General features: G+C 35.2%; 2 protein-coding genes across 6 annotated transcripts; one reads left to right on the forward strand and one right to left on the reverse strand.

Moving 5' to 3' along the window:
* Positions 1-11550: 11550 nt before the first annotated feature.
* LOC136040773 (protein MCM10 homolog) lies at positions 11551-31364 on the reverse strand. 3 transcript variants are annotated; one of them, XM_065725095.1, is made up of 3 exons: positions 31218-31364; positions 20051-22064; positions 11551-12591 (listed from the first exon to the last, which is right to left on the reverse strand). In XM_065725095.1, the coding sequence occupies exons 2-3, from the start codon at positions 22046-22048 to the stop codon at positions 12265-12267; spliced, it is 2325 nt and encodes a 774-aa protein (XP_065581167.1). In that variant the 5' UTR covers positions 22049-22064; positions 31218-31364; the 3' UTR covers positions 11551-12264. The 3 variants fall into 3 exon arrangements, with proteins under 3 accessions (XP_065581167.1, XP_065581168.1, XP_065581169.1); XM_065725096.1 differs by having other exon boundaries at positions 12191-12591; positions 31302-31348; XM_065725097.1 differs by lacking the exon at positions 11551-12591 and adding an exon at positions 13368-13490 and having other exon boundaries at positions 31218-31359.
* Positions 31365-38715: 7351 nt separating this feature from the next.
* Positions 38716-207188, forward strand: LOC136040789 (terminal nucleotidyltransferase 4B-like). Of its 3 annotated transcripts, XR_010620884.1 has the most exons (12): positions 38716-39140; positions 45246-45336; positions 54076-54246; positions 66902-67022; positions 72711-72947; positions 77403-77552; positions 104684-104880; positions 113131-113341; positions 119174-119462; positions 163705-163956; positions 200637-200736; positions 207118-207188. XR_010620884.1 is itself a non-coding variant. In XM_065725118.1 (10 exons), the coding sequence occupies exons 1-10, from the start codon at positions 38867-38869 to the stop codon at positions 163854-163856; spliced, it is 1893 nt and encodes a 630-aa protein (XP_065581190.1). In that variant the 5' UTR covers positions 38716-38866; the 3' UTR covers positions 163857-167728. The 3 variants fall into 3 exon arrangements, 2 of the variants coding, with proteins under 2 accessions (XP_065581190.1, XP_065581191.1); XM_065725118.1 differs by lacking the exons at positions 200637-200736; positions 207118-207188 and having other exon boundaries at positions 163705-167728; XM_065725119.1 differs by lacking the exons at positions 200637-200736; positions 207118-207188 and having other exon boundaries at positions 119177-119462; positions 163705-167728.
* Positions 207189-261825: the final 54637 nt, after the last annotated feature.

Raw genomic sequence — 261825 nt, forward strand, 5'->3', positions numbered from 1 at the left:
GCCATATGAGCTCTTGGCTCTTCCGACCTCGTCACAAGTTCCATATGAGCTCTTAGCTCTTGTTTGTTATTTGGTACGGGTGATACTCAAGTTTTAAATTCGTTCGCTTGCTTTGTTTCCTCCTCCTTTTTATATTTTCTTTTTAAGCTTTTTTCAATATATATTTTATTTCATTCTTTTTCAGTTTTATCAGTTTTTACCTTTTTTACTTGCTGACGCTTTGCCGTTAATATTTTGACCAAGGAGTGATTTTTCAATCTGATCTTGTTGCTCCGGAATTGTTTTCGTAGAGAAGGCAGTAATAGAAAAAATCTAATTTGGATTATTCTAATTTAAGCGCAGAAATTCAAGACAGTTTTGAGTTTGGCAGAAATGTAGGGGGCAGTAAGCTTTCCTCTCCTTCGTATGTACCTGTCCTCTACCCATAGCCGTAAAAAGAATCCAGAAAATGTTTCTAGTCTTTGTGAAGTTACCATTATAGAAAACAGGCACTCCTTTTTAGAAGTTGCTTTTTATTTCTTTTCTTTGACATTAACAAACTTTTCTTTTTCTTTTTACTACTATAGAAAACGAGCAATTTTTTTACAAATTGCTGTTTTATGTCTTTTCTGTAGTATTAAGAAATGTTTGGTGTTGGCTTGTGAGATGTTTCAAACAGGCTAAATTGGCTACTTAGGTCTACTTTTATAGTACTAGAATTGTTTCTAGTAAGCATTCTTCTTAATTTAAATTCTCAAAGGTGTTGGCTTGTGAGATGTTTCAAACAGGCTAAATTGGCTACTTAGGTCTACTTTTATAGTACTAGAATTGTTTGTAATAAGTAATCTTCCTAATTTAAATTCTCAAAGGTGTTTTCTTAAGGTGTTGGCTTGTGAGATGTTTCAAACAGGCTAAATTAGCTACTTAGGTCTACTTTTATATTACTAGAATTGTTTCTACTAAGTATTCTTCTTAATCTAAATTCTCAAAGGTGTTTTCTATAAGGTGTTGGCTTTTGAGATGTTTCTTTGCATCCTAGGTTTTAGCAGAGGACAACAGAGCTTGTATATGTTATTTTTATCCTTTACTTTATAGTCTAAATTAAAGTAAACTTGCAATTTACTGCAACTATTTATTAGTTGCATTAGTTAGTTAATTATTAGATAATCATGCTAGGTTTTGGTAGAGGACAACAGATAGGGGAATGCTCTACGGATAGGTAGAGTAGCTCCATAGGAGGCTTAGACCAAGTAGGACCTTGTCATAGGGGGGTCCATAATAGAAACTGGGCCACCCTCTCCTGGGGGTCATAAATACAGGTGGAGGAGGAAGAAGGTCTCTTCAATGTATACTCAACAGGGCCCACTGCCGTGTTCACACGTCACATGAGTTACAAACCTTCTCCCAGTAATGGGTTAAATTGCATGGGGATGCAGAACACCATCGTGGGAGGATCCTCTATAGGACGACAACTGCGGCAGGGCGTAAGATCCAGATTTATGGACAACGGCCACTGTAAAGGGCTGCCCCGACCCTTTCGGGGTACCTGCAAGACTGGGAAACTTGCGGTCAATGTTTCCCACTTGAGGACTGGCGCCCCTTGAGGAAATTATAGCCTAGTAAACAACACAGCACTCGTACGGGATTCTGATTATTGGATATTTTTCTGGGCTTGGTTTGTTTTGATGGGCGTTTTCGGGCTGAAAAACCTCTTCCTAGCTGATTTATCTACTATGGGTTGCCTCCCCGTAGTAGCATAATATTTGTAGGCATGAATATATAATGAGGTGAAGGTAATAGGCTTGGGACTGCCTGTGCAGGATTTCGACTCTTGTTGATAGAAGAGCATCGCCAAGTGCCGAAAACCATGTTGTGACCAAGATGGGCCCAGGATTGCACAAAGCCTCCAACTTACTGGAGGTCCCAGGGACTTCTTGCTGTCCGGTTCTAAGCCGGCTTAAGCGCTTCTGTGTAGACTTGAGAAGATATGTTGGTCCCCGTCCTGCACTGGTATCCGGGATCACTGCTTTTCCTGAGGCCAAAATAATTTCAAAGATTTAAAGAACATGAAAATTGGAACTTGGAATGTTACGACGTTAAAAAATGACTATCGCATCGACATTTTGACTGACGAATTCAGACGGTTTGAACTGGATTTATTAGGAGTTTCAGAAACTCATATCCCAGGGGTAGGAGGCATGAAATTAGGTGACATAGAATTTGTTTACTCAGGCAGGAAAGATGGGGTACATAGACAGGGAGTAGGGCTCATGATGAATAAGGAAGCTGCTAAGTCTTATTTAGGCTAGGAAGGTATTAATAATAGAATACTAATTGCTCATTTTATGACTAAAAAGTTCAGGGTATCAGTTATAGTAATTTATGCCCCCGTTGAACCAACTGATGGAGATACTAATGACTCAGATGAATTTGACTCAGAGTTACAGGAGCAAATAGATAGGGTACTAGGTAGAAATATTGTGTTTTTGCTAGGAGACTTTAATGCTCAGGTTGGTAGAAATAGGGATAGATGGTATTCTAGCCTAGGTAAATTTGGTGTAGGAAAAGAAAACAGTAATGGCTAAAGGCTTTTGCAATTTTGTACGTATAACAACCTAGTTATAACCAATACGGTGTTTGGTCACAAAATGGCCCGTAAGTTGACATGGTATTCACGTGATGGTAAGACAGCAAACCTTATTGATTATGTTATTGTAAACCGAAGACTAGCAGGATCAATACAAGATACTAGGGTATATAGGAGTGCTGTTATTGATGTTAAAAGTAAAGATCACCATCTAGTAGTGTCTAAGGTTAATTTAAAGCTGAAATTTCGGAAGGGTAACTACCTCCCAGAAAGTTATGATGTTGGTAGGCTCCAGGATGAAAATTTGAGAAAGGATTTCCAGGAACAGTTGAATACTAAACTTGAGAGTTTAAAATTTTACAATGTGGAAGATGGATGGAATAATTTCAGAAAAACAATTTGTGAAGTTGCTGATGGTGTCTTAGGGAAGAGTGCTAAGACTGCAACTAGGAATATTAGTGAAAAAGCTTTAGGTTTAATAGAAAGTAGAAGGGGTTTGTATAAGAATTATCTGAGTGATAGGTCGTATGAAAACAAAAGGAATGTAAAGAAAGTGGAGAAAGCATTAAAATATGAACTAAGGAGATGTGAAGTGGAGGCCATGGATAAAATTGCTGAGGATCTGTAAGATGCGGCTAGACGGCATAATAGTAAAATATTATACTGGCATGTTAATAAATTGAAAGGGAGTAGTCAATCCGGACTAGTCCCAGTTAAAGATAGAAATGGGGCCACAATTAGTGATAAGGAAAAAGTTAAAGAAAGATGGGTGGAACATTTTGAGAATGTGCTAAACCGAGATACACTTGCAGGAAAAGATATAGATGAAAATTGAAAAGTTTGTGATATCTTGGATGTGAAGGAAGATTTGTTTAGTGAGGAAGAATTAGCGACAGTACTAAAAGGATTAAAAAATAATAAGGCTCCAGGTGCTGATAATATGATTAATGAGTTTCTTAAATATGGTGACTCCGAGGTTAGGAATAAGCTACTGAAGATTATGAACATGATTTTTGAAAAAGGGGAAGTACCCAATGATTTTAGGAAAACCTTAATTAAACCACTGTATAAGAAAGGTAACAAGAGTGAGTGTCGTAATTAACGAGGCATTAGTCTGGTCTCTGTAGGTAGCAAATTACTGAGTAATATGATACTTTTTAGACTGAAAGAGGCTGTAGACAAAGTTTTAAGAGAAGACCAATGCGGTTTTAGAAAAGGTAGAGGATGTGTCGACCAAGTTTTCACTCTTAGGTTAATAATTGAGAAGTCTCTTCGTTGTCAAACACCTTTGGTCCTCAGTTTTATCGATTATGAGCAAGTTTTCGATTCTGTTGATAGAAGAGCGTTGACAAAAGTCTTATCGTTATATGGTATACCAGAAAATACATTAAAGTGATTTGTGTTATGTACGAGAATTATACCGCTGCGGTTAAGGTAGGAAATGAGGTTAGCAACTGTTTTTGAATTAAATCAGGAGTTAAACAGGGTTGTGTTCTATCCCCCTTTATATGGATCATTTTGATGGACTTCGTCTTAAGGAACACAGGAAAGGCAATTGGAGACCACGGAATCAAATGGGGAGGAAAAACGCTCCTGGACTTATATTATGTTGATGATTTAAGCATATTAGATGAAAGAGTGAGCAAAATGAATGAAGTTTTAGAAGTTTTGCGAGTTCAGGGTGCTAAAATAGGCTTGAAAATTAATGTTAAGAAGACTAAATCACTAAGGCTAGGAATAAGTGAAGATGAACAGGTGACACTAGGTAACGAAAAGATTGATCAGGTTGGGAGCTTCAGTTACCGTGGTAGTATTATCAGTAAAGATGGTGGGAGCAGTGAAGATGTTAAAAGTAGAATAGCTAAGGCTCAGGGTGTTTGTTTTACAGTTAAAAAATTTTTGGAAGAATAGAAAGACAAGTCTGCAAACTAAGATTAGAATATTGGAAGCTACAGTGATGACAGTGGTCAAATATGGTTCTGAAGCATGGGTGCTCCGAAAAGCAGATGAAAAAACACTAGATGTTTTCCAGAGAAATTCCCTACGGATTGTTCTGGGTAACCGGCTGACTAACCGTATTTCAAACAGTAGGCTGTACGATAAATGTGGTTCAATCCCGCTTTCTAGAGCTATAATGAAAGAAAGGTTGAGATGGCTAGGCCACGTTCTACGGATGAAGGATGACAGATTATCGAAGATTGTCCTTTTTGGCCAACCGTCTGGGGCTACACGGGAAGCAGGTTATCCTTGTCTGGGTTGGGAGGATGTCATAAATAAAGATTTAAAGGAAATGGGAACTTCCTGGGAGGGTGCAAAGAGGGATGCTAAAAATAGATTGGGTTGGAGGAGTAACGTGCGTAGCTATGTTGGCCTCAGGCGGCTTGGTGCTGCAGTGAGTTATTATTATTATTATTATTATTGTTATTATTATTAGTAGTAGTAGTAGTAGAAGTAGTAGTAGTAGTAGTAGTAATAGTAGTCTACTGATCTTCTGTGATAAATGGCTCGAAACGATTACTTGAAGCGGGAAAAGAGCGAATTAGGGGTCTTTCTTCTTCTGGGTGTGTGGGTAGCTGTATTGGCCTCAGGCAGCTTGGTGCTGCAGTGAGTTATTAGTAGTAGTAGTAGTAATAACCTTTCTGGCTAAAGGCTATACCTAATGGCCAGAGACCTTTGCACATTAGAAAATAAACGATTGGCTTTTGAGAAACTCAACCCCCATCAGTGTTGCATGTTTGTTCCCTTTTGTCGCTTAGACCTAGTTTCAGGAAATTAAATCTAAAGAATTTGTTTCAAACAGTTCGTGGTAACGAACTGTAGTAAGGAGCGACCCGGCTCAATAGTAACCAAAACTCTAAAAAATGGAATTTTGATACCAATAGATACATCAAAAGAATCGCATTTTAATGCTGGTTTTAAATATATAAGTTTCATCAAGTTTAGTCTTACCCATCAAAAGTTACGAGCCTGAGAAAATTTGCGTTATTTTAGAAAATAGGGGGAAACGCCCCGTAAAAGTCATAGAATCTTAACGAAAATCACACCATCAGATTCAGCGTATCAGAGAACCCTACTGTAGAAGTTTCGAGCTCCTATCTACAAAAATGTGGAATTTTGCATTTTTTGCCAGAAGGCAGATCACGGATGCGTGTTTATTTGTTTTTTGTTTTTTTTTTTTGTTTTTTTTTCCCAGGGGTGATCGTATCGACCCAGTTGTCCTAGAATGTTGCAAGAGGGCTCATTCTAACGGAAATGAAAAGTTCCAGTGCCCTTTTTAAGTGATCAAAAAAATTGGAGGGCACCTAGGCCCCCTCCCACGCTAATTATTTTCCCAAAGCCAACGGATCAAAATTCTGAGATAGCCATTTTATTCAGCGTAGTCGAAAAACCTTATAACTATGTCTTTGGGGACGACTTACTCCCCCACAGTCCCCGTGGGAGGGGCAACAAGTTACAAACTTTGACCTGTGCTTACATATAGCCTAGTAATGGTTATTGGGAAGTATACAGGCGTTTTCAGGAGGATTTTTTTGGTTTGGGGGAGGGGTTGAGAAGAGGGGGATATGCTGGGGGAACTTTCCTTCGAGAATTTGTAATGGGAGAAGAAAATTTCCATGAAGGGAGAGCAGGATTTACTAGCATTATTAAAAAAAAAAAACAATTAAAAAATAAAAGTGAAAAAGCTTTTTCAGCTGGAAGTAAGGAACAGCAATAAAACTTAGAACAAACAGAAATTATTACCCATATGAGGGCTCACCTCCTTCTAATACCTCGCTCTTTACGCTAAAGTATTTTCAGTAATTTCAACTACTTATTCTACGGCTTTTGTGATTCAGGGGGTCATTCTTAATGAATTGGGATAAAATTTAAGCTTTAGTGTAAAGAGCGAGGTACTGACGATGGGGCGAATCCCCTCATATATGTAATAAAAACATGAGAATACAAAAGTTCTTTACGTAAGCTAATTTATAAGTTACGTAAATCTTTTACCAATAAAAAGATTCGTAAAAAATTAAAAGTTCTAGTTGCCTTTTTAATTAACCAAAAAATCGGGGGGCAACTAGGCTTCGTCCCCCGCTCTTTTTTTCTCAAAATCATTCGATCAAAATTATGAGAAAGCCATTGAGCCAAAAAAAAAAAAATATGCAAATTTCGTTTTGATTATTCCTCTGCGGAGAGCCAAAATCAAAACATGCATTGATTCAAAAACGTTCAGAAATTAAATAAAAAAACAAGTTTTTTTAACTGAAAGTAAGGAGCGACATTAAAACTTAAAACGCACAGAAATTACTTCGTATATGAAAGAGGCTGCTTCCTCATCAACGCCCCGCTCTTTACGCTAAAGTTTTTTACTGTTTTAAAAAGAAGAATTGAGAGAAAGAGTCAAACTTTAGCGTAAAGAGCGGGGCGTTAATGAGGAAGCAGCCTCTTTCATATACGAAGTAATTTCTGTGCGTTTTAAGTTTTAATGTCGCTCCTTACTTTCAGTTAAAAAAACTTGTTTTTTTTATTTAATTTCTAGGCAAATCGTTGATGTGTCCTATTGTTTAATGTAATAGTGGTATTTGGATTCCCCTGAATCAATCTCATTATCACTCTACAAGAAAGGTGTAAAGACGGGATAAAATATTGACATAAACTGAAGCCATCTTCTCTGTTCAATACGAATATCTGAGACCCTTCGTCCCTCTTTATATTTTCTCATTCTTTAGACCCACAAAATGCGCCTTTAGCAGCTTTATAAACATCACTCTGAAATGTAAAGAGGTAAACTTTGGAGTAGGAAGGGGGATTCAGGTCCCTCTGAAAATAAATGAAAACCTTAGACCATAAGGGACACCTTTACTTTGGAGGGAGGATGATTAAAGTTTGTGTCATGTCCCGTCGGGGGAAGAGAGGTTTTAGTATTCTCAACGTTTTCCTTAAATTTATCAAAACTATGTCAATAACTTCATCGCTCGAAAAATCTAAAATGCTAATCAGTTTCTTTTTTTCTTCTTTCATCATACAGAACAAAAGAAGATAATGAAGAAATTTGTCAAGACGGTGAAAACAACCCACGCAGATATTTTAGCTATATATGCAACAGCCATTATCAGCGAGATAACAAACTAAAAAAAAAAAAAAATCTTACTCGATAATATACTTTTTCAAACTAAAATCATAAATAAAATTTGCAAGAATCTCAGCGTCCTCGCCTCATTCAGGTTCAACCTCTCAGTTATTATTTCATGCTATCCGAATTCCTTATTGCACAATTCCTTATTGCAATATTTGCTTTTTGTGCTGCTGATTTCATGTTCTTTTCAGAAACAGGTCTATTTTAATTGGCTCCTAATTTTATTTATTCTGTTTTTTTTAACTAATTCCTTTATATATATATATATATATATATATATATATATATATATATATATATATATATATATATAAATAGGTTTCTGTACATACGATTGATCGTGTACTCCCTCAAGCCTTTATTTAAAGATGTATTATTATTTAACTTTCGTTTAATTTTAATGAAACGAATTTTAATTGATTTTTCAACTTTATCTGCTTCACGGACAATTTGTTTTGTTCCTAGGATGCTGCTCATTAGAATTATTCCGTCAAAGAGTATGGGTTATCAGAAATCTGGGTACTTAAAGGCAGAGCCGTTCCTAGAGTTGGTGGTGCTCAGGGCAAAATTAATTACAGCCCCCTCCCCTAAAACAAATATAAGCAAAAAAGTGAATAATTTGATCAAAGTGAGCAACCCCCCGCCGCTGTGCCCCATCCCCGCCATGGCACCTGGGACAGCTGTCCCCCCGCCTTGAACGGCTCTGCTTAAAGGAGAATCAAAGGATGTTGAACTAATGTCAGAATTAATGTTTTTTCTATATTTTCTTTGTGAGGGTGTAACCGTTTTTTATAAATTTTGGTGAGTTTTACCACTATAATAATTTCCTCAACTGCGCGGAGTTTGATATATGCCTCTTTGATGAATTCGGGGTGGGGGGGGGGGGGGTGGGGAGGGGGGAGTTATCAGGGGTACTTGTCATGGATTTGTTTGGTGAGGGTTTATTGAGTGATGTGGTAAGCGGTGACTCATCTGCATAGGGTGTGATAGTCTTTGGACTGCTCGCAGGTGTCGTGAATATATCACGTTCTCTGTGCTGTCTGTTCTGTACAGGTGTTGAGAGTAATGCATTGGTAGGTGCTTTCTATTTCTTTGTAGTGTAGTTCCATCTTCAGTTGTGATATGGAATGATCTTGGGCGACCTTGATCTTGGACTGATGCTATGATTTCTGTAGTGCCCCACTGACTCTGTAGCTGCTTCTGGTAACACACGGTGTTACCTGCGTGGAGTGTGGGTCGAGGCTTAGCATGCTTGTTGAAGTATCGTTTCTGTCTTGACTGGGACAACCTGATTTCGCAGATGTTTTGGTGTGCAAGGTAGGGTGGAACGTAGCTGGCGGCCCATTGAGCAGGAGTGGCGTAGCTGTCTACAGGTGTATTTCTGTATTCCAAGAGACTCAGATATGGGTCGCCCCCACTCTCATTTGTTTGGAGAAGATGTTCTTGTATGTTTTCACAGCCTTTTCTACAAATCCGCTGGATTGGAGGTATTGGTGCAAGTGTTGACGAGATGGTCCGAGACAAATGAAATTCCATCCAGTCAACATCCATGCAGTCAACAGGACAGAAGTAAAAAATAATAGTCAACAGCTACAACGACGTCTTTCAAGGAATAGTACAGCTTGATGGAGAATGCCACCTATACCTAAAGGATGGTGCAACCCCTACTGCATACCCAGCAGGAAGAATGCCCTCATCACTCCAAGACAAATTGGAAGCTGAACTATATCGCATGGAAGTCAAGGGAATAATTGAAAAGATCTCCAGACCAACCGACTGGGTCAATTTCAATGGTAGCAGTAGAAAAAAAGGACGGCAGTTTACGAATATGCATAGACCCGGTCGATTTGAACAAATCCATCATAAGACCCTTCTATCCAATCCCTTATCTTGAAGATTTAACATCAAAACTCCACGGAGCGAAGTTTCTGAGCAAATTGGATGCAATATGTGGGTATTGGTCATTGGTTTTGGGATGATGAATCTGCAGACGTAACACCATTCAACACAATTTTTGGTAGACACCGTTTCAAACAGATGCCATTTGGTATCATATCAGCCCAGGATGAATTTCAAAGACGAATGGAAGAGACCCTTGAATGATTAGACAGACTTGTTGTCACCATCGATGATCTTCTCGTTTTTGGATCGTCTCTTGAAGAACAAAACAAGAGATTGAAAGCTGTACTGCAGAGAGCCAGAGAAAAAGGCATCAGATTTAACAAAGGGAAATGTCACTTCTATGTCACCAGCGTGACTTATTTTGGACATGTCATCATGTCATCATGTCATCAGTGAACAAGGAATGAAACCGGATCCTGAAAAAAAATCAAAGCTATTAAGGAGATGCCCACACTATCAAACCCAGGAGAGCTTGCAACTCTGTTGGGGATGCTAAATTACCTTACAAAATACACTCCAAACCTATCAGCAAAAAACAAAGTCGTGCGTGACCTCAGCAAGTCTGTAGACTTCAAGTGGGCCAAGGAACATGATGAAGCCCTGAGAAGCATCAAAAACTCTGAAACCATGTAGAATTCTACCAGATCATTAATTATTGAACCCAGGTACCTATAACAAAAGCACAATAAACCAACTGCAAGCAAACACACAAACAAAGCTGGCATTAGAACCTGCTTGCATGATATTACATGATAGAGAAAACTAGAAAAAATTCTTGTGCAAAAGGGAATTGCTGTCATGGAAAGAACCTCTTAGATTTTTCCATCGTACGGATCGATTTCTGAGCTTTTTCCTATATGTCTCAACAGGGTTTAATTTGTTTCCTACCCTCTCTGACTAATGCTATGTCATTGTAGCCTATCTTCTTCGAGCTCATCGTACAGAAAGGAAACTGGTGTTTTAAGCTAGCGGTTTTCCTGATTTTTAAAAGTTATGCCTTAATTCGCTGTGTGGACCTCAGGCGACTCGGTGCTGTAGTGAATCGTTAGTCGTAGAAAATAGTGTAAAAAAGTACCTTGTAAAAAAATTCCAAACAATCCGATTCGATACCATTGGAGTCGCTGACCGTTACTTATCTGTTAAAACCCAGCAGAACTTATCTGTTATAGCCATTACACTCAAGAAGTGAAATTAGATTAATCCTAATAAGATATACATAATAAGATATATTTTCATCATAAGTATGATGAAAATATAATACTAGTAACAAAATTGTGGAAACTACAATAGAGAATTATGGAAATCAGACCCCTCGGAACGCATTATATTAAATGATTTCTAACCCAACCAAAATCATTACTAAAATATTCTTATATTGTAGTGTATATACACTCTCTCACGCTAAGCTGAAAGAAACCAGTCCTGTTAGACCAAGAACTTGAGTGCGGTGGCTATAACAGACAAGTACCATCTCACCGTCCGTGCGGTATGCAATCTCACCAATTTCTTAGAGTAGGCCGCACAAATGAACCCCTTTTATTTTTACAGCTAATCTTTATAAAAAAAACTATACATGCTTTTCGTTGGTGCCAGGCTCAAAGATCACATTTGCTCAACTAAAACCTTTTTTAAGCGGTTTTCAGTGGAGGAACAGCACGGCCTGCATTTCCTGCAGTACGGACTGCGGTCCTGAATTTCCTGGAAATCAGGAAATGCAAAGCGGGATTGAATATACTTTAACATGCTCATCTTTTGTGAGCAGTCTAACAAACGATTTTTGGTCATTATCTCAGAAGCGGCAAAATGTCAAATACTACCGCTAGGGTGATGACAATATTATATATGCAATGTTATATATTCAATAATAACTAAAAATTAGGAGATTTCCAATTATCCAATCTGAAGTAATAAGGATGACTCAAACTGCCACAGAAAAAAAAGGTAAAGAAACGAATTAAAATAATTCGATGTCAATATTTATTGCTAGAAAACGAATTGAAAAAACAAAATTCAACTAGTATAAATTAACCTTAAAAATTACGCATCAAAATTTTTAATACATAAAACGTTCGATGCGCCTGCAATAACAACATTAGTATTAAAACATAAAAGACAGACAACACTTACTTATCCACCTTAGTGATGTAACCAATTAGACGTGCTTATTCAATTCAAATTATCTCTTGAATCTCCTCACAGGGACCATAAAAGTAGCAATTAAATCAGAATAAACGACTAGGAAGAATTTACTATCAAGTTCCATTCCTCCAACTAAAGAAATCCATACAGGATAGCATATAATATTGTCATTGTGCACAGAAGTCAGATACCTCTTGAGGGGAGGGGGTTTCAGGCATCTTCCTACGGAGAAGGGATAGATACACAAAATTGCATTTTGAAGGGCAAGAAGGTCCTTCGGACCAATTTTGAGTAGGAAGAGATGAGCACCTCCTCTCCCGTAATAGGCGAATGCTCTAAACACTTCATTTGATCAAAATATTGGCTTAAAAGAATAATAAACAGGACTTAAAATAATTGTAGACCAACGATTAAGATACAAAAAAAGACCTGGAAACTGAAACTCCGACAACCAGTGACTTAGCTTCGCAAGTTAAGAACATGAAGTAATGAGTTTGCAGAATGTATGAGAAGATTTGCGGCAATTTCCAACTTTTGATCAAATGTTCATATTAACTTTCATATTAAGACTCCCCAGATTGTTAATCTCATCACCTCGGACTGATAATTGTTCCGAGTCGAGAATCTTAGAGTCTTTTGCTTTATACATAGAAGCTCTCATCCATGACGAACTTCCACAATTTTTACAGGGGTGATGAGGGTACTTATCCAATGCAATTGTACGATTTTTGCAGTCTTTACAGCTAAAGAACCTCTTAACTGCATCATGAATTACTTTCAATGGATGAAATTCGTTTCGGCATCGATCGGCTGCTGTGAATGCAGTGTACTTGCACTGCTTACAGTGTACAGCCTTTGTTTTCACCTGGAAGGTAAATCAGCATGAATAAATTACGAAATGATAAATTAATATTAATTTTGCCTCCGCTGTTGCATTGAAAAAAATAAGACCAATAAACTATATGTAACTAGTTTATTATTTATAAATTTTGTTTATTTTTATTCATGTCTTTTAGTTTTACTGTTGATGATGAACACTGTATATGTGTTCGAAATATCCAGTTAAATAATTTTATATCTATTCACTGTCGATAAAAAGGTATCATCCCTATTTTGAACTGTTTTACTTTCGTAATATTAATTTATAAAAAAAAATATTAAATGATTAAATAAAAAATTATTACATTAAAATAAAATAAAATAGCATTAAACTATTAAAACGAATCTATAAATTTAAGGTAGCACAGAAGCGTTCAAAAAAGGCCTTTAGAATAATAAATTAGTATTGATTTATAAAAAATAATATTAAATTGTTAAATGAGAAATTATTATAATAAAAAAACAATAAATTAGAATTAAATTATTAAAACGAATCTATAAATTTAAGGAAGCACAAAAGTGCTCAAAAAAAGGCCTTTAGAATATAGTTTTTAGAAAATTTCTCTCCTTTAACCAACTCGCTATTTCTCGCAAAGGTAATTTCAAAAACCAAGCTGGTTTGGTTACTTTCAATGCCTAAATATGATCAAAATATAAAACTTTAGTAACAAAATTATGGGAACTACAACAGAGAATTGTGGAAATCAAGCCCCCAGAACGCATTGTATTAAATGGTTTTTAACCCAACCAAAATAATTGAAAATCCATTGAAAATTTTCATCCATTAAAAATTACTTTCAATGGGTGCAATTCATTTCGGCATCGACCGGCAGCTGTAAATGCAGTGTACTTGCACTGCTTGCAGTGTACAGCCTTTGTTTTCACCTGATAGGTAAATAAGCATGAATGGAATGATGCTGAAAATGAAAAAAAGGTGAAAAAGAAACTTAGATAAATTAAGAAATAATCAATTAACATTAATTTTAAAAAATAATATTAAATTTTTAAATCAGAAATTATTATAATAAAAAAATAATAAAATAACATTAAATTATTAAAACAAATCTACAAATTTTTAAGGACGCACAAAAGCTTTGAAAAAAAAGGCCTTTAGAATATCATTTTTAGGAAATTTCTTTCCTTTAATCAACTCACAATTTCTTGCAAAGATAATTTCAAAAACCACACTGGACTGCCATCACAAAGAATAAAACAAAATAGAAGAAAAACGAGAATGTGGTTTTTATAAGGCCAGCTAAACACTGAATGAAACAAATAAACGAGAAAATTATTTATTCTAGATCGATGGATTTTGGTGAGTGGCTAGCTTTTTGAGTTTTTTTTTTTTACCTTTTAATGTTTTTAATAGTGTTGATTTTGATTTGATCTTTGGTGGCTTTATTCTTTCTGGATTGTTAAGTTGTTTTTAATTCTTCCGATTAGGGTTATTTGTTCAATTCGATCTCAACGTTATTTGTTTTTGTCTTTTATTTCTATTTTTATCTGTATTGTTTGTTTTTGCTCAGGATTTTATCTTTTGTAGCTTTATTCTTTCTGGATTATTAAGTTGTTTTTAATTCTTCCAATTCGGGTTATTTGTTCAATTCGATCTCAACGTTATTTGTTTTTGTCTTTTATTTCTATTTTTATCTGTATTGTTTGTTTTTGCTTAGGATTTTATCTTTTGTAGCTTTATTCCTTCTGGATTATTAAGTTGTTTTTAATTCTTCCAATTCGGGTTATTTGTTCAATTTGATCTCACCGTTATTTGTTTTTGTCTTTTATTTCTATTTTTATCTGTATTGTTTGTTTTTGCTTAGGATTTTATCTTTTGTAGCTTTATTCTTTCTGGATCATTAAGTTGTTTTTAATTCTTCCAATTCGGGTTATTTGTTCAATTCGATCTCAACGTTATTTGTTTTTGTCTTTTATTTCTATTTTTATCTGTATTGTTTGTTTTTGCTCAGGATTTTATCTTTTGTAGCTTTATTCTTTCTGGATTATTAAGTTGTTTTTAATTCTTCCAATTCGGGTTATTTGTTCAATTCGATCTCAACGTTATTTGTTTTTGTCTTTTATTTCTATTTTTATCTGTATTGTTTGTTTTTGCTTAGGATTTTATCTTTTGTAGCTTTATTCCTTCTGGATTATTAAGTTGTTTTTAATTCTTCCAATTCGGGTTATTTGTTCAATTTGATCTCACCGTTATTTGTTTTTGTCTTTTATTTCTATTTTTATCTGTATTGTTTGTTTTTGCTTAGGATTTTATCTTTTGTAGCTTTATTCTTTCTGGATTGTTAAGTTGTTTTTAATTCTTCCGATTAGGGTTATTTGTTCAATTCGATCTCAACGTTATTTGTTTTTGTCTTTTATTTTTATCTGTATTGTTTGTTTCTGCTTAGGAACAGGGGATCATAACATTATTCTCTCATAGGGGGGGAAATACACAAATTCTGGGCCATTATTTTGGGATGGTAGGTCAATCAAACTCCTTCCAAGGGGACTCTATCTTTTGAAAGGTTCATACTAAAGTAATTAAGGTTTAGACCAATTAATGGGCAGCCACTAGGATTTTTATTCTTCTTTTTTAACAAAATGACCCATAATATTCAGACTTTATTAATTCACAAAATATACATTACAAAAAACTCAGCATTAATCAGCTCTAAATGGGTACCTGGAGAAATCTGGGGAAGGTAAACAGGAAGGGTGTGCGAAAGCACAGGATGGCTGGCCCCCAACCCCCCATTGCACTTCCTGGCTGAAGGGCCAAGAAACGGAGATCAGCGCCGCCGGTACGGACTGTAAAGTCTAATGCCGTATCCTTTACCTTTTTTTTCTAAGCATTAAGCAAGAGTGTCGACTGTTGGTGCAAGGAAGTCTGATTCTCAAGCAGAGACGAGATCAGAAAATTATTTTCTGACAGAACGGAGGGGAATTGTGCATAGGTCCTGTATTGGCTGTTCTTGAAATAGCGAAATTGATGCATTGGGGTGGATTCACTTCACCTGAGGTTGAGGGTGAATTCGATGCGGTTTTGACAAGTGCTATAAAAGGGGTTGGAATAGACAGATTTCTAAAATACTCACTGTCTAGGTTAGTTTTTGAAGTACATATTTCGGCTTATTGCAATTATTTTGCCTAACCAGAAGTGCTACGTTTCCTGAGAAGTTCTTTAAAAGATAAATTTAGGCATAAACTTCACTTTGACGTGCCCTGTACTATTACTACCAATGGATTCAATACAACACTAAGCAGCTCAAGTCCAATATAGCCGCACAAGCTCCTCCTTCACCCCATTCTCTTTTGTGACACTCCTACTTACTTTAAATTGGTTCTTATGACCATTTCTGACTCCACCAAAGGCCACATTGCTTGTCGTTAGGCCCAAGCTATATTGTCAAAAAGCAATATTTTAAACTAACTATCCCCTTCACCTGTAAAACGTGATATAACCCTCTTTTCGTTTCTTTCATTATAACTTAAGAAAACAGGATCTAACTGCATTTGTCCCATAGCTTATTGTTTGATATAAGGTCATTCAAACAAACACTGGTACCTGTATGATAAACCCCCTACCACCTAAGTTGTTCATTCATTGACGCATTATAGAATCGGTTTCTTTTCGTTAATTCGTTTTAGCTTAGCGCGAGACAAGACAAAGAGAAGTAGAATAGATGGAAAATATATAATTTGGGTTTTATATTTGTGCATGAAGGGGAGGAGTTAAAGTAGGGGAGACTTGGAGTACTTGGGACAGTTCTATACTTGGGACAGCACCTTCATCTACAAGATGCCATCTAGCATTCGCAATGGTATTTTGCCCTCTGAATAACTTCACTCATAGGTGGCGTCTGCATAAATTTTTATTTCGGATTTGGACAGTGTGAAGTTCGAAAACAATTCTTACATCATAATATGCAGGATAGTTGTTCCTAACACATTAGGCATGCAGACCCGCTATTCTCCCCCCCCCTCCCTAATGTGCAAATATGTACCAAGTTTGTTTCTAAAATATTACATTTTTATCTTACTTTAGTATATTTCATTAGGGTTGAGCGTCAGGGAAACATATTAGAAGAATATTAGGTAGGGGGTACATCATACAAGTACCCAAACATTTATTGTTGTCCTTATACAATTCCTTTAAAAAAGGTCTAACACACCTTTCTTGAACTTTCTCTATAAATCTATTTCATACAATTTCTAATATCCTTTCCCCGCTCCAAAGAATTTTCTCCCTAACCTTTTCACCTTCCAATTTAATTCCAACAGATTTTTCATTTTAGCCTTCTTTCTGGCCTAATCAAAACTTATAAAGAAAGCGGTTCAAGTCTATAATAGTGTTTGCATCTAAATGTTATTTTTACATATACCCTCACAATACACAATGATCAGATCCTTAGGATAGCACAACAAAATAGCTCACAAAAAGTCAAGATAAAGACAGAATAGTGCCAATACCTTGCAGAACCAACTAATTTAATAATCGAAACAAAAATATATTAAAAATAGGCAAAACATGTAACCAGACAGTGGAAAAAAACTTTTAATATAAAATATTAAAAGGCCGAATATTTGGACTCCATGTCCAGAAACTATTATCAACGGCAAACAAAGAAGAAATATTTTTACTATTATAATTTTTGTATTAAAAAGTTTTTTTTTTATTGTGGAACATTTTGAGAATGTGTTAAACCGAGATACAGCTGTAGGAAAAGATATAGAAGAAAATGAAAAAGTATTGATACTTTGGATGTGAAGGAAGATTTGTTTTGTGATGAAGAAGTAGCAACAGTACTAAAATGGTTGAAAAATAATAAGGCTCCAGGTGTTGATAATGTGGTAAATGAGTTTCTTAAATATGGTGGCTCTGAGGTTAGAAATAAATTACTGAAGATTATGAATGGGATTTTGAAAAAGGGGAACGTACTTAACGATTTTAGGAAAACGTTAATTCAACCACTGTATAACAAAAGGTGATAAGACCGAGTGTCGTAATTATCGAGCCATAAGTCTGGTTTCTGTAGGTAGCAAATTACTTAGTAATATGATACTTTTTATAGTGAGGGATGCTGTAGATAAAGTTTTAAGAGAAGAAAACAGTGGTTTTAGAAAAGGTAGAGGATGTGTCGACCAAACTGTCACTCTTCGGTTAATAATTGAGAAGTATTTTAGTTGCCAAACACCTTTGGTCCTCAATTTTATAGATTATGAACAAGCGTTTGATTATGTTGTCGGAAGAGCTTTAGGAAGGGTCTTATCCTTGTATGGTATACCAGACAAATATATCAAAGTGATTATTGCTATATACGAGAATAACACTGCTGCGGTTAAGGTAGGAAATGAGGTTAGCAGCTGGTTTTGTATGGTAAGGAATAAAATGATAAGAATGAAGTGGAGAAAAAATGATGTGAATAAAAGAGAAAATAAGGTGATTGGGAACAGCTTTAAAGCATGTTCTTGCAATTAGCTATGGAAGCAGGCATGTGTACCTCAAGAACTGGAAAGCAAATAATTAAGTAAAGAATAAAATGGCATTAAATAAAATGACAAGAACTAAATGAAGATTAAAATGATATGAATAAAATGGAGAATAAGAGGAATGTGAAAAGCTCTCAAGCATATTTTGTCATTAGCGATGGGAGCAGGCATGTGTGCCTCAAGAACTGGAAAGCAAATAATTAAGTAAAGAATAAAATAAGGGGAGGGTGCATTCGATCGGAAATTAAAAGTTCAACTGCCCTTCTTAAGTGACCAAAAAGATTAGAAGGCAACTAGCCCCACATGCACCCTTTCCCCCAAAGTTGCCCAATCAAATTTTTTTAATAGTCATTTTGTTCAGCATTGTTGAAAAATCCAATAAATATGTCTCTAAAGGTAATATGACACTCAATTATTTTTATTTGTCTTAATTTCTCTTCGCCATCTCAATTTTGCATGTAGAGATGTTCTGGGGGCTTTTTAAGCGTGTTTGGATTTCTGGGAAAAAATTTCCACAGAAGGGGAGAATTTCGGAGTAATCGAGGAAACGATTACAACTTCAAGTCTTTTTTAAATGAAAGTATGATAAGGAGAATTTTTCACGCTGAATCGTCTGCAATAAATTTTACGGGGGGAGGGGGAATTTTTCAGCAAGGATTGAACTGTCTGGAGGAAATTTTATAGCAGGGTGTATTTTTCACGGGATTTTCATGGAGGGTCAGCTAGATTTACTGGCATTCTTTGAAAACCAATCAGATATTAAAGTTTAAAAAAAAATTAACTGAAAGCAAGGAGCAACATTAAAATTGAAAACGAACGGAAATTATATGAAGGGGTTACCCCCCTCCTCTTTATGCTTAAGTTTGAGTGTTTGTTCCATTTTTTAAAGAATGGCTCCTGAAACACAAGGCTTTAACAGCTTTAGCATAAAGAGGAAGGTGTTGAGGAGGAGGCAGCCCCTACAGAATAATTTATGTTCGTTTTGAGCTTTAATGCTCCTCATTACTTTCAGTTAAAAAAAAAAACATGTATTTTTTTTTGTTTAATTAATACAAGAATAGAACTCATTTACTTCTATACATACCAAAACGTCATGACCAAAGCCATATCCAGGAAGAAGACGGGGGTTTGAATCCTTCCTCATCCCAAAATGTTTGTCTGACTCGTAAAAGCATAGTAAAAAATATATACGTGCTTATTAACACATTTTTGAAACGTTTTTTAGTTTCTTTTTGTACCCCCCCGCCCAAAAAAAAAAAAATTGGATACAGCCCTGATCATGACCTAAGATTTATTTTTCCCTTATTCTTGTGTTTTTCATATAATTCCTTTATTTTTCAATTTTCATCCCTCTACCTTTCAGAAAAAACTTAAATTGCAGTACCACTCAGAACAAAAATAAATCTCAGCACTGGCGTCAAAGTGGATAGCCATCGGCGTCGAGTAGTTAGCATGCTAGACTTGAAATTCTTTGCCCACGAAGACAGGGATTCATGTCACTGGTTATTTGGTCTGTAACAGATCTTAGTGGTGTGATTGTCTTTACTCAAAAAGAGCCAAAATGGATGGTTGGAGAAGCCTGGGGAAGGTAAATAGGAAGGGTGTCAAAAGCATAGGATGGCAGCCCCCCTCCTCTTTGCACTTTATACTGAAGGTCCATGAAACAGAGATAAGCACTGCCACTAGGAACTGTAAAGTCCAGTCTGGTATTCTTTACCTTTTTTTACCTTATAAGTGCCTGATTTGACACTTCACGTGTGGCTAGTAGCTTAAGATCAACTCCCAATGGGGCATGGTGCCTCTATCTGGAAATAAATTAGACTATATATATTAGACATATTTCCAAGTTTGGAAAAGGGTCTCCCTCCCTGAAAAATTACAGTCAAGAACCAGACTTATCGATTTTTGGACACTCCTTAAGGTAGTAGTCTGCGTACCCCCTTGCTAATCCTCCAACTTACCTCAAATGTTTCTTCCATTTTCTTTTCCAGCTGCTCTTTCTTTTCCAACTTTGAAAAGTACTTTTCTTGTTCTTCATCTTCTAGTTGTTCAATCAGGTCAGCATGTGATGAAGTTGCATTCTTAATTTTCTCTAGTTCAACTGACCTTAGACTATCTAGCTTAGATCTTTTTACAATTTCCTGCGGTCCTTTAATTTCTAAACTAGAGCCATCTAACTTCCTTTTGACAATCTCCTGTCTCTTTACCACATCTACTTTACAGATAGCATTAGGATCTGATTTAGCAGCAGAACCATTCTTTTTTAATATCTCAATGGCTTTAAATTTAGCCAAGTCTGAGGGAAGAGCAACTTTTGACTTTGATAAATCAAATTCTAAAAATGAATCACGACCTAAATCTCTCCCAACTTTTGGGGACCTTGACTCCTTTAAATTCAACTGCTGACTGAGGAAATTTTTAGCACTTCCCATACTTTTTTGTGTTTCTTTTGTAGTTTCTTCCTTTTTTGTCAAACAATGTAACAAATTCCTTGCCCCGGGAGTAGGTAAATTAATCACTTCACTAAGTTTCCTTTCAACTGGCGGCTTAAAATTTGAAATTTGACTATAATTTTTATTACCTCCATTTAGAAGTGCTAATAACTCATCATCTTTTCTTTTCAAATCATTCGTTTTCTTCAATGATTCTAAACTGAGTTTCAAATTAGGATTATCAGTTTTAGTCTTTTCTTCTTTAATTGCTGAGAATGATTTACCAGCATAAAACACTTCACTCTTTCCAAGGACTTTATTACGTAGACCATTGGGTGATGAAAATGTTGACTGAATATCTGATCGCTTTGAAGCCGTTTTTTTATATTCAGCTTGAACATGGTAAACGCAATATTCACAAGTTGATTTATTTACTACATTAGCGCAAGATCTTCCATCCTTTTTATTGGTTCCTTTACAAACACCAAAATCAGCTGATACACCCAGGAGCATAACTTTAGTTGCTGTGTCAATTGAAAGATTTGATTTTTCTTTTCCACTTTCTCTATCTTTCAATATACTAGGATTTAATAAACCAATCACTGTCCCAACAGCTGTTTTCCAAAGATCCTTTTGAGCATTGCTGAATAAGAAAAGAGTTATAATCTTAGAACAGTCAGTCAAATCACAAACTCTCCATAACGAGTAGGCATTCCCTTTTTGTGAAACTTTAGATTCAGATTTACTAATAACCACACCCATGGTAACCCAATCCATACTGGTATCCCCACATCTAATAAATATTTCTAGGGAAGACATTCTGACCATTTTTTTCCCTTCCATCCTTTCTTCCACAAAGCTTTTTGATATTACTGGATTTAAAATCCTTATCCCAGAATACCTGCATGTATACATATTTACCAAGGATTTTTCTTCTTTGTTAAAGCCAAGTTTGACAACAGGAGATGCTGAATCCTTCCATCCTTGGCCTACACCAACACCCTTTAGCCTATCTGGTTGTTCATATTTCTTTTGCAGCTTTTTCAACTCTTTTCCATATTCATTATATTTACTTTCATGATTTCGTCGCTCTTCATCATCAGACGAGTCTGTATCCCCTGAATGAATTTCACTACTAGGCTGTTTAAGACTTTTCAGTATATTCTCCTTTTCTTTATTTGACAGTTCTTTTTTAACTATAGATGGGGTTAGTGATCCACTGTCAATAATTTTCGCAGTCCTTCCAGACTGAGGCAGCAAAAGACTTTGATTACAGTTATCAGGTTTATTTGCATTTTTTTGGAATAAATTGATTTCAGAAATGCCCTGTTTTTTACTTTTTAAAGCTTTTTGAAGTTTTTCCATTTCTTCTTGCATAGCTTTCAATTTTGCTTCCAAGGCACCAGTTTCTGATTCCTGAGTTTCTTCCAGTTCTGAGGTAGCCTTCTCAGTCTCATTTGATTCTTCAGCATCATCATCATCAATAAGGGAAAGCAAAGTGTCAATGTCACATTCTTCATTGGCCATGGCAAATTCAATATTTCTGAAAAAAAAGACAAATTAGTCTTTTTTGCGAGTACATACTGCAAAAGAAAAACGAGTGCTTAAGAAAATATACCTTATAAGATATTTTTTCTCTGTTTTTTGATGAATTAACAGTTGCTCCAAGCTCTATAGTTACTTAATAATCAAGGAAAAGATTCAGAAAAACCAGTTTAAGGCACAAATCTAACACCAAAGTGCCACCCAAGATACACATTTTGTAGCTGTGTTGATCAGGAAGAGGGAAGGGGGACCCTCTGCATCGTGAAATATACATCTTTTGTATAAAAAGTCAGTGAGGTCTATGACTTTTAGTCATAGACTAAAGTCATATGACTTTAGTCTATAAGGTCTATATATAGATCTATAAATTATATATAGTCTGTATATTTATATATAGTCTATAAAGTCTATATATATATATAGACTATATATAATGTCATAAAGTCTTAATGTCTAATATAATTGTCATAATGTCTATATATAATATAGATATCTATATATCTATATCTATATCTATATATCTATATCTATATATCTATATCCATAGATATCTATATATCTTGTCATAATGTCTATATATAATGTCATAAAGTCTATATATAATGTCATATATAGGAAGAGTAAAATAATTAAAAGACATACAATGTGTCACAATGGATTGAAATGGCTCCATTTCATTTCAAATTGTCAGTAATTTTAATAACCCAGTGCTTTAAATTAACTCTGTCCATATAAATTAGAAAAAAAAAGATTCAATACTAAATATTGCAGTTACAGCACATAACTGTTGGTATTGTTGGAGGAGAGGAAATCATAGGTTATAGTCAAGGAGGCAATTATAATTAGTTTTAATTGTTTTCTAATATATAAATCCTAATATGGTCCACAACTAAAAATTTTAGACCACGTCTACCAATAATAAGCAAAAGCTGTCAACACTTAGGTTTTCTGCACTTGTAAACCAAAGAACGATCACATTAGTTTATTATGCCCATAATTACGTGAAATCAATTAAATAATTAATTACTTAAATAGCAACAAAGGCCACAGTGCCTTTCCATCACAAACACCAAAAACAAGAAGAACAATAGGGAATTCTTTTCACAAGAAAGTGGGAAACAAATTAGAATGAATATTTCGGCCCTTTGTCCAAGGGCTGAAATTAATTTAATCATAATTTTTTATTTAATCATAAATTCCTCCTTATAGCTTGAAAGCAATGTTCCAATAGGAACATTTTCAGTTAAGTATATTTTAAAAAAAATTTTAACAAATTCACTTGAATTTCTTTTGATTTTATTTTTAATTCAATTTATTTGCTTCAAAACAATGTGGGATTTTGCTAATTCTGAGTCACTTTTGTTAAATGAAAATGGTAAGACTAAAAAACTTGTAAATTGTGAAGTTGATTTTGTTTGATAACAAAGTGATTATTCACTTCTCAGAGGAAATTGAAAAACGTGTTTCAATAGTAGTTGAATCAAGTAATTGTGGTCATCAACCCATGGCTAATTGTTGAAAAAGCCAAGACAGATAGTTCAACTGAGTGAGAGGCAAATCTGGCTTTAACCCCCTTATTCAAATTGTCTAAAAATAATGTTAGTTCATTTGTTAATAGATAAGACTATCTGTTGTCCATCCATGCGTCATTCCTAGGACACAGGAACTAAGGTAGATAGTCTTTAAACTAAGATAGTCATAGAGCCTATAGTTTTCCAAGTGTTTGGTTAAATGGCATGGATAAATGGCGGGAGTAAGTATGACTCTCTCATTGGACCAATACTTGATTGTCAGCTTTTAGAAAGGCACGCCCGCCTACAGAGATTGGATTTTGAATTAAATGGTAAGTAATAATCAATACATTGTCTTATTATTCAAAACATAAACAAAGAAAGAGAAAACATGGAAAGAGAGAAACATCTTTCCAGCAATTAAGAGGGGGAGGGGGTCAATTTGGTTACCCACTGGATATGGCTGTACATGGGAGGGGAGAGAGGGAGCAATTGCCCTTTCTGTCTTGTTCATGTTTTTCTTATGTTTTGTTTGGGTTGAAACGAAGTAATTTTGTGGTTGAAATAAGGTGTCACTTTAAGGGTCCCTTTAAGGGCTTAAAATGGAGTCTGCAAATGAAGCAATTAATAAATTTGGAAAAGCATAAAAAGACACACTAGGTAGTGTGTTCACTTTATACCTAGTAAAATAAGTAAGATTTACTATTCTTTCCAGCATTGGTTTTGACTAAAGTTGATCAAAAGTATGAAAGTAGTTTCGGTATTTTTTTTCTATATATAATGCTAACTATTTTAAATGCTATAATAGATAATAACAGAGTTTAATCACAGGTATGAATTTTTTGTTTAAGCCTAATCTAGGAAAATACTACCAAATCTAGTACACAGGATCTTGATGTTTGAACAAAGCATCTTAATCACAGACAAAATCAATCTAGGACAAGTACTACGAAGAACAATATTTCTGTTTAAATAGGTTAGACAATGTGTAAGGTTAACTTATGTTTAGGCTTAAAACGTTGAAAAGGTTTCCCAATATAACAGTCACCCAGCCCCAAATAATTAAAATTTTCTACTTCACACCCAAGGTTAGGAGCCTGGTGTCAAAGTATAAGACAGACATATTGTAATCACAAAACTTTGTCCAAGATTAGCCACTGCTTGAACACAGAGGTTTTTGACCTCATCAGAAATTAATTGAGAATTTAAGATAGTTACAAAAAAAACTCACTATCTTAATGCCTAACCGTAAAAAGCCTTTTGAACAATTTTAGTCATTGTAGGCTAAAAAATAGTGGAAAAATTTGTGCTACAATCTAGCCTAGAAGAAAAATGATGTAAAAACTGAAATATATCATCTGATCCTCTATTTGATGCTATTTTGGTAATAATTAAACAATAAAAAAACAAGTTTTTTTAAATGAAAGTAAGGAGCGACATTAGAACTTAAAACGAACAGAAATTACTCTGTATATGAAAGGGGCTTTTCGTCCTCAACGCCTCGCTCTTTACGTTAAAGTTTGACTCTTTTTCTTAACTCGACTTCTTAAAAATTTAAAATATTTTAGCGTAAAGAGCGAGGCGTTGAGGACGAAAAGCCCCTTTCATATACGGAGTAATTTCTGTTCGTTTTAAGTTTTAATGTCGCTCCCTACTTTCATTAAAAAAAAACTTTTTTTTTGTTTAATTTCTGGAGGTTTTTAAATTAATGCATTTTTTATTTTGGCTCTCCACGCATAAATAATTAAAACGAAATTTGCATATTAATTTTTTTGGCTAAATGGGTTTTTCATAATTATAATTGGAAGATTTTGAGAAAAAAGGAGCGAGAGAGGAGGCCTAGTTGCCATCCAATTTTTTGATTACATAAAAAGGCAACTATAACTTTTAACTTTTTACTAACATTTTCATAAGTAAAAAATATACGTAAGTTACAAATTAACTTACGTAGCGAACTTCTATATTCGTATGTTTTATTGCGCATATGAGGGGAGTCACCCCTCGTCGTTACCTTGCTCTTTACACTAAAGATTAAATTTTGTCCCAATTCCTTAAGAATGACCCCTGAATCATAAAGGCCATAGAATAAATAGTTGAAATTACTAAAAATAATTTAGCGTAAAGAGCGAGGTATTACGAGGAGGTAAACCCCTCATATGCGTAATAATTTCTGTTTGTTTTAAGTATTAATGCTGCTCCTCACTTTCAGTAGAAAAAACTTTTCATATTTATTTTTTCATTGTTTTTTTAAGTAATGCTAGAAAATCCTGCGCCCCCTCCATTGAAAGTCTCTTCCCCCATGGAAAGATCCTCCCACGTAACCCCCCAGACCAAAAAATCCCCCCGAAAACGTCTGTACACTTCCCAGTAACCATTACTATATGTAAACACAGGTCAAAGTTTGTAACTTGCAGCCCCCCCCCACGGGGACTGCAGGGGAGTAAGTCGTCCCCAAAGACATAGTTATTAGGTTTTTAAACTATGGTAAACAAACTGGCTATCTCAGAATTTTGATCCGGTGACTTTGGAGGAAAATGAGCATGGGAGGGGGCCTAGGTGCCCTCCAATTTTTTGGTCACTTAAAAAGGGTGCTATAACTTTTAATTTCTGTTAGAATGAGCCCTTTCGCGACATTCTAGGACCACTGAGTCGATACAATCACCCCTGGGGAAAAGAAAAAAAAAACAAAAAAAAACAAATAAACATGCATCCGTGATTTGTCTTCTGGCAAAAAATACGAAATTCCACATTTTTGTCGAAAAGGGCTTGAAACTTCTACAATAAGGTTCTCTGATACGCTGAATCTGATGGTGTGATTTTCGTTAAGATCGTATGACTTTTAGGGGGTATTTCCCCCTATTTTCTAAAATGAGGCAAATTTTCTCAGGCTCGTAACTTTTGATGGGTAAGACTAATCTTGATGAAATTTATATATTTAAAATCAGGATTAAAATGCGATTCTTTTCATGTAGCTATTGGCATCAAAATTCCGTTTTTTAGAGTTTTGGTTACTATTGAGCCAGGTTGCTCCTTATTACAGTTTGTTACCACAAACTGTTTGATTAACACGTGGAAAGCATTTGATGTTGACCCTAGAAAAATTCTTAAAAGTTCTTTAAAATAATCTTACTACAACTACTACTACTACTTACAACTCACCACAACACAAGCCTCCTGAGGCCAATATAGATACGCACGCTCCTTCTCCAACCCAATCAATTCAAAGCCTCCCTCTTTACACCCTACCAGAACGTTCCTATTTCCTTTAAACCTTTATTCATGACACGATCCCACCCCTGAGGAGGACAAACTGCTTTCCATTTAACCCTAGAAGGTTGGCCAAAAAGGACAATCTTTGGCAATATGGCATCCTTCATCTGCAGAATGTGACCTAGCCATCTCAACCTTTCTTTCATTATAGCCCTAGAAAGCAGGATTGAACCACATTATTCATACAGCCTACTGTTTGAAATATAGTGAGTCAGCCGGGTACTCAGAGCAATCTGTAAACAATTTCTCTGGAAAACATCTAGTAAATTTCCATCCCCTTTTCAGAGCGCCCATGCTTCAGAGCCATATTTGAATAATGTAAGGAAATCTGGCTCTATATACATGGAAAAATCCCTCCTCAATACGAAAATATCCTCTAGAAAACTCAATCCTGGTAATTGAGTTGTCTAGTTACTTATGATTATAATAATAAATAATGATTATAATAATAAATAATGATTACTGTAAATAAATAATGAATAATAAAAATAATGATTACTAATCACTTAGTAATCATATTACTAAGTAATTTGCTACTTACAGATACCAGACAAATGCCTTGATAATTACAACACTCACTCTTATCACATTTCTTATACAGTGGTTTAATTAAGGTTTGCCTAAATCATTAGGTACTTCCCCTTTTTCCAAAATCATATTCATAATCTTCAGTAGCTTATTTGTAACCTTAAAGCCTGGGGCGTTATTATTTTTAATCCTTTTAGTACTGTCACTAATTCTTCCTCACAAAACGTATCTTCCTTCACATCCAAGGTATCACAAACTCTTTCATTTTCCTCTATATCTTTTCCTGCAACTGTATCTTGGTTTAACGCATTCTCCAAATGTTCTGCCCACCTCTCTTTAACTCTTTCCTTATCACTAATTGTGGCCCCATTCCTATCTTTCACTGGGACAAGTGCAGATTGACTAATTCTTCTCAATTTATTAATATGTCAGTATAATATTTTACTATTATTCTATCTAGCTGAATCTTCCACATCCTCAGCAATTTTATCCATGGCCTCCACTTCACACCTCAATAGTTCATATTTTAATGCTTTCTCCACTTTCTTTACATTCCTTTTGTTTTCATATGATGAAATTCTTGTACAAACCCCTTCTACTCTCTATTAAACAAAAGCTTTTCACAAATAATTCTAACCGCAGTCTTAACTTTCTTCCATAAGACACCATCAGCAACTTCATAAATTGTTTTTTTCTCTAAAATTATTCCATCCATCTTCCACAATGTCAAATTGACATTGTGGAGATGTCTGATGCCCTCTATTTGCTTGATGGGTTTGTAGTCAATGGGTCTTATAGTAGTATTCATAATTTTGAAGCAGCATAATAAATAATAGAATGAAATATATAAAATAAATTTATGAAATAATATATATAAAATATATATTTATGATTCTTTTACTTAAAGTTGTTCAGCACCATCCAGCAGTTCCCCAGCCTGTCTGATGCCCTCTGTTTGCTTGATGGGTTTGTAGTCAATGGGTTTTAGAGTAGTATTCATAATTTTTGGTACTACTTTAATGACTAGCCTACTTTGGTGCTATTTAGTGATTATTACTTTGACATGGGGTGCATGTAGAGGATTTTCAAGTCCCTGCCCCCACTCTCCTTGAAATTGAAACAACTTATACCTACAATTTCTTATATTTTCCTGACATTTTGCCAATTTATATTTTTGTTGGCTTTTGGAATTCACCTCCTTCCCCCTTTAACAAAAATACTGTATATGTGTGGTCTGTTCTCTGTGTTATTTCAAACACACTAATTTTTTAATGATTTAATAATAATCCACATAAGGATTTTGATTAATAGTATGTAAGCTTTATAGCAAAAATTAATATGTTAGTATGCAGCCTCTCTAAGCAACCCAAAAAATCAAGGGGGTTCCCACTTTCAGAAATCACATGCACCAGGCAGCACACATGGGGGAGACTGTGCCAATTTGTTTTGGAACTTTGTGGTACACAAGGTGTTATGAGGTGTACACCAGGTGGCAGAAAGTAGAATACATTATGTAAAACTATAATGTTTACTATGTAAATATTATGTAAACTATTATGTTTACTTATGTAAAATACATAAGAAGAATAATATTTGTTGGAATTCAAAACTCTATGATGGTTTTATGGAAACCTTGATGATGGTTTTATGGATACTTCATAAGTTTTGATACCAAGGTTTACATACCAAACTTGTTGAAACCATGTTGTAGTAGGATTTTGAACTTGCAAGATCAGAAGACTATACTTATTCTAGTCTCTGTCTGAAGCCTACTTCTAAAGCAAATACAGTATATTAAATTGGTCATACATTAAAGTAAGGAATAATCTTGTGGAGTCACAGGTTATTTATGATGAGGAGACATTGATTCAATTCAAAATGTGGTCCTTGTTTTGACAAGCAACTGAAAAGAAAAACAATTTGTGGTTTGTAGAATAAATATCAAGCAATAAAAGTTACATTTTTAGAATCAGAATAAAGTCAATGTTCTGTTAATATGTAAATAGAACTGAAATACCAAAAGGATAAACTCTTGCATTAAAATCAAGTATTTGTGGGCATTAATCCATGGTTAATTGTAGATAAAGCCAAGACAGATAGTCTGATTGAGTGAAAGGCAAATCTGGCATAAGCCCTTATTCATTTATTAACAGATAAGTCTATCTATGATTAGTCCATGTGTCATTCCTAGGGCAGAAGAACTAAGTTAGATAGTCATAGAACTAAGCTAGTCACAAAAGCTATAGTTTTCCAATTGTTTTCTGGCAGGTTAACCAAGAAATTAGACTTGACACAGGATTATTAATTTGCACGGAATGACAGGCAAATAAGCATCTAAAGTCAAATCTCTACAATGAGCATGAGCCAAGACAATTGATTCAATTCATAAACTTAGACATTTGCACTAATAAAAACTAAATTCAATGTTAGTTGAACAACAAGTTGACTGGAATTGCTAGGGGAACATCTAAAGCCTAAAAGGGCCTGTCTGCCTATAGGTAAATGGCTATACATCACAATAGAATAGGTTAATTGGCATTTCCAAAAAGAGGTCCTTGTACATAAGTTAATAATTTCAAGTGTTTGATCTTAAACAATTTTAATAATAACAATATTGATGTACAGCTTAGATTTTTTGCTTTTCTCTGATACAATTCTTCTCAATTCATCTTTGGTAAAAAGATGTGAGGGTTTTAATTTTACATAATTTGCTCAATTAGATACTATTTTTTTTACCATAAACCATCTTTTTATTTGTTCAGCATACCACTAAAAATTCCCTGAAATTTCACTATATGCCCAGTCATTTTGGACAAGACCCAGGGTAAATGTTGCTTTGCAGCATTGTTTCCAGTTTAAGCACTTAAAAATGCTAATACTAGAAGCATATCAATTTCTGGTTGACTCTCCTACTCCAAGGGGCTAACTAAAAATGCATAAAGTGAGCTTGCTTACAGGTAACATTACCTATAGAGCAAAGCATATTAGTCCATGAGCCCTGCATACAGCAGGGCAGAGGGGGGAGGTCTGTATTTTATATTTATTTAATAAACTGTTTGAGATTTTTTTTTTTTTAGTTTTATCACTCTTTGTTGAATAAATATAGAATACAGACCTTGCCCTTCTGCCCACAGGGCTCATGGACTGATATGTTTCACACTAACTAATATTATGAAAAGGGAAATCACCAATGTAACAGCAAAAACACATATAAAAAAAAATAAGAGACAGAAGGAGAAAAGGAAGACTGTTTTCCTAAATTAGTGATTAATATAGACCAGAACTTGAATGAGGCCTTAACCCTACTCATCTATACAATCACATAGGTCAAACAGCATAGCCATACACAATCAACCATAAAGATATATGGCTTAAATTTGTTTCTAAACTATTACAGATTTGCAAATTTCAAATATCTGATCAACAAAAACAGAAATGATTGCAATTCTATAGCCTATGTGTAAATACAAGAATATTTGGGCTGGAATAACTCCATAATGGTGAGTTTGTGGTAGTTTTGCAAGAGACAAAAGATGTTCAAAAAAGTCAAAATGCATCTATTAACAATAGTTTCATGACCCTAAACAATTGTTCAGGTAATAGGAACATTGACTGCACTCTTTTTATTTAGTAATGCAAAAAGCAAGTATTTGTTCAGGTAATATCTTATGTATATGTTACTTTTATATGTTCAGGTAATATCAACATTGACCCAAATTTTTAAGGTAAACTTCTTCTTTTCTGACCTTATCTCTCCTAGACCTTTAGCCTAAGATAAATTTTGCATGAGAGAAATCATAAGCCCTAACCTATTAAAAAGTAATTAAATTATAGGTTATTACAAGAGCACGTCCAAACAACTATTTTGGAAATAGTTATAATAGAAGTATACTGGCAAACAGACAAGTGGATACAGGTCAAATTACTTATAGTATCCTTGTAACAGCTATTTAGGGGGAAATTCAAATTTTTTGCCACTTTAATATCCAAATAATAGGTAGCGATAAAGGTGTTTTTCCTGGTCTATGCACTAATGTTGCGTTCATCACAGGTATTTTATCGGTATAGGTTCACAGGCTTGTGCTGCAAATTGGTAGAAAGTCATCAGTTTTTTTTTAAAAAGGTGCAAGGGCTTTCAAAAAGACATTTTTAATTTTTTTGACACTTTTTACCCTTTGTGGCCCTTTGTGATTTGAAAATGACAATTTGGTGTTTTTTTTTCCAATCAAACATTTTAAACAAAAAGTTATAGTCTTAAAAACCTTGCGTTTACAAGATAAACCAAGTTGCTCTTTTTCAATCTATGTTCCCTTGTGAAAAACTAACTGTTTAAGCTTTGGTTAGCATCAAAATTTGATTATCCAGCATCGTGTAACTGTGTCTTGCGTTCACACAGGCCAGGATTAACGCATAGATCCAGTAGACCAGGACCCTAAGGGCGGACAATACTAAGTGGTGCAATAAGGTCACTGAACAATGTTTTTTATTAAAGAAACCTTGACCTTGAAGTGCCAGGTGGACTTTGCAGCTGCGCTGTTTATTCAAAGAAAAGAGATTTTAAAACAACAGAGAAATTCCGTAGCCTCTTATAAACTATCAGATGTCTTCCGAGAATGTCTTTCGTTGAGAGTACGGTATTACTTCTCTCTTGCCTTACTTTTGGCTCATCAGTAATCTGTGGCCTTCTGTTCATGGCTTCCACTACTCCCAAATTTTGAAGGATTTCTGTGTAAATTTCTGTGTCTCCCCCCAAAAAAACTTTGGGTCTAAGGATACCCAAACACTTGGGCCAAGAGGCACCAAAAATTTAATCCAGTCCTGCATTCATAACATCTTCAATTATGATAAAACACGTAACACATTTGTATCATTTTGTCAAAATTTTGATAGTATTTTTACTGTCAAATTTACTTTTTTGATGCTTAGAAAACAACGTGATCTTGCGGTATTTTTGTTATTGTTCGACAATTCATTATTAAACTAAAATTCAGGAAGAGAAAATAATTATCTATAAATATAAAAAAAAAACAGGTAAATGTAATGGTGCGAAACATTGGTAATCATTGTTGGAAGTTATTTTTCAAATACGAGATTACAAGATGGTCGATGGAAAAATAGTTTAGTGACCAAAGGTTCGTGTCCTCTCGGCCATAATCTCTACACTAATAAAACTACTATTGTATAATTTATTTTTTTGACCCGCTAGAAAGCAACAGAATATATGTGGAGTAATAGGAAAAAAAAAACATAAAGAAACTTCAATATACACAAATATAATGCACAGTCACTAATGGCAAAACAATCTAATTAACATTCTAATTAACAATCTAAAACAATCTAATCTAATTAAAAAAGTCCAAAAGCTATGCCTCTGGGGAGGACATAGCAACCATAACGCCCGGGCATGAAACTTTCTCGTTATTAACATGTAGGATTTGCTATTAGGAAAGAGAACATCCACCTCCTTACTTTAAAAACTGATAGTAACTGAATAGTTCGCAACTTATGACCATTCACGCCTTGTTGTTTTTTCTACGGATTGAACTGTAAGTCACAAAGTTCAAACGATGAAAGCGGGCACTTTTAAACGATTTTTTTGTTGCTATAGTAGATGAGCAGAGAGGGTCGTTATTTCGTTATCATTTTCAAGCAAAATAGCCATTTCATTTCACAGCTGTTTAGACCTTGTCACAACTACTCTAGTAACTAATGACGTCCTATTGTTGCAACTTCAAAGTACCAAAAGTTCAGTCTTTATTGCCAAATTCTGGTGAAAGATACTGAAATAATAAAGGCAAGTTAACGGGCCTGCCAAAAAATGATCGGTGTTTATTAGTCCAGATCCTAAAATCTGCCAATGGAGACTGGACAAAAGTAAAGTGTAACATGAAGGTCGTAACATGTTCTAAAAGGGGTCACAGGTTTTGGACGAATTTGGGTTCTTTATGTTTTTAGGCTCTTTTTCAGAAGTTTTCGAAATTAGTGGTGGCAACACTGTTTACAGCTGACAAAAGGGAATTTTCGTGATATTCCTTGAAACACTCTCCTCCTCGGTCGTACGCCTCGAACACTGATGGAAAGTGAAAATGGGAAAAGCAAAAGCAAAGAACATGCTTGAAGCGCAAAGATTAGGGGAATGTAAATCAAGACCACTATCTAGTATACCTACACTTTCTTCCTTTCTCCCTTTCTTTGTGTTTTTATGTTTTATCAAATCCATCCTCCGTGGAAACTTTTTTTAGAAATCGCCCAAAACCAGTAGAAAGTTGCTCTCGTGAAAAATTCCCCCTCGGAGAATTTATCCCACGGAAAATTCCTTCCTCTCCAGGGGAAATTCCTCCAGAAAATTCTAAGCCCTCTGAAATATTTTCCTAGAATATTTCCACTTGTTAAATTTGGTCGACAAGGACAAAGTAAGACAACTAAAAAGAATTTTGTATGAGAATTACGGCAAATCTCCCCAGTGTAAAATTTCCCCTGGAAAGCTCAACCCCAGAAAATTCCTTCCCAACGGAGAAATTTCACTGTGGGAAATCTCCCCAAGCAGAAATCCCTCCCCCAATGTCTGTATGTATCCCAATATCAAACACTATACCTAAATAAACAATAAACCTTTCCACCGCTATTTAGCAACAGTGTTATCGATGCCCACAAGAAAGTTGAAATGAGCTTTATTTTCCGTGGCTTGGACTTATCGCTTTTGAATTATGCTGAAAATATTCTCAATTTGAGTAGAACCCTGGTTTTAATAGAGAAGAATTTTGCAAGTTTAAGTGAGGAGCATAACGATATTGGTCTAAAATTCAATCCGAGTAAGATTGAATATATTAAGTTCAATTTTAAACGACCAGGTTCTGATTGTACCAAAGTCACTTCGGGTGATTCTGATATCGAACTTTCGTCATCCCTAACTTATCTGGGTTTACCCCTTGGCACTGACCTGAAAAGTACGTGTGCTGGGCTACTTGGGCATTTCAGCATGAAGGCTAGAACAGCTTATGGTCTACTTGTTAATGCTAAAACACGTTACAGGAAGAATGTTTTGGTTAGACTCTATATCGCTTACACACTCCCTCATGTCCTAGCCCTAGCTCCTTTTTGGAAGCTATTTATCATGACTGATTTACGGACAATCCGTAAGCTATATTACAAGTATGCAAAACATAATGTAAGTCTTCCTCTTTGGGCTCGTAACCGCAAAGTTACGCAACTATATGGTGTTACTGATTCGTTTGTAGCTGTGAACCAACGACGTGCCGAATTTGTTTCGTCTCTAGACCGTAGCCACCCATATTATAGTACTTTTGTTTACAATTATTTATCATAGTCTGATTTTTAATTTTTTATTAACTCTTTTTTTTTCCTTTACTCCATATGGGCACTTTCGTGTCATTTAAATGGGTCAATAAAATTATTGATTGATTGATTGAAATAATGGCTAAATTTTGTAAATTGCTGCCCTTTCCCCAAGGGCTCTGGGGGAAGGGCATTTTATCTCCAAAGGCATGGTTATTGGACCATTCAACTATGCTGAATTAAATGGCTATCTCAATGTTTTGATTGGACGACTTCAGTGAAAAGGGAACGTGGGAGGGGATTGAGCTGCCCTTTTATCTTTTTGATCACTTAAAATGTCCACTAGAACTTTTGATTTCCGATTAAATTAGCCTTCTACTCATCTGCGTCTTAAGGAGCACAGGAAAGGCAATTGGAGACCACGGAATCAAATGGGAAGGAAAAACGCTCCTGGACTTAAATTATGCTGATGATTTAAGCATATTAGATGAAAGTGTGAGCAAAATGAATGAAGTTTAGAGGCTTTGCGAGTTCAGGGTGCTAAAATAGGCTTGAAAATTAATGTTAAGAAGACTAAGTCACTAAGGCTAGGAATAGGTGAAGATGAACAGGTGACGTTAGGTAACGAAAAGATTGATCAGGTTGGGAGCTTTAGTTACCTCGGTAGTATTATTAGTAAAGATGGTGGGAGCAGTGAAGATGTTAAAAGTAGAATAGCTAAGGCTCAGGGTATTTTTTCACAGTTAAAAAAAAGTTTGGAAAAATAGAAAGATAAGTCTGCAAACCAAGATTAGAATATTGGAAGCTACAGTGATAACAGTGGTCAAATACGGTTCTGAAGCATGGGAGCTCCGAAAAGCAGATGAAAATTTACTAGATGTTTTCCAGGGAAATTGCCTACGGATTGTTCTGGGTACCCGGCTGACTGACCGTATTTCAAACAGTAGGTTGTGCGAAAAAGTGGTTCAATCCCACTTTCTAGGGCTATAATGAAAGAAAGTTTGAGATGGCTGGGCCACGTTCTGCGGATGAGGGATGACAGATTACCGAAGATTGTCCTTTTTGGCCAACCGTCTGGGGCTATACGGGAAGCAGGTTATCCTTGTCTGGGTTGGGAGGATGTCATAAATAAAGATTTAAAGGAAATGGGAACTTCCTGGGAGGGTGCAAAGAGGGAGGCTAAAAATAGATTGGGTTGGAGGAGTAACGTGCGTAGCTATGTTGGCCTCAGGCGGCTTGGTGCTGCAGTGAGTTATTATTATTATTATTATTATTATTATTATTATTATTATTAGTAGTAGTAGTAGTAGTAGTAGTAGTAGTAGTAGTAGTAGTAGTAGTAGTAGTAATAGTAGTCTACTGATCTTCTGTGATAAATGGCTCGAAACGATTACTTGAAGTGGGAAAAAGAGCGAATTAGGGGTCTTTCTTCTTCCAAAAACTGCAAAGTTCTATGTTTTTTACATAGGAGCTTGAAGCATCTACCACTGGGTTTTCTGGTGTGCTGAATATGAGGGTGCTATTTTCATTCAGATCACTTGATGTTTCGGCTTTGTCTTCCTTCTTTTTCAAAAATGGGGCAAGATTTTATCAGGCTTGTAGCTTTTGATGGGTAAAATTAAACTTAATAAACTTTATATATTTTTAATTAAAATAGAAACTTTGTCCTTTTGATTTATCTATTATTATTAAAACCCCAAGTGTATTTTTTAGAGTTTCGTTTAAAATCGAACTGTAGCACTCCTTAATAGTAGTTTGATTACCACGAGCTATTTGATTCTAAATATATAATGTTCATTAGGCTTAAAAATACTCTAAAGAAGTCAAGAGCGAGAGAAGTTTTGAGTAACTTTAGAATAAAGGAAAAATTATCTCCTAAAAAAGGTGCCAACTTGCTGAAATTCGAGTCAGACACACTCTGCTCAAGAACCTGGTTGTAGAGGTTTCAAGCCTCCATATATTTGCGTGAAATGATAGAATTTGGAGCTCAGTAACGAGTGTTTATATGTTTGTTTAATGTTTGATGCTTTTCTTAATGGGCTATTGTAAAAGGGTTTCTCCTAAGAGCAGAAAGAAAAGGGTGGGTAATCATGACATAGAAGAACCGTGTTATATATGTAAGTTTCTTGGTTGGAAGTTTTGATGTAAATCTTTACTGGCGTAAAAATTTTTTATTTTTATTTAATCGTAGGCAGTGCAATAGCGCTTCCAAAATGATAAGCCAAGTGGGAGCAATTAATGTTTCACCGAAGCAAATCATTCATTTTTTGAAAAATAATTTTCATAATATACAAATAAAGCACATTCCCGTCCCCCTTTCGAAAACATCCATGGCCAGGAAAACAGTAGAGAAAGGAGAACAGAAAAAGGAAAATAAATCGTAAAATAATACGAAACCTATATTTCAATAATAAATTTAGATTTCTACGATCGAGAAACTTAAACACAATCCTCACATCGTCAAAAACCCCACCCTATAAATTTTTATTCAGAATACCGAAACATAATAATTACAATATACCCCAAATATATCCAGAACAAACCAGTTTCAATGATCTCCGACGCAGAACATGCAAATAATTAACTTAATATGTTCCATTGAGTGCTAATGAAGGCAACTCAACAATAGTAATTCCTAAAAGGGTTTTGGCAGCAAGCCTTGCCTTACTGGCAAAAATGTACTAGTAAAAACGGTGGGAAATGAATCAGACGTATAAAACAAGCTTATGAAAATTTGCCCTGCTAATTCAGAATAACGAGTGAAAAGCATGTTTTCAAAAATTGACGAGTTTCACGTTATTATAGTCAATTGTTATGGAAAAAACAAGTGTTAAAGATTGACTTTCATACTTATCGTAAATGTTTTTAAAAACCCCGTTTATTTCTTGAAGTAATTTCAAATAATATGAACAAAAAGTCAAAATCAGAGGTTTTATTAAGGTCGTAATTGTAATTATTTTAATTTAGGCCAAAAACAACTATCCAAAACCACTTCTACTTGCAGTCTCAATTCACTTTCCAATTCTTGTCCTCTTAGGAATAACGGTGTGGCAGCTTTCCATCAGTTTTCAATAATGAAAATGAAAAGCTAAGCCGAGTGGGTTCTTATACTCGTGAAAAAAGGCTGAATGCCAAAAACTGAAAGCAAACACAGACAGAAAAATTAAAAAGATATAAAAATAGACCTTTTTAGGCCTTCGTCACTGAAAACAATATAATAGAAAAAAATAGTATCAACTTTGAAACTGTACTATTACTAAAGTTTGACACTAGAACTTTGGACTCCAGTCAAATGAGTCTTTGAAGTTTACTGTACCACCTATTCTATAAAAAAGCCTTATAGAAGGGGAGGAGGAAGATGTGCTTTTTGTGATAATTTATTTTTCAATAAATGAACGACTTACCTTTGTGAGACAAATTCATTCTGCCTATTTCATCACTACTAAACGCCAAAAACTACGAAGATTGAAAGAATAATTACAATAAGCTTGTTGAATAGGCCTACAATTTATAGGGAGAAAGCAATCACGATAAGCTGTGTCTTAGCGATTAAAAGTGCCAGTCACGAAAAACCAATGGAAAGTGAAGTTGGCTAATAAGAAGGCTAAAAAAATTACATTGGCTAATCGGAAATGAAGATTTAAGAATCAAGCTATTTAAAAGCTAATAACGCTTGTTGGCCAGTGGTGAATAACAGAAATAAACTTTAGAAAGCCAAGCCAGCTTCATTTTCTAATACGCGACAAAACGTCCATATTATCCGTCCAATATTATGGACCTTTCTTTTTGCTACGTAAGAACTTATCTTGAACTATGTAACTTAGGGTACGGAGCTAAAATCTGTAATATGCTATAGTCGGCTAAGAAAAATTACAAATAAGTAACAAGGTCTATTCTTACGGGAGTTATGTAAACCAGTGTACTAGGGCAAATAATTTCATTTTACAAAAAGTTTAGTTTTAACTAAAAATTAAAAAAAAAAACACCTCTCGAGCGCGATGTAAAAACGCTGTCCATTTATCCTCGTGTGTCATGGCATTAAAATCGGGCTCGAGCCGTTTTCCTTGAATTGTACTTTACACATTATTATTTTAAAAAGAATTTTCTATATTTAAAGATAGCCTATAACTTACCTCTGGAATAAATTTAAAATGTGCCATTAAAAGTCAAAGCAACGCAGGATTCAGTTCTGCTGATGGATTCAAGGATTGCATGGTATCAACCTGAGCAGATTGGTCCAGCCCAGCAATTGTGGGGTCGAATTTGGTTTTCCCTTAAACGTCTTGAAAGAGAACAAGTTAGTGTTAGTAGCAGTCGTGCTGGTAGTATTCCTAGCCGACCCAGTTCACAAGGTTCTAGTGATACAGATAGTTCACCCACAAACAGAGACATTTCCATTCACCAACAGACTGAATCAATTGTTGCTATGAAGAGAAGACATGATAGGAATATTGCTAGCACCACGGTTGGTATGTAATCACAAATAAGTATATCTTTTGGTAACAATAGGCTCCCTAGACTAGTTTTCTCTTTAACATTCTTGTGTTATGGCTCTTATGAGGGTAAGATATAGGCTAAGCCTAGAATTTTAGCTGTTGAGAAGGTAGCTTTCTGATAAAAGTATTCTTGGCAAATGTCCAGATAGCTACTGGAAGGTAAGGTAGCATGTTAAAGAAATGATTCTTAGGCCTACTTCATAATAGTCTATGCAGAATAATCCTAGTTATCACACCTTGCATACAGCTTTGCTATTCTTTACCCCCAACCCTCCAATTTAAAAACATGTAGTCCAAAATATTTATTTTTCAGCAAATAATAAGTAGTTCATATGATTGACTTACAAATAATGTGAATATATCACTAGCCTAGGGATATTTTGTCTGAATATAATAATCATTTTTCACCAAAAATTTAGTTTTAAGCCTTTTTTTAACCCTTGAAAATATATTTATATGGTGATTTGGCATAAAAAGGACTGAAACATTGGTTTAAAACTTACTAGGCCTATTTCATTATAAAATCCATTTTTAAAGTTATATAATCTATCAACATTGATTTGTCACAATTTAGTTGGATAAAAAGTTCTAAACAATTTTTCCACTTTCCCATCCATCATGTTTCTTCTGTTGGCTTTGATGTTTTTCAACATATAGATGAAATGGAAGTTATAAGCACAGTATGAAGAGAAAATGGTGAAATCATTCTGAATTGTTTGTATTCAACTTATTCTTGAAAAATCAATGTTTGTGAATTATATGACATGTACAAAATAGATTTATAAGGACAAATGCTTTAACCTATTTTTATATAAACAAATATAGAAAGAAATTATTATTTTCAAAGGTCCTAAAAGGGCTTAAAATTGAATTTGTGTGAAAATTAATGATTATATTCAGAAAGACCATGAAAAGTAGCATCAAGTTGTATATTCACTTGATTTGTAGATCATTTATATAAACTGCTCAGTATTTACCTATTTTTCAATTGATTATACCACCTGCAACTTGTTTGCATTTTTTTGTCACTGTTGATTCAATTTATAGGCATATGGGATAAAACTATTAAGATGTATTAGGAGAAGAGATAGGAAATATATAATTGGGGCTGTATATTTGCATATCAGGGGGGGTAGGGATAAAGTACAGCAGGGCTGCATGCCAAATGGGTTAACTATGGTTATTCTGCATATTATCAAGTAAGAATTGTTTTCTTAACATGTTTCCCTTTCTCCAGCTACCTATATATGCAAATACCCTATTCTTGGTAGTATAAGCCTAGAATTGTGGCTGCTGAGAAAGAAACATGTTAAAAAAACAGTTCTTACTTTGTAGTAGGCCTATGCAAAATAAGTGTAGTAAAAACATTTTGAATACAATTCTGCTTTGCTTATACTTTACTCCTCCCTAATGTACAGATGTATAGGCAAGCCCAATTGTATGTTTTCTGTTCTTTTATCTTGTCAATACTGATTTAATTTATGTGTAGACAGGTTAGGACAAGAGTGATACATACCTTAAATTGCATCTTTAGTGACTAAGGTTGAAGAACCTGTAAATGCTGCCTGGTAGCATTGACTCTCACAGATCATGAATGGATCATCATTATTTACATATATACAGGACACTTTGGTTTCATTGTTGGGTGTCACTAGATGTATTGCCAGCCTGGCATGTTTGAGGGCTAAAAGGGCAGGTGGTGTAAGCTCTGCAATTTAAACCCTACATTGAAAATCTATAATTTTAGCTTTATATTTAAACTTCAGAATATTGTGGAATTGCAGTCAAAATGTGTTAACTTTTAACTATTCTGTACATTATGAAGTGAAATTGTTTTCTTAACATACCTTCTCAACAGCCTCAATTCTAGGCTTATACCAAGGGCAACACTAGGCTACAATATAATAGGCTAACAAAATAAAAGTGAGCTACTATTAGCCTAGACTGGTAAATATTCAGTACATATATAGGTAAATATTCAGTACATATTGAAAATCTATAATTTTAGCTTTATATTTAAACCTCAGAATATTGTGGAATTGCAGTCAAAATGTGTTAACTTTTAACTATTCTGTACATTATGATGTAAGAATTGTTTTCTTAACATACCTTCTCAACTGCCCCAATTCTATGCTTATACCAGGGGTAACACCAGATAATGATTTGATGTGGTACCAATGTATATGGTATACCATGCAAGGATAGGACCTTTAATAAAGCTCTTATATCAAATGTTTCTTCAAAATACATAGAACTGATGACTCAGGCACTTCTTGATTATTAATCTAAGAGTGAAAACTTGGTTGATACATCCCTGCCCCTTCCTAAATCCACACTTTTTTGGTCTATAACATTTGTGTACAATAGAAACCAAGTTATGAAGCTTAGATCTTTGTATTTGGGATGCATCCCTCCTTCCTAAAACCACACTGTTTTTGGTCTGCAACACCTGTGTATGATAGAAATCAAGTGATGAAGCTTAGATCCCTGTATTTGGGATGTATCCTTGCTTCCTAAAACCACACTGTTTTTGGTCCACAACTTCCATGTACAATAGAAACCAAGGGATGAAGCTTAGATTGACTGTAGACCAGTAGTTCCCTACCAGTTTTGGGCCATGCCCCACCTAGGCATTTCTAAAATCCTGATGACATTCTTGGGATAATTAAATTCTGTTATTCAAAATTTTATGTATATTCACATGAAGGAAGCTTAAAAGCAATTAAATTGGTATCTTTCTTTGGGTTGTCCTCAGGTCATATTTTATAATAGTGAAATGTATTACATCATTGCAATACAATCATCTATCTTTTTTGTTCTTGAAATGCCTTTGAATACAACATCATTTATTTATTAATTATTTCAAATAGTGGTAAGCATCAATGCTTGTCACAAAACCACAAAATCATATTACTAATCTGAAGTAAATTGGCAATGACAAGCTAAACAGCAAAAACTTCTAAATAACACAAAACTACACAACAAAAGCATTTAAACAAAAAGGCGTATTTACTAATGTAAATACACCAAAATTATTAGATACTAAATTATATTGTGGTAGCAGCTGAAAATAAATAGATGGGTCACTGAAATGTTTTGGTAAAACTTCCATAACAACAACTAAATGTGGTTTACATTGCTTTATTAGCTCACTAAACTCTTCCCATTTAGATGACAGGCAGTCTGCATTTGTACATGTTACCAAAAATTTATCACTTAGACACTTAAACTTTTTTAGGGAGTCATTCTTCAATGCTTGCATAGCTGTTTGGGGTTTCAGCTGTTACTGGTGTCTTGAACATCAACTTAATTGGCCTGGTCTTACCAGGTGTATGTTTACCAAGTCTAACTGAGTAGCTGCATTTCGCAGGGCAAAATACAAGTAGCTTTTTTTTTGAAAAATTTGTAATTGGTCTTGTTTTGTTGTCTAGAAGGTGACAAAGTAGTGTCTTTAGCCAGACCAAACATGATGAGGTTTTTTTGTTTTTCTACAAGATCTGACACATAAACTGAACTTAAGTTCAAACTACTTACACTGATTTCCTTGTTCTTTTTCACAAATTTTTAAGTCAAGTTTTTTTCCAAGCTCTGACACTTCACTCCAATTAGGTTCTTGGTAAAATGCTGGACGTTGGAAAGTGTGCACTTATTTTTCACGTCTTTCTTGATTCCAGCTACTTTCTGTTGGATAGGCTCTAATAAAGCACAAAACTTATCCTCCATCACCTTAAATGACGTTTGAATTTCAGTCCTCAAAATATCTTTTTCTTTGGTTGATTGAGTTTTTCTGTTGTTTACATACAGGGCAGAACCAAAGTGACCCAAGCCTCCAAGTCATTTTTGTGAATAAGTTGTATTCCAGCTCTGTCATTTCCAAGTATACAATGCATACCCAGGATTCACAAGAGTCACAAAGCAGTGCAAAATTGTCATCTTGCAATTTGGAGTCACAACCCTTTCACTCATCAGCACCCTTTTTAGGTGAATGTCTTGGTCTTATTTGGGCAACTGAGTTAGACAGTCCTTTATTTTTATCCATAACTCTATTGTTATAATAATGACAACAGTGTGCGCGTGCCAAGTTTGAAACCAAGCATTCATGTGGGCTAATTAAAACAAGGTCAAACAGAAATGTCCTTAAATAACAAGGTTGACCTTAAAAATACAAGTAAGGGTAATACACCACCCTATAGGTTTACTTATTAGCAAAGCAGGTAAGCAGATTGATACTTATTTCCTCTGATTTTTGAAGATTTTTGGATTATACTTGGTTAAGATAAGAAAACAGTGTTGCCATTTTTTTTTAATTAATGCCTTAGAGTATATTTAGTCAAAAGGTGCACATCCTGCCCATAACCCACCAAAACATCGCAATCTCCCACTGGTAGTGCCTGTGAGCCATGTTGGGGATCATGATTGTAGACCTTTCTATAGTTACATTTTGAATACTTTAGGGCAAATTATTTATGTAAACACAAAATAAAATAGGGCCGTTGTTTTAGTACAATTCATTGTCAGAGCTCATTCAGAGTCAGTGGCCTTTCAAGGAGAAATGGTGATTACTTAAAAAAAACCTCCCTGGGGTCATAAGTTAGATTCCAGGTTCATTACTGTTATATTTAATATGACAGATTCTAAGAAAATTGCTCCTAAGTTTATAGAAAATTCAATTTTGGCTTAGAATCTAGCTCAAATACAGAGAACTACTCTGTCAAGACATATAATCCATAGACTGTTGAGCTAAATTTGGAAACTTTTTTTTAAAGATAACACAGGCATAGGTCAGTCTTCATGGAATATTTAAAGCCTTTCAAATTGTGTTGGGATATATGCCAGGATTGCTTCCTAGAATTAAACAATATTTCATGGTTTGGTTGTTGAAAAACCCAATTGCCATAGATAATACTAAAATAATGTAAAAAAAGTTAAAGATAATTAATTACATTAGTAGATTTGAATTAATTAAATAAATTGACTTATGAAATTAAATTAAAATGATATTAAAATTGAATCATATGAAATTATTATTATTAGCAGCACATCATTGCTTGTGATGGAACTGTGAAGACTGCATAAAAAAGAAAACTTAATGATCTTAGGATCCACACTTAAAATTTCAAAGGCGTTTATTTACAGTATTTTTCAGTATCTACATAAAGGATATCTTTTCTAGATCTTTATTGGTCTTCTCGTTGCTTTTTGCATGGACAATGTCTCTACCATGTTCTATGGACAGTGTCATTTTCCTCATGTTTTAGCATATATTTTATTGTTAGTTTTTTGGATAATTAATTTTTTTTATCTTTTAAGAATCCAAAGATTGCATCAAAATAGTTTGATTATAATGTGTCATAATTGGTATACTCCTTGTTCTTGAATAATTATTTGTTCTTTGAAGAATGAGGTCATTTGATTGAACAGAGGTCAACCTCTTTGAAGGTGTGTTTTATCTTTTATATCATATTTTGATTCTAATTTCTTATAATTATTTTACTCCTATTGATGTTTGTTATTTTTTTGTTTGAAGGTATAGTTTTCGTTAAACAAAGAGGTTCAGCCTCTTTGAAGGTATGTTTTCATTATCTGATGTATCTTATTTTGATGGTATTATATCTTTGATGGTATGATTTTCACTGAACAAAGAGTTTCAAGCTCTGAAGGTGTTTTCATTATTTTGCATATTTTATTTGGATTGTAAATTGTCATATTTAGCATATTTGATGCATTATTTGATGCATCATTATTTTTTCTTTGAAGGTATGTTTTCATTACCTGATGTATTTATTTTGACCAAAAATTCGCTGTGGGATTTCTTTATTGGTGCGTCATTATATCTTTTTTGAAGACATGGTTTTTACTGAACAAATAGGTTCACCCTCTTTGTAGGTGCTTTTATTATATTGCGTATTTCATTTTAGTCACAAATTTGTCCTTGTTGGGTATATTCTAGTGTAATGTAACATTATTTCTTCTACGAAAGTACGGTTTTCGTTGAAGAAAGGTTCAGTGTTTTGAAGGTACGTTTTCACCATTTTATATATTTGATTTTCCTTTTGTAAACAATTATATTTTTCTTAGGGTTTCCTCATGCAATGGAGGATTTAATAAGAAGAAATGGTGGTTGTCCTTGGTTAAACCCTGATAGAAACTATTCTGCAAGAGAAGTTGGGTGAGATTTTAAAGTGTCTTCAAAGTATTTTTACTAGTCATATGATTGTGTGATCCTTTTTAGCTGTATTTTATGACTGTTTCACCAAAATTCCTAATTTGGGAGAAAGTGGTTTGGCACGAGCAACTGAAATTATCAGTTTCTATTCAAATCATTGAGCCCCTCCTTTAATCATATGGCTTTAACTCTTCAAGGATTTTACAGTATTTAAGGGAAAACCCCCTATCTCAACTTAGATAACTTTAATCAGTAAATAATCATTTCTGTTGGCCATCCCAATTGCCGGAAATCACAGTTGGCATTAAGATAAGGTGGTGATGATCTGTATGTTTTTTGCTGGTGGTTTTGTGACAACTTCAGTTAACGTTTGAGTCCAATTGAGCTTCCTGTCATCATTGGCCCAATCTTTGTTGACCCCAGTTTTAAATGAGTCTAGAGTGGGTGTAGTCTAGAGTGAGTCTAGAGTGGAGAGTGGGGACTTAAAGCTCTATACTGTATGCATTTTGACCAAATATCATTGGAGACTAATAGCTAAGCTTATAGTTGTGGCTTTACATGGCCAGAAACTGGTCTCTGAAATAGGGGGGGGGGCAAGATTTGTTCTTATCACATTAATGACGAGACGGATATGTAGAATTTACTCAGAAAGACCTGGTTACAGTATTTGGTGTCTGTGTTTAATAGAACTTCTGTGATGAATGATAATCTGAATCCACATGGATTATCTATGTGATCTCAGGTTTGGTAAGGGGTAAGAGTTAGGTAATATGCTGCCCCATTGTATGATTTAACTTCAGCTGGAGTTGCTGCTTGACTCCAAGTAGTTTCCCTTGGCCTGCTGTCCGGAAACCACAGTATGCAAGTATATACAAACAGTAGCGCCAAGAAGCAACTGACACGTACTGGGAACTTCCCACTCAGTGCGCTATGATGTGTGTCATTTTTGAACAAACTTCGCTACTGTCCGTATGTAAATTTATACTGTGGAGGAAACGTAGAAAATAGATAATGAGTAGGCTATCAAATTTGTTTTTGTCACCAGGGAACTGACGTAAAAACTGGCAAAATAATAAGTATTTTAGGTATAATGCATCTTCTTCGAAATATAACTTTTTTATGATACAAGATTAAACATCAAAGATGACCATAATACTACTAGACTGACCAATGCTGTGGAAGTAGTAGCGGTAGTAATATTAATTATTACTAACTGGGCTGCACATTGATTATACGACCAGCTGCACACCAGAAGCATGGCTTGTGAAGAAACAACACTTCAGTTGCTCTTGTCTAGGGGCCAGAATGACCAGAAATAAGTATTGAATATGATTTAGCTGTTGAAATATCTTATAAAACCAACGTAACCAGTTTTGATTTAGTTGTCTATTCTTTTCAATTAATTTTTTTCATTCACCAGTTGGTTTTTCATAGAAAGAAAAAATCTTTGCTCTCCTGTATTTTTTTTAAATTTACAATTTTTGAGCATGGGATTATGAATTCCTTTGGGATAAAGTAAGATCAAATAAGCATCATATGTCCTTTCTTCTGCTCCTTAAATATGAAGTTTATGAAATATAAAATTATAAATATAATGTTTATTAAATATAAAGTTTTTGTGAGCACTAAAGGTTGACTTCTTTATTCTGTGTGATCTTGTTGACTGTCTTATCAAAACACATATGAATAGTTGTACATTTTGATCCTAACAGGATTCGTAAAAGTATTTCCCACTCACCCCAAAACCTCCCTTAATTTCTCCTATAATCACCATTCCCCCCATATAAAAAATCTGTTTTTTTATAGACAGGAGATGTAAGGCTCCAAGCTTTGACATATTCAGTCTCACTTTTAGGACCAAGGATGTCAAGATAGGCCAAGAACTTGTAAATGAACCTTATAGTATGAAAAAGTTGTTTGTAAAAAATGTATATCAATCTAAAAATTAGGCAAAGAACATTCTTGTAGGGAACAAAAAAAAACAAAAAACAAATAGTTGGTTCACCTTTATTTATAATACTACAGTTTCATGCATATAACTGTTAAAACAAAAAATGTTATGAGTAATAAAAATTTTGCTCCCACTTTTTACTTTTCTTTAATTTGCTATGTGATTTTAATTATATATTAACAAAACAAGTATTCCTACACACAGCACCTTTGGAATTACGCCCGTAGACACCTGCTATCTAGTAATTAAACCTGCACTAGTAATTAGTTACTAGTAATAGTAACTAATTACTAGTAGTAATTAGTAGTAACTAGTAGTAATTAGTAACTAATTACTAGTAATCTAGTAATTACACCTGCTGTCTAGTAATTAAAATGTCTACAGTTGACACCACTTATTTTTTAATCTTGAAACTTGTTCAACTTGCCTGAGACTCTAGGTGGGCAGACTTATTTGGCTTAGGATGCTTCTTCATCTGCAAGTTCAGGCAACTTTGGTAGACATTGTCTGTTATGAGTTAATCCAAAAATCTTGGTGATCCCTATTGTAATCCCAGTGGACTTTCCCAGTAGGCCTGCCTGGAGTTTCAGGCAGGTTGACCTAGTTTTAGGAGTGACACATGACCACCTGCTTGCCTTGACTTGCAGTCTCAGATGGACAATCCTGGACTAAAGTCATGCTCAGGCAACACAATTTATGAACCATGACATTTACATTCATACAAAATTAACTAACGATTCGTTGTCCAACAAATTACTTGGACTTGCAGGGATACAAGGTACGTAAGCCTAAATTGGCCCACCCACCTAGAGTCTCAGGTGGGTTAGATTGTGTTGCAGGTGAACAAGTGTCTTAAGCCTAATAAGGCACACCTGTTAGAAAATCCTATTGGATTTTCCAATATTGGATTAGAATATTTTCCACCTATTGGATTAGAAAATCCTATTGGATTTTCTGAATATGTTAGTCTATTGGCATTAAAAAATTTGGGTATTCACTAGTGAAAATGACTTGTGACAGACTGTTATTCTAAAGTGATGCAAGGAAAAAACAGGAATTATATTAAGGACAAAATTAAGGAGTCATGACTCCTCTGAATGAAAAATGTTCATAAAACAATACCATTATATCATTATCATTACCTGTCACTATTATTATCATGAAAAGAGAAATCACCAATGCTACAGCACAAACACACAAAAAAAAAAAAAAAAAAAAAAAAAAAAAAAAAAAAAAAAAAAAAAAAAAAAAAATAAAAATAAAATAAAGAGACAGAAGGAGAAAAGGAAGACTGTTTTCCTAAATTAGTGATTAATATAGACCAGCACTTGAATGAGGCCTCAACCTCATTCAATATATTATGTAATATATTATATATTATGTATATATTATATATTATATATATATATTATATATATTATATAATATTATATTATTATATAATATTATTATATATTATTATATAATATTATATAATATTATATATTATATAATATTATATATATTATATATATTAGTATATATTATGTAATATATACTATTAAATCATGAATCGTATATGATATATTATTGTATGTTTTATGCTTTCCTATGTACAGTGTTTGTTCTGATTCAGCATTAGGCTACATAATTCTGGTGTGATAATTAGGTATGGGGGGGGGTATCCCAGTTAGAATTCGAAAAAAATACTTACTTATTTCTATTTCATAGGTATTTTCTATTTTATCATGGCTAACGGGTTATTACCCCTCCTTACATTTTATGAATTGGAATCACTGACATTATTACAAGATGCAAATAATCATCACAACTGGGATATATTTATATAGTGAGGAGCCTGAATAAAAGACTTGTACTTAGTTACTTCATAATAAATAGAATTATTGTACTTAACAGACTTTGAAGTTGATTCCACTATACTTTACTCCCCCCCCCCTAATATGGAAATATATAGCCAAAGTCAGCATAAATCATTAACCAGCTATAAATGAAAAATTTTCTCACTAGTAAGCTATTTAAAGAACACATTTTTAAGCTTTGGGTCACTAGGATACTATGGGTTGTTTTTAGCTCTTTTAGCCCAAAGGGCTCAAAATGAAAAGTCCACACCAAGTGATTATTGAATTATGAAAGAGCATGAAAAAGATTTATCATTTAATTGTGTTGAAAAGCTAAATTTTGTTGTAAACTGCGTCTAGGCTATGTACCAAAAATCTAGTGTAGATTTATAATTCAGACTATATGTTGTACCATTACAGAGGGAGGGGGGTCTCGATAAACTTAGCTATATATGGATTCACAATGGAATTTTGACTAAATGTGTCTATTTCAAAGCAAGGCCCATCTTAATATTCAGTTAGGCTAACCTGAAAATTTACCTCTTTGAAGTAGTCTAAAGAATCTTATAGTGTTTCTTTATGGAGGGTGATGGCACCAAAGTAATACAAAGGTGTTCCAAAATTGTAGTCTTTTGTTTGTAAGCTAATGAACATAATTGTGAAATAGGCTACCTGTATACGCTAAAGTTTGACTCTTTGTCACAAATCTGCTTTTTAAAACAAAAGCATAAAGAGCGAGGTGTTGCGGAGGGGAGAACCCCTTTCATATACTGAATAATTTCTGTTCGTTTTAAGTTTTAATGTCGCTCCTTACTTGCAGTTAAAAAACTTGTTTTTTGTGGCACTTGGTATTAACCAAGTGACATATAGCGATCGCAAATTCTGTCGGTCTGTCTGTCGGTCCCGGTTTTGCTACTTTAGGCACTTCTAGGTTAGCTAGGACGATGAAATTTGGCAGGCGTATCAGGGACCGGACCATATTAAATTAGAAATAGTCGTTTTCCCGATTTGACCTTTTTGGGGGGGGGGGGCTAATTCAGAAAAAAAGAAAAAATGAGGTATTTTTAACTTACGAAGGGGTGATGGGATCTTAATGAAATTTGATGTTTGGAAGGATATCGTGTCTCGGAGCTCTTATTTTAAATCCCGACCAGATTCGGTGACACTGGGGGATTTGGAGGGGGGCCTAAAATCTTGGAAAACGCTTAGAGTGGAGGAATCGGGATGAAACTTGGCGGGAAAAATAAGCAGAAGTCCTAGATACGTTATTGACATAACCAGAACGAATCTGCTCTGTTTGGGGGGGGGGGTTGGGGGGAGGGAGGTTTAATTCTGAAAAATTAAAAAAATGAGGTATTTTTAACTTACGAAGGAGTGATCCGATCTTAATGAAATTTGAAGTTTGGAAGGATATTGTGTCTCAGAGCTCTTATTTTAAATCCTGACTTGATCCGGTGACATTGGGGGAATTGAGGGGGGAACCTAAAATCTTGGAGAACGCTTAGAGTGGATGGATCGGGATGAAACTTGGTGAGAAAAATAAGCGCAAGTCCTAGATATGTTATCGAAATAACTGGAACGGATCCGCTCTCTTTGGGGGAGTTGGGGGGAGGGCTGATTCTGAAAAATTAGAAAAATGAGGTATCTTTAACTTACGAAGGAGTGATCGGGTCTTAATGAAATTTGATGTTTTGAAGGCTATTATGTCTCAGAGCTCTTATTTTGAATCCCGACCGAATCCGGTGATGGGGAAGCTGGGGGGGGGGTGGAACCTAAAATCTTGGAAAATACTTAGAGTGGAGGGATCGGGATGAAACTTGATGGAAAAAATAATCCCAACTCCTAGGTACGGGGTTGACATAACCGGAACGGATCTGCTCTCTTTCGGGGAGTTGGGGGGGGGGGGTATTCTAAAAAATTAGAAAAAATGAGGTGTTTTTAACTTACGAAAGAGTGATCGTATCTTAATGAAATTTCATATTTAGAAGGACCTCAAAACTCAGATCTCTTATTTTAAATCCCGACCGGATCCAGTGTCATTAGGGGGGGGGGCGGAAATCTTGGAAAACGCTTAAAGCGGAGAGATCAGGATGAAACTTGGTAGAAAGAATAAGCATAAGTCCAAGATAGGTGACTGACATAACCGGAACGGATCTGCTCTCTTTGGTGGAGTTGGGGGGGGGGGTAAATCGGAAAAATTAGTAAAAATGAGTTATTTGTAACTTACGAAGGGTGATCAGATCTTAATGAAATTTGATATTTAGAAGGATCTTGTGCTTTAGAATTCTCATTTTAAATCCCGACCAGATCCGGTGACATTGAAGGGAGTTGGAGGGGGAAACCGGAATTCTTAGAAAACGTGAAAATCGAGGTATCTTACGAATGGATGATCGGATCTTTATATAGAAGAATCTTATGTCTCAGATGCTCCATTTTCAGTTCGAATCGGATCCGGGACATAGAGGGTTGGAGGGGGAAGCAGAAATCTTGGAAAACGATTAGAGTGGAGAGATCGGGATGAAACTTGATGGTAAGAATAAGCACAAGTTATAGAGACGGATCTGTTCTCTTTGGGGGAGCGGGGGGTTGTTAATTTGGGAAAAAATAGAAAAATTGAGGTATTTTTAACTTAAGAACGGGTGACCAGATCTTAATGAAATTTAATATTTAGAAGGAACTCATGTCTCAGAGCTCTCATTTCAAATCCTGACCAGATCTGTTGACATTTGGGGGAGTTGGAGGGGGAAACTGGAAATCTTAAAAACGCTTATAAATGTCGTAGATACGTGATTGACGTAACTGGACTGGATCCGCTCTCTTTGGGGGAGTCAGGTGGTGGGGTTCAGTGCTTTGGCGAGTTTGGTGCTTCTGGACGTGCTAGGATGATGAAAGTTGGTAGGCGTGTCAGGGAGCTGTGCAAATTGACTTGATAAAGTCGTTTTCCCCGATTCGACCATCTGGGGGGCTGAAGGGAGAGGAAAAATTAGAAAAATTGAGGTATTTTTAACTTACGAGTGGGTGATCGGATCTTAATGAATTTGATATATAGAAGGAGCTCGTGACTCAGAGCTCTTATTTTAAATCCCGACCGGCATTAAGCCTCTGATTTTCCTTTTAAAGCAATTTATTGATTCTAAGAATTTTGCTAGAGCTCATACCGTATGAGCTCTTGGCTCTTCCGATCTCGTCACAAGTGCCATATGAGCTCTTAGCTCTTGTTTTTTATTTAATTTCTAAACTTTTCTGAATTAATGCATGTTTTTATTTTGGCTCACCGCACATGAATAATTAAAACGAAATTTGCATATTATTTTTTTTTGCTAAAACGCTTTCTCATAGTTTTTATCAGACGGTTTTAATAAAAAAAGGGTGGGGGAGAAGGTCTAGTTGCCCTCCAATTTTCGGTTAATTAAAAATGCAATTAGATTTTTATTTTTTGTACGAACGTTTTTGTTAGTAATAAACATACGTACCTTACGAATTAACTTAAGTAACGAACTTCTATATTTGTGTATTTTTTATTACGTATATGAGAGGGTTTGCCCCCTCGTCAATACCTCGCTCTTTACACTAAAGCTTGAATTTTATCTCAAATCTTTAAGAATGACCCCTGAATCACAAAGGCCGTAGAATAAATAGTTGAAATACCAAAAATACTTTAGCGTAAAGAGTAAGGTATTGTGGAGGAGATGAACCCCCATATATACGTAATATTTTATGTTCGTTTTAATGCTACTCATTACTTCCAGGTGAAAATTTTTATTTTCTCATTGTTTTTTTAAAATAATGCTAGAAAATCCTGCACCCCCTTCATGAAAATTCTCTTCCATCATGATAAATTCCTCCATGGAAAAATACTCCCACGTAAACCCCTCATCCGAACCACCCCCACCCCAACGCGAAAAAGTCCTCCTGAAAACGTCGGTACACTTCATATTAACCATTACTATATGTAAACAATGTTCAAAGTTTGTAACTTGTAGCCCCTCCCCTGTGGACTCTGGGGGATCAAGTCGTCCCCAAAGGCATAGTTACTAGGTTTTCGACTAAGCTGAACAGAATGGCTATCTCAAAATTTTGATCTGGTTACCTTTGGGGAAAATGTGCGTGGGAGGGGGTCTAGGTGCCCTCCAGTTTTTTGGGTCACTTAAAAAGGGAACTAGAATTTTTTATTTTCGATAGAATGAACCCTCTTGCGACATTCTAGGGCCACTGGGTCGATACAATCACCCCTTGGGAAAAAACACGCATCCGTGATCTGTCTTCTGGCAAAAAATACGAAATCCCACATTTTTGTAGATAGGAGCATGAAATTTCTACAGTAGGGCTCTCTGATACGCTGAATCTGATGGTGTGATTTTCGTTAAGATCCTATGACTTTTAGGGGGTGTTTCAGGCTCGTAACTTCTGATGGTTAGAACTAAACTTGATGAATATTATATATTTAAAATCAGCATTAAAATGCAATACTTTTGATGTGACTATTGTTGTAAAAATTCAGTTTTTTAGAGTTTCGGTTACTATTGAGCCGGGTCGCTCCTTGCTACAGTTCGTTATCACGAACTGTTTGATGAAAAAAAAAAACTACTTGATATTGTGAATGAATTGGACCTTTTTTTTTCCCGATTTTCCGAATAGAAGCCGAATTTCCATGAAGTAATGACGCTAAAGCTGTTTTATTTTTTACAAAATCCCTTTTGTTTACGTTTAAGATGAACATGTTTGCTTTATTGGAAGCAAAACATAATTTGAAGAATTCTTCTTTTAAAATTGCAGCTGAATTATAACTTTTGAAAATTATAAAATTTTCTCTCTCTAATTTGCTGAGGTAATTTGTTGATTATGAATAGTGTACTTTTCACTGTATTAAAAAGTTCTCATATGCTGAAGTCGTTTTGTTAATATGTAGGTGTAGGAAACAATATTTTTAGAAATAATAATAAATAATTTCAGGCTTCATGAAGAAATAGAAGATTTCATGGAATACATATCTCCAACACCTGAAGAGCATTCTATGAGGGAGGGGGTAGTCAATCGCATAAGAGGTCTCATCAAATCAATATGGTCTGAAACCAGTGTTGAGGTTTTTGGAAGTTTCAGCACTGGATTGTATATGCCCACCAGGTAAAATTGTTTTATTGAAACATTTGTCTTTTTTAATTTGGCCAATATGAGATGGCCCAGTTTATTCTGAATCACTTGTGCATAGCAGGTTATAAAATAATAATTTATGGGTCTGTTACTTAGCCCACATCTACCCCACGCTTAATACATCTTATTGCAATCAATTACAATTGATTATTGTCATTGGAAGCCAATGAAAACAGTTTTCTATCTAAAAAATGCTCTTCATAGGGCGTCAGTGATGAAAATCGACTCAAAGAAGCTATATTGAACATGGGGATGAATTTGAGTTTAGTTTTACTTGCTATTTTATTTGTTTTTATTGTTTTTATTTACTTTCTTATTAGTTTAATTTCTTTTCATCATTTTAGATTTTTTTTTTTTTTTTTTTTAACTTGTTGTTAGATGACAATAAGATCCAAGATAAAAAATATGTTTACTGTCCCAGCTTTCAAACTAATTTGGACAAAAAAATCTCCCTTAAAGGTGGAGAGTGTCTATAGCGTCGTAAAAGTAAAAATTTCCTAGTCTTAAAAAAGTGGCTTCATATAGTGGCTATATAGTGGCTTCGCCAGACTTAACACTGTGGTGTTAAGTCTAGTGGCTTTGGGATGGCAGGGCCCTAGGTTCGAACCCAAATAATGTAATATTGGACGACAGGCGTGCTTGGTAAACCATACTTCCTTTCCATTTACAAATAAATAAAAAAACAAGTTTTTTTTAACAGAAAGTAAGGAGCGACATTAAAACTTAAAACGAACAAAAATTACTTCGTATATGAAAGGGGCTGCTCCCTCCTCAACGCCCCACTCTTTACACTAAAGTTTGACTCTATCTCTCAACTCTACTTTTAAAAACAGTAAAAAACTTTAGCGTAAAGAGTGGGGCGTTGAGGAGGGAGCAGCCCCTTTCATATACGAAGTAATTTTTGTTCGTTTTAAGTTTTAATGTCGCTCCTTACTTTCAGTTAAAAAAACTTTTTTTATTTAATTTCTGAACGTTTTTGAATTAATGCATGTTTTGATTTGGCTCTCCGCAGATGAATAATTAAAACGAAGTTTCCATATTTATTTTTTGGCTAAATAGCTTTCTCATAGTTGTGATCGAATGATTTTGAGAAAAAAGGAGCGGGGGAGGAGGCCTAGTTGCCCACCAATGTTTTGGTTACTTAAAAAGGCAACTAGAACTTTTAACTTCTTACGAACGTTTTTATTAGTAAAAGATATCCGTAACTTACGAGTTAGCTTAAGTAACAAACTTCTGTATTCGTATGTTTTTATTACTTATATGAGGGGGTTCACCCCCTCGTCAGTACCTTCTCTCTTTACACTTAAGATTAAATTTTGTCCCAATTCCTTAAGAATGACCCCTGAATCACAAAGGCCGTAGAATAAATAGTTGAAATTACTATAAGTACTTTAGTGTAAAGAGCGAGGTATTAGGGGGAGGTGAACCCCTCATATGCGTAAAAATTTCTAAGCGTTTTAAGTCTTAATACTGCTCCTTACTTTAGTTGAACAAACCTTTACATATTTATTTTTTCATTGTTTTTTTTTTAAATAATGCTAGAAAATCCTGCGCCCCGTTCACGGAAATTTTCTTCCCCCATGAAAAATTCCTCCGTGGAAAGTTCCCCCAACATATCCCCCTCTTCTCAACCCCTCGCACAACCAAAAATTCCCCCTGAAAACGTCTGTACACTTCCCAATAACCATTACTAAATGTAAGCACTGGTCAAAGTTTGTAACTTGTAGCCCCTCCCACGGGGACTGTGGGGGAGTAAGTCGTCCCCAAAGACATAGTTATAAGGTTTTTCGACTATGTTGAATAAAACGGCTATCTCAGAATTTTGATCCGGTGACTTTGGGAAAAAATTAGCGTGGGAGGGGGCCTATGCGCCCTCCAATTTTTTTGGTCATTTAAGAAGGGCACTAGAACTTTTCATTTCCGTTAGAATGGTCCCTCTCTCAACATTTTAGGACCACTGGTTCAATGCGATCACCCCTGAAAAAAAACAAAAAAAAAAAACAAACACGCATCCGTAAACTGCCTTCTGGCAAAAAATACAAAATTCTACATTTTTGTAGATAGGAGCTTGAAACTTCTTCAGTAGGGTTCTCTGATACGCTGAATCTGGTGGTGTAATTTTCGTTAAGATTCCATGAATTTTAGGGGGTGTTTCCCCCTATTTTCTAAAATGAGGCAAATTTTCTCAGGCTCGTAACTTTTGATGGGTAACACTAAACTTGATGAAACTTATATATTTAAAATCAGCATTGAAATGCGATTTGTTTGATGTATCTATTGGTATCAAAATTCTGTTTTTTAGAGTTTTGGTTACTATTGAGCCGGTTCGCTTCTTACTACAGTTCGTTACCACGAACTGTCAGATTGACGCGAAAACATTAAATACTTTTTAATACAAAAAAAATAGAAAAATTGTGAATATTTCAGCTTTATATCGGAAGACCTTATGAACGGGAAAAATCAGATGCAATACAAAAAAAAAAAAAAAAGAAAAAGTCTTCATTTAAAAATTTTTTGTATGCAAAAAATCTTATGTTGGCTTTTTTTCCCGTTGATAAAGGCTTCCGGATATGAAGCCTGAATATTTGGACATTAGCTGTTATTTTTGTATTAAAAGGTTTTATTTTCTAATTTCCTGTCTTATTAAAAAATATATATGATATATTTTGTTTCAGTTGATGACGGTATTTCCTTTATGCGACGTGAAATCTGGCTCACGAAATGAAATTTGACTCCTCGTAGAACTTAGGTTAAAACAGATGTTTACGCTTCGGCAATACTCGCTTGTCATGGAATCAGTTACTAAATTAAGGATTTGCTGTTTTAAGTGATATTTTGAGAAGAAAAGATTCAGCTTTATTTTAGCAACCATGCAATTTTTCTACTAAACAGCAACAGCCATAAAAATCGATGGAGAGACTTTCTTTAAACAACAGCAACAGACAATTCTACATAAACAGACAATCATACTTTAAACATACTTTATACAGACTTTACATACTTTATACATACTTTAAACATCCTACATAAGAGGAGCTGGAAATACTTGTTGAAGCAATTCACGAATATTATCTGTCGCAGCAGTCTTTTTCCTTCTGCATCTAGAGCTGTGATTCTCAGCATGGGGCATGGCAATATTTTGGTGGGTCATACACAGGGCGTATACCCTTCAACTGACTATGCTTTAAAACCTCAATTCTGAAAAAAAATTCATGTGAATGACATCACATTGATTTGTATTTAAGGAGCAAAAAAGATACAATATTGCACTGATATTGTGAAAAGGTATTATATTCAGACAATATTTTTCGTTCGTATAAAATATACCCAGGGGATGACTCGAAAAAAGATACCAAGGTAATAGCCTTTTAAGCTTTCTTCAGGTTGAACAACAAAATTTAAATATCAGGAGGGGAGCGTCAAGATGGGGCGTAGGTAATGCATGGCTCAAAATTAGCTGGGAACCGCTGACCTTGAGTAATAATGGTTGTCCTAAATAACGAGCTCTAAGTAAATAGTTCTAAGAGTAATAGTTTTGTCACGTGTAGTGAGGTGAACTGGGTGTTACCAGTTGTATTAATGAGACCTGTGTAGTAATTAAGAGTGTTCCCGTGGTCCCACATTTGGTCATGAGATCCCCCCCTTAGAAGCTAGCAAGGCCGACTAGGTTAGTTGTAATGAGGTGAATATCCTGATGTAGTCTTAGAGAGGAAGAATTAGGTCCTTTCTTGATTACATTTATTGGCACAAATAATACAACTAAAGTGCGACCTGACCAAGGGTTTACAGACAAACAACATCGTGCAATTAAGCCAAAGTATCGAATAATAAGTATCGAACAGTTATCGAATAATAAGTATCGAACAAGCCAAAGTATCGAATAATAAGTCGATCAATATAAAGTCGAATAATAAGTCGATCAGTAAAGATAACGTATAACTAGCAAACGCAGGTCTAGGCGTTTACCCCTAACCTCCTCCCGGAAGTTACCCCACTCTTCCGTGGCTGGTTGGTTTCTAATCACCTTTGACCTATAAAAAAGGACTAGTCCCCTCCTATACGGAATAAATGCTGGTCATTTTGAGGTTTAATGTTACTCTTTACTTCCATAATAACAGCGTAGACCAGAAATATTCACAGAAATCAAGAGGGATTAAATATTAATTTACATTTTTGATGCATTTACATTTTACATTTACATTTACATTTTTGATCCCCCCCTGCCCGAAAAATAACCTCCACCCATCCAAAAAATACCCCCCCCCCCCAACAAAAGTCCTGAATACGGCTCTGGAGATTATAAATCAATTTTTTCCTCCACCCTCTCCTTGTCTCTTTCTTAGGACTAATTCTGTATTTTTCTTGATGCTCAATTGAGTTGAGATGTTTTGGCATTAAATTGTACCCTTTGAGGCATCTCACTCCCTCCCTAACTAGCAAAATATTTTCACCTCTAAACAAATTTCACTGTCTTAGGTGAATTCTCTGTTGTTTAAAAATTTTCAAAGGGTGCATTTTAATACCGAAACATCCCAGCTCTCATTGTGTCTTCAGTTAAATTAAATAATAAAAAAACAGGTTTTTTTTTCAACTGAAAGTAAGGAGTGACATTAAAGCTTATAACGAACAGACATTATTCCGTATAGTAAAGGGGTTGTCCCCTCCTCAACACCTCAGTCTTTACGCTGAAGTTTAACTCTTTGTCACAACTCTACTTTTTAAAACCATAAAAAAACTTTAGCGTAAAGAGCGAGGTGTTGAGGAGGGGAGAACCCCTTTATATACGGAATAATTTTTGTTCGTTTTAAGTTTTAATGTCGCTCCTTACTTTCAGTTAAAAAAAATTCGTTTTTTTAATTTAATTTCTGAACGTTTTTGAATTAATGCATGTTTTGATTTTGACTCTCCGCACATAAATAATTAAAACTAAATTTGCAAATTAATGTTTTTTGGCTAAATGTATTTTTCATAGTTTTAATCGGAAGATTTTGAGAAAAAAGTAGCGGGGGAGGAGGCCTAGTTGCCTCCAATTTTTTGATTACTCAAAAAGGCAACTAGAACTTGTAATTTTTTTCGAACGTTTTCAGTAGTAAAAAATATACGTAACTTACGAATTGACTTACGTACCGAACTTCTATATTTCTATGTTTTTATTACGTATATGAGGGGGTTCACCCCTTCGTCAATACCTCGCTCTTTACACTAAAGCTTAAATTTTGTCCCGATTCCTTAAGAATGACCCCTGAATCACAAACGCCTTAGAATAAATAGTTGAAATGACTAAAAATACTTTAGCATAAAGAGCGAGGTATTATGAGGAGGTGAACCCCTCATATGCGTAATAATTTCTGTTCGTTTCAAGTTTTAATGCTGCTCCTTACTTTCAGTTGAAAAAACTTTTCATATTTATTTTTCATTATTTTTTTTAATAATGCTAGAAAATCCTGCGCCCCTTTCATTGAAATTCTCTTCCTCGTGACAAATTCCTCCATGGAAAGATCCTCCCACGTAACCCCCCTTCAACTTCTCCCCCCAGACCAAAAAAAAATCCGTCTGTACACTTCCCAATAACCATTACTATATGTAACACTAGTCGAAGTTTGTAACTTGCAGCCTCTCCCATGGGGACTGTGGGGGAGTAAGTCGGCCCCAAAGACAAAGTTAATAAGTTTTTTGACTATGGTGAATAAAATGGCTATCTCAGAATTTTGATCCGGTAACTTTGGGGAAAAATTGAGCGTAGGAGGGGGCCTAGGTACCCTCACATTTTTTGGTCACTTAAAAAGGGCACTAGAACTTTTAATTTCCGTTAGAATGAGCCCTCTCGCGACATTCTAGGACCATTGAGTCGATACGATCACCCTGGGGATAAAAAAACAAATAAACACGCATCTGTGATCTGTCTTCTGGCAAAAAATATTAGGGTTTTCTGATAAGCTGAATCTGATGGTGTGATTTTTGTTTAGATTTTATGACTTTTAGGGGGTTTTCCCTTCTATTTTCTAAAATAAGGCAAATTTTTTCAGGCTAGTATATTTTGATGGATTAGACTAAACTTGATGAACCTTATATATTCAAAATCAGAATTAAAATGCAATCCTTTTGATGTTACCACGAACTGTTTGATACAGATTTGGTTCTAAGGGAGAGCAAGAAGATGGAGGTAGAAATTGATGTGTAATTCCCTTGGCTGTATCTAGGACTCTTGTTTGGGTGATTATTTTTTCGGGGGAGGGGGCATATTTTTTTTTTAGAAAACACATCATAGTCAGGGAGCCACACGAGAGAAATGTTGATATTTAAGGATTGAGGTGATCAGCAAGCAGCAGTAGGTTTGAGTGTGCAATCTAATGCAGTCGACCATGCTGAAAACGAAAATCGGCGTTATATAGTCGAAAAATGGGTGCGACATCCACATTTCTTCAAATTCCCTAAAAATCCATCTTAACTGGCAAAAATTATATTAAAATCGATAAAAATTACAGCTTACTCCAAAATTGTTCAGCTATACCTCAGATCGAAGGTAATTAAATAAAGAATCATATTCTCTTTTCAAAACATTTTTATCTTTTGCCGTTCAGTTGTAATCACAAAATTTCGACGAAAAAGTTAGCACAATTTATCTCTCTTTTGGATTAATCTTGATCCATCTTGAAAATTTGCTTGACTGAGGTGTATTTTTTTTTTAATGGCTTATGTAGGAAATTTATTGTCCTACAAAATGACTGATCCAGAAATTCTCTAACTCTTCTCGTTTTTGAACTGTTGACAGAAAAGCGGATTGACCCAATTTTTAGCTCGGATAAGCAGCGGCATCTATCCAGTGTGAATGCGTCAGGGTTCACCCGGCCAGATAGATTTTCCAAGATAAGCTGAATAGAAAAAGTCAAGCAACGGATGCCTTCAAGCCGAGGCTAGTTGGACCCGTTGCTCTAGCGGTAACCCATTGCTCTAAGCACATGCCAACACCATGTTCCTCTTTCATAGGGTATTTCATTGAGCCCATGTTTGCCTTTTAAGGCACGAATCCTTAAAGCCGTCAATGCTCAAGTGGTAATAACCACTCCGCTACACACACATACCAAGGTACCTAGGCAAGGTGCTCAGGTTCACCGCTTAAATGTACGGATGCCTTCAAGCCGAGGCTAGTTAGACTGTTGCTCTCGCGGTAATCCATTGCTCTAAGCACATACCAACAATATACCCACTCTTTCATGTGGGATTTCATTGAGCCCATGTTTGCCTTTTAAGGCACGAATCCTTAAAGCCGTCAATGCTCAAGTGGTAATAACCACTCCGCTACACACACATACCAAGGTACCTAGGCAAGGTGCTCAGGTTCACCGCTTAAATGTACGGATGCCTTCAAGCCGAGGCTAGTTAGACTGTTGCTCTCGCGGTAATCCATTGCTCTAAGCACATACCAACAATATACCCACTCTTTCATGTGGGATTTCATTGAGCCCATGTTTGCCTTTTAAGGCACGAATCCTTAAAGCCGTCAATGCTCAAGTGGTAATAACCACTCCGCTACACACACATACCAAGGTACCTAGGCAAGGTGCTCAGGTTCATCGCTTAAATGTACGGATGCCTTCAAGCCGAGGCTAGTTAGACTGTTGCTCTAGCGGTAACCCATTGCTCTAAGCACATGCCAACACCATGTTCCTCTTTCATAGGGTATTTCATTGAGCCCATGTTTGCCTTTTAAGGCAAGAAACCTTAAAGCCGTCAATGCTCAAGTGGTAATAACCACTCCGCTACACACACATACCAAGGTACCTAGGCAAGGTGCTCAGGTTCACCGCTTAAATGTACGGATGCCTTCAAGCCGAGGCTAGTTAGACTGTTGCTCTCGCGGTAATCCATTGCTCTAAGCACATACCAACAACATACCCACTCTTTCATGTGGGATTTCATTGAGCCCATGTTCGCCGCTTAAAGCACGAATCCTTACAGCGGTCAATGTTTAGACCAACCATATAGTCATTTTCCTTTGGGGTTCCCATCCAGCCCATGTCCACTGTAGAGCATTCAAGCTTCTCATCTCGCTCTCTCTCTTTCGCTAATAAATATCAGACAGTCATCCCATCTAGCTTATTCCCACCGCTTAGAGTACGGATGCTTAAAACTGTTGAATGGTTAAACTGTTTCCTTAGCGGCAATCAATTGCTAAACATATACCAACAATATAGTCCTTCCTTATGCCCATGTTCACCGCTTAAATGTACGGATGCCTTCAAGCCGAGGCTAGTTAGACCCGTTGCTCTAGCGGTAAGCCATTGCTATAGGCACATACCAACACCATATTCCTCTTTCATAGGGTATTTCATTGAGCCTATGTTTGCTGCTTCAAGCACGAATCCTTAAAGCCGTCAATGGTTAGACCATTGCTCAAGTGGTAGTAACCATCCGCTTCACACATACCAACAATATACTCATTCTCATATGGGGTTCCCATCTAGCCCATGTCTACTCCACTTTTTGTAGTCAATTACAGACAGTTGAATTTTTTGTTTCTGGCCCAAATCCCTTGGCTTATAATTGCAAGTTCACTTGCATAAGAGTCAAGGCAGATTGCACGAGGCCCTTGTAGTCCTTGAATTGGACTCTTATTTCCATTCATATTCATTTCTTTGGCGGGGGCTAATCAGTTGTAAATAGATTGCCAAATTTGTCAATATACTGCTTCCCCCTTCCTCGACCGTGAATTAACCTGAGAGAGAACCTCCAACAGGTTGAACCCAACCCACCGTGAATTAGCATGAGAGGGTTGACTCTAGTTCAGCATTGTCGATTGATAGCCATGAGAGGAAAATTTTCAAGTAAGTCAACCCGTAGTCAACCTGCGTGTGTTCCCCAGCGAGAACCTCCAACAGGTACGACTCTAGTTCGGCATTTGTGAAGGGACACTCATGCACGGAAAGGGGTAGCATAAATGGGAGACAGTAACAACGGCAATCAAAGGGATAAAATTAACCCTTGACTTTGACTTGGCTTTGCTTGTCCAAGAGATACAGAAGTCAAAGCTCGACCCTGCGGTTCTAGAAAAATTCAGTGTGATTTGCAAAAAGGTCGTTGTTGCCTCATACGGAAAAGACCCAGACCACTTTACCTCTCTTAATGAATTAAGAGTGCATTTGTACCCTCGAAAGCGGGAGCTTAAGTATTTGCCACCATCTGACGCTGCCTTTGAGTGTCATGCTAAGCGCGTGTACCTGCAGTTGGACATTTTTTTGCAAGCAAATCGAGCAAAGCCACAGTTTCTGGATCCCCTGCAATTTGGCTGGATGTTTCAAGACGCTGGGGTTAGGCCAGTTGTGTCTACCCTTCAGGCATTTCCAGAAGGTGTGGTCCCCCAGTACTGCTCGGGCAAGCGCTGTACAAAAAAATGTTCATGTGCTGGAAATAGACCTTGCGATTTACTTTGTGGCTGTGGTGGGAAGTGTTTTATGGACGAGTTTGATATGCTTGATGGATAATTTGATATGCTGAGCTACTTTTTAACTTTTGTAGTAACAAGTGCCGTTCACAAAATCCGTAGCAGGTGTTAGTATAGTAATCTTTTTTTTGTTTATTCAAGCTTATTGAATAATAATCTTGTCAAGTTTACTAATAATTCTGATTAGGAATGAAAGAGACTTGTAATCAAGGTCATTGTTGAGTATAGTGGCAATCTTCCTGTCTGAGATAATAAAACTATCCGCTACCAGCTGAATCTAGGCGTGAAATCTTTTCCAGCGCGAATAAAAAAAATTAAAATTGCAAGTTTCAAGGTCATTCGCGATGTTCCCTAATGTACTCGTCACTTCTGGCATTAGTTACGAAAGATTTGGCGATCATTGTGGAAATTTTTCCGAAGCGTGATTTAATAGTAAAAAAAACACAAAATTTTCAATTTTCGGGGTCAAGCACCCCCCGTCCGAGTATATAACGCCCATTTTCGTGATCAGCGCTATCGATTACCCCATATTCCGTTGTCAAACCTTCTGCTGCTCACTGATCACCTACCCGACACATTTTCGTTGAGTGGCTCCCTGACTATCAAAATTGTGAGATTGATATTTAATCCCTTTTGATTTTTGGGAATACATCTGGTCAACGCTGTTATAAGGAAAAAAAAATATATTAAACCCCCATAAGACCAGAATTTATTCCAAATAGGAAGGGAACTCCTCCTTTCTCATCCCCAGCTCCACCTCTTGGTTGCAGAAACTTCGGAGGGTACTCATTCAATCAGAAATTGAGAGTTCTAGTCTTTTATTTGAATAGAGAAAATTGATTTGAGACCAACCAACCGGGGGGGGGGGGGTAACAGTCGATTCTTTTTAGCGGTATAAGGATGAACATGTGATTGACGGTATTAAAAACTTATTCTAAACACTTTAAAATTATTAGAGCTAATGGTCAGAGAGAAGCATCCTACTTGAAACTGGGAATTATAATCTAAGTTTGTTTATTAATTTTCTAATATTATATAGCAATGTTTGTAAATAGACTCGAGCTCTGCTTAGAATCTGTTATGGAAAAGTTTAACATTGCAGCAACAAAATGGAGTTGAGTAATTAATAAGGTTTCAAAACAAATGGACAAGCTGTTCCTAGAAAGCTTGATCGGAGCTCCATTCCATGTTGGTAGTTTTTGAATAATTCGCCTCTGCTGATTGTCATGATCTTAGGCAATGATTATAAGAGTTTTGTGAACCTTATTTCTCCGCCTAGTGTGAAAGAACCTGTTTAAGTGTGAAAGGTCATGCTTAGCGTCAAGATGGGGCGTAGGTGAGGCGTGGCCCAAAATCGTTTGGGAACCGTTGACCTTGAGTAATAATGATTGTCCTAAGTAACAAGCTCTAAGTAAATAGTTCTAAGAGTAATAGTTCTGTCATATTTAGTGAGGTGAACTGGGTGTTACCACTTGTATTAATGAGACCTGTGTAGTAATTAAGAGTGTTCCCGCGGTCCCACGTTTGGTCTTGAGATCCCCTCTCCCCCTTAGAAGCTAGCAAGGCCGACTAGGTAAGTTGTAATGAGGTAAGTATCCTGCAGAGTCTTAGAAAGGAAGAATTAGGTCCTTTCTTGATTATATTTATTGGCACAAATAATACAACTTAAGTACGACCTTACCAAGGGTTTACAGACAGACAGCATCGACCATCAAGCCAAAGAATATCGAATAATTAGTCCATCAGTATTAAATGACACTTACGCTCAAAACAATCTGGTCTGTCCAAAATCCGATAAAAATAACGTATAATTAGCAAATGCAGGTCTTGGCTTTTACCCCCAACCTCCCCCCGGAAAATGCCCCCTCCCCTCCGCGGCTGGTTGGTTTCCAATCACTTTTAACCTATAAAAAAGGACTAATCTACTTTCAGTCTTTGATCAAATAAACATCCTCCGAAGTTTCTATGACCATGAGGCGGTTGAGGTGATGAAGTGAGGTTGAGGAGGGGGCAGCCCCCTCCTATACGAAACAAATGCTGGTCATTTTGAGGTTTATTGTTACCCTTTACTTTCATGATAAAAGCGTAGACTAGAAATATTCACAGAAATCAAGAGGGATTAAATGTCAATCTACACTTTTGATGCATTTTTAAAAGACCCTCCCCCCTCGCCCGAAATAATACATCCCCCCCAAACAAAAGTCCTGAATACGGCCCTGGGGATTATAAATCAATTTTTACCTCCACCCTCCCCTATCTCTTTCTTAGGACTAATTATGCATTTATCTTGAGGCTCAACTGAGCTGAGATGTTTTGGCATTAAAATGCACCCTTTGAGGCATCTCACTCCCTCCCTAAATAGCCTAAATATTTCAAGGTCTAAACAAATTTCACTGTCTTAGGTGAATTCTGTGTTGTTCTAAAAATTTTCAAAGGGTGCTTTTTAATACCAAACCATCCCAGCTCTCATTGTGTCTTCAGATAAATTAAATAATAAAAAAAAAACAGGTTTTTTTTCAACTGAAAGTAAGGAGTGACATTAAAGCTTATAACGAACAGATATTATTCCGTATAGTAAAGGGGTTGTCCCCTCCTCAACACCTCAGTCTTTACGCTGAAGTATACCAGACCATGAATGACGCTGAAGATACCAAACCATCCTAACTCTCATTGAGTCTTCAGATAAATATAGGATTAGTTATAAGGGAGAGACAAGGGGAGGGTGGAGTTAGAAATTGATATATGTTTCCCAGGGCCGTATCTAGGACTCTGGTTTAGGGGGTTATTTTTCGGGGGGAGGGGGCACAATTTTTTTAGCAAACACATCAAAAGTGTCAAATTGGTATTTAATCCCTTTTGATTTTTGGGAATATTTCTATGGTGATTGTGATGATCTTAGACATGATTATGAGAGTTTTGAGAACTTATATCCTCAGCCTAGTGTGAAAGAACGGGTTTAAGTGTGGAAGGTCATACTTAGTGTGATGTAAGTATATCTGTATTCCACATTTTTAACTCTGAATAGTCGGACGATGAATATGATGGTTTAATGACCCTTTACTTTAGCATAGTGTGGAAGGACTTATTAATTGTGAAAGGTTATGCTTAACGACTGCATAGGGAATTACGTATGTAGTGCTAAACCCGCTTTAGCCTTTGACCTTACAGCTTACGTCTCTCTTTTAGTGACATAGACTTGGTGGTTTTCGGCAACTGGGAAAGTTTACCCTTACGGACACTTGAAAGGGCTCTTATTGAAAAAGGAATAGCTGAACCTAGAACGGTGAAGGTTCTTGATCGCGCATCTGTAAGTAAATAATTATTTATTTACTTATATATATATATATATATATATATATATATATATATATATATATATATATATATATATATATATATATATATATATATATATATATATATATATATATATATATATTCACAGGTGGGACACAGGGACACAACTACAATGGCGCGTAACGACTTACGCGCGTGGGGGGGGGCGCGAAACGCCCCCACCAACTAGATGTTGGGGTGGCGCGAAGCGCCACCCCAACAGCTAGCATATATATATACATAAATAAGTTGTCTGTGTGTTATGTCTGTCGAGTGACGTCATGTTTGTGTGTCGACTGACGTCATGTTTATCGACTGACGAAATTTCGGGACATCGGGACACAAATGACGGCCGGGACCGGGACATAGGGAATATAAATGACGACCGGGACACTCAAAGAGAAAGCGACCGGGACACAAGGAATGTTCGATTAGCAATCACCATCAACAAAGCACCGGGACACAAATGACGACCGGGACACAGGGAATGTAAATGACAACCGGGACACAGGGACACATTATTAGAAAAATGAGGTATAGATCTGAATACGGATTGTTTTTTCCATGGACAATTATATGTTGCATGTTCAAGAGTCAGCAAACCTGACAATCTATTTATATGCAACATATATATATATATTCTGCATTCTGCATTCTGGTGAATTTATCTGAGATTATTTTACATTTTCTATTCATAGCCTATTTGAAAAATATAATTTAGCCAGTTGAAAATAAGGTTTTAAGAAAAGAGCAAATATATTATTTATAAAATTACATTATTGAAAGTAATAACGTACTGAATAGAATGCAAATCAGAGAGAAATATTGTGGGAAAAGTGAGGCTCTTAAGAGTTAAGGAAATTTTTTTTTTTTCAAGTTAGTCTCTTTAAGGCCCATTCACAACGGCACTTTACTAATACCGAGATTTAGCTAATGCTAATTTCAGCCGATCAGATTTGTCATTGACTTTTCTGATTTGCTTAAATTAGCCCTGACTCAATCTCATCGTAAATCGGCCTTTTATAAATTTAATTATCGGCCTTCATATATATATATATATATATATATATATATATATATATATATATATATATATAAAAATAAGTTGTCTGTGTGTGTGTGTCGAGCGACGTCATGTTTGTGTGTCGACTGGCGTCATGTTTGTCGACTGACGAAATTACAGACCGGGACATCGGGACACAAATGACGACCGGGGCACCGGGACATCTATGTATATAAAAACTAGCTGTTGGGGTGCGCTTCGCGCCACCCCAACACCTAGTTGGTGGGGCGCTCTCAAAGAGAAATTACAGACCGGGACACTGGAACACAAATGACGACCGGGACATAAATGACGACCGGGACACAGGGAATATAAATGGCGACCGCGACACTCAAAGAGAAATTATAGACTGGGACACCGGGACACGGAATATAAATGACGACTGGGACACAGGGACACAACTACAAGGGGGACGCCGGGGGGCACAAGGGGATATATAAATGACGACGGGGACACAGGGAATGTTCGATTAGCAATCACTATCAACAAAGCTCAAGGCCAATCATTAGAATAATGAGGTATAGATCTGAATACAGTTTGTTTTTCCCATGGACAATTATATGTTGCATGTTCAAGAGTCGGTAAACCTGACAATCTATTTATATGCACAGACAATGGGACAGCCAAGAATGTTGTATATTCGCAAGTTTTACGTAGTTAAAAATATATATATATATATATATCTATCTATATTCACAGGTGGGACACAGGGACACAACTACAATGACGCGTAACTAATATGGCGCGTAACGACTTACGCGCGCGCGGGGACTTGGGGGGAGGGCGCGAAGCGCCCCGCCAACAGCTAGTATATATATGTTTATATATATACACACATATATATATATATATAGTGAGATTTGAATCCAAGAGCTGATTGACTCTTCTTTATTTATAATATAAAATTACAAATCAAATAACTTGAAATATTTTTTAAACACAGAATATTACCTGTACAATCAAGAAATAATTATATAGAAATATACACCGAACTGGGTCACTGGCTCACATTTTGGCATGCATGGTGGAGAACAGAGTATATGCATAGCTATAAATAAGTCTCTAACTTTAATTTAATAAGTAAAGATAATTGCTTGGAATACCTTTAATTTTTAATAAAATCTAATTCCTTCAAAAAAATACTGTTGGTGGTGTACTTGAACCCAAGTTCCTCCAGTGACTGGCCGGACCTTCCGAGCCTGGACAAACTGGTTAGATTCAGGGTTGGAAGCTCCAGCTAGGTACAAGGAAATGCTGGTTTGAATTTCCACGACAGAAGCGATTTATTTAAAGTGGTTATCTATAATTTAAAAGAAAATTGTCTGCGTAAAAATGATAAAGAAGAAAATAATAAAGTTAAACAGGTTCAAAAGAGATGACTACAAATCATCTTTAAAGATTCCCCCTTGCCTTGCTCTTTTTATCTAAAAGCATTTGAACTTGACCCCTTCTTTGTGGGGTGTGAGGAACTCTTCCTGAAATTTTGCTCAACCCTCCTCCTCCGTCGCATCTATGAGAACTTCTTCCCATCTCAGAGAAGCGGCTGTGAAAGTTCCAAAACTGACAACGGCTTACTCGAGTTCACATCATTATTCCATAAGCTTTCTGCCGAGTTTTGTTCGTGCTTTTAACAATTCGTAATTTATGCGTTTAGAAAAATGTGCTCTTAACTTTTGTGCCCAGTGAAAAAAATTTCTTGTGACCGTATTATAATTATTATATAATTTTCTATTATATAACTAATTGACTAATGACATGTTTGGGCTATTATTATTATTATTATTATTATGTGATTTATAACCCACTAATAACAAAAATGTAAATAACCGAGTAAAACATACAAAAAAAAAAGAAGAAAAGAACTGATTATGAAAAATTTATACTTTCAAGGCAATGCAACGGAGGAAGTTCATCTTTTCCAATATCCGAAAGCCTGCACCTTAGCACGGCAACTTTAATAAAAACATCAATCATATGGGAGTGATTTTTTTTTTTTTTTTTTTTTTTTTTTTTTTTTTTTTTTTTTTTTTTTTTTTTTTTTTTTTTTTTTTACAATAAAATGTTTGATAGAGAGATGAGATCCTTTTTTTCCTACTAGACTTAAATTCATTAGGAATAGAAGTTTCGGTACTTGTATGATATACCCTCTGTATCTCAAGTTGTTCATGTATTGACGCACTGTAAGCCGGTTTCTTTCGCTAGTTTCTATCAACTCAACGTAATAAAAGGCAAAGAAAATCGACAGAATAGATGGGAAATATATAATTTGGGCCATAAATTTACACGTTAGGGGGGGGGGGGGGGTAAAGCATTGGACAGTGTAATGCCAGAAAACAAGTCTTACTTCATATCATCAGAATAATTGTAGCTAACACATTATGCTTGCAGACCAGCTGTACCTTACCCCTCCCCCCCTAATGTGCAAATAGATAGCCCAAATTTGTTTTTGAAGTATTATATCTTTATCGAGCTTAGGCATATTTTATTAGAAATAACCTAACTTCACTTCTTGAGATGCAGGGGGTATATCATACAAGTACCGAAGTTTTTAGAAGGGCAAGGGCTTTAAAGAATTTTTTTTTTTTTTAATATTACAGTTGCTACTAAGAAGGTTGATCTTATCAAACAAAAAATAGACATATTTTTCCTCTTTGTAGGCATGAAAATGCTAATACTAAGCAAGGTGCTGTTCCATAATCGTCCTGTTCCAGTCATCGTATCTGTAATTTTCTGCTTCTAAAAGAAATTGGAAAACACTTTTATTTTGGTACGCCCAAGTGTCCTTTTCTATGCCATGATGCAAATCAAAGTTTCCGTCTTTAATTAGCTAGTAGTATTGATGCTGTGTTGTGGTCCAGTGAGGAGACCCCCCCCCCCTTTATTTCTTTGCAAAACACCTGACAGTACTATTAGAAATGAGTTGTAAATGAAATTGTCACTGTTGTCAAGAAGTTGTCAATGAGTTGTCAAGAAAGTAAAATAAAGAGTAATTAACAATTTCCATTGGCCAAGAAAGTGGCCAATGGCTGAGGTATTTCTTGCTTGCAAAAATAGTTGGAAAACATTTTATTTTTGTATATCCAAGTTTTCTTTTCTATGCCTTGAAGACCTACACGTCTAAATTTTCCCTTTTTAATTAGGTAATAATATCAAAGCTATGTTGATGTCAAGTGAGGAGATCCTCCTCCCCCTTTAACCAAACCTAAACCTCCTTTGTTTTCTATCTCAAATAACCGTTAAAAAATTACACTGGAGGTACCGTATAAAAATTCTTCGTATCAGGCCTAACAATACTCTTCGAAATAGTCTTCAAATTATTGTCAAGAAAGTAAAGTGAAAAGTAGTTACCAAAACTTAATTGACTATTGTTAAGAAAGTGAAGGAGAAGGTAATTGACGAATGATTGTTGACGGCCAAGAAAGTAATTCTTATTCGAAAATTTATTGTCAAAATATTGTCATAGACGTAAACCGATGGAATTAAAATAAATATTATCATGGAGGAATCCCACTCTCTCCAGAGTTTCTAAATATTTCCGGGTACTACTACTAAAAACTCACTGGAGTACCAAGCCGCCTGAGGTTAACACAGCTACGCACGCTCCTCGTCCATTCTAATCAATTCAAAGCCTCTCTTTTTACACCCTCCCAGGAGGTTCTTACTTCCCTTAAATCTTTCCTTACGACATCCTCCCACCCCAACCGTGAAAGACCTGCTTTCCGTTTAGCCCTAGACGGTTGGCCAAAAAAACAGTCTTTGGCAATCTGTCATCCCATCCGCATAACTTGCCCCAGTCATTTCAACCTCTCTCTCATTAAAGCCCTAGAAAGCGGGGTTGAACCACACTTTTCGTACAGCCTACTGTTTGAAATACGGTCAGTCAGCCGGGTGCCCAAAACAATCCAAGTTTCTAGGCCCTTGTCATTCGAATTATTAAGTAATTTTTTTATTAGTCCCCTCACTCACCCGAAAAATTATTTGTACATGTTTCTGCAACTTATGCCATGAAACCCTAAAAAATACTCTCTCCTTGATTTTGATTTATCTAGAAATCCTCTCTTAGTATAAGAATACATTTTATTGTTCATTCACTCGCAGTTCTAATTAACTGTTGATTTATTTTTAATTTTAATTAATTGTTGATTTATTGTACTCACTTTTTCCCTTACTCACTGAGCACTAACTTCCATCAACTTAAGTAAGTGTTTATCCAGGTCTTGGCTAAGTGCCATTTCGTTGTGTTAAACATACGAATGTCATTACATCGTATAATCCCCCATCAATCAAACAGTTCGTGGTAACGAACTGTAGTAAGGAGCGACCCGGCTACATCAAAATACTCTCAACTCCCCCTTCTCAAATACCCTTCTCAATACCTTCTCAAATACCCTTCTCAACGCCCCGCTCTTTACGCTAAACTTTTTTACTGTTTAATAAAGTAGAATTGAGAGAAAGAGTCAAACTTATAAACGTATAAGGGCCGCCAATCGTTATTAGAATGTGGTCTTTTGGACTAGTCTCAAGAAAATAATCCCACCCTGCGTCCCCATTTTCGTGTGCAGTTGTATATGTCTTAATATTTTTATTATTTTACAGGTTCCCATTATAAAGCTCGAGGATATTTTAACTGGAATTCGTGTTGACATTAGCTTTAACATGAAGAACGGTGTTCTTTCTGCTAATTTGATTAGAAAATTCAAAACAAAATTACCTAATTTAGTCCCGCTAGTGTTGGTCTTGAAGCAATTTTTACTTCAACGAGATATGAATGAAGCATTTACTGGAGGAATCAGCTCATATAGTCTTATACTCATGACAATTAGTTTTTTTCAGGTATGTAATAGACTTGAACCAATTTTGTTTATTTTTCGTAAGGATCCTCAGGGGGAGAGGTACATCCTCTATATCCCTACTTTTTACACCTATGATTTTAATCAAATAGTGTTTTTCAGGTATATACTAGGCTAGACTTATACATTTTGTTATTTTTCGTGAGGTTTCTTCGTGGGCATGTAGAATTATACCTAATTTTTGCTATTGGATTGTCTTGTAAGGCAGTTAGTGCAGCTATAATAAATAATGATATTAAGTGATAATAAATGTAAATGTATATTAAGTATTGTATAGATATAGTCAAAATTGAAAATTTTTTGTTTTTGGTTGTTGATTCTTCATTGTTGTATCTTCTTCAAAGTAATTTTGTGAATAGTAAAATATAATAAAAACTAATAAAATATAATTAATAAATAAAATATAATAACTATAATAAAAAAATATGATAAAATATAATTAATTAACAAATATTGATAAAATATAAAAACTATGATAAAATATAAAAACTATAATAAAATATAATTAATTAATATAACATAAAAATTATAATAAAATATAATTAATAAATAAATATGAAATCTATACTAAAATAAAATAAAACTGTATTATTAAAACTTACAGAGCGCCAAACTCAGCAGAAATCAAAGAAATTAAAAATTTTCTTCTTTAATATTGTTTAAATGTAAGTTGAATTTCTAATGAAGGTGGCAAATCTTCTTCGTCTTCTAATTGCAAAGAAATGTTGTTGAATTCAAAGTTAAATACTTGATTAGTCACATCTCCCAAATATACGACGTAATACCTTAAATTTGTTTGTTTTTTTTTCTAAGACCACACTGCCTTTCTATGACGAACAGACTTATATATGGGGGGATATGGCCATTCATGTCTGTAAGACAATATTTGTAGGGACAAATTTTGGATCTTGAGCTAGAGTTAAATAATTAAATAATTGGCACATTGGCGGCTATTAAAAGAAATTGAGGGGGTAGTTGGAGAGATTGGATAGTTTGGATAGAAGATGATGGAGAGTCGGATTCTTTGTTGTTAATGGGATAAAGCTTCTACATTACTTTGAGGTTATTTTCATATTGATTTCTACACTCTAAAGATAGATTTTTAGCTAAGGAGAATTTGAGAGACCTTCTCCAATTCCTAGTATATGTCTTTTTCTCTGGATGTTTTTATCAGCGCCATCTTTTTTCACATATTGACTAGCTTGCCATCTACGTCGCCTATATCATATAGCACCATCTTTGTGGCTCTTCATATAGCACCGGTCTATAGTTGCCAAGTATCTGTTTTCCAAAAGTCCGCAGATTAAGTACACTGAGTCGTTTATTTTCTACATTTGGAGAAACCTGACACTAAGTGCCATTCATTAAGGGTTCATTTTTTCTCAGAATAAGCAGAAGAAGGGAAGGAACTCCCCGGAAGTGCCGTATTGTACCCACCGGTATTCAGTTACCCGTAAATTTCGGGGAATAGGTGAGGGGGTCCTTACGCTTCCCTTGTTTGGTTCCCTTGCTGGGTTATTTCAGTAACTTGGGTATTCATTCAGTGCTTGGTGCGTGGATTTGAAATAGACTTTCTTTGGATTATTATTAACCTGTCCTATAGGGAGCGACTTATGCTTGCTGGCACAAATGCTATAAAAGAATGTAGGTGAAAGTAATAAACGCGACATTTGTTTATAGTTAGTTCACTTCCCTTTCTCTGTATGGGCGCAGGACTAACGCTTTAGGGAGAGGCCATACGATTTTTACTCGAAATGAGGGGTGGAATAGAAAAGATTCTAATATGCAAAATACCTGCTCACATGGGTTCTCTTCGTCGTTTTTGAGACACCCATTCCCCATTCTTCTAGAAAAATTTCAAAATAGTTGTCTAAACTTGTTTAGTTGGTAATTTGGCTGAATTCCCACAGATAAAATATGTTCTGGTCCCTCTTCTTCCCCTTCCTTTCTTACCGTTTGGCGTGCATCTATATGTGCAAAAGTAAACTGTTCTATATTCATTTTGTTACGTTTTTACGAGTCGGACATAAGTGTTGGTAGATGGGGGGGGGGGGGCAGACTCCCTAAACCCCCTCCCCTAGATACGGCCTTGATTACCGATAATGAAAAGATTCTGATTGATAGAAAAGATTCTATTATACATAATACTTGCTCACATGGGGTCTCTTCGTCATTTTTGAGACACCCATTCCCCATTCTTCTAGAAAAGTTCAAAAATAGTTGTCTAAACTTGTAATTACTTGGTATTTTGGCTGAATTCCAACACTTAAATATGTTCTGGTCCCTCTTCTTCCCCTTCCTCTCTTACCGTTTTGGCATGCACCTATGTGTGCAGAAGTAAACTGTTCTGCGCATGTGATTTCACTAAAGCGACTGGTAGTAAGAGTTTATCTCTAGGCTGCGTATGATACTTTAACCTAATGGATCTTGATTCAAAGTCTTCGAAAGGCGATATCATTTGAAAGGCAATAGCTTATAGATTTTTGTTCGTGTTTACTTTATTATAAGACCCAGATATATATATAACTTAACAAGAGGGAGGGGTCGTTCCTAGAAAAAAAAAAAAACAATCCGTTGGTACCCCTCTCCCTAAAAATCTGAGATGTACCTTGGCTTCGTTATTTCTCCTTTAATATTTTCTGGCCTTGATTTTATGTTTCTGTACAAGATTTCATTTGAATATTTATTTTTTCCCTTGTTCAGATGTGGGATCCACTTTCAAGGGGTGTGATATTATTTGGCATTTTATCTAGAAATTTGTTAGATTGTTTTCATCCTGCGGCACTGAGTGTTTTGACCCTGTGGCACTGTGGGATAGGTCTATGTGTGATAACAATCTAAACAAATTTGTTTTGACCTCCTGCACTGTGGTTTTGGTCTATGTGTGATAACAATCTTAACAGAAATTGTTTTGACCCTGCGGCACTGTGGGATTGTCTATGTGTGATAATAATCTAAATAAAATTTGTTTTGATTGTTTTGTGATTGCACCGTGGGATTGGTCTATTTGTGATAACAATTTAAACAAAATATGTTTTGATTGTTTTGACCCTGTGGCACTGTGGGATTGGTCTATATGTGATAACAATCTAAACAAAATTTGTTTTCATTATTTTGACCTTTTGGCACTGTGGAATTGGTCTATGTGTGATAAAAATCTAAACAAAATTTGTTTTGATTGTTTTGACCCTGCGGCACTGTGAGATTGGTCCCCGTGTGATAACAATCTAAACAAAATTTGTGTTGATTGTATTGACCCTGCGGCACTGTGGGATTGGTCTATGCGTGATAACAATCTAAACAAAATTTGCGTAGATTATTTTGACCTTTTGGCACTGTGGAATTGGTCTATGTTTGATAAAAATCTAAACAAAATATGTTTTGATTGTTTTGACCCTGTGGCACTGTGGGATTGGTCTATATGTGATAACAATCTAAACAAAATTTGTTTTGATTATTTTGACCTTTTGGCACTGTGGAATTGGTCTATGTGTGATAAAAATCTAAACAAAATTTGTTTTGATTGTTTTGACCCTGTGGCACTGTGATATTGGTCTCTGTGTGATAACAACCTAAACAAAATTTGTGTTGATTGTATTGACCTTGCGGCACTGTGGGATTGGTATATGCGTGATAAAAATCTAAACAAATTTTGCGTTGATTATTTTGACCCTGCGGCACTGTGAGATTAGTCTATGTGTAATATCAACCTAAACAAAATTTGCTTAGATTGTTCTGACTCTGCGGCACTGTGGGATTGGTATATGCGTGATAACAATCTAAACAAATTTTGCGTTGATTATTTTGACCCTGCGGCACTGTGAGATTAGTCTATGTGTAATATCAACCTAAACAAAATTTGCTTAGATTGTTCTGACTCTGCGGCACTGTGGGATTGGTCTATGCGTGATAACAATCTAAACAAAATTTGCGTAGATTATTTTGACCCTGCGGCACTGTGGGATTAGTCTGTGTGTAATATCAACCTAAACAAAATTTGCTTAGATTGTTCTGACTCTGCGGCACTGTGGAATTGGTCTATGCGTGATAACAATCTAAACAAAATTTGCGCGTAGATTATTTTGACCCTGCGGCACTGTGGGATTAGTCTATGTGTAATATCAACCTAAACAAAATTTGCTTAGATTGTTCTGACTCTGCGGCACTGTGGGATTGGTCTATGCGTGATAACAATCTAAACAAAATTTGCGTAGATTATTTTGACCCTGCGGCACTGTGGGATTAGTCTATGTGTAATATCAACCTAAACAAAATTTGCTTAGATTGTTCTGACTCTGCGGCACTGTGGGATTGATCTATGTTTGATAATAAGGGACCCGAATTCGATCTCTGCTGGCACAGGGGTAGGAATTGCTTGGAGATTATGCATTAGCATCTCCAAATAGAAGAAGAAAAATAAAGATTGTTTCCCTTTCAGTTACATCCACATCCTGAAGTGGCTCATAAACGTGGCGCTAACCTTGGCGTTCTTCTCATTCAGTTTTTGGAGCTGTATGGTCGCCACTTCAACTATTTCAAAACAGGAATCAGAGTGACTGGCGGTGGCTCTTATGTCACTAAAAATGAGGTATGCTTTCAGGAAAAAAGATAAGCTGTAAAAAATTAGGAAAGAATTTTAAAAAATTAAAAAATTAGGAAAAATTCGAAAAAATTGAGTATAATCTAGCTGATAAGGTCATTCAAATAAAGCAAAGGATCCACTTAGACTTGGATGCAATTAAACTAGAAGTAAACATAAAACCGAATATTCGTAAATATAATCCATTAAATATAAAATCAATAAATTACAAATATAAAAATCTAATATAAAAATACAAATTTTCTTTATTGAATGAAGTAGGAAGTATTTTTTTTTCAAATATCAACGACAGTGAAAATGAAATTTTGCTTATTTCAATTGGTTTAGAAAATTTACGCAATCACATATATCTTTAAAAAAAATGGGAATTCTGTTTTAACAAAAAAATATTTATTTGCAGTTTTTGTTACTTATTTTTCATGCAGTTTTTGGTATTAAAAGGTGCCAAATTTAAAACTGTGCTGAAAAGTCAGTAAAAAATAAGCTAAAAATATATGGCTTCAAAGGGCTTCTAAAAAGGGCATCAAAGGGCTTCTAAGAAGATGAAGCTTTTCTTTGAAGGTGTATAACTTTAAATGACATTAAATGGCATTATGAAATTTAAATGGCATTATATTACATACTTAACCTAACCTAACCACCTCTATATATATAAAATATTTAATTAAAATGTACCTGCATTGTAGTTTGTTTCACGAAAGAACCTAACTTCACTTATTGAGTGTGTTCTGAATAATACACAAGTACCCATCTTTACTTAAGGGTGATGCGGGGCCTCTTAATATTTTTTTTTTGGGGGGGCGCAAATCTTTGAAATTGTTTCTTCAGAAACTATTACCACTGAATGTTGAATAGTTTGGTAGCATTTAGTGTAGCTCCATTTTCTATCAGGAGGAGGGTTTTCATTAGCTTTAGCAAAAGTTTGGGCCATATATTTGCACATTAGGGGGGGGTGTGGAGGGTATTATATCAATTACCTAACCTAACCACCGCTATATATAAAATATTTAATTAAAATGTTTCTGCATCGTAGTTTGTTTCACAAAAGAGTCTAACTTCACTTGTTGAGTGTGTTCTGAATAATACACAAATACCATCTTTACTTGAGGGTGATGCGGGGCCTTTTTTTTTGGGGGGGGGGGCGCAAATCTTTGAAATTGTTTCTTCAGAAACTACTACCACTGAATGTTGAATAGTTTAGTAGCATTTAGTGTAGCTCTATTTTCTATCAGGAAAAGGGTTTTCATTAGCTTTATCAAAAGTTTGGACCATATATTTGCACATTAGGTGGGGGGGGGGGATGGAAGGCATTATATCAAATACCTAAACCTAACCTAACCACCTCTATATATAAAGTATCTAATTAAAATGCATCTGCATCGTAGTTTGTTTCAGAAAAGAACCTAACTTCACTTATTGAGTGTGTTCTGGGGTGGAGCTCATTATATCAAATACCAAAATTTACCTAACCTAACCACCTCTATATATAAACTATATAATTAAAATATATCTGCATCGTAGTTTGTTTCACAAAGGAATCTAACTTCACTTATTGAGTGTGTTCTCAATAATACACAAGTACCATTAGTTCTTCTAAATAGTCTCTAAAGAGATTTTATACTGTAATTCTACTGTCGCCTACTGTCAAAGAATAGTTCTACTGCCATCATAGTGGGGGTCCACTAACACTGAATTTCAGATGACGCTAGTCATTTAAAGTTATAACATTTGAAGATTTAAGTGAAGAACAGCGTGGTTATAGAAAAAGACGATGTGTCGAATTTTCATTCATTCAGCGAATTTTCACTCATAGGTTAATAATTCGGAAGTGTTTAAGCCATCAGACCCCAATGAATAAAAAAAAAGTAAGTCCTAGGGTGCTGATAGTGCAATTTATGAGTCTCAAGACTTGGTATTTGTGAGGTTAGAGGTAAATTACTGAGGATTGGGAATATGATTTTTGAAAAAGGGCAAGTACCAAGTAAAGGGCTTCTAAGAAGGGCATCAAAGGCCTTCTAAGATGGTGTAACTTTCCTTTGAAGGTTTAATTGCCTTTGGAAATTAACTTTTAGTTAATGTTTGAATTTTCTCAAACAAAAAGTATTGTCAAACTTAGTTGATTAGCTTTGTATTTTATTTTCACGGTTGAACCTGGTAACACTGACGAAAATGTGGCACTGCCCTAGAGAATTTAATGATTTTGAAACAAAAAGTCTCAGAAAATTGTGGTTTTCATGTATGAATAGACCTAAAATGGGTCTCTAGGGCAGTACCATGTACCTATACTATATTCATTACCAATTCTATTCGCAATATACCATATTTGAATTTGTTTGAGTTTTTGAACTCAATACCTGATATCATATCAGCAGACTGATATCATATATACAAAATAATACAATTATATCTAAAATCTTCACGATAATTTATAATTTATTTAACAACTTCTCAAAGTTTTTTTGGTGATCAGATGAACTGTGTGTTTTTGAAAAAAAAATGCCCAAAAAGAAGAATCCTGGATACAGTCTTTTGAACGCGCAGCTATATAGAGCCTTAACTGCAAAAAGTAAAACCTTACAACCTCTTTGATACAACCTCTCTTACAACTATTTTGAAAGTTGCTAAGTTTGGCGGATGAAATTTTTCAGGAAATAAACATTTTTATGAGATTTGGGGCACTTTTTCAGCATGCGAAAAAGTTTGTTTTTTAATCAATAAGGGAATTAATTGGATAAAAATCTTACAACATTTTTTGAATCTCTTTTAAAGTACTCTTTATTAGAATCGACACAAAAAAACGACGTTATTTCTGAATCAGAATGAAAATCGGTTCTAAGTAATAAAAATCATACCTCAAACTATTTATTTTTAAAATAAAATAGATTGATTATATTTTATTGATTTTATTTATTCAATCGGTAGTTGAAAAAAATGATTCTATTCAAGCGATTTCCTTGTCTCAGTATCTGATGAACAACTGAATGAATTGTATAAATATTTGTGTTATTTTCAAGGCGGGCTGCAAGATCTATTGGTTATGCCGTTGAGTCTGTATATAAAATAAGTGTTATTTCAAGGCGGGCTGCAAGATCTATTGGAGATGGCGTTGAGTCTATATATAAAATCATTGTTACTTCAAGGCAGGCTGCAAGATCTATTGAAGATGGCGTTGCGTCTGTATATAAAATCATTGTTATTTCAAGGCGGGGTGCAAGATCTATTGGAGATGTCGTTGAGTCTATATATAAAATCATTGTTACTTCAAGGCGGGCTGCAAGATCTATTGGAGATGACGTTGAATCTTTAATCATTGTTATTTCAAGGCGGGCTGCAAGATCTATTGGAGATCTTGCATATTTTTTTCTTCAAAAAGCAGGACAAATTTTCACGACAAGCTAGACTACAAAAGCAAAAAGTACCCCCCCCCCCGCCTTCAGAATAACTTTTTTTTCTTAGCTTCTTAGCCCCTCGCTACTAGAATTAATATCAGTAAATTTAGTGTTTATAACATAATTTAGCTAGGGTGAAAATGAATATGTCACTTGACGCCCTTTTTTATGCTCTTTCTATAATAGCAATACTATAATCGGTAGAATCAATGCGTAAGTCGCAGGGATCGACTGCAGTCACTTTTTCACTTTATGTCACCTTTTTATTGGGCATGTCATATTTTGTCACTTTCACTGAACGTTTCAGTAAAGTCACTTTTTTTTTGTTCATGACCCTATGTCGCCACCCACCAAAAGTACACGAATCGATAGATATCGACAAAAGATCCTAGAACTGAAGGCACCCGGTGGTTATGTTAAATATGGGGCCTTGAGTCAGGTAGTTAGAGCAGCTTTTTCGCTCTGCTCTGGAAGCGCAGATGTGGAGGGAGGATTTTCTCGATCAGCTCACTTGATGACTAGGATGCAAGTCCGTACAGAGGAGTGGACCCTAAACGCTAAAGCTTTTGTTGCTGATGCTCTGCGCAACTAAGAGAACAAGTCCGAGCTTGTGCTGATCACAAAGAAGCTGCTGTGTTTGGCCAGATCAGCTATGAACTTTACCTTATTGGACGGAAACAGTATGAATTGATAAAAGAAAAGGGGAAAAGAAAGATGCTGAATTTACCAGGTCCTGGGCCATAGGAAGCAGAAAATAGCGGAACTAGTTTCAGGTATTCTACGAAAAAAAAGAGATGGCTAAACAAAAGAAAGAAATCGGTGATACTTTTCTGAAAGAAGCAAGAGAACGTGTGAAGAAAGCAGTAGAAGAGACGGCCTTTTTGAACATTGGTCTGGCTCAAAGCATGCTGGAAGCAGCACTAAAAGTGCTGTTTGTGGCTTGTGGTTTAGGTTTGTGGAAACCTAAGGATACGAAGCCTACAGCTAAGAAAGAGACTATTATATGCTGGCGTCTCACAGCAGAAGGAAAAAGAGGGTTTTCTAGATGGCGCATAGGCAAAAACTGGGCTCACCTGTATAGACTATCTGATGTCAATCAGATGATAGAACTTGTCAACTCTGAAATGACCAATGTCTACCATTCTTTTTTTCCAGAGAAATTTGTAAAACGATCTTCTGCCTACAAACCATGGGTCACACCCGATATGAAGAAAATTGTCAGAAAGCACAACAGATTGCACAAGTCAGGAAACCGAGAGCACAGGAAGGAAATTAGGAATATTGTTGGGGATGAATGTAAGAAAGCAGAAAAGGCCTATAGTGAAAAGCTAGCCAAAATTAATAACTCAGACTCCCATACGTTTCATAAGACAATACGAGAATTAACAATCTCTCAACGCTCCATTACTTTCCACATAAGGACGGAAGAGGGAATACACGTCACTGCAAATGAGTGGTTCTCAGAAATTTGCAAATCTAACCCGAGAGCTGAAACAAGAACTCTTTGCCTCGGTGTTGCTGAAATTCCTGAAATTCCTGTAATACTGCCTCTAAATGTCTTCAAGGTCCTAGAAAAAATTTCTACACGTAAATCAACCCACCCAGCGGATTAACTCTGTTCAAAGAAAATGCCATTTACTTACCAAAACCCATTGCTTGTATCATTAATCAGTCCCTGATCACAGGAATGTTTCCAAAGCCACTGAAGGAGGATGTCGTTTCTCCTGTCCCGAAAGTCATGAGCCCCAAAGAACGGGGGATCTGCGACCAATTTCTCTAACTTCATTATATCAAAAGTTTATGAAACTTTCTTAAACAAATGGCTGCTACAAGGACTCAGCGAAATAATAGACCCCCGACAATACGGCTTCCAACAGGGGTGTAGTACAAGCCACTACCTTGTAAATTTTTTTGAAACAATGGTGACCCACCTTGAAACTAATGAGGCATTTGTTGAACATGTACAAGCAGATGTCAGGAAGACTTTTGATACCTCTAGCCACGAGGAAATATTGAAATGCATGCAAGGTTTTCACCCCTTTTTACTCAAGATAGTTGAAAATTTCCTATCTGAACGAAAACAGAAGACCAAATACAAAAACAAGCTGTCAAATACAACGACCCTAACATATGGTATACCTCAGGGAACTAAGCTAGGCCCTACCCTATTCTTGTTACTTTGCAACATGATAGCTACGTGGCACAAAGATCGCGCAAAGTTTGCAGACGGCTTAACAATGATAGTACTACAGAAGCAGAACGAAATCCTAGACCTACAGGAAATGGTAACGAAACTGGAGCGAGATTTTTCAGCAAAAAAACTTACCATGAATAGAACGAAATGAGAAATAATGAGGATTTCATTTTTAAAGTATAGGGTACCAGATTTACCTGAACTGGGTATACCAGTAGTTCAGAAAATGAGAATTCTGGGCGTCATTTTTAGCGATAGATTGACATGGGACGACCATATAAGTCATTTAATTTCCCAAATTATCCCTCTACTAAGGTCTTTGGCAAAGTTATGGCGGTTTAATCTAAGCAAAGATGTAATGCTTACTTACTACAAAACTTACATGAGACCAATTCTAGATGCCTACCCAGTCTGGCACGCTTGTCTGCCCAGTCTGGGCAGTCTGCCCGGTCATGCCTGCCCAGTCTGGCACGCTGGTCTCACAAAAGATCAAACCAAAAAAATTGAGGGAATACAAAAGCGTGCATTGCGAGTGATTTTGGGGGATACTCTGTTATGTTATGAAGAATGTCTTGTTTTGTCAGGTCTAACAACGCTTGAAACAAAGGCACGAACTTCTAATGGGCTTCGGACATGGCCTTCTCTCATCACAGAAGAATCCAATATTATAGTAATATAATAAGTACATATATAATATATATAATAAACATCCAATATATATTATAAACCACCGAATATTACACAAAACAAGCACGACACCCGGCACCGCAACAAGCTACAGCCATACAACCCCGGAGCAATGCAGCGATACAGGAAATCATTCCGACAATATTTCACAACTTGTTTTAGTTTATAGTTTTATATATTGCGATTATGATATTCCCCAATAAATTATTTGTCATGGTCAAAAGCTCGTTCCGAAGAAAAGGAAAGGGCAAATGATGTTGAATCTATGGAAATATTTGTTTTGAAGAGGAAATCAGAAGAGATCGATCGCCATTCAAAAAAGCATAAGAGCTTATGACGCTAATATTGTTAAGTGTAATTCTACCAGTGATTGTTACACTTACTCATGGACGCCAATCGAAGAAACATTCAAAAGTTCTTCTTTACTATGGATGTTTGTTCCTTGTACCTCAACCGAAGTTAGGCTTTCATTAAAGTTCTCTTTGTGTATGAGCAAAAAAATTAATCGAAGATAAAATAAGACTTCCGGCCTTCTTTTCCGTAGCCTCACGGACTTTTAGAGGGCGATTATGACCATAAGGCAATAACTGGTGCTTGTGTAGTTTATCTGCCTGTGTTCTGAGTGCCTCTTGGTAGTCTTTTTTTTTGTCACTTTTCTATGGCACTTGGTATTTACCATGTGACATATAGCGATCGCAAATTCTGTCGGTCTGTCTGTCTGTCGGTCCCGGTTTTTGCTAGTTCAGGCACTTCCAGATAAGCTAGGACTATGAAATTTGGCAGGCGTATCAGGGACCAGACCAGATTAAATTAGAAATAGTCATTTCCTAGATTAAACCATCTGGGGGTGGGGGAGTGGGGGATAGTTAATTCAGAAAAAAATAGAAAAATGAGGTATTTTTAACTTACGAACTGGTGATCGGATTTTAGTGAAATTTGATATTTAGAAGGATATCGTGTCTCAGAGCTCTTATTTTAAATCCCGACCGGATCCGGTGAAATTGGGGGGAGTTGGAGGGGGATACCTAAAATCTTGGAGAACGCTTAGAGTGGAGGATCGGAATGAAACTTGGTGGGAAAAATAAGCACAAGTCCTAGATACATGGTTGACATAACTGGAACGGATCCGCTCTCTTTGGAAGAGTTGGGGGGGGAGGGTTAAATCTGAAAAATTAGAAAAAAATGGTATTTTTAACTTACGAAGAAGTGATCGGATATTAATGAAATTTCATATTTAGAAGGAACTCATAACTCCAATTTCTTGTTTCAAATCCCAACGGGATCCAGTGTCATTGGGGGGAGTTGGGTTATCTAAAATTGAGTTATATTTATCTTACGAATGGGTGATCGGATCTTAATAAAACGTGATATATAAAAAGAAATTATGTCTCAGATGCTCCATTTTCAATTCGAATCGGATGTGGAGACATATTGGGTTATAGGGGGGAGAAACAGAAATCTTGGAAACCGGAAATCTTGAAAAACGCTTAGAGCGCAGAGATCGGGATGAAACTTGGTGGGAAGAATAGGCACAAGTCATAGATACGGCATTGGCATAATTGGACTGAATCCGTTCTCTTTGGGGGAGTTGGAAGCGGGTGTTAATTTGGAAAAATTTGAAAAAATTGAGGTATTTTTAACTTAAGAACGAGGGACCGGATCTTAATGAAATTTGATAATTAGAAGGAACTCATGTCTCAAAGCTCTTATTTTAAATCCGGACCAGATCTGGTGAACATTGAGGAGAGTTGGAGGGGGAAACCGGAAATCTCGGAAAACGCTTAGAGTGGAGAGGTCGGGATGAAACTTGTTGTGTAGAATAAGCTAATGTCTTAGATACGTGATTGACGTAACCGGACTGGATCCGCCATCTTTGGGGGAGTTAGGGGAGGGGGTCTAGGGCTTTGGCTAGTTCAATGCTTCTGGACGTGCTAAGACGATGAAAATTGGTAAGTGTGTCAAGGACCTGCACAAATTGACTTAATAAAGTCGTTTCCCCCGATTCGACCATCTGGGGGGCTGTAGGGAGAGGAAAAATTAGAAAAAATGAGATATTTTTAACTTACGAGCTGGTGATCGGATCTTTATGAATTTTGATATTTAGAAGGACCTCTTGTCTCAGAGCTCTTATTTTAAATCCCAACCGGAATTAAGCCTCTGATTTTCCTTATAAATCTATGTATTGATTCTTAGAATTTTGCTAGAGCTCTTGGCTCTTCCGATCTCGTCACAAGTGCCATATGAGCTCTTAGCTGTTGTTTTAGTTTTGAAATAACTAAAGTCCCTTTTGTCGGGACCTTCGTTGCGGCCGACGGCCTTAATCGCTTTTGGGGCTTATTTGACGTATTTTTCATTAGATTCCTTTTTTCAACATGTTGCAGACTTTTGGCAACTATGAACTGTTTTACCTTTTGGGGACCAGTTAAAGGATCAAAATGGAATTTATTCCAAGAAGAATTATTGAACAGTGAAAGGGCATAAGAAAAGGCATCAAGTGATGTATTCACTTTCACTGTAACTAAAGTATGTTGTAAACTGCAAATTTTCCTTAATTTCTTTTTACGCCCACTTCTTTTTTAACCGCTTATTACACTACAAAGGTGATAAGTAAAAAACGGGAGGCCTGATGACCACATTTAATACGAGAGCAAGTACACTCCTGTTTACACTATATTTAAAATCGGTTTACATCAATATGTCCCAAAATAAAATACTTATCTACCTTTTGCTGGCGCTGTGGAAGAGACTGAGTCTTCGAAATTGGAAGTTCTCTGGTTAAATCCCGCACCGCGCAAGGAAGCTATTGTTGAAAATTGCTGAATAATTTTTTTTTTTTGTTTCGTATACTGGACATATTTCATAATTGTAAGGATTACGCATTTTACTCTATTCATAGATGAGCTCTAGTCCAGGTCATCTTTTCTTCGCAGTGCAACCTTGGCACCGGACTTCTCTGACTCGCTGAATCAGAACTTAAATGGAATTCATATTTTTGTCATTAAAGAGCCGATTCTTTTGATTCATATATTGTTACCAATATGTCGTTTTTAAAGTTTTGGTTACTATTAGGCCAAGTCACTCCTTAGTATTTGTTACCGTCAATATTCCTATTCTAACCATAGTAATTTTTAGGAACAAATCTCCTAGTGAAACCTCTGTGCTAGGGTCCTCTGATATGCTCAATTTGATCTTGTAATTCTATTCAAAACTAGATTCCTTCTGGGAGGTGTTTCTCTATCTTTATAAATTCAGCAAATATTGCGCCCTCGATACTTTTTTCAGTAATTTGAAACTTGATGGATCTTATATAGATTGGACTAAACTTAAAAACGCTCATTCTTTTATGTATTCAAATTTTGACGTTGCTATCCATTTATTTTTTATTTTTTTGGTTACTATAAGCAAGAGTCGCTCCTCACTTACAATACGCCACTATGAACTGTTTGACAGCGTATTTTATATTTAGCTAATTTACAAATAATACCTGGTTTAACTGAACAAATTTCGTAGCGTATTCATTTTGAATAAACAGTTTTTCTCGAAGCAAGAACTGTATAAATCACCTTTAATAGTAAGGAAATTAAATGGAAGATCCTTTCCAAGAGATGTATAAAATAAAAGTTACGTTTATTTATTTAAAATTTTACACCCCCTAAAATTTCTGCGCGGTGCAAGTGCTCCCCCCTAACACTACCCCCATCCCCAGGAGACATCTTAAGATCATAGTACAGTCAAAAACGCTCAATTTGGTGCCCCATCTGAGACTTTGCTAGGAGACAGCCGTGCCCTCCCCCCCCCCCACTCTAGCTAAGCCACTGCTGTGTCATTGATTTACCGTTTTGAAATTAGGGAAGGTCCATTTTTAGCCTAAAATTGTTTTGTAGATTCTAAGTTTTGGCAGAGTATAACTGAGATTGTGCTTGCCAAGTCTAGATTCTAGGTTTTGGCAGAGGGTAGCCGAGATTGTGCTTGCCAAGTTTAGATTAGGGTTTAGCTGAGGATAGCCGAGATCGTGCTTGTCAAGCCGAGATACTAAGTTTTGGCTTAGGATAGCTGAGATTGTACTTGCCAAGTTTAGATTAGGTTTTGGCTGAGAATAGCCGAGATTGTGCTTGCCAAGTCTAGATTCTAGGTTTTGCATGAGGATAGCTGAGATTGTGCTTGCCATGTATAGATTAGGTTTTAGCTAAAGATAGCCGAGATTGTGCTTGCCAGGCCTAGATTCTAGGTTTTGGCAGAGGATAGCCTAGATTGTGCTTGCCAATATTAGATTCTAGGTTTTGACAGACGATATCCGAGATTGTGCTTGCCATGTCTAGATTAGATTTTGGCTGAGGATTGCTTAGATTGTGCTTGCCAAGTCTGGATTAGATTTCGTCTGAGGATTGCTGAGATTGTGCTTGCCAAGTCTGGATTAGATTTTGGCTGAGGATTGCTTAGATTGTGCTTGCCAAGTCTGGATTAGATTTCGTCTGAGGATTGCTGAGATTGTGCTAGCAAAGTCTAAATTAGGTTTTGGCTAAGGATTGCTTGGATTGTGCCTGCCAAGTCTAGATTAAGTTTTGGCTGAAGATTGCTGAGATTGTGCTTACCAAGCCTAGATTCTAGGCTATGTTAGAGAATAGCCGAGATTGAGCTTGCCAAGTCCAGATAAGGTTTTGGCTGAGGATTGCTGAGATTGTGCTTGCCAAGTCTAGATTAAGTTTTGGCTGAGGATTGCTTAGATTGTCCTTGCCAAGTCTAGATTAGGTTTTGGCTGCGGATTGCTGAGATTGTGCTTGCCAGGTCTAGATTCTAGGTTTTGGCAGAGGGTAGCCGAGATTGTGCTTGCCAATTAAAAATTAGGCTTTGGCTGAGGATAGCCGAGATTGTGCTTGCCAAGCCTAGATTCTAGGTTTTGGCAGAGGATAGCCGAGATTGTGCTTGCCAAGTTAAGATTCTAGGTTTTGGCAGAGAATAGCCGAGATTGTGCTTGCCAAGTCTAGATTAGGTTTTGGCTGAGGATTGCTGAGATTGTACTTGCCAAGTCTAGATTAAGTTTTGGCTGAGAATTGCTGAGATTGTGCTTGCCAAGCCTAGATTAGGTTTTGGCTGAGGATTGCTGAGATTGTGCTTGCCAAGTCTAGATTAGGTTTTGGCAGAGGATAGTCGAGATTGTGCTTGCCAAGCCCCGATTCTAGGCTATGGCTGTGAATAGCCGAGATTTTGCTTGCCAAGTCCATGTTGGCCCAGATTCTTAAGTTAGGTTTCCAAGATTTTGCTTCTCTTTTTGTGTTTGGCTTTTGCCTGTAGAGGGTACAAATTAAGACCCTTAAGTTTAGGGGACATCAAAACGTAAGAAGGACTAAGCTTCTTTCATTGGCTTTATGAGTTTATACTTGTTTGCATAAATATGTGATTTGGTGAGAGGCTTTCCAAATCCATTCTAAAACCTGGCTTGTGAGAAATAATTGTCATTTGCAGCTGATTTAGGAATGGTAATTATCACTTTTCTCAGTCTGGATTGTAAATGTTATTTTGGATACAAATTTGCAAAAAAAGAGCTAAAAAACTCCTCAGTAATGACGTCAGTTTTGCTGTGGTGCCATTTTTAGGGGTTTCAAGCTATTGTGCTTTCCAAGTCTAGATTAGGTTTTGGCAGAGGATAGTCGAGATTGTGCTTGCCAAGCCCCGATTCTAGGCTATGGCTGTGAATAGTGCTTGTGCTTGCCAAGTCTATGTTGGCCCAGATTCTTAAGTTAGGTTTCCAAGATTTTGCTTCTCTTTTTGTGTTTGGCTTTTGCCTGTAGAGGGTACAAATTAAGACCCTTAAGTTTAGGGGACGTCAAAACGTAAGAAGGACTAAGCTTCTTTCATTGGCTTTATGAGTTTATGCTTGTTTGCGTAAATATGTGATTTGGTGAGAGGCTTTCCAAATCCATTCTAAAACCTGGCTTGTGAGAAATAATTGTCATTTGCAGCTGATTTAGGAATGGTAATTATCACTTTTCTCAGTCTGGATTGTAAATGTTATTTTGGGTACAAATTTGCAAAAAAGAGCTAAAAAAAACTCCTCAGTAATGACGTCAGTTTTGTTGTGGTGCCATTTTTAGGGGTTTCAAGCTATTTCTTAAAAATTCATGTAAATTTGTTTTCTTAATAACAATTGACTATTAAAATTAAGGAAAATAATAATTACCATTTCTGAATCCGCGGCAAATGGCGATTTTCTTTTCATTAGACACCTTTTTTCAACATGTTGTAGACTTTTGGCAACTATGAACTGTTTTACCTTTTGCTGACCCATTAAGGCAGTGGTTCTCAACCTTTTTTTACCCATGGACCCCTTTTCCCTTCTTTTTATTATTGGTGGACCCCTTCATAGCTATTGGACATAAGAACAATTTTCTATTCTTCACTAATATAAATTTTAAGGTTTTAATTATCAAAGAAATAGTATACGATTAAGCTTTATTTTTAAATAAAAACTAATTTAATGTAACTAAAATATTCTACTATAAAAATAATAATAATAATAATAATTATTATTATTATTACTATTGTTGTGATAATAACTACAATATTACAATGTTACTTCCATGGGCAAGCAACACAAGCTCATGGAGAGTAGAGCTCCTCAGGCAGTTTAATTCACTCAAACATTATGTAAACTGGATAAAAAAGGAGTTGAAATTAAGTGTGTGATTAAAGAAAGGAAAAGGCATGTTTATTCCATGAAATTCCTGTGGTTGGTTCTTCTCGGCGAGTTTATTTATATTTGGTTCTATTGATGTTAATGATAGTCGAAGATCACCCCTTTTCACAATGTCAAGTCTATTGCAATTTTCTGATAACATTTGAGAAACACGACTAAATCCCACTTCAAAAAGATAAGATGTAGGAAAAGCAATAACGTAGAACTGCACTTTATCCCAGAGCAAAGGGTACTTTGTAGCAACATCATTTGTTTTCCACATATTATACTTTTCATCTTTAAATTTGGATGCATTATTTCATTACTTTGTATTTCGTTGAGGGGCTCTTGCAAAGATATGTCTATTTTGGCAACATTAACTTCGAAAGGAATTGAAACCCAAATCGGTATATCCATCCCGAGCAGGTCACCAACCCGAGTTTGCATATCTTCATGCATATTTTCCAAATATTCACCATATAATGCAAGATCTTCATCTTACAAATCGCTGTTAACACAGGCCAAATAAGGAAACTGTTCAAATGCCCGACGTCTGATATTATTCTTATACAGCTGTAGTTTCCTTAGAAAAGCAGCAATAGCACTTTTACTAGATATCAGATCAGAATTGTTTTCTTGGAGCTGTTTATTAAATGAATTAAATTTTTCAAATATATTTGATAAGTAAAACACATCACATTTATTTGCAAGCAGTTTTGCTCCAAGTTGTGTGTCAGCAAGAAAGGAAACAATAGAATTCCAAAGTGCAATGAAACGCTTAAGACAATTCCCTTTTGATAGCCATCTCACCTCTGTATGTATTATAAGCCACCCAAACTTTTCTCCATTTTGCTTACAGAATTCCCGATAAAGGTGGTCTCCAAGAGAATTTGAAATAATATGGTTAACTACTTTTATTACAACAGTAAGGGAGTCAGGCAGACATTCACTCATTTTCTTTGCAACTAAGTGTTGACGGTGTATCACACAGTGAACACAATATAAAGTGAACAGTAAATTACAGTAGAAAATGAATTTTCAAAAATAAAGGGCGTTCTGAGTTGGTTTTCTTCATGGACCCCCAAAATATCATTGTGGACCCCCAATTTGTTGTGTTTTGCCTGTGGACCCCCGGAAATATTACATGGACCTCTTGGGTCCATGTGGACCCCGGTTGAGAACCACTGCATTAAGGGATCAAAATGGAACCTGTTCTAAGAACAATTATTGGACTGTGAAAGGGCATAAGAAATGGCATCAAGTGATGTATTCACTTTCATCGTAGCTAAAGTGTGTTGTAAACTGCAAATTTAATTTCATTTGTGGATGCGCCCATTTCTTTTTTACTAGCTTATTGCATTACAAAGGTGATAAGTAAAAAGCACGAGGCCTGATGACCACATTTAATACAAGAGCAAGAACACTCCCGTTTACAGTATATTTACAATTAGTTTACATCAATACGTCCAAAAATGAAATACTTAAACACCTTGTGACGGCGCAGTGGAAGAGACCGATTCTTCGAAATTGAAAGTACTGTGGTTTAATCGCGCACCGCGCAAGGAAGTTTTCCTTGACTATTACTGTAATTTTTTTTCTTGTTTCGTATACTGGACATCTATCTATATGTAGATGTCCAACTTATATATAAAAATAAGTTGTATGCATGTTTGTTTTTTTGTATGTTTTTTTTTGTAAAAAGAGGGTTTGCATATGACGTCATTATCAGTATATAAGACTTTGTATATGACGTCATTATAAGATGACATTACAGACCGGGACACCGGGACACAAATGACGACCGGAACACAGGGAACATAAATGACGACCGGTACACTCATAGAGAAATTACAGACCGGGGCACAGGGACACAACTACAACGGGAACGCCGGGGGGGGGGGCACAGTGGGGGATATATAAATGACGACGGGGACACAGGGTATATTCGATTTGCAATCATCACAAACAAAGCTCAAGGGCAATCATTAGAAAAATGTGGTATAGGTATGAATACGGATTGTTTTTCCCATGGACAATTATATGTTGCATGTTCAAGAGTCGGTAAACCTGACAATCTATTACACAACTACAATGGCGCGAAACTAATACGGCGCGTAACGACCTACGCGTGTGGTGGGGGGGGGGGGCTTGGGAGGGCGCTAAGTGCCCCCACCAACTAGGTGTTGGTGTGGCGCGAAGCGTCACACCAACAGCTAGTATTTCATAATTGTAAGGATTACGCATTTTACAGTTACTCTATTCACTGATTCTTCTTTTTGTATTTGCAGTATTTGCTTCTCTTTTTGTATTTGGCTTTTGCCTGTAGAGGGCACAAATTAAGACCCTTAAGTTTAGGGGATGCCAAAACGTAAGAAGGACTAAGCTTCTTTCATTGGCTTTATGAGTTTATACATGTTTGCATAAATATGTGATTTGGTGAGAAGGCTTTCCAAATCCATTCTGAAACCTGGCTTGTGAGAAATAATTGTCATTTGCAGCTAATTCAGGAATGGTAATTATCACTTTTCTCAGTCTTTATTGTAAAATGTTATTTTCAATACAAATTTGCACAAAAAAAAAATCTAAAACTCCTCAGTAATGACGTCAGTTTTGCTGTGGTGTCATTTTTGAGGGGTTTCAGGCTATTCCTTAAAAATTCTTGCAAATTTATTTTCTTAATAATAATTGACAATTAAGATTAAGGAAAATAATAATCACCATTCCTGAATCCGTGGCAAATGGCGATTTGTTTTTCATTAGACACCTTTTTTCAACATGTTGTGAACTTTTGGCTACTATGAACTGTTTTACCTTTTGTGGACCCAATAAGGGATCAAAATGGAAATTATCCCAAGAAGAATTATTGAATTATAAAAGGACATAAGAAAAGGCATCAAGTGATGTATTCACTTTAATTGTAACTAAAGTATGTTGTAAACTGCAAATTTACCGTAATTTCTGGATACGCCCACTTCTTTTTTACCGGCTTATTGCACTACAAAGGTAATAAGTAAAAAACGGGAGGCCTGATGACCACATTTAATACAAGAGCAAGTACACTCCTGTTTACACTATATTTAAAATCAGTTTACATCAATATGTCCCATAATAAAATACTTGTCTACCTTGTGCTGACGCCGCGGAAGAGACGGAGTTTTCGAAATTGAAAGTTCTTTGGTTCAATCCTGTACAGCGCAAGGAAGCTTTCTTTGTATATTTTGTAAATAACTTTTTTTGTTTCGTATACTGGACATATTTCATAATTGTTAGGATTACCCATTTTAGTTACTTTATTCACTGATAAACTCTACTCCAGGTCATCTTTATTTCGCAGTGCAACCTTGGCACCGGACTTCTCTGACTCGCTGAATCAGAACTTAAATGGAATTCATATTTTTGTCATTAAAGAGTCGATTCATTTAATTCATATATTGTTACCGAAATTTCGTTTTTAGAGTTTTGGTTACTATTAGGCCAAGTCTCTCCTTAGTATTTGTTATCGTCAATAGTCCTATTCTAACCCAAGTGATTTTTAAGAACAAATTTCCTAGTGAAGCTTCTGTGCTAGGATCCTCTGATATGCTCAATTTGATCTTGTAATTCTAATCAAAACTAGCCTCCTTCTAGGAGGTGTTTCTTCTTTTTTACAACAAATTTTGCGCCCTCGATACTTTTTTCAGTAATTTGAAACTTGATGGATCTTATATAGATTGGACTAAACTTAAAAATGCTGATTCTTTTGATGTATTCTAATTTCAACATTGCTATCCATTTTTTTTTAGTGTTTTGGTTACTTTTAGCAAGAGTCGCTCCTTACTTGCAATACGCCACTATGAACTGTTCAATTGCGTGTTTTATGCTTAGCTTATTTATAAATAAGACCTGGTCAAACTGAACAAATTTTTTAGCGTATTCATTTTGAATGAACAGTTTTTCTCGAAGCAAGAACTCTATAAATCACTTTTAATAGTAAGGAAATTAAATACAAGATCCTTTCCAAGAGATGTATTAAATAACAGTTAGGTTATTTATTTGAAATTTTGTACCCCCTAAAATTTCTGCGCGGTGCAAGTGATCCCCCCTAACACTACCCCCACACCCAGGAGACATCTTAAGATTATAGTATTGTCAAAAATGCTGAGTTTGGTGCCCATCTGAGACTTCGCTAGGAGATAGCCGTCCCCCCCTCTAGCGAAGCCACTGCTGTGTCATTGATTTGCCGTGTCGAAATTAGGGAAGGTCCATTTTTAGCCTAAAATTGTTGTGTAGATTCTAAGTTTTGGCAGAGTATAGCCGAGATTGTGCTTGCCAAGTCTAGATTAGGTTTTTGCTGTGGATTGCTGAGATTGTGCTTGTCAAGGCTGGCTTTCGTCTCTACAGCTGACCTTGTTGTAGCTTTTGGGGGTTGAGTCTGAACATAAAATCTTTGTTACTTCAAGGCGGGCTGCAAGATCTATTGGAGATCTTGCAATTTTTTTCTTCAAAAAGCAGGACAAATTTTTACGGCAGAATAGACTACAAAAACAAAAAGTACCCCTCCCCTCAGAAATTTTTTTTGTCTTAGCTTCCTAGCCCCTCACCACTAGATATACTTTCAGTAAATTTGCTGTTTATAACATAATTTAGCTATGGTGAAAGTGAATATATCACTTGACGCCTTTTTCTTATGCTGTTTCTATAATAGCAATACTATAATCGATATAATCAATAAAATGATCGCAGGGAACAACCGCAGTCACTTTTTCACTTTTTGTCACATTTTTTTGGACGTGTCATATTTTGTCACTTTCACTGAACGTGTCTCTAAAGTCACGTTTTTTGTTCATTTTTTAAGCTATTTTTTCAGATATTATCTTAACTAATCCCCCCCTCCAGTCACGTTCGACATTCACGCTCCTAGAATAAGTAAGTTCACTCTTAATAAATAATCCTCCCAAAGCTGCTCATAGGCCTCCGTTCACTGAGCATCCACCACAATTGGCTGCTCAGAAGATGGACATGTTGGCCCAGATTCTTAAGTTAGGTTTCCACTATTTGCTTCTCTTTTTGTGTTTGGCTTTTGCCTGTAGAAGGTACAAATTAAGACCCATAAGTTTAGGGGACGTCAAAACGTAAGAAGGAATAGTTTTTTTTTCATTGGCTTTATGAGTTTATGCTTGTTTGCATAAATAAGTGATTCGGTGAGAAGGCTTTTCAAATTCATTCTAAAACCTGGCTTGTGGGAAATAATTGTCATTTGCAGCTGATTCAGGAATTGTAATTATCACTTTTCTCAGTCTTGATAGTAAAATGTTATTATGGATGCAAATTTGCAAAAAAAAAGGGCTAAAAACTTCTCAATAATGACGTCACTTTTTTGCTGTGGTTTCATTTTTGAGTTGTTTCAGGTTATTTCTTAAAAATTTCGTTAAAAATAATAAAATTCGTTAAAAATAATAAAATTCGTTAATTCGAAAAAATTCGTTAAAAATAAAAATTTATAGTTGCCTTTTTATGTAACCGAAAAATTGCATGACAACTAGGCCTCCTTCCCCATCCCTTATTTCTCAAAATCGTCTGATCAAAACTAAGAGAAAGCCATTTAGCCAAAAAAAAGGAATTAATATACAAATTTCATTTTAATAATTCATGTGTGGAGAGCCAAAATCAAACATGCATTAATTCAAAAACGTTCAGAAATTACATAAGAAAAACTAGTTTTTTTAACTGAAAGTAAGGAGCGACATTAAAACTTAAAACGAACAGAAATTACTCCGTATATGAAATGGGTTGTCCCCTCCGCAATTCCTCCGTCTTTACGCTAAAGTTTGACTCTTTGCCACAATTCTACTTTTTAAAACAATTAAAAACTTTAGCGTAAAGAGCGTGGGACTGCGGAGGGGACAACCCATTTCATATACGGAGTAATTTCTGTTCGTTTTAAGTTCTAATGTCGCTCCTTACTTTCAGTTAAAAAAACTAGTTTTTTTTTATTTAATTTCTGAACGTTTTTGAATTAATGCATGTTTGATTTTGGCTCTCCGCACATAAATTATTGAAATGAAATTAGTATATTAATTTTTTTTTTTTGGCTTAAGAATTAACTTACGTAACAAACTTTTATATTCTTATATTTTTATTATTTGTACGAGGGGGTTTGTACCCTCGTTAATACCTCGCTCTTTACACTAAATCGTAAGTTTTGTCCCAATTCTTTAAGAATGACCCCTGAATAAAAAAGGCCGTAGAATAAATAGTTGAAATCACTAAAAATATTTTTGCATAAAGAGCGAGGTATTTATCTCCTCCTAAATACCTCGCTCTTTATGCTAAAGTATTTTTAGAACCCCTCATATGCGTAATAATCTCTGTTCGTTTTAAATTTCAATGCTATTCCTTACTTTCATTTGAAAAAATGTTTTCATGTTTATTTTTTCATTGTTTTTTTATAGTAATGCTAGAAAATCCTGCGCCCTTTTCATTGAATTTTTCTTCCCCCATGACATATTCCTCAAAGGAAAGATCCTCCCACAAAGCCCTCTCCCATCAACCCCACCCCCCAAACCAAAAAATCCCCATGAAAACGTCTGTACACTTCCCAATAACCATTACTATATGTAAACATTGGTCAAAGTTTGTAACTTGCAGCCCCTCCCTCAGGGATTGTGGGGGAGTAAGTCATTCCCAAAGACATAGTTATTATGGTTTTCGACTATGCTGAACAAAATGGCTATCTTAAAATTTTAATCTGTTGACTTTTGGAAAAAATGAGCATGGGAGGGGGCCTATTTGCCCTCCAATTTTTTTGGTCACTTAAAAAGGACACTAGAACTTTTCATTTCCGTTAGAATAAGCCCTCTCGCGACATTCTAGGACCACTTGGTCGATAAGATGACCCCTGGAAAAAAAAAAAACAAATAAACACGCACCCGTGATTTGTCTTCTGGCAAGAAATACAAAATTCCACTTTTTTTTAGATAGGAGCTTGAAATTTTTGCTATAGAGTTCTCTGATATACCGAATGCGATAGTGTGATTTTCGTTAAGATTCTATGACTTTTAGGGGATGTTTCCCCCTTTTTTCCAAAATAGGACAAATTTTCTCAGGCTCATAACTTTTGATGACAAAGACTAAATTAATTGAAACTTGTATATTTAGAATCAGCGTAAAAATTCGATTCTTTTGATGTATCTTTTAGCATCAAAATTCAGTTTTTTAGAATTTCGTTTACTATTGAGCCGGGTCGCCCCTTACTACAGTTCCTTACCACGAACTGTTTGAAAAGAAAATAATTCGGTATTTCGGGGCTTCTGACATTATTACTCCTTTGCGGAAGTTAGGCTCAAAATTGAACAAGGATTATATTTTTTCTCTGGGCCCCTTCCACCTCTTAGTTCGTTTATTTTCCCGTTAGTTTTCACCTGTTTTCGCTTTATAGTTGTGTTATCTCTTAGCAGTTCTTTCGTTAGTTGAGTTATGGTTGTGGTCTATATGTTTTATCGCTCGTATAGTTGTGTTATTTTCAAATTATACTCCATAATAGAGAGGCTCCGAACACCCAGCATTGTATGTTAAGCTCTTAATTTGACGTTTTTTTCTAACGTGACCACATTCGTCCTGCACCCTTTTCATTGAGTTTTTTCCACCATGGCATATTTCTCCAAGGAAAGATCCTCCCACATAGCCCCCTCCCTCAACCCTACCCCCAAAACCAAAAAAAAAACCTGAAAACGTCTGTACACTTCCCAATAACCATTATTATATGTAAACACTGGTTGAAGTTTGTAACTTGCAACCCCTCCCCCAGGGACTGTGGGGGAGTAAGTCATCCCCAAAAACATAGTTATTATGATTTTCGACTATGCTAAACAAAATGGCTATCTCAAAATTTTGATCCGTTGACTTTGGGAAAAAAATTAGCGTGGGAGGGGGCCTAGATGCCCTCCAATTTTTTTGGTCACTTAAAAAGGGCACTAGAACTTTTCATTTCCGTTAGAATGAGCCCTCTTGCGACATTCTAGAACCGCTTGGTCGATACGATGACCCCTGGGAAAAAAAACAAAAAAAAAAAAACAAATAAACACGCACCCGTGATTTGTCTTCTGGCAAAAAATGCAAAATTCCACATTTTTGTAGATAGGAGCTTGAAACTTCTACAGTAGGGTTCTCTGATACGCTGAATCTGATGGTGTCATTTTCGTTAAGATCCTACGACTTTTAGGGGGTGTTTCCCCCTATTTTCCTAAATAAGGCAAATTTTCTCAGGCTCGTAACTTTTGATGGCTAAGACTAAACTTGATGAAACTTATATATTTAAAATCAGCATTAAAATGCGATTCTTTCGATGTAGCTATTGATATCAAAATTCAATTTTTTAGAGTTTTGGTTCCTATTGAGCCGGATCGCTCCTTACTACAGTTCGTTACCACGAACTGTTTGAAATGTTATTATGGATGCAAATTTGCAAAAAAAAAGGGCTAAAAACTTCTCAATAATGACGTCACTTTTTTGCTGTGGTTTGATTTTTGAGTTGTTTCAGGTTATTTCTTAAAAATTCCTGCAGATTTGTTTTCTTAAAAACAATTGACAATTAACATTAAGGAAAATAATAATCACCATTCCTGAATCCGTGGCAAATGGCGATTTTTTTTTCATTTGACACCTTTTTTCAACATGTTGTAAACTTTTGGCTACTATGAACTGTTTTACCTTTTGGGGATCCATTAAGGGATCAAAATAGAAATTATCCCAAGAAGAATTATTGAACAGTGAAAGGGCATAAGAAAAGGAATCAATTGATGTATTCATTTTCATCGTAGCTAAAGTATGTTGTAAACTGCAAATTTTCCTTAATTTCTGGATGCGGACACTTCTTTTTTACCAGCTTATTTCAGTACAAAGGTAATAAGTAAAAAACGCGAGGCCTGATGACCACATTTAATACAAGAACAAGAACACTCTTGTTTACACTATATTTACAATGAGTTTACACCAATATGTCTCAAAATAAAATATTTTCATACCTTGTGCTGGCGCAGTGAAAGAGACGGAGTCTTTGAAATTGAAATTTCTCCGGTTCAATCCTGAACCGCGCAAGGAACCTCTTGTTGTAAACTTCGTATATAATTTTTTTTTGTTTCGTATACTGGACATATTTCATAATTCTAATGAAAACTAGCCTCCTTTTGGGAGGTGTTTCTCCTTTTTTGTAAATTCAGCAAAATTTGTGCCCTCGATACTTTTTTCAGTAATTTGAAAAATAATTCATTATACACCTTTTTTCAACGTGTTGTAAACTTTTGGCAACTATGAACTGTATTACCTTTTGGGGGACCCATTAAGGGATCAAAATGGAATTTATCCCAAGAAGAATTATTGAACAGTGAAAGGGCATAAGAAAAGCCATCAATTGATGTATTCATTTTCATTGTAACTAAAGTATGTTGTAAACTACAAATTTACCTTAATTTCTGGATACGCCCACTTCTTTTTTACCAGGTTTTTCTTTTTCTCAAAGTGATTCGCAAATTTTTTCTCAAAGCGATTCGATCAAAACTATGAGAAATCCATATAAATATGAAATTTTTTTATAATTATTCATCTATGGAGAGCCAAAATCAAAACATGCATTAGTTCAAAAACGTTCAGAAATTAAATAAAAAAGACATGTTTTTAACTGAAAGTAAGGAGCGGCATTAAAACTTAAAACGAACAGAAATTACTTCGTATATGAAAGGGGCTGCTTCCTCATCAACGCCCCGCTCTTTACGCTGAAGTTTGACCCTTCCTCTTAACTCTACTTTTTAAAATAGTAAAAAGCTTTAGCTTTTTAGCTAAAGTGTCAAGGACAGTGAAAATAAAATCGCTTTCAGGTTACGCTATTTTATCAAATATGTCCAAAACTCAGAATCCAGAGCTGAATTTAGCTTTTTTGAAATTGGGAATTGCCTTGAAATTAGGAACTACAAAAAAGTAAGCAACGTCCCTCCTTCAATTTTTGATTCTTATCCCATAAATAGAAATGATGACAATATGTTACCAGTCAAGGCTCGTCGGAGGGCTAAATATATAAGCTTGTGTATTTTTATAATGTACTAGCTGTTGGGGTGGCGCTTCGCGCCACCCCAACACCTAGTTGGTGGGGGCGCTTCGCGCACCCCCCAAGCCCCCCCGCGCGCGTAAGTCGTTACGCGCCATATTAGTTACGCGCCATTGTAGTTGTGTCCCTATGTCCCACCTGTGAATATATATATATATATATATATATATATATATATATATATATATATATATATATATATATATATATATATATATATATATATATATATATGTTTTTAACTACGTAAAACTTGCGAATATACAACATTCTTTGCTGTCCCATTGTCTGTGCATATAAATAGATTGTCAGGTTTACCGACTCTTGAACATGCAACATATAATGGTCCATGGGAAAACAATCCGTATTCAGATCTATACCTCATGATTCTAATGATTGCCCTTGAGCTTTGTTGATGGTGATTGCTAATCGACCATTCCCTGAGTCGCCATCGTCATTTATATATCCCCCTGTGCACCCCGGCGTCCCCTTTGTAGTTATGTCCCTGTGTCCCGGTCGTCATTTATATTCCCTGTGTCCCGGTCGTCATTTGTGTCCCGGTGTTCCAGTCTGTGATTTCTCTTTGAGTGTCCCGGGCGTCATTTATATTCCTTGTGTCCCGGTGTCCCGGTCGTCATTTATATCCCCCTGTGCCCCCCGGCGTCCCCATTGTAGTTGTGTCCCTGTGTCCCGGTCGTCATTTATATTCCCTGTGTCCCGGTCGTCATTTGTATCCCGGTGTCCCGGTCTGTATATACATTCGTTTTTTAGTTTTGTTTTTCTCCTTTATTTTTTTCCTTTTTTCTTTTTTTTTCTTTTTTAGTTTATTTAGATTTTTAGATTTTTTAGTTTTTTTATTAGTTTTTAGTTTTTTTGTAGTTTTTACCATTTTTTAGTTTTTTTTAGTTTTTTTTTTTTTACTTATGTCCTGGTCGTCATTTATACTCCCTGTGTCCCGGTCGTCATTTGTGTCTCGGTGCTTTGTTGATTGCTAATTTATATTATATTTATCTTTATATTTTTTATATTTATTAATATTTTTTTAGTTTTCTTTTTCTCTTATTTTTCAGTTTTTTCCTTTTTTTTAGTTTTTTCTTTTTTAGTTTTTAGTTTTTTTTTTTGTTTTTTACCTTTTTTTTAGTTTTTTTAGTTTTTTTTAGTTTTTTAGCTTTTTTAGTTTTTTTATTAGTTTTTAGTTTTTTTTTAGTTTTTGCCTTTTTTTAGTTTTTTCAGTTTTTTTTAGTTTTTAGTTTTTTACCTTTTTTTTAGTTTTTTAGCTTTTTTAGTTTTTTTTCTTTTTAGTTTTTTTTGTAGTTTTTACCTTTTTTAGTTTTTTTCTTCTTTTGTATTAGTGTGAAATAATTCAGACGTCATATGCGGACAAACACGACGTCACTCGACAGACAGACAGACAGACATAACCCACAAACAACTTATTTTTATATATATTTATTCATATTTTTTTAGTTTCCTTTTTCTCTTTTATTTTTCAGTTTTTTCCTTTTTTTTAGTTTTTTTCTTTTTTAGTTTTTAGTTTTTTTTAGTTTTTTACCTTTTTTTAGTTTTTTTTAGTTTTTTTAGTTTTTTAGCTTTTTTAGTTTTTTTATTAGTTTTTATTTTTTTTGTAGTTTTTGCCTTTTTTTATTTTTTTCAGTTTTTTTTTAGTTATTAGATTTTTACCTTTTTTAGTTTTTTTTTCTTTTTAGTTTTTTTTGTAGTTTTTACCTTTTTTAGTTTTTTTCTTCTTTTGTATTAGTGTGAAATAATTCAGACGTCATATGCGGACAAACATGACGTCACCTGATCCACAGATCCACACACAGACAACTTATTTTTATATATATAGATAAGCTTGTTGCTACCTGAGAGTGAAATTATCCTTTTGTAAAACCCAATTTTGGAGATCCTCTACCATTGTTATTTCTTATTATTATTATTATCATACTGTTATCTATTTATATTATATTATTATTTGAATGATATTGGTTATTATTATTTTTGTCATTATTATTTCTGCTCTTTTGAATGGTTCATATGCCTCTTTAGGACCCCTTGTTGCCTAGTAACAGAAAACACAGTTATATTCTAATCAACACGTCAGCACTTTTCCTTACTGTCCCCCTTATGTGTTTTCTCTAGTATTGATGACCGAATAAGAAATTCAGCTGATACAGTTTTTTAAAATCAATAAATGAAATGGATTATGGGGTGTTCAGAAAGGAGCGATAAAAATCTTTAACTGTATTTTTCTCGGGATGAGTCAACAGTAGGACAATTTTGCTCTCATGTCCTGGTATGTTATCAGTTAGGACCCATTACAAAGATGCACAGGCGCACAGACTTTTCTCCTGAATATTTAATTACGAATGAAACTTGTCCCCATTAGTATGTATGCAAAACGGTGCAAGAAAACAAGTCTTATCTTCCCGTTGTTATATTTCCTTTTCTTTCTTTTTTTTGTAATTAGGAATTGCCTTCAATTTTCTTTTTGTAAGTACCAAGGACAGTGAATATCAATTCTGAATGTTTACCAATTAAATATCAATTTAGAATAATTACCAATTACCTAAATTACCAATTTAGAATATCAATTCTAAATGTGAATGGCTACACGACCATTTATACGAGGGATATTTTTTAAGTAAGGTCCGTTTGAACACAAGTACACAACAAAACATTATTTTCAAAAAGTAAATTTATTTTCAGAAATTACATACTTAACTCTTTTTTTTTGGCATAGTTGCCAAGTTTTTTAAAACACTTATCATTCCTCTCAACTAATTTTAAAGTAACCTCTTTATAAAATCTCGCTGCCCGCTCCGATAACCAAGAGTTCAAAGTCGTTTTTACGTCATCGTCATCATTGTAACGGTGGCCACCGAGGTGGCAAAAACAAAAGAAAAAAAAATTGGCATGCTGACAAAGGGAAGTATCCTTCTTCATGACAATACAAGACCTCACACTGCAGGTCAGGCCTGCAGTTTTTTTTTTGACAGTTTTGGCTGGGGAGCATTTTACCCCCCACCCCGAAGTCCTAATCTTCCACCGTCGCCATCCACAATCGTTGATTGAATTCATCCATTTCTCCACCTCAAGCAATACCTCAGTGGCAACCGTGGCAATAATGATGGCAACGCAAAAAGGCAGTGAATTCTGATAACGGCAGTTATCAGGGCAGGCAGCAATTTTTGATATTATATTATATTATTTTTATTATATTATATTATATTATAATTTTTTATAAAGAGGAATTAGTTGAGAGGTATGATAAGTGTGTGAACAAACTTGATAACTATAACGTTAAATATATTTAAGTATGTACTGTCTGAAAATAAATTGATTTTTTTAAATAACCTTTTGTCGTGTACTTTTCTTCAAACGGACCTTACTTGAAAGACACTCCTCGTATCTTAAAAAATTTGGAAAGATCGGGAATTAAATTTTCAATAAAGAGCTTCATATGCAGTTTTGCGATTTTTAATAGCAGCAGGTGCCCTATTTAAAAAAAAGTCAGGAGGGTGAAAATTCAGCGAAAAAGTAGCTAAAAACATATGACCCCAAAAAGATAAAGAAGACGTAGCTTTAAAGGTGTAGTTGTCTTCGAGAATTAAAAGAAGGTTAGTATTTGAAATTTTACGGACGAAAAGTGCTGTCAAATTTAAGTAATTAGTTCTGCTTCTATATTATCGTGGTTCAACGTGGCAACAATGACAAAAGGCTAGTACAGCCCTAAAAACTTCATAATTTGAAACAACTAAAAGAAAAATATGAGAAAATCGTAGTTTCCAGGAATGAATTGACCTAAGATGAGTCCAGGATGCAAGAAAATGTTTTTATTTTGATCAGGGCCGTATCCAGGATTTTTTTTTTTGGGGGGGGGGGGTTGTTTTACACAAGAACTTTTTTCGAGGGGAGCTTTTAAAAAACCTCAAAAAACGCATTGTCCATTCTTGTTACGTTTTTACAAGTCAGACAAACATTTATGGGGGAGGGCTCAAACCCCCTAACCCCCCTGAATACGGCCTTGGTTTTGATAACCTTGGTATTTGTTATATGATAATTTTCTGCCCATTATAAGCATGTTCATTTTCATTTCAGGTTCAGCGTCAGCTGAATGACGGCCAATCTCCATCAATTCTTTGCATAGAAGATCCACTTCAACCTGGTAATGATATAGGGAAAAGTTCATATGGCACGTTGTACGTCCGTGATGCTTTCCGTTATGCATATATTGTTTTGACCACAGCTGTAGGACCTGTTTCAACTCCTTTCTCAAACTCCAGTATCTACCAGAGGTAAGAAAAAGAGTTAAATACATTCTAAGGCCACTCTGGGCCTTATTAATGCCTGGGCCACACTGGGCCTTAATGCCTATATCGTTTTGACCACAGCTGTAGGACCTGTTTCAACTCTTTTCTCAAACTCTAGTGTCTACCAGAGGTAAGAAAAAGAGTTAAGTGCATTCTAAGGCCACACTGGGCCTTATTAATTACTTGGCCACATTGGGCCTTAATGCCTATATTATTTTAACCACATATGTAGGACCTGTTTCAACTCCTTTTTCAACCTCTAGTGTCTACCAGAGGTAAGGAAAAGACCTAAATCAAACAGTTCGTGGTAACGAACTGTAGTAAGGAGCGATCCGGCTCAATAGTAACCAAAACTCTAAAAAATGGAATTTTGATACCAATACCTACATCAAAAGAATCGCATTTTAATGCTGATTTTAAATATATAAGTTTCATCAAGTTTAGTCTTACCCATCAAAAGTTACGAGCCTGAGAAAATTTGCGTAATTTTAGAAAATAGGGGGAAACGCCCCCTAGAAGTCATAGAATCTTAACGAAAATCACACCATCAGATTCAGCGTATCAGAGAACCCTACTGTAGAAGTTTCAAGCTCCTATCTACAAAAATGTGGAATTTTGTATTTTTTGCCAGAAGGCAGATCACGGATGCGTGTTTATTTGTTTTTTTGTTTTTTTTTTTTGTTTTTTTTTTTCTTTTTCCCAGGGGTGATCGTATCGACCCAGTTGTCCTAGAATGTTGCAAGAGGGCTCATTCTAACGGAAATGAAAAGTTCTAGTGCCCTTTTTAAGTGACCAAAAAAATTGGAGGGCACCTAGGCCCCCTCCCACGCTAATTATTTTACCAAAGTCAACAGATCAAAATTCTGAGATAGCCATTTTATTCAGCGTAGTCGAAAAACCTTATAACTATGTCTTTAGGGACGAATTACTCCCCCACAGTCCCCATGGGAGGGGCAACAAGTTACAAACTTTGACCAATGCTTACATATAGTAATGGTTATTGGGAAGTGTACAGGCGTTTTCAGGAGGATTTTTTTGGTTGGGGGAGGGGTTGAGAAGAGGGGGATATGCTGGGGGAACTTTCCATCGATAATTTGTCATGGGGGATGAAAATCTCCATGAAGGGAGCGCAGGATTTACTAGCATTATTTAAAAACACAATGAAAAAATAAATATGAAAAAGTACTTTCAGCTGGAAGTAAGGAACAGCATTAAAACTTAAAACAAACAGAAATTATTACCCATTTGAGGGGCTCACCTCCTCCTAATACCTCGCTCTTTACGTTAAAGTATTTTTAGTAATTTCAACTATTTATTCTACGGCTTTTGTGATTCTGGGGTCATTCTTAATGAATTGGGACAAAATTTAAGCTTTAGTGTAAAGACCGAGGATCTGACAAGGGGGCGAACCCCCTCATATATGTAATAAAAATATGAGAATACAAAAGTTCTTTACGTAAGCTAATTTATAAGTTACGTAAATCTCTTACTAATAAAAATATTCGTAAAAAATTAAAAGTTCTAGTTGCCTTTTTAATTAACCAAAAAATCGGAGGGCAACTAGGCTTCCTCCCCCGCTCTTTTTTTCTCAAAATCATTCGATCAAAATTATGAGAAAGCCATTTAGCCAAAAAAAAAAAAATGCAAATTTCGTTTTAATTATTCCTCTGCGGAGAGCCAAAATCAAAACATGCATTGATTCAAAAACGTTCAGAAATTAAATAAAAAAAAACAAGTTTTTTTAACTGAAAGTAAGGAGCGACATTAAAACTTAAAACGGACAGAAATTACTTCGTATATGAAAGAGGCTGCTTCCTCATCAACGCCCCGCTCTTTACGCTAAAGTTTTTTACTGTTTTAAAAAGAAGAATTGATAGACAGAGTCAAACTTTAGCGTAAAGAGCGGGGCGTTGATGAGGAAGCAGCCTCTTTCATATACGAAGTAATTTCTGTCCGTTTTAAGTTTTAATGTCGCTCCTTACTTTCAGTTAAAAAAACTTGTTTTTTTTTATTTAATACAGTCTAAGGCCTAACTGGCTATACATGACCTATGAAATAAGGAAGAGAAAATATAATAAATGAAAAAAAAAACAATAAAGCAGAGAAAAACGAGGGTAGTGTCAGCCAGTGAAACAACATGAAGAGGAAATAAGCAAATATTTTGACAAGGACCTCCACCATGTTGTCCTCAATGCCAAAAAAAAAACAAAAAACAATGTAACCTTTTGAAGTAGACTTCACGAGAGACGAACCCTGTTTTTTTTTTTTTTTTTTTTTTTTTTTTTTTTTTTTTTTTTTTTTGCACTGAGGACGACTCGGCGGAGATCCTTGTCGAAATATTTCCTTATTTCCTCTTCATGATGTTCCACTGGCTGACACTACCCTCTATTCTCTCTTCTTTATTTATTTTTTCTTCTTTGTTTCATAGAAGAAGAAGAGTCGAAATAAAAATCAAAATTCCGCTGAAAATAGGTGCAAATCATAAATAATAAGTGAATATAGGTGGAAATAGGTGAAAATCATAAATAATAGGTGAAAATCATAAAAATTAGGTGAAAATAGGTGAAAATCATAAATAATAGGTGAATATAAATAGGTGAAAATCATAAAAATTAGGTGAAAATAGGTGAAAATCATAAATAATAGGTGAATATAGGTAAAAAAAAAGGCGAAAATCATAAATAAAAGGTGAATATAAATAGGTGAAAACCATAAAAATTTGGTGAAAATAGGTGAAAATCATAAATAATAGATGAATATAAGTGAAAATAGGTGAAAATCATAAATAACAGGTGAAAATAGGTAAAAATTATAAATAAAAGGTGAATATAGGTGGAAATAGGTGAAAATCATAAATAATAGGTGAAAATCATAAAAATTAGGTGAAAATCATAAATAATAGGTGAATATAGGTGAAAATCATAAATAATAGGTGAAAATAGGTGAAAATCATAAATAATAGATGAATATAAGTGAAAATAGGTGAAAATCATAAATAACAGGTGAAAATAGGTAAAAATTATAAATAAAAGGTGAATATAGGTGGAAATAGGTGAAAATCATAAATAATAGGTGAAAATCATAAAAATTAGGTGAAAATCATAAATAATAGGTGAATATAGGTGAAAATCATAAATAATAGGTGAATATAGGTGGAAATAGGTGAAAGTCATAAATAATAGGTGGAAATAGGTGAAAATTATGTGCAAGAGAACAATCAACGAAGCAGAGCTGCAATCTGAAGAAGATTTTCGCATAATTACTGCTGATGGTTGCCATAGAAAGCTTAACGTTGTATATCCATAATGCTTTCCATTATGCCTGTATCGTTGTGTCCACGTCTGTAGGACCTGTTTCAATCCCCTTCTCAAACTCTAGTATATACCAGAGGTAAGAGAAAGATTTGAAATACAATTCAAAATTGTGTTGAAAATAGGTGTAATATCGTGAGCAAGAAAACGCAAAAAAAAACACAAGGAAACACAAAAAATTGTGTTGGAAATAGGTGTAATATCGTGAGCAAGAAAACAAGAACACAGAAAACAAGAAAACCAACTAAGCAAAGCTGCCATCTGCTCTGCATTTGCACATAATTGCTGTAGGTGGCTGACATGTAGTTTCTATGGCCAAAAAAGTTCATATGTATTGTAGTTTGTCTTTAATGCTTCAGTTATACCTATACTGTCAACATTTATTGGGCCTGTTTCGACCCCTTTTTCAAACCCCAGTGTGTACAAGAGGTTAGAAAAATGTTGGAGAATAAATCGAGTTCTGTTGACAATAGTGATCATTATCAATATTGATAGTAATTAGGATGTCAGTTTCGATGCCAAGTAATCTGGGATTTTATTTAAGTGTTGTTGGTGGCCGAAGGGGGATAGATATTGTTTAAGTATTGTTGAAACAAAAGGGATTATTTATTTTCACAATTTGACAGTAGAGCAAAAATAAGGTATTTTACTGGGAATTGTTTTTGTTTCATGATATGAAGGAGAACATTTTTACGATAACAACCGTATTTATTCGAATACTAAAGCACCGAGGATATAAAATATGGCTATCGTAATTCAAAAGTCGTTGTTACTTAATATGAATTTCACAGGAGAGCGTAAAATGGTTCATAATTTGAATAATAAGTAAAAGGTGGAAATAAATATGTTTTTCTTTTTATTAACAGTCAACTATTAGCGAGTTTGTTAACTATTCATCCACCTACATGAATTTGGCAGTACTTTGATGGTAGAATTCTTTTTAGATTAATTAAATTAAACAAACAAAGTATTTTAACGGGAGGAAAAAAGCAACATTAAAACTTAAAAACAAAATTATAATTAGCTCATAATAATGTAACGTTAAAAAGAATAGAAATTACAATGATAGAAAAACCTAAAAAAATTATTCTAGGGGAAGGGGGCATAATTAAAACAAAGATTTTGGGCCCCGAAGCTTTTTTCCCCGAAAAAACTTATCATTTCCATTGTTAGCTTCTGGCCTTTCAGGGGGAAGGGGAGTATTCTGTGGGAAGCCTGAATTTTGTCTTTGTGCCAAGAAACTAATGTATTTTCATCCTTTAAGTATTTTCTTTCCTGCTATTGTTTTTCAATACAAAAACTATTTTATTTAATTTACTTTTTTGAATTATTCCATTTTGTCCTCGTTTTTGTCATTTTGTCCAAAATTATTCTGCTCATAATTTTTGTTTCTAGTTTGAACAATTTAGCTGTAAATTCACAAAGGATAAACAATTGGTCCCAGGTAGATTATCGTAAAGATAACCAAGTTTTTTTACGTTACCATTTTTTCGACTTTACTGTTACCAGGTTGGCTTCCAAAAAGGCTACCAAACTTATTAGTGACCTATTAACTTTTATTTTTAAAACGGGAAGTAACCCATCCCATCCCTTCATCCTGACCTTTCACCCTGACAGGGGGATCAAATCGTTTTCTTCGCAAAAATTATTGTTTTGATACATAATAGTTCAAATGAGTATATAATGTCATTCATAGGCAATACAATAAAGAAAAAATCTTGGGTATCTACCTCAGTTTCAGTTCAAGAAAGTGGGATCGAACCCTGTTTTAAAGTTCTATGTACAATATAAACTAACTAAAGACTTGATGTATGCCAAGGACAGTAAAAATAGGATTCGATAGGAAACCTAGTTATTCGATTTTTGGTTGAAAAAGACCTCCACATGCAGCCACGCCGTTTTTCTTCAACGTCAAAAAAAACGTGGGCGAAAAATCGGCAAAAAATAAACTAAAAACAGATAGCACGCAACAACTAAAGAAGGCATAGTTTCCGTTTGAAGTTGCAGTTGTCTTTGGAAATCAACAGACTATTACTGTTTAGTTGTATAGACAAACAACGTTTTCAAATTTAACCAATTAGTTTGGTTTATTAATTGTCCGTGGCTCAACGCGGCAACAGTGACGAAAATACGGTACTGCACTAAAAGCTTCAAAATTTTGAAGCAAGAAATAAAAACCTTAGAAAAACTGCGGTTTTCAGTTATAAATAGACCCAAGATGGTCTAAGGGGTAAAAGTGTTTTTATCGAATTTTATTGCTCTTCTTTGATGTAGGAACTCACTTCAAATTGCGCCCCTTTCTCCTTTATTAACCTCCTGATCAAGTGCTCCCAGTTGGGGTGAAGTAGACAGTAAAGAATGATTTGGTCTCTTTGGGCCTTGTCTTCTTTTGACTACTTTGTATTGAAGGAATGATTATAAAAACTGAAGAGAATGCTCAATCGATTCAAAATTAAAAGTTCTAGTGCCCTTTTTATTCAAATATTCAAATTTTCAAGAGTCACAAGGTATTAGATTAAAGGAAGATACAATTTTTCTAAAAAAAAACCACAACAACAGGTTTTTGGTACCTGGGTACTTTAAACCAAAGTTATCATCCGGTGAAAAAAATCGCTGGATTTTAGTGATTTTTTGGTTGATCTAGGGATTTTCTTCAGTGATCTAGTGATTTATGTGCTGATTTAATGATTTTTGTTTTTGGCAACAGGAATGCCAAACGTACTTTAAACATAGTCAAGATTTCAGGGAAACGAAAATTCTAAGATAACCAATTGATTTTGTTTAGTCTAAAACCTTTGCCAGGGTTTAGAACCCCATATCTAAAAAAGAGCTGCACAGTATCCAGGTCAAACTGCAGTATTATGTGAATGCTGCATTAGCAGATAGAAGACGATTAAAAGAAACCATACCATCCTGTCCTGAACAGCGATTGGGCTTAGCTTCAATGGCAATGGCAATTGAGCATGTTAGAGAACCCTTTTGTGGAGGTTATAAGTTCCTATCTACAAAAAAAAGAGAATGTTGTTTTTTTCCCTATAAAAAAAAATAATGGCTGCGTTTTTATTTGTTATTTTTTATGGAGTAATCTTAATAGTAATATCGTTCAAATCAGTCGGTGAAAATGATCATACAGTCATTAAAATCCTTTGCCCCCCCCCCACTAACGTTTTGGCTAGTGACGTCTCTGATCAGTAACAGACCAAATCTGCGGGAAATAATTACTCGTACTTCTTAGTCCCAGTCTGTTACCTCTATGCAAAACATTTTTGTTTTTTTTGTTTTTGTTTTGTATTTTTGTTTTTTTTTGTTTTGTATTTTGTTTTTCGATTCTCTATTGCAATCCCAAGTAGAAAAAAAGAATGGTAAAGTCAGCTGAAATCACGAACAGAAATGGCTAGAAACAATAGATGGCAGCACTTTCGGACCCGTGGGAAAATCGCACTTTTTTGTTTCTGTAAATTTTTCTATTTATCACTCAAAGAAGATATATTGGCTGTGGGGCCGGGGAACTACCGCATATATTTAACACTTATAGATTTTAGTCCATCTTCAATTTGAAACTGGTGCCTGCCTGCTTGCCTGCTAGAACAGAGCTTTCCACTCGAAAGCAGAAACATGGTTTGATGAAACGAAAGCTTGGCTACACAACTTCAGATACTCCTCTCTGACATAGGCTATATAACTCCACTTCACTTCGCACACCATAGGCTCTGGCTCGAGGACAAGCAAAAACCATCCTTTTTGGCCCCAGGCAAGAGTTCTACGGAGCTTTCCAAAATGTAATGTCATATTCATCAATCCGGCCTGAGGTCCACACTTTCCGTAAAAACCGCACAGGTTAGACCCTTACCAGTTTCCAGGAATAAGCTGAGATCGGCGGCATAGGAAAAAAAAAAACAAAAAAAAACGGGACAAAACCAAAGTGTTGCTCTCGCAACACAATAATTGAATTTATTTCTTTTAAATGTATTTTAATATGCCAGCTTTTGAATTGGTGCTGTCGTGCTGCCAGTGCAGTCAAAATCATGGTTCTCCTCTTAGGACCTAGTAAAGGTCGAACTCTAGCCAATGATGGCAAAAAATGTGTTTAAAAAAACAAAAAACTTTCCAGTCAGGAAATTTAATAAGCTATGTATAGCCAGCTACTGACAACCTGGAGAATTAAGCTTGATTGTAAAGTTTTCTACCAGACACAAAGTCTCTGATGAAACTGCTACCCGTTCTGCAGCATCACGTTACGGTTTTCAGATTAGCGATTTCACCAGAGCCTTGCCGCAATTTTGTTTCATTTTTGAAAAGCTTTTGATACAGTTATTGAATAAAGCGATAATATACTGCGATAAAAAGACTTTCGTTTCTGTAAAAATTTACTTTCACTAAAAAAACTTTTCAATATTATTATTGAAAGAATTGCTAGTCAGCCATAACCACTTCTTGCGGGAGGTTGTTCCATTCCTTAACTACTCGGTTAGAGAAGGCCCACCTTCCAACTTCTTTCTTGAAACTGTTTTGTCTTAGCTGAAAGTTGCGTCCTTGCAGATTATTTGTCTTTAAGAAGACAAATGTAGTATTTGTGACATATCTTGAAAGTTTCAATTAGATCACCTCGGAGGATTTCGAGAGAGAGAGAGAGAGAGAGAGAGAGAGAGAGAGAGAGAGAGAGAGAGAGAGAGAGAGAGAGAGAGAGAGAGAGAGAGAGAGAGAGAGAGAGAGGAGAGAGAGAGAGAGAGAGAGAGAGAGAGAGAGGAGAGAGAGAGAGAGAGGAGAGAGAGAGAGAGAGAGAGATCGGTATATTTAAAAACTATCGTAGCATAGCTAATTCAGTTTTTAAAAAATTCTTACATTTAAACAAAAAGTCTCGGTGGCATCAGGTGTTCAATTTTGTCAGTTACTTTCTTTTAATCTAATTAGTTCTATATTTCAGTATACTGGGTCGGATAATACGAATCACAGATGACGTAGTTGAATATAGGGAATGGGTGAGGCAGAATTTTCCTGTAACATCCCCTGTGTCGCTTAGTCCAGTTAGTGATGCGAAAGACGACGTCAGTAGCAGTGATAGAGGCTCACCTGCGATTAAACAACAACAGATTTTTATTGTACCTGCAACACCCAACCCTCCTGTCTCATCACAGGTAAGTCCGAATCCTAAACCTTCCTGCCACCATAAACTTCCAGCTACCCCAATTCAAAAGCCGTCAAAGCGCCGTCCTAGCCAAGTGGATTGGTGCTCTGGATTTAGGATTCTTTGTCCGAGAGGGCGAGGGTTCAAATCTTAGTGTCCCCAATTATTTGGTTTGGAACGGTGGTCAGTGGCTCGACTCTGTAAGCTCAGCCAGAGTCGACTCAGCTCTAAATGGGTACCTGGAGAAATTTAGGAAAGGTAAACAGGAAGGGTGTGCGAAAGTACAGGATGGCTGCCCCCCCCCCCCATTGCACTTCCTGCTGAAGAGCCAAGGAACGGAGATCAGCACCGCCGGTTGCGACTGCAAAGTCCAATGCCGTGTTCTTTACCTTTTTACCCCAATTCAATCGCTTATGAATCTATACTCAAGATTAATAAGATACTATGGGGGGGGAACTCTCCTCTTATGGTGGCCAAGTAGGATTGATAGCTGTTTGGTAATAAGGGATCTGAAGTTCGATTTCAGTTCCAGCAACCCATTGCGGGTTCTGGAATGTGATTTTAGTGATGAGAATTTGCGAAAACCGTAATAACGTATCCGTAATAATTCAGACAAAAAGAAAAAGAGAGGAAACTCATTTCATTGTGGTTGCAGCAATAGGTGTAATCTAGTAAAAGACGAACTTTAGCCCATAGTAACCGAGAATTAAACATCGCGTTTTTAAGTAAATTTTCAAATACAGAAGAACCACCATTTGACGCTGATTCAGGAAATTAAATGATTATTCATTCTAAATTTAATTTCATTGGAAATTAAATTTTATTGGAAATTATCTGAAGATCCCAGTTAGGGGCACATAATAAAGAACGAGGTGGCCTCTGTGAATTTTTCTTCTTTTTTTCTTCTTCTGATCGCTTCGTATTAAAGGAATGATCGTAAAAACTTAGGAGAATGCTCACTCGACTCGAATTTAAAAGTTCTAGTGCCCTTCTTAGAGTAAAAAAGTATTGAATTAAATTTCTAATTAGTGGATTTTCAAATCTAGAAGAACCGCCTTTTGACGCTGGTTGAGGAATTTAAATGATTATTCATTTTTAATTTAATTTCGTTGGAAATTATCAAGAGGTCCCAGTTAGGGACACATAGTAAGGAATGAGGGGACCTCTATGGATTTTCTCTTCTTTTTTTTTTATTCCGATCGCTTCGTACTGAAGAAATGGTCGTAAAAACTTAGGAGAATGCTCACTCGATTCGAATTTAAAAGGTCTACTGCCCTTCTTATAATCAAAAAAATCTGCAAATTTTCATATTTAGAAGAATCGCCATTTGACGCTGATTCAAGAAATTAATTGTAATTATTCATTACAAATTTAATTTCATGGAAATTAAATGATTATTCATTTTAAACTAAAAGGAAAACCTACGAAAATAAATTTACTGAAATTTCGAAGAAAAGCTGGAATAATAAAAAAATAGAAGAAAAGCTGGAATAAATAAAAGCAAAATAAGAAGCGCACCATTGGAACTACCATGGTCAAAAACCCTGAAGCAGTCTCTAAGCCTTCCACACCCCCCTCCCATCTTGAAAAACAAGGAAAATCACTCTTTGTATTGGTATTAGTGACGTGTCTCCTTTTTATGGCACTTGGTATCTACCAAGTGCCATATAGGGATCGCAAATTCTGTCGGTCGGTCTGTCTGTCCCGGTTTTGCTACTTTAGACACTCCCAGGTAAGCTAGGACGATGAAATTTGGGTGTTGTATCAGGAACCAGGCCAGATTATATTAGAAATTGTCGTTTCTCCGATTCGACCATCTGGGGGGGGGGGGATGGGAGGTCGGTTAAATCGGAAAAATTAGAAAAAACAGGTATTTTTAACTTGCGAACGGGTGATTGGACCTTAATGAAATTTGATGTTTTGAAATATATTGTGTCTCAGAGCTCTTATTTTAAATCCTGACCAAATCAGATGACATTGGGGGAGTTGGGGTGGGGAAACCTAAAATCTTAGAAAGCGCTTAGAGTGGAGGGATCGGGATGAAACTTGGTGAGAAAAATAAGTACAAGTCCTAGATCGTGATTGACATAACCGGAACGGATCCGCTCTCTTTAGGGGAGTTTGGGGGAGGGTTAATTCTGAAAAAAAAGTAAAATAAGGTATTTTTAACTTATGAAGGAGTGATCGGATCTTATTGAAATTTGATGTTTCGAAGAATATCGTGTCTCAGAGCTCTTATTTTAAGTCCCGACCGGATCCGCTGACATTTGGGGGGAGTTGGTAGGGGACCTAAAATCTTGGAAAACGCTTAGAGCAGAGGGATCGGGATAAAACTTGGTGGGAAAAATAATCACAATCCGCTCTCTTTGGGGGAGTTGATGGGAAGGGCTAGTTCTAAAAAATTAAAAAAAAAATGAGGCATTTTTAACTTACAAAGAATTGATCGGATCTTAATGAAATTTCATATTTAGAAGGACCTTGTAACTCAGATCTTATTTTTAAATCCCGACTGGATCCAGTGTCATTGGGGGGGGGGGGACCGAAAATCTTGCATAACACTTGAAGCGGAGAGATCAGGATGAAACTTGGTGGGAAGAATAAGTACAAGTCCAAGATAAGTGACTGACATAACCATACCGGATCCGCTCTCTTTGTTGGAGTTGGGGAGGGGGGAGTAATTTGGAATAATAAAAAAAGAGGTATTTGTAACTTCCGAACTGGTGGTCAGATCTTAATGAAATTTGATATTTAGAAGGATCGCGTGCTTTAGAACTGTCAATTCAAATCCTGACCAGATCCAGGGACATTGGGGGGAGTTGGAGGGGGAAACCGGAAATCTTAGAAAACGCTTGGAGTGGAGAGACCGGGATGAAACTTGATGGGAAGAATAAGCACAAATTATAGATACGTGATAGACATAATTGGAACGGATCCATTCTCTTTGGGGGAGCGGGGGGTTGTTAATGTGGAAAAATTAGAGAAAGTGAGGTAATGTTTAACTTAAGAACCCGGTTACCGGATCTTAATGAAATTTGATATTTAGAGGCAACTCATGTCTCAGAGCTCTTTTTTCAAATCCTGACCAGATCTGTTGACATTGGGGGGAGTTGGATGGGGAAACCGGAAATCTTGGAAAACGCTTATAAATGTCGTAGATTCATGATTGACGTAACCGGACTGGAACCGCTGTCCTTGGGGGAGTTAGGTATGGTGTTCAGTGCTTTGGTGCGTTTGGTGCTTCTGGACGTGCTAGGACGATGAAAATTGGTAGGCGTGTCAACGAGCTGCACAAATTAACTTGATAAAGTCGTTTTCTCCGATTCGATCATCTGGGGACTGAGAGGAGAGGAAAAATTGAGGTATTTTTAACTTAGTGGATGATTGGATCTTAATGAATTTTGATATTTAGAAGGACCTCGTGACTCAGAGCTCTTATTTTAAATCCCGACCGGTATTAAGCCTCTGATTTTCCTTTTAAAGCAATCTATTGATTCTTAGAATTTGCTAGAGCTCATACCACATGAGCTCTTGGCTCTTCCGAAGTGCCATATGAGCTCTTAGGTCTTGTTTTTCTTTTTCGTCCAGAGAGAAAATAACATTAAAACAATTTTTTTTTTATTCATTTTATTTATCTCTTTTAAGAACTTTCGTTTCACACTGGGACTCACTATTGACAAAAAAAGGATTTTCAGCCAGTGAGAAAAAGAGACAAAGGGGACATAAAAATATGATATTTTGGAATATCAACCAAAAAGAGATGTTTTGGAAAATCATCCTTGTCTGGTTTTCTTGGCTATTTTTTTCTTTGATTTCTTCTTTTTTGTCAAACGTCATTAATAGCCAGTGTAGTCTTAGAACGTATTTAAGACTCACTTTTACCGAAAGGGAACGGCGAGAGGCATTTTAACTATTTTTTCAAAATTTTACTTTTAGACTTGCTTTTATTTTTGGAGAATATAAAAAAAATAAGCTAATCTGGATTTAAGTATTTTTTTTTGTTGGTTTATCTATTTCTGCTAGGCAACCCTCCACTGCTGGTAGCACTAGTGTTATTTGATTGGTAATAATGACGAACTTGTCCCCAAGAAATTTTTAAGAATTCAATTATGATCAATACTAGTACATAGATTATGAGCAATGTGAGAAGTAATTATTGAAATTTTTTAGTTATGCCCTTATAATGCCCCTCAAATTAACCTGGGATACCCTTTTACCTTGTCCTAAAAGGAGCTTTTTGCAGTAGATCTTATTTGGTCAGCTTTTAAGGCTAAGGAGACTACAATCTCCCAAGATTACGTAAAAATTGAAGATCAAATTTATAGCCTATATCCACTCTCCTTTTCTTTGTTTTTATTTCTTGTTGTTTTGTTTTTGTGTGTGTAATAACAATCCACAAATCAATCCTCCATTATTCATGTTTTTCATTATTCTTAAATACGTTCCGAGACCATGCTTTTCATTCGTCATTATTCTTTGTTTTTGTACCAGTCTCTAATGAACAAATAAGTTTAAAAAATGAGAAAGGGGTAAAAAAGGTAAAAAAAAGGAGAAAGGGGAGAGGACAAAAACACTAAATTTAGTTGAAAAAGAAACGGTCTTTTTTTTTACTTTCAGTTCAATGTTCAACCTTCCATGTAAGGAATCCTATAGCGGTCCTACGTTGAAGAAGACTGAAAAATGCAAAATTTGTTAGATGATTACTTAAGTTACTTACGTTGTTTGTTAGACAACCCTGACAGTAATTATGTTGTTTAAGGTCATTCGATACCTTAAAAAATTACCCTATTTTGTCCATTAGTCTTTCCTAGTTTGTTTAGCCAAGCTACTTAAAAGTAGTTGGGGGGTATTGCCTTAACTTGCAGAGCTAAGAGATCCGAATAAACGACAGAAAACTAAAAGCTGACGCCTACTTTCCCAGAAATCTTAGAAAAATCTTTTAAATTCTTCAGTTTTGTGAAAATTCTTCAGATAAAGATATTCAAATAATGAAACGTACATTATTAAAAAAGAATACATTTTATTTTTTTATTTAACAGAGCAGAAATTTCCTTTTAAGGTTCTGGAAACGGTAGTCCTTTCTTCCAGTTTAGTGCAAGAGATAGAGATATTCAAATAATGAAATGTACATTATTAAAAAGCATACATTTTGTTTTTTTGATTTGATGGAGTAGAAATTTCCTTTTAAGGTTCTGGAAACGGCAGTCTCTAAAAATACTCTAGTATACCTGCTTGGACTACATTAATAAAAGCTTAAAGTCTCATTGAATAATTGGACAGCTTTTTAAGTTTCATGTTTAGCCAACTGTCTTGACTGAAACCTTTGCGGACACACGTTGTACGTTATTTATGCTGTATGTACATTGATTAGACAGTGTTACACCTAACATTTGATAAGAGGTTCTAGGATTCATTTGTTTTAATTTAGCCTCTCATTAGCTTTTCAAACTGTTGACACATCTAAGATCCCTTATCAATGCATACCAAAGTTGCTTCGGAAGCTCCCTGTGGTGCTGGGAAATTTAGCTAATGGGTCGTTTGTCTTTGAGACTGTCAGCCGACGCTGAGGCTCGTAAATGACATTTTTGGAATCGGCGGTCCTTAACCTGAGTTGTGTAATACAAAAAAAAAATTCTGAGGGGCCTTTGCTCTTCTTTTTTTGTTTCTGCTGACCTCTAAATTTATCAAGGCGAATGAAAGAGTTCGTAAAATTCACAACAAGTAGTGTCATTCTGATTTAAATTTGAGATATCCACGATATTTTTTTTTAGTAAAAGTTATAACATACCTGTATATTATAAAAATTGTTTATTATTAGTCGATTGTTCTATTTGTCATTTTTCAGCAGCGATCCGTCGCTAGATCTCCAATGAATCCCGATTTCCATCGTTCTCTTTCTGCTAGTCAGCTTAGTACTAAAGACGAGGAATCATCCGCAATGCCTAGGAACTCATCAGAAAGAAACCTGACTGGCTGGAACTTACTATCTCCCAACAGTTTCCCACCTTTGGGACCGCCCTCTGGGAGGCATCATGAAAATCATCCATCAGAGAATCGTCACCCATCTAGCGGATACAGATATGCAAATAACAAGATGAAAAATCACAGGGTACCTGAGCAGACAAATCAACAAGGTCAGTTTTTTATTATATAGATGTCAGGTCGATAGTTTTTCTTTATTTGACGGGTAATTTCTTATAGGACTACTGAAAACTCATCGTGGTACTACGTGGCCTTGGGTTAAAAAAAATTCCGCATGCTCCATCTTCACCCATTGTTCAGAAGTTCGCCATTTCCTCCCTTTGATTAAGTTCCCCTTTTTTCTCGTACAAAATAGGATAATCGTTTTGACTAAGTTGTGATGGAAAAACATTTTCGCTTCTTTGAGAATAAATGTAGATTTTTACCACGTTTCAGTGTCGTTGGTCATTGGCCCCTCTGAGAGGGTCAAATAGCCTCAAGGGTATATCACTTGACACATTAAAAAAGAAAAATAAATAAAACCAAAAGCGTTGCACTTGCAACACAAACAAAGCAATACTGTTCACTTACAATTTGAAAGTTCTCATATTTCCTTTTTTGCGTACATTTCCAGTCATAATTAATATCGATATTAGATTAACAATTGACGTTATTGAATTATTTTTCTGAATAAGCATTAATCCAAGCATGTCCAGACTTAAGTTGTTTTTTTTTTAATGGAAATAAAAAGCGGAATATCGATCTATATTTAAGGAGGGCAGTCACCCACTGAACCACCCGGTTTAGCTCAAATTGTACTGGAGCCTTACTGACTCTTCGATTAATATGATGAAACAGATTTAAAAAAAGTAAACTTTAGCATAAAGGACGAGTGACAGGACGTACGTAAAGTACAAGGTGGCTGTCTCCCTCATCAAGCTTGTACCCAGTATTGTTTTTTGGGGGTGGGACTATAATCTCTTTTTTTTGGAGGGGGTGACTGTTAAAAAATGACTTGGTAACTTGAATAACGAGTGCCCTCAAATTCAAGAAAATTTAGGATGTCATAGAGGGTGGTGCGGCCAACTCCTTTTTACCCTTCTTTCTGTATGAGGAATTTCTAACAGTACTTAAAAAAAATTTTCAGAGGGTTCTTGCAAAATAAAATATCTGAAATACCCTTTTAAGAGGGTTTTTTACGAAAAAAAACTTTTTTCTTGTAGCGTGTCTCCTATCTTTGCGCGGGATGGTATATGAAAAACGTACTGAAAACAATACCACAATAAAAGAGGAGCTGTTACCTCCCAGTCCCCAAAATACATGCTTAGCTTAATTGTGTTCCTAAAAATGCGTGGGAAATCTCAGGAACTCTTGCTAAAATTAAAAACAAAATTGGGGCACAAAATGCCCCTTGTTGACCTTCATGGTCAAGGTCTCAAATATTAGGTTAGTCCCTAGTCAACTGTCTGAAGGAAATCGACTAAAATAAAAAAAAAAAAATAATGGGACGGAAAATGCCTTTTTTGAGTCTTCAAGATCAAGATCACAGGTTTTAGCGGTAACCCTCTGCATCAGTTACCTAACTTAATTTGTTTCATTAAATCTAACCTAACATCAACACTTGTCGAAATTAATTTTTCAATTTGGAATCAGCATGGAGAGTAAATTGTTTAGGTAAATCTCTTCATTTGTCGGAACACTTTCGTATTGATCAAACAATTTTGGAGCTGAGTGGGTTGCTGATCTCCCCTATCGAAGAAATGTTTCTTGTGTAATATAAGAAATTACGTTCATTTAACTGTTGACTTTAGACGATGTTCCTGAGGTTATACCCATGTACCTTTACTTAACTACCCAGAAAATTTGAGAATCCTGACGGTTTTAGAAATTTTTTTTGTACGCCTTCATTGAAAGGACTCATATAAGCATAGAAGGTTATACCCATGTGCCTTAACTTAACTATCCAGAGCATTAGAGTATCCTGACGGTTTTAGAGATTTTTTCGTACGCCTAGAGTGAAAGGACTCATATAAACATAGAAGGTAGATAGATAGATAAGTGTATTTCAAAAACCCGTGGGCCATATACACAAAAATATAAATAAATAACAAACAAGCAAGGAAATTAACAACAGTACGAACACGCACAAAAAAGAATTCAACGCAAAAAGTACCTAATCTAACTACAAAAGAAATTAATCATATAAAACTTTTTCTTCTTATTAAAGATTTACCTATATATACTCCCACTCGAAATATTGTGGTTGGGTTACTATTTTGTAGAATACCCGGAAGCATCAAATTAACCCCATGCAAATAAATTTCCCGTAAATCCAAGAGCACCGGGCATTTCCGGAGAAAATAATCCAAGTCTTCATCATCATCTTTACAAAGGAGACAAACATACCGCCTATCAGGACCAACTATCATTTATTTTTATCGAACGTTTTTTGCCTGTTCTGGATTGGGAGACAATTTGCCCTAAGCTGAATCCAACGACTTAGAATCATAGCCGGTAAGTTAAATTTAAAATAAACTTCCTCCCCAAAACTAGGTTTTGCCTGATTATAATGTTGCAGGGTTGTAGAATCAAAAACCAGCCCTTGCCAATGCTGAATTTCCTGACTCTCTAATATAAATCGTACCTGGCTTTCTAAATTTGTTGGTACATCACGAGAGCAAAGACCATTATTCCATAAATAAGGCATTCCTACTTTTTCTAGTAATGATTTAATTTGGGATGGCCACGAGGTTTTTAAACCACATTTCAACATCTCTTCATATGCCGCTCTTACTAGTCTATCTTCATTACTCTTAGTTAACTTCAACCAGAATAGAATAGAAGGTTTTACCCATGTACCTTAACTTGACTACCCAGAGCATGAGAGTATCCTGACGGTTTTAGAGATTTTTTTGTACGCCTTCATTGAAAGGACTCATATAAGCATAGAAGGTTATACCCATGTGCCTTAACTTAACTACCCATAGCATTAGAGTATCCTGACGGTTTTAGAGATTTTTTCGTACGCCTAGAGTGAAAGGACTCATATAAGCATAGAAGGTTATACCCATGTACCTTAACTTGACTACCCAGAGCATGAGAGTATCCTGACGGTTTTAGAGATTTTTTTGTACGCCTTCAGTGAAAGGACTCATATAAGCATAGAAGGTTATACCCATGTGCCTTAACTTAACTACCCAGAGCATTAGAGTATCCTGACGGTTTTAGAGATTTTTTCGTACGCCTATAGTGAAAGGACTCATTTAAGCATGGAAGGTTATACCTATGTACCTTAACTTAACTACCCAGAGAATTACGCACGTGTTTGTGAAAACATTAATTTATATTTTGCTGTAAACTGTAATCGAAGTATACGTAGCAGACGTAACCCCTATTACCAATAATGCTTTCAATTTCACCTGGTGAAAAAATGTTTCACTAATCCTCCATTATCAGAGGTAAAGCCCCGTTGTAGGGAACCAATAACCCTATAAACCTGAGTGGGGGCTCGTTCGCATGGAGATCTAACCTCTAATGCCCTTTATAAGAGTAAAAAGTGAATTTTAAAGTTAAGTTTAAATTTTCGCGAAGAAACCGAATTTTTTTTTTAGTATTTATCTTTTTATTAAAGAAGGAGTTCGTGATCATAGATCAGTTTTAGAATTTTGAATGTTGCATAAATTAACTCTTTAATAATTTTGAATGTCGTATAAATTAAGTCTTTTTTTACTTTATAAAAGGCTTGGAGTGTTTTATAGTATTATTTTATAAAGGTAAAGAATACGGCACTGGATTATACAGTCCCTACCCGTGGTGCTGATCTCCGTTTTATGGCCCTTCGTCCAGGAAGTAAATTCAAGGAGGGGGGTCGGGGCCATCCCACCTCTGCTTACACACACCCTTCCTGTTTACCTTCTCCAGATTTCTCCAAGTAATCATTTAGAGCTGGGTCGGCTCTGGCCGAGCTTACGGAGTCACGCCACTCACCCCCCGTTCCAAGCCAAATAGCTTGGCTCGTAGCCAAGTAGCCAAACAGCATTTGGCAAATAGTCAAATGGCTCGTAGGGAAAAAACGGCACGCGAGGGACCAACCTTACCAAAATTTAGTTAAGAGGGTTTCCTGTAAAAAATAAAAGACGTATCAAAAAATATTTTTATGTGCATTTTTGTTATGATTTTACAAATCGAAAAAAAACTTGGAGGGGAGGTTCAACCCCGGTAGTCTCTTCCTCTGGACACGGCCTTGATTTAAGGTTCGATTAATTTTTTTTTTCTAAGGGAACCAATATTTAACGGCAAAAAAATGAACTTTTGTGTTTTTTGTCCAAACTGGTGGCCTAGCATAAGTGTTTTAATTACCTTAGAATTATATCAAGTTAATATAATTGTAATATAGCTGTTACCAGCGCATCATCACAATCACTATTTTAGTTATGTAATATACCGTCAATTATTGTCAGCTTTTTGTCATTTTTAATGGTTCTCACAATTTTTCTTTTTTAATTCCTAAATTCGTGGAGCGAGGTATAATTAAATATTTAATTGACGTTACAATTAACACAATTATATCGATGTTTTCATGTAGTTGTTTTTTCTGAAAAATTAAAACTGCGGCTATTATATGAATTATGCCATTTACTGGGATACTAACATGTGGCCTTAATGTTAAAACGATATCGCCATCTAATTTACGCAAAATAGATGTCCTAAAAGATTAATTACTGGTAAACAAAACAAAAAAAAACAAAAAAAAAAACGTAAGAACTGTCATTAACTGATGGTATCGATGATGATTTGAAAAATAATAATAATGTAGTGGTGGAGAAATGGTAACCCGCTGGCCACAGAGATATATCTTCTTCGAAGTTAAAATGAGTAGTTAAGTTACATTAAAAAAGTTTTAAGAAGGGGTCGGTCTATTGGGATTTGAGTTTCGCCTTGACTGGATGTCTGAAAGCATGTTTAAATTTTTTATTAAGAGCAAGAAATATACATAAAACACAACTACTGCTCTTAGGGGCCTCCCCAAGACCACTTAGCGTGTCCCAGTTAGCGATAAGGGAACGCTATGCAGTTGTGTTGGGTACCTCCTTAGGAGGCGTGGACCAGGGGGGCCTTGTCCCTGGGACTCCATAGTAGAAACTGGGGAACCCTTGCCTGGAACCATAAATACAGGCGGAGGTGGAAGAAGGCCCCTCAAATGTAGACTCAACAGGGCCCACCGGTGTGTCCACACGCCCCATGAGTTACAAACCTTCTCCCAGTAATGGGTTAAATTGTATGGTGACGCAGAACACTATCATGGGAGGATCCCCTATAGGATGATTACTGCGGCGGAGCGTAAGATCAAGATTTATGACAACTGCCTCTACAAAGGGCTGCTTCGACTCTGTCGGGGTACTTGCAAGATTGGGGACCTTGCAGTCAACTTTATCCCCACTTGAATAGTGGCGCCTATCAAGGAAATTAACTGATTTTGATCAGCAAATATACATCAAAATCAAAATTTGCCGATGGCAACTATTTAAAAACAACGAAAAAGCGGCTGATAACTGGTGATAATTAATTGATAAATTAGTATTAAAAAAAGGCGAATAAGGTGATAAATTAGTGAAAAAAGGTGAATAATTAATCGATGAATTAGTAAAAAAAGAAAAGGTGAATAAGGTAGTGATGTTGAAATAGTAGTTCGGTGGTCACATCTGCATTACATTCCTTGAAGTAATTATGGGTGACAAAGTTGTATTTTAAAAATTAATAGGTAGAGTCGGTCGATTGGAATTTGTGTTTGGCCTTGAGGACAAGTTTGAAAACACGAGCTGTTTGAAAGCACTAACGCGAGACAGGGATGTCTGCTCTGCCTATTCCTGCAGTTCTTGCGTATGAATATATATTTAAAACCAGCATTAAAATGCGATTCTTTTGATGTAACTATTGGTATCTAAATTCCGTTTTTTAGAGTTTAGGTTACTATTGAGCCAGGTCACTCCTTATTACAGTTCGTTACCAAGAACTGTTTGAACATATTTTCAGTTTATTATTATAAGCAGTATAATATGCATCAAAATTAAAATCTACCTGCCTTGTTAGCAAAAAGACATTGTTTTGGTTCTTACCGACGTCCGGTTTGTATACCAAATTGTTATAATTGCCATAAATAACTGTACCACTCTCGCAGTAGTATGCCATTTGTCACATTGCGATGTGGTTTGTCACGTCGCTCAAACGACGTGTTGTGAAACAATTGAAGGTGTGCAAAAAAATTGATGTACGTTTTGGTGTTTATTGAACTCTGTCGACGGCCTCTTCGGCATTCAATCTAGGAAATGCCGACAAAAGACGCGCACGGGTCATTTAAAAATAACCTTTGCTTCTTTTTCTTGCTTTTTGTTCGTGCACACCGTGGTCCTATGATTTTTTTTGCTCTTTTTTAGAAACTAATAAAATATGATGGATAAAACCTAAAAAGTCCTGTGTTGGATCATAATACCTTTTATTATTGCTTTCTCCATTTATTTTTCATATTTAGTTTGTTTGAAGAAATCCAATATTGTCGTCGTTAGAGAATGCATATTTCCCATTTAGAAGGCCTGGAACTGAAAAAAAGTTGGCATTTTTCTGAAAACTTTACATTTTCGAACTTGAAGTAAATATATTACACGGTAACGAACAGAAAGTAAGGAACGAGTTGTGTCTATAGTAACGACACTTTAAAAAGCGGAATTCCGATAAAAAATTAATATATAAAAATCATTTTTATGGTAATACCAAATACGTAAGATTTGTTAATTTTAAAGTTTTCGTAACAAGCTGCGAACCTGAGAAAATTTGCACAGTTTAAGGACAAGGAGAGAAACGTCCCCTAAAAAGGTCGTCATGTTGATGAAAATTGTGGCATAGTGTTTCTCGAAGAACTAACCATGGAAAATATTTTCTATATTAAAGTAAAGTAGTCTTTTTTTATTTAATTTGTTTTAAATTTAAAATTTTTTAAATTTTAAATTTTTAAATTTAAATTGTATTTAAATAACAAAAAGGGATTAACCGCTTCAGGATTTATGCATTGATAAATGAATACATTTATACTGCAGCTTAAAGTTCGATCAAATTCAGCATGGCAGGTATCTCAAGTATTTACTTCATTACAATCAAAATTAATCTCATATCATAAAAACTTCGTCATTTCTTTGATCGATTTACTAAATCAGTTAGGCTTGCAAACACAAGGCTTAAGGCGAGGTGGTACCCTAAAGATTCGCCTATCTCGTCCATTATAAACTTTTAAATTGCGTGGTCAAAGTACTTAGAATTAATTGGGGGTCTTGCCATAACTAGTAGAGCTAGGTAATAGATTCTAAATAAGCGATAAAAGACTAAAAGTCGCGACCTACTTTCCCAGAAAAAAAATTGAAGGTCAAATTAATTTAAAGGTCAGGGAAGAGGAGTCTTTAAAAGGGTTCTAGTATATCCACTAGAAAATGTTAAAAATTAGCTAAAAGGAAATATGACTTGTGCAATTTGAGAGCTTTAGGAGTTCCCTGTTGTGCTACCCACTTTGATTGAAAACCTTACCGACTCAGGGACTTATTGTTCATAATGTCGACACATTGAATAGACAGCGCGTTGCTTAACAATTAGTAAAAGAGTGTATTTTTTTTTTTTTAAACTAACCTCTCGTTAGCGTTTCGAACTGTTGACATATTCAAGACTTCTCATTAATTTTTATCGTATTTCAAGAAAATATCATTTAAGTGAGCTTTGAAAATTCTCTGTTTTAATGAAGAAATTCGCTAATTGACACTTTGTCTTTGATACAGCCAGCCTATGCTCAGGCTCGTAAAAATATTTATAAGGTATAAAATGATCGTAGGAGTTTCTAAGGGCTTGGATATTTTTGTTAAATTTGTTGAATGATTTTTTGTTATATATTTTGCATAAATAACCTATTCTTGATATTTTGAAGAACACCTTGGAAATATTCTACCGACCTCAGTATGCGCCACCCCCTACTTTTCTTCTTCTGTGCCGGTTGGCATGCGAATTTAACGATTCACGTTAAATAGAAAATAATTTTCGCAGTAGGAAGGACGCTATCACCACCCCTCCCTCCCTACCACCAAAATTAAAGGCATCGACAAAAGAAAATACCTAGAAATCAAGAGGGGTTAGAGATGATTTAGATGAATGGTGGAAAACGCCACTTCTTTTTCGCGACACAATCTCTTTGGCTACTTAAAAGTGACCCTAGAACTTTTAATGTCAGTTCAAATGAACCCTCTTCCGATTTTCAGGAACCATTTATTCAATACAATCATCGATAGTGGTAAAAAAAATCCATCCGGTATCTTTCTTTTGGGAGAAAATACAAAGTAGGATTCTCTGACATGCTGAATTTGATGGTGTGATTTTCTTCAAGATAATTTTCTTTTTATTGGTTGTCCTTTTTTTAAATCTGGCCAACCATCCTAAAAAGTCGATTTTTTTTATCCATTAATTGTGTCAAAACTGCCTCTATAGTTTCGGGTGCTATTCTCCTGAGTCGCTTCTTACTGTTTGTTACTGCGAACTGATTTGTGCATGTTTTTGTCATTTTTCTCTACCTTAATTAAAGGTCTTCCTATCATTATGTATTTTAATTTCATTTCAATTATACTTGAACAGAAGACAGTAGACGTAGTTTAACTAACCATCTTAAGACCGCAATAATCCATAAGTCATGGCCCATAGTTTAGTGATTTTAAATCATTTATTTTGATGTACATAATTTTAGTTCAGACAATATTCGCCAGCAGTTCATTTCGGGAAGGGAGGGGATCACATTGGGAATTTCTCTGTAGAAGACCAGAAAAATAGCCATATAAAAATTTGTGTTATTATGTCAGGAAAAATAATTCTTCCTGGGCCAAAAGGAACTTAATGTTTCAAATTTTCATCAACCCCTCCTAGAAGGATTTTTTAGTATTAAACCTCCAAGAATATTCTACGGATGCCCATATTTACGAATAACGTCGATTGACATACATAAGATGGATAAAATTGAAATCCTTAAAAACAAGACAAACAAGACTATTTTTGCTCTATTTGTTTTTCTTTTGTCTTTTCGGATTTTTTTTTTTTTGGGGGGGGGGGGTAAGCTTTTTTAAGACTGCTGTAAGGTTTGAAAAGGTCTATTTTAGCTAATATATTACTGAAAGTGCGTATTAGCACGTAGTTCTAGACATTTGTGCCGTTCTCTCTAGTTCTGCTTACGAATAAGGCCGATTTTACGAATAAGAACTAATCGACAGGTATAAGATAGATGAAATAAAACAAAATAATTAATTAATACAACTTATAGGATTTACTCGATAGTATATATTAGTATGTGCATACCTAGTATATATATATATATATATATATATATATATATATATATATATATATATATATATATATATATATATATATATATATATATATATATATATATATATATATGTATGTATACGTGTGTGTGTGTGTGTTAGTACGACATGCTCAATAGTATACCTTTCTGACACGTTTGGTAGAGAGGACGGTTTGTCTTCTAGGATATATATATATATATATATATATATATATATATATATATATATATATATATATATATATATATATATATATTGTAGTATATTATTTTACTATTTTTACTAGATGTAAATAATTGTAAAGACTAATTGCTTCTAATAAGTTTAATAATTACTTATATTACTTTGTATTAATTATGTTCATGTACTAATTATGAAATTTATACATTATAATAAATAAAGACTACTCACTGTAAGTTCTAAGTTGTTATTCTTTGGAGCAACTTTTTAAGTTTGTGTGTTTAATTTTTGAACGAGGTTTTTGCCAGACTTTATACCGGGTCAAAACTTTATTGTATTTACTTGTTTATATGGATTAGATGATCCATCATTCAAATTTCTTGCTGTTTAAGCTTATGAATTGATGTTCAAAATCCTTTCTCGGGGCTTTTTTGTTCACTTTATCATCATCATTTGCAAAATGAGATTTCAATTTTCGCGGCGTTTTTATAGGTCTTTTATGGTTTTGCTCCAAATATGCTTTGTGAATGGATTGTATGATTCTATTCAAAGGGCTATTGAGTATCTTTCGATGACGTACATGGTAGTATTCTTCCGAACATGTATCTCCCCTTCCTCAAAATCCTACCTCTTGTGTCCCATTTATCTGCCTTCAATCTAGGGGTGTACCCAAGTGGGCCAGGTTTCAACGCACCTCTCGTTCCGAAATGTCTTTGGCTTATAAATTGGTAATAAAAATGGAAAAAAAACTCTCCGGCTCGTAAATTAGTTTTTAAAGACAGGTAAAAAGGAAAACCTAATTCCCTCCCTCCTTAGTGAGAATTCTTTTGATACCCTAAAAACATTCTAAGACTACACTGGCTATACATGACGTATGAAACTAAGAAACGAAAGGATATAGTAAATAAAAAATAAAATCAAATAGGTAAGAAAACAAGGATTTTGACCTTTTATCTTTGACCTTTTTATCTTTAGTATCTTTTATCCTCTTGTCCAATTCACTACGAAATGTTAGATTTTTTTTTGGGGGGGGGAGGGCACAGAAGACGACTTGGCGGAGGTCCCTGTCGAAATATTTACTTGTTTTTCGTCTTCATATTTTGCTTCTGGCTGATAAAATCCTCGTTTTCTCACCTATTTGACTTTGTTTTTTATTACTCGTTTGTTATACCCTTTCTTTTCTCAGTTTCATACGTTTTGGTACCCTCCCTCCCCTCTCTCGGCAAATATCCTTGGTACGGTCCTGCTTTGATCCTATAGATAAGCCTTCGTGCTTCCATTGCTGTGAATGTCTTTCGATGACTTTCATGGCCGTATCCCTCAAAACTTCCCTCTCCCCTTCAAAAAAATCGTGCCTATTGTATCCTCTTTATCTGCCGTCAGTCTAGGGGGTACCCAGGGGGGCTAGGTTTGAACCCCACTCCCGTCTCGAAATATTTCTGGCTCATAAATTGGTCGTAAAAATACAAAAAAAAATTATCCGACTCGTAAATTTGTGTTTTAATAAGGTAAAAAATAACCCCCTCCCCCCGAGCAAAAATTCTTTTGGTATTCTCCCTCTCCCGACAGAAATCCTTGGTATGGCCCTGCTTTGGTCCTATAAATGAGTCTCTGGGCTTCCTTTGTAGTGGTGGACACGAAACATCAATTAATTTTTGGTTTGTTACTCTAATTAGTTTGGGTACTTAATTAGCTGCGTTAATGGGGCCTTAAAGCCCACCCCCCTCAGTTGGAACGTCCAGATCCTTATGATCTCTCCCATTTGTTTGTTTATCTTCTGCATAATTCGTCTTTTTTTGTAGAATTTAGCATAATCCTGTTCGTCAACATCCACAAATGTATATATTTATTTATTTATTTTATTTTATTTTTCACCCACACGATACATAAAGTAAATATGGTGGAGTAAGAATAAATAGAAAAACACAAAGAGAGAAACAAATACACTCGCAAAATCAACGAAAAAAAAAACGCATAAGACGGTGGTGAGGGGATAGGCGCGCAGAAGCTGTACTGGAGATTTTCTGTGAAGAATCTCCAACTTTAGATATATCAGGAACTGAAAATATATTTTTCTCTTTAGATAGCTTTATTAATTGTAGACTATTATTGGCTTGTTCCTGTCTTAAATCTTAAACATATACGTGGTGGGAGGTTCCCATGTCCAACTGTTGGAATGTCCTAGTTTCTGTGATTTCTGCCCTTTTTAGGAAAAACCTGCCTATTTGGTGTATTTTAACGAACTTACCCCTCAATTTCCTAAACTGATACGCGATAGATAGGCACATTTGTACGCACTTACCTTTTAATTTTAGCAATTACCTTTTTATCTAATATTATAATAAAGAGTAAAGTTTAATAAAGAATAAAAAAGGGTATATGGATTGAATGAATTATAGCTGCCATGTAAGATCTAGGTGAGATAGTAAGTAAACAGAAGAGATGACAAAAATAATGCTTTCCCTTTAAGAGGGTAAACAATGTTTTGATAAATATGATAAACCAAAAATTGGCTGATTTTGTAAAATTTAAAAATCTTGAATACGAATTGAAAATAACTTGTGCAGTTATTATTACTCGTAGGCTATACGAGGATGCAGAAAATTCTAAATTTTCAGTAGTAAGAAATGGGCACTAAAAAGAGAAAATATTGTCTTGTTTGAACGGTATGCATTGTGAAAGTTATTACCATACGCGCGCACAGGGGACCCGGGGGGGGGCTATACCAAAGCTCTATCTCCTAACCATTTCTGTGGTTGAAAAAGTTGCATATAATGCGTATTTATATATTTATGATATATATATATATATATATATATATATATATATATATATATATATATATATATATATATATATATAGCCTATATTAAATCTTTAAAAAAGCAAATTTTTTCAACTTCAAAGTAAGGAGCAACATTAAAACTTAAAACTAACAAAAATTGTTCTTTAGCCTATGTGAGGGGTGTTGCCCTTTCCTCAATCCTCGCTCTTTATGCTGAAATCTTAAAGTACTTTAAAAATGCTTTTCCTTCAAATTGAACGGTAATTGTCTTTGATCAGTCGTTCTTAAAGAATTGTGACAAAAAGTCCAACTTTAGCGTAAAGAGTGAGAGTAAACGAAGGGCAGCCCCCGTCATATACTGAATAATTTCTGTTTGTTTTAAGTTTTGACATTGCCAATTACTTTCAGTTGAAAAAAATGTTTTTTTTTTTTATTTAATTTCTGAAATTCCTGAAATTTCTGAATTCCGTGAGGAAATTCCTTCTCCGTGTAAAATTTCTCCTGGAAGATTTCCCTCGGAAATTTCCCTTTCCATAAAATTTTTTTCCGTGGAAAACATCCCTCTTCCCCCAGTAGAAAATTCTCCCCCTCAAAAATTCCCATATATTTTACGATAACAAATACTTTGTTAGAACAATGGGCGAATGGCGTAACTTACAGCCTTTTTCCCAGTGACTCTAGAAGTGAATGTCATGTCATCCCCAAAGACATAGTTATTGGACCTTTCCACTATGCTAAATGAAATGGTTGCCTCATAATTTTGATCGGATGTCCTTGGGGGGAAAGGGGGCGTAGGATGGAAGGTAGTTGCCCCCCGATCTTCTTGATTACTTTGAAAGGGCCCTAGAACTCTTGATTTCCGTTTGAATAAACCATCTTGCGATCATCAAGAACGATTCGTTTGACACGATCACCCCTGGGAAAAACAAACAACTAATAACAAACAAATAAATAAATAAACACCCATCCGTATCTTCCTTCTCGTTTAAAAATGCAAAATTCTACGTTGTTGTAGATAGGAGCTTGGAGCTTCAACAGACTTGTTCTCTGATATGCTGAATCTGATAGGGTAATTTTACATATAGATATCTTGACTTCTTGGAGAAGTAATTTCCCTTTCTCGAAAATCAGGCAAATATCCCTAGGCTCAAATATTTGGAAGGTAAAAATTAAACTTGATTAGTTTTTCTTATTTGGAATCAGAATAAAAAGCCAATTATTTTTTGTACCTGCTTTTCTGTTATTGCCGTCTGCTTATTATTGCTGTTATTTAAACTTAAAATTTTTTGCTAGTTATTATTTAAATTATAATTATTTGCTGTTATCAGAAATTTATGTTTTAGAATTTCGTTTTCTATCGGGCTGAGTCACTCAATGCTGAAAGTTCGTTACCACGAACTGTTTGATAAGAAAGCAAAAAAAAAAAACAAGTAAGGTTGTAACAGTAATAATAAAAATAAGCTGATTTTAATGGTTGTCATAATGCTGTGCTAAAACACGGCTAAATATGGTTGATTTTAGTTTGGCTAAACATGATTTAAATATGGCTGATTTTAGCGGTTAGTCATAATTTTGCGCTAAAATATGGCTAAAGGATGACTTTGATAGTTATGATAAGCATTTTGTTACGCTTCGGTAATGACAATTTTAAGCTAATAATCTTGTAATAAACAAATTTTGGGCATTTTATGCACGACACCAACAAAAATGAAAGTTGCACAGGTGTACTTCACCCTTGAAATACAAGTGCTTATGAGGCCATGTGTTTGTGATCAAAGTAGATCTGTTTCTCTGACTAATTCTAATGAAATGTCACAAAATATGAAAAATATAATACTTTAGAAACAAAATCGGGCTATATCTTTGCACAATGGGGAGGGGAGGGTAAAGTATAGCGGATCTGCATGCAAAATGTGTTAGGTATAATTATTTTGCATATTGTAAAGTAAGAATTGTCTTTTAACTTCATCCTGTCCAAATACTTTACCCCCCCCCCCCTAATGTGCAAATATATAGCCAAAATTATATATTTCCCATCTATTCTGTCACTTCTCTCTGTCTCGTCTCAAGCTAAGCTGAAAGAAACTAACAAAAAAACGGTTTTGTAGTGCGTCAAAGGATGAAGAGCCTCACATAGGCGCTATAACAGTCAAGTACCCTACTACCAAGCCGCCTGAGGCCAACACACGTGTGAAGTTTCTCCACCACCCCAGTCTATTCTAAGCCTCCATCTTTACACCCTCCCAAGAAGTTCCACTCTTCCTGCCCGACTCGGGCCGACCTGTTTTGGTTTGGCCCTTGAGGGTTGGCCGAAAATGACTATCTTTGGCAATTATCTGCAGAATGTGTCCTAGCCATCTAACCTTTTCTCCTATCATAGCCCTAGGAAGCAAGAGAGCCATATTTATCGTACAGCTTGCTGTTTGAAATGTCCGTCTTACGGGTAGGCCTCCCCAAAAAAAATCGGAAAAAAATCCTCTGTAATACGTCTAATAAATCCCGCTCCGTCTTCCGAAGCACCAGCGTTTAAGAACCATACTTAACCAGTGTTGTCACTGCAACTTTCAACACTCTTGTCTTGGTTTGCAGACTTTTCTTCCTATTCTTCCAAACTTTTTTTCAACTGTGAAAAACACTCTCATCCTTGGCTATTGTGCTTTTAGCATGTTTCACTGCATCCATCATCTTTTCTAAGAATACCACCAAGTAAAGCCATACACTTGACCGATTTTCTCTGTACCCAACATTATCTCTTCACCTTCACTTATTTCCAGTCTTAGTGACTAAGTCTTCTTAATATTTATTTGCAATCATGTTTTTTCACTCTGTTCTCTCAAATCCTCCAAAAAATTATGCCAACATTTTCATCTATTACACTAGAATCGTCAGCATAATCTAACTCTTGGAAAGTTTTACTTTTCCATCTGACTCTGTGCTCTCTCATAACCCTTGTCGTGTTCCTTAGAACAAAAGTCCATAAAAATCGGTTATGTAAATGGGGATAGAACTCTCTACTTAACTCCTTGTTCCTAGCCACTAACCTCACCTTTGCCACTAACCTCACTAACTTCAAACTACTCACTAACATCAAACTACTCACTAACCTCACCTTTGCTAAAGCTCCTCCATCTGTTGAATCAAACTCTTGTTCCTAACCAATGAAACTGAGGACTGAAGGGCTCTGTTGATTCAGGCTCTTCCCAATTATTGATTTACGAGTGTAAATTTGGTCGACGTATTCCCTACCCTTCCTAAAACCACACTTTTCTTCTCTTAAAACTTTATTTGCAGCATATCAAGTCTAAAAATTATCATCATGCTAAGTAATTTGCTTCCTGCAGAAACCAAGCCAATGCCTCTCATCGAAGATCTTTTGTCAACACCATATCACTATTTTAGGCTCCGTTCCTGTCTTTAACTGGGACAAGTCCAGATTAACTGTTCCCAATCAACTTTTAAAATACCAATTCAATACTTTACTATTATGCCATCTGGCTCCATCTTTCTAATCTATGGCAGTTTTATTCATGGCCTCCACTTCACAAGAAACTGGTAGGAATGGAAATTGGACGCAGAAATTTTCACTCTTCTGAAAAAATTGAAAAGATAAGATAGGTCTTTCAACTTAGGCGCGACCTAATACAGAACGGATTTCTGCTCGAAAGCCGAAGTTACGCGGACCTCCATCTAGACTTCTCTATGATACATTCACACCTTTTATTAATCAATTTTACTTTGAAATGATTATGATTTGTTTATATGATTGTTTATAAATTATATGATTTGTTTATTTTTTAAGTTGCTCCTTACACTGACAGCTCTTTGTAGCATCAGGTCGCTCAAGGCCGACAAAGTTGCTCCCGTACCAATCTATTTTGAGTGCCTCAGTTTACTCCCTTCCATAAAGTTTATATTCTCTTTGAGTCGTTTTTCAGCCCTATGTGAGGACGTCCTGTTTTTCGCTTAGCCACATGTGAATTCCCATAAAGTTTGATTTTGGGCAAAGTATCTTCCTTCATCCGTTAGACGTGACCTAGCCATCTTAACTTTCTTTCAATGTTGCCACATAAATTGTAATCGAGCAGCATTTTTCGGGCAACTTTGGTAACTTGTAACTACGAATAATTCAAACGAGTGCCGTAAAACCAGACCGCCTTTATTACCGTAAAAAAGGTAAAGAATACTACACTGGACATTCCAGTCCCTACCGACGTTGCTGATCTCCGTTTCATGGCCCTTCAGCCAGGAAGTGCAATTGGGGGCCAGCGATTCTTTACTTTTGCACACCTTTCCTGTACCTCCCCAAGATTTCTTCAGGTACTCATTTAGAGCTGGGTCGACTCTGGCTGAGCTTACAGAGTCACGTCACTGGCCCCCGTTCTAAACCAAATAACCATCTTACTATTCTTCCAAAAATGTTCAGCTGCAAAAAAAAGATGCGTCCATTATCCTTACTAATAATACTATCCAGATAAATTTAGCTATTCACTCGGACGATTTTCTCGTCACCTAAAGTCCTCTCTTCATTCTATTTATTCCTGATTTAATTGACGTAGTTTATTTAACATTATTTTTTAAACATATTTTTGAACCTTAAGTCTCAAAGCCTCCAAAAATGCATTAATTTTACTAACAGTTTTATCTAGGATGCACGAATCATGTACACAATCTATGTCTTGGAGAGTTTTACCTCTCCTTTTGGTATCATATTCTCCCACATACACGGACTTGAAGCAACATGTCGGGTAGGACCAATAATAACTTCACAGCAAAAAAGTTACTCTTTGTCATCTCGCTCCTTCCTTTTGTTCCACAAGAGACTAGCAGGCAAGAATAGTTACTAAGAAGTTTCATCTGGTAATCAGTTTCTATTTGGACCAGCCCCCCAGAACAGATAATCCCCTGCACGCCACATTTATGGTGAACTTTCAACCGCCGTCGTGAAGTTTCAGGCACGCCATAAGTGAAGTTTCAACCGATTTAAAGAATACTTGGATACTTTTTGTGTGGTGGGGGCAAGGACGAATCCAGTATTTTTTCTGGGGGGGGGGGTTAATTGGCAAAATGCATTATGTTACTTTTTTACCGAGTCGGCCAAAAATTTAAAGGGTAGTTCAAAACTCATAACATCCCTGGATACGGCTTAGGAAGGGGGCACAACTTCAGAAAAAAAAAAAAACGAAACCGCTGGATTGTTTATAAATTGTACACAACTGTAGAAGTTGCCAAAATATAAACATTTTGATGATGTATGGGTCAGAAGACCTCCCTCTCTGTGTGCTCGTCTGTTTGTGAGACTGGTGATGTATTATAATTAAAGATGGTACCACAAAACTCTTAGTGATAAAAAAAAATACGGCAGTCGGGTTTACGCCCAAATTTTAATTAATACCGAAATCGTCGTATCCAAAATTTAAGGATTAAATTGAAAAAAAAAACATTTAATTGAATTCATAATAAATGAAATTGACTAAATAAATGAATTAAATTCAAGTTTAAATTAAACTAATAAAATAAATAAAAATTTAATTTAAAAGGAAATCTAACACTTTTTGCAAAAATTAGCTAGAAATTGGGAAAGACCCATCTTTTATATTTTTGTCTACTGGCCTTATTTGTAAATGCAATAACAAGACTTTTAAAGTCAGGCAAATACAGAGAGGGGGTATTCTAAATGAATATATTTTTCAATTTAATTCGCTTCGTTTTGCTAATTCCCTCCTAATATAAAATCCCACGCACGTAGCTGTACACAATGGAAGTCGTAAGGCTCGATTTCTTCTTTTTATAAAAAGAAAGAATAAAGCACAGCGAGAAAATATTCTTCGAATTACTTCTAGATCAAGTGTCAGATGTAATTGGACATTTTTGCAATTTAATCTTGCAGAGCGTGGTAAAATAATAATTAGTGTAATTTTAGGTTGTTTAAAGAGTTGTGCTAAAACTACTTGCTATTAGGTTTAATGGGATATGTACTACTCATATTCAGCTTCCATTTACTGAAAGTAAAATTGTAGCTAAAAAATTAATTGTTTTTAGATTTTTATTTCCATTTTCTTCATCATATATGATTCCTCTATTTGACGATTCATGCTACACTGTCAGCGCTCTTTTATACTATCAGCAATATTATTATTTATTTAGGAGGAATACTTTAAAACATTGTTGTTCAGAATAAAATAATTGATGTATCTACATTTTTGGTAGGGGGGGGGGGTGCAAATTGCAAAACAATCAAAAAAGACGTGCTATAAGAAAAATATCGTAGAAATCCAAAATTTTCTTTATAATTTGGGGTAGTATGCACACTGGCCTGAAAATCCCTCCTCTCACCTCCCCGCTTGTGTATGTCCCTGACTTCGTCAATGCTGATTCATTTTGCTAGATCCATCAAATGTGACTAAATCCTGCCTATGTATGATTTTTGGAGGGCTGTGACTTGTGTTTGACAGATTTGAAATACTGTAAAAGAACTGAAGTTAATATGAAACTCAAAATTTTTTAGCGAGAATATTGAGGTAGGGAGCCCTGTGCCCGAAAAACTCCTTTTGGGAACTTACGAACTGTAAAAAGCCCGAAAAAGATGCCTTGTTTTGTTCCAATTGTGTTTTGTTGTCAATACATGAGGGGTGGTCTTAGCTTTGAGTGAATATTTGATAGTTATGAGTTTGCTGAGCCATATCTGACTATACGCTATTGTTATAAATCGTTATGTCTTATTTTTTTGAGTTCTACACAAATATATAATTTACCTCAATTTTCCAGCTTTATATTTCCCCTACTTTAAGCTATAGCATTATTTGGAATATTTTGCACTTAATATGTTTTCATTCTGAAAGAACATGGTCATTCTTCAAAAATATCATTCAATTCGGTTTAATCACTGATAGATAGATTGATTCAAAGTGAGAACAAAATCAACAAAACAAAAAGAAGCAAAAGTTGAAAGAAACAAAGTGACAAACAAAACAAAGAAAAACAAAGTGAAAATAATGTATTTATACTACTGCTACTAACAACTCACCGCAGCCCCAAGCCGCCTGAGGCCAATACAGCTGTGCACGCTCCTCCTCCATCTCAATCTATTCAAAACTTTCCTCTTTACACCCTCTCCGTAAATTTCAATTCCCTTCAAACCTAACCTGACATCCTCCACCCCAACTGCGGACAGCCTGCTTTCCGTTAGCCCTAGACGGTTCGCCGAAAAAGACAATATTTGCCAATCTACTATAATCCCTCATCCGCAGAACGTACCCTAGCCATCTCAACCTTTCTCTCATTACAGCCTTAAAAAGGGGTATTGAACCACACTTTTCATGCAATCTACTGTTTGAAATACTGTCAGTCAGCTGAGTACTCAGAACAATCCGTAGGCAATTTCTCTGGAAACCATCAAGCAAATCTTCATCTGCTTTTCGGAGCCCCCATGCTTCAGAGCCATAATTGACAACTGTCATTACTGTAGCTTCCAATATTCTAACCTTGGTTTGCAGACTTATCTTCCTATTCTTCCAAACTTTTTTGTAACTGTGAAAAAATACTCTGAGCAGGCTACTGTACTTTCTTTTTACTCTTTTTAGGCTATTCTACTTTTAACATCTTTTCTGCTCCCACCGTCTTTCATAATAGTAGTACCAAGGTAAGTTAAGATGTCCACCTGATCAATCATTTCATTGCCCAACGTCACCTTTTCATCTTCACTTATTCCTAGCCTTAGTGACCTAGTCTTCTTAACATTTATTTTCAAACCAATTCTAGCACCTTGAACTCTCAAAATTATTAAAAGTTCATTCATTTTGCTCACACTTTCATCCAGGATACTTAAATCGTCAACATAATCAAAGTCCAACAGAGTTTTTCCTTCCCGTTTGATTCTGTGGCCTCCCATTGCCTTTCCTGTGCTTCTTAAGACAAAATCCATCAAAATGATTCATGGTGTTTAAACACAACCCTGCTTAACTCCTGATTTAATACGAAAGCAGTTGCTGACCTCATTTCATACCTTAACCGCAGCAATGCTATTCTCATACATAGCACTAATCACTTTAATGTATTGGTCTGGTATACCATACAAGGATAAAACCTTTGCTAATGCTCTTCTATCAGCAGAATCTAATGCTTGCTCGTAATCTATAAAACTGAGGACGAAAGGTGTTTGATAACTCAGGCATTTTTCTATTATTAACCGGAGAGTGAAAATTTGGTCGACACATCCTCTACCTTTTCTAAAACCACACTTCTCTTCTCAATAAACTTTGCATAACAAAATATGTATAACAAATATAACAAAAATACAGATGAAATTGTCCAAAGTGAAACCTATTTATAACAGAATCTAATGCTACGTGTAATGTAAAAGTTTCCTCTTTTTTCCCTATTAAGTAATCCTCTATTTTCGATCCCTCAGGCACCAATGTGGGGTGGGGCAAATAAGGAAGTGATATGACTGACTAATGTAGGGTGATAATATCTAATGTATGTTAGTTTTTTCGTTGCCTTGGAGGGGGGGCAAGTTTCGGAAGGTTTTTAAAGTAATGTTTACGTTTTTTCTGTTTAATTTCTTTTTCATTATTTTATTTTTCTTTTCTTCAAGGATTTTATCGTGTCTTTAATTCCGTTTACGGATTCAATTAATTCAGCATATTGAGTAAAAAAAGAGTACTCAGCAACATTAAATTTTCGGTGATAACATTAGCATTAATTTAGCTACAAAATTCTGAAATAATAATTGAGGGGCCTTCGGCTTTCCAAAGTCACATCCATCAGGTGGTACGCGCCAGGCCTGGCGGAACCTTACCAAGCGTTGTGGGGATTGTCCCGCGCGAGACGGAACCATGTAACACATGTGGCGCTCCTATATATACACCAAATGGTGGAAAATTGGTGACCCTTCGAGAATAATACTAATCTTTTTTAAGTCCCGGTAAAGTCATCAGCAAAAATGTGAAGGAACACATGAGTGATTTGGAAGAATATTAGCATCCACTTTTTTTTTTTTTTTTTTTTTTTTTTTTTTTTTTTTTTTTTTTTTTTTTTTTTTTTTTGAATTGACCGTTTATCGTGACATTGAAATTTTGTGTCATTCCTTATGCAAATGAAGGAAACCGGAGAGTGACTCAACCAAACTGAAGAAAAGATAACATTAGTAAACTCTTGAAATGAAATGTTGATCCTGTTAAAGTGTCTTGATTGAAAGGCGGATCATTTTGTCCCCCCTTACTTTAGGCCGAGTATCGAAATTTAACACGATTACATCTTTGAATACCCCATAAAAGAAAATCCGCATACCAATGTCACTAGATACTCTTGTGCAAAATATCTGATAGTCATCTCACTATTCGACAGGGTTGACAGATGTGTACTTAGATCTGGTGAAGTCGCGCTCCACCCATAATGTTGTCTTTAATTTACGTTTCGTGGCTCTACCTTTCTCTTTACAATATGTTGTAAAATGGAAAAAGAGTGTTGACTGTGAAAGTACTTAAACCTATATAACAGTTTAAAATATCGGAATATACTTGTCTGTTTGTCATTACACAAAATACAGCTACTCAGGCATGCAAGCGGATTTTTTCCCTCGGGGGAGGGGGCCTCTAAATGATTCCTATTTGAAACTTCAAATAAGAAGAGCCGAGAAATTTTGGCTGCCTAGGGGACCGGGTCCTGACCTCTCCCCCCTTTGCATAATGTGCAAATAGCTAGCGTCTTTCAAGGACTTAGCTAATTTTTTTTTATTCGTGGACGTCAAAAGTGGGAGTGTTTCAACCCCCTAGATTTCTCCCCCGCCCCCTTATATTTTGAGCACCTTTTTTGAGGTTTTTTAATTGAAAAAATGTTCCTTTCTTCGTATTTTCAGTTTTTTTTTAAAGCGTCAAGGTTAAAAAAAAAAAAATTTGCCCCGCCCACATTTTCGTGAATTGGCGCCTCTGATTTTTGTCGCCTTGCTCTGTAGTGAGATCATGAGTTTTTCTTGTGGATTTTATTTTTACCACGTGACAATGAGATTTATTTCTGTTAAGTTTATTTATAGTATTCAATAGACATAATTCAAAATTAACATTTAATAATCTCATATTTATGTCCACTGCTAACCCGTTTCTACGTTCAATAGAAGAGCCTGGGGCCATTGAATGTTGTATTAAATTAAAAAAAATAAGTTTTTTTTAATGAAAGTAAGGAGCGATATTAAGACTTAAAACGAACAGAAATTACTCCATATATGAAAGGGGCTTTTCCTCCTCAACACCCCGCTCTTTACGCTAAAGTTTGACTCTTTCTCTTAACTCTACTTCTTAAAACAGTAAAAAAAACTTTTAGCGTAAAGAGCGGGACGTTGAGGAGGAAAAGCCCCTTTCATATACGGAGTAATTTCTGTTCGTTTTAAGTTTTAATGTCGCTCCTTACTTTCATTTTAAAAAACTTGTTTTTTATTTAACTTCTTGACGTTTTTTTTAATTAATGCATGTTTTGATCTTGGCTCTCCGTACATAAATAATTAAAACGAAATTTGATTTTTTTTTTTTTGGCTAAATGGCTTTCTTATATTAATCGGAAGATTTTGAGAAAAAAGGAGAGAGGGAGGAAGCCTAGTTGCCCTCCAATTTTTTGATTACTTAAAAAGGCTAACTAGAACTTTTAATTTGTTTACGAACATTTTCATTAGTAAAAAATAGACGTAATTTACGAATTAACTTACGTAACGAGCTTCTATATTCATATGTCTTTATTGCGTATATGAGGGAGTTCACCCCTCGTCGATACCTCGCTCTTTACACCAAAGCTTTAAATTCTGTCCCAATTCCTTAAGAATGACCCTTGAATCACAAAGGCCGTAGAATTAATAGTTGAAATTACTAAAAATACTTTAGCGTAAAGAGCGAGGTATTACGAGGAGGTAAACCCCTCATATATGCAATAATTTCTGCTCGTTTTAAGTTTTAATGCTGCTCCTCACTTTCAGTAGAAAAATACTTTTCGTATTTATTATTTACATTGTTTTTTTTTTAATAATGCTAAAATATCCTGCGCCCCCTACATTGAAAGTCTTCCCCCATGAGAAGTTTTTCCATGGAAAGATCCTCCCACGTAACCCCCCCCCCCACCTCAACTCTCCCTCCCAAACCAAATAAATCCCTCCGAAAACGTCCGTACACTTCCCAGTATCCATTACTATATGTAAACACAGGTCAAAGTTTGTAACTTGCAACCCCTCCCACGGGGGCTGCGAGGGAGTAAGTCGTCCCCAAAGACATAGTTATTAGTTTTGTCGACTATGGTGAATAGAATGACTCTTGATGAAAGTTATATATTTAAAATCAGCATTAAAATGCAATTTTTTAATGTAACTATTGGTATCAAAATTCACTTTTTTAGAGTTTCGGTTACTATTGAGCCGGGTCGCTCCTTACTACAGTTCGCTACCACGAACTGTTTGATAACACCGGTAAATTGTGTCAGTTTATGACACACTGGCGTTAGCGGGAACCACAGCCTATATAGACACACAGTTGCGCCAACACTTTTCAAAAGCAACACATAGCTATCGTCGCGACATTAAGTGGCGCTGCGTCAAAACCAGACACTCTCGCAGTTGGAAATTGGATTCCGAAGAGACAACATGATGTTTTCTTCCAATAACATGACGCACCCACGGTGGGCACGACAGAAATTTCTGTTTTCACTCCTGGAATAGAGCTAAGATCTTTCCGTGCTGATTGACTGTGGGAGCGCCGGAGGTTAACACCTTGTCTGAAGATGTTTTGACAACTTTTGGGTCAAACAGCCTTTTAAAACAGTTTTTTACTGTTTTAAGAAGTAGAGTTAGAGAATGAGTCAAACTTTAGCGTAAAGAGCTGGGCGTTTAGGAGGAAAAGCTCCTTTCATATAGGCTACGGAGTAATTTCTGTTCGTTTTAAGTTTTAATGTCGCTTCTTACTTTCATTTTAAAAAACTTTTTTTTAATTAATTCAGCAAAGCTCCGCCAAGGAAATACAACACAAGAGTAATGTAAGCACTGTTTGACACAAATACTTACAAATATCCCTATGAAGCAACAGAATGAAACACCTGAATGAGGGAAACAGTAAATAAAAAAGAAGAAGAGTGTAAGTAAGGGATAATATGAAACAAAGTAGAACATACGGGAAAGAACAAAAGGTGATGAGTTTCCAGAGTCATGGTGGCACTAACACTCGACGACAGGAGTGATAATTTACTGAATCTAAAGCTGGATGTATATTATCAGGGATCAGATTCCGGTGTTTTGAAACAATTCGTTTGGGTGACTTTGTTAAATTTCTTTATGGAGGAGAGTATTTCCCTGGTATCATCCATGTGATAACTAAGGCTTTGTAAAATTTATACAAACATTTCAGAGCTCAGCAGGTAGAAAATTTTTCACCCAAAAAGAGTGCTGTATCTGTCTTTGTGAAGATATTATAAAGAAAATCAGAAATCCAGTGTCTGTAAAAGAATTGTCTCTAAAGCTGATTCCACACGTGGGGCGTAGGCCCCACCGGTAGGCATGGTAATATATTGGCGGGTCATTGGCAGGACGTGCACCCTTCGGCTAACTATACTTTAGAGCATTAATTTTGAAAAAAAACCTTTTCATGTAAATAATATCACGTTCATATGCATTTAAAAAGCAAAAAAGACATATGATAGTATGGCAATGACGTCATAATAGTATAAAAGGTGCTGTATTTAGACAATATTCTCATTAATATAAAATATACCTGGAGTACAAACTTAAAGTACCAAGTTCATGGTTTTTTAAGCTTCCTTCATGTGAATAGACATACAATTTTAAATAACAAAATTTAATTAGCACAAGGGGGCATCTGGATTTTAGAAATCCCTGGGTGGGGCATGGCCCAAAATCGGTTGGGAACCACTGCTCCAAAACTTTCTCCTTTGTTTATTTTGAAGACTGGTGCTTCTGCGTTTTTTTTTGTTTGTTTTGTTTGTTTTTTTAATTATTATCTGTTCTTCTACACGTGATTCTCTAAATGATTCTACTTTTTTTTTTAGGATTAAACCTTGTAACAAAATTTCTAGGCATGGCATTGAACTCACTATCTTCTGGCTCTATAAGTAACAAACCCGATAAGTGCTAATCTAGGAGGTGCATAGTGACCCATGTAACTTTCTTGTGGAGGATTTTAATTTGCAAAGCCCCTAAAATATCAGATAGTAGCTCATCTATAAAAGCTTAATTGGGAATCTAGAAGCCCAGAAAAAGAATTTTACTTTAACAGATTATAAACAAAATTGTAAATTGTGGACATCATTTCCCTAACCTATAAGCTAATTGTGATAGGGAAATAAACAAAGTTTCATCAGTGATTGCTGATGATTAATTGTGATAAGGAAAGGTTGTGAGATCAATTGTGATAGGGAAATGAACGAAGTTTCTTCGGTGATTGCTTTTTCTCTGATAAAGTAAAGAAATGGATAAAGAACGATGGAACGGTCGTGCAAGATCCACTTGCAAAGACTGGAGCTTTTGCTGTGGTGGTTGCCGAATTCTCGAATATGGATGATAACGGTAAAGTTGTTCCCAATTTCCTGATCGAGTCGTTACTGTCCTTGATCGTGTGAACTGTTCCTCTGTTGAAGTCCTTCGCTTTCTTCACTGTGACCTGTGATGTGACCAAATCCACGAGTCTTAAAAGCATTTCTAATGTTGTCTTGGATCCCTGCAATGCCAAATTCGTTGGACCTTTACCATCGATTTTCAGGTTCTACTTTCACTCTGGAACCTTCCCTGGAAATCCACCCATGTCAATCCTATAATTTGTGCTCATGTAAGCCTATTAGCCTCTTCTCCTGCATTGGGAAAGTTAACGAAAGTTTTTCCAATCATACCCTTTATCAGTACCTAGAGCCGAATGACCTTTTAGGCTGCCTGTATGGATTCCCCCGGAAACTTGACCCAGTGACCTAGTGACTCAGTACCAGAAATGGATCAAACTTCTAGCAAAATAATACAAAACCAGGCTGTTGACGTTCCACATCACTAAATTTTCGATATTGTATGGCATTGTGGCCCACTAAGGAAACTACGCGTACGGTAATAGATGTCTGTCGAAGGTGATCGAGCGCTTTCTTTCTGATTGTTCACTTAGGGTTGTTGTCGACGGCTTCACTTCCTGCGAATATAAAATAAAGACAGGTATACCCCTGGGCAGTATTTTGAGGTCTACGATTTTCCTTGCCCACATAGATGACATGGGAGTCAACCGTGCAAGGTCTCTGCATCGCTTTGCCGGCGACACCAGGACATAAGTAGTAGTCCCGAGACACGGAGATCCAATCCAAGCGTCCCTACCTTTACAGACTGGTATTTTGAAAATCAAAAAGTACTCCGATGCATGGATCGTCAAATTTCATGCGTCAAAACAAATGAGCTGCTGATCTCTCGAGCGACACGAATACATGCCAGCTTCGTCTTCATGAATGAAACTATGTAAAGTCGTAGAACCTCGTCTCCTTGGAATCCACTGCCCGTAAATCTGTGTTGAAAAACCAACCTCGACGAAGTGAGAACCTCCTGCGCAAATGAACCGGAGTTACGCTCCGCTACAAAAACCCTTTACCGTCCAGCTTGATTATCTCACTTTACAATTGTTGCATCAAACCCATCGCGGAATATGGATGCCTTCTGTATACTGGTTCTCCGAAAATATTGTTGTCATCACTTTATAATACCTAGGATAGGGCTAATAAGGCAGGTTCTCTCACTGCCCTTGGCTCCAATCTGTGAAATCAAAAGTTTGATGTAGTGTCCAATGGCTGTTTTCGACAGGTACATAATTTCACCTCCTTCTGCAGAGTTTTCTCGTATTGCGCTTCCCATTGTTGTACCGACAAGATAAACACGACGGCATACAGCTCTGTCCTACTATCTTACGGTTGATTCGCCGAGAACAGAGTACTTGAAGAAAGGCTTCTTTCGACGTTGTACTTCGATTTGGAACGATTCTCCTGGAAATGTCTTCCCTAAAAATTTTTCTGTTGACTCCTTCGTAAGAAAATTCAACGGTCATTTAGAACCTCGCTGTGGAGTGACATAAAAGACTAGTGGCAAATTAGACAATTGAATTTACCTGGCTTCGCAAATTTAGGGGGCATGTTCTTGTATGGGCAGGAGTTTTATCTTGAGGTGAAAATAACCCCTAAATGTATAGATGCCGATTAGAGCTAATTGTCTTCCAGTTGGAGCGATATTCAAGAGATCTGATAATAAGAAAAAGAGTAGGTGACAGGTCTGTTCGCCCCATGTCACGGGCTTTCTACGTCAAGGGAAAGGAATGTTGAATTGTTGCATCCAGATATCCTAAAGAGTACTTAACCGCAATTTAATTTTTTGAGTGGCAAAGTCTCGAGAAAATCTATTCATTCATAGAAAATCTTGGTTTGTCAAAATATATATATATATATATATATATATATATATATATATATATATATATATAATATATATATCTTTTTATTAAAAGTAAATTAACAGATAAATAGAGGTTGTAAGTTTTTCATATTAAGAATGTTGGTCTATTTCTAGTATAGTGAAGATGGATGATTTTGGTTTATTTGATTTCTTTTGAGTGTGTTCGTAGCCTCTTTTTTGGTCGTTCAATATATGTGATTAGTAATTCATGAAAATGCTTCTTTACCAATTCAAAGAACGCAAAATTGTGTCAGCTTCTGTGACAACTCAATAAATTGAAAATGGAAATTTTTGTGATTTTGCTGTAGTAAAAACGTCAAAGTTTGGTATCAACTACTTTGTACTCTATACCAATTATGGGCTCGTCTCAATGTAAATTGAGTCTCAATGTAACGGCTCAATGTAAATTGAGCCGTTCGTAATCATTTCATCTGTCACTTTTTTGGAGCTCCATCGTAACTGCTTACTCGTCAGTAGAAGGGATACTCTTGATTATTGACGCTTTTCGTTTTGGTTGATTCATATCGTTATTAGGGCTGGATTTAAAGCTTTGACGCTTCTTGGCCCAAGCGTTTTTGCCGCTCCATTTTTGCGAGATTCTTGGGTAAATTTTTCAAAAATTATATGATACTGGAAGCACTGAACATAACGTGACTGATGAGCCAGAAGTAGTGAATGAGAGAGTCCATGTCGAACTCTTAGCTACCACTCTTGGGAGACATGTGAAAGCTTATAAGTGATCATTGAATTCCTGTATTGTTTTAAAATCACTTTTCTGTGGATACACAGCGCGGCGGTGGAGTGTATCTGGCACCTGGACGATAGATCACATCAGTCCAGTTTTTAACAAGAAAAAGATCAGTCAATTGATCACCTATTGAGCGCTCGGACTGAGTGAGCCTATTGGTAATTTCGGGCGCAATCATGATTTTGCATTTACAGTTTAGTTCAACAATCCAGCAAATATAAGTTTTTCGATGGATAATTCCTTCCTAGTCTATTTTTCTCCCTGTGTTTAAGTATATGTCAGTGTGGCTGAATTTGTTCTTTCATCCGGGGGGCTGCCCGTCCGCCACTGCACATACATCTGTTACACTGGTCCCCTTCGCGTGGTATACTTTCGTCACGCCTTGTCTTCTGCATCGCGCGTAATAAACTTTCGCCAAGTGTGACGCCCTTTTTGTCAACCCTTTCTGAACAATTCATTTTGATATAAGCATAATTGATTCAAAACCCAAATGATTGGCAGTGCAGCATTTAATTTAATATAGGTTAAGGGGGAGGAAAATCTTAGTATACTGTTGACTTTTTTTGACTGTATAATGTCGAATTATGGGACTCATGTCATTGATAGATTTTGTTTCCGTATTCTTTTAAGACCCCTTATGATCTCTTTAGATGAAACTAGGCACGTACGCGGAAACCCTTCCGGTGTGGGAGAATAAAAAATTCTTTCTGGGAGTGGTCCCTGAGACCCTTTCACTATGAATTTCATTCGATTTAATCGTCCCGTTTCTTTTTTTTCTTTTTTTTTTCACCAGTCATATATCCCCTCTTCACTTTTTTCAACCTGACTATTTCTAACAATGCCATCTTCTGACGAAATATCAAGATGACAGCCCTGCTAATAACTAACCTTGTGTTCGTTGCCGTATTTTGCGTATTTGGTATCTCTTGACGGACGCATGTCTAAAGACATTAAGAAATACTCCGACCCGCCTCTGATACCGGCTTCTAATTATTCCTCTGTTACAAGGTAAATTATTTAAAACTAAAAACAGCCAAGATCCATGTCATTAAGTGAAATTAACCATACGTTCATTACTTGTCTTTAGAAGTCGTAAATTATAAGCGCAATTCATTGTATTTTGACACTCTTGATAAAGAATGTAGTTAAGTGAATTGGTATGACAAATTATACCCGTCTTTTCCTTTGGGGAGTTTCCCCCAATGGACCCCCCTCAAGTAAAATTGTGTAATAATCTGAATATTTGGGTCTATAATTTCACCAGAAACACCATACTGCTTGGTGCATCAGTTGGGTGAGGGAGAGGATCCCTCTGGGTTTTGAAAAAAACCTATCCTTCGGTATTTTGATTGAAAAGTACCTTTTTTGGTATTTTTTAATGAAGAAATCAGAAAAAAAAACAAAAGAATTTTCAAAAATACATTTATTCCTCCTCTTCCCTGCATTTTCCTGAATTGACGCCCCCTATAGGACTAATCTAGAGTTCTCTAAAGCTAGAGCTCACAGAAGACCCGGTAATATTCCCTAAGTAAAACGCTACTTACGCTGATTACCCCGGTAAAGAGCGGTATTTTAAGTCATCTCTATTCACCGTTTTCGGTCGGAAGAATGCTCTTTACATGTATTAATCTCAAAAGAGAGAAGATAGTATATTCATATAATTGGTTTTTTGTACATTCTGCCAGGAGATTTATAAACCCTCGCGACTTTATCAATGTGATAGATGGAATCTAGTAACAAAGGGGTTTTCCTAAAGACACGCGTTGCTTCAAAGGGCTACTATAAAGAATAATTTGAACTTTATTGTAATTTTTAATGACAACGTCAAATTTTTAGAAAGACCCTGAAATAGAGGTATTCAGGATTTTTTGAGGAGGGGGGGGTAAAAAACTTTAATAGACGCACAACAATTTTTTGCATGCATTTTTGTTCCTTTTTTAATGAGCCGGACAAAAATTAGGGGGGGAATTCCCTTACCAACTCCCTTCCCCTGGATACGGCGTACCCCTGAAATCCTTAAATTCTAGAGATTTACAAACCCCCAGATGAGCTAACCAAAAGGCTTAGAGTATTATTTAAAGCCTTTGGTTAGTATTATTTAAAGCCTTTTTTAGTTGAAATGTTTAGGACATGTTGAGTAGAGTTGAGAACTAACCGAAAGGCATTATTTGGATGCTACTACTGCTACTAGTAGCTGAAAACCAATGTTCATTAACCATTTTAGTGTCCATTAACCATTAACCATAACCACTAAAAAAAAACCATTTTAGTATTAATAGCAAAGATTTGACTCCTTTTTCTATTTTTCTCGCCAGTCGTGTTAAGATTTTCCTCCAGTCGCTAAGTGAAAGCTGATCTTAGAATTTAAAGCGTTAGCACTTTTGGTCCGAAAAGGCCAGAATTTCAGGCCGAAAAAGGCCAGAATTTCGTCCAATATGTATTATTAGAAGTAGATAACGTAGATAACGTGGTAAGATTTTCCTCCGGTTACTATGTGAAAGCTGATCTTAGAATTTAAAGCGTTAGCACTTTTGGTCCGAAAAGGCCAGAATTTCAGGCCGAATAGGCCAGACTTTCGTCCAATAGGACGAATTTTGTCCTTTAAAATTTAAAGCACCTTTGGTCCGAAAAAGGCCACAATTTCGTCGAATAGGTATTATGAGGCAGCCAGTCGATCTAAAATTGTTGAAAATTTATGTATTTGACTTCATAGTTTTTGAGACATTTTATCGCCGTTTAAAATTTTCGTTTCTAAAGCCATCTTTCCTTCTTTACCGTGCCGTCGTGGTATATTTCAATATGCCTAATACTAGTATATCAAGCAAGTAAAAACACAGACAGTCGCCCTCCTTCCACCTTCTCAAAATCTTTGGTCCGCCACTTGGTGGTATAGAAAGGCATAATCCCCTTCTATTCTGTAGCTGTAAGCTTATTTTCATAATGTTTACATGATTATCTAAATGTTTAATATGCTGTTTTTTTTTATCACAAGACGGAATTTTTTTTATGTACAGTTTCATTATAAAGCATTTCTTAACATTAAAATACTAAATTAAAATTTAATAACTTGTTGAGATTATTGCCTGATTACAGTAAAGCTAAAATTTACTATTGAAAGTAACGGATTGGTCCCCATAAATGAGGGAGTCGGTTTTGTATTATTTTTTTTAATTTAAGTATAGGGTGTAATTAAAGCTGGAAACTTTTGAATTTATTGTGAGTGGTAGGGGTCTATCGCCCCTCTCTCGTAGCATCCATGTGGTTGCTTGTACGTTACTGACAATTTACTACATTACAACATATGGCTAGGTAGCTAGAAATGGTTTGCTTGATTTACCTTAGAATTTCATGTTAACAACGAAAACATAAAGAATTTGTTTACAACCACTTGAGGATATAACTTGAAGATATAATTGTTCAGGATAATTTTGGCTCATTGTAATGTTTTTTGCTTTTATTTTAAATAATTTTCTAAATTTATTTCCTGAAAAGATTTATGAATGACTTTAATCTAAACACCACATATAATTTAAGCCTGAGAAATTGGGTGCTTAAACAATACTACTGGGGTCAAAATTTTCTCCTTAAAGCGGGTCTTGTATAGGCTGTACAATACTCGATAAAAAAAAAAGTATGTTTTGCAGAAAAGATGCCCTTTTTAATTTACGCGTGTGCTGGGCTTGTATCCGCATGGACTCCATTCTGAGGCAGGTTCCCTTCTGAGTATCTAAAGGGTATAGCGGCCGTGGCAAGTGTTGGCAACCCAGTCTTGAGGCAAATTGGCTATTTATAAGGCAAGCACGCCAATTTTTGACTAAAATATGGTCTTTTTACCCTTTTTTGTACTACAAAAGACAATCTTCTCATTCACTCAGTAAAATATTCATCGCTCAACTTCTTAATTAACATAGTAACATCTCCCCCTTCCATTATTTTTCGTCGAAGGGCTGGTTGATTTTGCTTCTTCTTATACGGCCGGGATTTCAATCCTCACTGTTGATTTTCTCCTTAGAGCGGGTCGGGTAAAAGCTTTTTATCCGACTGTCGCGATAAAAAAAGTCCGTTTTGTAGAAAAAGTTGTCCTTTTTAATTTACACGTGTGCAGGGGTGTATCCGCCTGGACTCCCTTATGAAACAGGTTACATTCTGAGTATCTAAAAGGGTGTAGTGATCTTGGCAAGGGTTTGTGGTGACCTCAAAACAAGGATGTTCTAAAGAGCCCTCATTTTTCGGTCATTTTTTCTATGGTCCTTAATAGGTATGTTTTTTTAACAACAACAAAACAAGACAGTTTGATTTCGAATTGTAGCTCATGATTATGTAGACATGTTCTTTTAGAAGTATAAAAGGAATATTATTTCATGGAAACGGTCGCAATATTAGGCTTGAAAAACTGATGTTTAAGAAGGAACTTATTCATTATAAAAGTAGTCAAATCTTTCCAAGGGGCGCAAACTTTCAAAGACCATATACACCAGATGGTGCGTGCCAAGTGCGACAAAAGTGTGTCAAGCGTTGCGGGGACTCTACCACGCGTAGAGAAAATGTGGGTGACACGCGGCGCTCCAAGATGTACACCAGGTGACGGAAAGTGGGTGACCCCTCGAATGTTTTGTGATTCTCTGTGGTTTTCATACGTTTCACCTGGTGTTTGTATTTTGAATTTTGGCTCCAACTGAATTTCCCCCGAAAAAAATATGTATGCGCGCCGGTGGTCAAGGCTCCACTTTGTAGTTTTTAGATCAAAATGCTGGGAGGTGCTCTGTATCAATCCGACACAGAAGGAAGAATCTAATTGAATCTCTTGAAATGTGAATTGAATCTTGAATTGTGGGGGAGAATCTCCCCCACAATCGATACTTTTTATTTAGTAGCGACAAAAGGGAATCGAACTAAAAATGTGATAATATGTAAAATCACTTATGCTTTTATCTTTAACGGCGTGGATTTTTTGGATTACTACTTTAACAATTGCCTTACTACCTTACTACTTTAATTACATTACTACTACTATTAACAACTCACTGCAGCACCAAGCTACCTGAGGCCAATACAGCTACACACGATTCTTATTCGTGGCAATTTATTCAAAGCCCCCCTCTTCAAGCCTTCCCTCCCTCAAAAGTTTCAACTTCCTTTAAATCCTTCCTTACGACCTCCTCCTACCCAGTCGGAACGACCTCCTTTATGTTTGGCCCTAGATGGTTGATCGAAACGGACGATCTAGGGCAATCTGTCATCCCTCGTCCGCAGAACGTGCCCCTGCTATCTCGACTTTTCTCTCATTATAGCCCAAAAAAGTGGGATAGAACCGTATCTTGATACCACTTACTGTTTGAAATATGGTCAGTCAGACGGGAGTCCAAAAGAATCCGTAGACAATTTCTCTGGAAAGCATCCAACAAACCCTTTTTCTTTCGGAGTGCCCACGCTTCATCCGCCATATTTGACCACCGTCATCGCAACAGCTTAAATTATTTTAGTCTTGGTTCTCAAACATATCTTCCTATTCTTACAAGCAAAGCTGTATCCAGGGGGGATGGTTAGGGGTTTGAATTAAATCCCCCCTTCCTGAAATGTTTATCCGACTCGTAAAATATAGCAAAAATGAATATAAACAAATTTTTGATACGTTTTTTAAGGTTTTGTAACCCCCTCCCTCCAAATGAAGAAAAATACTTTTTAACCTTCACCCCTCCTGAAAACAATCCCTGGATAAGACTCTTCTACTTTTAGTATCTGCTATCATCCACCATGTTTTCTTACGATACTACCTAGGTGAGTAAAGCTATCCACTTACCCCTATCCTCTTACCCAAGTCTTTTCGGTGTTTAAGCCAAGCAGTATTGTTTAAACTTCCATTCGTCGTACTATTTTCTATTGACACTGTGTCAAATATTCCATTGCGAAACCAAATTGAAAAAGAACAGTTGAAAGGTTAAGCCCGTGAGTTGTGAGAATTGTTATTTTTTGTGTGGACATTTAGGAGCATAAATAACGCGACAGAGTATAATCCTTAAACAGATGGATGTTGCTTAAAGGATTATAATGACCCCCTGGACATATTAGAATTAGTATCATAAATATCAGTTATTGACTTTTTCTAACTGAGATGTTATCTTTATTATTATTATTCTGGAACGGAAACTTCTCATTTCGAAGATGACTATTTGTAGACAGGGGTGGTTTTCTCTTGCGCCCGGGGCAAAAATATAATTAGCGCCCCGCTCCTCGGTCTTCCTAAGACTTTCAGTCAAAATATTATGGTACTTATCGGTTATATAATAGACACTCGGGAAATGAAGTTCGATTAATGCTAATGAAATGAACAGAATATGATGAATATATAATAGTTAAAAAACAAATTTGGGCTATATATTTGCACATTAGGGGTGGGGGTGGGGGTAAAGCATAGTATATATTAAATGCGTAAACTAACCATTGCTGTATTTAATATATGCTATGCTTTACCCCACCCCCCTTAATGTGCAAATATATAGCCCAAATTTGTTTGCATAAACCAAACCAAACCAAAATACAATCTAAATTCTTAAATAAAATGTAGCTATAATTTATTTTTCAACTAAACCAAAGCTAATTGTGTGGTGTAAACAAGTTGCTTGACCAGTTTCTTGTGTCATACTCGCATCATTCGCGATCGAAATTGTATAATGTCTGTTATATAACCGATAAGCACCAATATTAACATAACTTTCATTTGTAAACAAAATTCAATATAAAATATTACAAAAAATTTAAATGAATTAAATTCGTTCTAGTTACTTTTCAAACAGTTCGCGGTAACGAACTGTAAGTAAGGAGCGACCCGGCTCAATAGTAACCGAAATTCTAAAAAATGGAATTTTGATACCAATAGATGTATGGAAAGAATCGACTTATCAGTGTTGATTTCAAATATGTAAGTTTCATTAAGTTTAGTCGTACCCATTAACGGCTACTAGCCTGTGAAAATATGCCTGAATTTCGAAAAAGGGGGAATCACCACCCTAAGAGTCATAGAATCTAAATGAAAATTACACCATCAGATTTAGTGTATCAGAAAGCCCTACTATAGAGGTTTCAAGCTCCTATCTGCAAAAATGTTGAATTTTGTATTTTTTTTTTGCCAGAAGAAAGATCACGGATGCGTGTTTATTTGTTCTTATTTTTTTCCAGGGGTGATCGTATTGACCCAGAGGTCCTAGAATTTCGTGAAAAGGCTCATTTGAACGGAAATTAATAGTTATAGCGTCCTTTTTAAGTGACCAAAAAGATTGGAGGGTAGCTAGGCCCCCTGCCCCGCCCCTTTTCCCCCAAAATCGTCCGATCAAAATTTTGAGATGTCCATTTTGTTCATAATAGTTGAAGTGCCCAATAACTATACCTTGGATATAACATGACCCCCTACAGTCCCAGGAGAAGGGTATTTTTGCTATAAAATTTGCCCGTTATTAATGTATAGTATTTGTTGTTGGTAAGCATGCATACATTTTAGGGTGGGGGTGAATTTTCTGCTGGGGATTTTTCTAAGGAAGAGTTTTCCAGGGGGTGAACTTGTCAGGAGAAATTATACACTGGAAGAATTTGCAAGAATTCCTATGCATTTTTTTACATCACTTCTCTCGTTTCCGTCTCAATTTTAGGAGTGGAGTTGTTAGGGGTAATTCATGGGTATAATTTTCACCAGGATTGAATTGTTTAGAGGATGTTTCCGCGGGGAGGGTATTTCTCCGTAGAGACTTGGCCAGATTTCCCTGTATTATTTTAAAACGATCAAAAATTAAATTAAAAAATAAGTTTTATTTTTTAACTGAAAGCAAGGAGCAACATTAAAACTTTAAACGAACAGAAATTATTACGTGGATAAAGGGGGTTGCCTCCTTCTTAAAACCTCGCTCTTTACGCTTAAGTTTGAATTTTGTCCTAATTCTTTAAGAGCGACTCCTGAAACATATGAGTCGTGTAACTAGAACGATAAGAAGCTTTTTTTAAAACTACTAAAAAAACTTTGGCGTAAAGAGCGAGGTGTTGCGAAGGAGGCAACCCCCTTCATATGCATAATAATTTTTGTTCGTTTTAAGTTTTAATGTTGCTCCTTACTTTCAGTAAAAAAAAAAAAACTTGCCGTCTTCTCAAATCCTCGCTCTTTACGCTAAAATTTGAATTTTGTCCCAATTCTTTAAGAACGACTCCTGAAACATATGAGTCATTTAACTAGAACAATAAGAAGCTTTTTTTTTAAATATTAAAATACTTTAGCGTAAAGAGTGAGGTATTGAGAAGGAGATGACCCTCTTCATATACGTAATAATTTCTGTTCGTTCTAAGTTTTAATGTTGCTCTTTACTTTCAGTTAAAAAAACTTTTTTTTTAATTCAATTATTTTCAAGGTATGGTGATGAAGATATGAAAAAATGGAAATTTGGGATTCAGTTTGCTTATATTACTGCCAACTGCGCCGTTTGTCTTATTTTTACAAAAATAAATCTTTGAAAATTACAAAATGATTATAACCGTTTGATTATCTATTTGAAATTTTGTACCTCTAAAATTTCTGTACCCGGGGCAAGTGGCCCCTCTGTCCCCCCATAAAATAGCCTCTGTGTGCAAGGTGTACTTACAAAAGGATGACTAAGGAATAATTAAATAGGTGCCCTCCTGGAAGAAAAATGCGTTTATAGGTTGTTCTTTGCTGGTACGTTTGCAGAAACTTCCAGGGGGAGGGTAGTACAAAAAAAGCAAATTCTATTTGATAATTTGAATAAGAAGTGCCCAGAAATTTGGAGGATTTGAAAATTTGGAGTGTCCAGGCCCCGGGACCCTCATCCCGTATGTCCCTGGTTAACGTTTGCTCTATAAAACGATATATGTAACATATATAGGAGAAATGCCCTATTTAACCTTTACCCTCCGATGACATATTTTTCTCTCTCCTCCCTCAAAACATAAATGTATCTACACAGACTGAATGCTGTCCCAAACGACGTTCAGGCGCGCACACAGAAATTCATAGGAAGGGTACAACTTTTCGAAAGGGGTGAGAAATTATTCAAAAAATCAGGAAATTGTAGATAAATGCTCTTAAATCTGGAAAACTTGGGTTGGCAGTGGCCTGAAGACCCCCTCCCCCTGTAAATACTTGTCTTGCCGTTCTGTTTATTAAGAGGTTTTTTTTTAAAACAGAATGCGCCCATAGTGACTCCGTTAAGCGCCTCTCTACAACCACTCAAATGAGTCCTTCCTTGCCACTCATTAACACACCTGGTTGAAAATCGTGCGATATAAATCAGACACCTACGAAGGTGTAAGTCCCTATCATAATATACCTGCAATTTTTTTTTTTTTTTTTTTTTTTTTTTTTTTTTTTTTTTTTAGTGCAACGGGACTAACCATGGATATGACTGGTGGTGGGAGGTGCTGCCTGATGGCTGCACCATGGCCTATCTGGTGCAAGGCATGAATCTTTGTATGTTGGTCACTGAGTCACATTTTATACCAAAATCATTCTCTAGGATTGAAAGATTTTCTCTATTGTCATCCTGGGAGGGTTGTACTTTGGCTTAGAAGGAGGGCAGAATTTGAGCTTTAAGTGCTAAGAATGGTACACCTTTGAAAGCCAGTGCCTAGCACTTTAACAATAATTTACGAATGTCCATATTTTAACCTCATGAAAAAATAGCTTAATTGCAAAAACTAAGATATAAACTTCCAGCATTCAGTTCTGTTCAGCAATGCCTGGCCAAAGCGTTGGACGGATATTTTTTATCGACAATTTTGAACTTGGTTATCAAATACCAAAATGTTTAATGCCTTTAGATTCAATTATTTATAAAAAAGTAACGTATTATCAAAGTACTTTGTTAAAAGTAAAACATTAAAACTAAAATTAAGAAAATTAAATAAAGTTTTTAATTCAATGTTTTTAATCTAATTTTGTCTACCAAAAACCAATATATTCGACGCCTTTATGCTTCGTAACTATAAAAAATTAAATCTTTTTCAAAGTGACAGCTTGATAAATACAATCACTCTTGAAGAAAAAAAAATGATAATAAAAAAACAAAGAAAAAGTGTATCCGTTCAGAGGGAAAATGCAAAAATTCCCAGCATTCCATTCAGGAGAAACATTTCTGATTATAGTGGCTTTATATATCAGCTCATGGGTACTCTTGCAATGCAAGCAAAAGTTGCCGGGGTATTTTTATCGAAATTACCCCTTATTAAGTTTGTTTTCTTGTGTTTTCTATAATTATACGAACTTTCTAGTGTACTAATAACTGCACTGATTACTATAATAAATACATATTTAGAATCACCATAAAAAGCTGATTCTTTGATTGAATGTTATCGATAGTTAGATTCTTATACTTTTGTTATTGACAAGGATCGTTATTTACTTACCATTCATTACTATGAAAATTGTATCTTTTTTGCTCCAACCAAATCATATAGAAACAAAAGCTCACGGAAAACTGGAAAGAGGTCACTCAGTCACAAATTAGGACTTATATTTTCCTTATTAAGGGTCAAAATCTATTGGCAGGCAGCCAACAATGGGGCAGCACACATTTTTCTATGGTTTTTCCCTATTCAGCTCTTTTTCCTTTGCTTTCCTTATAGTTACTTTATAGTCCTAAATTTTCAGGGGGGATGGACCCCCTGCCCTACTTGCCAGCGCCCATGAATTTAATCCCTAGTAGTCAACATTTCAAAAATGGCACCTACATCATACAAGTAGATGACGTTTTGCCTGATTCCCTTATTCCGAAATTCGTCATATTCACACTAAACATGCTTAATGCAAAGGGGTGGACTGGGATCGGCCCCCTTTGAATTCAGAATTTATCCGAATATCTGGGTACGTTTTCCAAATCATCGAGTATACCCCCCCCCCCCAAAAAAAAATCCTTCTTATGTTCCTGATGAAAACTATATGTTAGTTTGTCTAATAATCTAATATCAGCCCTGAATTTGAAGTATTTGAGATTGAATTAATTCTACTGAGAAATGTAGGAATAAAAGTGAGCCCTTGTTAAAATAAAAAAGAAAGAATGCGTGTTTCGGAATTTTTTTTCGATTCTCGGCCTATTTCTTTCATTTGATTGAATTCTTCTTCTTTACGGGATTAGGCTGACGAAATATACGCATAATAAAACTGTCCAAATCTCAAGTCGTTTTAATCTCTAGGACTGAAGCAATCATTGGAAAGACTTTTAAATTTAGTTTCTATCTGTAAAATAAACAGTTATATTTTTGGTTTGTGTGCCACTGTTTGATTGATGTTTTCTGTTCTTTGTCACAAGAATTTAGTGACTTCGTTGTATTTATATTTTTTTTGTACTTTTATGATATACCCCTACCACTCAAGAAGTGAATTTAGGTTTATCCTAATATAATGCATCTACGTATGATAAAAATATAATACTTTAGAAACAAATATATTTGTGAAAGCAAATTATACTTTCCCAAAATATATATTTTGGGCTATATATTTGTACATTGTGGGGGATTGGGGTAAAGTACAGCGGGTCTGTATGCAAAATGTGTAATCTACAATTAGTGTCCAAATACTTTAACCCCGCCCCCCTAATGTGCAAATATATACCCTGAACTATATATTTGCCATCTACTCTGTCACTCCTCTTTGTCTCTTCTCACGCTTAGGTGAAAGCAACTGGTTGCAGTGCGTCAATGCATGAACAACTTGAGCGGTAGGTTGTATATCATACAAGTTTTAAAACACTTTCAGGTGGTAAAAAATGTTTTCATTTTGATGTCTTTGGTATTTTAAGAAAATAATACGAGGTCACGTTGGTTTCATAGGTGCTAAATCTTATCCTTTATTTCGCACCGAGATGAAGTCTTAAGACGATTCTTTTGTTGAAGGTAATATGATGGAGATTGACCCCCCTTGACCTATTATGGAACAGCGTTAGTCTTCTTGTTAAAATGCAGCACCATTTGAATTACTCAGTTGATGGACGATTCTATTCATGTATTCGAGGCGAAATAGCCATCAGATAAAAATTCATTAACTAAATCATTAGCAGTAGTAAATGGTCTTGTTATGCTTTCAATGCGATACCTATCCACACTTTAGAACGTCCACTCACACTTGTGTAGGGGCTAATAAGTTACCCTTTTCAATTTAGTGTTATTGATTGATTTTGTGTTGGATAAATAATTTTTGAACTTCTTGTTCTCGGGTTAATGATCACACCTTGGTTGCCCGAAAACATAACACATTAGTTGTAAATCAAAAGGCCTGTTTAGAGCAGTGGTTCCCAACCAAGGTTGAGGCTGTCCCACTTAAGATTTCTAAATGCTTGTGCCCCCTCCCTCGTGATATTTAAAGTTTGTTACTCAAGACTCAAAGTGTATTCAACTTAAGGGAACTTAAAAAGGCCATTAATTTGATATCTTTTGAAATATACCTTCTGAAATTTCAAGCCGAGTGGATTGATGCGCTGAAATTAGGGTCCTTTGTCCGAGAGGTTGAGGATTCGAATCCTAGTGTACCCTGGGAAAGGGGTCAGTGACGTGGCTCTCTAAGCTCAGCCAGAGTCAACCCACCTCTAAATGGGTACTTGGAGAAATCTGGGGAAGGTAAACACGAAAGGTGTGCGAAAGCACAGGATGGTTAGCCCCCCAACCCCCCATTGCACTTCCTGAATGAAGGGCCAAGAAACGGAGACCAGCACCGCCGATAGGGACTATAAAGTGCAATGCCTTTTTTTTTTTATTCTTTATTATACCTTCTGATAGTATATGTATATCATATCAGATAGTATCTGATAGTATATATAGTATATGTATTTAGCATACTCTGTAACATCCATTAATGCATGTAATATTTTTAACGTACCCCCCCCCCCCCGTCAAGACAAATTCTTACACAGTTTTTTTTTTTACTTGAGCTTGAGTGAGCTTCTCGCTATAACCTCACAAGTAAATCGGTGTTTTTATCCAAATGAGTCGACTGTCCCTCCCGCAAAATTGCTGTTACAGAAAAAGGGGTCTGCCGACGCGGATCAGACATTTACCAACTTGCTTGCTAAATTTTGCTTCTTTCTATATTTCTATAGCCTTTTTTATTGTGCTATTAAATATTTTAATCTACATAATTAAAATAAGTTTCGTATTTATGTTAGGACGTTTGTTTAGTTCTTAAAATTTCTGTTTAGTTAATAATTTAATGCTTCTTATTTTCAATTGTGTATTTTGCATTGTCAATTATTTTAGTTTGCTTTGTCCGCCCTGTAAAATGAAGTTTTTCGAGAGGATGAGAGAAAGAGTTGTGGGTAGAAAAATTGCTGGGAAAAGGTGTTTTATTAGCATTAGGTATCTGTTGAGGTTTATTAGTGCGGGAATGACCCATCTGGAGGGTGTTCTATGATGATTATATTTATATCAGTGTTTTCGTATGATTTGTTTCTGTCTTGTTTAAACTGTTGTTTAATTGCTTCTTATATTTTATTTTATTTTTATTTCCTTTTTCTGTGGTTATCCCTGTGGCTTTCTATATGTTAAGTATACTATACTATGCTATAGAATACAAGTTTTGTTGCGTTTCGCAAAAAGGGCCTCAGTCCACTTTTTTACGAAGATGAGTTAAGCTTATGGTTTGAAATAGCTCGAAAAGATCTATCGATCAGTGTATTCAAAATGGGCTCATCTCGGATTCTGGCCGAGTTACAATTTGTTCCAAAAGTGCTTAAAAAAGCGGAAGTCTCTTAACTTCTAATTAACGAACAATTCAGGAATTTGGACATTTCCAGTGAATTCCGATTGAAAAGTTAACCAGGGATCAGTCTTTAAAGTTTCAATTTCTTAAATTGTAATTTATGAGAAGGTTATTTTATTGTTCTTTTTTATTGTCATTTTGCTCTCCTATAAAGTTACGAAAAGTGGACTTAAGCCCTTTTTGTAAAACCCGTCGGAATTGCTACTGAAGAAATTCCACATAGGCTAGTCTTTTTTTTTTTATTATAGAATCCTCGCACGTCTCATAAGGAGAACATGAACACCCCTCGCCCCCCTAAAGATGAACTATATTTTCCTTCCCATGTATCAATTTCTTGGGAACTTATATCGAAAGGGGTAGAAATATAATATTTCGGTCTAAAAGTGTAAACATTTAAGCCCTTTTACATTAAGAATCATTAAGAAGATTCGATACCTCAAAAAAGGTTTTGTGAGCCATAACGTCAGCTGACCGTCTCAAAGACAAAGGTCCATTAGCGAATTCTCCCACGCTAATTGTTATTTTTGAAGCTATTGACAATTTTTGATTTGGTTATGAAACTTGATTGGAAAAACAGTGAAATTTTACGTCCCTTTTTCGGTGAGCTTGTCAATCAAAGCGGATGACACCACAAGGAACTCCCAAAGCTGCAAAATTGATCAAATGTATTTTGAGTTGATTTTAGATTATTTTTTGTCTAGTAGGAAAGCTATTGACAATTTTGGATTTGATTGTGAAACTTGATTGGAAAAACAGTGAAATTTTACGCCCCTTTTATCGTTGAGCTTGTCAATCAAAGCGGGTGACACCACAGGGAACTCCAGATTGATCAAATGACTTTTGAGCTGTTTTTTATATTTTTTTTCTAGTAGGTATGGTAGAAAATTATTAGGGACTGCATTTTCCGGAAGTTTCAAAAGAAATTCTGATTCATTTAATCGAAAAATCATTTCTCTTCACGTTCGATTTCTGCTCCATAAATCACTTATCAATAAATTATTCAATAAATAAATTTATTGAAACTGAATATCCCTATCTCCAGCACAAAACGGGGGAATTTAAACAGTTTTTCCAAGGTTTCTAAGAAAGTAGGGATTGGTTTTAGTTTTGTGTCATTATATTCGGATCTTTTATCCAAGTTCTTCAACTTATGACAGCGCCACCCAGTCTATTCTAAACAGTTTGGCCATACAAGCTAAAAAAGTTTGTAATGGACGAGAAAAAGTGATCCCTTAAGGTATCGAATCTCCTTAACAAACGATGCAATGTTTTCTGGTAAACCTCTCTCTATTATATGAGGCTCAGTTCAACGCATGCTGGTAAATATTTAAGCCAAGGGTTGTGTCATATAAATAACGAATTGGCGATTCCATGGATGTTGCCACAAAAAAAAGAAGCTAACAACACAGGGGTGCCAATTCGTAAAAAGGTGGGGGTGAGATTTTTTCAAGTTTTTATAATGACGGTACAAAGCAGTACATTTTTTAAATCAAAGGGGGGATTTTTTCAATTTCTTTTGTGGGAAAATACCAAAAATAGTATCAATGAGATATAAGGAGGTACAGTTGCTGGGGTCCAATTTGCTATGGGTCAGGGGAACTACTGCCCCTGCCATATCTTAGTTTTTCCTCCCCCCAGATCCCAGTTTGTCCACCCACCTGAAATTTAGTTTCTCCAAAAATCTCGTCAAAACCAAGATAAGCCTGCATAATTCATGCATCTACAGAAACAGGTTAGTTTTCTTTAGTATATCTTAACCCTTTTTGTTACTATAAGGCTAATTTTTCAGTTTTCACTGTCTTTTTTATTTAATTCGGGGAAATTGGCTCCAACTTTGCCCCCCCCCCGTAACATCTTGACGAAATTACTCCACTGGGCCGCTGTCCCTCTTAACTGGAGCCTCTAAAGCAATAACAACAAACAAAACTGCAAAAATAATCCCCACCGAATAACCCCAAGATCTGCGTGTGTCTATAATTAATATTGACTTAGAAAAGGTTATAATTCATACCATTTATGTCCATGCTGTATAAGGGATTTGGTATTTTGATTATATTTGACCTGTCAAATCATCCATCAAAATATGCTTCTTATGGACATTTATTGACACCTCTCTTTTAGGTGGTCGGAGAGGTGGCGGATCGGAGCGTGGATATAGAGCAGCTCCAAATGCTCCGGACTCTCAGCGTTACAACTCTCGTCCAAATGGCGGTAACTTTAAGCGTCGTCGAAATAATCAACAGCGTCAGTCTCATTCTGACCACGGAAAGTGAAAGAGTATATATTGTGGGGAGTTTGTGACAGTTGTTATTTGATACGATTTAGTTGACTGATGAATGTTTGATATAAAAATGGAATGAAATAGAGACTTAGGTAAGATGCAAAGAGGGCTACCTTTTTTTTATTTGACGAGATTCTTTGATTTCATATGGGTGTCGGTGACCTAATCCCTGGCGTTGACACGCGTCCTTCTTTTTCCTATATTCCAGGGGGGAAATGTTTTGCTTTAGTTACACCAGCTTAGAAATATGTCTCTTGTACTGCCTAAATATTTGGGATATTATTGCTTATTGGACAAAAATCAGATTGGAAAAAAAAATATAATTTTCAGTTTCATGTGGAATACTTTCTTCAAATATGATAGTCACTGCTCTCACAATTGCGTTCCATCTCCCCTCCCCCCTAATGAGGCCAGATGTAGCCCTAGGATATGCACAACATTTGGTTCATAGTGCAAAAAAGTAGGTTTTTGTATATTGCCCGTGTAATGGCGTCATTAAGGGAAGGGGGGCTGAAACGCAATTGCTACGACATTGATTAATATATTTGGAAAGAGCATTGCATGGGTAATTTAGTTGTTTACTAAAATATATTTCTAGTGGCACCAATTCTGGAAATGTTCTAGGAAGTAAACTGATTTTCAAAATTTAGCAGGAGGTATTTTTTCTATTAAAATACAAAAAAAAAAAATTCTACGGAAATACCTAAAAAGGCATTTTTTGAAATCTGGAGAGGGCGAATCTCTGCCCTCAAATGATGCCACTTTATATTTTTTAATCTGATTTTTATCTTATTTGCTTATAGTAAGATATTTTTAACTAGTATTTAATTTTACTGTGAACTGATGGTTAGCAATTGAGGAATTCTTTTTGTTTTGAAGAAATAAAAAATAAATAAATAAATTATCGGCTGATTTTAGATGTTTTTAACAACCGTTTACTATAAATTTAAATTTACTAATTAAATTTACAGTTGAATATTGGCATATTTTTATGCGATTATCTTAAATCAGGTTCATCATCTTCTTATTTCAAAACAATATAACAAATGCTTGTCTAATCAGTGCTTATGAAAAAAAAAATTGTAGAGGTTTCTTGTTAGAAATGTATTTCAATTTTTGTGTTGTTATGCTGTATATTAATATACAATCTTATCCTATCTGAAATGTGTTATTTAACACATATATATATATATTAGAGAATAATAATGCGATTTAAGGTAATTTTAACCGGCAAAAAAGGGAGGAACATATGAAAAATATTTGAAAAACTACAAAAAACTTATATTTCAGGAAGGAACCGGTCTTATGTGCCTACATATTCTTATTTCACTTCTTTCTATTTTTAATTTGTTTTTGAAAAGTCTGAAATGATTTCATTATAAATAGTAATAAATATTATTATTATTTAATGTGAATTAATAAACATTATTTTTTTTAGATTTGGGGAGGAGAGGGCTTAAAGTTCGTTTCAAATCGTGGGTTCAGCCAGTGGTGATTCTGACCTCTGTTGTGCCCAGGGCTAAATCTTGATGGCTCTTACTTCTGCCGCACCCGGGACTAAATTTTGATTAGCCCCCATCCCTCCCAAAAAGTTTCTAGCAGAATTTTAACAAGATTTTCCAATAAATTAACAAAATTATTTTCAATTTATTAATTGATTAATTTTGTTTTTATTATTTTTGATTTATTCTTTAAAATATTTAATTATTCATATTATTTATTTATTTTTTAATTTATTTTATTTATTAATTAATATTTTTTCATTTATTAGCTGTGTCCTCAACTTCAATTTAATAAAAATATAATTTCTAAATTACAAAATTAATTATAACCGTTAAATTATTTATTTGAAATTTTTCTATCTGCACCGGGGCAAGTATCCCCTCTGTCCCCCCTAAAAACCGCCTCTAGATTTAGCTAAAGTAAATAATAATTTGGAAAGTTTTGTAGCTTTATATAGAATTTCGTTCTTGTAGTTTTTCAAGTAGGCCTATAAGGTATAAAGCAGGCCTTTCAGGTAGGCCTATAAGGCTGTAACAGAAAATTTGGTTATTTCTTGTCACATTATCACATTAGCAGTAATTTATTTGTGAGGTTCAGAATAAAAGAAAGTTGGCGATATACAATAACATCAGACACTTACGTGGGCTTTTTCGGGCGAAGGGGAACAATAAAAATAATCATTTGTATTTGATAATTTGAACAAAAACTGCCCAGAAATACGGAAAAAATGGAATCACGGGGAGGGATCTGTCTCTAAGGTGCTCTTTCCGGCTATGTCCCTGAACGACTGGTTTAAAAAAAAATTTCGACTGCTATCATTTTTAGACATATGAAAAAGCTCAATCACTTTTTAACAGATATACAGAATTTTAGTTTTTTTTTTTTAGGGGGAGGGATTAAAAAAATGGACGATGTAGTATTTGTTGTTCTTAAAATCTGCAAGGATTATAATAAACAGGCATAAGAGTATTCAATCCCTTCTTCGTAGATTAATACATGTAATTTATTTGAGGCGGGGGGGGGATTTCGTAAAAAAAATAGATCGATATAGAATGTTGTACTGTTACAAATTTTAAATAGCAGAAGTCATATGCATAACAAAGAATCCAACATCTCGACAGATGCTTACAAGGGAGTTTGTTTATTTTTTTAGGTGGGGGGGAGGGGTTAGAAATTTAAAAATGGGAAAGAAATTTTAAATATAACGGTAGGTGAATTTAGGCAAAGTTTCGTAAAACTTACATACATACATATACATATATACATACATACATACATACACATATATACGTACACTGGAATTTATTTGGACTTTAGCGATGGGGACTAATTTGGAAACAAACTTTTAAAAGAAAAGTCGAATTATACTACAAAAAGGAATATTTAGGATAAACACAGATATTGTAGGGGTAAGGTTCCAAGGACCCCTCGTCTTCCCCCCTCCCTTGTGTACGTGCTAGCGTTCGGTGAAGTTCTTTACAGCCAACAAACGATATGTAGTTCTTAAATATTAATCATTGTAATATTATTATTGTATAATTATTATTATTGTATTATTATTATATTATTATATATTATTATTATTATTATTATTATAAGTATTATATTATATTATTATTAAGTATTAATTATTATTTATTAATTATTAAGTTTTATATTATTATTATATTATTATTATAAGTATTATTATTATATTATTATTATTATTGTAATAATCTTAAATATTAAATATTTAAGAATGTAGTTATTAAATATTTAATATTTTCTCTTTTGTTAATCCTTGTGTAGCTATTTGTCTGTGTTTAGATAACTTTTTTGGTTTTTTAGTTATTGTGTATAGTGTGTGTTCAAGTTAATTGTTAAAACAGTGCAACTTTTTGGAATTTGTTGAAGTCATTGGGGGATTTTTTTTTCTCAACTAAGCAAATTGTTCATCTTTTTTTTTATTATTTAAATTTGATCATCTTTTAGTCTCGTCAAAAAGTATGAAGTGTGGCCTGGTCTCCTAATATTAATTGTAAGACCCTCTTTTTTTTTTGGGGGGGGGGCAGTTATTACCTGGTATTGATTCTGAAGTGTTCGTCTCTCTCTAGGGGGAATGCACTAAGTCCTTCTTTTGAGTCCTCTAGCTTATTCGAAGGAGGTTATGAGACATCTTTTGTTTGTTTTCATAGTTGTGTTATTAACTATTCGGAGTATACCTAACAATTGTTTTTATACTTTTTTGATTTGTTTTAGTTCTTTAAACTAGAGCTTGTGTAAAGATGTTGTTTTTATATGTAGCACTCCTTTTAAAGGTTCGAAAATACAAAAAAAAAAATAAAATGTAAAAGTTCTTGAATAAAAAAAATGATGCCTTTATCGTATTGTTTTGTCATTTACACTGACTTTAGTTGTAAGGCCCTAGCGTTGTTTTTAAATTGTTTAAAGCACTATGTGGACACCAATCCACATAGGACACCACTGCCAAAGAAGTGCTGACTTTCAGAAATTACGTACGCCACGTGGCGCGTACAATGCGCTGTGGGGAATGTGCCACACAATATAATTCTGTGCCATGTATGGAAACTGTGCACATGTATCGCTCTGCTATATACAAGAGGTTGCGAAAAGCGGGGGGCCGCTTGCACCGGACCAAAGAGAAAGATGGGTTCCCTTTATATAGTTTAGGGTATTATTGTAAAGTGCGGATTCATCAAACTGAGTCAAGGCTCAGATCCCGTGGTTCAGTTTTCCAAATTCCGCGTTAAAGATTTGCTTCAATTTCATTTGTTAACATCTGTGATATGTTTTGATGACCCAATCACGTTACTCCTTAACTTCTGCAATTTCTTGGGTGACAAGAAACGCCCCTTTTTCATAGCTGGGTCGGCATTATAATGTGAAATTAAACACGGTAAAAAGAAAAAAAGCTCTTAGCAATAATATTTTTGCTAGTCTTTCCTCTATTTCTCTGTGACATAACTGTAACAAGTCTTCTTAAGTCTTCTTAAGTCTTCTTAAGTTTTGCCTTGGAAGGTACTGACGATTGACACATTGGTGCTAGATTTTATATTTTTTATATTTCTTTTTTTTAATGTTACTTTTTGATATTTTTTTATAGTTAATATTGAATATCATTTTAGTTGTAGTTATTTTTGGGTCTGCTTTAATTGTTTAAACTAGAGCTTGTGTAAAAATTTTGTTTTTGTGTATTAATTCCCCCTTCTCTTATATTTCAACCCCCTAACCGCGCTTAATTTTAATAATAGTTTCTAGACTAAGCCAGAATAGTGTTGCTGTGAGGTGCATGAAATTGCCAAGCGTAATGAAGGTCTACCAAGCTTTGTGGGGGTGTTGCTCATGGTTATTCTCTGCCATGCTTGACAAAACCGTGTAAAACACATGGATCTCCGAGATGTACACCAGGTGGCGGAAAGTGGGCAACCTCTCGCACTGAACTAAAGAAAAATAGAGAGATTACTTTCCTATAATTTTGGAGTAATATTGTTACGGGTGGATTCATCAAACTGATTTGAGACTCAGGCTCCGGGATCCAGGGTTTAAAATGCTTCAATTTCATTGGTTTACGTCTGTGATGTGTTTTTGTTAGTTAATCACATTACTCCTTATGTTCTGCAATTTCTTGGGTGACAAACAACACCGGGTTTTTAAAGCCGGGCCGGTTGTTCCGTGTAATATTGGCCCAGTAAACGAACAAAAGCTTTTGAGTCACAAGATTTTTACTAGTCCTTTCTCTGTTTCATTGTGACAGAACAGTTACAACAATTTTCTCAAGTGTTGCTTTAGTTTCGGGGGGCGTTGAAAATTAACCCTTTTGTGCTAAATTTGACATATTTTTATTACTACATTTTTTGACATATTTATTATTATATTTTTTCATTTGTTTTAATTATTTGGACAAGAGCTTCTGTAATTATTTTTTTACGCGTAGCAATTTCCGCTTATTTTATAGTTTAACCCCCAACTCCTCTTAATTTTGAGGATACTTATTGAACTAAGTCTGAATAGTAGTGCTGCGGGGTGACAGCACCCCTTTTATTGCAGAAATATTGTAAGTGTAATATAATAGATTAAGTTCATATGCTTACACAGAAGGAAGGAGAATTACCTTTAAAAGAATTCGGAGGTTAGAAAATACAAAAATAAAATGGAAGATTTCTTGAATATAAAACAAATAAATTAAGCATATTAAACATATTTATATACTTTATAAGCGAATAAATAATTATATCACATATATTATATATTAGGTCCGGAGCATTTGGAGTAATTTTACAATCATAGTTGTTTTCCGAATCCTCACTATGCTACTACTACTAATAACTCACCGCAGCACCAAGCTGCCTGAGGCCAACACAGCTACGCACACTCCTCCTCCAACCCAATCTATTTATGGCCTCCCTCTTTACATCCTCTCAGGAGTTCCCATTTCCTTTCAATCTTTATTTATGACATCCTCCCACCCCAGATGAGGACGACCTGCTTTCCGTTTAGCCCCAGACGGATGGCCAAAGAGGACAATCTTCGGCAATCTGTCATTCTTCATCCGCAGAACGGGGCCTAGCCATCTCAACCTTTCTTTCATTATAGCCCTAGAAAGCGGGATTGAACCACATTTTTCGTACAACCTACTGTTAGAAATACGGTAGAAGATACTATATACCCTAATATCTTGTATTGATCCTGTCAGTCTTGCTTTCCGTTTAGCCCGAGACGGATGGCCAAAGAGGACAATCTTCGGCAATCTGTCTTCCTTCGTCCGCAGAACGTGGCCTAGCCATCTCAACCCAATCTGTTCGCTTCTATTCAATCTATTCAAGGCCTCCTTCTTTACACCCTCCCAGGAAGTTCCCATTTCCTTTAAATCTGTATTTATGACATCCTTCCACCCCAGACGAGGACGGCCTGCTTTGAGTTTAGCCCCAGACAGTTGGCCAAAAAGGACAATCTTCGGCAATCCATGGATTTTGCCTTTTTTGCGCCTGAAGCCTAAAGGCTTGCAAGTATATCTCATTATAGGGATAACATAACCAGTAGGTACAAGATCGATTTTTCAGCGAAAATGCCCGAAGCGGTAATCGCAAAAATGGGGGGGGGGTGTAAGCAAATATCTCCTTCTCCCTTCTTAATGCCCATGGGACTCGTTCTTAAGTTTGATTTAGAATTCACGAGTATGTACATTTCCGCCTTTCTTTTCTTTGTTTAAAAGCTTGTGCTTCGTTGTGCATTTTTGCAGTAGAAATCCGATTTTATTTCTGTAAAACATGTGAAAAACGTAGCGCAAGTTAGGTCCTTTGAAGAATTAAATAAAAAAAAACAAGTTTTTTAACGGAAAGTAAGGAGCGACATTAAAACTTAAAACGAACAGAAATTACTTCGTATATGAAAGGAGATGTATCCTCATCAACGCCCCGCTCTTTACGCTAAAGTTTGACTCTTTTTCTTAACTCTACTTTTTAAAACAGTAAAAAACTTTAGCGTAAAGAGCGGGGCGTTGATGAGGAAGCATCTCCTTTCATATACCCAAATCCATTTTTTAGAGTTTTGGTTACTATTGAGCCGGGTCGCACCTTACTACAGTTCGTTACCACGAACTGTTTGAACGCTTAAGCTGTACAAGCTCTTAAATTTCATTAAGATGTAATTTCCTGACAACTTTTTTTGTATGATGCGTCTTAATTAATTTGCTAACTGATGTACATCTGTCTGTTTCCAATGTTTGTCAGATGGTTTGAAATATTCCATCACATCTCACACAACGTACGAACCGACAAATAAAATAGGCTTGAGGATTTGAAGAAATAAATTTGAAATAGAAATAAATTTGAAATAGAAATAAATTTTAAAATAGGTTGAGGATTTGAAGAAATAAATTTGAAATAGAAATAAATTTTAAAATAGGTTTGAGGAATGAAGAAATAAAATTGATCGTTATTTTTAATATTGTTACTATTGTTATTTGTTGTTGAACAAATTGGGGTGTCGAAGATAAAACAAATTGTTTGCTGATTGCATGATTGTATATATTTCATTGGGGAAACTACTAAGAATCAGGGGTGTCTTTTGGGGTTGGGGAGCAGTTACCCCCAATAATTTGTTAAAAATAACTATTATATAGTCCATGCCCCTTAACTATCAGGATACGAACCCCCTATTGCCCCCCAATAAAAATGCTGGAGCTACTCCCCTACTAAGAATGTGATTAACTACAGGGTGTCACACAATAAAGAGGCGCAAGTTACTAAGAATATAATTAACTATACAGAGGGTGTCACACAATAGAGGGGTGCAACTTACTAAGAATATAACGAACTTCAAAGAGAGTGTCACAAAATACAGGGGCGCTAGTTACTAAGAATATAATTACTTACAAAGAGGTGTCACACAAAAAGGACCACTGTCAATTGTCCTATATATATTTTTAAGTTTTTTTGTCCCTGGGGTTTAAACATTTAGTCGAAAATTATGTTCTGAAAATGCTATATTAAGGCGGTTGAAACCAAACCTAATTGTTGACTGGTTGCTGTCATTATTGGGTTGTATGGTGTAAGGGGTTTCATTAAAGGTAGGGGTGCTGTCATAAAAGTGTTGTTGTTTCTTGCAATATTTTGGAAAGAGAATTTCATCTGTGCTGTAAATATGTTAAAACTTTTTTTCTTACATTTGATTTTTTTCAAAAAACTAAATTTTCTGAAAAATAAACAAATTTTGGTGTCTAAGGTAAAACGGAATATAATTAACTACAAAGAGCGTGTCACACAATAAAAGGGTGCAACTTACTACAAGCATAATTAACTTCAAAAAGGGTGTCACAAAATAAAGGGGCGCAACTTACTAAGAATATAATTAACTACAAAGGGGGTGTCCCTTATTAAAGGGGTGATGTCACTAAGGTGTGTTATATCCTTTTGTTTTTTAGAAATACAATTATCTCACAATCAAATTCAACAAATTGAAGATTTTTCCTTGGTTGAATTTGTTCTTCTTCTAATATTTGCATTATAAAAAAATTTTGTATTTAGGGTGTCGAAAGCAAAACTAATTGTTGGCTGTTTGTGTGATTGCCGTGTCTGTACCCAAATTGGAGTTGTTGGCGCAATCTTACTTAATTTTCAAACAATGCTGAATGCTAATTTGCAATTGGTCTCGCTTTCCCATCTTTCATTAAGATTAGAACAACAAAACAATGTCAATAAACGGTGGGAGAGGGGTAAAAAAATTAAATCGCATCAAAATTTGTTTATAAGCATTTTTGCTACTTTTTTTACTAATCGGAAAAAAATTTGGGAAGGGGGTCAAACTTAGTAATACCGCCTCCCTGGGCCTGGACTTGAATTTATGTCCTTGCAAGGCCGTATTCAGGGGGTTACTAGACCCCCTTCTCCCCTCGAAATTTTTCGTTCGACTCGTAAATACATAACAACGATGCTCCTAAAAATATTCTTTTTGACAAACTGAAAAAAGTCCATATTTTAAGGAATTAAGCCAGTAGATAGTTCCATCATACAAGAACAAAATAATTCAAAAAAGTTATTTTTAATAACCACATGGAAAGTAATATGTAAGACTTGCGAAAGCGAACAGCCTAGTTAAGCAAAGGGAAGGCGGCTGTACTTAACAACTTTAAAGTTAGATAGCACCGGTACATAATCGTAAATTCATGTATATACGGATATGGGGTAGGGGTCCTTAATGCTGGTCCGAAAGATTTCCAGGAAAAGTGTAAAATATAATTTGTTTTGTGCGCCTCAAAATTTCTCTGTAATAAGACGGAGTAGTTACTTCCCACGCCCTACCATTCTATATGGCATGATTAGGCTAAGTATATTCCTAAAAATGAAGGGAGTCTGTGGGATACCCCCTCCTCCATAATGACCTAAAGGAGATGTCATTAATAGTTGGTGAATTTGGCATGAAAATTTATATTTTGAGGCTTGAGGCCTTGAATAAAATAGAAACAGTAATGCTTTTTATTTAAATAGTAAATAAATAATAGGACTTTTTATGGGGGCGGAGGCTTTTTGTATTAATCCATGTGATTAGGGTTTATTCTCGGGGTTTCTTTTTGGATATATTTGTTGGTTTCTTAAATTTGTTTTATAGTAGAGTTAGTTAAATTGACTGAAAAAATGAACTTCTTAAAATTTATTTTTGTATTTAATTAATTTATCTTTTTTATTAATTTTACTGATTTTGTTTTTAATTTTTATTGAACGAATGTTCTTGTTGATTTCTTAAATTAATTACAGAATGATTATAGTTAAATAGGGTAAATAATAATTTCTTCTTATTTAACTTTTTAACTTAGGGATACTTTTGTTTCTTAAATTTACTTCAGAATTTAAATAGGTAAATTGGCTAAAAAATAAAATGATTTTGAAAAAAATAAATTTAAAAAGTTACCAAAAAAATAAATTTTTAAAAATCAAAAGTTAGTGTTCAGAAAATTAAAAATAAAATTAGTTTACCGTGGTAAATGATTTCTTTTTTTTCAATTTTTTCATTACTCCTAATTTTGAGGGAATAGTGTTGATCTTGTTGTTATGTAAAGTTTATGGGATTAAGTACTGTGGTGCTAAAATCTCAGAAAAATAGAAAGTGGAAATTTCTCAGGAAATTTCTCAGGAAAAATAGAAGAAAAATAGAAAGTAGAAAAATAGAAAGTTAAAATAGAAACTTGGCTAGACTGTCTTCTGAAGAATATTCGGCAAATAGAGTATTTTTTGGGAGGGGAGCTATTTTGAGTTAATTTTTTTTTGGTTAGGGGATATTCTTGCTTTTTCTTAGGATATTTTTTGTTGTTTTCTTAAATTTATTTTTGAATAGAATTAGTTAAATTGGCGAATAATTAAACTTCAGAATTTTATATTTTTATTAAAGGGATATACTTGTTTGTTTCTTGTATTTATTAGTTAATTGGCTAAAAATAAAATGAAAATTAAATTTTAAACAGTTTTAAAGGGTTCAAATTTTTTAAAAAATTAAAAGCTAAGATTTAAATAATTAAAAAGAAAATAAGAGAACATTGGCAAATGACTTCTTTCATCTGTTTTTGTATTAATACTAATTTTGAGGGAATATTCTTGATCTTGTTCCTGCATAAAGCTTATGCAGTTAAGTATTTAAGTACGTTAAAACCTCTGTATTAAGTACTTAAGCACGCTAAAGCCTCTGTATTAAGTACTTAAGCACGCTAAAGCCTCTGTATTAAGTGCTTAAGCACGCTAAAATCTCAGAAAAGTAGAAAGTGGGATTGTCTAGACTGAAAGGCTCAAACATCAGTTCCACGAGAAAAGGCAAATAACATCTATTGAATTATTCCATCCAGTCATTATTCATAATAGGCCTTGATCCATGAAATCTAGCCCAAGAATATTCGAGTCCATTCCTTCAAGCATAAAGGATTTTATTTGTTGGTGTCAAATTTTTTATGTCTATTTTTATGTTGCTATTTCTATGCCTATGTTTGTAAAAATTGCTTTTTAGGCTGGCTATTAATTAAGATTGATGTGGATTTAATATTAACGATTTTTTTTTTGTGAGTTGGTATATAGAGATTTTATAGACGGATTAAACCATTATGGGCTGAGGCCGACCTTTTACCAGAAAACTTCTTTTCTTAACGTTATGAAACGTTGTGAAATTAAATAAAAAAAAACAAGTTTTTTTTCAACTGAAAGTAAGGAGCAACATTAAAACTTAAAGCGGATAGAAATTCTTGCTTATATGAGGGGGCTGCCCTCTCCTCAATAACTCAATCTTAACGCTAAAGTTTAACTTTTTGTTCCAATTATTTAAGAATGACGCCTGATACACAAGGACAGTTTAAAAAAAAATAAAAAAAAAAAAACACTTTAGCGTAAAGACTAAGGTGCTAAGGGAAGGGCAACCCTCTCATATACGTAAGAATTTCTGTTTGTTGGAAGTTTTAATGTTGCTCCTTACTTTCAGTTAAAAAAATTATTTAATTTCTCATTGTTTTTTAATTCATGCTGGGAAATCCTGCCCCCCTCCCATTAGTAATTCCCTCTCCTAAGAAAACTCCTCCATGGAAAGATCCTCCCATGTAAGCACCCCACCAGAAAATCCCCCGAAAATATATTTTTACTACCCAATATCTAATCCTAGGCCAATAGCCTATATGTAAACAATGAGCAAAGTTCATAACTGGTCTGACAATTTTTAGTAAAAGGGGGTTGGGAGGGGGGAACTGCCCTCCAGTATTTTTGGTTACTTAGAAAGGGCACTAGAACTTTTGATTTCCGATCCGACGAGACCTCCCCCGATCTACTAGGATCGCTGGTTCGATATGATCACGCCCGGGTAAAAAAAATAATAAATACGCATCTGTGATCTTGCTTCTGGCAAAAAATTCAAAAATACATGTTTTGGTATATAGGAGCTAAAAACCTCTAAAGTAGGGTTGTCTGATATTCTGAATCCCATGGTTTGGTTTTCATTAAGATCACTTGATTTCTTCTGAGTGTTTCTCCCCTTTTTCAAAAATTAGTTAAATTTTCTAAGGCTCGTAACTTTTGATGGGCTGCACCAAACTTCATGAGTTTTATATATTTTGAATAAGCATCGAAACTTGATTCTTTTGATATATATTTCCTCTTGCCCCCTCCCCCAAACAAATGCTGAAGCTACACCCCTACTTGCAATCAATTATCTTTTTCAAAATTCCCCAGGCCCCCGAAGAAAACTTCGCCCGCGCTCTTTTCTAAAAAAAAGTAAGGATAGGGTTGGTAATTCCCGGTAAAATTCTGTATTTTTAGTGTTTCTTTTGGAAAAGTTTATATCAAGGTACAAAAAATCTAAACAAGTTTTTAAGGCGACTATGAGAATGTTCAAAGAGATAGATCAGAATATAGGTAAAGGGTGAGACAGCATACTTCACAGTCCCAACCGGCGTTGCTAATATCTATTTTATGGCCCTTGGGCCAGGAAGTACAAGGGAGCCTCCCAATCAGAATATACTCAAACTTGCCCTCCAATATTTTGGTTACTTAGAAAGGGCACTAGAACTTTTGATTTCCGATCAAACAAGACCTCTCCCGATCTTCTAGGACCACTGGTTCGATATGATCACCCCTGGGGGAAACAAAAAAACAAATAAACACGCATCTGTGATCTTGCCTCTGGCAAAAAATTCAAAAATACATATTTTGGTATATAGGAGCTTAAAAGCACTAAAGTAGGGTTGTCTGATATTCCGAATTTCATTGTGTGGTTTTCATTAAGATCATTTGATTTCTTCTGGGTGTTTCCCCCCCCCCTTTTTTTCAAAAATTAGGCAAATTTTCTAAGGCTCGTAACTTTTGATGAGTTGCACCAAACTTCATGAATTTTATATATTTTGAATAAGCATCGAAATTTGATTCTTTTGATATATCTATTTCCTCTTGCCCCCCCCAAATGCAGGAGCTACACCCCTACTTGCAATCAATTATCTTTTTCAAAATTTCCCACGCCCCCGAAGAAAACTTCGCCCGTGCTCTTCTCTAAAAAAAAACAAGGATAGGGTCGATAATTCCCGTTAAAATTCTGTATTTTTAGGGTTTCTTTTGGAAAAGTTTATATCAAGGTACAAAAATCTAAGCAAGTTTTTAAGGCGACTATGAGAATGTTCAAAGAGATCAGAATATAGGTAAAGTGTGAGACAGCAGACTTCACAGTCCCAACCGGCGTTGCTAATATCCATTTTATGGCCCTTGGGCCAGGAAGTACAGGGGAGCCTCCCAATCAGAATATACTCAAATACACACATGTACAGTTTAAATTCTGGAGGAAGATCAAAGCTCTGCGGCCACTTTTCAGCAGGCTTTGCAACACTTAAAAAGACCTCAAAGAAACCCTGCTTAAACCGTTCTATGAGAAGGCCTTTAGCCTACATAAATGCAAAGCGAAGTGAAGCTCAATTATAAGAGTGAGAGCGTGTATATGAAAATCAGTTGATGTCAGAATTAATGAGTGATATATTCAGAGATTGTAGGACCAAAGAGTCCGACAAGCGGGCTGTTTATACTTCTCCCAAAATGGCTATCTACCCAAAAACGGATCTCGGGTTTCAGTCAATTTGTCATGTTACGTGATAACTAGCATTTTTGAAGTTGAAACACTATATGCTTTAATAGGCCTTTTAGTGTCTTAATTTATTTCGGCCTTTAACAAACCTTTTAATGAGTTTATTCTTTTGTAGTGATTATGCGTGTAATCTTTTCATTTTAGTATTTTTGCGTTTTTTTGCTAATTGGTTTGGAAAGTTTTCATGATGTGAACCCACGCTAAATACATAAGTTTGTCTAGGGGATGATATAAGGATTGTGACTAGGTAATTAGCAGGTGTAAGGGGGTGTCCTTGTGGCCTTACCCATATCAAAATCTCAAGATGTTTACAGTCGCATATAATTTCCAACCCCTAGGGTCTAGGGGTTTTTTCCAACCCCTAGTTTGCTTTTATTTAGCTTTCAATTTTTTCAGCTTTGCTTTTATTCAGAGCAACGCCATATCCAGGGGGCTGCCCCCCTCTCACCTTAATATTTCCCCGTCTCTTAAAAACATAACAAAATGCATACAAGCAATTTTGTATGCGTTTTCAAATTTTATCAGTAACCCCCCTCCACCTTTGAGGAACAAAATCTGGGATACACCTGTGACTCAGGAAGTCTCTAGCATAGTTAATTTCTTAGATGAAACCGTCTTTCTCTCTATAATTAAATGGAAAACAAAAGAGATAATACGTTTGCACGCTGTCTTAATTAAAATTTTAATCGTTATTACATATTTTCACCCATTAAAAGTTTTACCAACTAATATTGTGTTCAATTCATTTGAATAATAAGTCATTAGCATTGTATATTCCAGCCACCAGGATTTGTGAAGAAAAAAGAATCGACCACTTTTAAGAAATAAAAGGGTATGCGCATGATTTGTTAACTGCTGAAAGGAAACATACGAATCTAAATCTTTCATAAGGAACAAAAGCTGGTGAATACGGACATGCCTGTAGAGTAGGCGCAGGGTCTACAGTCCAGGGACGTATCCAGGGGGCCTCGGGGCCTGGTCTCACTTGTAAATCGTAAATTTTCTTTAATTTCCTGGCACGTTTTATTCAAGTTACCAAAAAAAATACGTAATTTTTGGCCCCCCCCCTTCATTCTTTGTTAATGGTCCTCCTCCAAACCTGGGTGTGCGTCTGCATGTTCTGTACTGAGACAGCATAATCACAATTTCATTCATATGTTTTTACATGCATCGTATGTTTCGAGGGAGCACGTTCTTGGGGCCCCTCAAAATGTATAGTCCTTCCGGAATAGATTCTAACGTGTGAACTTGTCTGTAGAAAATTTTCACAAATACACGACCAATAAGACACTGTTTGATAAAGAATTCTTCAATTTTTAAACTTGAGTATCAAAACCGAATTACAATTTTATTTTCGGAGTGAGGCCCCTTCCCCCAACTGGTGTCCCTGCTTGTGTCTGTATGCACTTTCTATTTTTGGGTATATACCGTTGGGATGTAGTCAGGTTTAGCCAAATTTAGAAACTAGATGTTATTAATACTTGTTTACTTGTAGTGAACGATATATTTACACAACACTATAAGATGAAACATATGTTCAGTAACATGTTAAGATTGACAACCTCATGAAAAAGTGTCAATTTGGTGTCAATCAAAATTATTTAAGGGGTATTAGTCCTAGAATAAATCATAAAAGTATCAGAATTTATTTCTGTATCTTTGCGCAGTTATTTCGACACCTCGATTATATCTACGGAAGTTCATTCTAGTTCAACTTGAAATCGTAAACACAGTATTACAAAAGTAATCTGTACCGCCTGTGACCGTTGCACAAGGGTATAAATAATGTTGAACGATGAAACATAACCAAACTTAACAAGATAGACTGTGTCCGGGGGGTACTTAGTTCGGACCCCACCTCCCAAAATTTTTGACTGTCGCATAAAAACCTAAGAAAAGTGCATACAAAACAAATTCTTGATGCAGTTTTTTAGTTTTTTATAAACTTCCTCCCAAAAAATCCCCCGCCCAAACAAAAATCCTGGATATGCTCTTGCTAACAACTGATTCGTGTAATATTATTGCGTATAAATACTGCTACTTACTACTAATAACTCACTGCAGCACCAAGCCCCTTGAGGCCAGCACAGCTGCACACGCTGCTCCTCCATCCCAACAAGATTTAAAATAACGCTGTCTATTGTTCTACCCAAGAATTCAGTTTCGGTGCTTAAAATGTTAAAATATTTAATTTTTTTCGTCTTTAAGACTTTGTAGTTGCTGTCGTATTAAAAAATGAATACCAAGTGCATTTATATAATAGAATAAATAATAATAATAATATATTATTATAAATAATAATATAATAGAAATAGAATAAATAAATACAAGTTTCCATTTATAGTGTTAATGAGACCTAGCTGCGGTCGGTGAGAAGAAAGACATTTTTTTTTTCTTTCGTAAATCAACTTTAATTTCATTTTATTTTATTCGTTATTGAAAGTCAAACCATTAGGGTCTGGACGTTAGAACTATTAGACGTTGGGTGTTTTTGATGACATCCATAGTCAAAATATTTCCCCAAAATTAATTAAGGCCCTAAATAAATTTTCCCAAAGTCGCTATCTATCTAGATCGTTTTTCACACCGGGAAACGAACATATTTGGAAACAAACTGTGAACAATCTTAGAGCGAAGCTTGATCCCCTGGTATACGAATTATTATTGTAGTTTTTCTGCCGCAATGCGTTGGACACGAAGCAATTTAGAATAAGATACTCATTTCATAGCTTTTAAACAGGAATAGATAGATAGATAGATAAGTGTATTTTACTTTCTTACTTAATATCTTTCTCTAAAATCCACGGATCTATCGGTTTGTCAACAAACTCCTACTGCGTTTTCGAACTCCTCCTACTTATGCTTTTAGGCTTTCAACCTTCAGGGGTATCTAGTCTCGTCAGAAAACTATTTATGAAAAATATTAAGGGGATTGGGAGGGGGAATGAAATTCCCCAAAGTTTTGACCTATCTAGATCGTTTTTTCTTACCGAAAAATAATAGTAGGCTATGCCATTTTTCAGAAAATGTTGGTAGTTCCATTTCTGTAACTATACATTTTGCGAAAGACCACAGACAACAACCATATAAAAACAGAATGATCGCAAAGTCACATTTTTAGGGATTCAGAGTTTTCTGTAGATTTTGAGTGGTTTTCTTTTTTTTGGACTGGGAATGAATTTTGAATTTGTTAGATCTCCTGAAAAATCGGTCGAAGTGGAAACATAGGTTCGTAACGTTACCCTCGAGCTCATTATTTAGAGTCGAGATGAGACAGTGGGATTTAAACTGTGAAGCAAATAACACTAATATCTCTTTTTCTCTTTGGTTGCCCTTACAGCTCTCAGTTCTGCTACAGTAATTCAAAAGGCAATATGTCATATAATTTTTGATAAAAAAAACAAAGAAAATATAAAGCAATTAAGAATTGTTTCTTAATTATGTTTTCAGGCAGTTGATAAAAGAGCAGAGCGAAAAGACAAAGCAGATGTTTTGGTAGGGACATCCTCAAAGCTGTCCTCCACTGACGCAAAAGCAAGAGGGGGTAATATTTTGCTTCTTAATAAGTAAAAGAGAGTAATATTTCGGTTCTTTTTGCACTTGCAATGCAAAAACAAACTAAAAATTTGTATTTTTGATATTGGAATGAAAACATTAATAAGTAATTCATGACAGTCGCCTTTTAATGAAAAATTATTAATCTTTAATGACGAAATGTCAATCACCATTAATGACAATGTGTTCTGAAACGAAGTCGTTTTGACAAAATGCTATTGTAAAATAGCGTCTTAACAAGAAAGAACTTTGATACCAAAGATTTAATATCTAACCGTTTCTCTAAGGAATAAATGAGAACCTAACGCATTGGAAATGAAATACCGTAAGGTAAAACGGATTTAAACATCGATAGAACTAGCTTGTCTTTGATGGAACTATTTTTTTTTTTCTTAGAATTCACCATAACACATTTTTAATTTCCTAGTCGAGTTCGTCATAATTACAGTTGTGTCCTCGGCAGTGCGCAAAAGTGGGCTTTCAGAACCCAGCCCCCTGAAGCTCCAAGTTTTCCCGAATTTCCTATTTTCACCCCCCCCCCTGCCGTAAGATTTCATTGTCGGCCTCGTTCTGGTGACATTATGCTACTTAATCATGTAAAGTAAAGCGCAAGCCATGCATTTATGCTTTAAGAAGCATGAATCACACTTGATTAGTATTAGAAAAAAAGAAATATGAATTATTAATCATAGTTGAAATTATGTATACTTTTCGATGTAATGTAACATACACTTGTTGGACACACGCTAGGTGCGTGTTCAATATTCTACCTGCCGCAATTATGGGTTGAGTGAGATTCGAGGAGGAACGCCCATGCAGAACACCTATGGTTAATCTTTCTTTATTAATGGCGTTATTTCTTTTACTCTCTCCATATTTGTTCCGTGTTTGTGTTTATATCATCTAGTTTTGATTACAATAAATGATACCCCGGGTTTTAATTAGAGAAGCTTAAATTGCAATGTTTGGTAATTATGAGGTTTGTGATCAGCGAATTTTTTTGTAGAGTACACACCTCTTTCAGAGTAGTTGAATTCATGTAATAAACCTTTCACCTTCTGCTCAATAGATGCTAAAAATTTTATTTGAAGACAGGTCTACATGAGTGGTTTGGACTAGGGTCGTATCCAGGGGGTACCGAGTTTGACCTCCCACCGCCCTAGATTTTTGTCTGACTCGTAAAAACGTTAGAAAAATGGGTACTTCTATGATATACCTACTACTGCTCGAGTTGTTCATGTATTGACGCCCTGTAAACCGGTTTCTTTCGCTATTTTCTTTCATCTTAGCGTGAGAAAAGATAAAAAGAAGTGACAAAATAAACAAAGGTAAAGGTAAAGGATGCGAATCTAGACCCTTAAGGTCCGAACCGGCGGTGCTGATCTCCGTCTCAAGACCCTTCATCCAGGAAGTGCAATGGGGATCGAGGGCTAGTCATCCTGTGCTTTAGCACACCCTTCCAAGTGACAGAATAGATTGGAAATATATAGCTAGGGCTATAAATTTGCACATTAGGGGGTGGGGATAAAGTATTTGGACCGTGTGAAGTCAGAAAATAATTCTTACCTCATAATATGCAGAATAGTTATAGCTAACACATTTTGCATGCAGAACTGTTGTACTATAACCTCCTCCCCCCCTAATGTGCAAATATATAGCCCAAATTTGTTTCTAAAGTATTATATACTTAGATTTATTATCATACTTAGGTTTATTTTATTAGAATAAACCTAACTTCACTTCTTGAGTGGGAGTGGGTATGTCACACAACTACCCAAAAATGCATATTATCAAATTTTGACACATTTCTGAAAAAATTTTTAACCTTTCCCCTTGAACAGGAATCCTGAATATGTCCTTGGGTTCAGATTGGAAATTGTGAGTGTTTTTTTTTTATTTTTCAGGCATAAATTTTGTTTAGATGATTAGGAAGTTGGCTGTATATTCATAATTTTGATACTTTCGAGTGACCCCTGGGCCGTATCCAAGTTCTTTTGGGGAAGGGGGCTATAAAAAAAAGAATCTTCTAGACTAGTGGTTATCGAGGTTCCTGTGTACAAAAATTTGTTTACATGTATTTTTGTTACTTTTGTAAGGGTCAGCCAAGAATTTCAGGGCGAGTGTTTGAACTATGTAGCCATCCTCTCCCTATATACGGCCTTGATGTATGCAGCTATCCTAGATCGGATTTGGTTTTTAGCACAGCCTTCCGTATGGGCTTGATTTGATCCGCGTGGGAAAGACTGAACGCGTGCTTTTTTAGTTACGCAGTCTCTACTACGCTGCTAAGACTTGTAGAATGCACCCTGTGCTATGAAAATTGGGACTTAGCTTGGGGCTAAATTTATGCAAACGATCGATTTTAGAATATAATAAGTTTTTCATTAGTCAGAGACTTACAAAGGTGGGGAGGCTCTGAATTTGACCTACTAAAATCCCAAGTGTTTCCGAATTTCTTGGCACTTCTTATGCGAATTATGAAATTATTTTATTTGATTCCCCTCCTCCACCAAAAAAACCTGATTACAGGCCTGTTGAGAACTCTACTTCATGTAGAACAGCGCATCTTTTTTTTCAGAGCTACATTTGTCCTTACATAATTGTAACACACAAGGGGTGGGGGATATAAAGGATATGCCCAAATATATACCCCTTCTCCCCTTAGGACACACATATTCAAAAGGTGTGAGGCGTTACGATACGTTAGGTAGAAATATGTCACTTCTTTCAAACTCTTATGTTGCGACTCTACCCACTTGAAAAATCTTTGATGCCTGTGTTTACCTCCCATTTCCTCTAGTACAAGACGCTCAGTAACAACTATGAAAAAAATTTTAATTTAAAATATTCCAGACCATAAATATGTCTGATTGACTTAACGGTAATGAATAATTCATAAAATAAGAACTCTTACAATTAATAATTGTCATGAAGTATCCCCTCCTCCTTGTGAGCTTTTTGGGAATACTATTCTGACAATTCTGTATATCAGCAGTTGAAGACGTACACAAGCACTAATTGGCCCAAATGTTTACCAGCGTTGTCGTTTTTATCGGGGGCTGAAACTTCGTTACCTCTCACCTATCACAGAACCATGATTGTGTCCAGCCACTATGAAAGACAATGGCTAAGGCATGGTATACGCATAATAATGCAAGAATTCCTTAATATCTACGAGTTACGTAGTTTTGAAAGGTTTTAAAAATTCCAAGTGTCAGTTTTGCAAATGTGTCAGAAAACGTCTGATGCTCTCATTTCGTACTTCTTGCTCCCATTTTATTGTTCTTTGGCCGATATGCGGCGCCATCCATAACTACTAGATTTTGAACTCCAAAGCTACAAGCTATAATTGTAATTGGCAATTACCAGTATTTTGTGTGTATGTATTTGTAAATGTATATGTATATATGTATTTGTGTACCATGTATAACTATTTTGATCCGAGTGGATTCGGTGAATTATTTTTCTTCCTGAAGCAGTTGAGCTCCTTTTTGAGAATTTTAAAGGAGTAGCTCTGGGGAGTAATTCCGCTGGGAAATAGTCTCTTGTTGAAACTAATTGTAGGGTACTGTTAATTGATAAATATTCTTACGTCCTACCTAGAAGTTTCTTGACAAAGGTGATATGTACCAATTATATTCCGATGAGCTTCACTCATGACATCAACGGGAGTGTCTCTGCCCGTGCGAACCTTCAGAGAGTACTTCTGCTCGGATCACAGCTTAGATACCATTACAGTTATGAAAACTCCTATCTTGCCCATGAGATCCTTTTGGTACAGAGCTCTAAACTTGGCGCCTCCTCCAAACCCGTGCTCCGACGTGTAGATCGTACTACAACACCATAGGCGGGAACATAGCAATGAATTTTCACATAGCAATGAATCACAGCTTTACGATTCAGTTTCCTGTCTCCAGCCGCTAGCATCGCCACCGCGCACTGTGTCCCAAAAATAAATCGAGTTTTCATAACTGTATATTGGTATCTAAGCTGTGGCTCGGATGCTATTCTACAGTGCAACTAATCGTCAGATGAATTCTACCAGGAGACTCCTTCAGATGAATTTTACAGTTTTATCAGGAGACTCCCACCCATAGCTCTTCTGGTAAAACTGATTCATAAGAATTATCTTACGACAAGGTACACTTGCCACATCAACGGGGATACTTCTGTGGCAACCTCCTCTGAGGGCCTCTTCTGGGAACGCAGTGCCACAGGTCGTCAGATGAAGATTCTAAATCAACAATCCAAAACATTCAGTAGTTTGAAGATTTTATTTCTAAATATAAATCCTATCTAGAGGTCTCCTTGTAAGACTGACGTGTAATAATGTTCGAGCTACAAGCGACATTCGTTTCGGCAATGGGGTTAATTCTGCGAAAAATCTTCCGGGAATAATTATGTTTGGAGGGTGTTCGTACTACAACTGACCATCGGAAGAATGTTTTTGACAATCGCTCGTACCTGCAAGTTTATTGTTAAAGGAGATCGATACGAGTGATCCGGCAACAAGATAAACTTTTTCACATCAGTTTTGGCTAAGATCACACGGGGGTCATTCCCATAACTGTAGAACTTGACGCAGTTGCCCTATCAAAAATCAAAAAGTTTTTGAAACGATTCAGAGAATTTTCTGTAACTATTACCCAAAAGTTACATTTCGTTTCTACGACCTCTCGATTGGAATCATACGAGTGTTCGATGTCCGGATGAAGAGAAGTTCACTCAAAAGCTGACAGTCACTGAACTGTAAGGATGTATCCAGGGGGATAGGGGCTTGGAACCCCCCTCCCTTGAAATGCTTGTTCGACTTGTAAAGGCGTCACAAAAATTAATATAAACCAATTTCTGATGCATTTTTAAAGTTTTTTGTACTTCCCCCTTGACAAAATCCCTACCCCCTCCCGAAAAAAAAATCCTGGATACGTCTCTGAACCCATCATGACCCGTTGTTTGTATATATTATTATACTATGTAACACTACTGGTATAATCTAAGTTCGTCGGATGTCTTACAAAAGGATTTTCGTTTGGGGGGGGGGGCAAAAAACTTCATAAGTGATTCAAAAACTTATTTATATTCATTTTGTTACGTTTTTACGACTCGGGCAATTTTTTAGGGAGGGGTTCGAATTTCCTAGCCTCCTCCCCTGGATACAGCCTTGAATCTAAGGATATAGTGAGATTTAGCTTATTTTCAGACGCAGATTTCAGATTTTCAGACGCAGGACTGAGGCGCTCCAGCGGTCATATGTTCTTAGTGCCTGTTCCTAGCTGTCAGATAAGTTCTTCTCTGTTAATTCTCAGTCAACATGATTGGTCCTGATTTGTCCCTGACATTACCTAACACTTCTTATTAAAAAAGGTTATTTTAGTAACAACTTAAAAACAAATAATTATAATTTAAAAGGATAAAGAAGTAGTTCTGTAACTTGGACAAAAAATACTTAAGATAATTAAAAAACCTCAAAACAGAAAAATTTTACATTCTAATTTGGAATTACAAGCTTGTTTGAGTAGTGAGGCCTTTTTGGATTTAGAATGATGCATAGCCGCCACTCATTTCTTCCTTTAATGGTTTAAAATGACGGAGAAGTTTAACGGCGACACCCTCAGGGCAAGGTACATGTTCTGTAATAGGAAACGTTTTCTAAAACATTCAGGCGTTAATTACGTAATAGGGAATGCTTTCTAAGAGATACAGGCCTAAATTGCGTAAAAAACCCACGAGGGTCAGAAAAAACCTTCAGGGCCCGCTAGCGGGGGATCTTCACGACGCCGGGGACCCCTAACAAGCCTTTCGACCAAGAGCCTCTAGCAACCAACACAACCAAGGGTCCTAACAACCAATTCGACTGGGGCCCCTACCAGTCATTTGCAACGGGGAGAGGTACCCTAGCATCCAATTCCACCGGACCCCTAATATTCAGTTTCACCGTACTCCATAGCGATCTTTTTCTTCGGGGAAAAGCATCCAATTCAACGGGGAGCCCTAGTAGTCAATTCCAACAGGGGACCTAACAACCAATTCTAACTGAGGGCCCTAGCAGTCGACTCCAACGGAGGCCCTAGCAACCAATCCCAACGGGACCCCTAGCCTCCAATTCCATCGGGGGCCTGTAGCAACCAATTTCACTGACAAGACGTTTTTTAAGACATTTTTTAGACATTTTTCTTTAAGACTTTACTCAAGACATTTTTCTTCTAGATGCTTTTCAAGGCATCTCAAGATTTTTTTTCAGTGACGTTTTTCCAGATTTCTCTGGTTGTTACGTAATAGGGGAATATTTACTTACATTAAGAATGACACATACTCAGATGACATATTAGAGATCAGGGCCCCCTGGGGGATACCCGGTTGTAACTGAAGAGGACACATACGTGTGGGTGTTACATAATGGTAATGCACAAGTGGGATATTATATAATGCTTTAAGGGATGTTTTTTCTTCAAGATCTCATATTTCTTTTTTTTCTAAGGGAACCTTTAAAATCCAAAGATTTTTGTCTGCATTAGGAGTCAAAACAGATTTCCCCTCAATGGAATAGAGCGCTAGACACCTGGAACATAACCCCTCAACATAGGTTTAATGAAAGATTAAAGCAAAACTTATACAAAAATAAACTATTGCAAGAACAACATGAAAATTCTCATACAATCTAATAATGAAGAAATTTTGTGTAAATTTATAACTTGAGAGTTTTGAATCTCGATATTTCATAGGGTAAACCCAACTCTAGCTATATCCACTACCCTCCCCCTTAACTCATGCACCTTGACACTAAAATGTGGTTTTTAAGAAATATTTTTTATTCTTTTAACTCTTAACTTAGCTTTGTCGAAAGATTGAAGCAAAATTCCTATAAAAAGCAAACTTACTGCAAGCATAAAATAAAAATTAGGATGCAATCTAATAATAAAGACATTTGGTGTGAATTGATAATTTGAAAAGTTTTGAATCTTTCTGTTTCATAGGTACAACCTCACTCCAGCTATATTCTTCAACCCTCCCCCTCTCAAATCATACAACCTGACACTAAAATGGTTTTTTTGCAAATATGTCTTTTTTTCAACCTTAGCATAGCTTTATCGAAAAATTAAGGCAAAATTGTTGTAAAAAAAACTTCTTTAGAAATTTTTTTACCACTATACTTTTCAAAAGCCTTCGTTTTATTAATGTAAAAGCACTTTTTCCGTATTACACTCCTAACTTCGATTATTCAGATTTACGAACAGCCTTATGCGAACTTCCTATCACCATACTTTTCGAAAGGCTTCCTTTTATTGATTTCAAACCAGTTTTTCCATATTGTGCTCCTAAACACAGGTTATGCGGATTTGCATAGACCTCCAAATCAATTTCTATCCACCATACTATACGAAAACCTTCTTATCCTTCATTTTAGACCAATTTTTCATGCTGCGCTCCCAAGTCTAGTATATTCAAATTCTCTTAGGGTATATTTTTTGATAATTCTGCGAAATGAAATTTTTCTGACGCAAAAATATCTAAAACAAAAAAGAAATAAGGCTTTTACTACATAAAGCATAATACTCAAGGTCTATTCAAATTGTGATTAGTCTAGTGTCAATATTTCAATTGGTACAGTGTAACGGAAAAGTGCGCTTAATAGACCAAAAACCAATAGCATCGGGATGCTGGTGTGCTCTCGTGCTGAAAGGACTGGAAACATGCTATCCATTTAATCGTTCTAGAAAGCGAGCAGGGAATCCCCCCGTTCGTGAAATAGGTTATCACGTAGAAGGTATTTCTTTAAACAATATAACATCAATTGCTTGAGAGAAAATCTCTTTTGAATCCTCATGTGGCCAACAATCCTTCGGATTATAATGTTTCCTTGACGAAAAAACGAAGAAAACGAAATCTTGAAAAAATACCTCTTAAAGTATTATTTAATATCCTACGTTTCATTGTCTTTACATAACACCCCACGTGTGTGTCCTCCTCAGTTACAACCGACGGTTCCACCACGGGGCCCTGACTTCTAACATGCAATGGGAGAATGCGTCATCCTTAACATGAGTAATTATTTTCCTATTACGCAACAACCGCAGAAGTCTTAAAAAACGTCCCAGAAAAAGACGTTGTGAAATGTCTTGAGAAGCCTTGAAAAATTTATTGAAGAAAAATGTCTTAAAAACATCTTGAGCCGTCTTGAAATGTCTTGAAAGACGTCTTGAAGAAAAATTACTTATGAAACGTCTTGAAATGTCTTGTAAAATGTCTTTTAGACATTGTAAAATGTCTTTTCACGTCTTCTTGAAAAACGTCTTGTTGGTGAAATTAGTTACTATGGGCATCCGATGGGATTGGATGCTAGGGGTCCCATTGGAATTGGTTGCTAGAGCGTTTGTTGGAGCTGGTTGCTAGGGTCCACGTAGGAATCGGTTGCTAAGCGCCTCTGGTTGAAAAGGTTGCTAAAGGGTCTCGTGAAAATGGATGCTAGGGGCTCGATGGAATTTGATGCTAGGTCTCCCTTGTGAATTGAATGTAGGGCCCCTCCCTTCGTTGGAATTGATTTCTAGGGGCCCCAGTTGAAATGGCCTCTGGAGCCCTTCCTCCGCGTCTTCAAGGTCTCCCTAATGGGCCCTGAAGGTTTTTTCCTGACCTTAGCCGGTTTTTAAGTAGTTAACACCTATATTTTTCAGAAAACATACCCTATTACATAACATGCACCTTACTCTGACTTGGATCGCCGTTAAACCTCTTCGTCATCTTAAATTATTAAAGGAAGAAAAGAGTAGCATCTATTTGCCATTCTAAATTTAAAAAGGTCTCTCTACTTGTTTTATTTATTGATTTTTTTTCTATTTAGTTAGGCTATTGAAGATGGTGAGATTTATTTTGGGATGTATTTCAATAGAGTAAATACTGCTAAAACCTTCCCAACATTTGTTTTTAGATCATAAGCCTCCCCGTCCCAATTAGAGACTAGCCTTCTACGATTTTTCTTTCTAATTGCGCTGAAAAAGAATAATTAGGCTTAAAAAGACTTAAAAAGTTTCTCATACTTTTAGTAAATAGTTGTCTTAGTCATATGTCAAAACAATAAAGAAACTATTTTGACAAATTATAATTTTAGTAAGTATATCAGCTCCCAAGTTATTAATATCCCACAAGAATATACAAATGAGTTAAGCTACTGGAAAGGAGAATATTGATTTTAGGATGTATTTCAAGAGGGTAGATCAAGGCCGTATCCAGGGGAAGGGTTGTTGTTACTGGGTTTAGACCCGCTCCTTCCCTTAATTTTTGCCCGTCACGTAAAAGAGTAGTAAAATGCATGTAAACAAATTACTGATTCGATTTATAAGGTTTTTTGTATACTTCCCTCCTCCCCCCAAAGAAAACACCAACAAACGCCCTTAGAGTAGATAGTCTTAAGTATCAAGGTTTCGTCGCTTCACCAGATATTGTTCATGAACCTTAAACCTTGCCCTCTCTCAATTAAAAATTAGGACCCTCTAGTTCTTTTTCCTATTTGAAGTCTAAAAGGGTTTTCCACACAGTCTTAGACATGCGTCAAAATAATAAACAAACTAATTTGACAAGTAATCTTAGTAAATCAGCTCCCAAATTATTAACATCCAAAAAACTTTAATTCCTACGGTTAAAGCCGACCAATCTACTATTAAAATGCCATGCAAGATACAAATCCTTCATAATTATTTCAATTGTGGTTTTTTACTGACAGGTGTCCAGCGTTGTCATTAAAGAACAATAATTTAGCTATGCATGACGGATAAAGTAGCGTGAGTACGCACCTTCGTCGTACTTTTTGCTCGATGTAGGCATGCAACTAATTTTAAAGGAATTTTCTTTCGTGATTTTATAGTGGCTTAAGGGGACATACTGTATCAAGGAACTTTGGATCCATAAACAATTAAAAATCATCAAAAAATTGTTTATATGCATTTTTGTTACGTTTTTACGAGTTGGACAAACATTTGGGGGACGGGATTCAAACGCTCTAACCACCACCACCCCTGGATATGGCCTTGTTATAATAGTCAAAAGCGTATGCAGCCCCTTGCAATATTCTTAACTGTAAGCTGAAAACAGAAATCAAGCAAAAAGTGCTGTCGACAAATGACCTTATGGGACATTTTTCAAGCTAAACAAGAATAGGAAATATAGTGGGGTGGAGAATGAATATTCGTAACAGTATTGGCCTCAGGTGGCTTGATCTTTTGAGTGAGTTAGTAGTAGTAGTTGTAATTTAGAAAAATTGTCTTGACAGCCAGCATATGCACAATACAGAAGGTTCGTGACCAACTAGACACACACGCAAGGGAGACTGTGTAGTCATTTTGTTCCCTGAATTTTATAAGATTGTTTCTATAATTTCTTACAATCCTCATATAATTATATCCTCATAATTTTCCTATTTTTTTTATTATTTTTTAAGCTTATGTCCCTCCCCTGAAACAAAAATTGACGTAAACCAATTGTGATTTGGAACAAGAAAAACACTGAGGCGGGTTTTGGGGAGGGACAGAGGGTCACTTGCCCCGGGTTAAAATAATTTTGAAATTTTGAAACTTTATTGTTATTAACATAAAGTAGAGGAAATCATTAATAAATAAAAATAATTAATAAATCATCAATCAATTGATGAAATAATTAAATAATAATCATTAAAATAATTAAATTCAAATGACCAGTAATAATTAATTAATTTAAAAGAATAAATTAAAAATAGTTAGACGATGAATGAATTAATTAATTAAAAATCATTTTGGTTGAAAGGAAATTTTGTGACGCCCCGCTCTTTACGCTAAAGTTTCTCACTGTTTCAAAAATAGAGCTAAGAGAAACAGTCAAACTTTAGCGTAAAGAGCGAGGCATTGAGGAGGAAAAGCCCCTTTCATATACGGGGTAATTTCTGTTCGTTTTAAGTTTTAATGTTGCTCCTTACTTTCATTGAAAAAAAATTGCTTTTTTTTATTTATTTCCTGTTAGATCTTACTTTCTGCAATTAAATACAAAAAACAAGTTTTTTTAACTGAAAGTAAGGAGCAGCATTAGAATTTAGAACTGACGTCAATTATTTAAAAAAAGGCTTACTCTCTAAAATAACTTCAAAAAGTCTTTTTATTCTAATTCAAACGTTTTTGGGTTCCTGCAGTTATTCTAAACAATTTGACAAAATATCAACCTTTAGCATAAAGAGTAAATGTTTGAGGATGGGGAAGTCCCCCACGTACGTGCAATAATCTGTACGGTTTGATTTTTAACTTTCAGAAAATTTTTATTTTATTTTATTTCTGATCTTTTCAAATTATGCCCGGGCCTATTCAAGGCATGATACGGGTAGCAGACCCATAAAACTCCGATTAATTGCTGTTAAATTGTAGATTTCTATAGTTAAAAATTAATTGGTAGTGCCCTGCCGTTTAGTTTTTCTGCTTATGAATTAAAATGTAGAATAGTAATTAGAATTTTAGACTAAATTAAGAAATTGTCAGTTTCGCGGATACTTGGACATTACTATGCACTCCATGAAGCAATTTTTGCCCCTCCTTACTTAAAAAATGAACCACCACCCTCTGTTCATAACAGCTGATGGTCACTGACAGGCTCCAGTAAATGATTCATCAGTTTAGTAAAATAAGCCTTAAAATTAGTAACAGGAACATTTTTCTGCAATTACAAGGGAGGTATCACCCCGCAGCACCACTGCTCAGGCTTATTCTACATGAAGGGGGATGAGTGGCTAATTACTACCCACAACCCATCATGCCCCTTTCTATATCAATCTGAAGGTTCATGAAGATTTTCATCTCCATGGCATTGAAAAGGGCTCTTTTGGGTATCTACCTTCACCCCATCCTACACAATGACCCAACATTCCTTCTTTGTTATACTTGATGTGCAAATATGCATCGCTAAATAAAAATCTGTGAAAAAAAAAAATTAAAACCACCTTGTTCAATCTAGGATTTAAGTTAAAAATCTATATATTGAAAATCTAGGATAAAGTTAAAAATCTATATCTTGTATTGACTACCTGATTTTTGAGGAAAGTATGCAGCACTGTACGATTTCCGCTGGAGCTGGAAAAGTAAGCATTTACATTTTTTTTGTATATATATATATATATATATATATATATATATATATATATATATATATATATATATATATATATATATATATATATATATATATATATTTAAATCGATTGACAGTCTCAGAATTCTAAATCGATAGCATATTGCTCCTTTTTGGGTCAAAATCGAAGTTTGTTGACACATCATGGCAGTAATACAACTTTTTCGAGGCACAATCTTTTGGGCCACTTCAAAAGAGCACTCGGATTTTGCATTCGGATGAGCCCTCTCTTGATCTTATAGGACTACCAGTTTGATAGGATTGCTCCTGGGAAAAAACAAATAAATACGCATCCATGTTCTTTCTTTGGGAAAAAAAATGTTATACTCCACATTTTTGTAGATAGAATATTTAAACATCTAAACTAAGGTTCTCTGATAAACTGGATCTAATTATTTGATTTTTCATTAAGATCGAGGGAATTTTTTGAGTGTTTCCCCCTTTTCGAATATCAGCTGAATTTTCTCCGGCTTATGCTTTTGATGACAGGTTATGCTTATGCTTTTTGGTGACATTTATTATATATTTTGCATCAATATAAAAAGACAATTCCTTTGATGTACCTTGATACCTTGGTATTTGTTATTAAAATTGCTTGAAACAGCAATTTGTAGCTTGTCCCATTTTATTGTTTTACTTATTAAATGCTGGAGCACGATTTTGTTTCTGGGCAAACTAAAACTTGCCCTTTGAAAAAGGGCTAAAGACAGTAAAAATTGATTCATATTGCTTGGTATTCACTTGTATTTTACCCCTGTTTCTTATTCGGTAGCGACAATTTATTAACCAATAGTGAGTAAGGCTGGTCATTGGGATCCCTCTGTGATTACTTTGGTTTTATTATTGCTGCAAGTTAACAAGTAGTGGATTCAAAGGGTTACCTGCAAAATTTTGATCCGCTGCTGTTTTTGAGAGTATTAAGCCCTTTTTCAGAAGTCCCATAATTTTGTTTTTGTAATTCGTTTTTTGTTTGCTTTTGCTTTTAATTATGACTATAGTTACCATTCCTGGACCACAGTCGAACAGCGTTTTTTTACATTGGAATATTTATTTTAAACCGATTTTTTAATTTATTACTGTAATCATTAAAAAAGCTGACTAAAATCAGGACTCCCTTTAAAGCATTAAAAAAAGTCAATTATTTCGTCATTTGATTTAGTTTGATCCAAGAAAATTTGGCAATTGTGTTTCAGTTCTTGACTCCTAGTTTTGACCGCCTAAACACAAGATGTTTGAATGTATTTGTGTAGGTTAAATCTCAAAGGTGGGTAACTGTTTCAGCTTCACCAAAAGCACGCGCAACAGACACCCCGCTTCGCTAATAGACTACCCTTAAAGTGCCAGTTGTTTGGTCAATAAATTAGCGGCATTTTCAAAAAAAAAATTCACTGTTTTTATGATCTTGTTGTAGTTTTTTGTTCAGCGGGCGTGCCGTGTCTTCAAAACACGGTGTCATTATTGTGTAAGGTTTTCTTTTATGGAGAGTATAGATTGATAAATAAATCTGAAAAGATGTTTTTTTTTACCTCTTCTATTTAGTTTTAGAATAGGCTCCATGGGTGTGGACTAGTATCCGACACAATTTTAAATTTCCGAGGTTGGAGTATGACAAATGACAAACATTTTGAATGAATTATGGGATTTAATAATTTGTACAGTTTGAGTTAAATAAACAAAGGATTTATACAGGGGGGGGGGGTCCAAATACCTTGAAATCGTAAATTTTTTATAAGTTCCTCAACTCGTTTTTACATATAACTCGTATGATGTACCTTTTTTGTGTTGTATTTTACCTTTCTGTGTGGCTTAAGCCACACATGGCTTGTATCATTTCGCCTTAAGCAGGAGCTCTTAAAAGGTTTTTGCCTACCTGATTGGAATTGACTACCAAGGATATTAATGGTATTGGAAGAAAAACATGAAAAGAAAAATCAGGCTGACTGGCCTAAACGAATTATTAGATAGATAGATAGCTTGATTTATTCAGCTACAAATATAACAGCAGCAGCAACATCAATTATCCCCCGCTTTAAGGCTCCATGGCATGAAATGCAGGGAGGAAACGCCTAGTATTTCTGCTGATGAGTACAAATTTTGATGGCTTTCTTATTTTGATTCATTTCCAGTTAAAAGCTAGAGGGCCAATAAGGAAAAATCGTTCTTCACCATTTACTCTCGAAACTATGGATCAGGCGCACATGTACGAGCCAGGGGCCTTGGATCCTCTGCCACGACTTTTAATAAGTCAATAATTAGGAGATTCTTAGTTAACAAATTTAATTTTGAAAAAACGAAATTTTTATCATTGTCGTAGTATATCCTATGTTTCCTTATAATTTGCTTAATGTGAGCAGTTTCAAATTCGCCCCCCCCCGTCACCAAAACAAATAGTTTGCAACATTAGTAGGTCAGGCTCTAGTACATGCATAGGAGGGAGGCAGGACGTGATTTGCTATTGAAATGGGCAACTGCCCCCAGACCCCAGTTTGCCCCTAGCTGAAATTTAGTTTCTTCAACAATCTTATCAGAACTAATATACGCCTACATATTTCAAGTATTCACAAAATTCAGCTTTCATTTCAAGCATTCATTTTTCTTTAGCATATCTTTGTCTTTATGGCTCATTTTATGGCACTATAAATTGCCTATAATTTTCCTTATGGCACTATATGGCTCATTTTTCAATTTTACTTTCATTTTCAATTGATTTGGGAAAATTGGGTCCATGTTTGCTCCCCCAGGATTTGATGAGATTACACCACTGGAGGGGATGTTTTTCTTAATGTTTGCGAGCACTTCTTATTCATAGTATAAAACAATACTCTTATCCTTCGCTCCCTCCTCATATCCTTCCTTCCTTCTCTTTTTTTCTTTATAGAATTATTATAAGACAATTACTAGTATCAAATTATGCAGACCCTTTTTATACGAATTTTGTTTAATATGATCGTAAAGTTTTAAAAAGAAATCATACAATATATAGGCTACATACATCTTTTTGTTTGTATTTTATACTTTTTGTTTTTATGCTATAATATTCATGTTTGCGATTATTTTTTAAATAACTGTGTAAATCTTTCTAATTCGTTTTTTATAGAACTTTCCAAAAGTTTTACGTACACACCTATATTTCATTTATCAGAATGACCCCAATAGTTTCTGAGAGAAAACTTATAGGTCTCTCACGGCAGTGAATACTTCGTAAAGTAGTCCCCTCGTCCAATTTTCATAAATGTCCAGTATTATATAGTTTATCAATTTTTAAAACTCAACCTTCAGAAAATATACCATTTTTCAACAATCCTCCCTTTCTTATAATCTGGGTTTTAAATTTACAATAAGGTAAATGTGAAAAGCATTGACATCGAATATATTTTAGCGTGAACCTAATTTTTCGGCCTGGACCTGACAGACCATTTTTTTGTCAGCAAAGGTGGACGAATTCATTTGTCAATGTTCCTAATGGTCATTTCACCCGTTAGATGTGGAACACGATCTGGGAATTTATCCATATTAGACAATCACTAAATCTAGGCCTATATCATGTTCTAGATATAGATCAATTTTGTCGCAAGACACACCTTTTGTTGGCTTAATAGGTATTTCAAAAGAAGGGGTGGGTTTTGAGACATAAATTGTCTAAAAATACTGTATCATTCTTATCATTCTATATCGTTATCATTCTATATCATGTTCTAGATATAGATCAATTTTGGCGCAAGACACACTTTTTGTTGTCTATTTCAAAAGAAGGGGTGGGGTTTTGAGATATAAATTGTCTTAAAGATATTGTATTTTTCTTATCTGGGGGCTTTTCAAAAGGATATACTAAAATATTCTTACTTCGTAATTTGCAGTAAACTTATAGTATGCAGATTTTCTTGATCGCAGATTTCTTGATTACAATGTTATTGTTGCATTTTTATTAGTAGCGCATTGAAATACTCTAAAAAATAACTTGAAAGTAATTTCCTAAATAATCGAGTTCAGTAAAAAAAAAACCTTTACCTCCCTCCTCCTCCTAAAGCTATTTATAGGGCCTAAATCAATATATAAAACAAATAGTATTTTTGAAATTCGAGATTCTTTCCAACAGCAATTAATGAATCATAGATGATGAATGATGGCGTTGAATATTGAAATGCTGATGGCGGTAATGGCGAAAAATGATGAAGTTGAGATAGGGCAAAGCGGGGAAAATAACATTGGAAAATCCCAAAATATCGAATACAACACAAATGTATTGTAAAAATTTGAATTAAAATGGAAGTGACCGAGACAATTTGTTAAATATTTTTTTTTCAATTCATATAATAAGAATTTTATTAAGCTTTTAAATGTTTTTCAGAGCAAGGGGTAGTGTTTACGTTTAATGTTCATGTTTTTACTGTTTTTTAAAGATTTTTAACATATTCATTTCCCAGATTAATCTCAGAATTTTATGAAAAAGCCAAAATCTAAAGCTGAACTGAGCCAACCTGAAAGCTTCAATTAAAAAAATTAGAATTCAAAATAATAAAAAGTAGAAAAGTAATAATAATAGTCTGCCCTTGTAATCGACAGGATATTTTTTCAATCAAGGTGCCTTCCCCTCCTAAGCGTGGGTTGAATTGGATCTATAAATGTATACATATGACACTGTTTCTACTTCCCACCAAGTTTCGACAACCCTTTCTGGTCAGGAAAACCAATTCACGAAAATGTTTAAGGGTGGGAATGGGTTTTCAATTATTTTGTGAATTACAACAATAGAGGTACCTTTTTAAATCTAGATTGGGTATTTTCCCTGTTTTTTACTTGTTTTCAAAAATAATGAGAAAGGTTTTTTAAAAATCTTAGGTGGGTAGCTGCTCCACCCCAACCCCCAATTGACAACCCTACTTTGGGTAGATGGACAATGACGATATTGTAGATAAGGTAACAAGTAGAATTCCGTACGAGTTTTTATCACTTCTCGATCTTTACTTTTAAGTCCTGTCTTTATCTTTGTTTTCCCTCAGTTTTTTTTTGTCGGTTCACAGAGTGCTCCTTGCTTTTTTTTTATGTTGTATATTTTTTGTAAAAATATTACATTTTTTGGCAGTGTCGCTACCCCTTTTCTTAGGTATTATTTTTCTTCTAAGTTCGCAAAATAATCAAAGTTCTACTATGCCGACAAATATTTTTGGTACATGTCACATCTTAACATGGATTGGTGATAAACTTGGAAAGGGGCTCTTTCAATTAGAAATTGAAAGCTATTTAGCCCTTTTAATAACCAAAAGTAATTGGCTGGCAATTAGCCCCATAAGGTTTGATTTTCTCTCTCGGGTATCCCCTCTACAAAAATTGTGCCTGACTCATAAAAAGTAAAGAAAATGCATTTAAAAATTTTTTAGATGCGTTTTGTAAAGTTTTTTTTTGCCCCCCGCAGATTGAAATCGTGACTACATCCTTGAATATTGTATGTTTTATTTTTATATTTATTACTTCTGTACTTATTATTAAATCAATACTCTAGCATGGACTTTGTAAAGAGCAAAAGTTCTTCATTGTGTCGTATTTACCCAACCCCTTTGCGTGGAAGAGTTTGTCATAAAACTTAGGAGGCAGCTCCTTTGAATGGAAACTAAAACTTCTACTGCCCTTATAAAGACCAGAAATGAATGGAAAGCATAATGGCCCCTTTCATGCCGCTTTTTCCCTCAGATGCCCTTGTAGCCTCCATTCCCTGTGGATACAGACTTGGTATTGATACTAATGAAATAAGCTAATTTAAAATTGTAAATTTTTAGAGGGAGGAGGGATTTCCTGATTCAAGATCTTCCAGAGTTAAGTATGCCTAGGTTTCAGTTTCAAACAAGTAAAAAGGGATTCTACTTCGTGAAACTTTACTATCTCAGGATATTTATGATTTCTTCCTGAAAATTTTTCAGGAAACGAACAAGTTACACGAACTAAGTTACACGAACTTAGTTTCCCTTCTTCTTTGCTCCGCCCATCCCCGTCCCCCTTTTTCTTTGGGATGGAGGAGGAGCGTGCGTAGCTGTGTTGGCCTCAGGTGGCTTGATGTTGTAGTGAGTTGTTAGTAGTAGTAGTAGTAGTAGTAGTAGTAGTAGTAGTAGTAGTAGTAGTAGTAATAGTAGTAGTAGTAGTAGTAGTAGTAGCTTCCCTTGTGATGTATTCCTTTCTTTTTCAACAAATTAAAAGCACAAATTCAGCCTGCAGAAGAAGGGTATTGATTGATCAATACCGGGGTATTCTAAGGGTATTTTTTTTCAGAATTTCCCATATTTCTCATGAAAATCCTGTGTTTTTGAGTGATTCTTGAACTCTGCTCAACCAATATATGGGCCTGTTATAGTGTGCATCGTTTGAATAAACAGCTGATAAACTGGGGATACACAGGGGTACACACTCCTTTTTGGTTTTCACTCTTCCCCAAAAGTATTAAGTTCCTGTATAGAATCCCTTTTTGGAAAGCCCATTTCTTTTTCAAGCGTAAACATTTATTTAAAACGTTAGTATATTATAATAATTTGCAATACAAGTGAATGAATTTTCAGTGAATGAATTTTGTGAATGAATTTTCGCAGCTTCCACTGCCCCTTCCAAATAAGTTTGGTTTTCTATCCACAACCCTGTTTAGAAAACCCTATTAGAAAAAAAATACGGATATGTGTATTAAAGATTAATGAATACAATCGTTTGCAACAAAATAAAATGCACACATTTTTCTTAGCTTTCAGCCCTTCCCAATCTTTTTCTGTTCTGCCCACAGCCTTGTTGGGAAAACCTTATGAGAGAAATAATATAGAAACGAAGATACGAAAAAAGTATTTTTCAGATCTTAGGGGGCAATTGTTTTCTTCGATGAAAATACAAAAAAGTTGTTTTCCAAAATCCACGGGTGGCACTTGCCCCAAGGCAGAGGCAGATCAAGGGGGGCAGCCCCTCTCCAAGATTTTTCTGGCACCTTTATTCCTTGTTTTTTCTTCTTTTTTTTACTTTTGTTTAGAATAAATTTGTCAATTTGGTCAATTATTGGTATTTTTGTCACATTGCCCCCCACAAGATTTTACTCATTGGTGCCCTTTTCACATTGGGCCTCCCCCAAGATTTTTCTCTAGATCCACTTCTGCCCCCATGCCCCCATGTTCCCCCTGCATTCCTCCTCTTAGAAATTTAGTGTTCCAGTTTCAACCCTGTTTTTAAAGCATTGTTCTAAAAAATTGCAAACATGTATATTAATCATTTTTTATCTAATAATTTGCAACAAAAGTGATAATAATTCATTTATAATACGAGTTACAAAAGACTCACAATCCCTGATATAATTTAAGGCAGATGTAAAGTATGCTATCTGATTCACTGTGTTTTTTGTTGTTTCACACAATGTTTCACTGATAAAAAAAAAGTGGTGTTTTTTTTTTAACAGTGTGGGAAAATTTTGTCAAAAGAAAATTGAATTTCTTAGCAGACGAATTGACAATTATTACTTTTATCCTAGGTGAGAATATATTCAAGATCTGATAAGGAGGGAGAAAAGGTTGAAAACAGATTGTGTGTAAGAAAGAAACAATTTGAGGAGTTGGAAGTGTACTTATGAGGTATTTTTTTTTCTTTTTAAGCAATTTCGGTAGCTTTCCTTTGATAATGGGCAATCGTTTAAGAGTATCCAGGGATGAGCTTGTTTCGCGGTGAGAGATGGAAGCGCATTTTGGCATTGGTCCAAGTTAAAAAGAAAAAAAAATTCGAAAAGAATCAGTCAGTTGCGACGAAAAGCGAAATTTTTGAATGATTCGTAAAAAATTTGGATATTTGAGATAAAGTATTTGTGGGCCCAGGGCCGCATCCAGGATTTCCGTTCGGTGGGAGAGTTACACAAAAAAATTTATAAAACGCGTCAATAATTTGTATGCATTTTGTTACATTTTTACGGGTCGGACAAGTATTTCGGTGGGGGAGACAAACCCCCCCTCTGGAAACGTCCCTCTATTGATGCCAATTCCCCAAAATGCAGGGAAGGATTTTCTACATTAAAAAAATGAAGACATAGAAACGGCATTTGCCAAAATTTATGAGGAAACAATTTTGTTCCTCCTTATTTTCAAAATCTAGGGTGCAGTCCCTTCCCCCTCCAAATCGTACCTCTGACAGTGTGGGCCAAAGGCATTCTGAAAAAGTACCCTAAAGACAATTTTATAAACCACATCGACCTGACATAATATAAAGAAACACAACGATCAAAAATGGGGTTTCTCAAGGCCAAACGAGAATACTGAAAAAACACTCAAAGGCGAATATTTCGAGAGAACAACCGCCTCGAACGATTACTAGCGAGTTGTTCGCTAGGCTAGTATCCGTCGATGGCAGTTCAATTATTTTGGATTGTGTGCAAATCGTGGATATTGGCGAATAACTCGTTTTACGGTTGTTAGGTATTTGGTTTAATTGTTAAAACTTTTGGTTTTTATTGAATTTTAATTATCTTTTAGTTTTTTTTTACATTGACTTTTCGCGTTTGTTTCGTTGGTTTTTTCTTTGGCATTTCCTTGAATATATTATTTTGTTCGCGCTGAAGAAGAGAGGCATTTTTTTTCTCAAAATATTTGCTTTGTTTACTTTCTCAATACTCTCGTTTGGCCTTAAATACCCCCTTTTTGATTGTTGTCTTTCTTTGTAGTAAAAGTACCAGTATAAGGCATCGTTCAGTTATATTCTATTTCGACCTAAAAAAAGCGCAATTTTTTATGCTGTTCAATACAACAAGAATTGTCTAAAGATTTAAGGCATTTCTATTGTTATTTTCTATTTTATTATAAATTTTTTATCTCAGCGTTACTCTTAATAGAGTGTAATATGCCCACGTATGTGTCACGGTTTAGCACTTTTTTTTTATGAATTTTTCACCTTCAAGGGAAAGTGTAGTGCCCTTGCCTCCTGTCTCCTTGTGCCATTCCCTTATTATTACTTTTTTTTAACTGTTCGTATTGCCATATATATTTGTTAGAGTCGTCAGTGAATAACTAATTGGACTTTTCATTAATATAGGGTGAAACTATCTGTTGATATTTGATTGGGATGAAAATGGTTATATTAGTTAAGTCAGAACGACGGAAGCACGGTCTTGGGTGTTGGGGGGGGGGGGGTAATAGGTGACTAGGGAAAAGTGAATTGTTTTCAGGGGGCTGTAGGGAGCACTATTGGCAAAAGGAAAGCAAATTGTTATCCTTCTTTCATCAAGGGTAAACAAATTGGTTTATATAAACAAAATTGTGTGCCTTATCTCGGCTAAAAAAAAAAATTAAGAAAAAAGGTCGTTAGTTACAGCAAAAAAAGGAAAAAAAAAATGACGGAAATTTAGACAAAAAGAGAAACAGGAATATATTTCCGGGATTTTTTTGAAGTTTATGGCATTCAACATAGTTCTAGCCAAGATTCGGAGCAACAAAAACGTATAATATGGAAAATAAAATACGAAAAACTACAAATACTCATTGTTTTCTAAATATTGCCTACTCGTAAGCGAGAATTTTTTCAGGGGAAGCAATAAAAAACTGTTGTTTCTAATAATAATAATAAAAAAAACATTGAATTAGCAGTAGGCTGAAGGCATGTCGAGGATATTCTTTCGGGGGGTTACAAAAAAAGACTTGAAAGTTGCATCAGAAATCTTATTTATATGCCTTTTTCTTACGTTTTTTTTTTTTTTTTTTTTTTGGTCGGAAAGAATTTTGGGTGAAGGTGGGCTTAAACTCCGTAACTCCTCGTGGATGCGACCTTGATAAGAAGTGCCCAAAAGATAAAGAAAATTTAGGATTTCGAGGGGATGTAGCCCCGAAACCACACTCCCTTCTACAACCCCCTGCGTTCGTCCCTGTTGATAATATATAACGGGAAATAAATAAATAAACAAAATAAAACATAAGATGCAGGTTTCAAGGAAGAGTCATCATTTTGGAAAGAAATCGCAACACATGCTGATAATTTGATTGATGGACATTTAAACGTCAAAGTAATTTTGTGGCTCAGTTTTATGACAACCATTTAACCCAAGTCTTTTATCATGTCAATGGGAAAGAAAAGATTCAATTTACCCGCCTAAGATAACGATCCAAAATCTCTTTTCGGTAACAATTTTTGACTAATTTTGCTGAAACGGAATATCGGCATTCTCGAAAGTTTTGGCATTTTTAGATTCTTAGGTCACGATTAGGCAAGGCGCATAAGCAAGTCTCGCTGTTTCAAGAGCTCCAGTTTACTTTAGATGCCATATCAACATCGCAAACATTCGACTGTTTATTATTCCCCAAATTTCTAGGATCATGCAAAAGTTGTGCTATATTAAAAGCTTCTTTTTCAAAATTAACTTGTTTAAATTTAGTAATTATTGGCGAATTTATTTAGTATCAGGAAAAGTTTCTTCAATATAAAATTTATATTTGGAGTTACAGTCTAATTTTCTCTGCAGGCACGTTCGTAGGAACATTTGTAGAGTGAGGGGGAAATGGACCATTTTCCCAAATTTGAATAAGAAGAACCAAAAGGCTCGGGGAATTTTAATATCCCTTCGGGGAAGAAGGCCTCCGCCCCTGCTGTCCCCTTGCCTACCCATAGATGCAATGGATCAAATAGTTTTCTAGGCGTTATATAGTGATAGAAATTGTTATTCATGGTGTAACAAAATCACATATCATAAATCGCAATAAAGGCATAATTATAATATCTTGTAATAACTTCCGTTTTAATCCTTATTATGAAATCAGTATACCGGGTGATAAGATGGATTCATGAATCCTAATGACTTAAAATTCTGAGTATGGAATTGCAGATAAATAACTATGTAACTATATACTTACGAGATGGTTTGTGATTAGTTTAGAATATCATGTTTTAAGAGCATCCTTTGGTTCTTATCTAAATTAAGAAGATCCAGTATAGGCACGAAAATTTGGCCTGAAAATTTTCTGGAGACAGGGAGAGGCGCATTTGCCCCGGGGGCAAGAGAGGCCAGAACCGCCACAGTATATTCCACATTTTGAGTTAACTTGACGCACTAATGCTACTCATGTAGAGTGAGTTATTTTTGGTAAAGTACCAAGGACTGTAAGAACGGAATCGGATAGTTGGGATTCGTTAAGTTTAAACATTAAACATTGGGATTGGTTAAACCATAACCATAAATATCTTTAAAAATTAGGAAAGATCGGAAATTCAGTTTAAAGTAAAAAATTCCTCCCGTTTTTGGTCGAAGCGGTTACCCGATTTAAAAAAGAAAGAAAGAAATATATGTGCAAATCAGCAAAACCATGCAGTTGGAGCACAAAACACTTTAAAAAGTTTAGCTTTCTTTTGATATCAGCAAGTTATCTTTTGAAATCAGCAGATTGTTAATGTTTTAATTTTCACTTACGAAAAGTATTTTGAAATTTAACCAGTTTATTTATTTTCATGCCTCAACATGGCGACACTGACAAAAATGTAGTTTATCCTCAGCAGCAGCTTTATTTTATCATAATCTATATTATTTTATCAACTATAATATTTATTTTATCTTTATTTTATCTTTATTTATTTATTTTATTTATCTTTATTTATTTATTTATTTATTTTATTATTTATTTATATTATTTATTTTTTTATTTATTTATTTATTTATTATCTTTATTTATTTTAATATTTATTTTATCAACTATAATATTTATTTTATCTTTATTTTATATTTTATCAACTAAAAAAAAAAACAAGTTTTTTTAACTGCAAGTAAGGAGTGACATAAAAACTTAAAATGAGCAGAAATTACTCCGTATATGAAACAGGTTGTCCCCTCCGCAACGCCTCGCTCTTTATGTTAAAGTTTGACTCTGTCACAACTCTAATTTATAAAATAATAAGAAAAAACTATAGCGTAAACAGCGAGGCGTTGCGGAGGGGACAATCTCTTTCATATACGGAGTAATTTCAGTGGGTTTTAAGTTTTAATGTCGCTCCTTACTTGCAGTTAAAAAAACTTGTTTTTATTTAATTTCTGAGTGTTTTTGAATTAATACATGTCTTGATTTCGGTTCACCGCACATGAATAACTAAAAAAAATTTGCATATTAATTTTTTTTGCTAAATGGGCTTCTCATAGTTTTGATCGGATTATTTTCATAAAAAAGGGTGGGGAAGGAGGCCTTGTTGCCCTCCAATTTTCGGTTACTTAAAAATGCAACTAGATTTTTTATTTTCTGTACGAACGTTTTTATTAGTAATAAACAAACGTACCTTACGAATTAAGTTACGTAACGAACTTCTATATTTGTGTATTATTATTACGTATATGAAGAGATTTGCCCCCTCGTAAGTACCTCGCTTTAAGAATCACAAAGACCGTAGAATAAATAGTTCATATTACTAAAAATACTTTAGCGTAAAGAGCAAGATATTGTGGAGAAGACGAACCCTCCTTATAAACGTAATTTTTTTTGTCCCTTTTAAGTTTTAATGCTACTCATTACTTCCAGGAGAAAAAAATTATTTAGTTTCTCATTTTTTTTAAATAATGCTAAAAAATCCTGCGCCCCCTTCATAAAAATTTTCATGGAAAGATCCTTCCGTGTAACCCCCTCTCCTGACCCACTCCCACCCCAGCGTGAAAAGTTCCCCTGAAAAAGTCTGAACACTTCATAATAACCATTACTATATGTAAACAATGGTCAAGATTTGTAACTTGCAGCCCCTCCCCCGGGGGCTGTGGGGGATTAAATCGTTTCTTAAGACATAGTCAGTAGGTTTTCGACTAATCTGAAAAGAATGGCTATCTCAAAATTTTGATTTGGTGACTTTGGGGAAAAAAGTGCGTGGGAGCGAGCCTAGGTGCCCTCCAATTTTTTTGGTCACTTAAAAATACGCTGAATTTGATGGTGTGATTTTCGTTAAGATTCTATGACTTTTAGGGGTTGTTTCTCCTTATTTTCTAAAATAAGGCAAATTTTCTCAGGCTCGTAACTTTTGATGGATAAGATTAAATTTGATGAAACTTATATGTTTAAAATCAACATCAAAATATGGTTCTTTTGATGTAACTATTGGTATCAAAGTTCCATTTTTTAGAGTTTCGGTTACTATTGAGCCGGGTCACTCTTTACTACAGTTCGCTACCACGAACTTTTTGAAATGGTGTATGTGTGTGTGTAATTCAACCCCCGCTTACCTCAAAACTTTTTAACTAAAACCGTTGAACTTTAACCCCCTCGTATATCTCCAGGAATATTTGCAGTGAAAAAGACCCGCGGATTTCCCAAAATTACATTTTCTACAAAATTACATTTATAAAATTACACCAAAAATTAACTCATCCGAGTCAACCCCCATTAAAATTAACCTCGTTTGACTCTACACCTATTCAACTAAACCAAGTTCAACTAGACCCCCATTTAACTCAACACCCATAGAACTCTACCCCCATGCAACTTATCCCGTTTCACTCGATCCCCATTCAACTTGTGTTGCAGGGGTTCAATTGATGTGGGGGTGGAGTTAAATAGGTGTTGAGTAAAATGAGGGCTGGGATCAATGGTGGTCAATTTGCATGGGGGTTGGGTTTAATGAGGATAAATTGAGCAAGGATTAAGTTAAACGAGCTAAGGTCAACGGGGCTGAGTTAAACGTGGGTTGAGGTAAATAAAAGTCTTTTGAAACAGCCATAAGAACGTTCTCAATAAAATCAATCATGATTTACGCGTCTGAGTGGGCTTAAAATGGTTTCAGAGAGGCTAAACATATTATTTCAATGTGGCAACACTGACGGAAATGTGATGTTCATATGAATATTTAGGAATTTTGGAAAAATAAAAATAAATCTTTTAAGGTATGAACATACCTAAGATGCGTCCAGGGGGGAAACAATTTTTTTATTTTGATGACCTTGGTATTTTAACATAAATTATGGAAATGTTAGATGTCCCTTTATTTAAAGAATCTATATGATGTTGTTTGTTTTATAGGCGGTAAACACAGCCGAAACTTTTTTCTGCGAAAGATGCTAATCTCTCTTTGTAAATATTCTTCATTCATGTGATAATAAGTTGGTAAGTAAATAATTTTATATAATTTATTTTGGGGTGTGAAGCTTGGTTTCCAATGTATATTTTTAATAATTATTTCATAGCAATTTACTTGCTTTTCAATCAAAATGGGCCCGGGAAAATATGTTGTTTGCCTCCTTAGCTATCAAAAATGAAATAGTTTCATTTTCACGTTTTATAAAAAAATTTAATTATAAATTAATTTTCTTTTTTGTGTGAAATTTATTCAGACATTTGTCCCTAATAAAACGTTCGTCCTTCGAGCTCTGACCAACAGTATTTTCTATTTTGTCTGGCAACGGTGCAGACCTTGGCTAAAAAAGCAAAAAGAACTGTTTAAAATTCCTGAAGTCTAAAACTCCTTAAAATTAGTTAAAATGGTCTGAATTGATGTACCAGAGTATATTTCAAAAATAGCTTTTGTAACTTGACAGTTCAAAAATTTCAAAATCCAAAAACTTTAATTTTGGCTTCATTTATGATACTATAAGTCATGGCTTGCTATAATCATGGTGCCCAAATTTAAGAATCATTTTAGCTTTTCATGCAGAACGCTCGGAAAAGTGCCTTAAAATCACAAAAGTGAAAATAAAATTCTTAAAGTAGGATTTTTAAAACTAAATTTACTAAATTTGGATTTTCTGAATTAAAGGGGCGTAATAAAGAAACTAAGAGAGCAAAATAATAGAAATCAAGAAATTAAAAAAAGAAATTAGGAGATTGACGTTAATTTTATTTAAGCAAATTTTATCATAATTGGAGTTGCTAACATGAAATTACTGGAGTGACAAAAATGTTAGAATATGCTTACAAGACGTGTTAACGAAATTTTCAAAATTGCTGGAAAAACAATCACAGATCCTTTTTCCAAGAGAAAACACATAGAAGAAGAAAATTATTTCCTTCCGGAGGGCCTACAAAATGTCTTTTATCCTGTCATCTTATAATTATATTACCAGCAGTTTTTTACTATGACAAGGTTGAAAAAGGAAATTACCGTATATATGAAAAAGGAATCCAACCGCAAAATTTAAAACAGGGTTCAAAATATAATGCTGTTCTTCAGGGACTAAAATAAACTTATAATTAGCAGAAAAAAATGTATGCTTGTAGGCTTCAGACGTGTATAATTTTCAATATATACGTTTCAATACATATATTTCTATTCAGGGATACACATTCTTCATATAAATCAAAGGGGTTTTTTATAAACCACTCCCCTTCTGATGAAAATTTCTGAATTCTGGTCTGATTTGCAGAGGCGCCATTTGGGCCAAATCTTGGGGTGGGCATGGGGCATTTGACAGAACTTGAGACTTTTATTATGAATCTAACCTACTTTCAAAGTTTACAATGATTAATAGCAAATAGCGTAATTACCCAAAGGGTCGTCAGGTAATTACGCTCTTTGGCTAATAGGCGTGCAGTTAGTTCAAATCATTTGAACAGTATGGATTATGTTGGACATAATGGATAATTATGGCCAGAAAAGGGCCCTTTGTGGTGGAAGCTTGGGCCCCCTGGAAAATCTGGCGTGGGCATTCGCTCACCACTAACCCCCCCCCCCCAAATGGCGCCTCTGCTGATTTGCCTTATGAAGACTTTTGTGTTTGAAGGTCTTAACAAATTACTATCACTGCAACTACTTGTGACCCATTACAACATAAAGCTTTCTAAGGCCAACACAGCTCTGCCCACTCTCCATCACCGAAATCTGTTGAAAGCTTCAGTCTTCATTCCACTCTAGTAAGTTCCAACTCCCAAAGTCCTCTAAATGATGCCTCTAAATGTGCCTAAAAATTGTTTTCAATGAGGGTAAAGTACCTTATATTTTCCTTCTTCGGAATGCTAATCTAGTCACCATTAAGGAAAGGAGAGCAAAAATGTTTTGCGTTTCGCTAACAATGCCCTTCATAACCTTTGGACTACTCCCCTTTTCCCTAGTCTATATCCATCCCTTTGGCCCTGCCTAGTGCGTTCTGTTTCAACAAAAATTCCTTCTTGTCCCAATAAGAGTTTCAAGTGAAAGCCACATTTGATCTTTGTGACAGTTCAGTTCGATGACAATTCAGTTTCAACTGAAAGACATATTGAGTTGAATTGAATTTATTTATAACCCGTTATAAATCACATGAAAAACGGAGTATAATGTGAATAAAAGAAAAGAGGAAGAAGAAAATGACCTAAAAAACTAAACAACACTTCACTTTACTTAAAAACAATTAAAACATGCAAAAGCAAAACATTCATTGTATCAAAATAGCGCTCCATGGGTGCCGACCAATTCTTCTATTATAAGCTTCTATGCTTTTTCTAATAGAAGCATTCGGGTCAATGATACCGTAAATATTTGATTTTTGTCAAAATTCAGTTCGATAACAACTCAGTTTCAACTGAAAGCCACGTCTCATCTTTGTCACAATACAGTTCGATCAAAATTTTGTCTCAACTGAAAGATACATTTGATCTTTGTCATATTTCATTTCGATTGTAATTCAATTTCAACTGAAAGCTGCATTTGATCTTCGTCACAATTCAGTTTGATTACAATTCAGTTTCAACTGAAAGTCACATTTGATCTTTGTCACAATTCAGTTCGATATATCCTTTTTTTCTACCTTTTATACTTTTCTTTTACTTTTTACAACTTTACTCTGTCCATTGTCTCTACTAATTACGCTAACCAGATAAATAGAGTTATTCACTTGGTGATTCTTTATTTCATTATATGACATCACCTTTTCATCCTAATTTATTCCTAGTTCAAGGAACTTGATCTTCTTAACCTGCATTGTTTCATCTTTTCTCGTATCCACAACCCTCAAAACTTGCAAAAACGTCAAGTATTTTGCTGGCAATTTTTTCCAGGAAATTCAATTCTTTGCAAAATCCAAGTCACCCAATCCAAGTTTTACCTTCCCGTTTGATTCCATATTCTCCCATAGCTTCTATTATTTTGCTTAGGCTAAAGTGTGTCATAACAATACATGTGAACAGAGATAGATCCCGTCCCTGCTTTATTCCTGATTCAACATCTGACGTACTTTAGTGGGGTGCTATACAAGGTTGGGACCTTCACTGACCACTGGTTCACACATCTATGGCTTTTTTTCTTACACAAAATTCCGCGCTTTGCAGATGAACCAAAAACCAGATCTGCTATTAACAAATCGACAGCAAAAATGGCTAACATGCTCTTGCCAACCGTTCGAACACGTCGTATTTTACATGTTCAAATTAGAAGCAAACCATGATTTCCGCAAAGAGCAGACTATAAGCCAAATTATTCATCGACCCTGCTTTATCGACTGGTGTTGTTTTCTAAACCAAGCTTCGCCTCTTTGTGCACTAATAGGACATTTCACACAACACATGGTAACATATGTGCCACTTTGTGTAGTCGATTTTGAAAGTCCACCTACTTGTCCTCTTCAGACTGTACGGACTTGTGCCACTTGGGTGGTCAATATGTAACCTTATTGGAGCTTCACTTTAAACAGAATCTTTGAAATTTGAATTAAAAAAAAAGAAAATGCCAGGAAGTTAATCTTTCTTTGGTCTGTCTTTATCGCGTCTTCGAGCGAAAACACTTAATTTATTGCTAGATCTACAATTATGCTTGGGTGGCTAATATCTTATAGTAGGTATCTCACATGTCCCTGTTTATGTTAATGGGAAATCGTGTGTAATTATCACCAACTCCCGTAGCAGAAATCTTTACTTGGCTATGTAATTTTCAGTGAATTTTTTATTATCTTTGTCTGCCTTGCCAGGCTATAAATTTTCATTTTAGGTCTCATTTCTTTTTGCGTTTTGGGCTGTATAGTCCAGTGAAAATTATAAGAAGGGAAAACCATTTAAGTAGCATAAATGCTTTTGACACCAAAATGTTCAGGAAAGTTGTGTTAAAATATCAAGCACCAGGGCCGTATCCTAGATTTTGTTCGACGGATATTTTTTCGGCGATGGGGTTGCACAAAAAAAAATTAAAAAACGCATGGACATTTTTTTATATGCATTTTTTTTACGTTTTTACGAGTGGAACTAGCAGTTTGGATGGGGGAGGATCCAAACCTTGTAACCCCCCACTGAATACGACCTTACCCAGGACAGTAGTAAGGAAATATAATTGTTTGACAGCATTAAATAGAAACTTGCACAACTTTATTAATTAGTTTTGTATTAATTAACTGTATTAATTAATTATTAATTTCTTGTTAATTTTATTAATAAAAATTTATTTATTAATTAGGCAAAACTAATTAAGTTACAGAAGTTCTTTTGCTTTTATCTGAAATATCAAGCACCAGGGCCATATCAAGGACTTTGTTCAGGGGACATTTTTTTCGGTGGGAGGGTGGTTACACAAAAAATTAAAAACTCATCGAAAATTTATTCATATACATTTTACGAGTAGGACAAATATTTCGGGGGAATTCAAACACCCCTCTCCTCGCTGAATACGGCCTTGCCCGGGAAAGCAAAAATGAAATATGATTGTTTGAACAGATTAAGAGGAAGCTTGTGTAACCATATTATATGGTTACACAAATAAAATTTTCATAAATTATTTTTATAAATGATTTATAAATAAAAAATGACGCATATAGGCTTTATAATCAAGTGAAGACTAAGTAAGTGAGGCAAAATTATTTAAGTTACAGAAGTGCTTTTGGTACCAAAATGTCAAAAAAGGTTATAAATTTTTTGAGGGTTTTTGGAAATAGTCGGTCTAATGTGGGATATTTTCTGAAACAGAGTGTTTCTTGAGGACGATTTAGAAATAGAAGACGATTTCAAAAAAATAGGAGGAGAATGCAGTACGATAAGGCATTTTAAAATTTTAGCTATACCAACCTTTCAATTGAATCTTGGACAACTGCGCACTCTCCTCCTCTGGTCCATTCTCTTTCATGCTTTGCATGAAATTAAGTTTGTAATTAAATACTAATACTACTACTACTAATAACTCACTGCAGCACCAAGCCGCTTGAGGCCAATACAGCTACGCACGCTTCTCCTCCAACCTAATCTAATTAAAACCTCCCTCTTTACAACCTCCCAGGAAGGAAGGATAATTACCCCTCCCAGGAATTAAATAATAAAAAATATTCAAATAGATTTAAAATATCAAATATCTTACTCTCCCCTGCAAAGTTCTTATTAAAAGTATGTATTTAGAAATAACTAAAAAGACTTACATACCATAGCTAAACTTATCTATATTGTAAATCTTTTGATAATTAACATTTGTATTAAATAATTAAAGATATTCAAATAAGTTTAAAATATTATTAAAGCCCAATGGTTCAGAACGTGTGTCACTTATGTCAATAATTATGTTCCTTATCATAAGACTAAAAATATATCTTAACCCTCATTTTCACTTGAAAGGTGGCTAACTTAATATTGTTAATTATTAATTATTAATAATTAATTATTAATATTATAAATTATTAATAATAATTATATATTATAAATAATTAATAATAATATTATAAATTATTATTATTTATAATAATTATAAAAATTAATTATTAATATTATTAATATTAAATATTGAGTCATTGGTAAAATATTGAAGCTACAAAAAACGATGTTTTTTATTCTGTTTTCCATTCTGACTAACCTTTTATCATTTCAAAGCCGTTCTAACATAAATACTCCTTTCAAGTGTAAACCAAGGTCTTCTTTGGTGCCATGGTGCCACCCAAAATTGGCACTTTGGGTAGTTTTGGTCATTTATGTTCTGAGGAAGAACTGTCGAGAAAATATCTGTTTTGGTTTCGTTTTGCCATTTTCAGAAACTGCATTCTCAGTACTGATCTCAGACTACCCATTTTTGGGCTACCCTTCCAGACTAGCCTTTATCATTTCTATGCCGTTCTAGAATAAATACTCCTTTCAAGTGCAAACCAAGGTTTTCTTTGGAATGCCATGACGCCACCCAAAAATCGACGGTTTGGGCCGTTTTGGTCCATTTATATTCTGAGGAAGAACTGTCAAGAAAATAACTGTTTTGGTTTCTTTTTGCCATTATGAGAAACTGCATTCTCAGTATCGATCTCAGACTGTTCATTTTTGGGCTACCTTTCCAAACTACCCTGACTACCCTTCCAGACTACCCCTTCGCAGTACTGATCTCAGACTACCCATTTTTGGGCTACCCTTCCACACTACCCTTTATCATTTCTAAGTGGTTCTAAGATAAATGTTCCTTTCAAGTGCGAACCAAAGATTTATCTTTTTTGGAAGACCATGTTGTCACACAAACTTGACTAGTTGCGCAGTTATGGTCCATTTATATTACGAGAAAGAATATCTGGGGAACGACATTCATAATGTCAATATTAGACCCAAAATCAGGTAATTTAAAAGATGTTAAGTTACGCAAAATCAATTTTAAATGAAAAGAAAAGATCTGATGAATCCGTTTTTTTTATTGATGTTAACATCAGTCATTTTTGCATGAATGGGGCTCTTAGACACAGTGGTGCCAATTCACAAAATGTAGGGAGATATCACCATTTTTTTTAGCTATTTTAGCTCTATTTTTTAGCTCTTAGACACGGTGGTGCCAATTCACAAAATGTAGGGAGATATCACCATTTTTTTTTAGCTATTTTAGCTCTATGTTTTAGCTCTTAGACACAGTGGTGCCAATTCAGAAACTGTAGGGAGATATCACCATTTTTTTTAGCTATTTTAGCTCTATTTTTTAGCTCTTAGACACAGTGGTGCCAATTCACAAAATGTAGGGAGATATCACCATTTTTTTTAGCTATTTTAGCTCTATTTTTTAGCTCTTAGACACAGTGGTGCCAATTCACAAAATGTAGGGAGATATCACCATTTTTTTTAGCTATTTTAGCTCTTTTTTTAGCTCTTAGACACAGTGGTGCCAATTCACAAAATGTAGGGAGATATCACCATTTTTTGAGCTATTTTAAATTGAAGATACTAAAGAACTAATTTTAAAAATTTAGGGGGGGGGGGGTATTTTCATTTTACTTTAGATTTTAAAATAAAAACAGCAAATACAAGGTGTTTTCTCAAATCCAGGCAGGGTAATTACCTACCCCCATCCAGTTGGAGCCCCTGCATAGAGATTCGAGGTATTTTGATATTAAGTACTCCTTAGTTGATTAATCAAAATTACGGAGTTGTCCTTCCATTTGGCAGTATACTTCTGGCAAAAAAAGAAACAAAAATCAATACTTCGATGTTAAGAAGGAAAAAAAAGCCAAAAACCTGAATTGGTGCGACAATAATCACGTTTTACATATTTACATATTTACAATCCGATATTGCATAATTGGAAGCAGCATAAAAAGAAAATACATATTTTTGAAATTTGTGTTACTTTTAGCATGGGCCGTGGGCGTCTTTTGGGGGGCAAGGGGGGAGTTGCTCCCTAATAACGCAGAGAAAAAATTTATTATATATCCCATGCTATTTGACTATCTGGATATGAACCCCCTTCCTCCCAAAACGATTCTGGAGGTTCGCTCTGGCAAGTGCCACTCTTTACTTACATTTTATTGCCGCGAACTTTTTGAAATAGTTCACTCTTTCACATGCCAGTCTATAATTCCTGTTTATTAGATAAAACAAAAAGTGAATAGCGAATTACATTTTGATGTGAGTTCTTATATGTAGACATATTTTTTCTGGTGTTATGCTGAAGACGGCCCTTGTACATAAGGCCGAAATATCCAAAGAAAAAGTGATAATAAAAGCTAAAAGAAAAAAATAGCCTTTTGTTTTAGATCAAGAATGTACTGGTAACGAAAGCTTAAAAAAAAACAAAAAAAAAACAGCATTTTGATGTACATAAATATTGTATTGGAGAAGGAAGTATCAGAAAAAACACTGTAAGGGACCGAAAGAAGGTTATTTTCGATATCAGATGTTTTTTTCAGAAGAAGAAGAAATCCTTGTTTTACGTTATTTTATATTTTATTCCAACAAAAAGAAAGAGAAAAATAGTACTTCGTAATCAGGCAGGCAAAAATGAACTAAAACTTGAATTTATGGAATATTAAATCCTCTTTCACATCAGGGCTGTATCCAGGATTTTTTTTCGAGGGGGGGGGGGTCAAAAAAGAAAAAAACATCAAAAATTGGTTTATATCCATTTTGCTACGTTTTTACAAACATTTCAGATTGGAGTTAAACGTCCTACCCCTCCCCCTGGATACGGCCTTGTTTGACATATCACATGTTTAGAATCAGACATTGCATATTTGGATCTAGTATACAAATGAGATGTAAATATTTCTGAGAATTTCTGATACTATTGACACTGGTCATTCTTTACTTAGCCTACTGCTCGTTACTACGAAATGTTTGAAATAAATTATCCCTTTGTATATCAGTTTGTATTTTCCCTTACTTAGGAATTCTTGTTCCAAGTCCTTCCATATTTTATTACAGCAAAAAAGAGAACAAAAACATTGACGTTAAGAAGGAAAAAATTAACTGGAGACCTAAATTTATACTACTATAATTTATATTTAAGTGACTTCTATAATTACCCCCAGTCGATGCTTGCTTATATTAGGAGTATCTTTTATGCATAGTTGATTATAAATCATAAGCAATATACTTTTTTTCTTTCTTAAACATTCGAAGCTTGCTAATTCGATAGACAATGGGATTTAGTACACTATGAAGGAAGCTTGAGATAAATATTCGGCATAGTAAATATTTGGATAAAGAAATTTAGGATAGCGATCCCTTAAAGTTTTCATTTTTGGCACGTTTTATATTTCTTTCATTTGCATATTTTTCTTGTAATTTAATAGGCAGGGTGAATGTTTAATTATGCTCGTGGCAAACCTTTTATGCCACAGTGTGGCAGAGTTGTATCCAGGATTTTTCTTTGGTAGGTGGGGGGGGGGGTGTGTGAAAAACCTAAAAACCCATTGAAAATGTGTTTTTATGCATTATTATTACGTTTTTACGAGTGGAACAAACATTTCAGGGGGAGTTTGAGCCAACTAACCCTAATTCTGAATACACCCTTTTGCCAAATATAAAAATAATCAGATTTTAATTGATTTTTTGTTGAGGGGTTAATTTAATTTTTGTAGAATTTTAGAGTTACAGACTTATAAAAAACTACTGTTTGCTGTTAAAATTCTATTCAAATAATCCCTTTTTTGCTGAACTTGGATATCTAGTCAAAATACTTATGCCGTCCTTAACGTTGGCTCCGTTTGATTTGTATGTAATATAAATCAAATGAATAAATCAGGTGAATTTATAAAAACAGAGAAAAAGAATAAACGGCAAAATCAAAAGCCATTACGGGTTGTTTCAAAATCTTTTTTCTTTCTTAAACATTCGAAGCTTGCTAATTCGATAGACAATGGGATTTAGTACACTATGAAGGAAGCTTGAGATAAATATTCGGCATAGTAAATATTTGGATAAAGAAATTTAGGATAGCGATCCCTTAAAGTTTTTCATTTTTGGCACGTTTTATATTTCTTTCATTTGCATATTTTTCTTGTAATTTAATAGGCAGGGTGAATGTTTAATTATGCTCGTGGCAAACCTTTTATGCCACAGTGTGGCAGAGTCGTATCCAGGATTTTTCTTTGGTAGGTGGGGGGGGGGGTGTGAAAAACCTAAAAACCCATTGAAAATGTGTTTTTATGCATTTTTATTACGTTTTTACGAGTGGAACAAACATTTCAGGGGGAGTTTGAGCCAATTAACCCTAATTCTGAATACACCCTTTTGCCAAATATAAAAATAATCAGATTTTAATTGATTTTTTGTTGAGGGGTTAATTTAATTTTTGTAGAATTTTAGAGTTACAGACTTATAAAAAACTACTGTTTGCTGTTAAAATTCTATTCAAATAATCCCTTTTTTGCTGAACTTGGATATCTAGTCAAAATACTTATGCCGTCCTTAACGTTGGCTCCGTTTGATTTGTATGTAATATAAATCAAATGAATAAATCAGGTGAATTTATAAAAACAGAGAAAAAGAATAAACGGCAAAATCAAAAGCCATTACGGGTTGTTTCAAAATCTGAGGTTCTGGGGCTGGTCATATCTTTTTTTCTTTTTTTGGCAAGTAACTTTCTCTTGAAAATCAAAAATTAAGTCATTAAAACCAAATTCAAAACAAAAATTTCAATTAGATAAAAAATTATATTAAATTATTTATTTAATTGATTTTTTTAATGAAAGAAGTTTTTAATAAATAGAAAAAATAAAACAAACAACTATCTCAAAAATTAAAACTTGAGCTAATAACAAAAAATTCAAAATAGGAATTTAAACAGAAAAAAATATATTAATTTATTTAATTAATTAATTTTTGGTTTTAATTTTTTAAATTAATTTTAAAATCTAAAAAAGAAATAATTATGAAGTAAAATTAAAAAAGAATAAGTCTAAAATTGAATTTATTATTTTTTCACTTACACAATATTAGGCGCTATAATACAACCAGGGTTGTTGGCTGGTGAAAAAAATCACTATATTTTAGTGATTTTGTGGTTGATTTAGTGATTTTATTCAGTAATATAGTGATTTGTGTTCTGATTAAGTCGTTTTTTTCTTTAGGCAACATAAAAAATCACTAGGAATAGTGATAAATCACTAGGAGCGGCAATCCTGAACATTAAGTAAACAGAGCACAATTTTCAAAATGATACCTTGTCTAAAAAGAGTGAATAGAGACATTTCCGCCCAATCTTAAAGTCTGTCAGGTCATTCAATATATAGACAAGAGTTGTCAAAATTTTGCAAATGCATAATCCCTATTTCCCACAACTTTCAAAAGCCTACTCTGTCAAATTTGACGATATAATTTAGGATATCCAGTCAACCAATTCGTCAATGCTTTCCATTTGCAAAAGTTCAGAATAGAAGACATGAAAATGATGTGAAAATTACAACAATTCATTTTCTGGTAAATTGTTATGTTTTAGAAATTCTATGGTAGTTGATATCCTGATAGATGACAACCGTTTGATTGATTATGTGTCATGTTTTGTATGCATCATTTTCTGCTTAATGGAGTGATACGGATTTTGTAACCGTAATTTAATGTTTGTATTCTGAAGCACAAAATTTCAATTTTTTTTGAAGGATGGAGAAAAATATGCAATTCTAAAAGGATACTCCCTAAGTTCTAATTCTTATCATGTCTATCGACGGAAGATCCTGGGAGGGAGAATTGAATGGGGAATAAATCAATGTCAATTTTGATTTTATCAAAACATACAATATTTTACAATATTTGTGAATTAAGGCAAAAGTGGGCTCATAGCCCCTCCTCTCGCCTCATGATCATTTTAGCAGAAAGGTTAATAATTTACACATTGAAATAGAATAACACGTGAATTCTCAATCTGTGTTGATTGAGACACTAAATGGACCTTTATACCCTTCAACGCCCTGTTTCTTGCAATGTCAACATTTTAGCAGAAGGGTAGGTATGCTCCGGGTGTCTTTGTGGAGGGGGCTCTCCCCCAGTAATTTGGAGAAAAAATTTATATAGCTCGTGTCCTTGACTCTTCGGATATAGACCCCTCTCGCCCCCTCCCCGAGCGAAATGCTGGGTCTACGCCCCTGGGCATGTTATACTATATTTGGGCCTAAATCATGCAAGGATTTTTAATCAGTACGGTTTGAGATATAAATTTGGATTATTGGCCCTTTAACACCCTTTCCTTCTCCAACTTTAAGTGGAAGGGTTGGTTTAAGCATAAGTAGTGGACTATCACTCCTTCTTTAAATTCAAAGCATTCAATGATTGTCAATTTATATTGTTTGAGGCAAAAAGAAAGCCTATGACCTTTTGGATACCACTGCTCATTAATTATCAGATATTTAGCGGAAAAGTTGGCATATTGGTCCCTGTTTGAGGCGGACTTGTATACAAGATTTTTTTATCTACATATCAGAGGGTCAAAATAGGCCTTTGAACCCTCTAAGACTGTGTCCTATAACAAACTTTTCAGCAGAAAATTAAAACGTTTTTTTTTTACTGGTCAGCTTTAAATAAGTAAGTCCAGTTTTTGCGCCAATTTAAAATAAAGATGGTCATTTTTTAGAGGTGTATTCATCTGACCTTCAATACCCTAGAAGTCTAAGGGGCAAGTATTTTTTAGGGGGCCAAGGAGAGGGAGTGGACAAATTTCAGAAGTGTCCACCACTTATGCCTCCATCTTCTTCGTTTCAAGCAAACGAAGTTTTCGTTTGCTTGAAAGTTGGTAGCAAGGTCTCAGCCAGCTGAAAAGACGTATTCAGGGGTTTTCTGGGTTTGACCCTCTCCTCCCCCAAAAAAACGTTTCTCCGACTCGCTACAATAACAAAAATGAATATAAACAGATTTTTGATCCGTTTTTTTACTTTTTTTGTAAACCTTCACCCCGAAAAAATTATTTGTAACCTTCCCCCTCGGAAAAAATACTTGATACGGCCTTGGTTGAACGTTACATTTCACGAGCGAGTTGGCTTCACTGTTCGCAAAGCTTCACTGTTCGGGGATTTCCCTTCTATCACAGAATGACATATAAGCAAGAATGGCAAAGCTTGTTCATTCTTAGGTGCTCGAGAATATTTACTTTTGATAGTTGGTTTGTCTTTATCCGTATCCAATCAAAAAGTTCGTAATAACAACCTTTAAGTAAGGAGGGACCCGGCTCAATAGTAACCGAAACTCTAATAAACGGAATTCCGATACCAATAGATACATCAAAAGAATCGGATTTTTGTGCTTATTTCTATATAAAAAGGGGATAACATCCCCTAAAAGTCATAGAATCTTAATGAAAATCACACCATCAGATTCAGCGTGTTAGAGAGCCCTGCTGTAGAGGTTTCAAGCTCCTGTCTGCAAAAATGCGGACTTTTGTTTGTTTTGTTTTTTTTTATCAGAAGAAAGATCAAGGATGCGTGTTTATTTGTTTTTTTTTTGTTTAATATGTTTTTATTTTCCAAGGGATGATCATATCAACCCAGTTGTCCTTGCATATCACGAAAGGGCTCATTCAAACGGAAGTCAGAAGTTCTAGTGTCCTTTCTAAGTGACCAAAAAATAGAGGGCACCTAGGCTCCCTTCCACCGTCATTTTTTTCCAAAGTGACCCGACCAAAATTTTGAGATAACCGTTTTGCTCAGCATAGTCGAAAAATCTAATAAGTATGTCTTTGATTCTTATTCCCCCTCAGTCCCCGGGGGAAGGGCTGTAAGTTATGAACTTTACCCATTGCTTACATATAGTATGGGTTATTGAGAAGCATACAGACGTTTTTAGTGAGATTTTTTATGATGGGAGGGGCCGGGGAGGGGGTTACCTGGAAGGATCTTTCTACGGGGGAAAGGACATTTCTATGAAGGGGTGCCGGATTTCCCCGTATTATTTAAAAAACGATCAGAAAAAAACAACAAGTTTTTCTAACTGGAAGTAAGGAGCAACATTAAAACTTAAAACGAACAGAAACTATTAAGTATATGAGGGGGTTCGCCCCCTAGTCAATGCCTCGCTCTTTAAGCTAAAGTTTTTTAGTATATTCAAAAGAGGTATTTATCCTACTTAAACGGCCTTTGTTATTCAGAGGCTATTGTTAAAGAATTGGAACATAATTCAAACTTTAGCGTAAAGAGATAGGTATTGACTAGGGGCGAACGCTCTTGTATACGTAATAACTTCTATTTGTTTTAGTTTTAATATTGCTTCTTACTTTCAGTTGAAAAAAACTATTTTTTATTTAATATATCTTAGGGTTGGGTATGCAAGAATTATAAACATTAATGCAACGTGATGAAGGCGTTTTGCAATTATTAGCAAATTCTTTATGTGGAATAACTCGGTGATACATGCAGAATCACATTATTTTTACCATCAAAAACATAGGAAAAAATTGTTCAGCAACAGTTTTGTCGATGAAGCCTACCCTCCTAGATCACCCCCTTAAATGTTAGCTCAAAGAAAAGGGAGTTGAAGTGGGGCAATTTCCATATATATATATATATATATATATAATATATATATATATATATATATATATATATATATATATATATATATATATATATATATATATATATATACATTTTCATGTATCATGATTTCTGTTTGTTTAAGTCTAAACGTTAATCTTTTCTTCCATTTCATAGTGCGATTTAAATTTTTGATTACTGTGTGCCGAATTTCAAATTTTAAATTTTGAAAATTTGAATATTTGAGATTTGAAAATTTGAAAATTCGAATAATCAAATTTTTGACTACTGTAGGTCCGTTTCTTTAATAGTTTGCTCTTACAGGGGCAGCCCCCTGATTAGAAGAACTTATTTTTCTTATATTTTATTCACGACAGGGCAAGGTTTTTCAGGATTTCTTTTATCTTTCAGAACAGAATGCATAAAACGTAATATTTTACTTTGACCTGTAATGAGACAAAATGTATTAAGACATGTAAACGAAAATAAGGGGAGGATCCAAGGGGGCCGAGCCCTTCAAGATTTTTCTGGTGCCCTCATTCGGTTTTTTATCTTTTTATCCCTGATCTCTAATAAACTTCTTAATTTGGTCAATTGTTCACCCCCTCGTCAAATTGACTCCCACCCCCCAAAGATTTTGCTCTAGATCCGATAGATTCTTTGTTAAAAATTCAAAGTACTCACGTATAGAGGGAAGACTTAGGGTCATTGTGCCAGCCTTCACACAATCTTGAATCAGAAATATGTCTTCTGTTTTCCCTTAAACGCACCATACAAATACCCCATACTTAGTTAAGTTTGCTTGAAATGAATTAACATATCAAATTTAGTAAGCTCTGATATCATCAATAAAAATATGTGAAGACATCAAATATTTGCTAAATTTCAAAGTGACGAAGTTGAACGGAAAACATATGGCCATATTTGACCTGTCGACCTATGATGTAATTTTCACGCACGCTTTCTAAGAATCCTTGTTTAGACTCAGCTATTCTAAAATTCCGTATGCATTAAAATAGCACCAAAGCGTGTTAGATGAAGGGAAAAAAAAGGAAAAAGGAACCCGTGTTAAAAGGAATAATACCATAGCATATACTCTTTAGTGTGCATCCGAGAAACAAATTACCTTCTCCCCCCCCAAAAAAAAACATGACATCTCTTGACCCCCTCTCCCAAAAAATACTTTCTATGGAAGTTTCAACTCTATCTACCAGCCATTAGACACAGGGTAGACTTGTGGAAACCCCGCATAAATCTTTCAAAATTGTGATAAAACCAGTGCCATATTTTGGGGTGCTAGGGGGTTTCACCCCTTTGAATCATTTATCCGACTCAAAAACACGTAGCAACAATTCATTTATTTGAAAATTCTCGAAAAAATACCCCCCCCCCGAAGAAAAATCTTCACTATGGCCTTGAATGGAACCTAATATAAATGTGATAAACGGGCTTGTTTGTCGGAGAATAGCTTCAAGTACCAAGAGCAGTGAAAATAAATTCTATGGTACTTTAAAAAAAAAAATTCTATTTTTTAAGGTCAATTGAGTGGAAACGTGCAGAGCCATTTAATTTTCAAAAATTTTAGAGAAATAATTAATTCAATTCTTCATGAAAAAGAACTTTTATGTTCAGTTATGTAGTCAAACAGTTCGTGGTAACGAACTGTAGTAAGGAGCGACCCGGCTCAATGGTAACCAAAATTCTAAAAAATGGAATTTTGATACCAATTAGTACATCAAAAGAATCGCATTTAAATGCTGATTTTAAATATATAAGTTTCATCAAGTTTAATCATACCTATCAAAAGCTACGAGCCTGAGAAAATTTGCCTTATTTTAGAAAATAGGGAGAAACAACCCCTAAAAGTCATAGAATCTTAACGAAAATCACACCATCACATTCAGCATTTCAGAGAACCCTACTGTAGATAGGAGCTGTTTCAAGCTCCTATCTACAAAAATGTAGAATTTTGTATTTTTTGCCAGAAGGCAGATCACGGATGCGTGTTTGTTTGTTTTTTGTTTTTTGTTTGTTTTTTTTCCCAGGGGTGATCGTATCGACCCAGTGGTCCGAAAATCTTGCAAGAGGGCTCATTCTAACGGAAATGAAAAGTTCTAGTGCCTTTTTTTAAGAGACCAAAAATTAGAGGGCACCTAGGCCCCCTCCCACGCTAATTATTTTCCCAAAGTCAACGGATCAAAATTCTGAGATAGCCATTTTATTCAGCGTGGTCAAAAACCTTATAACTATGTTTTTGGGGACGACTTACTCCCCCACAGTTCCCGTGGGAGGGGCCACAAGTTACAAACTTTGACCAGTGCTTACATATAGTAATGGTTATTTGGAAGAGTACAGACGTTTTCTGGGGGATTTCTTAGGTTGAGGGGGCGGTTCAGAAGAGGGAGATATGTTGGGGGAAGTTTTCTTGGAGGAATTTGTCATGGGCGAAGAAAAGTTTCATGAAGGGAGAGCAGGATTTTCTAGCATAATTAAAAAAAAAAACAATGAAAAAAATAAATATGAAAAAGTTTTTTCAACTGAAAGTAAGGAGAAGCATTAAAACTTAAAACGAACAGAAATTACTACGTGTACGATTGGCTCACCTCCTCCTAATACCTCGCTCTTTACGCTAAAGCATTTTTAGTAATTTCAACTATTTATTCTACGGCTTTTGTGATTCAGGAGTCATTCTTATGAAATTGGGACAAGATTTAAGCTTTAGTGTAAAGAGCGAGGTACTGACGAGGGGTGAATCCCTTCATATACGTAATAAAAGCATGAGAATACAGAAGTTCGTTACGCAAGCTAATTTGTAAGTTACGTATATCTTTTACTAATAAATATTCGTAAAAAATTAAAAGTTCTAGTTGTCCTTTTTAAATTAAAAGTTCTAGTTGTCCTTTTTAAATTAAAAGTTCTAGTTGTTCATCATCAGCAGTTTTACTGCTGATGATGAACACTGTATATGTGTTCGAAATATCCAGTTAAATAATTTTATATTCACTGTCTATTCACTGTCTATTCACTGTCAATAAAAAGATATCATCCCTATTTTGAACTGGTTTACTTTCGTCATGGAAAGACAGTGTGGTCTTCGAAGTTATCTAAGAAACTTCATAATTTTGAAACAAGCAAAAGAGAAATCTTCGTAGATCAAAATTTTCCGTAAATTGCTTGCGTCAGGCATGTATGAAGGAGGGTACTTGCCCCCCCTGAACTAATATTTATTCGAATCGTTATGTACTTACAAAAATTGAGAATGAACAAATGTTTTTAGTTTAAATAAGGTTATAAAAAAAGCTTTAAGTGTTAAAAAAATCCATTTTCAGCGAAAAAAAATAATTGAAGGAAAGGAAACAATTTTAAAATTAACTGATCTAAAGAAAATTACAACCAAATGTACAAAAGAGAACAACAACAAAAGAAAAACAAATAAATAAAACTCGAAAAACAACGACAAAAACACCAAATAAATACTAACACAACTCACATTTTGAATACTTCCAGAACTGTAAAAATTGTAATTGTCTGACTAATCACCGACAAACGTTTGTCACTATACATTGTGATTAGTCAGACCAATAAATTTTTTCAGTTCTGTAAGTGTTTAAAATTTAAGTTGTATTTATATATATATATAATTTTTTTTGTTATAATCTTTTTGTAAGTGTATTTGGTTGTCGTTTTCATTAGATGAGCTAGTTATAAAATTGTTTTCCTTCAATTTTTTTCCGTTGAAAATAGTGGACGTGGAGAATACTTAGATTTTTATTATTTAAAGTTTTTTGTTGCCTTTTTTATTCCACTGTTTTTTTTCTAAATTAAATCCGTTTGTTCTCTCACAGTATTTGTAAATAGAAAATCATTGTGGTCTAAGAAATTATTTCTATGTTCTTCTTACTCAAATTTTCATTTTTTATTGTTGCCCTCCCCCGGAAGCAAACCTGCGTACGCACCTGCCTTGAACTTAAAGTTTAATTATGTCTTAAAATAATTAAAATGATTTAATAAATAAGTCTTAAAATAATTTAAGAATAGTAAAGCCCAAATATACACACAAACGCATTAGAATCTTTTCGCTGGAGTTCATCAACTATTTGGTCCTTCGGTTAGAGGCACAAACTCAGAAAGATGTAGGGGGGTCAGTTTTCAATTTGTTTTAATGAAAATATAGGAATTACTTCTCAAAACATAGGTGGCCTTTTTTTGCTAAAATACGAAAAATAGTATTTTTGAAAATCTAGGGGGTCCCCCTAGGATCTCAAGGTTCGTATGAAATCCCTAATAGTTTTGTTTATTTTTCATATAAATCACGTAATTTAAAATTTGCACTGTATTTTTATTTTTTAAATTGAATGGCATTTGGATTATAATTATAACAAACGACTTTTTTTTAATTTTAACAAGGATTTAATATTTTAATTATCTTGATATTATAAATTTAGATACTTCAGTGTTTGAAAATACTTTATTACTCAAATAGCATAACCTTTATCTTTAATTTTAAATATTTTTCTACTTACTCCATTACCTTCTAATCCACTTATTCTTTGGCACCAAAAAATGTTTGGTATTTTGCTTTTTTATTTTTTGCTTATTCACTAATTAACCCAACTTCAAAATCCATTATCCGAAAAAGATCTCTCAGATCAATCCATCATAATTCATGATGTATTAATAAATCTTTTTGTAAGCACAAATCCTTATTCAAAATTAGGAAAGTCACCTTATAAAAAGTATATTGCCTGCTTTATAATCTAGAAATTTTTCTGTTTTTTTTTTATATAAAAAAGATCAATTAAAAATCGTTTTTGTACAAGGAACTTTACCGAAGTTTTCAAAAAGAAAAAAGGGCCTTTACTGGGGAACTCACGTAGGCCTTCGAAGAACTAAGAAAAGTGTTTCCGACCATTACTTTGAACCCCATAGGGGCCCGAGGCAGGATTTTTTAGACTGATCTGAGAGTTTCCATAAGATTACCCAGAGTTGTGTTTTCAGGCACCGGGTTTGAAGCGTGTTATGAGCGTGTTCGAGAAAAACCGTTTTCATGTTCTCCGTGATCAACCCAGCGAAACTTCAAAGGATTTTCATCTTGCGAGTTATAACCGTGTTGAACACGGGTTCCTCAGAATTGTAGTGGGCCAGAATAGCATGGTTGAACAAGGAGTCTGAGAAGACATTCGCCCTTGTTGAATACGGTACTCAAAACGATAATCTGCACAACCCGTGTTGAACTCCATGTTGGATATGGGTGGCCTGAAAACAAGGCTCAGTATTGATGGGTTACCTAATTTCAAAATCGTGTCATCCAGTTGGTTTATGCAACACCTGGTGGAAGTTCTTCTAAGTTTTGTGTGTAGTGGTGTGGCGTGGTGCAAGTATGCCACACGTGGCGGAACAAGTCACGAACAGCTCGGATTCACCAGATTGGGTAGGCGCATTGGGTATGCCCATTTGGGATATATTTTACATTGCGTTCAGATTTCGATGTATTGCTCAGTCTCTACTTTATTGCTTTCCGCGCCCTGTCTTCTTCTAGGAAAGGGCCTGTTTACCGTAACGCGTTCAAAATATCGAATCTTTCAGTCAGTTGTCTTCAGCTTTTTTTCAAATTGCCATTTAAGAGGCATTGAAAATTAGAATAGAAAATTTGATATATCCAGCTTGTGTCAGGGATGTTGACGGACTTTGAAAAATATTCTTGTTCATATCTGAGCTGGGAATAGCTGTAATTGTAGAAGTTGCCAGATTCTGAGCCTTTGCTAAGTGACTGATGGATTGTCGACAAGTGTTGAAATTGTGACGGTTTCATTAGTGCCAGGAAACAATATCGTCACGTCTCTTAAAGTTGATGAGGCGCCAGAAAAGTGGGGGTCCAGCCGAGAGAATGTCAGCCAGTAGCATTCGAGGTTTTTTTTCTGTATCAGCCTTTCTGGTGTTGGAATAATAGTATCCTATCTTGGGGACAGTGTTGCAAGATGGGGTGCGTTGGAAACATCTAGGTGTTCTTTTAAGAAGGTTGTGCATGAATGAGCCCAATTAGAAATTACAAGAGTCGCCCTGTACATTAATATAAGAAATATTTGTCGATTGTACCATCTTTTCCTGACCCACCGCGTTAGGATTCAATTTTCATCTCTTTCTTCTAAAGCAGTATTGCCAATTTTGGCAAATGAAAACATTGTGTAATTCACCTCACTTAACAAATCAGCGCTTTTTTCAAATTGGGATTTTTCTATTTTTTTAAACACTCGAAAAGTATCAGATAACGAAGAAAAACGAGGTAAATCCCAACCAGTAAAAAAAAAAGAAACCTAAATGTTTTGGCCGAGATCACCGTCCAGCCATCTCCAGTTCAGGAATAAGAATAAAAAATTAAACAGTTAGTGGTAATGAGCTGTAAGTAAAGAGCAACGCGGCTCAATAGTAACTAAAACTCTAAAAACTAAATTTTGATACTATTAGACATAGGCTATCAAAAAAATTGGCTTAATATGCTAATTCCAAATATATAAATTTCATTAACTTTAGTTTTAAACAATCAAGAGAGATAAAACTCTAAAAAAGAAAACTTCAAACGAGACGACGGCCAGTAGAATTAAAAGACTAAAACAACGCGGATATTTCGCCTGTATAAAACAAGGCGTCTTCAGCACAAGATAGAAAATTAAAAGAAAACTAATCTAAAAACAAATAAAAATCTCCACCAAATATAATAAATACAATTGTCGCTACTTATCCACGTAGGGAAAAGCAGCTATGCGAGTTACTTCAATGAGAATCAAAGAGGAATCAAAGAGCAAACAATTGTATTTATTATATTTGGTGGTGGTTTTTATTTATTTTTAGATTAGTTTTCTTTTAATTTTCTATCTTGTGCTGAAGACGCCTTGTTTTATAAAGGCGAAATATCCGCGTTGTTTTAGTCTTTTAATTCTACTGGCCGTCGTCTCGTTTGAAGTTTTCTTTTTTAGAGTTTTATCTCTCTTGATTGTTTATTGTCATGTCTGGCCAGTTCGGCTTAAGAACTTTCAACTTTAGTTTTACCCATCAAAGGCGACGAGCCTTAGAAAATTTGCCTTATTTTCCAAAAAGAGGAGAAACACCCCTTAAAAGTAAAATAATGCTAATGAATATCACACCATCAGATTCAGCGTATCAGAGAACCTTATTGCAGAGGTTTGAACTTCATATCTGTAAAAATGAGAAATTTTCCATTTCTTGCCAGAAGAAAGATCACGGATGCGTTTTTTATTTTTTTTTCCATGGGGTGATCTTGTTGACCCATCGGTCCTAGAAAATTGAAAGAGGGTTCATTCGAAGAGAAATTAGAAGTTGTAGAGCCCTTATTTACGTGACCACAAAGGTTTGAGGGACCCTAGGCCTGCTCCCCCGTCCATTTTTTCCCAAAATCGTCTGATCAAAAGAAAGGTCAAATAACAATGCCTTTGGATATAATACCACCCCTCCCCACACACAGCCCCAGGGGATAGGTCTTTAAGTTGTAAAATTCGCCATTCTTTACGCCCATGATTACTTATACTCACATTTTCGAGTGGGGGGGGGGGGCAAATTTTCTGCTGTTGTTTTTCACGTGGAATTTTCCATGGGCAGGGATGTTTCCAAGGGGTACACTTTTCAGTGGAAATTTTACACTGGTGGAATTTTCAATAATTCCTATACAAAATTGTTTTTATGTCTTGTTTTCTCTTATCCGTCTCAACTTTACGCGTGGAGATGTTAAGGGTAATTGTCTGGGATAAATTTTCACAGGGATTAAATTGTCTAGAGGATATTTCCGTGGAGATATTTCTCCGTGGAGGCGCAGCCAGATTTTCTGATATTATTTAATAAACGATCAGAAATTAAATAAAAAACAAATTTTTTCAACTGAAAATAAGGAGCAACATAAGAGCTTACAACGAACAGAAATAATTACGTATATGAAGAAAGTCGCCCCCTCCTCGATGCCTCACTCTTTACTTTAAAGTATTTTAATACTTTTATTAAAGGTTTTATTGTTCTAATTAGACGACCCTTGTGTTTCAGGGGTTGTTCTTAAAGAATTGGGACATTATTCAAATTTTAGCGCAAAGAGCGAGCTGCTGTGGAAGTGGAAACCCCCTTCATATACGTAATAATTTCTGTTAGTTTTAAATTATAATGTTGCTCCTTAATTTTAGTGGAAAAAACTTGCTTTTTTATTCAATTTTATAGGTAAAAGTCCACAGGACAATTTAAAAAGTCAAACTTAAGAAACAGAAATTAAAACAGAAGAGGTTCTTTCTTCAGCAAAATTGGTCGCCAAACAATGGAGAAAAGACAACTACCCGTTGTTACTTTTGTTGGTCCGGTAACGTGCGCTGGGGAGGCTGCCCTGTCCCAAACTCCTAAATTTTCTCAAAGTTATTGGCACTGCTAATTCAAATTATCAAAAAAAAAAAATTTAGGATTGACCCCCCAAAAAAATAATTTGAACGCACCTTAAAAGTCCACTTCTATTTTAGTTCTGCTTTTCGATGTTTGTCTTTTTATATTTTCCAGTTTGATTTTATCTTTTTCCTGAACTGAGAACTCAACCAAAATATTTTTATCTTTCTCATTTTTACACCAGCTGCTGTTTACCTCGTTTTTCGTCATTATCTTACGTTTAATCATTTCATGCTGTAGCTTAAAAAGGATAAAAAGAAAAATTGGGAATATTTTCTATCTAAAATTTACCTTGTAACACAGTCGGGTACTTGCACATGTATTGAATTTATTGTGGGCTTTAAAAAATAAAAATATGGCAAATTATATGAAGATATTTTAAAAAAATCAGGAAAGTGTCAATATTTTGTGAGTGGCATGGACCAATCAACTCCCCCTCCAATATACGCGCCTGTACACATACCCCTCAATGAATATACTTTTTAATTTCAGGCGGATCAATGTACCGAAGCGTGTTCAATCTTCTGGCATTCGCCTTATTATTGGTGAAGACGTTGCAGAGTCATCTCTTAGATGGAAGTAAGACATATCTTTTCTGTTAATTATAAGCAGAATAGTAGTTATCTTATAGTTGAATAATAATACCCGTGACTTATCAAATAGCCAGTTTAGGGCACTCATATAGTAGTAACAAAAATTTAGGTCCAAATTAGGTGGTAAAAGACAATAAAGTGGGTCATTAAAAGGACAACATGTGGAAGGAAGCAACGGTCCTAATTCACAAAAAGTTTAGGAGTGAGGGGGGGGGATGATTACTTACCTTTATGAAGATAAGAAAAAAATATTTTCAGAATCTGGTGGATGGGACAGGGGCTTTAAAAATGATTTTTCTTAATTAAGATGCAAAAAAGGTATTTTTAGATCTAGGAGGACGGGTTCTTTTTTCAATCGACACACCAAAAAGATATTTCTTAGCAATTTAGGGGGCAATTATTCACTTCCCCCTTCTAAGGTACTTACGTGGGAATTCTTTTCAGTAAGGAGTGACTTGGTTCAATAGTAACTAAAAAATGGAATCTTGATACAAATAGATAAATAAAAAGAATAAGATTTTTATGATGGTTTTAAATATATAAGTTTCATCAAATTTAGTTCTACCCATCAAAAGTTACGAGCCTAAGAAAATTTGCCTTATTTTCGAAAAAAGGGAGAAACATCACCTAAAAGTCATAGGATCTTAATGAAAATCAAATAGTACATGGAAGACACTGCCTTTTCTTAAGTGCTCCCAAACAGGGGTACTCTGTTCCTCTCCAATATGTTGGACCCCTGCCAAATTAAACTTCTGCTTACATGCTGGCTGTCCCTTAAAAAGGGCAGACATCCTTTTCATATCAGGTGAGAAATTTTATTATTCAAAGTAATTCAAATATTCAGTCACAGTGGCCTACTAGCTTCTTAAATAGTTTTCAGAACAATTACAAATTCATATTACTGCCTGAAAATCGTTGAAGTGTAATAATTGCTTTGAATATTCAATATTGCAAATTTTTGCATATAATTTGAATGAACTCTGCAACCGAATTCGGCTAATTACTTGCACATTGGTATTCTTGTTGGTTCACGCCTATATATGCTTATTTTGTTTAATACGGCCACATTAAGAATAATAAATAAACATTATAAAGAAGATGAAGATGAAAACAGATCTACGACCAATTTGAAGGTCTATTCGTAAAAACTTTAGAAAACGAACTTTGAAATGGAGGGAAATCCGGATTTTTGGGTCTAAGAATGTTTTTTTTTTGTTGAAACCCCTCCCCCCAAGCTGTATGCAAACATACTACTAGAAATAATTCAAAGATGTAAGGGTGATTGGTAACAGAGTAGTAATTTAAAAATAGTAGAACCCAGCTGCACAAATACCCAGAACCCAGGTACAAAGGCTGGTCCTATCGGCTGGGTCTATCGGCTAGTCCTCTATTATGTTACGATTGCCCCTGAAGGCTTTTTGTTTCATCTTACTTCCTCTTTTTTAATTGCTCACCTTCGAACACTTTTTGCCTCTAAATCCAAATAAATTTATATGTACGCGCCAGTTGAAAACAAGACAATTTATTTAGTTACTATAAATCCTTAGTCAAAGGCGCTAATTCACGAAAATTTAGGGGGCAAATGAGGATTTTTTTCTTTAAATAAAAGTAGGCCTACAAAGAAAAATGTATTTTTCAAAATCTAGATGGAGAGGCAATTTTGTTGTTTTTTCCGTTTTTTTAAATGAAATACCAAAAAAAGTATTTTCCAATATCTAAATGGGGGAGTAGAAAATAATTGGGTAGCCCCTGTCCATCTTTATTTGGTGCCCTTGTCCTCCAACTTTTTTTTAGAAATAACATTCCACTCAATAACTGATTGTCTGGCCATGTTCCAAAAATCCCATGGAAGTTTTCGGAAAAATGCAGGATTAAAAAGGGATGAAAAATGAAGCTCCAAGAGTACCAAGGTCTAAGGCCGTATCCAGGTGGAGGCGTTGAGGAGTTTGAGCCCCCAGGAAATATTTGCCTGACTCGTGAAAGCGTAACAAAATGAATATAAACACATTCTTTATGTGTTTTTTAAGATCTTTTTGTAAATCCCCTGGAAAAAAATTCCTGGATGCGGCCCTTCCAGGGATATCATAAAAAGAATATGTTTTATTCCGTGGCTCCACATTACGTATACATGAGAACCGTGAATCTCTAATATTTTTTGGGGGATATTTTCAGAATTATGTTGCTTTTGAGGCGATGCCATGTCAGTATTACCACGTTGAACCGTTAAATTAAATAAGAAAAACTGAATTAAGTCCAATCCATCCTTAGAGGTCGTTTTGGGGCCTCTTCCTTGGGGCAAGGGGACCTTTGCTCCCCTAAGATTATTTTTGTGCTGTCATTAATTGTTTTTTCTGTTTTTCACTCTCTTTTAAATAATTTTGTCAATTTCGTCAATTAGTGGTGCCCTCGTCACATTGCCCCCCAAGATTTTGCTTATTGACGCCCTTTTCACATTGCTCGCCCCCCCAGGGTTTTGCTCTAAATCCGCTCCTGTTTAAGCATTAACAACCTGTTGATTCCCAAAGACAACTGCACACTTTTACGGAAATCTACCCCTTATTAACCGGTTTGGTGTCTTGTATTTCCATACTGAAAAAGAGGATTTACATATAGACAATGTTGCTCCTCAAATTCTTTTTTCTAAACTGGCTTGAATTTTATAGAGGAGAATTAATCGGATGAAATGTCTTTCCCAGGTTGTTTTGACTTTGCTTGGTCGTTTTGTTCACACGATTTTTCTTTTTTTACTGGCTTAAATTTTTCACAGGAATACATACAATGGTGTCAACTGGGGGAGAGGGGTGCCCCTTGGGTTTAAAAATCACCACTTTTTTGTGTTTTTATTGAAAAATGCCTTTTCATGTGAAATTTAACTTGACATTCTTTTTAGTGTCTTAAATTTCACACAGGAACACAGGCAGTGGTGCCAAATAGGTGGTTGCCAGTGGTGCCACAATAGTGGTGCCAGTGGTACCAAATAGGTGGTTGCCACACAATACTTTGGAAATTTCCTTAATTAAAAGATAAATTAAAAGATGCCTTCTTTTATTAGATTTTCCTTGGATAAAAGGAAAAAAGCAATATTTGCCCCCATATATTTTGACAAATAATTCTCACCCTCCCCGCGTTTTCGTGAATTTGTGCTGCTGAAGACAGAAGACATAATCAGATTTTAAATAGGTAGGGAGGCAAAAAGGAGTTAAAGAAAATGAATATATGATTCTCTCTTTGCCGGAACACTCTTAGGGCTCGTTTTGAATTCCGCTGTTAGAGTTGTTTGTTATTAAATCAAAAGTTTTTTTTATACTTGAATTAATATATTTTATATTTATTAATTTATACATTAATTTATATTGTTAATATATTAATTTATATTATTAATAAATTTCTTATATATCATTACTACATAACTAATAATAACTCACCGCAGCATCAAGCCGCCTGATGCCAACACACCTACGCATGCTCCTTCTCCAACCCAATTTATTCAAGGCCTCCCTCTTTACACCTTCCCAGGAAGTTCCCAATTCCTTTAAATCTTTATTTATGACCTCTTTCCACCCCAGACGAGGACGACTTGCTTTCCGTTTAGCCCTAGATGTTTGGCCAAAAAGGATAATCTTCGGCAATCTGTCATCCTTCATCTGCAGAACGTGGACTAGCCATCTCAACATTCCTTTCATTATAGCCCTAGAAAGGGCACTAGAACTTGCAATTTACAATTGAATGAGTCCTTTTCGAAGTTTCTATGGCAAATTCTTCTATACAAATTGGCCTGGTCTAAAAAAAAGAAAAGAAAAAAATAGTTAAAAAATAAATAACGCGTTGTGCCCAAATCCTTATTTACTTAGGCAGCACTATTATTTTTATAATTTCTTATGATTCATAATATAGGCTAATTACTTTTATTTTCTATTGGGAACGGAGACAAAATTTTTTGTTAGGGAAATTACACCTTGATTTTCTCAAATCAAACTTGGGGGAAAAAAGCGGAAAAAGAATTTACTGGAAAAATCTTAGAATCTCCAGTTTTTTACGGGGGTATTGTCCCCAACTTTTAGTAATGAATAATAAACGTATTATTAGTGCAAGGTAGGTAATTAGATGGAGTCAAGATCAGTTGCTAAAAGGAAATTTCCTTAATTTGGTATAATAGTAAGTCGATATTATTGAAAACTTTTTTTTTTCCATAATATCCGAAATACCGTTAACCGTACTTTAAATATTTAAAAAAAGAAGTAAGGGTGAATTCTTAAAATCACTTTTTAGGGGGAAGGGGATACGGAGTCGAAACTTTATTAAAGGTAATTTTATGTATAATCAAGTATAATCAAGTAATTAGGTGGATACAAGGGCTGTTGTAAGAAATTTAAAGAAATAATTTAAAGAAATAATAATTTAAAATATTAAATAATTAAAATAATTTAAAATAATAATGTAAAATAATTTAAAATAATAATTTAAAGAAATAATAATAATACTAAGTAATTGCTACTGAAAATTTTCTTCCTAAATTCCAAAAGTAAGTTAATTTGAAAATTCAGACAATTAATTCTAAAAAATGGCGGCAAATTGGCTCTGAAACCAAACTTAAAATCTCGCTCAATATCCAATTTAAGAGAGCTGCTCACCGCCATAATGACTTTACTGCCCCACGCACGATAAATTTTTCATTCAAATTTCGCACGAAAAATTTCACATTAAATTTCTAAGTCAAAAGTCGGTGTTTTAACTATCACATTCACTGCGCGATTCTTTGACGATGTTTAATGCTTAACTTTTTTTGAAGTTGGAGCGACTTTTAGTGGCCATCTTCAAAACAATTTAAAAAACAGAGTAAATATAACTCAACTTCATACCATTTTTTTAAATTTTAATGAAGTCCTGGGGTCATTTGCCTGGACATGCAAATGAGGGTCCAAACCTGGAAAGTGTGCGGGGGGAGGCAAGGGATTTTCCAAGACTGTTGTGGCTGTTTTGGATAAAAAGTGTTTGATATAATGACTGCATTAGCTTGGAAGGTTGTCCTCTTGGGTGAGAGGCATTAATTCTTACTTCAGAGGCTATTTTGGGTGATTGGGCTAGGGACATACAGTGAACGGATCCTAACTACCGAAGCTGTTGGTGTTGGATGGTCTGCATGATGGCTTTTAGGGTAATTCAAGGAGGACAGTAACCGTTCGTTTAATACTCGGTGAAAGTAAGCTTTGATGACAGTAAGTGACAGTGACAGTTTGATGACAGTGGTGAATGATGACAGTAAGCTTTCAGAGCGATTAGGTTTGAATGCCGCCAGTCGGTGCTTATCATCGGCTTTTAGAGTCCATGTTTCTGCTCCATACTTTGCAATTGGAATAACAATGGCACCGACAAGTCGTTGCTTAAATTTTAAGAAGTATGGAGAGGCAAGAGCCAGGCATCGTTTGATATCTTTTGAGGAGTTATTTTTGGATGTAGCACACTTCCTAGATTTCCTCGCACCAAATAGTGACTTTGGTGAGAGGGTAGAGACAAGGCCACATCCGGGGGGTGTCAGGGGGCTTGAACCCTCCTCCTGAAATGTTCGTCCGAACCTTAAACACTTAACAAAAATAAATGTAAACAATTTTAACTCCCCTCCTCGAAAAAAATTCCGGATATGTTCTTGGGTGGGGAAGTCTGTATGCCATGATACTCCCATCATCTTGGTCTTTCTGCCATTTATATTCATTCTATAGGAACTAGCTGCGTCTTAGATAGTGTTTACACTGGCTTGGAGCTCTTTTGTTACAAATCACCTTACCACACTTTAGACCTTGGTTCCTCCGGGGCCAGTTGTGGCACATAGGGCGTCCACAAAGCCTCACAAGACGTCTTGGAGTGGATTTGCGGCAGTGGCGTCCTCAAATTGCGGTCGGAGTGACAGAACCCTCTCTGGGCGCTACTTGTGTACAGTTCTTTGAAGTTTGTCACGTCCTCAGGCATTCGAAAGACATGACCAAGGTAGTTCATATGCTTCACTTCAGGAGATCATTAATAAGAGAATTACCAGTTCATTGACGAACATCTATATTCGTGACCTTCTCCTGCCACGGTATGTTGAGGAGTCTTCTAAGGAATATATTCTCAAACGCTCGGACACGCTTCTCTAGCTGTATATTGAGCATCCAACACTCTCTAGCATAAAGGAGAATGGACATCATGTTTCTGTTTAGAAGACGTAGCTTGAGATACTTGAATTCCTGGACTTGTTGAATATCATTATCCTTGCATCTGAGTATCAGCCGTGAGTTAGGCGCGGCCATGGTCTCTGACTTATCCACGTTTACGGTCCGTCCCACTTTCTAGGCCTTATCAGTTATAGTGTCAATTAGAAGCTGCAGACGTTCTTTCGCTTCTTCTAGGAGGACCACATCATCTGCGAAGTCGAGATCAGAGATCTGCCTACTGCCAATCTTTACTCCAGAGCCTGATGACTGCCGTAGAACGTAGTGCACTACGATCGTAGGCAGTGCCATAGCGCTGTCTAAGTAAAGAACGATGTTGGCACAATGTATTATTTTTTTTTCAGTTTGTGTTAGACCAGGGCACTCCATATCGAAGGAGTTGTCGTAGAAACTTCAAAAAGGCTCATTCAATTTAATATTAGAGGGTTAGTGCCCTTGTTAATAGTTAAAAGTGACTGGAGGGCAACTAACCATCCTCCCACGCCAACCATAACTTCAAACACGTCCATTTAAAATTTTGAGAAAGCCATTTTGTTCAAAGTAGTTGAAAATTCCGGAAATTATGTCTTTGAGGATGACAGCCCCCCCACAACCCTCAGGACAAAAGTTGTAAGTTATGCCCTGAGGACATACATGGTTTTTTTTATATAGAAATTGTTGTCGCAGAAACTTCAAAAGGGCTCATTCGATTGGAAATTGAGAAGGCTAGTTCCCTTGTTAATAGTATAAAGTGATCGGAGGGCGAATGCCCCCCCCCTCACACCCATCATTTCTCCAAACACTTCCGATCAACATTTTGATACAGCCATTTTGTTCAACATAATTTAAAGGTTTGAAAATTATTTCTTTGAGGAAGACAATCCCCCCAGTCGTCAGGGCAAAGGTTGTAAGCTATGTCCAGGGGGCTATAATGTTTTTAAAGAAATCGTTCTCGTAGAAACATCAAAAAGAGCTCATTTAACTGGAAATTGATAGGACTAGTGCCCTTTATGATAGTCGAATGTGATTGGATGGTAAATCCCCCCCATCATTCTCCAAATAAGTCCGAAGACATTTTGATATAGATAATTTTTTCAACATCGTTCAAAAGTCTAGAAATTATGTCTTTGAGGATGACATCCTCCCAAGATCCCTCTGGTCAAGGGTTGTAAGTTATGGTCTGGGGACATATTTGATTTTTATAGAAAGCTTGGTCATATGAACTTTGGAGTGGGCTCATTGGATTGGTAATCTAAAGTTCTAGGCCTCTTTTTAAGAGCCAAAGTGATCGGAGGGCAGCTACCCCCCCCCACACACATGTGTTGCATTGTCCTGAAATGCATCTAATAGAAATTTTGAGATAGCCATTTTATTTGAAATAGTCTAAATATCATATAACAAGGCTTTTAAGGTTGAAACAAACTCACCGAACTTGGGGGCAAGGTTCGTAAGTTATGCCCAGGGGGTATTTAAGTTTTTGTGGAAGTTATGAGTGTATGCACTTTAGAGGAGGCTCATTCGGTTAAAAACCGGAAGTTCTAGTTTCCTTTTAAAAGTTAAAATTGATTGAGGGTAGCTAGTCTCCCCCCGTCCGACTACCTCTCTTCACCAAACGAATCTAATTTAAATCGTGAGATAGCAATTTTGCTCAAAATAGTCCAAAGAACAAACGTAGCAATTGAACTAGTTCTGACAGATTTTGGGCTAGCCAGAAGACACTGTGTTATACTTATGATGCTACTTCTATGGTTACTATAACTAATGACACTAAGGGCATTAAGTTGAAACGTTTAGGCGAAGTTTCAGTTAAACAAAAAAACTATACACATATAAGTATTAAAAGGGCATATAAGCAATATTATAGGCACCGCTCCTCTGTAAACATAGTTCTAGTACCCTTTTTAAGAGCCAAAAGTAATTGGAGGGCAATCAGCCCTCCTCTTTAGCTCATAATTTTCCAAACACTTCCAATCAAAAATTCAGCCAGCCATTTTATTCAGCATAGACGAACGATCCTGTAACTGTATCTATAAGGCTATTGCGTAGGTCAAATCCCCATAGTTGTGCAATTTACCCATCATGTTTAAAAACTAAATGTTGCCTTAAGATTAAATAAAAAAGCACTGTGTGTCTACTGATTGCCCAAATGCAACTGAGGGTATTACGTTCAGACTTTCGGGGCTACTTCTATTTCTGCTTCTTCTCCTAAAATTTAACTAAGACAAAAGAGTGTAAGTGTATCAAAGATGCCAAAGAGCATAGATAGATTTTTTTTGCGAATGGTAGAATTTTTTTTTCGGGTCAACTAGAGGAGCTATAAAACTAAATTAAACAGTACTATTTGTCTCCAAATTTTTCAAAGGGTGTGTGTTGTTAAAATTATTGAAATTTTTTTCCAGTATGCAAATAGCAGGCCAAAGTATAAATTCTTAAAGAAAAACCTAAAAGATTTAAAATATTGTTTTCTTTTTCCCTGAAAAGACTATGTCAACATAAAACGAACAGAAATTAATTAAGAAACTTTTTCCACTAAATAAGTTTTTCAAAGAAAAGTAAAGAACTCCATTAAACCAAAAGTGAGCAGAAATAAAATCAAATAATCTACAAATCGTAAAACTACCACAAATATGCACCAATAAATAAATGAAACCCAAAACGAACAGAAATTACAGTAAATAACCGAGTCAAATTCAAAACGAGCAGAAATTAACATGATTAGGGCTCAAAACCCCCTATGCCTTCGCAAGGTCAGAAAATAATTTGTACTTCACTGAAATTTTTTTTTAATGTCTTTATTTTTACAACTTCAATAAATCAAACATCATTAACGTTTTAAGGAATAAATATCAGCTTATGGAGAATGAACCGACAATGCATACTCTTTTGTATTTTTTCAGTAAAGTGCAAATTATGTTCCAGTCTTTTTGACATGAAAAAGATGATAAATGTACAGTTTCTGCTGATGTCAGTATTTTTTTTTCAAAAAAGTTCTGGTCAATGTTAGCACGAGTTGCTCTTTACTTAAAGTCCGACAGCAGACACTGCTTAATTATAAATGTGCAGAAACAACCTTAATTTACGTTTATTCTTTTTTTAATTTCTATCAAATATAGATAACTGTTTAACTTCAGTTTCTTCTCACTTGAAGTGCTTAGAAAAATCAACCGGTTATCGGAGAAAAGTGAAGAAAAAAAAATGTATTTATGAATTGTCTTGTGCTCGGACAAAGTCCAACATATTACTAAATCATTACTCACTGCGTAATCCCCAAGAAGTTTTCGTTTATTTCTCCTATGCGGCGTCAGCGTAGCACTCGTGCACAGGGTTGCCAACAGTGGTACAACTGTACCATTTTGGTACATTTCACCTCTAAAGGTACATTCTGGTACAATCACAAATTTCCTGGTGCACTTATCAAAATGTGGTACAATATGGTACAATAAAATTTGACTGGGCGTCAGGGCGCAGCGAGCGGAGGGAATTGTAGTTTTTGTTTGTTTTACTTCTAGAGTTTTAAGTTTTCCTTTACACATTTATTTAAGTGCCTGTTATTGGCCTCTTACGGTCATACTATAGCGTGAAGCAGCACAGCCATCTGTACGGTAAGCACAGAATAGGTGAGCAGCTATTTGGAGGAGTGATACCAAAATGGTCTCTGCGGGGGAAAGGAGGTCTCCCGAATATCTTTGAAAGAAGATATCTGATACTTTGTTCTTTTTATTGTAATTCAATTTTCCGATCGTCCACATGTTGTGCGTAGCGGAAAATATTTTTTCGTCTTGTCCGTAGGACAAAACGCAAAAAATAGATATTGTTCAATTTTTTAACAGTGATACAATTTTAGGGCGTTTTACGGTACTTTTTCTTCCAAAGCGTTGGTAACACTGCTTGTGCACTAACTTTGGCATTTAGATCAGCAACGACACACATTATATCGCGACTCGGAACATCCTTAGTAACTACCTGCAGCATGCTGTAGAAAGTGTCATTTTCATCATCATCACAACTAAGTCAACTGCATCAAAATCAAATTCACATCATTTTCTTTAAATTTTAATGAATTTCATGAAGGTTTATGCCTAATTTTCCCTGAAGTCAGAGCGGCCTTTAGTGGCTATCTTAGCAGGCCTTTAAAGAGATCAATAAGTAAAACTCACCTTCATATTTTTTTTTGTTAAAAGTCGCAGGGATCCAAATCAGTTGAGTCTGTTTTGAATAAAAACGGTTTTGTAATGGTGGCAACTGTATTCTAAGTACATTCTAACTATCGAGTTCGCTGTTCTGTCCTACCATGAAATAAATGTAAAGATAATTTTTAGAATTGACAAAGAATTTATTGTCGAATTACGCTTTATCATGTACGAAATAACTTCTTTTTAACTAACTAACTATACGCTCAATTATTCTTACGTGCATTACGTTACTAGGTTCGTGCATTCACACACATGAGTAATTTATATTGATACGGTACGATACGATACAAAGGCATAACTGGGGGAGGGGGAGATCGAGTCAATGTCCTCTCCCCAAAAATTAAAAACTTCTCTCTGACTTTTGTATTGCTCTTAAAAGCCTTTAAGAGTTTAAGCCTACTGCCTCTACTACCCCAAGTTGAGAGCGTGAGTGGGTACGTTCCCACTCCAAATATTAAGGTGTTTTCTACAATGTATTATATTTCTATATGACTCTACTATTTCTTTGTTTTTTACTCCCCCCCCCTACTCTCCAAAATAAAATCTCATGATTTCTATGGCGTGTCCTATAATTTTTCATAGTTTATTATAGCTCACATATTTTATTTTTTAAACCCCTTCTTCTTGCAAGATAAAATACTGTTATTTTATAGTATCTCCTATAATTTCTTTTGTTTCCACATAAGTCATCCTATTTTGTTCAATTTATTTATTACAAAACCAGTAATGCAGTAAATACTGCAGGCAACGGACGACGGAGAACAAAATAAGAGAAAAGAATACAAACTCGCTTTATTGGAAATAAACTATAATCATATATAAATAAATAAAAAATAATACCATAACAGGGTGTACCAAGGCCGTATCTGGGGAGGAGGTTACGGGGTTTGAGCTCCCTCTCCCCATGAAATTTTGTCTGGCTCTTAAAAACGTAGCAATAAGGCATATAAACATATTTTCGATGGTTTCCTTATTTTTCTCGTAAGCCTGCTGAACTAATCTAAATTAGGTGACCATGGAGGGAACTGAAATGGATATTTAGTGAACCTAAAAAAATGTGAACCAATGAAATGTGACGAAATGAAATGTGATTAGTTGAACTGATAAAGTGAAAACCTACATATCGACATATATCTTGAAAAGCTGGGATTTTAATTATTAAGACCTTCATAAGCAGTTACATGTTTTTTGGTAGTAACGGGCACCAGATTTAAATATAAGTAACGTGGGTAAAATGTCACCAATATTTATAAGCTAGAAACATATTGCACCAAACAGCTTAAGAAGATGTAAGTTTGCTCTGAAGGTGTAATTCCAAGGCTGTATCTAGGGGGGCTAGGATTTGAAAACAATTAATTGCTTAAAAACAATCGCCCCCCCCCCCGAAAAAATGCTCCCTATCTCCCCGAACAAAAGCCTGGATACGACCCTGCTTATTTGTCTTGGAATAACCAATTATTCATGATTGATTCTTAACGGACAAAAAGAGTTGTGAAATTTAACTGATTAATTTTGCTTATTTGTTTTCGCGATTCAACGTGGCAACACTGACCAAAATGTCATACTGCCCTAAAAATTTGACTATTTGAAACAACCAAAAGCTAAATCTTAACAGATTGGGTGTTTCCTAAAATGGATCCAGGGATTCAAAACGCTTTTTATGTTTATTAAATAAAAAAACAAGTTTTTTTTTAACTGAAAGTAAGGAGCAAAATTAAAACTTAAAACGAACAGAAATTACTTCGTATATGAAAGGGGCTGCTTCCTCACCAACACCCCGCTCTTGACGCTAAAGTTTGACTCTTTCTCTCAACTCTTCTTTTTAAAACAGTAAAAAACTTTAGCGTAAAGAGCGGGGTGTTGGTGAGGAAGCAGCCCCTTTCATATACGAAGTAATTTCTGTTCGTTTTAAGTTTTAGTTTTGCTCCTTACTTTCAGTTAAAAAAACTTGTTTTTTTATTTAATTTCTGAACGTTTTTCAATCAGTGCATGTTTTGATTTTGGCTCTCCGCAGAGGAATAATTAAAACGAAATTTGCATATTTTTTTTTTTTTTTTTTGCTAAATGGCTTTCTCATAATTTTGATCGAATGATTTTGAGAAAAAAGAGCGGGGGAGGAAGCCTAGTTGCCCTCCGATTTTTTGGTTAATTAAGATAAAGGCAACTAGAACTTTTAATTTTTTACGAATCTTTTTTTTAGTAAAAGATATACGTAACTTATAAACTAGCTTACGTAAAGAAGTTTTGTATTCTCATGTTTTTATTACATATATGAGGGGGTTCCCCCCTCGTCAGTACCTCGCTCTTTACAATAAAGCTTAAATTTTGTCCCAATTCATTAAGAATGACCCCTGAATCACCAAGCCGTAAAATAAATAGTTGAAATTACTAAAAATACTTTAGCGTAAAGAGCGGGGTATTAGGAGGAGGTGAGCCCCTAATATGGGTAATAATTTCTGTTCGTTTTAAGTTTTAATGCTGCTATTTACTTCCAGCTGAAATTTTTTTTTCATATTTCTTTTTTCATTGTTTTTTTTTTTAATAATGCTAGTAAATCCTGCGCTCCCTTCATGGAAATTTTCTTCTACCATGACAAATTCCTCGATGGAAAGCTCCCCCAGCCTATCCCCCTATTCTCAACCCCTCCCCCCAACCAAAAAACCTACTGAAAATGCCTGCACACTTCACAATAACCATTACTATATGTAAGCACTGGTCAAAGTTTGTAACTTGTAGCCCCTCCCACGGGGACTGTGGGGGAGTTAGTTGTCCCCAAAGACACAGTTATAAGGTTTTTCGACTACGCTGAATAAAATGGCTATCAGAATTTTGATCCGTTGACTTTGGGAAAATAATTAGCGTGGGAGGGGGCCTAGGTGCCCTCCAATTTTTTTGGTCACTTAAAAAGGGCACTAGAACTTTTCATTTCCGTTAGAATGAGCCCTCTCGCAACATTCTAGGACAACTGGGTCGATACGATCACCCCTGGGAAAAAGAAAAAAAAAAACAAACAAATAAACACGCATCCGTGATCTGCCTTCTGGCAAAAAATACAAAATTCTACATTTTTGTAGATAGGAGCTTGAAACTTCTACAGTAGGGTTCTCTGATACGCTGAATCTGATGGTGTGATTTTCGTTAAGATTTTATGACCTTTAGGGGGTGTTTCCCCCTATTTTCTAAAATAACGCAAATTTTCTCAGGCTCGTAACTTTTGATGGTTAAGACTAAACTTGATGAAACTTATATATTTAAAATCAGCATTAAAATGCGATTCTTTTGATGTAGCTATTGGTATAAAAATTCCATTTTTTAGAGTTTTGATTACTATTGAGCCGGGTCGCTCCTTACTACAGTTCGTTACCACGAACTGTTTGATAATCTTGGTAGTTTAAAGGTAATCAAACAGTTCGTGGTAATGAATGTATTTTTTGTCAGAAGAAGGATCATAGATGCGGGTTTATTTATTGTATTTTTCCCCAGGGGCGATCATATTGAACCAATGACCCTAGAAGGCCAGGATAGGGGTCAATCGAAAGAAAGTGAAAAAACTCTAGTGACCTGTTTTAGTAGCCATAAAGATTGGAAGGTAAGTAGACCCCCTCCCACGCCCCTTTATTCTCAGACTTCCGATCAAAATTTTTAGATACCGTACCCATTTGATTCAACATAGTTGAAATATCCAATAATTAGGTCTCTTGGGATAACATGACCCCACAGCCTCTGGGGAAAGGGTTATGCAATTTTTTCATTGTTTACATACAGTATTTGTTATTAAAAAAATATGCTGAAATTTTCTTGGGGGGATTTTCTTAATGCCGGAGGGGGGGATGATTTTCCGGCATGATTTGAAAAAAGATCAGAAATTAAATAAGAAATAAGTTTTTCAACTGAGAGTATGGAGCAACATTAAAACTTAAAGCGAACAAAAATTATTTCATGTATCAGGGGGGCTGCCCGTTTCTCAACCCTCGCTCTTTAGGTTAAAGTTTGAATTTTTGTCACAAGTCCTTAGGGAAGAATGCTCAAATACTTTGGCGGTTGAATTCAAACGAGAATTGTTTTTAAGCAACTTTAAGACTATATGACAAAAATGATAAACCTATATGTGTAGATTATTCATTTAGCAGAGGAAAAGTTACTGATGTTTGACTCCTTCAGGCTGCTGATAAATGAACAATAGGTATTTTTATCCTTTCCAGGACACTTCTTATCTTTGTCCTAGTTTTCAATTCTACTTCTTAAGTCGGATTTTGTCAGTGGCAGAATCAGCAGGTGGGGGTGCAGTCTACAAGATTTTTCTGGTACCCTTTTTGGTTTTTTCTCCTTTTTAAAAAAATAAACTTTTCAATTTAATCAATTATTGGCATCCTTGTCTCACTGCCCCTCCACCCCACCCCACCCCTCTCCCACCCCAAGATTCTGCTCTAAACCCGTCTTTCGGTTTTTTTTTCTGTGTTGAAATGCTGGCTTTGGTCTGACAGAAAATGCTAGGTGATTTTTCCATTTTTGATGCATATCTTAGTGTTCTGAATCTTGGGCAGACCATAATCTGGCTATGGTTTTATTTTTCTGAAACAGATTTGAATCTTCGCCTGATGTGTAATTTCTTCCCTTTCAATCGGAAGAACAGAGGAAAAACAAATAAATAAAAAGGGTTAAGTTTCGCCTCTAGTGGCAAGGATTAATGAATGCCAAGTTCTTTATTCAAACAGGTAGAAGTGACGGCTGAAAAATTGCCTTCCGTCCAAATACTTTTGAAAATTTCGATTCTATTTCAGAATTAATAATTACCACCAGCTACCTCAGAAACTACCCTGAATAAACATACCTATGGGTGCTTGGTTCATTGATACCCATTCCTATTGATTCAGTACCATAGGAAATAAATCAGTTCTTTTCTTCATTTGAATTTATCGGAACGCCAATGACACGCCCCCTAGGGAAGAAAAAGGGTTTAATTGGGCCGACCACCCGGTTATGCCTAGAGAGGCCTGAGAAATAACTGATTTATTACATTTGTTTTCAATGGTCTTCTGTCATTCAGCATGAAATTGTATTGAGAAGGTCTTGAACCCCTGTTTTCCGGCCTATTAAACACAAGAGACGAGCCGATAAAAAAGATTCTGTTTTGTGAGATCGATATTGTTGCTTTTTTATTTGGTGGTCGAAATTTATTCACGTACAAGGGTCTGTTGCTCAGTAGTGGTTTTAGGCCTCATAATCTGGGGGTTGCAAGGTATACCATAGGAGCGCACAAATATGAAATAAACAGAGCTTATTAAAAGATGTCAGTAAAACTAGGGGGTAACTGCCTTCCCTCTGCCCAGGCCTAGAAGGCTCTTACTACGTTTTGAAAAATTGCTGCTGTTTTCCAACTATTATCATTATTTATTTGGGAACCTTTCTGCAACACTATAGAAAGGACAGACCATTAAAGAAATTAAAACGAGCAATCAGGGAATATTTAGGCTACTATGTAGCCTATAAGTTATCAAACCTCTTTAATATCCAAACCGATGTTTTTAATCATGAGCGGCCTAGTATATTTTTTTTTTTACGAAGTCTTGATACCGTGATTTCACAATACTTGATAAATCGCGTGTTTCTGTTTCCATCGTGTAGGCAGGCGTATATCTAGGGGGGGGGGCCGGGTTTAAAGCCCCTCCCCAAAATATTTCATCGACTCGTAAATTAGCCAAATGAATGTAGGTAAAAAAAACTCTTAACAAACACCTTTACGAAAATCCTTCACCCCCCTGGATAGAAAATTCCTGAAAACAGTCCTAGTGGCTACCAAATGACAGGTATAATGTATACCGGGCGGCGCATGTTAGGTGTGTCGGAAATATGCTAAGAGTGGTGAATGTATTTCAAGGGTTGCACAGCTTTACCAAGAGCGCTTGGCGGAACTCTGTGGCACACGTAGCGCTCAAGATATACACTAGGTGGTGGAAAGCAGGCAATGTGTCGGTAATAGATAGAGAAATATTTAGCAAAACTGAAAAAGGTTGAATATATTTTTACTTAATCAGTTTTAGAAACACTTCCAAAAAAGCAAAACAAAAAAACAAAAGGTAATATACCTTTGGAACGAATGCGCCATTGCATAGCAAATTGACCTCTGAAACTTGGAAGCCGAAAATATAATTTTTCAATAATATTAATTCGATTGATACAATCAAAATTTTCCACTCAGACCTCTTTTGGCCTAATTTGCTATTTTTGGTACAAAAGAGTAGAAAACACCACTTTGCTGTTGTACGGTATCTTTTACCATATCAATTTACTTTTGAATTAATCCCCTTTTGATTATCTAGGGCCCTTGTTCGACATGATCACTTATAGAAAAAAAAGGAAACACACAAACACACCTCCCTGACTATCTTCCTCGGAGAAACTCAATTTTTTTTATTTTTCAGGCGGGCGCTTAAAACCTCTCCACTAGGGTTCTTTGATAAAGCTGAATTAAATAGTGTGATTTTCATCAAGATCTTTATTCACATGGGGGATGTTTCCACCCGTTTTTCAAAGCTAGGCAAGTTCCTCAGTCTCATAACTGTTAATGGGTAACTTCAGACTCAAAATTTATACATTTGGAAAGAAGAGTTCGAAAGAATGTTGGAAAGAAACATTTTTCTAAAGAGTTTTGGTCACTATTAGCACGAGTTGCTCTTTACTTAGAGTGCGACAGCAGACACTGCCTGATTATAAATGTGCGGAAACCTTTTTTCACATTTACTTTTTTTTAATTTCTATCAAATATAGATAACTATTTAACTTTAGTTTTCTTCTCACTTAAAATACTTAGAAAATCAAATTCAGCTTTTTTCTGCAAATTTTTAAAGCCTTTAAAAATTTCAGTAGATATAGCTATGCATTGAATTGTCAAAATATCCCCATGACCTGTGATAATCTGGTTTCAGAAACTTTTTGCAATGAAATAGTGCAACCCTAAAGTTTTACAAGCCACAACACTGGCGGGGGAAGCATGTGAAGCAACATTTCCTGAAGAAATAGGATGATTTATTCCATCTCCAAAACTGCTCTGTGCGTGATCAGATTTTTCAGTGAACTGTTGTCCACTAACTGCGGGTATGGTCTCGTTGTAGTTAAGCTCTGTAGTACGGTTACTGATCAGAAGGGAGCCGGCGTCTATTTCCTCTGGAAATACCCTTCCCTGGAAAATACCCCTCCCATGAGAAATATTTCCCCAGGAAATATCCCCCCGTGGAAAATACCCCTTTCACGGATGGTTGGTCTCCAATCACTTTTGACTTATAAAAAAACGACTACAACTCTCAATTTCTGATTGAATGAATTGAATGAGCACCCCCTCCCCGAAATTGTTACGAACATAAGGTGGAGCTGGGGATGAAAAAAGGGAAGCAACGTTCCTATACCTTCTAAATTCTGCTCATTTTGGGGTTTAATACCAATCTTTACTTTCATAATAACAGCATTTACCAGAAATAATCACAGAAATCAAGAGGGATTAAATTTTAATTTTACATTTTTGATGTATTAAAAAATTGTACCTTCCTCCTCCCGCTTCCAGAAAAAACACCTCCCTCCTTCTTCCAGAAAAAAAATATCCCCCCCCCCCCCAAAAAAAAGTCCTCTATTGGGCCCTAGGGATTACATATCAACTTCTCCCTCCCCTCTTCCCTCGTCTCTGCCTTATAACTAATTTTGTATTTATCTGAAGGTTCAATGAGAATTGTGACAAACGCCTAGACCCGGTCAAAAGTCTCATTCAGCTGTTTTCCATACCAATTGGCTCTATCATGGCGCAAAACAATATCAATACAATATTATTCACTAAGGCGTCCAATACAAACTCTATTTCCTTTATGTAAGAAAAAAGACAAAAAACAATATTTTTTCAAGTAAAAGTGAAGAGCGACACTAAAACTAATAGAAATTGCTCCGCAAATGAGGGGACTCCTCCTTCACTCTCTTCTTTATGTTAAAGTTTTTTGTGCTTTACTGAAAACATTTATGAGTGCAAAAATGTAGTTAATAGGTAATCGTTTATGTACCGAGTGTTTTATTTACCACACTGTTTTTTGTTTTTTTTACCGATTGCCTTTAAAAGATTTTGAATGAAAATTCTATTTTTCAAAGCAAATGTGCATGAGTAAACTCTTTTGTATCTAATAACAGATTTGTACTCATAAGTCTCGTCGGTCCAGCGTTGTCAGACTTTTGATATTCTTCTCTTTTAACCAATAAGTGTTTCGAATTCAGCTGTAGTTTTAGTAATAAGAAAAAACGAGATGAATTTTCTCGTATTAGCTTAGGAAATATTTTTTTTAAGGAAGCAGAGGTACTAATTTGGCGTGTTTTTCGGGAGGGGCGGGGGCAGACAATGCCAATGAGGCATTGTGAAAAATATTATCACTGTTTTAATATATTTCAAATTTATCAATTTTTTTGAAATTTTAACTTTTTTTAAAATTTAAATTTAAACTATTTTTATTCCACTTCAAGTATCCTTGTGTTTGAGCGGTCATTCTAAGAGTATTGGGGAGAAAAATCAGAACCTGAACCCAAAGAGCGCAAGGCTAAAGAGCGTTTTTTTAGTATTGTTTTTAGTATCAAACCTGACGTTACCCTAAATGGGGGGGGGGTGGCTACCGTCATCTGAAGCCCACTCTTTACATTAAAGTATAGCTTTTGCAGAACGATACTTCGAGAAAAAGAGCTGATTAAGTCAATTTATTCTTCAAAACTAAGTATTATTTTCCAAAATAAATCATCGTTCCCGACAATAAAGAAAGTTCTCCCCCCGGGGAAATAAGAAGACATCAAGAAGCGTAAATAGATAGGAAAATGAGAAACTCTCCCATTAAAATATAAGTAAAAAAATATAATAAAAACAAAGTAAAGCAAAAGTAAGTAAAGTAAAGTGAAAGTAAATAAGTAAATAATTAGTAAAGTAAAGTAGTAAAGTAAAAAATAATTCAAGTAAAAATAATATACATAAGTAAAGTAAAAAATATAATAAACAAGTAAAAAAAATATAAGTGAAAGCAAAGGTTATGATACCACTTGCACCTCTTGAGCAATTTCCTGGGGTGCTCATGATATTCCACCTCTGCCTCACTTGTGCCAGTAAGTATATGAATGTAATCTTTTATGTTAAACAGAAAAAAATATCCTTAATTAAAGGCTTAATTTAAAAATGTTTTTGGGGATTTTCTCAGGCTCACAATTTTCCGTAGGCAAATTCAAAATTAGCGCGTTTGTCATATTTAGTATCATTGTAATTTGTTTATGTATATATTGTTAGCACTTATTTTTTAGTGTTTCAGTTAGTAATAATACGATCCATTCCCTTATCAACTATTCGTTACCAAGGACTGTTTGATTGGCTGACGCCATCTGTTTTTTGTCAATGTTAATAATAACTCCTGAAAAGTACACAGCTAAAAACAGTTAGAGTGGAGAGGGTCTCAGAAATTAGGAAATTTGAATATCATAGTTTTCTTGGAGAGTTTTCAAAGAGATTTCTTTGGACAAGCTCGAAGAATCTGGTACTAACTGTAGCTACCAACTCGCTATAGGTAAACCCTTTAGATTGACTAGCGATCAGAGGTATCAGCCAGCTGCTTTCCACTCCATTTGACTCCTCCCTGACGCAAAACAAAATTAATATCATCATATTTACTAAGACATTCAATACATACTCTACTAGTATATGGTACCGCCACCTGCTTTTCCAGCTCATAACACCTTAAGTTTCAAAACAGATGAACAATTGCCCTGACCACGGAGATTTTGTAATGCAGTCAATAAAATTTATATCACTTGACATCTCTCAATAGCCATACCATCTGCAAAGTGACCGATAGCCACCCCCCACGTGGAACCTGTCTAATTCATCATATCCAATTCATTGCGGATTTGGGGTACTATCACAACAAGGTTAATCCTCTTCTCTCCACGGAACCTATGTGCTTTACTCCGTCGAGAACAGTACACATTTATAAGTATGTGAACAGCGACCGTCTCACAGGAATACCCCCTTCCCCCTAATAGAGCTTGAGAAACATGGAATAGTTAATTAGAATAGTAAAGAAAAAATGTCTGACTCATTTCTATTTTTTATAAGAAAGTTGTAAAAGAGGTTGCAAGTAGCAATTACTTAGTGAAGAGTATATATCAGAAATTTTTATTGGGAAAACGTTTGTAGAAGCAGAGGAAGTGTACCATAAAAAGCAAAGTATATCCAACAAGAGGTTTATTAAAGAGGTTTTTAAGAGGTGGGTAAAGAGGAAAAACATAAAGAAGAGTATTACATATCAGAGGTAGCCTGAGGAAAACCTGCTGAAGAAATAGTAAAAGTGTATTCTTAAGCTCAAGATGGTTGTCGATGCTTTGTTAAAGAGATGTTACATAATATGTAGGAGCACATTTAAGAGGTTGCTCGGGCGAAAAACCGTGTAGAAGTGACGGAAGTGTACTATAAAAAGCAAAGTGTGTCAAACAGAAGGGTTGATAAAAGGATCTGTGAAATAACGTGTGATTAAAGCAAACATTATTAAGTAGGCTTTAAAATAACATTTTGATTTTTTTTTTCTAAAGCTCTGGAAACCTCTCAAATGTATATGCATCAAAATCTTATTTCCTTCATTCGGGCTTGTAAATTATCCTTACAGCGAAGGACAGAGAAATGCCAATTGTAGCATAATAACCTTGGTATAGAGCAAACATTGCTTAGGCCACACGGTGCAACACTGTGGCTTAAGAAGCTAACATGTTAAGCCACACGGTGCTTAAAAAGCTAAGTTTTTAGTTAGAACCAAAGCTTTTTTTTTAGAAACTGGAGACATTTCACAATAATCAGTACTACCCAACCATCATTTCCCATAAAAATTGTCTTTTAAGCTCTATAGGGAAACTGAATCCCTTGGCATTAATATAGGGAAGGGACATGGGGGGAAAGCAATTCCCACATTAGATTTTCCTATTTCTGTTACTGCTAATAAACTGACTGTAGCACAAAGCCTCCTGAGGCCAACACAGCTACGCATGATCCTCCTCCATTCCAATCAATTCAAAGCCCTCCTCTTTAGAACCTCTCAAGAAGGTACCATTTCCCTTAATCGTTTCTTGTGACATCCTTCCATCATTTGGGGATTACCTGCTTTTCTTTTGGCCCTCGACGGATGGCCGACACAGACGATCTTTGGCATTCTGTCATCCGTCGTCCGCAGATCGTGTCCCAGCCATCTCAACCTTTCTCTCATTATAGCCTGAAAAGCGGGATTGAGCCACATTTTTCGATTGGGATCTCCGTTAGTATGTCCGTTAAAAAGGGCAAACAAATATTACTTTATGAAATATTTTTTTCATTCAGGGGCAACCTAGTAAAGAACGATAAAAAGCCCAAAGTAACCGAAAATTTGAATTTTAGTTACCAAATTTTCATTACCAAATTTGAATTTTCAGTTACCAAAGTAACTGAAAATTTGAAAATCTAGCCCAAAGTAACCGAAAATTTGAAAACGAGTTTTAAAATAAAACATATTCTGAATAAAAGCATATTTTGAAATAAAACTAATATAAGGAAGAGTCACCATTTCGAGCTGAAACAGAAATGGCAACGTTCTTGAAACTGAAAACTGAAAGAGAAATGGTTAAGAATGGTAAAGATATTGGTATTTCGATTATTCTTAATGATAAAAGTATGTGGCGAAAATGAATTGTGGGAAATTTGAAAAATAGCCTGAGATCTTATATAACAGTGTTGGATAGAAATCACAATTTACACCACTTCATCATAATTGGAAATCTTATTTAGGATAATTATAGTCCCTCATCTTGAGCAATAATGAAAACCACCGTTTCGTATGGGACGTAGTGATATGCCTCCTTTTTTCGTCTTTTTCTTCCTGTCTGTATGTTTCCGCTAGTGGGGCGCTAAAACAACATAAAGATATTGTTATGGACGCAGTTGAAAGGAAGTTGCTAGATCTAGTGTAAATTGTAATTAAAACACAATTTTTACAGAAATTGTATCTTCATATACTAGATTATTAACACACGTATTTTTTGAAAAGAATGATTTAAAAAAACAAGTTTTTTCGAGGGAAGTAAAGAGCGAAGTTGAAACTTGAAACGAACAAAGATTATTACTTCACAGCCTATCTAACATATCAATAAAACCAATGTAAATAAATCAACTGGCGATATTTCCCTATGTTAGTACAATTACAGAAGACTAGCACTTTACTGAAAACACAAAACAATATAGGAGTTTTGGTACGATAAAAGTAAACCATTTAAGGACACTTTTAACAGTGTAAAAGTAAAGCATTTTTAGATTGTTGCTTTATTTTATTTTATTTTCGTTTAATTTGGTATCACTTTTGCATAATGAGCTTAGTTCAATGATTGACTGTCGTTTTGGGTATGAAAAGAACATTTCATGATTTTTTTTTGTAGAGATGTTCGAAGTGAAGGAATCTTAATAGCATTAACACTACAGACTCGCTTTAGAATTTGTATCATAACTTAAAATTCTCTGTTTTATAGAGAGAAATAACTGGATTTCCAGAGTTCATATTACGGTTAACAAGTTCTTCGTTTTGAGTAATACTAGGTGATTTCAAGATGTTACCTGATAAATCAATCCATTAATTTACATGCTGTGTAATGACTTTAAACTAGTTCTTTTTATGCCTAAGTTTTTACTGTAATTTTAATTGTCTGCTGAAAGTTACTGATATCACAGCTCCTGTAGGACTATGAAAAGTGTTATATATTAGTTTGTTGTTGTGAGGCTACGCATTTACTTTTTACTCCTAAATCAATGTTCTTGTTTTTTATACTTGGCTTTTGTGTTTTCAGCAAAGCGCTAGATCTCTGTAATCCTACAAATGCTACCCATACAAAAAAGTCATTTTCCTTGTTGTCCAAGGAGGGGGGCTGTAATTTTTCATAAATGGGTTTTTGACCGTGCTGATTCCAATGGTAGACTTTTCATTTTGATCTGACGTCATTTTCGAGGGGTTTAGGACTTTTTTTCGAAATCACCATAAATTTCTTTTCGCGATAAACTTTTACTTTTAAGACGAAGTGAAATAATAATTACCATTCTTGAATAAAAGTCAGATGGCATTTTTATTTTAAATTGGTAGTTTTTTTCTAAACGCGCTTTTAATTTTTGGTTACTATGGATTGTGGTTCGCCCTTTACTAGGTTGCAGCTACAGCTGCAACCATGATAATACAACACTTGTATCTTAAAAGTTGCTTCTCTGGGATATAATCCAGGTTTGTGTGATACTGCTGAAAATTTCCTGAGGTTTGTTCTTTACTATTCTCACTACTGTGACATTTAACATATGAACACAAATCATTACCATAAAGCGGAAGAAAATCATCCCCCTTGCATTTTAGTGAATTAGTCCCACAATATACTTTTACCTTTGTTCCACTGTTTTCACGCACTTCAATTATAGAGGGGGAATTTCCCCCCTATTTTTCTAGATTGCCCCCCCCCCAAGATTGTTAAATGTAACGTTTTTTGATATTTTCATGAAAATATATTTTCTTTGGTATTTTCATTAAAAAAGAAAAAAAAATTCCGTTCCCCCCAAATTTTGGAAATTTTCGTGAATTAACTCCCCTGGCTGTTGTATCTCATTTCATTTCATTTCATTATGATTTAAAAACATCTTTCAAATACTCAACAATAAAACCACTCTTCATTGTTTTCGTCCATTGTTCAACATGAATAGCTCATTCGGTATCAAGTCCTCTTTTGATTACCCCTTTGATTAATAGATTGACCGACCAAACCTTTTGAATGAAACAGTTCAACAGTTAAATGAGACTGCTGTGAGAAGAACTTAATTGAGTTACCCTGATAGTTAGCTTGATCATGCGTATTATCATTGCATTCATGAAATTTTCTGCAAATACGTCCTGCTGCTTATCCTCCGTTATCAATCAGCAGATAAGTGTGCGAAAATATTTTCCTTCAGCTGCTTTGTACAACCAGGGCTGCCACATCTAGCGATTTATCACTATTTCCAGTGATTTTGTTTATTGCCTAAACAATAATCACCAAATGAGCACATTATTCACTAGATTATTGATGAAAATTACTAAATCCCCCCAAAATAACTAAAATCTAGTAATTTCTTTTCTCACCGGGCGGTAATATTGTGGACAAATCTAAAACCTACTGCGTCATTCGGGCTTTACTGAAAACTATATGAGTTTCAAACAGTCTTGGAAGGTACAAATAAAATCAAGCTGAATGTTTGATATATAATCCTACTAGCTGTTGGTGTGGCGCTTCGCACCATACCAACACCTAGTTGGTGGGGGCGCTTCGTGCCCCCCAAGTCCCCCCGCGCAAGCGCCCCCGCCAACTAGGTCTTGGGGTGGCGCGAAGCACCACCCCAACAGCTTATATATATATATATATATATATATATATATATATATATATATATATATACTAGCTGTTGGGGTGGCGCTTCGCGCCACCCCAACACCTAGTTGGTGGGGGCGCTTCGCGCCCCCCCCAAGCCCCCCCGCGCGCGTAAGTCGTTACGCGCCATAATAGTTACGCGCCATTGTAGTTGTGTCCCTATGTCCCACCTGTGAATATAGATATATATATATATATATGGTTTTAACTACGTAAAACTTGCGAATATACAACATTCTTTGCTGTCCCATTGTCTTTGCATATAAATAGATTGTCAGGTTATCCCCCTGTTTCCCCCGGTGTCCCCGTTGTAGTTGTGTCCCTGTGTCCCGGTCGTCATTTATATTCCCTGTGTCCCGGGTCCCGGTCATCATTTGTATCCCGGTCTGTATATACATTCGTTTTTTAGTTTTGTTTTTCTCCTTTATTTTTTTCCTTTTTTTTTCTTTTTTAGCTTATTTAGATTTTTAGATTTTTTAGTTTTTTTTATTAGTTTTTAGTTTTTATTTCTTTTTAGTTTTTTTTGTCCCGGTCGTCATTTATATCCCCCTGTTTCCCCCGGTGTCCCCGTTGTAGTTGTGTCCCTGTGTCCCGGTCGTTATTTATATTCCCTGTGTCCCGGTCGTCATTTGTATCCCGGTGTACCGGTCTGTATATACATTCGTTTTTTAGTTTTGTTTTTCTCCTTTATTTTTTTCCTTTTTTTTTCTTTTTTAGTTTATTTAGATTTTTAGATTTTTTAGTTTTTTTATTAGTTTTTAGTTTTTTTTTCTTTTTAGTTTTTTTGTAGTTTTTACCTTCTTTTTAGTTTTGTTAATTTTTTTTTTTACTTGTGTCCTGGTCGTCATTTATACTCCCTGTGTCCCGGTGCTTTGTTGATTGCTAATCGAACATTCCTTTTGTCCTGGTCGCTTTCTCTTTGAGTGTCGTCATTTATTTTTTTCTTTTTTAGTTCTTTTAGTTTTTACCTTTTTTAGTTTTTTTTTAGTTTTTAGTTTTTTTAGTTTTTTACCTTTTTTTAGTTTTTTTAGTTTTTTAGCTTTTTTATTTTTTTTATTAGTTTTTAGTTTTTTTGTAGTTTTTGCCTTTTTTTTTAGTTTTTTGTCCTGGTCGCTTTCTCTTTGAGTGTCGTCATTTATTAGTTTTTTCCTTTTTTTTTTAGTTTTTTATTGGTTTTTTATATATATATATATATATATATATATATATATATATATATATATATATATATATATATATATATATACTAGCTGTTGGGGTGGCGCTTCGCGCCACCCCAACACCTAGTTGGTGGGGGCGCTTCGCGCCCCCCCCAAGCCCCCCCGCGCGCGTAAGTCGTTACGCGCCATAATAGTTACGCGCCATTGTAGTTGTGTCCCTATGTCCCACCTGTGAATATAGATATATATATATATATATGGTTTTAACTACGTAAAACTTGCGAATATACAACATTCTTTGCTGTCCCATTGTCTTTGCATATAAATAGATTGTCAGGTTATCCCCCTGTTTCCCCCGGTGTCCCCGTTGTAGTTGTGTCCCTGTGTCCCGGTCGTCATTTATATTCCCTGTGTCCCGGGTCCCGGTCATCATTTGTATCCCGGTGTCCCGGTCTGTATATACATTCGTTTTTTAGTTTTGTTTTTCTCCTTTATTTTTTTCCTTTTTTTTTCTTTTTTAGCTTATTTAGATTTTTAGATTTTTTAGTTTTTTTTATTAGTTTTTAGTTTTTATTTCTTTTTAGTTTTTTTGTCCCGGTCGTCATTTATATCCCCCTGTTTCCCCCGGTGTCCCCGTTGTAGTTGTGTCCCTGTGTCCCGGTCGTTATTTATATTCCCTGTGTCCCGGTCGTCATTTGTATCCCGGTGTACCGGTCTGTATATACATTCGTTTTTTAGTTTTGTTTTTCTCCTTTATTTTTTTCCTTTTTTTTTCTTTTTTAGTTTATTTAGATTTTTAGATTTTTTAGTTTTTTTATTAGTTTTTAGTTTTTTTTTCTTTTTAGTTTTTTTGTAGTTTTTACCTTCTTTTTAGTTTTGTTAATTTTTTTTTTTACTTGTGTCCTGGTCGTCATTTATACTCCCTGTGTCCCGGTGCTTTGTTGATTGCTAATCGAACATTCCTTTTGTCCTGGTCGCTTTCTCTTTGAGTGTCGTCATTTATTTTTTTCTTTTTTAGTTCTTTTAGTTTTTACCTTTTTTAGTTTTTTTTTAGTTTTTAGTTTTTTTAGTTTTTTACCTTTTTTTAGTTTTTTTAGTTTTTTAGCTTTTTTATTTTTTTTATTAGTTTTTAGTTTTTTTGTAGTTTTTGCCTTTTTTTTTAGTTTTTTGTCCTGGTCGCTTTCTCTTTGAGTGTCGTCATTTATTAGTTTTTTCCTTTTTTTTTTTAGTTTTTTATTGGTTTTTACCTTTATTTTAGCTTATTTTTCAGTTTTTTCCTTTTTTTTAGTTTTTTTTTATTTTTTATTTTTTTTAGTTTTTTACCTTTTTTTAGTTTTTTTAGTTTTTTTAGTTTTTTAGCTTTTTTACTTTTTTTATTAGTTTTTAGTTTTTTTTTGTAGTTTTTGCCTTTTTTTAGTTTTTTCAGTTTTTTTTTTAGTTTTTTATTGGTTTTTACCTTTATAGTTTTTTTAGTTTTTTAGCTTTTTTATTTTTTTTATTAGTTTTTAGTTTTTTTTGTAGTTTTTGCCTTTTTTTAGTTTTTTCAGTTTTGACGTCACCTAATCCAGTTTTTTCAGGTGACGTCACCTGACACATCCATCCACACATCCATCCACACATCCACAGACAGACAACTTATTTTTATATATATAGATATATATATATATATATATATATATATATATATATATATATATATATATATATATATGTTTTTAACTACGTAAAACTTGCGAATATACAACATTCTTTGCTGTCCCATTGTCTGTGCATATAAATAGATTGTCAGGTTTACCGACTCTTGAACATGCAACATATAATGGTCCATGGGAAAACAATCCGTATTCAGATCTATACCTCATGATTCTAATGATTGCCCTTGAGCTTTGTTGATGGTGATTGCTAATCGACCATTCCTTGAGTCGCCATCGTCATTTATATATCCCCCTGTGCACCCCGGCGTCCCCTTTGTAGTTATGTCCCTGTGTCCCGGTCGTCATTTATATTCCCTGTGTCCCGGTCGTCATTTGTGTCCCGGTGTTCCAGTCTGTGATTTCTCTTTGAGTGTCCCGGGCGTCATTTATATTCCTTGTGTCCCGGTGTCCCGGTCGTAATTTATATCCCCCTGTGCCCCCCGGCGTCCCCATTGTAGTCGTGTCCCTGTGTCCCGGTCGTCATTTATATTCCCTGTGTCCCGGTCGTCATTTGTATCCCGGTGTCCCGGTCTGTATATACATTCGTTTTTTAGTTTTGTTTTTCTCCTTTATTTTTTTCCTTTTTTCTTTTTTTTCTTTTTTAGTTTATTTAGATTTTTAGATTTTTTAGTTTTTTTATTAGTTTTTAGTTTTTTGTAGTTTTTACCATTTTTTTAGTTTTTTTAGTTTTTTTTTTACTTATGTCCTGGTCGTCATTTATACTCCCTGTGTCCCGGTCGTCATTTGTGTCTCGGTGCTTTGTTGATTGCTAATTTATATTATATTTATATTTATATTTTTTATATTTATTAATATTTTTTTAGTTTTCTTTTTCTCTTATTTTTCAGTTTTTTCCTTTTTTTTAGTTTTTTCTTTTTTAGTTTTTGGTTTTTTTTAGTTTTTTTATTAGTTTTTAGTTTTTTTTTAGTTTTTGCCTTTTTTTAGTTTTTCAGTTTTTTTTTGTTTTTAGTTTTTTACCTTTTTTAGTTTTTTTTAGTTTTTTAGCTTTTTTAGTTTTTTTTCTTTTTAGTTTTTTTTGTAGTTTTTACCTTTTTTAGTTTTTTTTCTTCTTTTGTATTAGTGTGAAATAATTCAGACATCATATGCGGACAAACACGACGTCACTCGACAGACAGACAGACAGACATAACCCACAAACAACTTATTTTTATATATATTTATTCATATTTTTTTAGTTTTCTTTTTCTCTTTTATTTTTCAGTTTTTTCCTTTTTTTTAGTTTTTTTCTTTTTTAGTTTTTAGTTTTTTTTAGTTTTTTACCTTTTTTTAGTTTTTTTTAGTTTTATTAGTTTTTTAGCTTTTTTAGTTTTTTTATTAGTTTTTATTTTTTTGTAGTTTTTGCCTTTTTTTATTTTTTTCAGTTTTTTTTTAGTTATTAGATTTTTACCTTTTTTTAGTTTTTTATAGTTTTTTAGCTTTTTTAGTTTTTTTTTTCTTTTTAGTTTATTTTGTAGTTTTTACCTTTTTTAGTTTTTTTCTTCTTTTGTATTAGTGTGAAATAATTCAGACGTCATATGCGGACAAACATGACGTCACCTGATCCATCCACAGATCCACACACAGACAACTTATTTTTATATATATAGATATATATATATATATATATATATATATATATATATATATATATATATACTAGCTGTTGGGGTGGCGCTTCGCGCCACCCCAACACCTAGTTGGTGGGGCGCTTCGCGCCCCCCCCCAAGCCCCCCCGCGCGCGTAAGTCGTTACGCGCCATAATAGTTACGCGCCATTGTAGTTGTGTCCCTATGTCCCACCTGTGAATATAGATATATATATATATATGGTTTTAACTACGTAAAACTTGCGAATATACAACATTCTTTGCTGTCCCATTGTCTTTGCATATAAATAGATTGTCAGGTTATCCCCCTGTTTCCCCCGGTGTCCCCGTTGTAGTTGTGTCCCTGTGTCCCGGTCGTCATTTATATTCCCTGTGTCCCGGGTCCCGGTCATCATTTGTATCCCGGTGTCCCGGTCTGTATATACATTCGTTTTTTAGTTTTGTTTTTCTCCTTTATTTTTTTCCTTTTTTTTTCTTTTTTAGCTTATTTAGATTTTTAGATTTTTTAGTTTTTTTTATTAGTTTTTAGTTTTTATTTCTTTTTAGTTTTTTTGTCCCGGTCGTCATTTATATCCCCCTGTTTCCCCCGGTGTCCCCGTTGTAGTTGTGTCCCTGTGTCCCGGTCGTTATTTATTTTTTAGTTTTTTACCTTTTTTTAGTTTTTTTAGTTTTTTAGCTTTTTTATTTTTTTTATTAGTTTTTAGTTTTTTTGTAGTTTTTGCCTTTTTTTTAGTTTTTTTAGTTTTTTAGCTTTTTTATTAGTTTTTAGTTTTTTTTGTAGTTTTTGCCTTTTTTTAGTTTTTTAGTTTTTTAGCTTTTTTATTTTTTTTATTAGTTTTTAGTTTTTTTTGTAGTTTTTGCCTTTTTTTAGTTTTTTCAGTTTTGACGTCACCTGATCCAGTTTTTTCAGGTGACGTCACCTGATCCACGATCCACAGATCCACAGACAACTTATTTTTATATATATAGATAGTTTTTTTTTTTTTACTTATGTCCTGGTCGTCATTTATACTCCCTGTGTCCCGGTGCTTTGTTGATTGCTAATCGAACATTCCTTTTGTCCTGGTCGCTTTCTCTTTGAGTGTCGTCATTTATTAGTTTTTTCCTTTTTTTTTAGTTTTTTATTGGTTTTTACCTTTATTTTAGCTTATTTTTCAGTTTTTTCCTTTTTTTTATTTTTTTTTTTATTTTTTTTAGTTTTTTACCTTTTTTTAGTTTTTTTAGTTTTTTTAGTTTTTTAGCTTTTTTACTTTTTTTATTAGTTTTTAGTTTTTTTTTGTAGTTTTTGCCTTTTTTTAGTTTTTTCAGTTTTTTTTTTAGTTTTTTATTGGTTTTTACCTTTATAGTTTTTTTAGTTTTTTAGCTTTTTTATTTTTTTTATTAGTTTTTAGTTTTTTTTTGTAGTTTTTGCCTTTTTTTAGTTTTTTCAGTTTTGACGTCACCTAATCCAGTTTTTTCAGGTGACGTCACCTGACACATCCATCCATCCATCCACAGACAGACAACTTATTTTTATATATATAGATATATATATATATATATATATATATATATATATATATATATATATATATATATATATATATACATATATACTAGCTGTTGGGGTGGCGCTTCGCGCCACCCCAACACCTAGTTGGTGGGGCGCTTCGCGCCCCCCAAGCCCCCCCGCGTGCGTAAGTCGTTACGCGCCATATTAGTTACGCGCCATTGTAGTTGTGTCCCTGTGTCCCACCTGTGAATAGAGATAGATATAAATATATTTTTTTAACTACGTAAAACATGCGAATATACAACATTCTTCGCTGTCCCATTGTCTGTGCATATAAATAGATTGTCAGGTTTACTGACTCTTGAACATGCAACATATAATTGTCCATGGGAAAAACAATCCGTATTCAGATCTATACCTCATTATTCTAATGATGTGTCCCTGTGTCCCGGTCGTCATTTATATTCCCTGTGTCCCGGTCGTCATTTGTGTCACGGTGTCCCAGTTTGTAATTTCTCTTTGAGTGTCCCGGTCGTCATTTATATTCCCTGTGTCCCGGTGTCCCGGTCGTCATTTGTGTCCCGGTGTCCCGGTCTGTAATTTCTATTCGAACAATCCCTGTGTCCCGGTCGTCATTTATATATCCCGCCTGTGCCACCGGCGTCCCCGTTGTAGTTGTGTCCCTGTGTCCCGGTCGTCATTTATGTTCCTAATTTCATGACGTCAGCCGACACAGAAACATGACGTCACCTGATCCACAGATCCACAGACAGACAACTTATTTTTATATATATACTAGCTGTTATGTTTTTAACTACGTAAAACTTGCGAATATACAACATTCTTTGCT

The sequence above is a fragment of the Artemia franciscana genome, chromosome 21 (genome assembly GCF_032884065.1).
Source record: "Artemia franciscana chromosome 21, ASM3288406v1, whole genome shotgun sequence".
In the NCBI taxonomy this organism is placed as follows: Eukaryota; Metazoa; Arthropoda; class Branchiopoda; order Anostraca; family Artemiidae; genus Artemia; species Artemia franciscana.

Coding starts and splice junctions, on each gene's coding strand:
- LOC136040789 (XM_065725118.1), top strand. CDS start 38,867: ATGGATTCAAGGATTGCATGGTATCAACCTGAGCAGATTGGTCCAGCC. Junction 45,337..54,075: donor TATTCTGCAAGAGAAGTTGG/GTGAGATTTTAA, acceptor AAATAATTTCAG/GCTTCATGAAGAAATAGAAG. Junction 72,948..77,402: donor TGACAATTAGTTTTTTTCAG/GTATGTAATAGA, acceptor TTTCCCTTTCAG/TTACATCCACATCCTGAAGT.
- LOC136040773 (XM_065725095.1), bottom strand. CDS start 22,048: ATGGCCAATGAAGAATGTGACATTGACACTTTGCTTTCCCTTATTGAT. Junction 12,592..20,050: donor AAATGGAAGAAACATTTGAG/GTAAGTTGGAGG, acceptor TTTACCTTCCAG/GTGAAAACAAAGGCTGTACA.